This window comes from Pipistrellus hanaki, assembly GCF_964339955.1.
Source record: "Pipistrellus hanaki genome assembly, chromosome: 4".
In the NCBI taxonomy this organism is placed as follows: Eukaryota; Metazoa; Chordata; class Mammalia; order Chiroptera; family Vespertilionidae; genus Pipistrellus; species Pipistrellus hanaki.
In genome coordinates, this window is record NC_140506.1 from 33,920,860 (window position 1) to 34,209,217 (window position 288,358).

The 288,358-nt window shown below is 43.4% G+C and overlaps 3 protein-coding genes across 7 annotated transcripts; all 3 read left to right on the forward strand.

Annotated features, from left to right (window-relative positions):
* Positions 1 to 14,988: 14,988 nt before the first annotated feature.
* FCHO2 (FCH and mu domain containing endocytic adaptor 2) lies at positions 14,989 to 115,173 on the forward strand. The gene is made up of 26 exons (XM_084880894.1): positions 14,989 to 15,144; positions 30,853 to 30,944; positions 34,872 to 34,946; positions 40,249 to 40,390; positions 40,483 to 40,635; positions 50,945 to 51,049; positions 56,832 to 56,930; positions 57,917 to 58,013; positions 67,914 to 67,958; positions 69,276 to 69,348; positions 74,618 to 74,642; positions 79,078 to 79,135; positions 79,814 to 79,989; positions 81,531 to 81,542; positions 81,915 to 81,939; positions 83,893 to 83,935; positions 85,979 to 86,070; positions 90,182 to 90,285; positions 93,767 to 93,896; positions 97,982 to 98,093; positions 101,375 to 101,530; positions 101,899 to 102,031; positions 104,758 to 104,957; positions 105,678 to 105,742; positions 112,619 to 112,783; positions 113,058 to 115,173. The coding sequence occupies exons 1-26, from the start codon at positions 15,112 to 15,114 to the stop codon at positions 113,078 to 113,080; spliced, it is 2,433 nt and encodes an 810-aa protein (XP_084737020.1). The 5' UTR covers positions 14,989 to 15,111; the 3' UTR covers positions 113,081 to 115,173.
* Positions 115,174 to 128,492: 13,319 nt separating this feature from the next.
* On the forward strand, positions 128,493 to 142,573 carry TMEM171 (transmembrane protein 171). 5 transcript variants are annotated; one of them, XM_084880658.1, is made up of 4 exons: positions 128,493 to 128,642; positions 135,152 to 135,867; positions 139,894 to 140,035; positions 142,281 to 142,564. In XM_084880658.1, exons 1-4 carry the CDS (start codon positions 128,599 to 128,601, stop codon positions 142,477 to 142,479), a joined length of 1,101 nt encoding a protein of 366 aa, XP_084736784.1. In that variant the 5' UTR covers positions 128,493 to 128,598; the 3' UTR covers positions 142,480 to 142,564. The 5 variants fall into 5 exon arrangements, with proteins under 5 accessions (XP_084736784.1, XP_084736785.1, XP_084736786.1 ...); XM_084880659.1 differs by lacking the exon at positions 128,493 to 128,642 and adding an exon at positions 132,161 to 132,989; XM_084880660.1 differs by lacking the exon at positions 128,493 to 128,642 and adding an exon at positions 132,187 to 132,519 and having other exon boundaries at positions 142,281 to 142,573.
* A 23,424-nt stretch (positions 142,574 to 165,997) lies between these two features.
* Positions 165,998 to 168,377, forward strand: TMEM174 (transmembrane protein 174). The gene is made up of 2 exons (XM_084880529.1): positions 165,998 to 166,717; positions 166,905 to 168,377. The coding sequence occupies exons 1-2, from the start codon at positions 166,089 to 166,091 to the stop codon at positions 167,008 to 167,010; spliced, it is 735 nt and encodes a 244-aa protein (XP_084736655.1). The 5' UTR covers positions 165,998 to 166,088; the 3' UTR covers positions 167,011 to 168,377.
* The last annotated feature ends 119,981 nt before the right edge of the window (positions 168,378 to 288,358 follow it).

Sequence of the window (288,358 nt, forward strand, 5' to 3'; positions counted from 1 at the left end):
GAAATAGGAGAAAGACGTCTGCTTGGCCCTTCTCCAAATCCCACTGATGGAGCAAAGCAATAGAAGAATGAATTCAAAGCAGGAGAGGAAAACCAGAAAGGGTGCTTCCAGCAGACCAATAGAGTAAGGAATTTTCAAAAAGATAAAAGAAATGGGAATCAATTGGCAGAGCAGAAGAACCTAAAATCCCTTATAGGGAACAGGGCACTTGAGCAGTTAACAAAAGAGAAAAACAATTGAGCCAAACCCCTAAAACCCTGCCAACTTGCCAACTCCTGGAATTGTTTCTGCAGCAGCTGTGTGGGCCCAGATGACAGCCATGGGTACCGTTTTTAAATTAGTTGTTGATCACAGCAGACTCAGAGCTAAATCCAGGCTCCTGGGAGTCTGCGTGCACAACTCTTCCCAACTCCCATTCGGTGATGTTGTGTTGCCAGCTTGAAACTGGCCAAGGAAGGAGAGTTTATACTACGGAATTCAGCAAACACTGCAAATCCAGGCTTCCTTCCGCCACTTCAGAGCTGGTTGTTAAATATTTACCGGCATATCACTGCTCCGGCGTTAGCTAAGATGAAAGAAAAAGGGCAATGCCCCAAGGGTCAGGGAAACCACGCTAAGAAGAGAAATTACCAACATAGTCTGCCTATCCCCCACAATCCCATGAGGCAGATTCCTGTAATCAAAACATGCATTCACTGCCAGGTACACACGAGTTCTCGTCTGAGGTGAAGAAATGCATTCCAACTATGAGCAAAGTCCAGCCTGGACTTGCACCTACAAATAGGAACAGAAAACGAAGAATCAACAAACATTTTCAGGAAACCAGGAGTATAAAAGGAAGCACCAAATTCAACAAACAGAACTAGCTCACACTAAAATCATATATAAAATCATATATAGAGTTAATAGAAACAGGTTAAACATAGCTAGTATCTTTATATTACTTAATATACTACAGAGTTATTTAAAAGCATATCACATCCAAAACAATAGAGACAGCTGCTTTGAAACAACCAGAATTGATGGAAATTTAAAAATGAGATTGGTAAACTGAATAGTTGGGCTGAATATGCAATTATTGAGTTGGAAAACTGAGCTGAGAGATTCTTCCAAAATGGTATTCACCCCCACCCCCCCAAAAAAAAGAAAAAAAAAGAAAAAAGAGAAAGGGAGAGAGGAGAGGAGAAGAGAGGAGAGGAGAGGAGAGGAGAGGAGAGGAGAGGAGAGGAGAGGAGAGGAGAGAAGGGGTTAGGGAGAGAGAGAAGGAGGAGAGAAAGAAGTAATGTTAAAAGACCTGAATGAATGATAGATATAACTAAAATTGTAAATATAGAACTTATAAAACTATGAGACTAAAAGGGAGAAAAATTATCAAAGAATGTTTCCCAGAACTAAAGAGGGACTTGGACTGAAAGGGCCTATTAAATGCCAGGCAGAATTTGTGCAACATTATCTGCTGAACATAAATAGATATTAACATGACCAACAAAAGTTAGGTCTTCCCCGCCTCTCCTTTTAGAAACCCCCCATAAGCAATAAGACTGAGAGACAGTAATGCCAGCTCCATAGCTGATGAACTAGAAGGTAACTGAAGCTAAAATAGGAAGGAGGACTGACAAAAGCAGTGAACGTCAGAGATACAGAGAAGCATGGGGCGCAGAGCTACAGGTCTGGGGAAAAGCCAGCAGAACCCATGTCTTTAAAGTGCGTGGCTTAAGACAGAAATCAGTCATTTCTCTTTTGCAACAACAGGGTGACATTCTGGTGGTGGAACTTCTCTGAACTCAGTCTGGAACTGAGAAAAAGCTGAGGAAGTCGATTTTAGCAAGAAATATCATAGACTAATCATTTTTTCAGGAAGTAGTCTGTTTTGTTCAGGGAGGGGGCAGGGGGAGGAAGACTGCCTTGTGACATCCCTTCGTGCTGTCCTCAAGTAGGCTACAGAGAAGAAAAACAAAGGAACTGACACACAACCCTGGGTTAGGGTGAGTTTCTGCTGACTGTGATTACAGTCCTGGCCTCTCCATACAAAACTCAGTAGATAATAGTTGGGGGGTGGGGGGTGCTCACTTTATTTAAAGTTGAGTAAGTAAACATTTTTTTTTTTTTAATAGCTAGCATAACTGTAAAAAGAGACAAGAAGAATGAATGGGTTTAAAAAAAAAAACAACACAGGCAAAAAACAAATGGCAGATGAAGAATGAAGAATTCTCATCATGGAGCAGATAAAAATTGAAACCAAACTGTCATTAATTAAATATTTAAAAATTATCTCTAGCCGAAACCGGTTTGGCTCAGTGGATAGAGTGTCAGCCTGAGGACTGAAAGGTCCCGGGTTCGATTCCGGTCAAGGGCATGTACCTTGGTTGCGGGCACATCCCCAGTAGGGGTGTGCAAGAGGCAGCTGGTCGATGTTTCTCTCACATTGATGTTTCCAACTCTCTATCTCTCTCCCTTCCTCTTTGTAGAAAATCAATAAAATATATTTGAAAAATAAAAAATTTAAAAAATTATCTCTATAAAATTCATCTGTTTAAACAAGAGCACAAAGCAGAAATATAAGTGTTCAGGGATGATAAGATAAAAATATGAAGAAGGTTTTTCTTCATGTGGATGAAACCTGAGACACAGCAGGGCCTAGGGAGGAGTGATAAGGCAATAAAAATTGCAGATGTAAACATGATATTGCAAGCAGCACAAAGGAAAATAGGCATTGCTGAAAACACAGTGAGATAGGTGCACAGAGGGCAGGTGATGAGAGAAAAAACAATAAAGTGGGCCGAAGCCGGTTTGGCTCAGTGGATAGAGCGTTGGCCTGCACATATAAGAAATATTTAACATCTAATTAAAATATTCCAGAAATTTAAAAAAAACAAACTTGAGACAACTTATTGAAGAAACACAACATATCATTGACTAAATCGGCTTGTCCCATACCCAAATCTTCCAAACAACAAGACTAAGGCTAGAGTCCCTGAATCACTGTGTGGAGAAGTGTGTATTATGGTTTGGAATGTGCTATACACCATTACCCTAAAGAGAAATACATTCCTCCTTTAATGCTATCATTTCCTTTAGGTTCTATCATAATTGGCTAGCCTGTCCTAACAGGGTCACAGAAAACAATGCATGTGCAACATCCATAATAAGATATATTGTCATGAATTTATTTGACTTCAAAGAAAAACAACATTTTTGGACAGGTGGGTTGAAAAAGTGATTTAAGAAAGGAAAAATCATCCAGGTTAGCTTAAGATTTCTCCACAGGTTATTTACTGTAGGGAGACAGTAGAACAATTCTATAAAATCAAGGAAATAAAGTATGACAATAAATACACACAATTGATACTAATCAAATAGTCATTGAAGTAAAAAAGACAACAGAAAAACATTTTATTTTATTTTATTTTATTTTATTTTATTTTATTAGTATACACATACTTTAATATCTTTGGTGCTGGCGTTGTGTTTTCCCCAGTTCCACCACCAATTTTTTTTTTTTTAATCCTCACCTGAGGATATTTTTCCATTGATTTGTAGAGAGAGAGGAAGGGAGGGGGAGAGATAGAGAGAAACATTGACATGAGAGAAACACAACAATTGGTTGCCTCCTGCATGCACCCTGACCAGGGTCGGAGATGGAGCCTGCAACCCAGGTACATGCCCTTGACCAGACTCAAACCTGGGACCCTTCAGTCCACGGGCCAACACTCTACCCACTGAGCAAAACAGGCTAAGGCCCACCACCATTTTTTAATGTCTGGGTAAGATTCTGGTTTGTATCTTCAAATTTAAGTTTATTTATCTCATTTTAAACAGGTAGCACAATCTCATGGAATGAAATTCAAAAAGTGATAAACCCGTCTTTTTATTCCCGTTATCTAATTCCCTCCTTCAAAGGCAATTACACTCACTTCGCAACCCTTTGAATAAGATTAAATGCAAAGGCAGTCATAGTTACCAGTTTCTTACATATCTTTCCCAAGATAGCATATGCATACATAAGAAAATAAACATGTAATATACCTAGATTTATATATATATATGTATATATATATATATGTATAAAATATTTCTGTATCTATATCAGATACTTGTGACATATATGTTTGTATACATTCACAAACACACACAGATATAGTTTTACTAGAGGCCTGGTGCACCACATTTGTGCACTGGAGAGGGGGTGTTCACCTCAGCCCGGCCTGTGCCCTTTAGCAATCTGGGAGCCCCTGGACATCTTAGCGCTGTGGCAGAGGGGGAGAGGCTCCCACCACCACCACTGCATTTGCCAGCCCTCAGCCCAGCTTGCGGCTGAGCGGCACTCCCTCTGTTGGGAGCACACTAATCAACAGGGGGCAGCTCCTGCATTGAGCATCTGCCCTCTAGTGGTCAGTGAGCATCATAGTGACTGGTCGGTCCACTGTTCAGTTGATTTGCATATTACCCTTTTATTATATAGGATTTTTATGCGAATGGAAATATACCATACATTCTGTTCTATACCTTGCTTTTCCTCCCTTATTAATTTATTTTGAATGCACATAGTAGTGTGCCGGTAAATATTTTATCACCAGCTGTCTTGCCCTTGTTATGTTCCACAGAGAAGCTAAGATGGTCCTTCTAAATATTAGGCTATGACATCCCTCTGCTGGGAACCCTCTGATGGCCCTTACTGCTCTTTGAACAACACCTGAAGGTTTCCTATGGCCTTCAAGGAGGTGGCTGATCCGGCCCCTCACTTTTACCTTATTTCCTACAACTCTTACCCATTTGTTCTGCTCAAGCCATGCCTACCTCACGGCTGCCTGGCACTTCTTCCTCCAGACATCACATCATTTTCTCCTTTACTCGTACTTCATTTACCTTCTCAGACAGGCCGTCTTTGAACATTCTCTCTACAATAGCTCCTCACCCACCTGTCACTCTTTGCTCCTCTTAATAGCTTGCACTAATTGACTTTACTACAATATATGCTAGGCACCATTCTAAGTGCTTACAATGTTTTATATTTATTTATGTATTTTAATATGTTTGTTTTTATTTTAGAGAGAGAGAGAGAGGGAGAGAGAAAGAAAGAGAGAGAGAGAGGGAGAGAGAAAGAGAGAGAGAGAAAGAGAGAAAGAGAGAGAGAGAGAAACATTGATGTAAGAGGGAAATAGCGATTGGTTGCCTCTGGAACTCACAACCTGGTATGTGTCCTAACTAGGAATGGATCAGGCCACCTCTCAGTGAATGGAACGACACTCAACCAACTGAGCCACACTGGCCAGGGCATAAGTGCTTTCCATATATATATTTTTTTAATTTTTACTTTTAAAATTAATTTTAGTGAGAGAGAAAGAGGGGTTGAGAGAGAAACACTGATGTGAGAGAAACACTGATCGGCTGCCTCCCATACACACCCTGACTGGGAATCCAACCAAAACCTGGCTATGTACTCTGACCAGGAGTCGAACACAAGACCTTTCAGTGCCTGGGCAATGCTCCAACCAACCAAGTCACCCTGGCCAGGGTGCTTTCCATATTTTAAATTAGATAATCCTTACAACAACCCGTTGGGATAGGTGCTGTTATTATCCCCACTTTTCAGATGTACAAATGAGTCACACAAATTGTTAAGTAACTTCCCCAAAGATCACAGAGCACAAGTGTCAGAGCCAGGATTAAAACCTAGGCAGTTTAATACCAGAGCCATATTCTATATAATTTCTCATCTGCTGTTTTTAAATATAATATTATATACTATCCTTGCCCTAATTTTTTTAAATATAGTACTTATTTCTACTGACATATATCAGACATTATACTATATATCTACTTATTTATTTTACAGTATCTTATTTTTGCCCATTATTCCTACTGGGCTGTAAGATTTCTTCTGAGGGCAAGACTTACCTGTTTTCTTCACTGCTCTATATCACACATCTAAAACAGTGCCAACACACAATACACAAGGCACAATTATTGAATAAGTGAGTGACGGTATGTATCTGTACATATCTACAGACACTCCCTGCCCCCCCCCCCCCCCCCCCCAGTATGGGAGCTCACAGATAAAGTAAAAAGTAGAAAATGTGATTTTAAGAGTAAAGAAAGAATGAATTCCATCCCAACCACCAACCCAACCCATACACATGTAAAAATAAAATAAAACCAAGAAAGATGCTACAAAGAACAGTCTATAGCTTTTTATGGCAAAATAGAAACTTAATCTTGCCGGAAACCAATCATTGTCTCACTAATAGAAAGAGGCTGGCCAACCTTGAAGCTCTGAAAGGTCAGAGCCAACCACACCCTATCTAATTGAGACACTGAGGCAACTTCCCCATCTTGTAATCATGTAAATCCTTACTGGTATGATAATCCGCTTATTACCTGCCTAAGGGCTATTGGTGTTTCCCAAAGCTGCTTAAGGGTAATGGGTGTATCCCATAGCAGCCTCAATAAAAGGGATAGCAAGGCCGGAGCCTACAGAGTCTTCCCACTAGAGGTTGACTCCTGCCTGGCCTCCCATTTGTCCCAAATTAACTCTTTTCTAGTCTCTCTCTTCATTTTAGTGTGTGGCCTCCTCCAGAAGCCGGACCCTGAGTGGGCCCTTAGTCACGCGGGTTGTGTTAAGGGTTCCCACATAATCTAAAGAATGGATCAGTGAATACAGAAGAAAAGAAATATAAGTGATGCCAAAACCGGTTTGGCTCAGTGGTAGAGCGTCGGTCTGCGGACTGAAAGGTCCTAGGTTCGATTCCGGTCAGGGGCATGTACGGTGGTTGCGGGCACATCCCCGGTAGGGGGTTTGCAAGAGGCAGCTGGTCGATGTTTCTCTCTAATCGATGTTTCTAGCTCTCTATCTCTCTCCCTTCCTCTCTGTAAAAAATCAATAAAATATGTTAAAAAAGAAAAAGAAAAGAAAGAAATATAAGTGAGATTATGCAGAAGGTAACAGTGTAGCTGCTTTCGTTGTTGCTGTTGTTTTGGAGGAGATATATTTGGAGATAGCTTTGAATAAGGGAAAGGGGTGGTTTTAGGTGGCATGTGGGAAGTGGGAAGAAAAAAATAACATACCATTTTTTGGACCTAAATGAAAAAAGAATAACTAACTGGTGACAGTTTGTTCTTGAAACACTTTTTAAAAATGTATTATCAAGACAAATGTCATCCAGTGGAGCTGTAAGGCTAGAAATGAAATTTTATTCCCTTACCTTTGGATCTGGCTAGTTTGGCCCAGGCCAATTGACTCCCTGCAAATAGTTCGTCAGAATTCAGTAGTCTTTCTTAAGGTTTTTGATAGAGAACATTGTAGTCATGTCTACAAGCTCCCTTGGTTGTGTTTCCTTCTGCCTGTAAAAGGGGACTGGTTTTTCATACAATGACCAGATGTCCTGTTTAGGGTGGGACAGCCCTAGAATTTGATTGGAATCTGAGTTCTTAAACAATTATATTTCTAGTGTGTTTCAAAACTGACAGTGAGGAGAAAGAAGACTTTTAAAACAGTAATATACAAAAATTTGCTTGAAATTTTTATAGGATCCTTATTAGTTAGGACTCATATCCATTTATAGCACCTGGCTTACCAGAGACAATAAACAAAGAGGGGACTTCTTTTGGAAAGAATGTGACAACTGATGAACACCAGATCATGTTTAAAAAACCACACACATGAGTAAGAGCTCTGGGTGGATGACTCTGACTTTCACCCTTGACCCTCATTTTCCTTTGACCTTCTCTCTTGCTCACTTACTTCCTTTTGTAACATTTTCTTCATGCCTTTGTTAACAGTTGTTTAATACTGTTAATGTTTACCACAAGTTAACAGTAGCTTACCAATTACTCGTTGTATGACCTTGGCAATTTACTTAACCTCCTGGCGCATGTTTTCTCATCTGCAGAAACTGGGATAATAATATAGTGACCTTATAGGGCTGTTGTGAAGATTCACTGAGATAATACATTAAAGGTGCTTTTACCATGCAGAACTAAAATTACGCATGCAATTATAATTATTTTTTCCCCCCAATGAATTGATCATCTTAGGGAGTTAGCTGGTCCTCGAAGTACTGAGCTTAGAGATTACTCTGTACTCCACTATACCTCATGGACTCCCAAACCACTGCACTAATTGAGGAAACTCCCAGTGGATCCTGGGTAATTTCCTGCAAAAAAAAAAAAAAAAAAAAAAAAAAAAGGAAGAAAACACAAACTGAAAATTTTCTTGAGGTGATCGTTCAGAACAAACAATGATTCATTCTTTTTTTTAATGTAATAAATGTTTATTGGTCACTAATTATATGTGAGTTATAGGTGCATTATTTTAAAATTATAATCTCTACTATCTTCTTCATTATGGGTTCATGTAGATTTTAAATTTATTTTAAAAATATATTTTATTGATTTCAGAGAGGAAGGGAGGGGGAGTGGGAGACAGAAACATCTATAATATTATAATAAAAGCTTAATATGCTAATTAGACCGGACATCCTTCTGGACAAAGCCGCTGTGGCAGAGAGCCGAGGCAGAGGCCAGGCAGAGGTCCCTGTTAAACTGGGCCCAAGATGCATGTTACAGCCCAGAGCCCTGGTCAGCAAGCTGCGGCTCACGAGCCACATGCGGCTCTTTGGCCTCTTGCGTGTGGCTCTTCCACAGAATACCATGGCCTGGGCGAGTCTATTTTGAAGAAGTGGCGTTAGAAGAAGTTTAAGTTAAAAAAATTTGGCTCTCAAAAGCAATTTCAATCGTTGTACTGTTGATATTTGGCTCTGTTGACTGAGTTTGCTGACCACTGGCCCAGAGCATACCTGGACTGCTCAAGCATAACCTGATAGGAGGCGGCCACTGCAGCGGCACAAATGTTGTGCATTGGGCCTCCAGTCAACGATAAGAGAGAATCATTGATCCCCGCCTCCTGCATGCCCCACACTGGGGTTAGAACCTGGATCGCTTGTGCCCTGATGGATCGGGAATTGAACTGTGACCCCCTGTTTCATAGGTTGAAGCTCAACCACTGAGCCATGCCACCCGGGCAGATTTTTAATTTCTTAAGAGCAGAGACAATCTTTTCATTGTATTAATGCCTCAGTAATTGCCTATTGCTTGAATAAAGGAAAAAGAAGAATGAGTTAGTGAAAATCTTAAGGAAGATTTGGCTCAGTTATACTTTTATATTTAAACAAAAACAAAGAACAGTGGTTGTTCTTTATATCTTACTATGTTATTACATTAAAATAAAATACAAATGTCTAATAATTGTCATACTGTCAATACTGTAACACATATACATCTTCCCGTGTTTTTCTCTATGTACATGCATATTTTTACATATTTGTAATTTTAATGTATTTTCCATGTCACCCTCTGCCTTTCCACTTACTAGTAATAGCAGACATTATTGTAAGTTTTTACTTTATCATCACCTTTATGACTTTCTGTAATTTAGAAATTTCTCTCTTCTGAGTTTTAAAACCCATCTTGGGTTCCGTGCGATTATTAGCAGTGTAAACCCCTGAACATTTGTAGGTGTTTTCGTGCTTCCTCCATGGACAGAAAGGTATGAGAGTCCCTGGTAACGCACATCACATTCTGGAGGAGGAAATGATGTCACAACAGGGAGCACACAGTCATTCCCAGGTGCTCATGGAGAGAAGAAAGGTATGCCTAATCTGATCGATGATTCTCTCTCATCGATGTTTCTAACTCTCTATCCCTCTCTCTTCCTCTCTGTGAAAAATCAATAAAATATATTTAAAAAAAAGAAAAGAAAAAAGAAAGGTATGCCTAGCAAGCTGCTCTGACCCGGGAAGAGTGTGTGGAGGGTGGTCTTTAGCTCCATTCTGTAGTTTGATTAACTTGTTTCCATCTCCCTCCCTGCCTGGACACCATCTGCTAAGCTTTTGCTTTGCTTTCTGTCTTGCATAAAGCTTTTGCTTTAAACATGCTGCTATTTGAGTAGGGAAAAACAAGAGAACACTAGACTTCAGGGATCTGCCTGTTTCTCTTCTGCCTTTCCACGGAGCTTAGTAGACCTTTTGCCATTTGTTATTGTAAAGTGCAAGATGAGTACAGAGAAGAGCTAGGGTGCCTGACACAGAATGCTGTACCTTGAAGAAATTAGCAGGGAGCAGAAGAGGTTTACAGGAGCATCTCCTCTGCCATATTCCTCTTGGAAACAAGTGGAAGTACGTTCGCAATGTTATGTTACAAAGAACGGGAACATGAGTTTTGTTTTATTGCCAACGCTTCTGGAATAGAACTAGTTTTCAATGAAATAATGAGGAAGTGACCTTTGTAACTAAATGTTCATTGATGTGCGGTGAGCTGTAAACCCAGGATTGGATATGGAAGATCAAACTAAGGGATGAAGAGAGGGAAGTTCTCTGGGTGCTTTGCCTTCAATTCTCGGAGACAAGCCATTTTTTGTAAACTAGAGAATTTAGATTTAGGTTTTGTTGTGTTAATGTTCCCTCTCTTATTTTGCTACCACTCAATCAAGTTATGCTTGAGCAGTCCAGGTATGATCTGGGCTATAACACGTACCCTGGGCCCAGTTTAATAGGGACCAACAGCATCCTCCTGAAGCCAACACGATGACAGGTATAATTAGGGAGAGATCCTAAGAGGAAGATGAATCTAATGATGGAGGCACCCAAAATTTGGAGGCTAAATTGTTTAGGGATCCCTTCCAATAGAGCAGTGTTTCCCAAAGTGTGGTACACATACGCCCAGGGGTACGGGAAGAGTTTGGTGGGGGTACGCATTGCACCGGAGTTTGGTGGGGATATGCACTGCACCGTGCCTAGCTGCGCCTAATTCTACGTTCTCATGAGTACGAGGGGTACTCAGCATTACGAAAATTATAGAAGGGGTACACATATGTCAAAAGTTTGGGAAACACTGCAATAGAGGATCTGCAAGAGCCAATCTTGAATATTACTATTATTTCAATTTTATTTTTATTCTAAAAGGTAACTTATCTTTTACGAAGTATACTCAAGCCCAAAAGAAATCTTTTGAAAATAGTTAAAGGAATGTAGAAAATTAAATCAAGTAGCACGCAAGTAATATTTATTTTAAATATATGTCAATGATTTTTTTACAGAGAAGGGAAGAGGGAGAGGGATAGAGAGTTAGAAACATCGATGAGAGAAACATTGATCAGCTGCCTCCTGTACACCACCTAGTTTGGATGTACCAGCATCCAAGGTACATGCCCTTGACCAGAATTGAACCTGGGACCCTTCAGTCCCGCAGGGTGATGCTCTATCCACTGATCCAAACCAGCCAGGGCAATAATAATATTGTTATAGGTTTTAAGATCTAGCACCAATTAAAAGTATGGGTAAAAGAAGAATGGATTTATTGTTTCTCTCAAGTGTCATGCACCTGTGTATTTCTATAATAGGCTCAATCATTCATCCATTCTTTCACTGGACATTTACTGAGTGAGAGGCTATAAAGTCCTAGGTATTATAGGCAGCGAGTGGAACACTGCTGTTATCTATGTCAGTTTTTAATAATTTCAGAATTTCTTTGGATAAGCAAGGGTAAGTGTGTGTGGCACAAATACTTCAATGCAAATGAGTGAGCTACCCCTCAGGACCTTATCTATGCTCTGCCAGAGTATATGTGCATTCCTAGAAACCTCACTTGAGAGGGCAGAAGGTGGCTGATACCACCCACATTCTTTTCCTACTGTTCTATCCTGTCTAAAGTTTAGTAACCTTAATAACTATCCTATATAATAAAAGCTTAATATGCTAAGTGTCCAGCCATCCAGTTGGCCGTTCAACCAATCAAAGCATAATATGCTAATGATATGCTAAGGCTGCTCAACTGCTCACTGTGACATGCACTGACCACTAGGGGCAGACAGTTGACCAGTTGATCAGTCGCTATGACGTGCATTGACCACCAGGGGGCAGGTGCTCCAACCTGTAGGTTAGCTTGCTGCTGGGGTCTGGCTGATTGAGACTGAGCAAGATGGGTTGGACAAGCCCTGGAGCCCTCCCACAGACCCATCCTGGCTGGCCAGCCTCCTCCATACCTTCCGACCCTGATCCTGACCAGTGGTGTCGCTTGGCCTGGCCTACACCCTCTCGCAATCTGGGACCCCTGTGGGGATTAGGAAAGCTAGTTTTGGCCTGATGACAGAACAACCGGTTGTTATGATGTGCACTGACCACCAGGGGGCAGACGCTCAACTCAAGAGTTACCCCCCTGGTGGTCAGTGTGCTCCCACAGGGGGAATGCTGCTCAGCCAGAAGCTGGGCTCATGGCTGGGGAGTACAGTGGTGGTGACAGCAGCATTAAGGATATCTGACTGAGGGCTAAGGCCCACTTCCCTTGGGTTAGGCCCTAATTAGGGAGAGGGCCTTAGCCATCAGGGGGACACACCCTGAGGGCTCCCAGACTGTGAGAGGGAGCAGGCTGGGCTGAGGCATCTCCCCTCCCCCACCACCCGAGTGCACGAATTTAAATACCAGGCAATTACAGCATATGGTGTTTTGGTCCCAATAAACCTTGTAAATAACCAAAATACAAAGGATATTTGTCTTTGTGGCAGGCCTACCTGATATTTATGGGATCAGAGATGGAGGCCAGTACCACAAGGAACTATTTGAATATGTACTATGGTAAATTGTTGGGAGCACAATTTGTTACACTAAGAGAAGGAAAATGTGTGCTTGACACAACTTTGCTTTGCAAAACAATCTTTTGCTATGGGAGAATCTATGGCATTCAAGCTGAGAGGAAGAATTTCACAAGTTAAATATTTGTCTTTTTTTTTTTTTTTTTTAACCTAAGCAAATTCTGCCTGAACTCCACAGCAGTTTATCTCTGAAATGGGCAGCTCTAACACCTACAAATTTTCAGTGCAGTTGGAGTCCACTTTTTGATTTGGAGACACAAGGCAAGAGATAGGAAGTTTTTCCCTGGGGCCAAATCACTTTGGTTAGGGGAGAGGGTGTTTATGGTTGTAGGCCAGTGTTCAACATTAGACCAGGAGTGGCAGAGGCACCCATATGTTTTTTTGTTGTTGTTTTTTTTTTTTTTTTTTTATAAATATGTGCATTTGTGATATGTAAGGTTCTTGAAAGCCTGGGTCCAGAATTAAGTGCTTACTGATAGAGGGGATTTAATGCCAACCTCATTTGCATGGAGATCTAGATGGCTGTGTTTTTTCTGGAATTTCTTCAGCATCCTGAAAGATAGGGCCAGACTAATGGCTTAGAGAATTGTAGCATATTTCTAAGCTTGACTTCCCCCAACACTAGGTGTTGACAATATTATGAAGTCTCTCTAAAGGAAGGAAATAGCAAATACATACAAAAAGAGAACAGTATAGTGACCACCATACTTCCATTACCTAGCTCCAACAATGGATAACTCATGGTCAATCATATTTCATCTCTACTCCTATTCATTCTCCCTCCCTCAATGGTTTTTTTTTTTAAATGTTTCTAAGCAAATTCTAGATGTCTTATATCATTATATCCTATATGTTTCTAAAAGATATTCTTTTAAAAAAATTATTGATTTTAGAGAGGAATAGAAATGTCGATTTGTTGTTCCACTTAGTTATGCGTTTATAGGTTGATTCTTGCATGTGCCCCGACGAGATGGAATCCACAACGTTGGTGAATCTGGATGGCCTTCTAAGCAGCCGAACTACCTGGCCAGGCTAAAAGATATTCTTAAAAATAAATAGGTCCTGGCCGGGTAGCTCAGTTGGTTAGAACATCCTCTGGTTATGCCACGTTTGCCCATTCCCTCCCTGGTCAGGGCACACCAAGAATCAACCAATGAATGCATACATAAGGGGAACAACAAATTGATGTTTCTCTCTCAAATTAATAAGAAAATTACATATATAAAAGATACAGTATCATTTTCCAATTATTCCCAATTCAACAAACACTTTATAGTTTCATCCATGTTAGAGGCACCACGCGGTTTTTATTTTTACGGATGAAAATAATTTCCAATGAAGAAACAGTGCTGTGTGTTCATTTTGTTTGAAGTCACAAGATCTGAGGCGGTGTGACGCGCTTTTATGATTGAAGCTACACTCAATCTGTTGGTGGGGCTTGGCTTTAAGAGCTGGGGCTGGCCTGGTGGTAGTGAATTAAAGACCTTTCTACAAAGGCTTAATTCTCACCCCCCTCCCCCCTCCCAGCCTCCCTTAACCTTTGGAAGCAAGGCGTGGGAAGGGGATTTAGTGTTTCTGCTATGCCGAGGCATGCTCAAACTTGTTTCTTTTTCCGAAATGGACAAGTTGAGAGCCATGGACTTATACGAAGAAGTCCTGGAAGAGATTTTTGTTGTTGTTGTTGTAAAGCTGCCTGGGCCAGGGCAATGCGTCGCTTTCGGGTTTGCTCCTGCTGCCGGCCGCCCTGGCTGGCCAGCGGCTAGAGGTCGTGGACTCGGTGCCTGGGTCTCACTCCGCTCCCATGGCTCCGGGGCGACTCTGGGCGTTTCCTCCTTTTCCGGCCACGGAAAGTTTTGTTTTGCTTCTTGGTTCCCGGTCGAGGAAAGGCACCCTGTTGGCTAAAGGTTCCTCAGAGGCCCCTCCAGGTGGCTAAGGGCCAAGTCTCTCCCCCATTCCAGCTGGCTCAGCCTTGGCATCCACCGGGGCCCCCCTCCGGGTCCTCCAAGGCGGGGGACGCGGGCCTTTTGGGGGGAGGAGAGCGGGCGGCCAGGCTGCCGGCTCTCCTGCCGCCGGCCGGCCCCTCTCTCGGCTCAATCGCTGGGCCAGCACCCACCGCACCGCCAAGGGTGCGGGCAGCTTCCCCGGTGACTCCTCCGAGGCCGGTTCTCCATTCCCAAGAGAATCCTCCGGCGCGCCCCGCCCGCGCCGGGATGGAAGCCGGGACGAAAACCCGGGAATGGGACGCGGGGCGCATGCGCGCGCTGGCGGCGGCCCGGAGGTGGCCCCGCGGCGGCGGCGGCGGCGGCGGCGGCGGCCGCTAGGTGGCGCATGCGCCCTGGAGGGTGCGGGCCGGGCTCTGGGAAGAAGGCGGCGGCGCTGAAAGGCGGGGGCGCCGTGGGGGCCGGGCCCGTGTTTACACAGCGGCGGGCGGGCGCGGACGCAGAACCCGGCGCGGCGGCTGCGGCACGATGGTCATGGCGCATTTCGTCGAGAATTTTTGGGTAAGAAAAAGGATGCTGGGAATTGCGTGCGTTCCGGAGTCCAAGGCTTTCTGCGCCCGACCTCGGCGCGCTGCGGGCCGTGGCGGCGGCGGCGGCGGCGGCGGCGGCGGCGGCGGCGGCGGCGGCGGCGGCGGCGGCGGCGGCGGCGGCTCCGCGGGCTGGGCGAGTCCTCGGACCGCCGCCCGCTGGGTCCCGCCTGGAGGAAGCCCTGCGGGCGACGAGTCGGCGGCGGCTGCCCCGACTCGCGGGCTCGCAGCCCTGGCGGGGGCGGAGGGCTGTCAGCGCGGCCGCTCCGCTGGGGCGGGGACGCCGACGATCCTCCCGCCGCCCGCGCCGGGACAAAGCGCCGGATGAGGCGGGAGCCGGGAGCCGGGAGCCGGCCCCACCGGAGGCTCCGGCGCCGGGCGTGCTCGCGGCGGGAGGAGGCGCGCGGCGGGCCCGCGGCGCGGCCGCTCCCAGCTGCGCGCGGAGGGCGAGCGCGGGCCGCGGCCGGGTGCGGGGCGCGCGCCTCCTCCCGCACCGCAGGCCCCCGGAGCCCTCCGGCCGCCACCATTTCCACCCGGAGCCCCGTGCGGGCCGGGCCGGGCCGGCGCAGCGCTCCCTCCGGGCTCCGCGGTTGGGCTCGTTGGGCTGCGGCGCCCAGGACTTTGCCTCTGGGCCTGTTCACAAAAGCGTAGGAAAGTTGAATTTAATGTTATTCGATTCCTGGGGCTTAAACTACACCCGAGACTTCCCCTTGTTCCCTGGGCTCCTTCCCCTTTCCTGGTTCTCCCCACACCCCTTCCTTTCCCTCGGCGTTAGGAGTAGGTTCTTGCTGGAGCAGGGCTCCCGCTCCCCGCGCGGTGTGCGCGCTGCGGGTATTGTTTCCTGGGAAGCGCAGTTCAGCCATGGGCAGGAAAGGGACGTGTTTACGCCGGGATCTTGGGTGAATCTCGTCGTATGGCTTTGACAGTTGTGCAAGCGCTGCAATTCCATTTTAAGATTTAGAAATATTTAAAGGAGCAATCTTTCAGCGAATAAGGGTTGCGCCTTAAATACTTAGCTAGTATTTCTAAGCGTCTCAGGGATGAACTTGCTTTAGTAATCAAGTCAGTTCATAGTTAGTTGTTTTGTAGGTACCTTGTTTTCCACAGCAACATAAATACTACACATAAGGTGGTTTCCCCCACCCCCTAAAACGTACCATACAATACACCCATTCAACTGTACAATTCAAGGATTTTTTTTTGTATGTTTATAGAGTTGTGCAGACATCACCACAGTCAATTTTAGAACAATTTTATCACGTCAGAAAGAATCCCAGTGTCCATTAGCAGTCACTACGCATTTTCCTCATACCTCAGTAACTAATCTATATATTTGTGACTCTGCAGATTTGTCTATCCTGGACATATTATATAAGTGGGGTCATATATGTGGTCCTTTGTGACTGGCTTCTTTTACTTAGCTTGTTTCCAGATTCATCCATGATGTAGCGTGCAGGTGTCAGTACTTGATTCCATTATATGGCTAAGTATTCCATTGCACATATATATATAAATTTTATTTTTTCCATTACCAGTGATGGACATTTGGTTGTTTCTACTTTTTGACTATTATGAATAATGCTGATAATAGACACTTTGGTACAAGTTTTTGTGTGCACATATATTTTCATTTCTTTTGGAAATGGAATTGCTGGTTCACATGGTAATTCTCTGTTTATTATTTCAAGGAGCCACCAAACTTTTCCAGGGTGGCAGCACTGTTTTACAATTACACTATCAGTGTCAGGGTTCCAATTTTTCCACATGCTGGACAATACTTGTTATCTGTCCTTTTCATTACAGTGGATGGATGTGAAGTAGTATCTCATTGTGGTTTTGATTTGCATTTCTCTGGTGGCTAATGATGTTGAACATCTTTTCATGTGGTTTTTGCCCATTTTCCTTTGGCAAAATGGTTAGATTCATTGCTCATTTTTAGATTGGTTTGTCTTTTTATTGTAAGAGTTTTTATTTTTTTAAAAAAATGTACATTTTATTGATTTTTTACAGAGAGGAAGGGAGAGAGAGAGTTAGAAACATCAATGAGAGAGAAACATCGATCAGCTGCCTCCTGTACACCTCCCACTGGAGAGGTGCCCAAAACCAAGGTACATGCCCTTGACTGAAATTGAACCTGGGACCCTTTAGTCCGAAGGCTGATGCTCTACTGAGCCAAACCAGTCAGGGCAAGAGTCTTTTTTATATTCTGGGTGCATGTCTCCTATTAGATATGAGTTTGTAAATAGTTTCTCCTATTCTGTGGGTTGTCTTTTTCATTTTCTTGATTGGTGTACTTTGAAGCACAGATGTTTTTAATTTTGATGGTCTTGAAGTCCTAATTTTCTATTATCAGTTATGCTTTAAAAAAATATTTTCATTGATTTCAGAGAGGAAGGGAGAGGGATAAAGAGATAGAAACATCAATGATGAGAGAGAATGATTGATTGGCTGCCTCCCGCATGCTCCCTACTGGGGATCAAGCCTGCAACCCAGAATCGAACCTGGGACCCTTCAGTCCCCAGGCCAAAGCTCTATTCTCTGAGCCAAACTGGCCAGGGCCAATTATGCTTTTGTTGTTTATCTAAGAAGTCTTTCCTAGACCAAGGTCACAAAGATTTGGGGTAGGGGGCTTTTAATAAGATTTTATTTCAGCCAAACTGGCAACATATGCTGTGGAGCAAGATCTCAAATACTCTAAGGTCACAGAGATTTAATTCTATTCTCCTGTGGGTTTTTATAGCTTTTGCTCTTATGTTTAGGTCTATGATCCATTTGAAGTTAATTTGTGTGTGTGTGTGGGGAGGATAGGAGGAGGAAGTCCAATTTCATTCTTTGCATATGAGTATCTAGTTGACTTAGCACTATTTGTTGAAAAGCATCTTCTTTCGCCCTAACTGGTTGGCTCAGTGGATAGACCTTTGGCCTGAGGACTGAAGCGTCCCCGGGTTCAATTCCGATCTCCACCCCTCCATCCCCAGTAGGGGGCGTGCACAAGACAGCTGATCAATGATTCTCTTTCATCATTGGTGTTTCTCCCTCTCCCTCTCCCTCTCCCTCTCCCTCCCTCTCTCTCTCTCTCTCTCTCTCTCTCTCTCTCTCTCTCTCTCTCTCTCTCTCTCTCTCTCTCTCTCTCTCTCTCTCCATCTTTCTCCCCCTACCTTTCTTCTTCCCTCCCTCCTCTCCCTCTCTCGCTCTCTGAAATCAATACAAATATATTTAAAAAAAGAAAGAAAAGCATCTTCTTTTTTCATTGAATAGTCTTGGCATCCTTGTTGAAAATTTTTGAGCATACTGTATGGGTTTGTTTATCTCTGGATTTTTAGTTGTATTTCATTGTCTTATTGTTAATGCCACGTTGTTTTGATTACTATAGCTCTGTAGTAAGTTTGGAATCAATCAGGAGTATGAGTCCTCCAACTTAGTTCTTGTTTAGTATTATTTTGGCTACTCTGGATCCCTTGCACTTCTATATGAATTTTTGATTTAGCCTAACAGTTTTAGATTTTAGGTTTTACAGTGGCAGTTAGTAATCATTTAAATTGACATTCTTGAAATGTTTTGCACATTTTTGATGCATTAATGTGTTTTGGAAGTTGAACTTAATTACAAATTGTATACTGGCATTTTAAAGTTATCTTTTGTTCTCTGTTAACTGAGATTTGTTTGATGTTCTTGGCTGTTATGAATAACTAGAGGTCCTGTGCACGAAATTTGTGCATGGGGGTGGGATGTCCCTCAGCCCAACCTGCACCCTCTCCAATCTGGGATCCCTCTCACAATCCAGGACTGCTGGCTCCCAACTGCTTGCCTTCCTGCCTGCCTGATTGCCCCTAACCACTTCTGTGTGCCAGCCTAATCATCCCATAACCTGCTCCCCTGCCAGCCTGTTTGTCTCCAACTTCCCTCCTCTGCTGGCCTGGTCACCCCTAACTGCCCTCCCCTGCAGGGTTGATCACCCCCAACTGCCCTGCTCTGCTTGCCTGATCTCCCACAACTGCCCTCCCTTGCAGGCCTGATCCCTCCCAACTGCCCTCCCCTTCAGCCCCCATGGGGGCAGCCATCTTGTGTGTTGGAGTGATGGTCAATCTGCATATTACTGTTTTAATAGATAAAATAGAAGCCTGGTACATGAGTGGGGGCCAGCTGGTTTGCTCTGAAGGGTGTCCCAGATCAGGGTGGGATGGCCTAGGCGAGGGGCCTGTGGTGGTTTGCAGGCTGGCCTCGCCCCCTGGCGACCCAAGCGGAGGTCTTGGTATCTGGAATTTATTTATCTTCTACAATTGAAACTTGGTAGCCTGGGTGAAGGCCTGGTCTGGTCAGGGCTGCAGAAGCTTGGCTTCCTCCATCACCTGGGGAAACCCTAACCTCCTCCTCTTCCAGCTTTGTGGCTGCCACCATTCTGTTGAAATTTATTTACCTTCTATAATTGAAACTTTGTTCCCCGCCAGAGTGTGTGGAAAGCTTGGCTTCCTCCATTGCCAGGGAAATCCAAGCCTTCCTCCTGCTCTCTGTGGTGGCAGCCATCTTGGTTGGGGTTAATTTGCATACTTGCTCTGACTGGCTGGTGGGCGTGGCTTGTGGGTGTAGTGGAGTGATGGTTAATTTGCATATTACTCTTTTATTAGATAGGATACTTTAAAAATATTCTTGTGTAAGTTTGGTGTATGTACCCTTTTTGTTTCTCTTAATAGAGGAATAAATTTAACTATCTGAAATCTATAGCGAATCTCAAGTCTAATTTATGCTGCAATCTTTGCCTTCATTTCACTATTGAGTACAAGTAGTTAAAATAGACTGTATTATATTTTACTTTCAAGATTAGAATTGGGGCTGAAAAGCTCTAAATTAGAGCTTAAAAAGCTCCTAAGGAGGGTTAAATGAACTAAGAAAGTCTAGGAACTAAGTAACTTCTGATTATTTGATAGCTGTCTGTTTAAAACAACTTAAAGATTTACATATTTTAGGACCATTTATAAAATAATTTTCTAAAAACATTTTTTTACTGATGGGAGAGAGAAATGTAGATTTTTGTTCCACCTATTTATTCATTCATTGGTTGATTCTTGTGTGTGCCCTGACTGGGAATGGAATGGGTAACCTGGCGTGTATGGGAACGGTGCTCTAACCAACTGAGCTACTTGACCAGGGTTTAAAATAATTTCTTAAAATAGAGAACTTACAATTAACTTCACTTTTCTTTCTGAATGTTTAAAGCGACACTTTGAAAACAGAATAAAACTTGTCAAGAGTGAGAATCTTTAAAGTTTTAGATTTGTAACTAAACAACCTATTAATTGTTTTGTTTTTTGTCCTACATGTAAAAAGACAAACCTTTTGTTGTGGCATTTTATTAGAGGAAAGTTTGAATAATTCAAACTTTCTTCAAGCTTTTTTGAAAGCAGCATATCCTGCCTTTATGTCTTTAAAGTATGGTGTTTCTTAACTTAAAGTATATGCTACGTACAAATTCTTTTACTTAGTATACTTTTATTTGAACTTCCTACACAAATAGGTGTTTTGTTGCTGATAAGTCATTTTTTGCCACAAAGTACAGTGCCATTGATAATCAAGCTGAAAATGTTTTTCTTTTCTGTTAAAATTGGACAGCAAAAAATATTAATAGCAGATACTACACTATTGTCTTTAATATCACTTGCTAGCTCATGAGAACATTGTATAACTTAAAAAGATATCACCAATTATTACAATTAGGAAGAGTCTTGATATGCTGCTTCATTCTCTAAGAGTACCAGTTAATACTTTTGAATTTCTCTATGTCAGCATTGTATTATAGTTATTAAATTAGCTTCATGTTTTTGTATAAATTCAGATTAAATTCAGGAGTTAAAATTTTTTTAAAGAAATGGATTTCATAGGTTATAATTATTTTCATATGTTTTTATTGATTTTTTTTTTAGAAAGGAAGGGAGAGGGAGAGATATAATCATTGATGAGAGAGAAACATTGGTTGCCTTCTGCATGCCTCAATCTGGGCATGTGCCCTGACCTGGAATGGAACTTGAGACCTCTTTAGGCATGGGACTGAGCCATACCTACTGGGCATACGTGATTGATATTGAAGGGGTAAAACAAGTAAGCACAACATACTTGATGAAATACCTTTTAAATCTCCTACCTTATAAGTAAAACTATCCTATATAAGCTATGCAACATTTTCTAAAAGACACCAAGTATTCTTTAGCATATATCACATTGTGGTAAACTGACATTTTTACTTAGGTAACTTTTTCCAAAGATTATCTCCAATCAGCACATCGAGAATGAACAATTATTTTAAGCATATTTATCCTGAAGTTTTTCCTTATTTTCCCCCCCTTATTTCCTTTACTGATTAACCAGTACAAGAATTTCATTCCATGTGTCTGTTGATTTCACTAGTATTGTCATACATAAGTTTTTAAATAAAACTGTAGCACTTGGTTACATATCTAAAATTTGATATGTGACTACATGGATAAACAGAGGATTAAAATGAATTTTAAAAACTTGGAATTGGCCGAAACCGGTTTGGCTCAGCGGTAGAGCGTCGGCCTGCGGACTAAAAGGTCCCGGGTTCGATTCCAGTCAAGGGCATGTACATTGGTTTCGGGTACATTGGTGTGCAAGAGGCAGCTGGTCGATGTTTCTCTCTCATCGATGTTTCTAGCTCTCTATCTCTCTCCCTTCCTCTCTGTAAAAAATCAATAAAATATATATATTAAAAAACTTGAAATTGCTCCCTAACCGGTTTGGCTCAGTGAATAGAGCATCGGCCTGCGGACTGAAGAGTCCCTGGTTCGATTCTGGTCAAGAGCATATACCTTGTTTGGGAGCACATCCCCAGAAGGGGGTGTGTAAGAGGCAGCTGATTGATGTTTCTCTCTCATCGATGTTTCTAAATCTCTATCCCTCTCCCTTCCTCTCTGTAAAAATCAATAAAGTATATTAAAAAACAAAATGCCTGGAATTGCTATTAATAGGACATTGGAATGCAAAACATTGTTATATTTTTGCTTGATTATTTAATATAAATTTAGTATCTTAGATGAGAGACTAATAACCACATATATACACATTCTTTGGGGTTATTTAAAATGTATGTCTTCAGAATTGGTTAAATGTTTTATTGTGTTTTTTTCAGAGAAGTCAAATAAAGTGAGACCATCAGAAATTATTAATACTATACTTTGTAGTGACTTATCCAATGTTAACTAATAAATGCTGATAAGAGCTAGGGTAGAAGGAGAATGTAGAGCACATGTGTCAAACACAAGGCCCGCGGGCCAAATCCAGCCCGCCAGGCCTTGCAATGTGGCCCGCACCGCGCTGTCATCACTGCACTCCGCTGTCAGTTTATGACATTGTCAGTTTATGACTGTTCAGTAAACCATTCGGCCTGCGATTTAGGCTGGATTTTAGATTTTGGCCCCTTCTCTGATTGAGTTCGACACCCCTAATGTAGAGAGAGGAAGTGGAGTTCAGAGGAAGATTAGGCATGTTGTTATTCACATAACAGTAACTCCTGACCTTTAACTTACCTCCTGCAATATATATATATATATATATATATATATATATATATATATATATATATGTTTTTAACTAAAAAAGAAAATGGGTAAAATTGTTGTGGGGCCGAACCCTGGCTTCAAAATAAGACTACTGGAGGCTGATAATTTATTAAAAAAAAAAAAAGCAGGCAAAGAATTTATTGAACTGGCCAGGGCAGCCGCAAGAGCACCACACGCAGGCAGACTCCAAACGACTGCGAGGCTTTAGGGCAGGGGTCTTCAAACTACGGCCCGCGGGCCACATGCAGCCCCCAGGGGAGTCTGATCCGGCCCGCCAGGTTTTTTGGGCAGTGAGCGCAGCCGAGGTGTTACAGTAGGAATTAGTAGTTCATATAGTCCGGCCCTCCAGCTCTCTGAAGGACCGTGATCTGGCCCCCACTTTAAAAAGTTTGAGGACCCCTGCAAGTTTAGCCTGTTTGAAGAATGATGAAGACAAACCTAGCTGTCTGACCTTGCAGGCCAGAGACCAGACATGCCCATAATCTCAATACCATGCCAGGTGCACTTTTCTTAATTGGATAGAACAGCATTGTTTTCGAGGCCAGCATTGAGATAACCACTAAGTGTACATAGGCCTGGCTCTTTAATGAAAAAGAAAGTTCTGCCTGTAACCTTGCCCAGAACTTGACCTCATCCTCCCTAAGCCCATCGCTCGATGAACAAAGCAAGTAAGTGAAGGTCGAAGTCAGAATAGTAGGGTTAAAATTCAAACAGTAGTTTTTACCCAAGTATGATTGCTACCATATTTCAAAAATGAATTTTTTCATACAGTCTACACTCCTCCTGCCTACTTTTCAGCTCTTGGACTCATCAAAAGTTCTAACGCTACTTCTTCAAAATAGACTCGCCCAGGCTGTGGTATTTTGTGAAGAGAGCCACACTCAAGGGGCCAAAGAGCCACATGTGGCTCGCGAGCCGCGGTTTGCCGAACACTGCACTACATCTTCCTGATGCCACCAAACGCAGAGCATTGACTACTTTCCAAAGCAGTTTGGCCTTGCACTCGATGTTGATGGTTGATCTGGATCAACCCATGATTTTGTGCATTTGGGATTCTCAAAATAAACCCACTTTTCATTGCCAGTCACAATTTGATGCAAAAAAGACTCCTGCCGTTGAAGCATCATTTTACTGATGTCTTTTCGATTTTCCATTTGTGTTTCGTTCAGTTGATGTGGCACCCATTTTCCTTTAAAATCTTTCCCATTGCTTGTAAACAATCGGAAATTGTTTGCTGAGCAATGTTTAATGTTTGTGCAAGTTGTTTTTGAGTTTAACACGTATCTTCACCCAATAATGCTTGTAATTCTTGGTCTTCAAACTTTTTCTGTTGACCTGGATGTTCTTTGTCTTTCACACAGAAATCATCACTTTTAAAGCATTTAAAACAGTGTTCACAAGTATCTTGAGATGGAGCATGTTTATCATCAGCTTCCCGAAGTATACGATAAACTTTTCTTCAAAATAATGAATTATAACTTCCCACAAATGCTTTTTTTTTTTTTTTGGCACAAAATTCAACATTTTTAAGTGTAAAAATATCTATGATAATACCTTCAGAAATTTGACATGAAGTTTTGAAGCTTGCTGTCTACAACAAAATGGCATACATATAAAAATATGTGTAACTCCATCTATTAAAAAAGTCCTCATTATTAACTGGTATACCTAGTATATGAATTCCATTTTAGTTAAAATGGGTATTTCATAGCCTTTTAAATAGATACGCATTTCTCTTCAAGTGGGAATATGTTAGGTTGTATTTTATAATCTATTAAAAAACTTTAGATATAAAGTTGTGCTATAAAATCAACCAGAAAAAGATAAATGTGCCTTTCAATTTCCAAAATAAGTTTGATGATTATTTAAAGTTTTTGATATTTCAAGGATGTCTTACTTGTAAACTGTATTAGGCTAGAAAAAAAAATCTGGACATGTTCAGTGACTTGGGACCTTACTTAGGTTATCTTTTCAGTTAAATTTCAGTTCAGATAATTTAGGTCTAAGACAATATACATAGTAGACCTCATTTTCATATTAAAATGTAGCATGTTACTATATGTATGAGAAACGGAATCTGGACTGATATATGATATACACCAAACTGTTAACTGTAGTAGTCTTAGTAGTTAAATTCCAGTGGTAAGAGGAAGTATGATTCTGGACTTTAGTCTTTAAAGGATGGCAAAACTTTTTTTACTTCATATTAGGAATAGTTATACAAATTTTTTTTTTTTTTTTAAAAATAGGTTTTCAGTGATTTCAGAGAAGAAGGGAGAGGGAAAGAGAGACAGAAACAATGTTGAGAGAATCATTGATCTGATGCCTCTTTCACACTCCCCTTCTGGGGATCGAGCCCACAACAGAGATATGTTCTCTGCCGGGAAACAAACTCTGAACTCCTGGTTCAGTGCTCAAAGGCTAATAACACTGTCCGGGCTATCCAAAGATAGTTAACATTTATATTCGATTATAGAACAATTTTATTTGCCCCAGGTCGAAGGTAGGGGTTGTTCTGTGAAAGTGATACCTCTTTGTAAAGTGCATTAAGATGAGCAGATAAAAGATCCTATCTTGCCGGGACCGGTTTGGCTCAGTGGATAGAGCGTCGGCCTGTGGACTGAAGGGTCCCGGGTTCGATTCCGGTCAAGGGCATGTACCTTGGTTGCGGGCACATCCCCTGTGGGGGGTGTGCAAGAGGCGGCTGGTCGGTGTTTCTCTCTCATCGACGTTTCTAACTCTCTGTCCCTCTCAATTCCTCTCTGTGTAAAATCAATAAAATATATTTAAAAAAAAAAAAAAAAAAGATCCTATCTTGTGCAAATGGTCTTAGCAATTGTTTCCTTGGGCCAGCAATGGTGTTAATGTTTTTGTCGGTTAATACTGAAAAGTTTCTCTGCAAGGATTTATTGATTAAAGAAGATAAAAATGTTATTTATTGAACTTTTTTGGATAATGTTATTAAGCTATATTTTACATGCCATGTGATCCACTTATTTAAAGTATACAATGCAGTGGTTGTTGATGATATTCAGTCAATTTTGATATTTACAACCATCACCACAGTCAATTTAAAAACATTTTCATTACCTCAAAAAGAAATCCTGCACCATTTATCATCCCCCACATTACCCCTAACCCCAAGCAACCTATTAATCTATTTTCTCTTTGTTTTTTTATTCTGGACTTTTAATATGAATGGGATCATTACAGTATATGACTAGCTTTTTTCTCTTAGCATGTTTTTGGGATTAATCAGTATTGTTGCATATATCAGTGCTTTATTCCTTTTATGGCTGAATAATATTCTAGTTTAGGGCTCTATCACATTTTTTTATTCTTTTGTCAGGTAATGGGCTTTTGGGTTGTTTTCATCTTTTGGCTATTATAATTAATGCTACTATAAACATTCTTGTACAGATGTCTTTGTGGACATGTGTATTGACTTGTTCAATTAATGCATTAACCACCTGAAAAGAATCTTCATCACTGATTAGCAAATGCCTACTCTTAAAAATCTAGCCACAGGTATACCTCATTTTGTGCTTTGCTTTATTGTGCTTCACAATGTTGTGTTTTTTATAAATTGGAGGCAAGTCCCTCCACAAGCATAAAGCTTACGACTTGCTTTTTTGCAATACTCAGTTTGTTGTGGTGGTCTGGGACTGAACACACTTAGATATCTCTGAGGTATGCCTGTATTTGGTTATGGGATTTTTTTTTTGTTTTTTGTTGTTGTTTGTGTGTGTGTTTGCTTGGGTGGCAATAATATTCTAACGATGATTGTGGTGATGATTGCACAACTCTATAAATATCCTAAAAATTATTACAGGGTACAGATTTTAAATGGGTGAATTATATGGTGTGTGAATTATATCTCAATAAAATTTGTAAAAAAAGAATAATTTAAAAATTTGAGCAGAAGGAACAAAGCAGTCATTGGTAAGCAAGATTTGATATCAATAGTTGTGGTATACTTAGAAGAAAATTCATTTTAAAAATGTCATGATACCTCTTAACTCTTCTATATTGAAGACTTGGTTTATTTATTTTTTATTGGAAAGTTAATCTATGCTCATTATTTCACTTTCCAGAAATACTTTGCTGTTAATAGTTTGCTATTTATGCCTTTAGACTCCTTTTGTATAAGTACAAGGTGGGGCAGAAATTTACAGTTGTTCATATGGAAAATAATAAAATAATAAATTAAGATTAAACTGTTTTACATACTCACAACTAGAATTAGATAATAAACTTCATTATCTAATATATTAACATTTTTATCTTCTTTTATTCTAATAAAATATAACATTTTTATCTTTAATCAATAAATTCTTGCAGAGAAACTTTTCAGTATTATCTAATATATTAAGTAGAATTAGATAATAAACTTTATCTTAAACATACTCACAACTATAAACCTACTTTTGTCCCACCCTGTATATACAACATGTTATTTTTTTTCAGAGAAAATGAAATTTGATTAGGGATACCTTCCTTTTTAATTCATTTCAGTTTACTTTTTTTACCTAAAAAAAGAAAAAGCAGTATCAGGCCTCCATAGAAGAATGTGTCATTATGATTTCTGCAGTCATCTGTTACCAATGAACTTAAATAGCAACCATATCCAACTGTTAGGGAAAGCTGACTTTTCTAAGTGAATAAAATTTGACCAACTTAAAAAAAATCTTGCTTACATATAGAACCTTCCTGTACATTTTCAGCCATTTCCTATAAATCTACAGATATTTCAAACTGAAATTTAAAAAGATATTGCTCTTATTAGGAAGATACCAACTTTCAGAAATTTAGGTAGCAAGAACCAATTTGTTAAGAAAAGACAAAACCAAGCAAAACTACTCTCCAAGAGAAAAAGGGAGTCTCCCAACTTCTCTTTTTCTTTCTTTCAAACAACATTGGGGATCGAGCCCACAACCTGGGCTGTGCCCTTGATCAGAATCGAACCTGGGACCCTTCAGTCCACAGGCTGACGCTCTGTCCATTGAGTTAAACCAGCTACATAGGTCTGTGTGCCGATTTGAATAGTCCTTCACTCTCAGCTCTTTTCCATTTTTTGCCTTTAAATATGCATAATGCACTTTGGGAACCCAGGTAACCTGGGCTTGTTAGAATTATGTGCACATGAGAAGTAGTAGGTATGTTACGTGAGAAATTTGGGCATAAGAGCTTCAGACTTTGGATTTTAAGGTTTAAGATTTCAGGCTTGTTTCTTTCAGGGTTCATATTATGAGAGTTGGTGGGTCCTCTAATCATTTGTAATTTCTATATTATAGTCAAGTAATGGAATGAACCCATCAGAAGCTTCAGGCCTGTTAATATTTGTTATTTTATTTACTAACGTGCCATAGACTAGTGATAATGATTATTTCAAAAAATGTTCTTATTTTGGTTGGAATAAATTTGCATGTAAAAGTTAGGGAAAGTAAAAACTAGAATTAGATAATAAACTTTATCTTTATTTTAAACATGAAAAAGTGTAGAAGCCAAATGGATATGTTTGGATTCATAAGAGACTGTAGTTTATGAATGGAACCTGCAACTGAGGTACGTGCCCTGCCCTTGAGCTGAATCGCACCCGGGACTCTTCAGTCTGCAGGCCTACATGTTATCCCTTGAGCCAAACCAACTAGGGCTAATGTTACATTCTTCCTGAAAAATAAAAATGGCTATTCATAATGTTAAGGATATTATCTCCTTATGAATATGATTTTTTTTTTAAAGCTTATAGTACCTGATATTTGAATATGGCATTTTAATTTTATGTATGGCAAACTAATTACTTGGTATATTAGTTGACAAGTTTATTAGGGATCATGTCAACATAACTGGAAGTTCTTATAATATGTTTTCTGTTTTTGGCAAACTTTGGAAAAATTAGGTTTCAGGTTGTATAACACTTGCTTATGATATTGGTTTTTATTTTCAGTAAATATATTCTATTCTTTTATTTTCATTGAAGAAAACTAACACTGACATTTGTGAAGAGAGTTGTTGAGCTTGGTTTATTGATATAGGCTTTTATTTCTGGAGGCCCAGTGCACAAAATTAGTGCACGGGGGGAGGAGGTTTGTGTCCCTTAGCCCAGCCTGCACCCTCTTCAATCTGGTACCTCTCAAGGGATGCCCAAATGGGCAGTTGGACATCCTTCTTACAATCCAGTACTGCTGGCTCCCAACTGCTCCCCTGCCTGCCTTCCTGATTACCCCTAACTGCTTCTGCCTGCCAGCCTGATCACCCCCTAACCACTCCCCTGCCAGCCTGATGAATGCCTAACTGCTTCCCTGCCAGCCTGATTGCCCCTAACTGCCTTCCCCTGAAGACCTGGGTCCCCTGCAACTGCCCTCCCCTGCAGGCTTGATTGCCCACAACTGCCCTCCCTTGCAGTCATGGTCCCTCCCAACTGCCCTTCCCTGCTGGCCATCTAGTGGTGGCCATCTTGTGTCCACATGGGGGCAGGATCTTTGACCACATGGGGGCAGCAATCTTGTGTGTTGGAGTGATGGTCAATCTGCATAGTACTCTTTCATTAGATAGGATAGAGGCGTGGTGCGGAGTGATGGTCAATCTGCATAGTACTCTTTCATTAGATAGGATAGAGGCGTGGTGCATGAGTGGGGGCCATCTGGTTTGCCCTGAAGGGTGTCCCCAATCAGGATGGGGGTTCCCTTGGGGTGTGGAGCAGCATGGAAGAGAGGCCTGTGGAGGTTTGCAGGCTGGCCACGCACCCCAGTGACACAAGGGGAGGCCCTGGTATCTGGGATTTATTTATTTCCTACAATTGAAATTTTGTAGCCTTGAGTGGAGGCCAGAGCCAGCTTGGGAAGCTTTTCTTCCTCCATCTCTGGGGGCAACCCAAGCTTCCTGCTTGCTTTAGCTCTGCGGCTGCCACCATTTTTGTTGGAATTTATTTATCTTCTGTAATTGAAACTTTGAAGCCTTGAGTGGAGGCCAGGGCTGGCCAGAGCAGGCAGGAGGCTTGGCTTCCTTCATTGCAAAGAAAACTCAAGCCTCCTGCTCACTCCATGACCGCAGCCATCTTGGTTGGGTTAATTTGCATACTCCTGATTGGTGGGCATGGCTTGTGGGGGTAGTGGAGGTACGGTCAGTTTGCATGTTTCTCTTTTATTAGTGTAGATAACATTGATATTTCTAATGTTTTCTTTGCTCTGACTAGCTAACTTAACATTTATTGGATTAAATAACTAAAAGTTTTGTAGGATTGTGTAATGGTCTGGTTCTGTTAATTTCTCATTAGTTGAGGACTAGCTAATAGACTGTTAATGCTCTTTTTAAAATTTTATCTACTTTCTCACTTATCAAATTGCTTAAGTTTACTGAAAGACTCATATTAGGAATTATAAAATATCTTGTGTTCAGTGCTTATATGATTAGTAATATGCTGTCTTGACTAAGATGTCAAGATTTAGTAATTTTAAAATACAGACTTTTGAGTTAAATCAATGATTTTCAACCTTTTTATCTGATGGCACACATAAACTAATTACTAAAATTCTGCAGCACACACAAAATGTCTTTTTTTCCTCATGTGCTAAAAAGTAGATGTAATTTTGATTCATTCACACTGGATGGCTTTTGTTGTGTTGGCTGTTGTCATTTTTTTATTTTTATTTGATGATCTAAGGGAAAAGAGGGCAGTGCCCCTGACTAAATAGTCAAGTATTGTATGTTTTAGAGACTCTTGCAGCACACTGGTTGAAAATTGCTGTGTTAAATAATTAGGGATCCCATAATGCCTATTCAAGGAATTGAATTTTGGTATTTAGTAATGTATTTAAAGAGGACCATGGTTATCTTTTCTAAATTATACTACATATTATTCCTTAACATTTCAGACTTAGTTTCATTAATATACCCTTATGAGTGATTATAGAGTATGCATATATACATGATTGCATATATAATAAAAATAAATTTTATGAGGCCTTACAATATTCATTTGATACCTTTTAAAGTCTTACAGTGAGCAACAATGGTTAAATTTAGGAAAGATAGCTTACCTGTCAGCATTGCATATTTGTTAATGTTATTTTGATCTCTTTTTATTAAATAAAAATCTTTTTAAATTGCAGGGGGAAAAAAATAGTGGCTTTGATGTTCTTTACCATAATATGAAACATGGACAGATATCGACGAAAGAGCTAGCAGATTTTGTAAGAGAAAGGTATGTATTTTTTCATGTCATTTAACAATTTATTACAACTTAAATTTTAGAATATAAATGAGAAAATTTTGATTGTATTGTATTTGAAGGTTCCCCACCTCTGTTGTAGTTTAATTATTATTATAACTTTTATTTTTATTTATTTTATTTTATTTTTTATTTTATTTTTAAAAAATATATTTTATTGATTTTGTACAGAGAGGAAGTGAGAGAGATAGAGAGTTAGAAACATCGATGAGAGAGAGTCATCGATCAGCTGCCTCTTGCACACCCCCTACTGGGGATATGCCCGCTACTAAGGTACATGCCCTTGACCGGAATTGAACCCGGGTCCCTTCAGTCCCCAAGCCGACGCTCTATCCATTGAGCCAAACCGGTCTCGGCTATTATAACTTTTATTTTTAAAGAGGCCCTAAGTATGTATTTTTGAATTCTGAAAATTTATAAAATATGATTATCTTTAAGACTTCATAATATAATAGTTAATTTAGAAACTATTTTTAAAAAATATATTTTATTGTTTTTTTACAGAGAGGGAGAGGGAGAGAGAGTTAGAAACGTCGATGAGAGAGAAACATCGACCAGCTGCCTCTTGCACACCCCCTACTGGGGATGTGCCTGCAGCCAAGGTACATGCCCTTGACTGGAATCAAACCCGGGACCTTTCTACCACTGAGCCAAACCAGTTTCGGCTAATTTAGAAACTATTAAAATCATTACAATTTTATTTGATTAAAGTTGTTTTGTAGTTGGGCCCAATTGATTATTTTTATATGAATACATTTAAAGTCTTTACCTTGATTATAGAGGGATATATGCCTTTAGATACAATACTTCATTTATTATTTCATTAATATATAATGTCTGCTGTATATCAGACTTTAGTTTGGATTCTGAGTGTATAGTGGTAAAGATACAACTTCTTCTGTCTTCATACAGTTAACTGACGGGTAGAAAATGGAGAGCAAACTTTTTATGTAACACCAATCCTCTTAGGGCTTTCTCCTATTGGAGTTAAGAGGGAGCCCAAAATCTCTAAATACGATGCACGAAATTCATACAAGGGGCTCGGACCTCACAGTCCCAGCTGCCTTGGCCAGCCCTCACAGCCCCTTGCAGCCTTGGCCAGCCCTGGCTTTGTCCGGAAGGTTGTCTGAATGGTTGTTCTGCTCTTTGGTCTAATTAGCATATTAGCTCTTTATTATACGGGATATTATATAGGATGTGCCTATGGTTTTATGAATGTGTATAAGCATCATGTAGGATCTACAATAGTATCAGGATTTGAAAAGATATGGGTTGCAGTCCCTTTGAGGTTTTGTTTATTTATGGTTTATCCTTACTCTTGAAGTCTCAATTTTAAGGATTTGGGATTTCCCATAATTCCCCTTGGCTGGTCTCAATCTATAGTTTTGTCTCCCTTGTCCTGTGAGGCTGTGAAAGCGCTGTTCTACTTCTTAGTCTTAGATGCCCCCAAGGGAAAAGCTGCCCTACATATCTGACTCACTTCTCTGGATATTCTTCACTTGGATCTTGGCCTACTGATTCTTAACTGTCTCTTTAGTTCTCTGATGCCTTTTAGTCACACACCTCTTCCTCTATGTTTTTCTAGTTTTCCTTATTGGGAGGTTTTTGTATCAATTTACTATTTCTGGAAATTGAACCACTTCTTATTTCTTGCTGTTAAAACTTATCAAGACATTAATATATTGTTTTGTATTAACTTTTAGATGATCAAAGTACTCCCTTTGTAATATAGTTTATTAAAAGAACAAAAAATTGAAGGAGCAGAAAAAAGTCACAGTGCCAGCAGTGAGAGGCAGATACTGTGAATAGTTCCTTTTTGTTGGCCTGTTATGGGAGTAGGGTAGGGGAAGAGTTTGGAGATAAGCTTAATTTGGATAATCTGAGTTTGAGGTACTTAAGATATTTTAAGTAGAGTTGTGCTTGAGGTATTTATGATATTAAACATGATTTGATGCAAGAGCAGTGTGGAGTTCTGGGTTTGGACATTAAAATCAGGAAGTTAGTTCAACCTATCAAGGTAAATGGGAGGGCAGTGGTGGTTGTAGGCTGTTCCACTGTTAAGGGAAGCACAGATTGAGAAGGGCCAGGGTAATTACAGAGGTAAGATGGGACTTATGTTTTGTAGTGTGAAGAAGGCCAATATATACAACAAATACTGTTTCATATGTTGTATATGTAGGTTGTCTATGAGAAACATTTTTTTACCTCATGCTTAATGGCTTTGGTTGATCTTTTCTTTTTTTAAATATATTTTTATTGATTTCAGAGAGCATGGGAGAGGGGGAGAGAGAGAAACATCAATGATGAGAAAGAACCACTGATCAGCTGCCTCTTGCATGCTCCACACCAGGGATCAAGCCCACAACCCGGGCATGTGCCTGTGACCAGAATGAAACCTGCAATTATTTAGTCCCCAGGCCGACACTCTATCCACTGAGCCAAACCAGCTAGGGTTGGTCTTTTTAAAGCCTAAAATCCTATAAGTTGAATAATCCTACATAATAAAAGAGTAATATGCAAATCAACCGACACTCCACTACACCCACAAGCCACGTCTACCAACCACACCCACTAGCCAATCAGAGCGAGTATGCAAATAAACCCAATCAAGATGGCTACAACCACAGAGCAGGAAGGAGACTTGGGTTTCCCAGGCAACGGAGGAAGCCAAGCTTTCTGCCTGCCTTTATAGGCCTAAGCCTCCACTCAAGGTTACAAAGTTTCAATTATAGAAGGTAAATAAATCCAAACAGAAATGGTGGCAGCCATCTGCTCCAGGCTACAAAGTTTCAATTGTAGAAGGTAAATAAATTCCAGATATTAGGGCCTCTGCTTGGATTGCCAGAGGGCGTGGCCAGCCTGCAAACCACCACAGGCTCCTCGCCCAGGTCGCCCCATGTCCCAAGGGAATCCCCACCCTGATCTGGGACACCCTTCAGGGCAAACCAGATGGCCCCCACCATGTACCAGGCCTCTATTCTATCTAATAAAAGAATAATATGCAGATTGACCATCACTCCAAAACACAATAGCTGCTCCCATGTGGTCAAAGATGGCTGCTCCCATGTGGACACAAGATGGCCAATGGGGGAGGCCTGCAAGGGAGGGCAGTTGTGGGAGATCAGGCAAGCAGAGCAGGGCAGTTGGGGGTGATCAACCCTGCAGTTAGGGGTGACCAGGCCAGCAGAGGAGGGAAGTTGGGGGCAAACAGGCTGGCAGGGGACTGTTTAGGGGGTGATCAGGCTGGCAGGCAGAAGTGGTTAGGGGCAATCAGGAAGGCAGGCAGGTGAGCAGTTGGGAGCCAGCAGTCCTGGATTGTGAGAGAGATGTCCAACTGCCATCTGTTTAGGGCAGTCGGACATTCCTTGAGGAGTCCCAGATTGGAGAGGGTGCAGGTTGGGCTGAGAGACTCTCTCCCCTGAATTTCGTGCACTGGGCCTCTAGCAATTAATATTTAGTATTGTGCAAAAGACTTATTTAATCTCTTGTTTAAGTAAATGTGTACAATAATGAAATCACAATGTTGAAAATAAACTATATTAAGTACACTAAGTAGGTATTAAAAATAAATAACTTTCACACTGAATCAGTTTACAGAGAGAGAAAAATACAAGCAGTAGCATTCTTGCATTTCCTGTTTAAATAACTATTGGTACTAAAGGTAAAAAGAATGGTGACTTCATGTAAGTTTCACTGCTGGTCTAAATTATTTTAGTTTATACCAGATTAGTTCTTTAAGTAGATGTGCACAAAGAGCCAGAAATTCATGACCACATACTTATTTTTAGCATATACATGGAATTATCTTTTTGTTTCTACAGTTTTAATTGTATTTTGATAATTTTGCTATGTGTTTGGTAATTAAAGGAAATATTGTAATATGGAAATTTTACTTAACAGAGCCACAATAGAAGAGGCGTACTTCAGGTCAATGACAAAACTAGCAAAATCTGCAAGCAATTATTCACAACTTGGGTGAGTAATTTCTTTGGAGAACTCTTTTAATGCTGATTTAGGCCAAGTTCTTCATAATATTAGATTTCATTGAGGCTATAATAGCTCATAAATATAACATTTATAATGTACTTATTTATTGACTTGATTGAAAATATAATTGAGCTTGTTGAATTACTGAATACAAAGTATGTAAAACTTATTTTTTGCCCTTTATTAAATGACATAGTCATTCAGTAGTATAATTTGGAGATTATCAATATTAAGTGTGATGCATGTTATTCTAGTTTTCTGTAGGTTCATTTTTTTCTCTAGCTTCATTTAAATTCTGCTAGATAGTGATCTTTAAAAACTCAAATGATTGAAATGTTAAAATTTGTTTAAAATGTTTGATTTTTATAGACTATCATTAAATCTTTTAAGAATTTGTATTAAAGAAGTGTATTCTTTGGAAAATGAATACTACTAATAAAAATATGTTTATTAGGTCTAGTAATTAATGTCGTTTTCTAATACTTTTTAAAATCAAATTTATTTAAACAATACAACAAAATTTAATCAACAATATAGTTGCCGTTGTTTTCTACTACTTGTGCCCAACGCTCAGGAAGCATTTTAATCCCTCTGTTGTAAAATTCTTGTGATTTTGATGCAAAAAATTCGGTCAATGCATTTTTGAGGCATTCTTCATTATTAAATTTTTTTCCAAGAAGACAGTTTTCCAAAGAACGAAACAAATGGTAATCGGAAGGGGCAATATCAGGAGAATATGCAGGTTGAGGGAGAACTTCCCATTCCAACTGGCGCAGTTTTTCAGCAGTGATTCTTGCAGTATGCGGTCGTGCGTTATCGTGCTGAAGAATTACGCCCTTCCGATTAATCAGCGCGGGTTCTTTTTCTCTTAAAGCTTGGGCTAACCTTTCCAATTGGGCACTATACACTGCACTTGTAATGGTTTGGTTAGATGGTAAAAGTTCATAATGAAGAATTCCTTTAAAATTCCACCAAACACACAACATCACTTTTTTCGCATGCAAGTCAGGTTTTGGCGTGGGCTGCGGAGCCTCATTTTTGTCCAACCATTGAGGCTGCCTTTTCAAATTAACATACAGCACCCATTCTTCATCTCCGGTAACAATTTGCTCTAAAAACGGCAAACGGTTTTGACGAGAGAGGAGCGAACTGCAAATTGTGACTCTTTGATTACGGTTGTTGTCGGTCAACTCATGAGGAACCCATTTTCCAAACTTTTGGACTTTGCCAAGTGCACGCAATTGATTGGAAATTGTTTTTTGTGAACAATTTAAAGTTGTCGCAAGCTCTTGTTGGGTAATTTGAGGATTTTGCACCAAAAGAGCTTGAAGAGCTTCTTGATCAAAATTGGACACACGGCCTCGACCACTCTTGTCATCTAACGAAAAATTTCCCTCGCGAAATTTCTCAAACCATCGCTGGCATTTTCTGGTGCTAACTGCATCTTGACCAAGAGCACTACAGATGTTTTTTGCAGCCTCACTTGCTTTTCTTCCTAATTGGAACTTGTAAAGCATGCAGTGCCGAATATGCTCTTCATCCGCCATCTTCTTAGCCCTAGTTCTGCAACAAAAACCAAACGAAACACAAACTTTTTCAAGCAAAACTTGTTAATTGCACTTCACACGTTCTGTAGATACCACGTGTTTGAAGGTTATGTCAATACAAGTCAACGCCAAGCAAGATTTTAAACGAATGTTTAAAAACGACATTAATTATTACTAGACCCGATAAAATGAGATGTGTTCATAGCCATAACAACTCTGGGAAGAATAATTGTATAATTTGAAACATAACTCTGGAAGGAATGCTTAATCTGATTTAGTTATCTAAAGTTTGGGGAGAGGTATTTTAGCTCAGATGTGAAAATAATTTGTGTAACATTTATAAAGATTTTTATAATGATATTAAGTAAAAGATTTCCTCTGTATATGGGTTTCTGATGCATCTGTGAATCCCCTGAAATTAAAGTAAACTTATGGGTAGGTATTATTAACTCATTTCTGATTGACATATAGTTTTACAATTCAAAAAACTGGTTAAGCACGACTATTTTATGAAAGTATTCTCTAGCATCATTGAGTGAATCTAAATAAGTCTCCCGACTTTGTGGTGCGGATAAAGAGGAGTTATATTCTTTAATTCATCCAGACCAGTGTTTCCCAAACTTCTCTCATGATGAGAATCACCTGGTGCAGTTGTTAAAACACAGATTCCTGAATCCCAACTAAGAAGTGCTAAACTAGAATTTTTGAGAACATATAGGTAAAATTGCATACCTAACTTAGTGCTCTGTATATAACATCTGTCTTAGAGCACTAGTTAAGTATACAATTTTACCTATATGTTCCAAAAAATTCTAGTTTAGCACTTCTTAGTTGGGATTCAGGAATCTGTGTTTTAACAACTCCACCAGGTGAATTCTCATCATGAGAGAAGTTTGGGAAACACTAATCCAGACGGTAGTGACACTGTCCATTTTGTAAGTGCAGACATATGTATATAACTATTAGAGGCTCAATGCATGAAGTTCATCCATAGATAGGGTCACTAGGCCTGGCCGGTGATCAGGGCCGATCAAGGGCCTCTGGCTGTTGGCTGGGCCTCCGTTCCCCAGCTGCTGGCTGCCAGCCTTTCTTCATTTTATGCTGCCCCCTGGTGGTCAGTGCACATCATAGCAAACAGTCAAATTCCTGGTCACCCAGGGGATCGGGTCTAAGTCAGCAATTGGACATCCCCCTCGCAATTCAGGATCCCTCGCTCCTTACTGCCCACTTGCTCGCTGCTCCTTACTGCTCGGCTTGCTGCTCCTTAGTGCTGCTGCAGAGGCAGAAGAGCCTCCCACCAGCGCCGCTGTGCTCGCCAGCCGTGAGTCTGGCTTCTGGCTGAGTGGCTCTCTCCCTGTGGAAGTACACTGACTACCAGGGGGCAGCTCCTGCGTTGAGTGTCTGCAACCTGGTAGTCAGTGAGCATCATAGCGACCGGTCATTCTGGTCATTCTGCTGTAAGAGTCACTTAGGTTAGTGGTCGGCAAACTGATTAGTCAACAGAGCCAAATATCAACAGTACAACAATTGAAATTTATTTTGAGAGCCAAATTTTTAAAACTTCTAATGCCACTTCTTCAAAATAGACTCGTCCAGCCGAAACCGGTTTGGCTCAATGGATAAAGCGTCGGCTTGGGGACTGAAGGGTCCCGGGTTCGATTCCGGTCAAGGGCATGTACCTTGGTTGCGGGCACATCCCCAGTAGGGGGTGTGCAAGAGGCAGCTGATCGATGACTCTCATCGATGTTCCTATCTCTCTCCCTTCCTTTCTGTACAAAATCAATAAAAAATATATTTAAAAAAAAACAAAACAAAACAAAAAAAAAACAAAATAGACTCGTCCAGGTCGTGGTATTTTGTGGAAGAGCCACACTCAAGGGGCCAAAGAGCCACATGTGGCTCGTGAGCCTCAGTTTGCCGACCACAGGCTTAGGCTTTTGTTATATAGATTCATGTGTATTATTTAACCAGAAAAAAAGTTGTATATGTCAAACTTTTGTAAATGGAATGATATTTGAAATTCCTTAAAGAAACCTGTGTTTAAAGAAATCTTATGTTGAACTGGTTTTCTCTGTAAAGAATCCTTTGGTAAAGTAAAGGGACACTTCTATCTTATCTACGTACTTTGTGAAATCTAGACTATCATCATGTATCAGGTTTACATGAAGTGATGCACAAGTCTTTTGATGCTGTTGTGAGTGTCTTTTTTTTTTTTTAGTGTCTTTTTCCCCCCCAAAAATTTTCCATCTACTTGCCAGATTTAGGGCTGATGAGATTTTAAAGTGTGAAATGATATCTAATCAGACCAATCCTAAGTGTTTTCTTTTTAAAGTATATAGTTATTGATTTTAGAGAGTAAAGGAAAGGGAGAGAGAGATTTAAACATCAATGATGAGAGAGAATCATTGATCAGCTGCTTCCTGCACGCCCCCTACCAGGAATCAAGCCCACAATCTGGGCATATGTCCTTGACTGGAATCAAACCTGGGACCTTTTAGTCCACAGGCTGACGCTCTATTCATTGAGCCAAATTGGCTAGGCCAATCCTAAGTATTTTAATAAGCCTCTTTGAACTTGTTTACTATTGCTTAAAATGAACATTGTTAGTTAGCTTTCCTACTGGGTAGGAAATGTAATAATTGGCACAGAGGATAACTAATTTCTTTCTCTGTTCGCTTGATTTAGTAATCATTGCTGCTATTTGCTTTTTTTTTATTATTAGAAATTTTGCCTTAAAACAAAGCAGATAATGTTGAAAATATCGTAGGGAGTACCTGAGAAAATTATAGGGTAAAATTATACATAAATCATTCTCTATTAACCAAATTTATCATTGGCATTCTAAGTACTATCTAAGCTATTATAACATAGTAATTCTTGGAAATACTTGAACCTGCTGAAAATATTAAACCCTTAATATTGAGAAAAGCTGGTAGGAAAGTATGTCATGCATCTTGAACTATGTAGTAAAAAGGGGACTTTCTTATTGTTTGTTGAAGTACACAGATAGATAAAATTATAATGGCCCTCAAAAGGTTTCAGATAATCGTTTTAAAATAATCTTCTCTCTATATAAAAGCCTAATATGCAAATTGTCCCCTCAAGAATTTGACCAAGAGACCGGGAGTTCAATTGCTAGCTATGATGTGTGCTGACCACCAGGGGGCGGTGTGAAATGAGGAATGCTCCAGCAGCCACTAGTGACACTACCCGTGCACAAATTTTGTGTACTGGGCCTCTAGTTCTTATATAATTATTAATTAATGATGATACTAAAAAATCATGTGCAAGTTTTAACTTTTTCATGTTTAAATTCAAAGGAACTTTTATTTCTGATGAATTAAAAAATTTTTTTGAATCCTCACTTGGATTTATTTTTTATTTTATTTATTTATTTTTATAGAGAAAGTAGAGGGGAAGAAGGAAGGGGGAAAGAGAGAGAAACATCTGTTTGAGAGAGATACATTGATTGATTGTCTCCTGCATGCACCCTTGACTGGGGCTGGGGATGGAGCTTGTAACCAAGGTAATACATGCCCTTGATTGGAAATTGAACCTGAGACCTTTCAGTCTACAGGCCGATGCTCTAACCACTGAGCAACCAGCCAGGGCAGTCGTTTAATTTTTTATTTTTTACTTAATTAAAATTGCTGAATGTAACATTACTAATTCCATTGGTTCTATTTTGGAGCCTTAAATTTTTTTTCTTTTAGTAAATTATTCTTGTATTTTCTTTTTCTTAGAACATTTGCACCAGTGTGGGATGTGTTCAAAACATCTACAGAGAAATTAGCTAATTGTCACTTGGATCTTGTTAGAAAATTACAAGAATTAATAAAGGAAGTTCAGAAGTATGGAGAAGAACAAGTAAAGTCTCATAAAAAGGTATCAATTTTTTCTCGATAAAGGGTAATTGATCAGATAATTGAGTGCTTTACAGCTTAATCATTTTTAATGAATCATTTTATACCAAACAGACTAAAGAAGAAGTTGCAGGAACTTTGGAAGCTGTTCAGACCATTCAGAACATAACTCAGGCTCTCCAGAAATCCAAGGAAAATTACAATGCCAAGTGTGTAGAACAAGAACGTTTGAAAAAGGAAGGAGCTACACAAAGAGAAATAGACAAGGTAATTACAATAAAAATAAATCCTCTGTGGTTTCAAAGTACTGTTCTATACAAGAATGCATTTAATATTCAAAAATTATCTCAGATTTAAGATGAAGACACTGTACCTCTGAGTATTAGTGATATACCTGAATGAAACAGAAAGACTTACAAAATATATTGTATATGGTAAATAGATTAGCAAATACATAAAAAGGAATGATTTTTTTTGTCTGTAGCACTTTACAGGATCCTATCTAAGAAAAGAGTAATATGCAAATTGACAGTCACTCCAACACACAAGATGGCCACCCCATGTGGTCAAAGATGGCTGCCCCCATGTGGACACAAGATGGCCAGCAGGGGAGGGCAGTTTTGGGCTATCAGGCCAGCAGGAAAGGGCATTTGGGAGGGACCAGGCCTATAAGGGAAGACAGTTGGGGGCAATCAGGCCTGCAGGGGATGGCAGTTAGGGGTGACCATGCTGACAGAGAAGGGCAGTTGGGGGTGACCAGGCTAGCAGGGGAGGGCAATTAGGGGTGACCAGGCCTGCAAGAGAGGGCAGTTAGGCGTCAATCAGGCTGGTAGGGGAGTGATCAGGCTGGCAGGCAGAAGTAGTTAGGGGCAATCAGGCAGGCAGGCAGGCGAATGGTTGGGAATTGGCAGTCCTGGATTGTGAGAGGAGTCCCGGATTGGAAAGGGTGCAGTCTGGGCTGAGGAACACACACACACACCCTCCCCCACCTCCCCGTGCATGAATTTTCTGCACCGGGCCTCTAATATATTTATAAAAGATAATTGATGAGATACTGTTTGGTATAAGATTTAACAATGAGGTAAAACTTTGTGAAGCAAGAAAGACATAGATACTTGAAGATAAGCTTTAAATACAGGTTATGGTAAATTTATTGCTGACTTTGTGTACATTTATGTAGTATTATGGTAAACCACAACCCTTTCCCCACTTGTGTTTTAATTGAAAGTAGTTTTTTTCCTCCTTTCAAAAACAGTTTAACCATTTATTTGTTTGATGTGGTATAGTTTCTATTAGGAATGAGCCATAGGGAGTGATAATTTTAAAAGCTTTGTAAAGTTTTGAAATACCTGTAAAAAAAGAAAACCAAATTTTAACCATATTACAATTAAAAATATATTTTATTGATTTTGTACAGAGAGGAAGGGAGAGAGATAGAGAGTTAGAAACATCGATGAGAGAGAGTCATCGATCAGCTGCCTTTTGCACACCCCCTACTGGGGATATGCCCGCAACCAAGGTACATGCCCTTGACCGGAATCGAACCCGGGACCTTTCAGTCCCCAAGCCGACGCTCTATCCATTGAGCCAAACCGGTTTCGGCTAACCATATTACAATTAAAATAATTATAAAAGTTTGCATACTTGGGCAGAAACCAGAAGAGAATATTGAAAAATCAAAAGAGTTGATAGAATTTGGGTTAATATATTTTCTTTAATGTTGTGCAATAAATAAAAATTGGGAGAGGGAGAAAGATGAGGCATAGTAAGTTCATAGTTTTAAAGTACCCTCAATTTCAGACAGCAGTTATGAGTAAAATATGAAAATGGAAAACAAAACAAATAACAGGGTCCAAAAAGAATACTACCTCGGTGAACCAGAAATGGAACAGAAACCTAAGGTGGCATGTAGAGATTGATTATGCAGGCTTGTTGGACTCAAAGTCCTAAAATAAATTAGGCAGTGGATTTTGGCTTTTGTGTGGGAAAGGGGGATTTAAATGTTCCATATTTAAGATAATCCCAAGGACCAGCAATTACTGGGAAGTTCTCAGGAAATAGGCTCAACAGCTGGAAAGTGAACTTGACCTGAAACTGGTTTCCTGCAATAAATGGTGTATAAGTTACAGTCACAGCAGTGTCCAAGATGGAAGACACGGCGGGTATAGCTCTGACACAACACCCTTCCTAAGTGGATCAAGCCAAGACAAAGTTTGAAACAATGGCAGTTCTTTTTAATATATTTTATTGATTTTGTATAGAGAGGAAGGGAGAGAGATTTTGTACAGAGAGGAAGGGAGAAACATCGATGAGAGAGAGTCATCGATCAGCCGCCTCTTGCATCCCCCCTACTGGGGATACGCCCGCAGCCAAGGTACATGCCCTTGACCGGAATGGAACCCGGGGCCTTTCAGTCCCCAAGCCAACGCTCTTATCTATTGAGCCAAACCGGTTTCAGCGGCAATTCTTTATTAAATAGAATACATCAGCAGTGTGGCTGTCCCCTTCTTGAATGCAGCATTGATGCATGCATTACAGCGACATGGATATTGCAGGATTATACACATGAATTCCATAAAACCAAAGCAAACTTTATGACAGTATGGGAAAGGGAGAAGCTCATGGGATTAGTACAAAAGGATATTGAGTCATATAAAAGTGGGTCTGGAGTAAACAGAAAAACAACTATTAAAAAAATTTATATTTATATATTTTATCGAATTTATTGTGCTGACACTGGTTAACAAACTATCCAGGTTTCAGGTGCATAGTTCCACAACATATCATCTGTACACTGTACTGTGTGTTTACCACCCCAAGTTAAGTCTCTTCCCATCATCATTTATCCCTTCTCTACCCTCCTCCACTTTTCACCATCCTTCTTACCCTTGGCAGTCACCACAGTTGTCCATGTTCATGAGTCTTTTTTCTCTTTTTTGCTCAATCTCTCCACCTTCTGCCACCAGACCCCTGGACCAAATGTCTCCCCCCTCACACCCCCCCCCCCCGCCCCCCAGTTAGCCTGCTCTCTATGAGTCTATCTCTTCTATTTTGCTTCTTAGTACATTAGATTCCACATGAGTGAAATTATATGGTACTTGTCTTTCTCTGACTGGCTTATTTTACTTAACATAATGTTCTCTAGATCCATCCATGCTGTCCCAAAGAGAGTAAAGATTTCTTTATTTTTTATGGCTGATTAGTCTATTTTATAAATGTATGGCTACTTTTTATTTTTAAATTGATTTCAGAGACAGGAAAGAAGAGAGATAGTAACATCAATAGTGAAAAACATCAGTCAGCTACCTCGTACATGCTCCCCTCCTGGGGATAGAGCTCTCAACCCAGACATGTGCTCTTACGAGGAATCAAACCATGACCTCCTGGTTCATGGATCATACCTCAATCACTGAGCCACACTGGTCGGACATGACTGCTTTTTTATCCACTCATTTACTGATGGACATTTGGCCTGCTTCCAAATCTTGGTTAACTATAATAATAAGAGCATATTATGCTAATTAGACTCAATGTCCTTCTAGATCACCTGCCCGATGAAGCCAGGGTTACAAGGGAAACCTGGGTCCTGGGTGTCAGAGGGAAGCCAGTGCCCGCAGCTGGATGAAGAAAGGCCTACTCTTGCACGAATTTCGTGCATTGGGCCTCTAATTATAAATAACACTGCAATTAACGTAAGGGTGCATGTAGTCTTTCAAATTAGTGTTTCAGGTTTTTTCATATTAATCCCAGAAGTGGAATTGCTGGGTCATAAGGCAGTTCCATTTTTAATATTTTGAGGTAATTCCATACCACTTTACACAGTGGCTGTACCAATCTGCATTCCCAACAGTGCATGAAGGCTCCCTTTTCTCCACATTCTCCCCAACACTTGTTGGTTGATTTATTGATGATAGCCATTCTGACAGGTATGAGGCAACATCTTATTGTGGTTTTAATTGTCATTTATCTGATGATCAGAAATGTTGAGAATCTTTTTATATGTCATCTGTATGTCCTCATTGGAGAAGTGTCTATTCAGGCCCTTTGCCCCATTTTTTTTTAAAAAAATATATTTTATTGATTTTTTACAGAGAGGAAGTGAGAGGGATAGAGAGTTAGAAACATCGATGAGAGAGAATCATCGATCAGCTGCCTCTTGCACACCCCCTACTGGAGATGTGCCCGCAACCAAGGTACATGCCCTTGACCGGAATCGAACCGGGACCTTTCAGTCTACAGGCCAACGCTCTATCTATTGAGCCAAACTGGTTTTGGCTTTTGCCCCATTTTTTAAATTGGATTGTTTATTTTTTTGGTGGTGCATTTTATAAGTTCTTGATATTAACCCTTTATCAGAATATTGTTGGTGAATATGTTATCCCATTCAGTGGGTTGTCTTTTCATTTTGTTGGTTTCCTTTGCTGTGGAAAACCTTTTTAGTTTGGTGTAGTTCCTTTTGTTTATTTATTTATTTTTTCTTTTATTTCCCTTGCCCCAGGACATCAGAAAAAGTATTGCTATGAGAAATGTCTGAGATTTTACTGTCTATGTTTTCTTCTAGGATTTTTATGGTTTCGAGCCTGACATTTAAGTATTTTATCTTAAGTCTATTTTTGTATCTATTGTAAGAAGGTGGTAAAGTTCATCCCCCCCCCCCATATATCTGTCCAATTTTCCCAACACCATTTATTTTTATTTTATTTTATTTTTTATTAAATTATTATCTGTGTACATATTTTAACATTGCCCCCCCCCCCATACATACCCTCCCTCCCCAGAGTTTTGTGTCCATTGGTTGTACTTATATGCATGTATACAAGCCCTTCGGTTGATCTCTTATCTCCCCCAGATCTCCCTCCCCTCCCCGCTGTAATTTGACAGTCTGCTTGTTGCTTTACTGTCTTTATATCTGACTTTTGGTTCATCAGTTTATAATGTTCTTTAATATCCATAAATGAGTGAGGTCATGTGGTATTTTTCCTTCATTGACTGGCTTATTTCACTTAGCATGATGTTCTCTAGTTCTATCCAGGTTGCTGCAAATGATGAGAATTCCTTCTTTTTTATGGCAGCATAGTATTCCATTGTGTAGATGTACCATAGTTTTTGGATCCAATCATCTGCTGAAGGACACTTACCAACACCATTTGTTGAATATACTATCTTTAGCCCATTGTATGTTTTTGCCTCCTTTGTCAAATATTAATTAACTAACGGCTTGGGTTTATTTTTGGGCTTTCTATTCTTTTCCATTGATCTATATGTCTGTTTTTATGCCATTACCATGATGTTTTGATTACTAGAGCTTTGTAGTATATTCGTAGTTTGATATCAGGCAGCGTGAGTCCTCCAACTTTGTTCTTCTTTCTAAAGATTGTTGTGGCTATTTGGGGTCCTTTGTGGTTTCACATCAGTTTTTGGAATATTCTAGTTTTTTGAAATATACCATAAACAGCTATTTTTGAAAGAACATGATTAATTTCAAAACTAAGGTTGTCTAGAAGAGACAATAAACATTGCTATGGCAACAAAAGAAAATATGACTTTACAGAGTAGAATGTTATAGTAGATTCAGAGCAAAATGGACACTTTGACCAATCATTTTTCTGCTATGAACAGCCTGGTCCATCGAATCAACCTTTTGAAGTGGTGAGACCCGTTCATCCTGGGTGGTGTTATTGGTGTCTATATTTTCCTATTACTGCTGAATGCTTTCCATTGATAGGACATCTCCAGGGACTTTAGGGACTATCACTTTCAGGCTGTGATCTGAAATAAGGAAAAGTAGGAAAGAGAAATTGACTGTCCTGATAATTAGCCTGACCATTAGGATTAATAGTGATGGATTCTGACATGGTCAGATTGAATGAACTGAAGCCACAGTTTTTCTGTGCTGTTTTTTCTAACATACACTGTGTTCTGTTTTTAGTTTTGATCAAAGAAAGATCAGAAAAAAAAGATAATCAGGAGCTTCACTCACTGTATCAAGCAATAGGTAGGGAAGAAAAAAGGCTCTTGGACTGCTAACTAGGGCTTTATTGGAAGTTGGGGTTTGGGGAATACAGTTTGGACTGTGGTTAGGTCAAGCCAAGGAATCAATTCATGACTTCTTTGGCCACATTCCCAGTATTCTTCTGGGAAAGTATTGAAAAACGACTTTCATAAGACTGATAGTAATGATGAATTATGGTTTCGAGCCTGACATTTAAGTATTTTATCTTAAGGTTTTGGAGGGCTGGCAGGTGAAAACTGATGGATAGGAATGGGTGAGCGTAAAGATAGAACAATTCTAGGAGATACCATTTACATTATATTCTATGGAGTTGTCTAGCAGGACTGATGGAGAGATAAGAGGCGGAAAAAATAAGAAACCTCCCATTTGAAATGAGTAAATAACAAAATTTTAGAGCACATCTAAGAAATCTAATACTAAGAAAGACACCAATAAATTTAACAATTGGAATAAGAATACACTCCAGATGATATTTAAATTTATAAGACAGATGAGCAAAAACATTTACGTGTGTTGAGATTCAAAGAGATAAGTCAATATAAACTTACTAGAGGCCCAGTGCACAAATTCATGCTTGGGTGGGATCTGGCTGGCCCACCCTGATACGGTCATTGGGCTGGGCCACAGGGTGCGGTGGCGGCTATGAGAGATTGGCCAGCCCTGCCCCCGATGGGGGAGGGGGCAATGGGGGCGGGACCATCTGGGGGAAGAGCTGCAGGCAGTTGGGGGCCAGTTGGGACTCCATTGGACCAGCTGGCCGCTGCAGTGGGAGTCATAGCAACTGGTCATTCCTCCGTTCTGGTCGCTGGGCTTTTATATATATAGATGTTAAAGAAGATTTAAAAACTTAAAGAAGCATAATGAAATAAGATCTAAATAGGAAAATAGCTAATTATAAAACTTGGAACTGAAAAATGTGGTACTAAAATAAAAAAAATAAAAAGGGAATAAAGAAGATAAACTGGACTTAGGCAAAGAGAATTTGGACGATATTACCGAGGGAATCCACACAGCATAATACAGAGGAATAAAGATTACTAACATTTATCTAATAAATTCAAAAGGAAAAAATGGAAAGAATGGTGGGCAGATAGTATTTGAATTTAACAGCTGATAATTTTTCAGAATTGGAAGAAATTCAAAACCTCAGATTTAAGTACATTTTTGGTATTAAGCATGCTAAATAAAGATAAATTTAGATCTAGACATTAGAGAAAAAAGTTACTAAAAGCTACCAGATTATTTTTTTTCTTACATCTCTGAAATCAGAATGCATTTTCAGTTAATGATATCATATATGCACTGTTGTTAAGGTAGCATTTGTGGTGTATTTATATTGCCCAGGAGACCTGGCATGATTGGGCAACTGCATTACTTCGATGCCGCAGTTAACACATCGTTTTAAGACCAGCTGAAAAAAGGAATAATTCTGATTGTTGTGTGAAAGCCTTTTGTTGATGAGACCTTTTGGTAGGATCAAGAAAATGTAAGCTCCAGTGTTTAAAAGGAAGTCTGGAGATATAGTGGAATACTTTTGCTCTTGATGATATAGACTATATAGAAGATAATATGTGTGTGTGGGGGGAACAGATATCAGTGATTCCTGAATTGGAAAATAATTGAGGAGTCAGAACCTGAATAGGAAGATGTAGGAGTACCTCAAATGATTCATTTTCCTTTCTTTCTCATTCTGTTATATAGAAGTGGTGTAGAATAAAAATCTATCTCAAAATAAGTCTAAAATAGCTCTTTGAATAAATATAAAATAAAATTTTAAGTTATAAGAAAGCATTATTTCATGGTTTGATTTTTATTTTATTTTAGTGGTACACTTTAGTGTTGTGCTTTACCATTTTAGTAGTAGCATTAAGTGTAACTACTAAAATAAGTATAATAACATATCTCCTAAATTAAGAAAGAGAAGAGGATATTAAAATTTATCAATAAGAAAAGAGAAAGGAAATAGAGAGCAAAGTAAAAGAATGGTACACTGAAAACTCTTAAGTTGTCAGAAATAAGTTTAAATATGTAAGTAACCATATACATATAAAAATTAGATTTCTTTAATTATAAATAGGTTGATTGTCAGGTTGGGGAAAAAAATCTTATGTAAAACAACTTCAATGTTCAGCAGGAGGAGAATGTTTCATATGATATTATTCGGCAGTTTAAATGGGTAAAATAAATAAAAAGGTAAACTGATAGATATGGGAATTAAAATACTCTAGTAAAAGAAAAAATACTAGTGGGGGAGGAATAAATAGAATCTTAAAGTTAGGTTCATGGGAGTTATTACCTTTATTTGTGTGTGTGTGCGCGTGTGCGCGCACGTGCTAAAATTTCTATTACAAAAGTTAAAAAAACAAAAACAAAACAGAATGACCTGAATGTGGGTACATCTGAAAATTATAATGTTGAGGGAAGAATATGTAGATTTTGATGCCTTTGACATAGTCTTTCACGTAAGGGTTCTCTGTCAGAAAACCCTTTTTTATTTACTAGAGTCCTGATGCACGAAATTAGTGCAGGGGAAGGCCTTCCTTCCAGCTTCCCTCTGGCACCCAGGACCCAGGCTTCCCTCATAGTCCTGGCTTCGTCCTGAAGATTGTCCGGAAGGATGCCAATCTAATTATCATATTACGCTTTTATTATTATAGATAAGCATGGGAACAGTAAACACTAAGCCACATGAATGGAATTACCTTTGCAGAACAAATGGAGGGAATGAGACTGTGAAAGAAATGGGACTGCATTTGTTCATGTAACATTTAATATTTTTCTTTTTTAAACTATATATATTTTTAATTTTTTTACAAAGAGGGAGAGATAGAGAGAGCTAGGAACATCGATGAGAGAGAAACATTGATCAGCTACCTTCTGCATACTCCCTACTGGGGATGTGCCCGCAGCCAAGGTACATGTTCTTGACCGGAATTGAACCTGAAACCCTTTAGTCTGCAGGCCGATGCTCTATCCACTGAGCCAAACTGGTTTCGGCAGGATGGGCTATTCAGAGTGTGTGTGTGTGTAGGGACCATTTGAAAAATATATGGTAACTAGGGATTATACTTAAAGAAATGATTGAGCCATGGCTGGTTTGGCTCAATGGGATAGAGCCTTTGGACTGAAGGGTCCCCGGTTTGATTCTGGTCAAGGGCACATGCCTACGTTGCAGGCTCAATCCCCAGTGGGGGGTGTGCAGGAGGCAGCCAATCGATTCTCATCATTGATGTTTCCCTCCCTCTCCCTTCCTCTCTGAAATCAGTAGAAATGTATTAAAAAGAGAAATGATTGAGCCTTGATATAAACCAGAAAAGGTTTAATATAAGGTAATAATTTAGATGAAATTAAGGGATTTATATTTGGTTAATATTTTGAGCAAAGCTGTAGCCTATAGTTGTGTCCAAAGGTTTTGAGTTCGTGGCTGAAATACAGCCTGTGGTTCACTTGCCTTGGTGGGGTCGGCAGCTCAGATGAAGGGCGCCTTTTTCTGATTGTTCTGCTCAGAGGTGATGTCATACTAGATGTGTAGTGGGTCTCTGATTTAGATATATTCAAATCCAAGTCTAAGTAAACCATTTATTTTGCCCTATAATAGATTACTATTATTATTTTAATCCTCACCTGAGGATATGTTTTCATTGATTTTTAGAGAGAGGGGAAAGGGGTGAGGGGAGAAAGAGAAACATTGATGTGAAAGAGACATCAATGGGTTGTCTCCCACACAAACCCTGACTAGGAATCGAACCCAAAACCTTTTTGTTGTACAGGATGATGCTTCAGCAACTGAGCCATCTGGCCAGGGCTATAATAAGCTTATTATTAGCATGAATGTAGCTTAAAGAAAAGTGTGCATGGATCTTTGAATCATTTTTCCTTTGGTAAATTTGAAAACAAATACTATTATGACATAGTATGTGTCTTACCCTTACTCACAAACCTTTATTTTTATAAAAGACCACTTAGAAAGCACTCATATTTGTGAACTATGACTAAGTACTTATTTTATATGTCTATATTTGCTTCATGGGACTTTATTATAAAAATTATAGGCACTTAAGCAGAAACATTTTTGGTAGTATATCAGTAAATTTATTTACAATGCTCTAATTAATAAAATTAGATGTAAGATTTATTATCATTAGATAAGCTGTTAGAACCAGTCTTTTATTTATGAGAAGAAATGTAGCTATTGCTTTTAAATAATAATTTCCTCATTTAAGAACAAATGCCCCAACTTCCCTTTTAGTAATGACTTTACAAAAGTGGTCAAATACATTACTACTAGGACACTTAGTTTCTGTAATTTTATTCTTAGAATTTATGGTATTTTTAAGCATATGTACTATTTAGAAAGTTGTCTTTACTTAATGTAGTATTGCTGCTTGGTTGTTTCCTATGAAACATGTTTCTTGCTTTAAAAAAAAATAGATGTTTCCATTACAATTATCTTCTAAAATTGCCTCATCCCTTAACATACATTAAATTGTTATTTCATTTTAACTTATATCAAGAAAGAAGAAAGTTAATTTTGTAGTTCAAAGTGTTTTTGTTTTGTTACAGGCAGCTGTTAAATCTAAGAAAGCTACAGATACCTATAAAGTCTACGTGGAAAAATATGCATTAGCAAAAGCTGATTTTGAACAGAAAATGACAGAAACAGCTCAGGTTGGTATTTTTAAGGCTTTAAATCTAAGATAGGATATTTATGTATATTGATTAAATATAATTTTTCTGACATATACTTTTTTTAGTACTAGAAATGTTAAAACGCACATTCTCAATGTTTTAATAATGCTGTCTTAAAAATACACGTTTTGAAGATTGAGGACCAAGATGCAATAATTACAATATAATGGATTATTCACAAGAGTCTTTTTAAAGAGAATTGGGGAAAAGGAGGACATTGGTAAATGATGAATCCAGGCCTTATATATGGATTTTAAAATTGACTTAAGAAAACTGGAAATGACTCCGTGCTGAGGATATAGCAGTTAACAAAACAAAACTCTGCTTTCATAAAATTTCCAATTTAGCAAGAGAAGACAAAAAAATGTCTGTTTTTCATAAACTTGGGATAATTTGATTTGTTGTTCTTAGAGTCGAATTAAAGGCCTAGGTTTAAGATGGGTTCCTTTATATGAATCATTCTTAAAACTTCCTTCCCCACCCTCTATCCTCTTGTGCTTCCCCTACCGCCCTGCCTCATAGACCTTTCATTATATAACATACCATGAATTTTATTTGTTGTATTAGTTAGGATAGGCTGGGTGTGTTGAGGTAACAAAGAACCTCTCCTCCAAATCTCAGTGACTTATAGTAGCAAAGATTTATTTGTTATGCTACTTGTTCATCATGGTTCAGCTGCATCATCATCACTCTGATACTGAGGATGGTGGAAGAACCTCTTTTTAGAACATTATTCTTGGTCATCATGTCTGAGAGGCTAGAAACATGGTGAAGTACCCACCCATGCCTATGCACAGGTGTGTGTGTGTGTGTGTATGTAAAAAATATATATATATATTTTAAAATTTTGTCTTCCCCCACAAAAATGTAAGTTCTGTGAGAGCAGGTATTCACTTGTTCACTGCTATTTCCTCAGCATTTAAAACAGTCTTCAGATGATGCTAGGCACTCAGTAAGTGTGAAAGAAGGACTTATAAAATCTGACTTTTTGGACTCTAGGGAGTCTTCTCACTGGGAGTGATGAAAGACTCACATATCAGAAATCAAAGGCTTGCTTGTGTGATGGCACGCATCCAACCATCTTTACTTACCCTGTTGTGGGCACTGTGCTGGGTGTATACTGTATCTACTTAAATAAAACCAGTATCTCCTCGCTCTGGAAGTATAGAAGACAGAGGCAGACATTAAATACATGCCTAAATATAAAGTTGTAAATTATTACAGCATTATAAGGGGAAAGAATAGGCTTCCATGAGAAAGTATAATAAAAGGGAACCTAATTTTGAGTAGGGAGTTAGGAAAGGCTTTTTTTTTTTTTTTTTTTTTTTTTTTTTTTTTTTTAGGAAAGGCATTTTTTTGAGAAGTGACATTTAAAACTGAGATGAAGAGTAAGTAAGAGACTCATTCTAGAGCCAGAGTGTTCCAGGCATTGGAGGCCATATAGGTATGAAGACCTAGAGATGTAAGAGGCTGTCACATTATAGAAAGTGTAAAATGCTTGCCAAAACTGAGTAAGGAAAGATGATGGTAAGGCATGAGGTTAGGAAGAACATAGGCAAGGACCAGGCTTCTAAGAGTAATTTGAAGACATTGAAGGGTAGTATGTGACATGGTCTGGTCCGAAGTTTAAAAGATAATTCTGGCAGTTTTGTGAAGAATAGATTATAGTAAAGACAAAGGAGAATTAACTCTCCCTCTCTCTTCCTCTCTGAAAGCAATAAAAATATTAAAAAGATAGAAGTCTGATCATCTACATCCCTGCCTATGAGATTAAAAATAATTGGGGGGTGGTGGTGGGAAGAGTTCAGTTTGGAAGGCAGTTAATAGTGAGATGAAAAGGATGAGGGCCAGTGTGGTGGCCTTAGAGAATTCGAGAAATGAATGCATTTGGAGATGGCAGGAGTGGGGTGGATGGAAGAATTCTAGAGAGATCAAGATCTGAGTGTTGGCTTGTAAGTCTGTATGGGTAGAGATGAATAGGAAATACTAGATGAAGAACTGTTATTAGATTAGTTTGAGGAGTCAGAGGCACCAGATGTTCAGTTTTAAACAGCCTATACCTAAGTGGGGGTAACAAATGGGCAGTTTTGGAGGATATAAGTAAGCTGGATTCCAAAAGTTCTGAAAACAAAAAGCATTTTCCTATAATTCATTTTGCAGCAAAACTTTACCTAAACTCTTGTGAGGCAGTTTCTATACTCTTTATTTATATTACTTAGACTAAATGTACATGTTTTCTTTTAGAAATACTAGTGTTTTTGATAAACAGATGTATTTGCAGATCCTGCTAGTAGTATTATGAAATACATGGTAATAGCATCATAATATCTTTATTTAAAAAAATCAAAATATTGAATTCCCAAACACCTGGTCCCAGAGGTTTTGAATAAAGGATTGTGAGCCTGTATATAATAGGGGCTTGTCAGCACACAAAGCCATAATGACATCACCTTTGGACAGGGTGTGCGGGGAAAAGGGCCACCCACATTCTGAGAGACTCATCATTGACAGCTTGATAGAGGAAGAGATGCTGAAACCCAAGTAGGAGAAACCAGAGAAGGAAGAAAACTGGGAAGTATAATGTCATGGCAGTTGGGAAATAATAATATTTCAAGGAGGGCTTATAGTTAGTTGTGTTAAGTTGAGGCTCTAATTCTAGTGAGATAAAAAGTTTTAATTTCTATAGCAACTAAGATCATTGTAGACTTCAGCAAGTGCCCATTTGTCTTCTAAATCAGAATACTCATTTATAAGGCAATTATTGTTGACTTGTTAATTTTGTATTAAAATGACTAGTTCCAATCAGTGAAAATATTTGCCTTTCCATTATTTGTTTGAAAAAACAGGAATTAGAATTTGCTAGAGTCAGGATTTTTTGTTTATAGTACTTTATACAAGTATTCCTTTCTTTTAAAAAAATGTATTTTTATTGATTTCAGAGAGGGAGAGATAGAAACATCTATGACGAGAATCATTGATTAGCTGTCTCCTGCATACCCTCTACTGGGTATCAAGCTGGCTGGCCTATAAAACTATTCTTAAAAGAATTGCTAGCATTCATTTAAAAATATAATATATTTTATTGATTTTGTACAGAGAGGAAGGGAGAGAGATAGAGAGTTAGAAACATCGATGAGAGAGAGTCATCGATCAGCTGCCTCCTGCACACCCCCTACTGGGGATATGCCCGCAACCAAGGTACATGCCCTTGACCGGAATCGAACCCAGGACCCTTCAGTCCCCAAGCTCTATCCATTGAGCCAAACCGGTTTCGGCAGCATTCATTTTTTTTATTTTATTTCCTTATCTTTGTCTTTTGCTTTCTCATTACATTTCCCCCCCAAAATTGGCATTTTAATTGTTTATCCTGACATTTCCAAGATGGGAACATTAATTTATTTGATCAGATATATAAATAACCATGCTGCTCTTAAATAAAGATGAAGGCATACTGTGCTAATGTGTTCTCTCTCCTGCCAGCCTGATTGATGCCTAACTGCTCCCCTGCCAGCCTGATTGCCCCTAACTGCCCTCCCCTGCAGGCCTGCTCACCCCCAACTGCCCTCCTCTGTAGGCCTGGTCACCCCCAACTGCCATTCCCTGCAGGCCCAGTTGTCCCCAACTGCCCTGCCTTAATAGGCCTGGTCCCTCCCAACTACCCTCCTCTGCTGGCCTGATCACCCACAACTGCCCTCCCTTGCAGACTAACCAGAGAAATAACTGCCCTCCCAACTGCCCTCCCCTGCTGGCCATCTTGTGGGAGACCATCTGTGTCCACAGGGAAGCAGCTATCTTGTGTTCTGGAGTGACAGTCAGTTTGCATATTACTCTTTTATTAGATAGGATGGACGTTTGGTGCATGGGTGGGGGCTGGCTGGTTTGCCCTGAAGGGTGTCCCGGATCAGGGTGGGGGTTCCCTTGGGATGTGGGGCAGCCTGGATGAGGGCCTGTGGTGGTTTGCAGGCCGACCACGCCCCCTGGTGAACCAAGCAGAGGCCTGATATCTGGGATTTATTTATCTTCTATAATTGAAACTTTATAGTAGGGGTGTCGAACTCAATCAGAGAAGGGGCCAAAATCTAAAATCCAGCCTAAATCGCGGGCCGAATGGTTTACTGAACAGTCATAAACTGACAATGTCATAAACTGACAGCGGAGTGCAGTGATGACAGCGCGGTGCGGGCCACATTGCAAGGCCTGGCGGGCTGGATTTGGCCCGCGGGCCTTGTGTTTGACACATGTGCTTTATAGTCTTGAGCAGAGGCTAGGGCCGGCCAGAGCAGGTGGGAAGCTTGGCTTCCTCCATTGCTGGGGAAACCCAAGCCTCCAGCTAGCTCCATGGCTGCAGCTATCTTCGTTGGCTTAATTTGCATATTTAATCCTGATTGGCTGGTAGATGTAGTGGAGGCACGGTCAATTTGCATGTTTCTCTTTTATTAGTGTAGATGGGGTGATGGAATTTAATTTGAAAAACTAACCAGAGAAATAACCCCAAAACATTTAAACATATTTCTTCGAACTGATTTAAGGGGGGTCGGGGGGGGGAGGGAGGAGGTAATAATCAGGCTTGGGCATGGAAATGACAAATGTATTTTTTAGTGTGTTATTATTTACCTTTATTGTTGACAGTATTTCGGATGCTTCCCTTTTTGTTGTTGTTATTTTCCCATTGACCCCATCTACTCTGCCCACAAGCTTGATTCACCATATTATTGCTGTGGCCATGGGCTATGCATATATGCATATGTGTTCCCCAGTTAATCTCCCCTCTACCCCCCTTCCCTCTGAAATTTATCAGTCTGTCCCATGGTTCTGTGTCTCTGGAACTATTTTGTTCATTAAATTCCTCATGTAAATGGAATCATGGGATTTCTCTGTCTTATTTCGCTTAGTGCATAATACTTGACAAATGTATTTTGTTTGAAAATGGCTAGTTCTGTATTTCCCAAATGCTGTTTTGAGAACTAATTGTTCTATGAGATATTAATAGATATTCAGAGATGAAGAAAAACTGGGTGGTTTGGCCAAAAAATATTGGAAAACACTGAGTTAAGCAAAATAAAACAAATTTTGTTATGCAATAATTTTCAGACTTTTTAATGTTTATTATGAAGCCAAGTCTAACAATAGTTTTCTTACTGGGGAATAAATGCAAGAATAACCCGGGAATTTTTTCCAAACAACATTATCACCTCTTTCTACCCCCACGCCCAGGTAGTAGTGGAGGATCTGTGTGTTTTGTAGTTATCTGATGTATCCTTACCTTCAGTTGAAAACTGCTAAACTAGAGTTTACAGACTTCCCAAATTTATTTGACCACAGAATATCTTTCGAAGACTACATATTAACATTTGAGAATTAGAAAGACATTTTTAAGAGCCTGTAGGCTAGATTGTAAAGTGTTTAGAAGTAAACTGTAGCTTTTCAGTTTTTGAAATACTTTTTCCTTAATTTTTATGACAGACACCCATATTTTCTGCGTCTGACCATGATAATAGGTTTTAATTTGTGTTATGTTCAAACTGAAATTGTTTGTTTACCTGAGAAATGGCACAACAAAAAGTTAACTTTTCTTAGTGCTATATTTCAGTATGTTTCTTAAACCCATTTGTCTAGAAGCATTGCTAAATATTACATGAGTAACTAGCTAAATTTGGTTAGCTGTATAGAGATAACTTCTAAAAGATCTTTTGATTTTAGTATATATGTGTATGTGTGTATACATATTTTATGTATGTTACTTTTTGTATTTGTTACTCAGAAATTTCAAGACATTGAAGAAACTCATCTCATTCACATAAAGGAAATTATAGGATCCTTGTCAAATGCTGTAAAGGAAATTCATTTACAAATAGGCCAGGTAAGTTTTTACTTCATGAACTGATTCATGAACATTTTATGTTCATTTATGACTCTTTAAAAATCTCAAACTCCTAACACGATACTGAGTTATTTCAGATTAAAAAATATGTATTTACAGCCCTAGCCAGTTTGGCTCAGTGGATAGAGCATCAGCCTGTGGACTGAAGGGTCCCAGGTTCAATTCTGGTCAAGGGCATATGCCCAGGTTGAGGGCTTAATTCCCTGTAGGTGGCATGCAGAAGGCAGCCTATCAATGATTCTCATGATTGATGTTTCTCTCTCTCTCTCTCTCTCTCTCTCTCTCTCTCTCTCTCTCTCTCTCTCTCTCTCTTCCCTTCTATGAAGTCAATAAAAATATATTTTAAAAAGTATGTATTTACATGTATTAATGGTAAAATAAACTGAATTTTTATTGGTCATCAGGGATGATAATTCAAATTAATTTTTAAAGTTAACTGTGCTCAGTTCTCTTTACATTAAAATTCTGAATTTACCAATTTTTAAATATATATTTTTTGAAGTTTCACTATTTTAAAATTTAGAACAGCAGTCGTTAAGTTATAGAGCTTGTACTTAGAAATTTTCCAAAAATATAAAGGCAGTTTAACGATCATAATTTCAGATGCATTGAAATATAGCAGAGAAAGATGAAGTCTGTTTTTCTTTATTATTAAAGATATAAAATTTAAATTATTAATCATAAGGATTATGTTCCAGAACATTCCAAGAAACAAGAAGCTGCATTTACTTCTAAGGTTGTGCAGCCATATCTAAGAGGTTCATGTAAACAGTGATTGGTACCCACAGTTCTATTAACACTGTAAGATAGGCAACAGAGCATGTTTAGTAAATGAAAGTTCTTAAAGGCTCTGGCTCAAAATACACATTTGGTGTAATGAATTTTAATTGCTTTGTGGAAGTTTTGTCTGACATTAAGAATATGTATAGAAAAAGAAAGAATTTATCTTTATCTCATTTTAATAGGTCCATGAAGAATTTATAAATAATATGGCTAATACTACAGTTGAAAGCTTGATACAAAAATTTGCTGAGTCAAAAGGCACTGGGAAGGAAAGACCTGGTAAGATGATAAACTCTGCAAGGAAATGTATTCACATTTCCCACCCAGCAACTAATGTGTTTTCTTTTAAATTTCAAAATTGCAAAATGGAGCTTGGGAGATAGCTGAACATTTATGTAAGATCTTAGGTATCATTTACTTTGTGTCTGGATTATGTTGTAAATTAAGATTTTTGTTTTAACCTTTAGTGCTTAACAACCTCCTGCTCCATCCGTGGCTGCTGCCATTTGTGTTTGGACTTATCTTCTATAAATGAAACTTTGAAGCCTTGAGTGGAGGCCTCGGCAGGCTAGGGAAGGAGGACAGCTTAGCTTCCTCTGTTTCCTGGGGAACCCAAGCCTCCTTCCTGCTCTCTGGCTGTAGTCATCTTGGTTGGGTTTATTTGCATACTCGCTCTGATTTGCTGGTGGGCATGGCTGGTGGATGTAGCCGAGTGATGGTTAATTTCCATATTACTCGTTTATTAGGTAGGATATCCAGTGACATTTTTGTCATTACTTTTTTTATTGAGATATAATTGACATATAATATTGTATTCGTTTTTAATGATTTGATATATTGTACTTATTGCAAAATGATTACCAAAATAATTTTAGTTTAAATATCTATCCCCACACATAGTTACAGTTTTTTTTCTCATGGTAAGAACTTTGAAAAACTACTTGCTTACCTTTTAAATATATGGTACAGTATTGTTAAGTGTAGTCACCATGCTTTGTATTTCATCTCCAGGACTTTTTGACTTTGTAACTGGAAGTTTATAGCTTTTTGTCTCCTTTCACCCATTTTTCTAATCCCCCACTTCCCACTTCTGACAACTACTAACATGTTCTTTGTATTTCTTTTAGATTCCACATATAAATAAGATTATACAATATTTTTCTTTCTCTGACTCATTTCACTTAGCAGAATACCCTCAAGTTCCATCTATACTGTCATAGAACAGACTTTTTTTCTTTGTTATGGCTGAATAATATTCCATTGTATACAATACACCACATTTTTTTGATCCATTCATCTGTAAGTGAACATTTAGATTGTTTCTATGTCTTGGCTATTGTAAATAGAGCTGCAGTGAACATGGGGGAGTGCAGATATCTTTTTTATTTCATTTCTTTCAGATAAAAACTCAGAATTTCTGGATCTTATGGTGGTTCTACTTTTATATTTTTGAGGAACCTCCATATTGCTTTTGACATTACTTTTTTTAGTATAATACTGCCTGGCTCTTCTGGAATTTGTGTCACTGTAATTGGATGCTTGAAATATCAAAGCACCTCTTGTCTGAAAGGGTCATGAAAAAACAGGTGTTTTCTAATTTTGAGTGTCTTTTTATGTTCTAATAACATTATCCTAGTATTTCTGCCTATTCTCATCTGTTATTGCCAAAGGAGATTAAAATCCATGTTTTTGAAGTTTCCTGTTTTATAGTCATTCTGCTTAATTAATTAGTTAATTAATAATTTTAAGAGTATGTTTATTAAAGCTGGGGACAATGAAACAAGGAAGTGCCTGAATAGAAGAAGCAACAGGAGAAAGCCTGGGCAGGGCTGCTTTGGCTCCCTAGAGACGTTATGGGAAAGAAGTGAGCCAATGTGGGGCTGCTGTCGGCACATTGGAAAGTCAGAGAAAAGGGGGCCTTGGAGACAGGACCCAGGGTGTTAGCCCAGACAAGCAGCCACTGCCCATTGCTCCCCTACTTGCAAGTCTCATGGAGACCCTTAGAGCTTAGAAGAAAGAAAATTCACTTGAAAAGGGCACACAGTCTTTCAGTAAAATTCTGTATATTGTTTATAATTCATAAAATTTAAGCAAATTTTTAATTATAAGAAACAAAAAGGTAACTTAAAATGAAAAGTTGGTAGGCCAGTGCTTAATATGTTTAGAGAAAAGGTTATGTTGAAATGCTTATCGTATTTTCACTATATAGCAATATAGGTTTATAGCTTCAATTTTTTGACTTCCAGATATTATACTGTGTTTGAAGATACAAATAGGAAAAGCCTGAGAAAGATAGATAGAAAAAATAATCAGTCACAAAGCAAAAGGGAAAAATGAGATTTCTGTGTTCAGACTGCCTAAATGAAATTGATTAGTTTAGATATTTGGGATATTTTGGCTTCTACAATAGGTATATTATTTTAAAGTATAGGGTAAAGCAAATAAAAAATAATATCTAGTGATCATCTTTTTAGACCCATTAGGAATTTGGAATAATATCAAACCTGTAAATAGAACTTCTTACCACTTCCTTCACCATTTATTATTATTTTTTAATCAAAGAAGCAGAAACCCTTGTGTAGAAAGCAAAATTAAAAATAGCTAAGAGTAAACATTACCAGATATTCTGTGATTACTTGGTTTTTCTATTCAATAGTAAGGGGCAGTGACCAGGGAAAGAGGAAAGAAGAATGAATAATGATTAGGGGAGAGAATAATGTAGATGAGCACAAACAGGACAGTAAAGGGGGAGAGCTCTCAAAGGAAATAAAATAGGAAAGCTCTACTCTGTGAAGCATTACACTTCTACCTATTGTGTCCTAGCTACCTAGGGCAGAGGTATAGATTTTTAAAATCTACATATATATATATATATATATATATATATATATATATATATATATATAGATGATATATAGAAAATATATCTGCCCTCTGGAATATATGTGCCATTTGATAATGATTCTTTTATATCTTTTAGAGCAGAAGTTGACAAACTGTGCCCATTGAGCCATATTTAACTCTGCTTATTTTTGTAAGGCCTATAAGGAAAGAATGGTTTTATTTTTAAACTAGAGGCCTGGTGCACGAAATTCATGCACAGGGGAAAGGGGGGTCCCCTCAGCCCAGCCTGCACCCTGTCCAATCCAGGACCCTTTGGGGGATGTCCGACTGCTGGTTTAGGATTGGGCCTAAACTGGCAGTCAGACAAACTTCTCACAATCTGGGACTGCTGGCTTCTAACTGCTCACTTGCCTGCCTGATTGCCCCTAACTGCCCCTTCCTCCCCCCGCCAGTCTGACCACCCCTAACCTCCTCTGCCTGCCAGCCTGATCACCCCTAACTGCTCCCTACTGGCCTGGTCGCCCCCAACTGTGCCCCCTCCCTCCCCTGACCTGGTCACCCCTAACTGCCCCCCCCTCCGCCTACCTGGTCACCCCTTAATGCCCCCCCCCCACCCCCCTGCTGGCCTAGTTGCCCCAACTGCACTCCTCTGCTGGCCTGGTCGTCTCAACTGCCCCACCCCCAGCCTGGTTGCCCCCAATTGCACCCCCACCGCCAGCCTGGTTGCCCCTTACTGCCCCCTCCACCCCCCCGCTGGCCTGGTCATCCCTCATTGCCCCCTCTGCTGGCCTGGTCTTCCCTCACTGTCCACCCTGCCAGCCTGGTCACTCCACACAGCCTGGTGGTCAGTTGTTTGGTTGTTTTTCACTATCTCCCCTGCTGGCCTGGTGGTGTTTGACCAATTTGCATATTACCCTTTTTAGTATAGATGATTGAGGGGGGGGAAATAAAAAGAAGAGTAGCATTTGTGATATATAAAAATTACAAAATATCAGATTTGAGTGTCCATAAAAGATTTTTTGAACACATTCACACTTGTTTGTGTATTGTCTGTGGCTACTTTCACACTACATACAACAGTAGAGGTCAGTAGTTGTGACAGATCTTATGGCTCACAGAATCTAAAATATTTTGTCTGACTCTACAGAAAGTGTTTGCCTACCTGTGTTAGAGAGAATATGTCCTGTGCAGTACAGTAGCAGAGATGTTGTTATATACTAGAGGCCCAGTACACGAAATTTGTGCACTCGGAGGAGGGGTTTCCTCAGCCCAGCCTGCGCGCTCTTGCAGTCTGGGAGCCCTCGGAGGATGTTCAACTGATGGCTTAGGCGCACTCCCTCCCTGTAGGGGAGCAGGCCTTAGCCAGTGATAGTTGGACATCCTTAGCACTGATGCGGAGGTGGGAGAGGCTCCTCCAGCCATTGTGCTTCCAGCCTTGTGCCCGGCTCAGGGCTTGCTGAGTGGCACTCTCTTCATGGAAGTGCACTGACCACCAGAGGGCAGCTCCTGCATTGAGCGTCTGCTCCCTGGTGGCCAATGTGCCAGAATTTTATACCTCATAACTATACATAATCTTTCTTCATCAGCTGATTTTGCTGTTCTTTGGTTCAGAAACCATTTAATCTGACATTTTGCACCATCTGCAGCTGCAGTCATATCACAGTAACTGAACATCATAATAATCCTAAATTGTGAAGTAAAGATTAAACTGTTTTTGTGCAGGCTTTGTTTAAGGAAAGCTGAATTCTTCAATTTGAAATAGCTATTAAAATGTTAAATGTATAAACAGTGGCAACAAAATATAAAAAAGTAAGCTGATTATAATTTTTACATGTGCATATTAACAAGGATGGAGTTTTAGTTCTTTTTGCATTATGTAAAATTGGCTAACTGGAGCCAATTTGAACTTAAAAGGAAATTGATTGGAAACAAACCAAGGTATCCCAAGGATCCAAAATCAGGAATGGAGCCAGGCTGCAGAAAGAAACCCAGACCTGTAGGCATACTAGGTATCATTTTTCCTTTATTTACTAGTAATCTCTGCATTTCTATGGCTTTGTTTTTTTCTTTGCAGAATGGCTTTCTTTGCTTTCTCAGGCACCTCCCAATAATTTTTAGGTACTTTCACTTTTTGTTAATTGCAGCCACAGCTCAGAATTAATCCAGGTTTGTTATCTTTTCCAAATTTCTGGGAGAAAGAATCTGGTTCAAGAAATCTTGAGCCAGGTAATCTTTCTAGTCCAGTCAGTTCTGACTAGATCATGGCAGTATAAACATAGCTTCTGCAGCACTTTGGAGAAGGGGGAAGTGACTAGAGAAAAGTGAGTGAGTATAATTGCCCAAGATCTTATCAGGATCACAGAGGGTGAAACATGACTCAGTCTGGGGGTATGGAGGCATTGCCAGATTTTGGATATAAGAGGAGATTATATTTCCTTGCTAAGATTCTGTTTGGAGAACTAGATGAAAATTTGGAAGGTTTCACAGCAACTGGAATTCCATGGTTAAAATTCTGTTTCTCTGATTTAAGACCAGGGTTCTTAAGTTTGCCTCATCACTGGTTCTCAAGCCTTGGGTACATATAAGAATCATTTATAGAAATATTTGCTTATTTCTCTTCTTTTCTTTTTTAAAAAAGTGCATTTCTGATGGTGTGTTAAGTGGTTAGAGCATTGGCCCCATGCACTGAAGGGTTTGGGGTTGATTTCCCTTCAAGGGCACATACCTGGGTGGTGGGTTCGCTCCCTATCAGCAAGTGTGCAGGAGGCAACCTTTCAGTGTGTCTCTAGCAATCAATCAATCTCTCAATCTCTCTCTCTCTCTCTCTCTCTCTCTCTCTCTCTCTCTCTCTCTCTCTCTCTCTCTCTCTCTCTTCCCTCCTCCTCCACTTCCATCCTCCCGTCCCACCTTCTCTTCCACTCTCTGAAAAGCAATGGAAAAATATCCTCATATGAGGATTAACTGCAACAAAATAAGTACAGACATACAGACAGTGCACTATCCCAGAATACTGATTTCATTGGTCTAGGATGCGCCTTGGTACCACTATATTTCTTAATTTCTCATCTGCTTGTAATATGCAACCATTGTTGAGAACCTGGAGCATTACATCATTGGATGCTTGTTATAAATGTAGAATCTCTAACCCCACCCTAGTCCTACTGCATCAGAATCTGCATTTTATTTAATAAGATTCCCCGGCAGTTTGTATTCACAGTAAAATGGGAGAAACACTTTCTAGATTTACTGAATATCTGGCAATGGACCAGGGGTTTGCTAGTTCTGTAAATTTCAAAGTGTGGTCCCAGGGCCATGGGAATTTGTTAAAAGTGCATATTCCCAGGCACCAACCTAGACCTTCCAAATAGGACACTCTGGGGTGGAGCTCAGCAGTTTGTGGTTGAACAAGACCTGGTGATTCTGATGCAGGAAGCGTTGGGTTCAACTAGGAGTTGGGATTTTGAACCACTGGATTGAGGAAATTTTATTTATTTTTTTTTTACAAGCCCTTTCCTTTATAATCTTGAAAATGAAGTGGCTTATTTGTAAATGACTTGGCAGGCAAAAAAAGAAAAAAGTGTATACTAGTAGGTATGTGTCGAAAGAAAGAGAAAGCCAATATGGCAAAAGGTATTATTATTATTGCTCATATCATTTTTATTAATGATATGACTTAAGTTCCAAAAGAGAAGGTAACTAGTCCAAGGTAATCGACTAGTAAAACTAGAACTCGAGCCACCATGCCCTTTGCATAACACCACAAGCTGGAGTTTGATGCCCCTTTTCCTGTTAGCTTGGCCTGGTCCGTCATCCCAAGCATGGAGGGATGTGGCTGTGTTGAGTTGCCCAGACCCAGGAGCAAACCTGAGAACACGACAGTGACTCTCATGAGTCACTGGTATCTCTTTCCTCCCTCTTTTCCTGCTCCCTTTACTATCATTCTTTCTGTTAGATGTTGGGGTCTTTGCATGTTTGTTTTGGCTTCTAATTAGAACCAAGTGTTCTGTGGTTTTAGTTGGGGATATGCAGGAACATGCTTGATTTGAGTAATCCAGATTTACTATTTGAGTTTTGAGGCTAGTTTTTAACTAGACAAAGTTGTAAACTTGCCCTGTTGGTGACCTGAGATTTAGAAATTATGCCAAAACAATGGGAACTATTAAATATTTCACAATTTTTTATACTTTCCATCATTCCACAGAATATTTGTCATGGTTAATGAATACTGTTAAATAAATTGTCTTTCTTCCTCCTCCTCCTCCTCCTCCTCCTCATCCTCCTCGTCCTTCTATTGATTATGTATCACATAATTGTCCTCATCCCCCCATACTCATCCCAAACCCTTCCCCCCCCCCTCGTCCATGGACACTGGCCAGGCCCATATGCATGCACACGAGTCCTTTGGTTGATCTCTCCCCCTTACCCCTACCCTCCCCTACCTTCCCTCTGAGGTTTGAGAGTCTGATCGCTGCTTCTTTCTCTGGGTCTGTTTTTGTTATCAGTCTATGTTGTTCATCATTTCCTCTAGATGTGTGAGATCATGTGATCTAAGAAATACCCTTGTAAGAGCCTAAACTGAGACAAGCCGGAATGGTTATGCTGAGAGGCAAATGAATCAGTCTGTAGTGAGTTCCTTTCTGGGCCAACAGTTCTTTTAAGTCCCAATTTCAATATCAAATATTGAATAGTTCCTTAGTGGACAAATGGTGGTGATGCAGGTCCCGACAGTCTCTGGTTTGGACCTGGGCATCCTTCAGCAACACGCTGCTGTTGTCTGCTGGTATGGCGAGGCGTCGTCAGCATCTTCCATCTCTGAATTGTGTCTCTTCTGTCTTCATGGCTGGAGCACTTCTGTCTATTTCTCTCTGCTACAGATTCCAGATGGTGTCGGAGTTGTTTTCTGAAAATATACAAACATATTCTCGACCAAAAGTTAATAAAGGGATATTTTCTATAAATTTGACTTGGGATCCTTTTTCATTTTTTTTTTTTCTTTTCCCCAAATGATTTTCCTCTGGGTGGTTTTGACACCACGTGTGTATTTTCATGGGTATCTTGCTGTTAGCGTTTCCAATAAAGGTTAATTTTCTAAAGTACAAATTTTTTAGATATAACTTATTCGCAGGATATTTTTCCTTACATGATATTCTTCCACTGTCACTCCCTTTTTTAATTTAAATAATAGGAGACTTTTGGAAATTTTGTAATGTAGTCTTGATAGCTTTTACATTTTAATTATTTGCTAAATAATGACTGCTTTAATATCATGCTAAACTATGACTGCTTTAGGTTTATAACACAAGACGCTCTGCCAATAAGAATTTTTGTTAACACTCTAGGAACAGCTTTTTGTACAGTACAATCATTTTTTCTAGAATATTCATTTATTTCCATTAGCCACATTAATTTCCTCTGAGAAATTGGCTACTATTCAACTGTCAAACTCAACACTCTAGCAGCAATCTTATTTACCGTGTGTATTAGTGGAATTGATAATTTGCCTTCTTGAGGAGGGCCTGAGCATTCCTGCTACTAGGATGGATTTAGATATTAAAAACACTCTTGCCCACACCATGGGTACAAGACCTCTCCCTCTAGCATTTCTTAAAAGTTTTGATATAAGTTAGATTAGGATAAATTCTTTTTTTTTATTATAAGTATTTTATTTTTTAATTTAAATTTTTTTTATTTTTATTGTTTAAGGTATTACAAATAATATATATAAAATCTTTTCCCCCCCCATTGACCTCCCCCCAGCTTCCCCTACCACCCCAGCACTTGCACTCATTTCATCTTCATCCCCACCCCAACCCCGCCTTTCCCCCTCAGTGTCTTGCTTCTGTTGGTTGTGTTTATATGAATGCATACAAGTCCTTTGGTTAATCTCTTACCACCCTCCTCTACCTTCCCGCTGTAGTTTGACAGTCTGTTCGATGCCTCTTTGCCTCTATTTTTGTTCAACAGTTTGCAATGTTCTTTGGTTGTTAACTTTTTTATAGCAGTAATTCATTCCTACCTGGTTATTAAAGCATCATATGTAAGAATTGTTTTGCTTTCAGCAGTTCACTTTTTGGAGGTCTGCCTTTTACTTTTTCTGCCTTTAATTGGTCTCATGATGACATTTTAGATACTGTGTGAAAGAGGATGAGGAGACAGAGCCAAAATAGTCTTATTTGCTTTTATGCAAACTAAATTGCCCTTGTGGCCTAGTAGTAAGTACTAAGAGCAGTTATTTATTTTGACAACAGAATTAATTGAGTCTAAATGAAGTTCAGTTGTAGCAAATTATTCTTTCTGACTCTCAGTCTGGCTTTGATACTGTCAAGAAGAGTAACTTGTTTTATGATTAAATAGCAGAATGATGGGCAGTGGACATCATTTGAGGGAGTTGCTGAATAAAATCTACTTCTGAAACAGTTCAGAAGTGACATGCTGCAAGGAGGGTCAGAGCGTGTTCACTGATATCCAGCTGAGCTGTCAACTGGCACTGAGCCAGGCACGCAAATGCTTTGCTATGTGAAACAGCATGCGGAGCATATGCAATTTGAAAAGAAAATCTTTTCATGCATGATTTAATGTATTTTTAAAAGAAGGGTATATTTAGTTTTATTAGACCACAAACTGTGTTAGTATTCTGATCTTTTATAGAAAACCTTATGTATACATGGTATTTAGCTTAAAATTTTTAATATTTTACAATTTGAGAGGATTTGACATCTTATATTTTTAAAATGTCATTTTGAATAATTTATTTTATTGGACATTTTCATTTTTCAAATGAATTTGAAGGGATGTTTAGAAAAGATAAAGAGAAAGCCATCAAGAGATGTCTGGTATAGGAAAAAGGTTTTGTGAAAAAATATATATAGAATTTTGTTTAAAGGGATTAATTTTTATAGAGTTAAGGCATGTTTTTACTATTTTCACAAAAAGATACAGTTGACCCTTGAACAATGGGGGTTATGGGTGCTGACCTTCAGGCAGTCCAAGATCTGTATATAACTTGACTACCCAAAAACTTAAGTTGTGTTTTGGTATCTATGGGTGGATTGGTTCCCTGATCCCCACAAATACCAAAATCCACATATACTCAAGTCCCCTATATAAAATGGAGTAGATCAGTACATACAGCTGGCCCTCAACATCTGTGAACTCCTGTGGATCAAAAACAATACAGGTATTTATTGGAAAAAATCTGCTTATAAGTGTACCTGCATAGTTTAAACCCATGTTGTTTAAGGCCAACTTTTATTGTAATGGGATTTGATCTGATTGTTTTCTACTAGCTTTTCTAGCAGTTGTTTATATATATATGCATATACATATATTTTTTAGGCCTTATTGAATTTGAAGAATGTGACCCTGCTAGTGCAGTTGAAGGTAAGTTGACTAGTTGTAATGTGTGATAACTAGCTAATATTTTCTTTTTATTGAACAAATAAAGAGGGCTGCTGTCCATTGCCGAGCTTGTTTGTGGAATAATGTAAAAAATCTTAATGTGGTTTGAAGGCTTGCAGAAACTCATTTTTACTTAATAAATAGACAGGTTAGTCAAAAGATGATTAGTGATTAGAACATATATTTTGAAAGATTAAATATAACATGTATATCATGTTTTAGAAATCTTACTTTGTGAGTTACTAGAAATAATTTGAAAGCAAACTTCTATTTTTTCTAAGACCTGTGTAAGAATTTGGAGAAATTGTTTGCTGTCATGTTTAAGTTTACTATTGGAGCAGTCAAGAGCTCTGGGGCCTAGATTTCTTATGGTTACTACCTGTTTGTGAGCAGGAATGATTTAAATTCTCTGTGCTTCAGCTTTCTTTATTGTAAAATGTAGATAGTAAATACTACTCTTAGAATAAAACTGTACTTGGTTTAAAAAATATAACGATAAATGTATGATTTGGGGAGTTTGTTTTGCTTGAATACAAGTACATTATTCTAAGATGCCTGAATTCTAATCCTGGCTATAGTGTTTACTTAGTCATATAATACTGACTTAAAAAAAAACAAAAAAGAAATAATTTCTTCATCTATAAGATGAGACGTTAGCTTAGGTGTGTTCAAGTTCTCAAAGAGGAAGCAGCTAAGCTTTAAGTGTTGAACTCCAACAATTTAATAGCACGACTGACCTTTAAAAATTAATTTGTCATGTAAGAAGAGGAGGGAGAATTGCCATATTAGTCAAAACAAAAATATTAGTTCCTCATTCATGGTAATGTCCACTCATAACATTGTTTATATTAGAGATAACATGCGGATGCCATATTTAAGCTTTCCATGTTATACTATTAATGGATATGTTGAATCATCATTTTACTTAAAATAACACGTTTATATTTTGTGACCTTCTATTTCCTTATATTTATAATAAAATCCAATATAGCAAATAATGTACTGACTTGGAATACTAATAGAAGAAAAAATAATTTCATTGATCAAGCGAATCTTCTAAAACCTTTTGGTGAATAACAGGCGACAGTATGTTAATATAAGTCTAAGGAGAATATTACTGATTTCAGTATTAGGGTTTAACAATAGATACATTCATTTCTATCATCTAAAATTAGTATCGACAGTTATGAGCAAATTAGGTGTCTAGACACAAGATGCATTCATAAATTTAATATATTTATCAGGAAGAGTTAATGTTTATGTAACAATACACATTTTTTAATACACATTTATTTTAAGGTATAAAACCAAGGAAAAGAAAGACTTTTGGCTTGCCAGGAATAATTAAAAAGGAAAAGGATGCAGAGTCTGTGTAAGTATAATAAATATTGTCAGAATACTTTTTTATTATAAATAAGACTTCTTTGAATTTGAAAAGTAAAAATTCTTTTGTAAATAGCTCAAATTATATGTCTAAGAGATGAAAATACTAACTTTTCTTAATGTATTTGCCAGCTCCTCTGATTTCTTAAAAGTATTAAAAATATTCACTTTTCTTATTTTAGAATTTAAGATGAAAGCTTTAGTGTCTTATAATTGAAACTTTAAAACTACTCTTTTAAAATTAAATGCACATTTTATTTTTTTAAAATATATTTTAAATGCATATTTTAAAAAATTAAAAATGCAGAGAAAACTATAAAATCTTCTAAGTCTTGATGCCCAAGAAAAACCTATAGTCAACAATTTGATGAAAATCCCTCTAGACAATTCTAAGCATGTAGGGACATAGCATTTGTGTACAAGTGCTACTTGACTTATAATGGGGTTATACACTGATAAACCTGTCATAACTAAAAATATCGTTAGTTGAAAATGTTTGTAATACTCCTACCAAACATCATAGCTTAGCTTTAAAGATTCTACTTTAAACATGCTCAGAACACAATATCTAAAAAAAAACAAACCACAGCAACACAGTACGGATGGACCCTGATTTAACAGTGGTTTAACTTAATGATTTTTCAACTTTACAATGATGTGAAAACAATATGCATTCAATAGAAATTGTACTTCAAATTTTGAATTTTGATCCTTTCCTCAGCTGGGAATGTGCAGTCTGATTCTCTCTTGTGATGTTGGGCAGTGGCAGCCTCCATGATTATGAGGTTAAACAACTGATACTGTGTACACTGTTACCAGTGTTTTTTGGATATTGTGTTTTGTGTTTTTGCGTCCCATCATATATGTAAAGCTCTCATCTGTGTCTCCTTCTGGTGAAAAGAGGAAGGCGAATATTCTTGAGATGAAACTCGAGACAATTGCACAGCTGTAAGCTCATGTAAATATTCTGAGCACATTTAAAGTAGGCTAGGCTGCTGAAACCGGTTTGGCTCGGTGGATAGAGTGTTGGTCTGCGGACTGAAGGGTCCCAGGTTCGATTTTGGTCAAGGGCATGTACATTGGTTGCGGGCACAAACCCATTGGGGGGTGTGCAGGAGGCAGCTGATCGATGTTTCTAATTCTCTATCCCTCTCCTGTCCTCTTTGAAAAATCAATTAAAATATATTAAAAAAAAAAAAAAGTAGGCTAGGCTAAGTAAACTATGACATTTGGTCGGCTATTGCATTAAAAGCATTTTCAACGTACAGTGGGTTTATCAGGACATAACCTAATCTCGAATCAAGTCTCATCTCTGCCCTGTTAAGATATCGGTCTATCATTAAGTCGAACCATTGTATGTGGGGACCATCTGTATGCATACATGGAAAATGTTAAATGTTGGAGAAAGAAAACCCTAACATGTTTCAAACATTTAGACCAGTCATCATTTTTAGATGGAGATGGAGTTTAAATTCAATATACCTTTTTTAAAAAATAAGAAATTAGTATGCAAAGAATATATAATTTAGCATATAAGAATTTCAACTAGTCCTGGCCAGTGTGGCGCAGTTGGTTGGACTATTGTCCCATGCACCAAAGAGTTGCGGGATCGATTCTTGGTCAGGGCACATAACCAGATTTCGGGTATGATCCCTGGTTTGGAATGTGTATAGGAGGCAACCGATGGATGTTTATATCTCTCTCCCCCTCTCTTCCCTTTCTCCCTCTCCTTCTCTCCTATCTCTCCCTTCCTCTCTCTAAAATCAATATAAAAGTATATCCTCAGGTGAGGATTTAAAAAGAAAAAGAATTTCAACTAGTATTAGCTAAATGAAGTGTCTATCTTGACTGCACATTTGAACTACCTGGGAAATTTAAATATATCTATGCCTGGCTCCATCTCAGACCAATTTAACCAGATTCATGGTCAGGAGGCCCCAGCATAGTCTTTATTTTGTTTTAAGCAGCCTATGTAATTGCTTATATACATCTGGGGTTGAGAATCAATGAGTTTTGATTAACCAGAGACAAAGTGGAATTAATGATATCCTTCTTTCTGTAATTATTCAACCCATGTAGATTGAAGGACACTAATTAAAAGTCTTAACTGGTTTGTTGACCCAGTGACATTGGCTGAAAATTTAAAATTCTTCTCTAGCATAATCAGAACTCACACGAAATTTAATATTTTGATGGGCTCTCATATTTGCAGTATAAGAGAACAATTTGTGCTTTGGGTGTTTTTGCCTACTAATTCTTATTTGAGTTTTTCAGAATTTCTGGCCATTCTAAATGTCTGTTTCATCCTCTCTTATAAGTGGTATTTGGTTGACAAATTAAGACAATTACAAAGTGATTTATATCTATAGATGACATTTGCCATCTCTTCTGCAAATGTCATTTTTGAGCATTTATGAAAGGGGTATTTTGCTAAGGGGATGGAACCTAATCCATTTTTATAACATTGGAAATACATTTTGAAGTCTAAACAATTGATTTGTAAGTAAATTTTTAATGCAGCCATTCATTTGATAGTGACTATATTATAAAAGGTAATGGCCATAGCCCTGGCTGGTTTGACTCAATGATTGAAGCATAGGCCTGAAGCATTGCGAGTTCCATTCTAGTCAAGGGCCAAGGAGTAACAAATAAAAGTAATGGCCATAATTAAATATTATTATAATGTGTGCTTTTCACAGCAGTTCTTTCAGGGAGCTTACAATATTTTTACATATTTGTGTTTTTATATATTTATTTACTTTTAGTTATTAATTTTTAATCCTCACCTGAAGAATTTTTTCTTTTTCTTGTGTGTGTTTTTCTTAAATATTTTTATTGATTTCAGAGAAGGGAGAGGGAAAGATAGAAACATCAATGATGAGAATCATTGAGTGGCTGCCTCCTGCATGCCCCCTACTGGGGATCGAGCCCGCAACCCCGGGCATGTGCCCAGACTGAAAATTAAACTCTGACATCCTGGTTTATAGGTCGTTGAGCCACAGCAGCTGTGCCAAGGAAATTTTTCCATTGTTTTTAGATAAAGTGGAAGGGAGATAGGAGGAGAGAGAGAGAGAAATATCTATGTGAGAAAGAGACACATAGATTGGTTGCCTCCTGCTCACATACCTACTGGGCCTGGGATCAGGCCTGCAATCGAGTTACATGCCCTTGACTGGGAAGAGAACCCACCACCCTTTGGTGCTCAGGCCAACGCTCTAATCACTGAGCCAAACCAGCCAGGGCTATATCTGTGTTATTAAATAATTTTTCATGATGAGTAATTTCTCAGTATGATCAATAGGCCATGTGGATATTGTAATATTTTTACCAATGAGAAGGCTAGAGCAGAAAATTATCCTTAAACCATTGTACCATGATTTCCTTCTTTCAACACTTCCTGGCAGAAACAAGTGTTAGAATTCGCTTTGCTTAAAATGCCCAAGTTTCTTGGCAGACTTATTCTCATAGCCGCAGGCTTTTGAAATGCCAGCAGTTGTGGAAGAGGATGCTCTTCTGGGGCTTCCTCTGTAGGTGGCGTAGAGCCCACTGTGAAGGGGCAGAGAGTACTGTGACATAAACACCGAGGAGTTCTGCTTAAAGCCAAGGGATAAACTGTTCGGAAGTTGTTCCCTTGCTTTTTTTATATTTAAACTGTACTTTAAAAAAAAGGCAGAAAGCAGAAATGTTTTAACATCTTATTTGATTTGATTCTGTAGAGGGATTGAATTTATAATTACAGTGCCTTTTCTGGTGGAACATTTCCTCAGAGTATACTTAGGTTTCTTCATTTACCAATAATAAGGAAGCTCTTTTTCAAAATTTGTGATTTTAAGTGGATATAAAGACATGAGATTTGTATTTACCCTGTCCCTTTGGTGCTTCAGTTTGGATTAAGAGCTGTGTAGTCAGTCATTCTGCATTGTTTTCATTTATTCAGTATATTCCACTATATCTTCCTTTTACAAAAGTTTTTAATTTGTATATTTTTCTGATTTGTGCTTCCTCTTTGGTTAGAGATTATTTGTTTATCCTGTATGTTAATTTAGTGATTTTTATTGTTTATTTGGCTCTTAAGGTGTACCTAATGCCTATATTTTCAGTCTGTTAAAATGGCACATCTTGATATTATGTGCATTATCTGTCTCAAGCCTAAGAATATGTAACTAATCCAAAAGCCTTTTAAGTATGCACTCTAATTTTTATTTATGAATGTTTAAAGAATGCATACATAGAAAATTTTCTAACCTTATTCCTCATGGCTTCAGTGTTTTTAGTTTTACATTTTTAGGTTAATTGAGAAGATTGGTTTTTATGTTTAGTTTTATATTTTAAGTAATAGTTTTTGCTTATTTATATCCAAAGTCATATTTGTATATCAGTTAAATGATAAAATACTAGTTCTGAACTACATATTACATTAGACTAGAAAGTTAATGGAAGTCTAACCATTCACTTAACAAATTTGGAGGAAAGTCGTTTTGAAACTTTTTATATAGACTAACTTATAGAAAGTACTACACTTTGAAATGTCAGTTTTGAAAATATAGACTTTAAAAAACGTTTTAAGCCGAAACCGGTTTGGCTCAATGGATAGAGCGTTGGCCTGCGGACTGAAAGGTCCCGGGTTCGATTCCGGTCAAGGGCATGTACCTTGGTTGCGGGCATATCCCCAGTAGGGGGTGTGCAAGAGGCAGCTAAACGATGATTCTCATCGATGTTTCTAACTCTCTATCCCTCTCTCTTCCTCTCTGTAAAAAAATCAATAAAATACATTTTTTAAAAAGAAATAAATAAAAAACGTTTTAAAATTTTATTTAAATTTTTTTTTCCATTTACTAAGAAATATAAATGTGGACTTAAAAAAAAAAAAAAAAAAAAAAGCCAGACTTTCTTTTTCGAAGGAAACTTTGTTTTGCACTTTCTCTCCCTGAATAATGAAATGCCACTAGAAATCTTCATAGGACTGACAGCTTCCTTGATATGATGCATGTGTATGTTCAAGGAAAAGAAGTACTTTTGAAAGTAGTTTTAAAACCATTTGTGTTGTTTTATGATGTCATGGATTATGGGTACAGAAATGCCTTCTTTTAAATTTAAAAATCATTTTTTAAAATCTTTATGAGATTATTTTTCTAAGTATTTTTGTAGAGTTTAAATAAAAGTTATGCTTAAATACCATGATAGACACTTTTAATATTGCATTATTATCAGATAGTTCTAATAGCTTAATGTTTCTAATACTTGGTTTGTTTTAATAGGGAATGCCCTGATGCAGATTCACTTGTAAGTAGATTTTTACTTTGATATAAATAATTTAAATGAGCTTTTTTAAATTAGGTAATACCCAGCATATTTGGGGTTGAGTTGTTTACAAATCTTTTCAAGAAAAATACTTATGTTATTATAAATCCACTATTAAAATGATTTTACAGATGCATATTTGGCTTTATATTGCCAGGTGCTTTCCTGTCAAATTGAAGGTGTTTCTAATTACCTTTAAAATGTGGACATTTTACTTTTAAATTGGAGTAGTAGCATAGCATATTGCTTTTTTGGGGGGGAAGTATGTCATAAATCAAATCTGCTCACTTTATTTTAAAATATGGTAGTTATTTATTCTTATATCTTAAAAATAGTACTTAATCTGTTCATGTATTTAAGTTTATTTAAGAGATTATCAATTTAGAAAAAATAACCATGGTTTGTATTTTTCTGTGCTTTTTAAAATTTGTTTTTATCTCATATATTTCTTTATATATAATTAAAGAAGATATCAAATGGAGCTCCATGTGGTTACAGTGGGAGAGTAGATTTACCAAATGGTATATGGTATATGTAGTATGTAAACAGACACATTTTTCCGAATTGCTCTTTAAACTCTGGTTATGTTAAGTGTAGTAGAGCCAAGTTTTCCATCTCCTCTGCTTATTGTTTTTGCTTGCATAACTATTGTTTCTTTTGGCCCCAAAACAGTTTGATCTGTTACAGCATAATGATATATCAAAATAAATAACTAGGTATTTTGTGTAACATTGTGTTTTATATTAAGATAAAATTAGTATTTTGTTTAATATTTCAGCTTTAAAATAAGGAAACTATCATTTGTTAATAAATTTATAGTGAAAATAATGAAATAGACTTCTAATGAGCTCTAGGAATCATTAGTGTTTTTAGAGTTACAACATTTAGAGTTTTAGAGTTACCTTACCTCTTACTATTTTGATAACCTTGGTTTATTAATTAATGGAAAAGTTAGCAGATGTTTGACATTTACTCATGCATTTTATTTCTGAATTAGTTATGTATAGTATTTGTTTGATGATTGCAACATCGCATGAAATCCTTTAGTACTTAATATTGTATTTTATATATATTCCTTTAAAACATTTTTATTTTTTAAATATATTTTTATTGTTTTCAGAGAGGAAGAAAGAGGGAGAGAGAGAGAGAAATATCAATGATGAGAGAGAATTATTGATCAACTGCCTCCTGCATGCCCCTACTGGGGATGGAGCTGCAACCTGGGCATGTGCCCTTGACCAGAATTGAACCTGGGACCATTCAGTCTGCAGACTGACACATTATCCACTGGGCCAAACCAGTTAGGGCAAAACATTTTTAATTCTCTTCACTCATTGATATTATTCTATAATGATTACTGAACCAGTTTTGAACTTTAATCAGTACTTGCCTGGAATTAGAGAAGGACTTTTAAAGAGGACACAAAATTCTTATGCCATATAAGAAATGAGTTGTTGTTTTTTTATAATTGAATTTATTGGGGTGCAAAACATAGAAGTTTTAATGTACTACTCAAAACACACACACAAAAACCCACACCCACAAAAACCCCCCCACACACAAAACACACACACACGCACACAAAAAAAACACAACAGCACATCATCTGCAAATCCCAGATAGGAGAACCTCTAGGAAATTAAATATCTGGTATGTTTCTAGAGTACTAGGAATTAGAGATAAAGTATTTTTAATGAATCGACATTTGGCCAAGTTTATTTTAAAAGTATTTTTAAATGTTATTTGCATATTAGCAAGCAATGTGTAGAAATAAAGTGCTCTATTTTTAAGGTCATCAATGGCCATATTTTTATCTATGTAATCTGTTCTTTACCCTATATTAGATTTTTTATTTCTAGAGTTTATATCTGGCCTGTAAATTCACTACAAGCTACATCAGAGTGTTTATTCTGCTTTTATTTCTCCTAGATCTTCTGCTATGCCTGACTCAGATTAGCAATTCTTTGTATTCCTCTTGCTGAGGTTTTAGCAAGTGATTGGAGAAAGAATGGCAAACTTTACCAATAGAAGGATATCGGCTGCCCAATAATATCTTTTGTCCTGGCATTTTTTTTTTTCCTCCTTTTTTTTGGTAATATATTTTATTGATTTTTTTTACAGAGAGGAGGAGAGAGGGATAGAGAGCTAGAAACGTCGATGAGAGAGAAACATCGACCAGCTGCCTCCTGCACACCCCCCACCGGGGATGTGCCCACAACCAATGTACATGCCCTTGACCGGAATCGAACCCGGGACCTTTCAGTCCGCAGACTGATGCTCTACCACTGAGCCAAACGGGTTTCGGCTGTCCTAGCATTTCTTGACAGTCTTTTTTTCAATTTTAAAATCTTTTATTTTGAAATAACTTCTAGTTTACAAAAAAAATGCAAGACTGAATAGTAGAAAGAACACTTGTATATGTTTAACTTTTTACTTACTATTTTGTTTTAACATTTGCATTCTCCCTACATATGTACATACATTTATGAATGTGAATATATTTTTCTGAACGTAGAAATGTTCTCTTACCTAATTACAAGAGCATACTTAAAGAAATGTCACTTCCTTCTGTATTTGTTCTACTCCATTGCTCTGCCTTGTAAATGATCAACTTTGTGTTTTGATTTATCCTTCTGGTGATTTAAAAAAAAAAAAAAAGATTAGGAAGTATGCATGTTTTTTAATTTTCTTTTTTCTTAGAATATATTACACTATATATATTCTTTTGTACTTTTTTTTTTTAAATCCTCACCCAAGGTATGAGGATATTTTTTCCATTGATTTTTAGAGAGTGGAATTGGGTAGGGGGAGAGAAACATCAATTGACCTGAGGGTGGGAGTGGATGGGGTGGGGTGAAGAAGGAGGAGAAGGATGGAACCTGCAACCCACATATGTGCCCTTGACTGGAATCTAACCTGCGGCCCTCCAGTCTGACACACTTAACCACTGAGCCACCATTGCTAGGGCTCTCTTTTTAAATAGCTGTATAGTACTGTTTTTGGGTGTGTACCACAGTATATTCAACTATGCTTTCCAATAATATGCTTTCCAAAGATTGAGTTACAATCTTTGATGAATAATTTTGTTGTATATGTATTTTTAAATAGTTGGGGGTGTATCTTTGGGGAAAATTCCTTGAAATGGAATTCCTGGGTGGAAGAGTAAGCACATATGTATTTTTTTTTTTAAGACAATTTTTTATTTTATTATTTTATTTTATTTTTTTAATATATTTTATTGATTTTGTACAGAGAGGAAGGGAGAGAGAGAGTTAGAAACATCGATGAGAGAGAGTCATCGATCAGCTGCCTCTTGCACACCCCCTACTGGGGATATGCCCGCAACCAAGGTATATGCCCTTGACCGGAATTGAACCCAGGACCCTTCAGTCCCCAAGCCGACGCTCTATCCATTGAGCCAAACCGGTCTCGGCAGCACATATGTATTTTTGTTAAATATTGTTAAATTTCTCTTTATAGAGGTTACAATAGAGTAAGTACTCCATGTTTTTGATAGGTTCTGCGACCTTATGTAAAACTATATAACTAAATCAGTTTCACCCTACGGTAATTGATATAAACAAGAGTTAAGTTCCCGTGGCATCTAGCCATTGTTAAAACAAAACGACCTTATTCAAGGACTACAATATTTTGTATTTATAACAGTGAAGTATAACAGTACATTTCCCCACAGCTTTGCCAACTATTTTGAAATTCAAAATTCAAACTTTTAAATTTTTGCCAGTCTCGTAAGAAAGTAGTATTTTAATGTAGTTTTACTTTTCTTGATAGTCTTTTGTTTCTATTTTTTGTTCTCTATTTTTCCATTAACTTAAGCTGTCAGTCTTCTGATTTCATCATTTCCCTTCTCCAAACACACACAGTATTGTGCTTTTATTTCCTTACTTTGAAAATTTGGGTGAATATTGATTGTCTACAGAACTGCTAGCATTTTTACCTGAATACCTGTTCAATTCTTTTCAGTGTTCCCCTTGTTTCATTTTGCAATGCTTTTCTATTTCAGACATCTGAAGCATGGAGTGCGATTTGAAGCTAACTAAAAAGATATAATTTCCCCAAGTGTTAGAATTTTGTTAACCTATTGACATTTGATATATGACATAGCACCTCAGTAATAGTTAAGACTATTTGCTAATCCTATATAATACAAGCCTAATATGCAAATTGTCCTCTTGACTGGGAGTTTGACTAGAGGGCTGGGCCGACAGCGGCAGGGGGAGGGGAGGCCCCTGTGGCTGGCTGCGGCAGGCAGCCAGGCCAAGAGAGGCACCCTGACCGGTAGCCAGCAGCCGCTAGGGACCCTACGTGTGCACAGAGTTTGTGCACTAGGCCTCTAGTCTCTAATACTATTTTTTTAGTTGGAGCCATCATTACAGTTTTCTTTTTCTTTCCATAGAACATCCCTGATGTAGATGAAGAAGGCTATAGTATAAAACCAGAAGCAAATCAGAATGATATCCTTTTATCACCTGGATATTTTTAATGGCTTATAAGTAGACAGTCAAAATAATCCTTATATAATAAAGAGGTAATATGCAAATGGTTAACATCGTGATGCGTAACAACCAATCGGCAGGAGGGCAGGGCAGCAAGCTTCAAGTGGGGGAGAGCTACAGGAGGCAGGGAAGCGAGCTATGTGCAGCCAATAGGTACAGCTGTGGTGGGCGGGGCAGCCAGCTGAGGCAAGTGACTGTGAGGGGCCACTAGTCTATTTAATAAACAGTCTTCAAATATTTAATTATAATAAAATGACTCCATATTCTTCATTTGACATGTTTTAATTAATGAAAGTTATATTTCTGTTAAAGTCTATTTTGTCTCTTAAAGGTTTTTATTAAAATATGTAAATATGATTATGCATTAAGACAATTTAAAAACTAAATTCTTAAATTTATATATTTTATTGATTTTTTACAGAGAGGAAGAGAGAGAGATAGAGAGCTAGAAACGTCGATGAGAGAGAAACATCAACCAGCTGCCTCTTGCACACCCCCTACCGGGGATATGCCCGCAACCAGGGTACATGCCCTTGACCGGAATCGAACCCGGGACCCTTCAGTCTGCAGACCGACGCTCTACCACTGAGCCAAACTGGTTTCGGCTAAAAACTAAATTCTTTAACTGATACTCACATACCAAAGAGAACCATTTCTACTCATCTAGTGATTCTGATTCTGAAGATGAAGAACCAAAGAAGTATCGGATAGAAATTAAACCTATGCATCCAAATAACTCACATCATACAATGGCTTCCTTGGATGAATTAAAACTATCTATAGGAAATATAACGCTCTCTCCAGCAATATCTGTAAGTAAGAAAATGAGTAAGTTTATACTTACATAGAAGTCTTTTTTTTAATACCTTATCTACCTATATTTTTTCTTTTTATTTAGCTTTTTTGAGGGATATAGTCTATAATTTTTATACAGTCAAATGAACTGTAAGTTTGGCTTAGTTTGGCTTTCTTTTGACTGTGTATTATAAAGGAAGCAGACATGTAGGAAATCCACTGTTTCTGCCACTTGTTTTATTTTGTAAATACTGCTGTGGGTCTCGGGCAGAATTTTGTGAATAGCAGTATTAATCTTTTCCTCGTAGAATTTTAAAGTTTTTGTCCATGTTTTGTGAACTTTATGTAGAAGGGACTTTGGTAAAAATGAATTTAAAGATTAAATGATCTCTGCATTTTTTTGTCTATCACTATAACATTTGTTTTCTATACTTTTCATGGAAGGAAAATATAAGAATTTTTCATTATAATGATTAATTTCTCAGTTCTAAGATACCATAACTTAATAGCTTTTGCTAATACATCTTTCCATTGATGTCTTACTCTACATTTAAAAATGTTAAACTATGGGGGGGGAATCATGTTTTTTTTTTTTTAGTATATTTGTAGTTATTCAAAATTGTTTTTAATCTGTTCATCTTGATAATAGAGAATAAAAGGTCTCACTATTTCATTTTGTTATTTAATTATATATTTTAAGTAGTCTGTATGCATTCGTTTGGCTAAAAGTTTTTTTCTCTTATTCACTTTTAGAATTTAATTTTAGAATCTTTTTTCCCAACAAAAAGACAGATTTCTGAAGTGAAGTTTTATTCTATCATTACTAGTGAACATTAAGGTTAATGCCAAGGTTAACATATATATCTGAAGTAAAAAGTTGTGAAACTATTCATCATTTTTTGAAATATATTTTATTGATTTCAGAGAGGAAAGGAGAGGGAGAGAGAGAGAGAAACATCAATGATGAAAGAGAATCATTAATTGGCTGCCTCCTGCACGCCCCCCACTGGGGATTGAGCCTGTAATATGGGCATATGTCCTTGATCAGAATTGAAGCGAGGACCCTTCAGTCTGCAGGCCAACGCTCTATCCATTGAGCCAGACGGGCTAGGGAAACCATTAAACATATTTATTTTGTAAGAGCATAACTGACTTAAGATATATATGTAAATAAATAAAATAAAAGCCTAGAGAAATATGTATCAAAATGTTATGCGTCTATTGCTGAGTTGTGAGCTCATTGATGATTTTAATTTTCTTTTGTGCTCTTTTATATCTGTTTTAAAACAGTGAGCACATTAATTTCATTCTCATAAAATAATCATAAAATTTTTAGTTACTAATATTGGTTGTGAACTGGGAAGATACTGGGAGTATATTTTTTTTTGCTCAGTTTGCTTATTTAGCCTAAGTATTTCCCCCCAAACAATGTATCGTTGTAAATTGTATAGGTTTTAAGTATGTTGCTTCAGAAAGGAAGAGACTAATTATTAGAGTTGGGAAATAGGATATTTTAAATTCTAAAATGATTGTCTTTTTTCCCCCCATGTACTACTAGAGACACAGCCCAGTAAGTACAAGATTTTGTTTTTATTTATTGACTTTTAAAATAAGCACAGCACCATTGTAATGTTTGAACATTGATTTTCAAAACGTGTTAAATTTTTTAAATTAGCAAGTCATAAAGTTGTTTTAGATATTTAGTAGTCTAATATTTAAAAATATTTTATTGAATGTTAAAAGTACATGCATAATTTTACTATAAAACAAAAACTACTGAAAGTTTTTCTGTACATCTTTTTATGTAAATACAGTTTACAATTGAGCAGATATACTAAAAACAACTTAAAATTTAGGTTCCCAGTATTAACATTTTATAAAGTATTTCGTTGCCAAATTAAATTATTTATTTAATGGCACTTGGTATTTTTTTTTGTTTTAGGTGCACATAAATCGGAATTCATCTAGTAAGTTTGACATTTTAAGTTGGTTATTTTATTTCTATTAAAATTTATCAAGCAGTTTGCTAAGCTTGTAGCCTTATATAATTAGTTACAGAAATAGTCTTTTCTCATCATGAGCCTTCACAACAGACTAAAAGGATATTTAAGACTAAAAGGATATTTATTTTATAACAAGACAATTTATATTATCTCTTTTAGCTTTGAGACATGTAATAAACTTTAATACTCGACTACAATGTGTTTTTTGTTTTTTTAAAAAATATATATATCTTTTTATTGATTTCAGAGAAGAAGGGAGAGAGATGGAGAGAGAGAAACATCAAGGATGAGAATCATTGATTGGCTGCCTCCTGCACATCGCATACTGAGGGTGGATCGAGCCTGCAATGCAGCCATGTGCCTTTGGCTGGAATCAAACTTGGGACTCTTTGGTCTGCAGGCCAACCCTCTATCCACTGAGCCAAATAGTCTAGGCCCTAGACTCTAGGGCAACATTTTTTAGAAATCAGCAAAGTTAGAGAGTAGCTTCTGATTAAAAATGTTAAACTGTTTAATTGGTATAACTCCCTCATGAGCTGGAAAGCCTTTATAAGATGAGTAATCTGTGGTTTTACCTATTTTTAAGTCAGATCACAATTGCAATTTCTATTACATGGTTTTTAGGATAGCATTTTAATTATGTTAAAAACATTTTTGGGTCCTTAATACTTGTGCAGAATCATGCATAAAAATAAGGGGAAGCCCGAGACCGGTTTGGCTCAATGGATAGAGCGTCGGCTTGGGGACTGAAGGGACCCGGGTTCGATTCCGGTCAAGGGCATGTACCTTGGTTGCAGGCATATCCCCAGTAGGGGGTGTGCAAGAGGCAGCTGATCGATGACTCTCTCTCATCGATGTTTCTAACTCTCTTATCTGTCTCCCTTCCTCTCTGTACAAAATCAATAAAATATATATATATATAAAATAAATAAATAAATAAATAAGGGGAAGAGTTTGGGCAGCACAATCAAAAGCTATGCAATTTTGTAAACACAGTGCTTAATAAATACTTCAGCATCAATCCTAATAAAAATTCTAGCTCAATTAAAAATAGCCACAAAATTTATAATAAATACTAAACAGAAAGTAGGATTTTATTTTAAAAAAAGAAGTGGTGAGTAGCTTGATGATAGGGGATTTGGAGAAAATTGGGATAAAAGGGGACTGTAAAGATGAAGTCTATTTGCAAAAAGATGGAGAATAACAGCACAATAAACACTTTGAGGCAAAACAAACTCTAAACTGAGCCAAATGGGAGAAGGTGGCATGAATGGGCATCATGTGCAGTGAGGTGTTCCTCATAGTTTGTTAGTTACCCATATTGATGTATTTTGTAATCTATAGTTTAAAGATGCAAAACATTGAGGTGCCCTGCAGGTTTCTTATGAACTAACATGACTTGCATTACTGATGTATTAGTTCCTTATAAAATGATTCGTGTTACAAAGGTAGCAAAACAGACTGTCTTACGAGATTTTTGCTCTAGGTTGTTATACAAATTTTAGTTTTTAAAAATAGGATGTTTTTCAAAAGTTGGGAACTACTATTGGCCAATAAAATAATCATTAATGATATTCTTATAAATTGAAAAATGCTTTCATGATCCATCAATTAAAATTCTTGAATGATATTTACATAAGTATTTAAACATTTGTCCTAATTTTCAAAGTTGCAGCCCATATTTTTCTTTTCAAAAGGCATTTTATATCAATAATTACAAGAAGTTAGTTGATTTGACGTCATTTTTTTCATGAGATATTAGAAGAAATATTTAGCAAAAGCTCTAAATCTTATTTTAATATTCTTTACAATAGAAAACTTGTTAAAGGTTTATTTTTTCTTACTATAATTGTTTATATTCGTTATTAATTCCAGAATTTTTAAATTGTTTATAGTAATGAGATAATTTTTAATTAGGTGAAGAGTTAACAAAATCGAAACCATCTACTTCATCCAATGAGTAAGTCCCATGTTTAAATTTTTTTAAAAAAATCTTTATTTTTTAGAGCAATTTTAGATTCACAGCAAAATTGAATGAAAGGTACAGAGTTTTTGCATATACTCTGCCCCCACATATGCTCAACTTCCCCCATCAAATTATATTTGTTATAATTAATGAACTTACACTGACACATTATTACCCCAAATGCACGGTTTACACTAAAGTTTACTCTTGGTGTTATACATCCTGCAAGTTTTGACAAATGGATAATAACATGTCCCCCATTGTAGTATTCAAAATAGTATGACTGCCCTAAAAATCCTATTTCCTCCACCTTTTTATTCTTTGCTTCCCACTACCTTTAAAGTATCCTTTGTCCTGTTTTCTAGGATTTTATTATCTCTGCAGTTTCAATTCTAGTAGAGTATTGTGAATTACCCTATTTCTTAAGCTGTCAGATGCCATGTGGAGTTTTTTATTGTTTTAATTATTTCTTATTTGACAGTAATTTTTTATAATATAAAAAATCCATTTAACTGTATTTGTTCTTGATGGTCTTATTGCTTCTAAATAATTGGTAGTATTCCAAGTTCATACGTATTTGTATTTCAACTAGTTGTCCTCTTGAAAATTTTCTTTTTCCCCTTTAAATTTGGCTGTGATCTTGTAAAACAGGCTGTATATATTGCATGAGCTTCAAAGTAAGGAAGTGTCTCAAGTTGAAAAAGAAGAGGCTAGGAGGAATGTTGTCAGCTGTTAAAAAGAAAAAATAGTTTAAGCCAGTGTGGCATGGGTCTTTTTTCACTTCTGTATCTATAAATAAGAATACTTTCTTTTAATGTTTTTTGTATGAGTAAAAGTTATAAAATATAATAATTTTAAACTATCAGTTTATAATTTACTTTTCAATCTAAGCATTAGTCTTATAAGTGTTTTAAACTATGTTTTTAGGAATCATATGCAATTGTAATTCTAGGCTTCATCATGCAAGATGTAGTAGGTCCATGTAGGTGCATGTTGAGACTTCTAGTATTTATGGTATATAAAAGTTTATATTAAAGAGCCAGGTGTTGAATCCAGAGAGTAACCAGTACAGTGCATTGATTCCAAGAGGTCAGTGGAAGAAAACTTTGGTTATGCAGCACATAGTTTTTTGAAAGCAGAATGTTGATTCCCTTGATGATTTTGTTCATGGTTTTGATTATTATCTCAAAAAGGCAGATCTGCCCCAGGTATTTCGCCAGGCTGCTGTAGTGTCCCAGGCAGTGGCTTGTCCAGGGAGAAACCCTGCCTTTGTATGATCTACTGCAGTAACAAGATTTTTGAAATTTATATCAAGTGTTGGGTTTACTTATGTACATGAGAAATACTTTAAAAAATATGTTTTATTGATTTCTTACAGAGAGGAAGAGAGAGGGATAGAGAGTTAGAAACGTCGATGAGAGAGAATCATCGATCAGCTGCCTCTTGCACACCCCCTACTGGGAATGTGCCCACAACTAAGGTACATGCCCTTGATTGGAATCGAACCCAGGACCTTTCTTTCAGCAGGCCGATTGCTCTATCCGCTGAGCCAAACCAGTTTCGGCGAGAAATACTTTTTAAAAAACCCTTTCCTTTCCTCTTTTTCTTTGAAAATAAGTATGATCTTATAAAATTTCTGATTTCATATCACTTAAGACCTGACATTGTTATAGAATTAAGTAGCTGAGTGTCCTTAAGTAGCTTATTTATAGACTCCATGCTGCTTTTTTTATTTGTAAAGCTGAAGTCATTTCCATTCTGACAGCCCCTAAGATTAAGAGTTTAAAAAGTGCAATCCGTGAGGATTCATCTTCTATCTCTTCCTATCATCTTCACACAATGTTACTGTAGATCCTGCATATAGTGGTTAACAAATTGGTGTATTAATTTTTAAAGTTTCTTCACATATTCCAGTGGCAGAACATTCAACTTTTTAATCATATATGTTGAACTATTATAATTCTGCAAAATGATATTGATTAAATTTTATATTAATATTCCTTTATTAAAATATTTATTTTAAAAATATTATGATAGGAAAGGAACCAGTGATTTACTTGCTTGGGATCCCCTGTTTGGTGGTCTTTCTCTTGATTCATCTTCAGCTTCACTAACATCATCAACATCAGGTAAATATATATATACATATGTATTTTAAATTGAATTCAGTAATTTTTCTAATTGATTTATTTATCATTATGCTTAATGATCAAAAATGTTTTAACTAGTCTTCAGATCATATTGCCAGATAAAAGTGATTTTATACTATTGTTTTTTTTTTAACTTAGCTTAAAGGGCCTATGGCATAAAAATTTAACATATTAGTGTGGAAAAAATCTGATGTTTATTTGTAGGCATCACGTAATCTTATTGTTTATAGATAAAATTCAACTGTATAGATATGCATTAATGTAAACCACTGCTTTCTTGATAGACATTTACATTGGATCTTATTTTCTAATATTATGAACATTCATCAGTATAACAAGTTTTGTGCACGTCTCATAAATTTTTCAATATGAGAATTATGAGTTATAAGGTATGCTCATTGCTACTTATTGCCAAACTGCTTTCCAGAAAGGTTTTAGCACTTCCCAAGTCTGAAAGGACTTGATGAATACTTTTTAATTGTTTTGGCAATAATATATTGTTTCTCTTTTCTTCAAAATATAAAATTCCATTTGCCAACACTCAAAGCAGTCATCAAAGAAACACATCCTATATAATAAAAGCCTAATATGTTAAGTGTCCAGTCATCCATTCAACCAGTCAAAGCACAATATGCTAATGATATGCTAAGTCAACTGCTTGCTATGATGTGTACTGACTACAAGGGGGGAGAGAGTTTACCAGTTGCTATGATATGCACTGACCACCAGGGGGGCAGATGCTCCCACTAGTAGCTTTGCTTGCTGCTGGGGTCTGGCCATTCAGGACAGAGTGCTCTGGAGCCCTCCTGCGATTCCTCCCAAGCTGGCCAACCTCCTGCATCTCTCCACAGCCCCGATTGTGCATTGGTGAGGTCCCTCGGCCTGGCCTGTGCCTTCTCACAATCCAGGACCCTGTGGAATTTTGGAGAGCCAGTTTTGGCCCGATTCCACAGGCCAGGCTAAGGGACCCCACTGGTGCACGAATTTGTACACCAGGCCTCTAGTGTTTAATAAAATCACTGCTTGTTCAAAGCAAGGAAATAAAATTTCTCTAAGTTGCTCTTCAGCCTTCTCTGGGATTTTAGAAATGCCATACATGTAGTATTGGGGGTTAAGGGAGTGCTGGAATGGTGGGAAAGAACTTGAATCAGTTGAGATTCTGCTATATCACTCTGCTAGGAGTTACATATGTGTTAATTACTTTCACTTCATTAACTGCTGCATGAAGTTTTTATTGTCCCCATTTTATAATATCAGGATATAACTAGGAAATGATGAAGAATAGATTCAAACCTTGGTCTTGGAAATTCTAAAATCTTTTGCACTCTTGCATTATTAACAAAACAATAAGTCTTATTGAAACATTTTATTACTACTAATAAAACATTTTACTATTAATAAAACAAACACTAGTATTTAAAGTTAAACTGTTTAGAAACAAATATTTATTTAAATATTTATTTATTTAAAAAACATTTTTGTTGATTTCAGAGAGGGAAAGATAGAAAATCAATGATAAGAATCGTTGATCACCTGACTCATACATGTCCCCTTCTGGGGATCGAGCCCACAACCGCAACCAGGCATGTGCCCTGATCAGAACGTTTGGTTCATGGGTCGATGTTGGCCTACCTACTGAGCCACACAGGCCAGGCTAGAGACTAATATTTTAAAACAATTTTTTTTAAATGGTGTTTTAGGCAACCTGAACCAATTTGGAATTTGAAGGAAAAGTGATCTGTACCTAATTTTTGTAAAACAGCAAGAGATAGTCAATAGATAGTTGAACAGACTCTGAAGTGTCATTATATCCTTTCTGAATGGGCTTTTGTTACTAATTAGTTTTCTAAAAATAACCTTAATAATAGGTTGTATAAGGAAACTAAAATCGTACAGGAAAAACGGAAGTTGTCGTTAGGTCTTTCTTTTGGTTAGTGATAATGTCAAAATGGTGTTTTGTGTTTAGAATGAAGAGGGTCCTAAGCAGTGTTTTTCAATTTTTTAAATATTCTTTCATAAATTATTTTTTCAAATCTTTAATAAAAATCTTCACATTGGTATCCTGGAGGCTTTAGTTATGTATGTAACTCTGCTCTTTGTTTCTCACTATTTTCTTTAGCACAGTCTCTTCATTTTCAAAAAAGCTCTTTTCCTCTTGCTACCTACAAAACATTCCATATCACTTTCAATTTCAGGTTAAAAAAAAAGTATCATTTGATATTTAGTAGCTAGGATATGATAAAACACATTAACTTTAGATTAGTTTTAAAATTAACTTTGGTATGTATTTTTAATTTTCCTATATAGTCTGAAAAATGTCACAAATTATTTGCCCTTCAAAGAATATTAGTGATATTGATAGAGATAATTATTGTTTCACAGTAATTAATAGCACCACCAGAGAGCACATATGTTTCTGTTTGTTTCATGGTCACAAAGTCAGTGGATTTCCTTTATTGATGAAGTTATTACAAGTTCATCTCTCCAGTGTAGCTCAGACATTATTCCAGAGATTGCATTGGAAAGCTGAACATCCCTTTGGGTTTCCTGATGCTTTGGATGAATGATCTTCCAACACCCGCATCTCTGCGGATCAAAGTGGCCTTTGCCATAATGTCACATGTCCTGAAAAATTACTGACAGAAGAAGCTGACAGTGTTGCTGATTTTTCTTTTTCATCTTCATCATTGCTTCTCGAGTCTAGTATCTTTCTTTATTCAGGTAAAGAACAGTATGGGAAACTTGCCTTGTCTGTTCTCTGTAGGCATTGTCAGAGGGTAGATTAGCTCCTATCTGCTGCTTCTATCCTTCTGGAACAGGCAGCAGCCTTAGAAACCAAACTCCATTTCTCACCAGCTTCCCAATGTTTTTCTTCAAGCACCCTAAAAGATGCCTATGTGTATTTCTTCATATGACAGGATTAGAGGGCCCCATCGCATTTACTCCTTCTTGTGTCAACTACCTTTTTTCTTTAGGTTGCTTCCTGCCACCTCCATGTTCTTCCTTTTTATGCCTCCATTCCTCCATTGCTGACCAAGGGCCCTCAGCTTGACCTGTTGTTTCCCCATACATATCCTTAGACCATTTCACATATTTCTAACTTTATACATCTGTAATCTTATAAAACTTACTGAAATATATTTCTTGCCATCCATATTATATTCTTCAGTTTCTGAATTATGTTACTTTTGATGATGTATACTTGAATTCCATTCATTAATTTCTACCATGATGAGTTGTTTTTCAAGTTAGTATTTGATTTATAAAATTGCAAAATTTGCAACTGGTATTGAAAAACAGTGAACATTAAATTTATATAGGATTTAGGGAAAGTTAATTATTTTCAATACTTAAAAATGAATTAGAATGATTTAGGGGAAATTTTATTATTTATTTTTAAATATATTTTTATTGATATCAGAGAGGAAGGGAGAGGGAGAGAAAGAAACATCAGTGATAGGAGAAAAACATTGAACAGCTGCCTCCTGCACACCCCCTACTGGAGATCGAACCCGCAACCCAAGCATGTGCCCTTGACAGGAATCGAACCCAGAAGCCTTCAGTCTACAGGTCAACACTCTTATCCATTGAGCCAAACTGGCTAGGGAAATTTTTAAAATAAATATAATTTTAATACTTTTATCACAAAAAAAATGTTAAAATGTGGTTCAATTTAAAAGTCAAATTACAGTTTTGAAGGTAAGTGGTTGATATAGAGTTCATGTTTCTATTTTGAAGGTGTTTCAAAGGCTTGGTGTTTCATTACTATCTGTAAAGTAGGTGTATGGGCAATAAATTAAAGACCTTAGACCTTTAGTTGTTTATTTACATCAGCTATTTTATGTATAAATAATTGAAACAGGAATATAACTTATGTGTGTCAGTTTTCTTAAAAATTTAATGATTTTTTTCCAGGATAGTATTGGTAGCTTAAAAAGAATGTATTTCATTGATAGGCCCTCAGTATTTAACCAAATATTTTTTTTTTAAACTTCTGAAAAATGAACATTGAATCCTAACAGTTCTTTATAATAGAATGTGTTTATGTCAGGATTGCTACATACTAATAATTTTCTTTTCCCCCCACCAGCCAGGCCCACAACTCCTCTTTCTGTAGGCACCATTGTCCCACCTCCAAGGCCTGCTTCCAGACCAAAGCTTACTTCAGGCAAACTCAGTGGGATTAATGAAATAGTATGTACTCAGGTGTTTCTCTTTTTTTAAAAAAATTATACAATAACTGTTTTGATTTAAGATGCAAACGATATCTTTCTTTATGTCCCCTTTTCAGTTAAATGCTTGGAATTTTCAAAGTATAAAAGGGTTTTCCCCAACAATAGTTCTTTCATTCCTCCATCTTACCTCATTATCATACCTGTGGATCAAGACATTAAGACAAAAAAATTTTCTGTGAAAGTTGGCACATTATAAAAATACTATCAGTACCCATTGTTTCACAGCCGAGAAGCTGTTTTTATAGAATTCTCCTTGCTTCTTAGACCTTAGAAGTATATTGCCAGGAAAGTCCTGGAGGGCATCTAGTTCAGCTTTCTTTACTTTGTATAAAAGGATACTAATTCACATCACTCAATTGACTTCTTCATATTAAATACATATTGCTGTAAAAGAAGAAAAGGAAAAAAAGCATTGGTTGTCAGATAGTGAAAGAAATTTTATGGGGTCTAGTCAGAGTGAGGCTCTCCCAAATCAGTCTTTGCCTCTGATCTAATTGCCAGAATTAATTTTCTGAACATCAAGCTTATTCTTCTGATATACATATCCAGTGTTTCATGTGATTGAATATCAGGTGAACTGTCCTACTTTCTCTTCTCTGCAGCCTAGGTTCCAGCCACTTGAAACTTCCCACTGTTCCCCAAACACATCATGCTCTTTTACACATCCATGTCTTACTATACCTCCTATATCTGAAATGCCCCTCAGTTTTCTTTTAGATGCTGTTAAATATCACCATATAGATAAAGCCTTCTTTGATCATTACTTTTTCCTTGGTGGATTTAATCATTTTTTTTTTCTTTTTAAAAATATATTTTATTGATTTTTTACAGAAAGGAAAGGAAAGGGATAGAGAGTTAGAAACATCGATGAGAGAAAAACATCAATCAGCTGCCTCCTGCATACTCCCTACTGGGGATGTGTCTGCAACCAAGGTACACGTCCTTGACTGGAATTGAACCTGGGACCCTTGAGTCCCCAGCCGACGCTCTATCCACTGAGCCAAACCGGTTAGGGCCATTCTCTTTCTTATACTCATATTTTGCTTACGTTTTTTGTGCTCGAATCACATTGTATTTTTCTCCCTCCCTCTCATGAGCCATACTTTCTTTGTGTGTGCCCCCGTTACTGGACTATGCCATAGTCAGTTTCATGTCCTTAATACTTTGCATAATGCCTGGCCTAGTACAAAATATTCCATGACTAAATGAAAAGGCTTGAGCACCAATGTTGAAATGGTGACATCTTTCTTTTACAACCCTATTACCAATGAACATACTTAGTGGAAGTGAAGTGAAGGACTAAATACCAGCTGCTATGGAGATGGTTATGGTTATTATTTAAGTAATACAAAAATTGTTACATCTTGATAACTGGGCAGTACTTTCTAATTTTCATGAAAGTTATATCTGTAAATTTGTATTCATGAAATGAAGAGGACTAATTTTAGTATATGAATGTTTATAGGGTTTATTTTTTCTTTACCTTTTGTTTTATTTAATAATAATGTTTTATTTTTCTGTTAGAGTTGAGGTACAGTATAGTTTCGATTGGACATTTATATAATGTACAAAGTGTTCATCCCGATAAATCAAGTACCATCTAACACCATACATGTAGTCAATTATAATATTTCCTGTGCTGTACTTTACAACACCATGACTATTCTTTTACCTGCTAATTTGTACTTTTAAAATATATTTTATTGATTTTTTACAGAGAGGAAAGGAGAGGGATAGAGAGTTAGAAACATCGATGAAAGAGAAACATCAATCAGCTACCTCCTGCATATCTCCTACTGGGGATGTGCCCATAACCAAGGTACATGCCCTTGACTGGAATCAAACCTGGGACCCTTGAGTCCGCAGGCCAACGCTCTATCCACTGAGCTAAACCGGTTAGGGCTAAATTGTACTTTTTAAAAAAATTCTGATAGTTGAAAGTATTATATATGTCCCCATTGTCCTCTCTAAGCCTGCTCCCTGCCTTGTTTTTCAAGTCCCTCAAGTAACTGAGGACAGGAACAGTGTCTTGTTCACTGCTTCGTATCTAGTAACTAATCCATGGCCTGATATGTAGTAGGCACTAAATAAATGTTGTATTTGCTTAATTCTTTTATAAACAGGAAAAGGTTATTTTTAAGTAAGCTAAATATGCCTTATTTTAAAAATTGAAACACCTCAGGAAGTATTGCTAACGTATTATTGGAACCATTAGGAATTTGGGAGGGAAAAATTCACTTACCATGGTAAAAGATAAATGAATTAGAACAATGTTTTTTTATATTTGTTTTTATGTTAAACTAGAAAAGTGGGAAGACAGTAAAATTAAGATTTTCTCAAACCGTTATATGGTGGTAATTTTCTCAATGAGGAAGCCATTTCACCCATTTAAAGTGTACAATTCGATGTTTTTAGTATATTATTTCAATTTTATTCAGACACGTAAATTGCCAGTTTTAGAACATTTTCAACACTTGAAAAACAAACAGCCCGGCCAGTGTGGTTCATTTGGTTGAGCTTTGACCTATGAACCTGGAGGTCATGGCTTTTGTTTTTTAATTTCTTTATTAGTTAAGGTATTACATATGTGTTCTTATCCCCCCCAAACTCCCACACAGGGGGGTGAGGGCATGAGAGGGAGAAATATTTGCAGCAAATAAAGGGTTAGTGAAAACTCATCTAAATCCTCCCAAAACTAAAGCAGACAGTGCTAATATATACAGTGCTAATATATACAATTCATAAAAGGGGAAATGCCAATTTTTAAAAATCTTTCAAATTGGCTAAAAGTTAAATTATTTTCTCCTCTTAAGGCCCATCCATTCATTGTTGGCAAGAGTGCAGGGAAATATTTTCTCGTATTTATAAAGCATTAACGTCAGTAAGCCTTTTTTGGGAAGCAGTTTGGCAGTAAGTGTGGAAAGCCTTCATACTGTTTGACTTCTGAGATTTTATCTTAAGCATACTTTTTGAAATACAAAAAATGCTTTATGTACAAAGATTCTCTTGACAGCATTATTTTAAAAGAATCTTTCCAGCTTTTAATACAGCCTCAAAAATTATTTGATCTATGCATCACTAATTTTGAATATATATATTTTATTGATTTTTCACAGAGAGGATGGGAGAGGGATAGAGAGCTAGAAACATCGATGAGAGAAACATCGATCAGCTGCCTCCTGCACGCCCCCTACCGGGGATGTGCCTGCAACCAAGGTACATGCCCTTGACCGGAATCGAACCTGGGACCTTCCAGTCCGCAGACAGACGCTCTATCCACTGAGCCAAACCGGTTTAGGCTTAATTTTGAGTTATAAGATATTCACATTATAAATTTGGATTAAGTATATTAAGATGAAATATACCTGATACCTAATAATCTTTTTCTGATAATGAAGGAACTGTCTTACCATTTTGATAAATAACTCTTTGTTTTTAAGCCCAGGCCATTCAGCCCACCTGTAACTTCCAATACCACCCCACCTCCTGCTGCTCCGTTAGCCCGGGCAGAAAGTTCTTCCTCTATCTCCTCTTCTGCTTCACTGAGTGCTGCCAATACTCCCACAGTAGGTAAGCGGTTTTCATGGATTACATGTGAGAGCTGGCATTCAAAGAATGATCAGGCTGAGGGTTTGTTGTTTGTTTAATGGACTGATGATGACTTCTAACGTTAGAAATTTGGGTTTCCTGGAAACACACCTGGATTTTCAAACTAGTTACATTTTTCTTTTCTTATTCATAGTTTATCTAAATAGGAGAATTTTAACCATGGTTAACACTGTTAATGCATCAAATTTACCGAAAACAAATACAAAATAACACTGAATTTAAACTGTAATTGAAAAAAAAAAATGCATCAACTTTATAAACCAAGCAATATAAATTCTGTAGTTGATGGCAAAGTGTAATGTAGCCCTGTCTACCATGACTGATACTTGCATTCCTATGGAAGTTTGTATTTTAAAAACAATCGATTCAATGAGGGAAAAAAGTGGGGAGGGAAGAGTTCGTTTGCATTGAATAATTTTTTTCTATAAGAATTGAAATTATGAAGATTTAAAAGTAAGTTTTAGGGCATAGCCATACAAACCTATACCTCACTGAACAAAGTCAGTAGTACATTTAAATATGTTGCTCAATATTGATTTGTTATACCTTTATCCAATTTTTCCTACAAATTCTTATTACCTTTCTCACCTACTGTTAGTACAGTAAACAAAGCAGCTGTGTTTTGGGAGTAACAACTCTTTCACCGAAGTTATAACTGTCCCTATCGCTGCTGCTTCTAAGTAATAATGGATTATCTTCAATAATGTACATCACTGATTTGTAATATCAGTGTGGTCCTTGGACCTGCAGCATCTGTCTGCATCACTTGGGAACTTGATAGAAACTGAAGGTCCAGTGCATGGATTTGTTCGTCAGTGGTGTCCCTCAGCCTGGCCTGCACCCTCGCAATCCGGGACCCCCTCGGGATGTAGTAGTGCACACTAGGGAGCACTGCTGTGGAGGTGGGAGAGGCTCATGTCTTGCAGCTGTGTCAACCGCCCTCAGCCTGGTGTATAGCACTCCTCAGCCAGCTGAGTGGTGATCTCGGGCACTGACCACCACAGGGCAGCTGCTGCACTGAGCGCCTGCCCCCTGGTGGTCAGTGCATGTCATAGCAACCAAACAGTCATTCAGTTGTGTAGGCTTTTATATACAGACAGTTATGTCAGACTCACTACACGTTGTTTTGTGGTTACGTTGCCATCTATATATATATATATATATATATATATATATATATATATATATATATATATATATATATATATATATATAAAGTTCTGTCATTTCGATGTATGTACATATATGTTTTATGTTTTTATTTACCACAATTAAAGGTCAGGAATTGTTATCTTTCTTTTAATTTTTTTTTTTACTGTGTCACTTCATTGCTGCTGTATATGTGCTCCATGTGAGTGACGTAGGTGCTTATGTAGGTGGGTTCCGACTTATGGCAAATCGTGTTATGTCACGCCGTAGGAACAGATCTCCAATGTAAGGACCTACTGTATATAGATATAACCTTTTAAATCAGAAATGCTGAGAGTAGGGCTAGCAGTCCTTGAACAGGCTTTCCAAATAATTCTGATGCATGATAATTATGAGAATCACAGCCCTAAGTAAGCTGATTTGAATATGTCTAATTAGATTTTCAAAACATAGGAGAAGAGCCTTTGAGTCTGTGACCATTGTAAAAATGAGATAAAAATGATTTCTAAATGTCTGAACATGATGTTAACCATCTTATATATAACAAGTTCGTCTTTGCTCTAACAGCAATTTTTTATATATGTGGTTTTGTTAATTTGTTTCTGCAGACTATATTTTAGCGATAAAATACATAGAAATCAGGCAGGTGGTCTGTACCAAAATTAGTTTTAGTTCTTTTTCATTATCCCTAAGAGTATTCAGAAGGTTTTCTCTTTGTGATGAAACTTTAATTTTGATTGAGTTGGTACATAGTTTATAGTTTGATTCAGTGTGGCCAGTAGAACCACAAGTAGGTGACTATGATGATGCAGGCAGGATGTGTGTGGATTTTGTACGACAAATATTCTTTAAGGTCTACCTAAAAAATTATCCTTCTTTATTATGATGCTTATTCAATTCTTTGCTTAGATATAAATTTTTTATTCTTACTGTTTACTGTTTCTTGAAAATATTTTTTTGCGATATTTTGTTTCATTTAAATATGATAGAAGATGATAATTTGATTGGGACACTCTCTGAAATTGAAAAGCACTGTGAGACTTCACAAGGTATTGTATCAAAAGCAAATGTATATGTTAACTAATTATCCTAAAGTGTCTCTAAAAATACTTTGTTATCTAAAATTTTCTTTTCCAGCATTGTATGGTGTCTCAGAAATCAAGAATAACTCTTAAGGTTTAACTGTCTCAATTTTGTACTAATAATGTTAAGTTGCTATATAGGCTCCGTTGATATCAAATCCCCGATGATAAAAACATAATATTTTTGCATTATCTTCCATCTCCTTGTTCTCTCAACATTGAGAAATATCAATAAGTCTTAACTCTAAAGCTATCGGAACCACAGAAAAATTATAAAAGAAGTAGAAAGAATGCCAGTTTTAAAGCATTATTTTTCCATGCCTCCTCAGCAAAGTGTCTGGCACATGTTAGTGGCTAGTAAAATAACTAGTATGACTTTGTGAATAAATTTTTATATTATTGGCTTTTTAATTTTCATCTGCAATTTTAAGTTGTCTTATTTGGGTGGGGAGTTACTTTTCCATATTGATATAAAAGCAGCAGTTCTTGTTGCCAGATATTTTTCCAACTGAAGAACTTTCTAAGGCAAAATTCCTTCAAATTCTTGAATATCACAAAATCTTCCTGGCCTTTAAAGCTAATAAAAGATGTTTCTTACTATTTGTAGGATCTCAGGTTTGGTTGTGAGGCAGAGAAAGCCAGTACTGATTTTTGTCAGAATTGATCCTCATCCTAGCTGGTTTATCTCAGTGAATAGAGCCTTGGCTCACAGACTGAAGGGTACTGGGTTCAAGTATCATCAAAGGCACATACCCTGTACCATGGTTGCAGGCTCGATCCCCAGCCCCAGTTTGGCCTGTACAGTATGCAACTAATTGATGTCTCTCTCACGGTGATGTTTCTGTCTCTCCATCTTTTCCACTGTCTAAAAATCAATGGAAAAATACTTTTTTGTTAATCCTTGAGGGTAACTCAGTCTTTCACTTATCAGCTCTGAAATGAAAAATATCTGATGGTTATTAACATTTGTATAATAAAAGCGTACATTTAAATTTCAGAGCTATATGTTGATCTAGGTTACTCATTTTTTAAATAAGAATGAATTATTGTAATTATTCTATTGACTTTTTACAAATAGCATCACTTTTATAAATTGCATCACATTATATATTAAATGAAGGATAAGTGGTAAGAGGATTTGAGTAAGGAAAAAAACTACAGTGTACTACTTGGTGCGATTTTTCTATTATGAAGTAAACCAGATATTTAGTTAATATTTAAAAAAAACGAATACATCCATAGATTTAACTTTGTTTACATTTCATTATGCTTTTAAAACACTGCTTCATAATGATTTTATCCTAAAGGTATCTAAAGGTATCTAAACTTTATGTCAGGAAAGTTATAAAAATGTTATTAGTTACATTTATCAAGACAAGGTAATGTGAGAATATAATACAAGTATTAGAGAAAGAAGGGGTAAAAGAAAATAATAAATATAAAAATCCAGTTTAATGCCCTGATGTATATATGATGGGTAGAACCTGAATAGAATATAATATCTGATTTTAAAGCCATATTTTAGTAATCTTAGTTCTTCAGATAAAGAACTTTACCTTCTACATTCTTTAACCCAACCTTTCTGTGTCTTGACATTTAAAAGAAAAAGTCATTGTGACATGTTTACCTGATTTTTTCTTTTTGGTCCTTGGTAGTATTTTATGCCACATTTTTAATCCCAGGTTTTACTTGGGGCATCTTTGAAACCAATAATGGAGTCATTTGTGAATATGACTAACATTGTGAATATACCTGTCTTGGTATTTAGTAAATGTTTTTCAGCAGGATTTAACAAATGAATTGTCTGTATTCTAGGTGTGTCACGAGGTCCCAGCCCTGTCAGCCTTGGAAATCAGGACACCTTACCTGTGGCAGTCGCCCTTACAGAATCTGTTAATGCCTACTTTAAAGGAGCAGATCCCACCAAGTTAGTTTTAAAAATATACAAACATACTAGAGTGTGTGTGTGGGGGGGGGGGTGGGGGGGGTGGAAGAATGTGGTGGTCAGTTTTAAGAGTTATGTTTGAATCTGTATAAGTTAGGGCTTTCTATTTATTTTCTGGGGTTTTTTTTGCTATCAAATATAGTCATTTAAGGATTGTCTTTCAAATAGAAAAATCACTATAATCAGCAGTAGTGATTTTTCCCTCAGTTAATACCGGGTTTCCCCGAAAATAAGACATCCTCCGAAAATAAAACCTAGCGCATCTTTGGGAGCAAAAATTAATATAAGACACTGTCTTATTTTCGGGGAAACAGGGTATTCTTGCCAAGCCTTTATGACCAGTATGACACATCTGTTGCTTTACATATCCTTAAACAGGATGATGTTTTATCAATAGATGGGACTAGAACTCTGAATCTGGGACTAGAACTCTGAATCGTGGCCTAATATATATCTTTTGTAAAGAGAGCCCTAGAGTACATATATATATATATATCTGAGACCTTATTTTAAGAAAATGGTATTTGGGTGAATGACCATCTCTACTTTTCATGGAACATTTTTCATTCAACCTACATTCATTAAATATTTGATCACCTATTATGTATAAGACTGTTAAAAGTTTGCGTTATCATGAGAGAAACAGTTTCTTTATTAGGTTTCTCTCAATAATGCAAGCTTAGGAGAGAACAACTAAAGTATCTTCAGCACAGACAGTTTTACACATAGTAGGCACCCAAATACTAGTATTTGATGACTAAATATGAATAATGTTATATTAGGGATATTGATATATGCTATGAAGAAAAATAAACTAGGGTAATGAGTTGGACAATTTCAATAGATGGCCACTATTTTAGATAGAATGGTCAACGAAACCCTTTTAACCTGTTAACCGAGCAGGACCTATAAATACATCAAACATAAACACTATCGGGAACGGGTAGGACATATGAATACATCCTTGAAATATATGTTGCGCCCTGAGAGGGACGGTATATATTTTTTGTAATCTTTTTTTTAAAAAAAATATATCTTATTTTCTTACAGAGAGGAAGGGAGAGAGATAGAGAGCTAGAAACATCGATGAGAGAGAAACATCAATCAGCTGCCTCCTGCACACCCCCTACCAGGGATGTGCCTGCAACCAATGTACATGCCCTTGACCGGAATCGAACCTGGGACCTTTCAGTCCGCAGACCGACTCTCTACCGCTGAGCCAAACCGGCTTCGGCTGTAATCTTTATAATTGTTTGTAAAATTTATAATTTTTTAATTCGATGTTTCCATTTTTTTGTTGGTATTCTTTTCTATTTGTTTGTAATTTTGTATTTTCCTTTGTGCTTTATATATAAATAAACGAAAAATATATATATTTCATTTATTTTAATTAAGTATAAATAAAAAAATAATAATATAAAATTACGTCCGCTGGGTGTGACGTACTGATACGTCCTAGTGAAAGAGTATGCGCCCGTTGTACGTTGCGTAATTAAAAAGGAACTCCCCAGTTAACAGGTTAAACAGATGTTTGAAAGACATTGAGGAGTGAGTAAGCCATGCAGGTATTGGCAGGAAGAGCATTCCAGTGAATGTAAGGGACTGAGGTAAAAGCATGCTTGGCATATTTAAAGAGGAGGATTTTTATTAATTTAGTACACCCGTATGCTGATGGGAAAGATCCAATGTTTATGGGGAAAAATGAACCTTCAGGAAAGAGAGGGGACAACCGTAAGAGTGAAATCCTTCAGTATGTAAGAGAGGCGCTTCAGTGCTCAGGTGATAAGATTGACCTTGGGTGCATAGACTCATCAGTTGAAACAGGAGAAAAGGCAGAAGGTATGGATACAGTCAGATAGATTAGAAGTTCTGTAGTGAGAGTATGAGAAGGTTCTTTAAATGTCACTGGGGAAAAAAAAAGAACCAGCAAAGGAAAGTGGCTGTGAATAGGGGGAGGGAATATTGCAGATTAGAGGGAAAGGGTGAAAGTAAGAAAAGATATAGGGATTGTAGTAGAATTGTCAGGTAAGAATAAAGGGGCCCAGTTGGGAGTTTTGGCTCTAGTCATGTTCAGCTCTACAGAGTTAGGTGAGGAGCTGAACTTAGCAAAGACTGTGTTTTGCCAAGTAAGCGTGATCAAGTGAGAGAGAAGCAAGGGAGGACTTATGAATATGAGTGTGTGTAATGAAGGACTGGGACATTCCAAGATGGGAGGAAATTTGGATAAAAGTAATGAGTGAATGTTAGTGAAAAGGATGGTAGGAATAACATTTTGGAGGTTTTAATGAGGCTGGAGAATTGTTGGAAATGCCATACTAGACAGGATGAGTTGGGAGAAAAAGAAAGTGATGATTAGATAAGTGGAGATTATAAAGTTGAGATTATGGAGGTGCTGCAGCATAGCTGAGGTGGACTGGAAGACAGAATCATTAGAGGTGATGGACTAAAGAACTAGGGGACCAAAATATTGAAAGGATTATCTATGGGGATATTGAAATCACTAAGAATTATGATGGTCTGTCTCTGTACCAGTACTTACTAATAATAGACCAGGAGCTAAAATTTTCAGAAAATGAAAGGGAGTGAAGATGACTTGAAAGGGATGGACTAGTGAGTAGTATAGTTCAATGTCATGGGTTTCAAAGGAAGCTGGTGGTTTTTGGAAGGAAGAAGGAACACAGAGTTGGAAGAGGCAATGAGGAACAAGGAGGACATTTACCATGACTGCCACCCTGAGGGCCCGTTATCTATGGCGTTTAGAAGGATAAATCACTGCAGTGGGGGTAGTGTTACCTTCCCAGACAGCCAGGGGGTGGTTTTGGTAAACAAGCAGAGAAGTTATCAGTGCACCTACATTTGTGTTGAGTATCCCATTTCACAAAGATCATTAAAAAAAAATTAAACTAAAATCATTCATTCATAATTATGATAAATATATATAAATTCCTCTTTAATCTCCACTTAAAACATATAGCTGGTTTAAAGTGCCTTACTTAGCCGAAACCGGTTTGGCTCAGTGGATAGAGCATCGGCTTGGGGACCCAAGGGTCCCGGGTTCGATTCCGGTCAAGGGCATGTGCCTTGGTTGCAGGCACATCCCCAGAAGGGGGTGTGCAAGAGGCAGCTGATCGATGACTCTCTCTCATCGATGTTTCTAACTTGCTATCTCTCTCCCTTCCTCTCTGTACAAAATCAATAAAATATATATTTTTTAAAAAATGCCTTACTTAAACTATTCAAATTTTCAAATTCTCCAATTTCAGGTGTATTGTGAAGATCACTGGTGACATGACAATATCATTTCCAAGTGGGATTATTAAAGTCTTCACTAGCAACCCATCTCCAGCTGTGCTATGCTTCAGGGTGAAAAATATCAGCAGACTAGAGCAAATTCTTCCAAATGCGCAACTTGTGTTCAGGTTTGTGTACTTTTACTTTAAAGGTGGAATTTCTTTTTAAGAACATTTTATTCCTTTTTTTGAAGCAGTAGTCATTTAATTTGAAGACAATACCAAAATTATTTATGATTTGAACAGCTTTCTACTGTCTGTTTTTGATGGTGGTAGTAATTATTACATCCTTTTCTGTCCATCATCTCATCTTCCAGGCAAACTTCTGGTATGTTTTATTCTTTATTCCCTAACTCTAGCTTCCCTAACTTTAGCTTTCCTTCATCCCATCTTTTGGTTCCATTCTGCTAGTTTTTCCCAGGTCACCAAATTGTTACACAGAGGTAGAGGATAAATAAAAGTCAAATAAATAACAAAAATATTTCTTATGCATGCAGTGATCCATCACAGTGTGATTCTAACACAAAAGATTTTTGGATGAACATGCAAGCCGTTACTGTCTACCTCAAGAAACTATCAGAGCAAAATCCAGCTGCCTCTTATTATAATGTAGATGTATTAAAGTATCAGGTGAGTGTCCTGTCATTGAAAAATATCCTAAGTCTAAAATAGTAACAAACAGAATATTGTAGATCATTAAATGAATGTCATACCAAATGAGGTTCATTTCAGGAATGCAAGGATGTTTCAAAATCAGAAAATCTGTTAAGCCTATGGAGATTTTGACCAGTAGCATTTTTAGGACAATGTGGACTCATATGGGATATAATGATCAACATAATTTGATGAACAAGAATAGATCCAGAGATAAATGGTGGAGGTTTAGAGAGCAACCAAAGAAGTTGTATGCATGCATATTGGTGTAACCAATGGACAAAGACATTGAGGCAGTGGGGGCTTGCCCGAGGTGGAAAAGGCTTAGGGGAGGGGGTTAGTGGGGAAAAAGGAGACAATAAATAAATAAATGATATTGATGATCAAATTCATCGTCTATTTCTGGTTAAAATTTTGAGTGAATATAAATACATGAATGCGTCCTTAATCTGAAAAGATGAGCAGCATCAGATTTAATAAACTACCTAAAGCAATTAATCAAAGTCAGGAATGGCTAAGACAACCATTATTTCTATTAGTATATAAGATCTTTCTGGATGTGTTAGTACAGTTCGATAAGAGAATGGAATAAGTGGTAATAAGTATTGGAAAGCAGAAACCAAAAATTATTACTTACAAGGAATCTATTTTTCCTGGAAAACTGAAGAAAATCAAGTAAAAAACTTGAATATAGAAGAATTTAGTAGATTTCAAAAACAATCAGGAAAACTAATGCAGCAAAACATTCATAATAAATAATTAGGAAGAAACATAACACAACATCTACTGACTTGAATATAGTTAGAAATGAATACTTCATTCATTTTCAGGAAACTAATGTAAAAAAGTTTAGCTGTTTCTAATTTAACATGGATTTAGTATATTCCTAATAAAAAACCCACTTGAAGTGTTTGTGTTTAGAGACTTGACAGTTATTTTCAAGATATTTCTGAAAGAATAAAGTTAAGTGCTTTAAACAGTAATGTGGATTAATATTTTAGTTTTAGTGGGAATATTATTATAAGGCAACAGTATTTGAAATAGTTTGCAACTAGAACAACAATAGATGGCCTGATGAATGAAACAAATTAGTGTGTCCAAAAGTAGATCTAAGAATAAATGGAAAAATTGTTTATATGACAAAGAAGCATTTTAAGGCAATGTTGAAATGATGAATTTTTCAATAAATGGTATTGGGGCAGAAGGCTAGATATTTGGGAAAAAATTTAAGCTAAATTCCTAACTCCAAAATAAAATCTATATGTATCCAAGGTTTACTAATAAATGAAACCATAAAGATACTAAAATAAATTATGGGTGAATATATGTATATTTGTGTGTATACATATATATATTCACACACATGTATGTATGATATCTATTAATATTTAATCTTGAAGTATGGAAGACCTTTCAAAGAATGGTACAAAATCCAGAAGCCATGAAAGAAGTGAGTGAGATATTTGACACAGATATTTGACACAAAAATAAATTTGTGTATAAAATATTTAGCTAAAACAAACCCTGAACAGAATCAATATTTAATTTGAGGAAAAAGTTTTTGTAATATATAAGATAGACAAAAAGGCTTATTCCAAAGAGCCTTTATAAATTAGTAAGTAAAGGTAAATAACTCAATAGATAACTTATGGACAGAAGCACCATGCCAGTAGAAATTAGAACAGTGAATTTTTTGTTTGTTTAAAGTATTACATATGTCTCCTTTTCCCCCGATTGACACTCCCCCCCCCCCAAGAGCATTGAATATTTAGACAATAATAAGATACTGGTTTTAGCTCATTAGATTGATAAAAACAAAAAGATTGCTTTATTAAGAGTGTGATCACTTGTTAGTAGTACAAATTAATGGAATCTCTTAGAAGGCAGTTCTATTTTTTTTTTTTTTTTAAATATGTTTATATTGATGTTTAGAGAGAGAGAACAAATAGATCAGTTGCCTTCTGCATGTCCCCTTCTGGGGGCTCTGACCCAGAATCAAACTGTCGACCTATCAAACCAGTGATCCTTTCGTGCATGGGATGACACCCAACCAACTGAGCCACCCTGGCCAGGGCAGATTTAACCTTTAACTCAACAGTTCCAGTAGCCTGTGTTTCTAGGAAATAAATACCTAAAGAGTAAAAGAGTGCTGCTGCCATTTAAGTTAGCTTAAAATTTATTCCAAGTATCAATTTATCATTCATCCAACAAACATTATTCAGTGCTTGCTAATTGCTGAGAGTTGGATGGGAGATAGACATTAAATAAGTAAATAATATGTGTATGGAAAAGTAAGTGTGAAAGTTAAACTCTGAAAAATTTCATTTCCATTGTAAATTTAAGCAGGGTGAGCAGAGTAGGTCTCATTGAAAAGGAGTCCTTTGAGCAAGGAACTAAAAAAATTAGAATTTTACCATTTACTCTGGGTCATGTGATTAAAATTAGCCATTTGAAGTTGAGAAATATTCTAATTCCAGACTTGCAGAACTTCATGGTGACACATCCATTTCTCTTGTTTTAAATCTAAGTTCTTAGAACTCTAAGATTCTTTATGAATTGTATGTTGAATGATGAGAAATATTCAAACGTTATTAGCATAAATAAGAATTACTGGATAACAACAGATTCTGTGAACTTATATATGTCATTAACTGACTTCTTTACTTTTCAGGCCAAGTAATTATTTGTTTTTCTCTTTAAAGGTATCATCAAATGGTATTCAGTCTACGCCTCTAAATCTTGCCACATACTGGAAATGTAGTGCTGGCACCACAGATCTTAGGGTGGATTATAAGTACAACCCAGAAGCTATGGTGATACCTAGCATGCTTTCCAACATACAGGTGGTGGTGCCTGTGGATGGCGGGGTCACAAACATGCAGTCCCTTCCTCCTGCAATGTGGTAAGTTTAGAAGATTTCTCAATTCCTGTTAAATGTGTTTTAACCTCCAATTTTTAGAACCTAAGTTATGAAAATTGTGTAAGTTTGAAAAGTTTTGGTGCATTTTCCCATAGAAACTATGCTATAAAAAGATGTTGATTTTACTAGTTAAGCCGCAGTAGCCTCAATCCAAAATAAACTAGTTTTGGTGTTAATATCCAGACTTGAATGATTCAAGACAACTTTATCTTTAGGCAGATTGCTTAGCCTCTCTAAACATTTTATTTTAAAAAATAAAGATCATAATTATTTTACAAGATTAAATATAACATCTGGCATACCTGTAGGAACACATATTTGATTGGTGTGTAGTAGTATTAGATATTTTACTCTCATCTTTTAACTATCTCTCTTGTGCTATTAATATTAGTATAGACTCTAACCATTTTATAAAAGTGTGTTTATCTTAAGTAATGAACTGAGCCATCTACACACTGTTTTTCTCTAATTAGTAGAAATGAGAATTACATGTTAGTAAAAATTCCATTAATTTAATAAATTTTTATTAATCGAGATATATAGCATATTATATCAAATATTTTCACCAGGTGATACTATTAAAAAGAAATTTAATATTGTAGTTGTTCTAGTGAAATATTTAAAACACATTTATTTATTGAGTGCCCTTTGTGAATAAGCTGTAATACCAGCCACTTAATCTGAAGGTGTTTGTCGTTATAGGAATGCGGAACAGATGAAGGCCTTTTGGAAACTGTCTGGTGTTTCAGAAAAATCAGAAAATGGAGGTAACTGTGTGCTTGTTTTTCTTTTTCTAAATAATGTGAGGTCACAGAAATGGACTTTTTAAGGCATGTTTATGGAAAGTTTTTTCCTGGAATTTTATGACTTCAGTTCTAGAATTCACCACTAGGTGGAAGTTAATACCTTAAATAAGAGTGGACCAGATGAGATTCAGAACGGATTTTTCCTTTTCTACATTGAATATGCTTTCTCTTTAAGGAAGAACTTTATAAATGTTAAGTAAATGCTTCTCATGTTAACATTAAATTTAATTCATTAGGTATTTTCTCTTAAAGAGGTAGATTTATTCCAACTATTAATAGGTAACTAATTGAAAGTGACTTAACATACTCTTTTGCTCACTGTTAATGGAGTCCTCCCAGAAATCATGTAGAAGCTTTCAGGCTTTAGAAAGCTCCTTTGTGAAGTAAAAGCAAAAATAAATGAATGGGACTACATCAAATGAAAAAGTTTTCTGCACTGCAAAAGAAATCATGAACAAAACAAAAAGGCAGCCAACTGAATGGGAGAAGGTATTTGCAAACAATACCTGTAATAAGGGGCTATCTATAATAATAAAAGAGTAATATGCAAATCGACCAAACAGCTGAACAGCGTAAAGACTGTCTGAACTACCATGCTATGACTCCCACTGGCACCAGGCCAGCCAAGGCAGGTGCGATGCAGTTGGTCAGGCCTGGCCATCGCCCTATGATTGTCCCTGCAGAGGGCGAGACATCGTAGAGCCGCTGGCAGGGCCTACCTCTTTGGGGCAACTGCAGTCAATTGCTCCAAAGAGAGAGGCCCAGGCTAACGAGCCAGTGGCACTGCGGTGGGTGGGAGGGGCATCCCTCTGCTGGGCAATCGATCACTCCCAGATTGTGAGAGGGTACAGGCTGGGCCGAAGGGCCCCCTCCACCTCCAGTGCATGAATTTCATGCACCAGGCCTCTAGTTAACCATAATATATAAAGAACTCATACAACTCTAGGGGATATCTGTAATGCTCTCAACAATAAAGATAATTTTTTTAAAAAAAGAATACAACAAAAAGCCAAGCATTCCAATTAAAAAATGGGAAGAGGACCTGAACAGATACTTCCCAAAAAGACATGCAAATAGCCAAAGATGTATGAAAAGATGGTCGACTTCGGTAGCTATAATAAAAATCACAATGAAATGCCACCTCACATGTTAGAATGACTAGTATCAACAAGACAAGAAATAGCAGGTGTTGGAGAGGATGTGGAGAAAAAGGAACCCTTATACCAGGTGTACTGGTTAATAATGCGGATTTCTTTTTTTCAATAATGGAGTTACACATATGTTGATATATATGCAATTTGATATGAATGCTGTTTTGTGTATTGACAGCAAGCTTCAAAACTTAGGTCAAATTTGCTAAAGGTGTTAAAATCATAGATATTTTTACACTAAAAAAATGTCAAATTTTGTGCCAAAAAAAGCATTTGTGGAAAGTTTTAACTCATTATTTTGAAGAAAAATGCTGCTGAAAGTTATCTTATACCTCAGGAAGCTTATGGTGAACATGCTCCAACTCAAGATACTTGTGAATGCTGGTTTAAATGCTTTAAAAGTGGTGATTTCAACGCGAAAGACAAAGAACATCCAGGTCAATAAAAAAAGTTTGAAGACCAACAGTTACAAGCATTATTGGATTAAAACGTTTGTCAAACTCAAAAACAACTTGCAGAAAGATTAAATGTTGCTCAGCAAACAATTTCCGATTGTTTACAAGCAATGGGAAAGGTTTTAAAGGAAGGAAAATGGGTGCCACATCAACTAAATGAAAGACAAATGAAAAACCAAGAAGTCATCAGCATCAGTAAAATTTGCTTCAATGGCATGAAAGTCTTTTTGCATCGAATTGTAACTGGCAATGAAAAGTAGATTTATTTTGAGAATCCCAAATGCACAATATCATAAAGACAATGCTCTGGGTTTGGTGGGATTAGGAAGGTGTGGTATATTATGAGCTTCTAAAACCAGGTGAAACCATTAATACAGATTGCTACTGACAACAAATAATCTATTTGAATCACACTTTGATCATGAAATGACCAGAATGTGCCAGAAGACATGGCAAAGTATTTTGCTTCATGATAATGCACCATCAGACACTTCCAAGATCAGTTAAAGAAAGATATGTTAAAAGATCTTGCCTGGGAAGTATTAACCCACCTGCTGTATTCACCAGCCCTTGCTCCTTCAGATTCCCACTTGTTCCTGTCAGTGGCACACACACTTTCTGAGCAGCACTTCAAAATGTATGAAAAATTAGAAAATTGGGTCTCTGAATGGTTTGCCTCAAAACAGGAAAAGTTCTATTGGCACGGTATCCACAAATTACCTAAAAGATGGGGGAAATGTGTAGATAGATGGACATTACTTTGCATAAAGCACTTTTGATGTTTTTCTTGAAATTATGTTTTTGTTGATTACAAATTCAGCATTATTAACCAGTACATCTGGTACACTGCTAGTGGGAATGTCAACTGGTATAGCCACTATGGAAAACAGTATGGAGGTTCCACAAAATATTAAGAATAGACCTACCATGTGACCCAGCAATCCCTCTTCTGGGTACCTTCCCAAAAACTTGAAAACATTAATTCGTAAAGACGTGTGTACCCCTATGTTCACTGCAGCATTATTCACAGTAACTAAGTGTCTTTCAATGGATGATTAGATAAAGAAAATGTGGTACATATAGCTACTCAGCCATAAGAAAGGATAAATACTGCCATTTGTGACAACATGGATGGATCTTAAGAGTATCATGCTAAGGAAAATAAACAGAAAAGGACAAGAACCATATGGTTTCACTCATGCGGGATACAAAACAAACTCCTAGACACAGACAACAGTGTAGTGGTTACCAGAGGGGGAGAGGAGAGAGGGGAGAACTAAGAGGATAAAGGGGGTCAGATGTACGTATGGTGTTAGGAGGATACTAGACTTTGGGTAATGAGCACACAATTCAAGTATACAGATGATGTGTCATAGAATTGTATAATTGAAATTCAGTGTTATTAACCAGTGTCACTTAGTAAATCTTTTAAAAGCCCCCTTGCCTACTCCATTTCCCTATGAAAACCTTCCCTGGTCATTTCCTTTTATTATACTACAACTAAACATGATAGGCCTTCAATTCTGTGATAATTTTTTTAAGGAGAAGTTAATTGCCTCCTCCCACCAAGTCTATGTTTGTGTTCTCGATGCTAAGGAAAAGTCAGTGCTATCTGATCACTCCTGATATCTCCCCTGACTCAATTCAGAATATACTTCCCAGGACAGTCAAGTCTTTAGCATTAATTATTTTCATTTTTTCTTACCCTGCCCTCTTGAACACTTTTTAGCACCAATAACTTTTCCTGTTAAGTAGGTTTTGTTGAGCTTTTCTGAATATTTTAAGAGTAATGTCATCAAAACACAAAAACATTGTCAGTTTTTCTCAGGTATTTCTGCATAAAGGACCAGGAACATACCTATATTGTCTATTTATTTACATGTGCCATATTGAAGACGACTTTTACTAGAAAACCACACAATCATTGGGTGAAATAACCCAAAAGCTAACTGCAATTCCTTTGTTGCTTTTTGGTACTTAAATGTTGCCTGTGTTCAGGTAGTCAACCGTACTGACTTTTCTCTAGTTATTGAAACTGGAAGTAAACTAAAAATCCTACTTGAATTGAGCACTTAAAACCAGTTAGCAAGGAAGAAAAGGATGTATTTTCCCATTTCATGAAACTATACTATTGTAAATACTTACAAAAAGGGGAATTGGTTCTCTCAAAAATCTAGAACAAATATTCCAAAAATTCATATGGAACCAAAAAGGACCCTGAGTTGCTTTCAGCAATCCTGAGAAAGAACAAAATTGGAGGAATTACATTTCCATTATCAAACTATAATACAAGGCCATTGTAATCAAAACAGCCTGGTATTGGCATAAGAACAGGCATATAGATCAGTGGAAGGGAACAGAGAGCCCAGAAACAAACTCATACTTCTGTGGTCTATTAACATTTGACAAAGGAGGCAACAGCATACAATGAAGTCTCTTCAATTAATGGTTCTGGGAAAATTGGGCAGGTACATGCAAAAAAAAATTAAACTAGACCACCAACTTACACCATACACAAGAATAAACTCAAAATGCATAAAAGATTTAAATGTAAGTCGCAAAACCATAAAAATTCTAAAAGACAACATAGGCAATAAAGCCTCAGACATCTCTCATAGCAATATTTTAGTATATCTCAGGCAAGGGAAACAAAAGGAAAAAATAAACAAATGGAGCTAAATCAAACAAACGCTTCTGCACAGGAAAGGAAACCATCAACAAAATGAAAAGGGAACTTGCTGAATGAGAGAGATTTGCCAGTGATACATCGGATAAGGGATTTATTTCCAAAGAAGTTGTACAACTCAACACCAGGAAGACAAACAGTCCAATTAACAAATGGGCAAAAGACCTGAATAGACTCTTCTCCAAATGGGACAGAATAGATGGCCAATAGACATATGAAAGTATACTTAATGTGAATTAAAACCACAATGATCTGTCACCTCACACCTGTCAGAATGGCTGCTTTAATAAATCAACAAGCAAGTGATGGCAAGGATGTGGAGAAAAAAACCCTTATGCACTGTTGAAAACAATATGTTCTTTAAAAAATGTAAAAATGGAACTGCATTTTGACCCAGTGATCCCACTTCTGGGAATGTATCCTAAGGATTCTGAAACACCAATCAGAATATATACACCCCTGTTTTCATAGCAGCATTATTTACAATAGCCAGGATCTAGAAACAGCCCAAGTGCCCCTCAGTAGATGAGTGGATAAAAAAACTGGTACAGTTACACAATGTAATACTACATGACTGTTAAAAAAAAAAAAAAAAAAGGAACTGTTGCCTTTTGTGACAATATGGATGGATCTGAATATTGTGTTAAGTGAAATAAGCCAGAGAAAGACTACTATATGATGTCACTAAATATGTGGAATTTAATGAACAAAGTAAATGACAAAATAGAACCATGGGTACTGACAGCTATCGAGAAGAGGTAGGTGGGTCAGATGGAATGAAAGGACGCGATAGCCAAAGAACATATACACTGAGTGGCCAGATTATTATGATCTCTGAACGCATAACAATCTGACCACTCAGTGTATATCCTATATAATAAAAGGCTAATATGTAAATTGTCCCCTTAACCAGGAGTTCAACCAGCAGGCAGGCTGGCCAACCACCCATGTCCCCTCCCTGGCCAGACCCCACCCATGCACAAATTCATGCACCAGGCCTCTAATGCACATACACACACTCACACTCTGAATGGCCAGATTATTATGCGCTCAGAGATAATAATCTGGCTGCTCCGTGTATGCATAGCCAATGGACAAGACAACTGTTGGTGATGGCCAGAGGCAAGGGGGCAGGGGAGGGGGAATAGGAGGCATTTCTTATAAAGTCAACAATAATTTTCTAACCAGATATTTTAATAGTTTTCCTCTGCTATTCAGGTGTCAGGTTGTCTATATGAGGAAATGGAAAAATCTTATGGGTTAGTCCAGTGGTCGGCAAACTCATTAGTCAACAGAGCCAAATATGAACAGTACAACGATTGAAATTTCTTTTGAGAGTCAAATTTTTTTAAACTTCTTCTAACGCCACTTCTTCAAAATAGACTCGCCCAGGTTATGGTATTTTGTGGAAGAACCACACTCAAAGGGCCAAAGAGCTCATGCAGCTCATGAGCCACAGTTTGCCGACCACGGGGTTAGTCAACCTTTAAAAAGAAATATCTAATTAGAATACTGTGAAATAGACATCTGTTCCTATTCTGTCTTTCCCAGAAGAGGGACAGGAAATAATTTCAAAGTTTAAGGATCGCCAAGGTGGCTGCTCTTGGCCTGCGGTAGACAGAGTTGAATTGCAAATCAAGAATTAGAGTCCTAGACTATTTTATTGACTTTCAGTTGATCTCCCTACCTTGCATCTTGCGGGGCCCTCCCTTTCTAAAACATTAATCTGAAATGTTTCTGTCTGTCTTACCTTTGGTGGTTCCTTATAGTTATTTCTTATCTTGGAAGGTAAAGTTTGTTCCTGGCTATCATTCTAGTCTCATCTTCTGCCATTCTCATGTTTTCTCCCACTCCTCTGATATAGAACTAGTTCCCTTAAATGCATTATGCTCTCTCCAGTCTCTCATCTCTGTAGTTCCCTCTGCCTGAATACATACGGGCATCCCCACCACCATTTTATGCACTTTTGTGTTCCATGGCTCCTGAGAGTTCTATAGCATTTACCATATCATAATTGTTTGGCTTTCTGTTTCTGCAATACTATTAGGCACGAAGTGTATTGAATAAATGGTTATATCGAAAAGGAAGCACCTCAGAAGTATCTATTTTGCATGATGCTTTAGATCTGTTAAATTTTTTAAAGAGAGGTGAATAGAAAATAGTAATGTTGATAGAGTTTCCCCCAGTCTTAGCTGTCTTTCCTTTTTTCCCTCTCCCACGCTCATATGATAAATGTTTCCCTTTACTCCTATTCATATTCCTCCTAGGGCTTCCCTCTGACCTCCCTTCATTGACTTCCTTCTCTTTGACTCAGTTCAGCATGCAGATTACGTCAAAGAGGAGCATGGGTTAAGATTATATACTTAACAAAAATTCAGATTCACTGAATAAAGTCTAAATTTGGGAACAGGATCATGATTCGTTTACTGTATACATGTCATGATTTTGGCATAGGACTGATAATAGTTTCTCTTGTGTGCTCATTTGATTTTTTTTGGTATGAAATGTATATTACCCTGTGTAAATTCTTTTCTTTTCCTTGTAGGTTCTGGGACTCTTAGAGCAAAATTTGATCTTTCAGAAGGACCCAGTAAACCGACAACACTTGCGGTGCAATTCCTCAGCGAGGGAAGTACTCTCTCAGGAGTGGATATTGAACTTGTAGGCACTGGCTATAGGCTTTCCTTAGTAAAGAAGCGGTTTGCCACTGGTGAGTTGGGAGATTAAGTTTTTTCATGTACATGGGAAACATTTGTATTGTAATCTAAAGGCATGAAAGTTTTTTCTTTGGTCTTCGGCATAAGGTGCCAGGTAGAGACACACCTGGGAAATGCAGTTGGCCAGTATAACTGAACACCTGTGATCTAATTCTAATACATTGCAAACGGCAATTGGGAACTGGGATTCTGTATCTGTAACCACAATGAGAGTGTATTGAGTTCATTTGAAATTATAGTTACAAAGCTGTACTTGGTGTTTTTCAGGACGATACCTGGCAGATTGTTGATGGACGACCTAAGCAAAGTGGTTGGCTCAAGGGAGTACTACAAACCTGCCATTCTGCATTATCTGTTCTTTCAAACACTATTCTAACTTGCAGTATGTCTTTAAAACGTAGACATATTTGAGAACTGACTGTAAATATTAAATTGCACCTTTGAAGTGAGTCATTGAAAGAAATAGCACTGAAATGATTTCAACGCTGTAAATGATCAACTGCAATATTCAGGAAGCACATTGATTCAGATTCTCAGTAAAAAGTTTTCTTAGGCTAAAATTTTAAATGATCTTCAGTGTCTATATTGAAAAAGGGGGTTATAGTATAATATTAGGGCCTAAAGTTTCAGGAAAGCAAGCACAAAGTAATTTAGCTTTCCATAAATTTTTTAGTCAGATAGTTTTAAATTTCGTAAGTTTGATGTTAAATGGATATAAACAACATGAATTCTAAGTTTTGGATAATGTTAATTTAGAACACTCAATCAAATTGAGTTATGTGCCATAAAGTAATCAGACTACAGTCCGGGTTGTATGCAAAAAATTTATCATTTGATTTTTTTAAACATATAACTGTAAGTGGTGTTTTATGATTTTTTAATCCTCAAGTGCAATGTGTTTTAAAATAAGCTTGCAAAAGACAGCAGAGAAATTTACTTCTGCAGTTAACTTTATAGAAGTTGTGATTGTTTAATTAATGCTGTAGATTTAATTTATTTTTATATGGATTGCATAATGTGTGCCTTTTAAAACAACAAAATACCAGAAATGTGCCTATCCAGTTTGTGTTCATAAATGTGCCTCACTTTTTTTCTCACAATCTGGATCTTCTGTTCAGAGTCTTAAGTGATCAGGCATTTTTACAAGCTAATTGCAATTTTTATAAATAACTTTGGTGGGAATTCGGGATAACTAAATAATTTATACTTAAAAACCCTGGCTCACTTCTTTAGTGAAACACTGTAGCCACTAGAAAGACAAAGAGCTACCTAATGGCTTATGTTTACAGGGGAGAAAAATTACCTGCAGATATTGGACCATAACCTATCAAAAGTATGAAAATCTTAAATTCTGAAAACCTAAGTTAAATTAGTAACTGGGATTTTAACTCTCAATTTATCATTTCCTTCTATTCTGTTTACCATTGGGAATTTATACATATATTTACTGAATGTGTCGTGAGCATGAATTTTGTAGCATTTTGTGAGGAACACATTACAGAAAAGATTAGTTTTGGCATTAGAGAAGTCTGCCATTTGTTTTCATTTCAACAGTTGGAAAAACTATCAATTTGTGTTTTTAAAGTAATGGATTGGGTTAAGCATTTCTTAAACTACTAATATTAAATAGTAAAAAAACCTAACTTTATGGCAAATCCTCATTAATTGAAGGAATTAAATATTTTGGACAAAGTTTCATAATTTAAAATTGGAAATTTTATTTATAAGGATAAATACCAGTGTCCTGCATTTCGCACAGTAGAAGTGATAAATTGTGTTATATATGATAATTTATATAAAACCACTAATTATTCTGTTAAGCTTTACAGAAAATAAAACTCTTACTACTAAACATTTATGTAACGTCTTACTAAATAAAGCAGAAAATCTACTTGTTAGCAATATATATATATATATATATATAACACAATATGTGCTTTTTTATATATTCAGTGTTAGCCCAATTCTAAATTTAGATTTGACTAAAGTAATACATAAAATAATTTACTGAAATGTTCATCTATACTAAAAAGTGATCAAAATTAGAAATTCTAACTCATATTGTGCTCTTAAATGCCAATTACAGTCCCTTACTGAAATCATAACTGTTAACTGCATTGCAGTCAAACTCCCTATTGAGCCGTTAATATTTTATTATTAAAATTCAGACACCATTATATTTACAGTATTTGTTTTTAATTAAACATTACCTTAAAGTGTACAAATTAGTGAAATGCTAAAATTTCTGCACTTTCTTAATTACCGCAAAGGGTCAATACATAAATATGTATTGGGTGTAGGTTAAAATTTTGAAGCCATATGAGTTTATATTGATTTTGTTTTTCATTTAAAACCCCACTAATGTAAAAAGAAAAAAAGAAAACACACACACACACACACACACACACACACACACAAAAAAAAAAAAAAAAACGACCAGTAGATTTTCATGGGAAATGTATTTAGCAAGCTGGTTCTTGCTTATGTATAGTGGTAAACTTTCTAGCTGTCTCTTTAACCAAGAATTTGTAAACACAGAACTCTAACAAATGTGAGTTTTTAAGAATTGTTATTTACTACTTTGAGCTGTAATTAGAACAATGCAAATCTATCTTACAAAATTTTGTAAATATTTTTGATTTTTTCATAAAATGTAAATTTTACATAAAAGTTGTACCATTAATAAACATGTAATATATAATTTATCAGTTAGTTTATGTGTCTTTGTACTCCTGTTGATAGTAATAGTCATATCATAGATGTTAGGACAAGGCAAACTAGGTAAGTAAGGAAGAAGTAATTGATTTTGAACTTTGTATCACTGTTTGGATAGGCACACAGATCTATGCCTTATTATCTAAAATTAACAGCCCTTCCTATGATTTCCAGGTTTTATTCTGATACTTGAACTTAACCTTAATCACACAAACTATTAAACACTGACCTGCACCATTTGTCAAATTTTCAGTAAACCAGAAATCATCATCATTATTATTAGACTTAATTTGACTAGAAATGTATTATTAAAATACATTTCTCATTTTCAAACAAAAATCTCAACACTAATTTCTGACCCAAAGGGCCTAATTATATTTTTTCTTTTTTTATTAAATAAAGTAACTTCTAATAAAATGCTATTCCAATAAGCAATGATCAACCAGTTACAACTACCAATCAAATTCCATGGATATGTAATGCAGCTACCCCTAAGCCTTCTCCTTAGAAGTGCCAGAATCTCCTAATTCATTAAGTTTAAATAGTCTTCACCTCATCATTCTTCAAAATATATCAAAGAACCATAGTCTCCATCAACAACCACAAATCAAATAGTCCGAAGACAGTTATTAGAAACTCAAAACTCAGGATAGCCTCAGTAGCCATAGCTGTTGTATAACCAAACACTGCCAGCATTCCCCGCAAATACATTTTAAAACAACTAAACCTAAAAAAAGACCTAACAAAATTTATAATACCACAACCAATTCTACTTCTGGCCAACCTTAAACCACTATAAATAAAGCTCTTGAAGAGAAACCTACAAAACTTAACTATAAACATAGTTAAAATAAATAAAATATAGGTCATTCTCACATGGGATTTAATCATAACTAATGACATGAAAAATAATTGTATTTCAACTATAAGAATATTAATGACCAACATCTGTAATTCCCACCCACTAATTAATAACTCATTTATTGATTTACCAGCCCTGTTAAACATTTTACCATGATGAAACTTTGTCTCTTTTAGGAATCTGCTTGGTTTACATTATATATCACATACAATAACCACCTTCTCCTTCATAACCCATACCTGCTGAGACATGAACTATGAATGAATTACTTGATACTTACATACCAACAGAGCACCTATATAGTCTTTACTTGCTTATTCTTTCACTTAGGACAAGGCCTATATTATGGATCTTACCCCTCCCTAGAAACATGAAACACTGGAATCATCTTATTCACAATAATAGCAATAGCATTTGTAGGCTGCATACTACCATGAGGTCTTCTTAGGAGCAACAGCTATACAATCTCTCAGCCATTCTCTACATTGGCACTAGTCTAGTTGAATGGATCTGAGGAGGATTCTCAGTTGACAATGCTATACTCACACCTTCTACTTCATCTTCACATTTGTTATTTCAGCCCTAGTTATTATTCACTTACTATTTCTTCATGAAACAGGATAAAATAACCCATCAGGAATTTTATCTGACAAAATTCCATTTCATCCCTACTATACAATCAAGGATATTCTAGGACTTTTATTTTTCCATACTAGTCCTGTTATCTATCTTCTAGGACAGTGGTCGGCAAACTCATTAGTCAACAGAGCCAAATATCAGCAGTACAACAATTAGAATTTCTTTTCAGAGCCAAATTTTTAAAACTTAAAACTATATAGGTGGGTACATTGCTATTAAATTAATTAGGGTGCTCCTAAGCTGGCCTTTGCTAAAAACTCAAGGGGCCAAAGAGCCGCATGTGGCTCTCGAGCCGCAGTTTGCCGACCACTGTTCTAAGAGATCCAGACAATTGCATATTAATACTCCACCACACATTAAGCCAGAATGATACTTCCTATTGTATATGCAATCTTATGAACCCTCCCCAATAAATTAGGTGCAGATAAGCTCTAATCTTTATTCTAATTCTAATTATTACAATACTTCTTACATCAAAACTACAAAGCATAATATTCTGATCCCTCATCCATTGATTATTCTGACTACTAGTAGCAGACCTACTAACATTAACATGAACGAGGATAACCATTTGAACAGCCATTTATCATCATTGACCAACTGGTATCAGTCTTATATTTATTATTCTTGTTGTACTTATGCCACTCACAAGCTTAATTGAAAATAATCTTCTAAAATGAAAAAAATCTATAGTTTATTACTCTGGTCTTATAAACCAGAAAAAGGTGAAAAATCTCCCTAGGTCATCAAAGAAGAAGCTCCAGTGCCACCAACAGCAACCAAAGCTGAAATTCTTCAACTATTCCCTGAAAGTTGCACATGAACAGTGAAACATGATCGATCACATGGTATGTCAGCATTAGAAACAAATTCTAGAGTAAACACATTGCTATGTACTTCATGCATGAAATTACTTATCCCATTACAATGTATTAGTACCTACATGCTTGATCGTACATGACACATACTACATATAACTATATAACTTTACCCCATCCCTATAAGCAAGTGCATCAAACTGAATATTATATACTACAAAGAATGGTTTATTGTATATAAAATTTCTTCCATGTGGCTAGTCATAAATCAATAGATATAACTGATATTAAATGGGACATTTTTTGTGTTTAAAACAATTTTTATTTTATTTTTTTATTGCTCACAATTCTACAGGTCAATATTTTTTTAATGGGGTGACATTGGTTAATAAGATTATAGAAGCTTCACGTATACAATATATCACCTCTATATTGCATTATGTGCTCATCACCCAAAGTTTAGTCTCCTTCCATCTATATTGACCCCCTTCCAGAGGGCATAATGGTACCAATTGTATATAAACTATTAAGTGAAATCAACTCTAGTCACTATGCTTATTACAACCAACAACTTTCCTTAGTCACCAAGTTTTGGGAAACCAGCAATGCATTTACAAATGGGCCTCTGTACTCTAGGCCCAGCACATGGGTTTTTTAAGAAAAACTGTATCTGGCATTTGGTTATTTCAGGACCATCTCACCTAACATCTCCACTTTTCCCCCTTAAATAAGACATCTGGATGGACTAATCAGCCCATGTGCGCACACAGCAGAGTTGCCAGACATTTGGTATTTTTTAATTTGGGGGAGATGCTGAGACTCAATGATAGTCCTCTAAGACCTTAACATAGTCAAACAACTTGTAGTTGGGCTTATATTAAACATCATTTACCAACATTAACCAAAAGTTGGTATTTAGTGTGCTTACAGGACATAAAAGAATTTTACATGTGTAGTAGTCCCCCTCTTACCCATGGGGGATGCGGTCAGGACTCCCAGTGGGCACCTGAAATGGCAGATAGTATTGAATCCTATATATGTTTTTTTCTACCTATGACAAAATTTAATGTATAAATTAGGCACTGTAAGAGGTTACCAACAATAATAAAATTATATGAATGGCTTTGGGGCCCTTATTAAATAAAATGTTAAGCAAAGCACTGTGGTACTATGACAAGGATCTGGTAGCTGAGATGGCTACTGTGACTAACAGCTGAGTGGTTTATACAGTGTGAATGTGCTGAACAAAGGGATAGGTTGGGATGGAGTGGGACAGTGCAAGGCTTTTTTCATGCTGTTCAGAATGACACAATGTAAAACTTACTTATTTCTGGAATTTTCCATTTAATATTTTTGGACCACAAGTAACAAATCAAGGAAAGCAAAACCACGAAGGGGGACTACTGTTCACGTACACATGTGTTTAGAAATAAAAATTAGCAAACCTCCCATACCCCCTGTAGACCTTAAACAGTATATATTAATAAACAATCTTGGCAAACCCCCAAACAAAATTAAAATATAACAGTATATAAAAGATAATAGTACATAAAAGTGTACTTACCGTATTCACAAATTAAACAAAGACACATTTTAGCCAAGATTCTTAATGAAAATTTCAAACACCAAAATTCTAATTTTGAAATCTATGGACTAGAAAAACTTCCCCAGTACTTGTAAACATTTCCCCTAATGCTAGCATGCTAAGTTCACAACGTTTCAATGAACAGGGAGTCCCTTGTCTTTATGTTAATATAGCTTCATAGATAAAGCAAGACACTGAAATGCCTAGATGAATTTACACAAGCAGGTTTGGCCTAGACCTTCCATTCGTTTTTAATAAAATTACACATGCAAGTATCTGCATCCCAGTGGCAATGGCCTCTAGCTGACCAATGATTAAAAGCAGCAGACACCAAGCACACTAACAGCTCATAATGCTTTGCTTAACCACATCCCCACCAGAAATAGCAGTGTTAAAAACTAAGCCAATTGACAAAGCTAAACTTAATAGGGTTGGTATATGTTGTATCAGACCACACCACAGGCATGATAAACTAGTGTTGTTTTTTGTCTTTTTTTTGCATAAACTGTTAAAGGTATTTTCATAATAAAGTTAAGTTTTAATTAGGCTGTAAAAAGCTACAGATAAAAAGATAAAACAGATTGTGAAAGTGGCTTTGTTATTTCTATTTACCTAATAGCTAATACTCAAACTGGGATTAGATACCCTACTATGCTTAGTCCTAAACCCAAATAATTATAACAAAATTATTCGACAGAGTACAAAATAGTAATGTGAAATTATTGCATGGATATTTCCCACCATATCATACATTTAAAGAATCTACTTATTTAAACATAAAATAAGAAAAGGCACTAAACTATCTGCAAGTGGTTTCAAGCCAACCTCATGATGACTACATCTTTCTCCATAAGATAATAAAAATTAACATAACTTTTTCAAAAGTAAAAGTATTATAGTTTCACACCCTTTATATCTCTACCAGAATTCGTGCATCAGTGGGGTCCCTCAGCCCAGCTTGTGGAGATTGGGCTGAAACCAGCTCTCTGACACCCCCCCGAGGGGTCCCGGAGTACAAGAGGGCACTGCAAAGTTGTTGTCATACAGGGTGTGGTACACAAAGCAAGTGTGCAGTAAACCAGATTCAGTGCCAACAGTGCCCAGCAACATAACCCACGGCCGAAGGTGGAATTGCACGGCCCTGTGAGGAATGGGGCTCCCTCCTCTCTGGTTTCGGGGTGCTTCACCCAAGAACTGCTGCCAAGTCATTGCAGCTTGGCAGCTCCTGCATTGAGTGTCTGCCCCCTAGTGGCCAGTGTGCATCATAGTGACAGCATATTAACCTTTTATATATATAGATCATTGTTTTTCCTGATTAGTTCTTTAATCCTTTACATCAATTCATTAATTTCATTAATATTAACAACTAAGCTCACACAAGTACAACAGATGCACAAGTAGAAACAGTTTGAATTATTCTGCCCATTATCGAATTTTAATTGCTCTAGCATTACAAATTCTTGCTTGATACAATAGATGAAATTAATAATCTTCCCTAACTGTACAAACCTATAGTCACCAATGTTATACACAGACTACGATCTATATAATTCCTACAATAGGTCAAAAGCCAGAACTATGACTAGTAGAAGTTGATAATGAAGTAGTCCTACCTATAGAAGTAACAACCTGAATACTAAATCTGTCCAAATGTGGTCTACACTCATGAGCTATTCCCTCCTTAAGCCTAAAGACAAATGCCATTCCAGGGTGTTAATCAAACAACCCTAACATGATCAGGCTTATACTATGGACAATATTCAGAAATGTGTGGGTCAAGTCACATATTTATGCCTATTGTCTTCAAATTGATTCTATTAAAATATTTCAAAGAATGATCTGCTTCTGTAATATAAAAGCGATAAAAAAAACTAAATAGCATTAATCTTTCAAGTTTAAGACAGTTTCAACCTTGTAATGATATGCCACAATTAGATACATCAACATGATTACATTTATCAATAATTATAGTAATATTCATTATATTTCAATTGAAAATTTCAAAATAATTCTTATCCTTTGGCTCCAGAACTAAACAATTAAAACATCAAAACATTATACCCCTTAAGAAACAAAATGAACAAAAATTTGCTTCTTTCACTACCCCAACAGTAATAGGATTACCTGTTGTTAATCTATTTCCAAGCATTTTATTTCCCACGTATAACAAAGAACCGCTTGATTTTTTATTCAGCAATGATTGATTCACTTTACATCAAAACAACTGGTAGCCACTCACAGTTATAAAGGACAAAGCTGATCTCTAAAACTCAGACCGCTAGTCCTTTACCACGTTCACTTACACCTACTACACCGATCTCAATAAATTTAAGAATGGACATTCCCATATGAGCCAGAGCAGTAATTGCTGATTTCTGCCACAAAACAAAAGCATCGTTAGCCCATTTTCCACCCCAAGAGACACCCACCCACGTATTCCATATTAGTAATTATTAAAACCATCAATCAGCCTACTTTCTCATCCAACAGTCTTCTCTGCATGACGAGCTTCCATCATTCCAGTTGGCCACCTACTAACTCATTTCACTGGAGGAGCAACCTTTGCCTTAATAGGCATCAGCCCTGTCAAGGCTTTTTCATTGTTCATTTTTAAAAATCTTACTCTTCTTGAATTCCCACCAGCCTTCATTCAGGCTTACACATCCACACCACCAGCAAGTGTTTCCCTACATAGTACTCACTGGCCCACCAGGCGTATGCATGTCACACACGGGGACCCCTCATCTCACTGCGCTTCTCTTTCTTGCACTTCTGAGCTGTTGAGGTATTTTATTTTACAAATTGAAGGTCAGACCCTCCCTGTCAGCAGGAAGATTACAACTTTGCTTTATTGCAATACTCATGTTATTGCCAGGTCTGGAACCAAACCTGTGATACCTCTGCGGCCGGCCTCCAGTAAATCACAGTCCACCCACTTACAGGACCCCTGCACTTACGGGAACCCTCACTTTGAAGGGGCCCTGGCGCTTTTCCCTCCGGGGCAGAGCGAAGAAAGTTGAGCTTTCTGCCACCAGCCCCATTAAAGGACTTACCCCCCTTCCAGACACCCCAGCCCCTTGTCCCACGGGACCTCCCTGTCCCCTCTTCCTTGGGAACTCATTCCTCCCTCAGGAGCTCGTCCTCTGGGGCTGGGGCTGAGGGGGGTCCCTCACCCTTCTTGCTTACCTCTGGCTGCCTTCTTCAGCGCCGGAGAAGACCTCTGGACAGCTCCCGTTCTGTACTGGCTTTCTCGTGGGCCAGCTGTGTGGCCTGCTGGCAAACGGCTTCTCGGGGCCTGTTTCCTCCTGAGCAAAATAGAAAGAGCAGGTCAGAGGGGTTCACAGAGGGGCCCCCAGAGCAGGCCAGAGGGGCCCCCAGAGCAGGCCAGAGGGGCCCCCAGAGCAGGCCAGAGGGGTTCGCAGAGCAGGCCAGAGGGGTCCGCAGAGCAGGCCAGAGGGGTTCACAGAGCAGGCCAGAGGGGCCCCCAGAGCAGGCCAGAGGGGCCCCCAGAGCAGGCCAGAGGGGCCCCCAGAGCAGGCCAGAGGGGTCCGCAGAGCAGGCCAGAGGGGCCCCCAGAGCAGGCCAGAGGGACCCACAGGGCAGGCCAGAGGGGTCCGCAGAGCAGGCCAGAGGGGTCCACAGAGCAGGCCAGAGGGACCCACAGGGCAGGCCAGAGGGGTCCGCAGAGCAGGCCAGAGGGGCCCCCAGAGCAGGCCAGAGGGACCCTCAGGGCAGGCTGTGCTGGGAAGACCACCCCAAGCTTGGTTTCACACACTGGGCCTTCCTGGCCTGGCTGAGCCTGAGGAAGGGGTTTAGGCTAAAAATGACTTTCTACCCCCGGGTCCGGCCCTTCGACTCCAGCCCGGGGCGTCCTCGGTGGAGCAGGGACCGGGCTCCTTCAGAGGCTCCGCTCCTCCCCGTGGAGGCCAGCACGGCCGGGTCCGGCCTTCCTCAGAGCCCCGTCCCCAGCCCACAACGCAGAGGCCCCCGGGGCCGCCGGCTCACCTCCAGCCTCCGGGCCCTGCGCCCCTCCTGCACCAGGAGCTCCTGTCCGCGTGGCCTCTGGGCGGGCGGGCAGCAAAGGGCTTCCACTCCACGTTGCAGATGGGGAAACCGAGGCATCAGAAGAAACAAGCAGCCTGGCTCCCGCTCAGGGCCAGGGTGAGCCTTGGGCCTTCCGGGGCCCCGTCCGATCCCTCTGATTGGCCCTGAGCAGAACCCACCCTGCTCACACGTGTAGCCGATGCTCTCCGACCGCATCGCTAAAGGGCTTCCACGTGGGAAACCTAAGTGTCTCCCAAACAAAATGCCAGAAAGATCAAAGCAGGTGAAGTGGGGCCGAGGGGAGAAGGCCCTCCCTCCGGCCGGGCTGGAGGGAGCGTGCCTGCATCCAAACTCCTCCGCCGGCAGAAGCTGACCCTCCCGCAGACCAGGGCGGGGAGAGGCGGCCCCATTCCATCCCTGCGGTGTGTGCTGCTCCCTGAGCGGGAGGCTCCGTGTTCCTAAGCCCCACCTCCCCCTAAACTTGGAAACACCCCAGGATCGGGCCTGGGGATGTCCTGTTATTAGGTGCCTCCAGCAAGGGGCGGCCACCGCTTCCCTGTGGCTCCTGTGGTCCTTACGTGGCCTGCCCATGTGGAAATGTTCCCTGTGATCACGCCAGATCGCTCAATGTGGCCTCAGCAACTTCCTCCTGGAGGTCTGTGGGGAGAGCCAGCGGTGTGGGGCCCGGGCCCAGGTCTTCCCTCCCAGGAAGCAGCCGGGCAGGCGTCGGGCTGACTGCTTTGCCATCAGCAGACCTGGTCTCCCATCACGGGAAGGATGGGTGGGAAGGATGGGTGGGAAGGATGGGTGGGAAGAGAGCGCTTGCCCTGCCTGAGGGGCGATGGGCAGCAACTGCCGTGGGGGAGGGAGGCATGGTGCATGGGGAACGGGCCCCCTGGGATGGGGCCTGGTGCGGCTACCCCCGCCCACACCACACCAGGGGCCCATGCTCCGGAGGGCCAGTTGGTGTGTTCAGGCCTCTCCTTTTCCTTCCCTCACAAGCCCCACCTCCCTGAGTATACACCAGATCTCCTCGTTGTCGCTGTGCGCTGACCTGGCCACCTTGCTCATTCTATGGGGTTTAGCCCCTGCACTGCTGCCTCCACTGCGATTACAAACAGGGATGCTCTGCTCAGAGGACGTGGATGGAATGAATACCCATCAGCCGCCCTCGGAACAGTTGAGAGTCAAACATAGGACTTACTGGTACCAGCCAGCCACTGCCTCTCTAAGAAGTTACCTGATGGGAAACCCACCTCATACACACACACATTCTCTTTGAATGTGGCTGTATCTCTATTTAATCCTTTTGTGACTTGTGTTGTAAACAGGGACCTTTCTTTGGTATCTTTGAATTCTTGGATGTTGAGAGAAATGGATCTAATTACAAACAGTATAGAGATTTGAGGGTAGACTTTCCTTTTGAGTAATAATCAAAGATTGGGTGGAGCCCTAACTGCTTTGGCTCAGTGGCTAGAGTGTCGGCCTGTGGACTGAAGGGTCCCAGGTACGAGTACAGTCAAGGGCATGTACCTTGGTTTCGGGCACATACCCAGCAGGGGGTGTGCAGGAGGCAGCTGATCAATGTTTCTCTCTCATCGATGTTTCTATTCCTCTCTTTTCCTCTCTGTAAAAAAAAAAAAAAAAATCAATAAAAATATATTTTAAAAACACACGACTGTATGGAAATAAAACTCATTGCATCTCTGGAGTTGGTGATGGGATGTCAAGTTTACTAATAAACGGTGAGGTTGTACAATTGTGTTCAAGATGCTTTTCTCTATCTTTCTGTCCTTCTGGCTGGAGTCATAAACAGCACAGTTGGCTGGCCAGGAATATCAGAAAGGTGGGCCGAGTATATTTCCCTGTCTCCCAGCCAGTGAGAGAGCAGCGTCTGATTGACACACACCCAGCCTATCAGCAGAGAGTGTTCTCCGCTAAAGTCGCCATGTTTTCTACCTGGTCCAGCCTCCTAACCCAGCCAGCAGAAGCGGGTCAAGAGCATGCCCCCACCACGGACCCCGGAGGCCACGGGCGCGTGTGGACAGTCCACCAGCATCCAGACCCTGTGCAGACCGTGGGCCCTGACTGCCTGGGAGGCTGCGGGGGCTCTCTGGGCACTTTCCCCATTCCCCTGGCTTAGAACCTACAATTCACAAGAAGGAAGTGAAGAGAGGGGATGAAAGTCCACTGGTGCAAGCAAAGGGTCCCGTTGGGAGTCAAGGATCGCTGCGGCAGCAACAGTGAGATGGAAGGCTCCAGTTCCTGCAGGAGGAGCCGTTTCAGGCCGTGGCTGGTCCAGACTGAGCTGAGGGAGGGGCCGTGCTGGGAGCTGGGAGATCACTGATGATAGGGACGCAGTGGTCTAAACAGCAAAGGGGGGTGGGGGGGAGAGACAGAAGTGGCCTCAAAGGGCTGATAAATCACTGTGCTTAAGATTAGTGCCCTTGCTGAAACCGGTTTGGCTCAGTGGATAGAGTGTCGGCCTGCGGACTGAAGGGTCCCAGGTTCGATTCTGGCCAAGGGCATGTACCTTGGTTGCGGGCACATCCCTGGTAGGGGGTGTGCAGGAGGCATCTGATCAATGATTCTCTCTCATCGATGTTTCTAACTTTCTATCCCTCTCTCTTCCTCTCTGTAAAAAAAATCAATTATATATGTATATATATATATATATATATATATATATATATATACATATAAATAAGATTAGTGCCCTGAGTGAAAAATACCAGTGCTCTGAAAATAACGGGGAGGGTGGGGGAGGACAGTGGATTGAGGGGGGCAGGCCAGGGCTTATTTAGATGAGGAGGTCCCTCTGGGGAAATGGCATTTAACTGGAGAACTAAAGAGTGAACGGGAGTGTGTTGGCTTGCCCTTGAATGACTCTAAACTGACCTTGGGAAAGGAGCCATGGCTCCCTCCCCCGGGCAGGGGAAAGGTGCTTTGGGCGGCTCCTGGGACCGGAGAGGCTGGGCGCTGCCCTGTGGCTCAGCCACACCCCGGCCGGCCAGGCAGAGCCGCCGCCTCTCGCTGTGTCTGCCACGCGGGCCCCAGCGGCACTCACCTCCTGGGCTTGTTAGGAAATGCGAACGAGTGAGACGTGAGGTCTTAGGGGGGCTTATTTAGGATAAAACATTTCTCCTGGAATTGCTTCCAGGACCAGATCTCAGTGAGACTCTGTGTTCATGGAAACCTTCCCAATAGCCCTGTGAGGTAGGTGAGCGAGAAAGGGCCCACAAGCCGTTTTCTCTTTCTTCTTTCTCAGTCGGCACTGCCCGAGCCCGGCTTCACCTGCATTCCGGGGCGGGACAAGGCGCCTTTTGTTAAAATCTGGGGCATTCGGGAGGTGGCTTCCTGCCCAACCGCCTTCTAATCTATCAGACGCTCGGCTCTCAGGTGTTCGGGCTCTTGTTGCCTCGCTTTTTAGGCCAGCGGTGGCTGTGGGAGCGGCCAAGGGTGTGACCAGGAGGAGATGGCCAATGCCCCCCGGGGGGCTGCACCCCGCCCTCCAGGCCCCCAGCCCGGCGCGGAGGCCCCCCGCACACAGCTCCCCAGCACCCAGGGGTCTGGTCAGGCCGTTTTGAGAGCCGTCTCCGAGTGTCTTAGTTTACCACATCTGATCCTAAAACAGGTGCGTCACCTGTATGGCTAACATCCAAATGTTTTTACCCCGCCCTGCACATCACCAGCAAGCTGTTCGAATGAGGCGGCAATGCTGTCCACCTTTTGCTTCTTTTTCTCACTTGTTTTTATAATTGTTTCACCTCGCTGTATTTCTGAAGCACTGTGAGCTGGCGTGAATCCCTTGTGGAACCATAAGCATCAACCAGGAAGCGCAGGGCCAGAGCCCAAAGGGAAGTGATGGGGTGAAGGCAGGCAGGTGAAACCAGAATGGGTGAAGGCAGGTGGAGCCCTGAACCTGGCTGCTGACTGGCCCTGGCCGACCTCTCCAGGCACCGGCAACAGCCAGGCGCCTGGCGGTTTTGGTGGCTGCGGGCAGGGGTGGGGCTGAAGGAGAAGGAGGAAGGTAACACAGGGTAACCACTGGGGCAGCAGGTTTTTGCGATCCTGTGATGCACACCTCTGAGGACGTCTGCAAATACCGGGGAACCGCGCTGCAGGGAGAGGCCGGGTGAGCTGGCAGCGGCTCAAACCATGGATGGTTCAGCTCTAGAAGTCAACACGCCTCGTTCTGTTCTCACCGGGAACCCCGAGTTCCCTCTTCTTGACTTCCTCCGTGGGCTCCTCAGGTTCGCCTTCCTGAAGGAGAGGAGCCACAGATGCTGGGTGAGGTGAGTAGCCAGGGACCGGAGAGGAACACATTGATCTGTGCCCGCCACGTGCCAGGAATGTGCCCTCGGAGATGGGTGCGCTGGGTCCCCTGTTCCAGATGAGCACAACGAGGCACAGAGAAGTTGTTTCCTTGGCCCAGGCCACCCAGCTGGTGACAAAGCCGGGTTCTGGACTCGGGTCTGTGCCGTCCCCGTGTTACATGCTGTAGAGAAATGAGTCATTGTTTGGGGCCCATTTGACTAAATTAGTGGTAGGTGTTTGATGCATCCGACACAAGATGCCAGGAGCTCACTACAATTCCGGAAACTCTTGCTATCAACATGGTCTCCTCTAGCCTGCTGCCCAGATGCTGGCACCGCTGTGGAAGTGGCAGCTCCCTAGGCCACACGGAGGCCTCTGCCACGGAGACCACGTGAGCTCCAGGCCAAACCCTCACTCTCTCCGAAACAACTCATTGCATCGCCTGCCCCTGCCTCCAGCCAGCTGCACTCGAGCTGTTTACAAACCTTGCAAAAACAACTGCACCCTCCGAGGCAATAAAATGATTGCAAAAGATTAGTCTTTGCACTGGGCGTCAGCTAAGGGGTCAAATCCACACCCTCAACTCAAGCTTGTCAAATCAATCTTACTCCGGACATGTGTCTCAGGCCCCTGGGTCTAAGTCCAACACAGGGGAGGGAAGGAGGAAAATGCCCTGGAACCCGGCCTCCCTCCCCCAGCACCCGCTGCAGGAGTAGGCAGCCAGACGGGGTGCAGCGAGGTTCCTGGGAAGATGAGTTGAGACACTGACCCAAGACTGAGCGCTGGAGAGCAGATTGCTGTGCACCAGCCCCAGAGCGGTCTCAGCACATGCCCCGAATTGGAGGAGCAGAAAGCATGCTCTGGGTGCTGAGGTGAGTCGGGGGCAGGACCAGTGAGAGAGCAAAAGAGAAACTAACTAGAAGCTGGCAAACTTAATGACTGACTGTTTTTCTGTAATCTTGTGAATTCTGGAAAAATGGTGGTAGGTATTTGACACGCCCAAACACACCACTTGCCCAGAACGTCTTTTCCGGGTTGGCAGTGCCCTGAGGAGTGCCACGTGGCCAGCGCTGGGGGAGGGAAGGAGCAGAGGGGCAGGAGGCCCTGCCCCAACCAAAGCCCATCCCTCCCAGCAGCGCTGCCCCTCTGCCCGAAACACCTGAAACCCCCGCTCGTTGGCACCAGTCACCCTTGCTTTGTGCCTTCCTGGAGGCCTCAGCAGCAGGCATAGCCACATAGGCCCATGTCAGCTCCTCCAGGTTTTGTAATAAACATCACCGACAGACCACAGCGAAGCATTCCTTCCAGAATTCCTGAACTCCAGGCATGTATGTTCAACCGCCTGCTCAGCTTCACTCAGATGCCTAATGGACATCGCAGGGTTAACGTGCCCCAAACTGAACTCCCAAACTCCCTTCCAGCTTTCTCTTCCCTGTCTTGGTCAACGCCAGAACCATGCTCCCATGTCCTCAGGCCAAAAACCTTGGAGTGAAAACCCACATCCGGTCCATGGAAAATCCTGACTCTATCGTTGAGGTATATAGGGGAATCCAATCATTTTTATCACCTCCAAACACAAGCCACAGCCCTCTCCCTCCTGGGTTATTACAATAGCTTCCTAAATGGTCTCCATCCCCTCCTCTCTTCCTTCTCCTCAGGCTATTCTCATCCAGAAGCCACTGTAATTAAAAAAAAAAAAAAAAAAAAAAATAAGTCATCTCATATCACACTCTGCTAAAAACCAAACCCAACCAACCCCAAACCCTCCACAGGCTTCCCATCTCCAGGACAACGGCCCACGACAAAGCCCCACTCAGCCCGGTGCCCGTGGCCACACACACACTTTCCCTCCCGACCCCCTGTCCCACTCCCCGCCCTCTGGCTCCCCAGGCGCCTGGCCTCCAGTTCTCCTTTGAATACACCTGCTCCTGCCCCAGGGCCTTGGCATTGGCGGCTTCCTCTCTCTCAGGGCTCTTTCCTTCTTCCCACCAATATCATTGCCTTTCTCTGTGACAGTTACAAAATATATCAAATTCTTTGATACCCCCCTCCCCCCTCAAGGGGTGGAGCCTAATCCCTGACTGAATGACTCAGTTCCCGGGAAGAGAACCCGGTGGCAGTGGAGGGGTGGGGCTTCAGAGAGGACATCATAGAGACTCTGCAGCGGTGTCCAGCTCATTCGCTTTCTCTTGGGTCACTCACTCCAGGGCAGCCAGCTGCCATGTCCCGAGGACATTCAGCTGCTCTGTGGGTAGGTCCGCGTGGCGAGAAACAGAGGCCTCCTGCCCACAGCCACGGAGCGGGCCTCCTCGGAGCCCGCAGTCGGGCCTGCAGACGGGGTAGCCCCAGCCAACTGCTCGCCTGAGAGACCCTGAGCCAGAACCAGCCAGCGACAGCTCCCCGCCCCCCCCAAACTGAACTCCCAAACGCCCTCCTCCAACGTGGCCCGCCCTCAGTCTTCCCTGTCCTGATTCATAGTCCCAGATTCTGACCCTCAGGAACCGAGGGAATAAATCGTAGCTGTTTTAAGCTTCTAAATTCGGCGGCAGTTTGTTATGCAATAATGGTTTATCAATATGCTTGCTTCCTCATTCCCGTCCAGTTTGGCTGCAATGTCACCTTCTGGGAGCCACCTTCCTGAACCACCCTCTTGCAGCTGCAACCTCCCCGCTGCCCTCTGGGCTTCTGCTTCCCCACAGCACCGAGTGCTTTCTAATACTCTGCGTAATGTGCGTGCTCCTCCTGTTGCCTTTCTCCTTCTTAAATTATAAGTCCCACGTGGGCAGAGGATTTTCTGTTTTGTTTACGGCACACACTCAGCAATCAAATACCTGCCGCCTGGATAAACGCATGCTTGCCGTGGCTTCACCCTCTATCTTGACTTCCTGAATTCCGGGTTCACCCGTTTTTAAAAGCGTGTTCTGAGGCTACTTCTCGAAGGGCTTTGTCTGAGCGTATCTTTTGTTCACAACCACGCAGGAAGGAAAGGCCCTTGGTTTCAGGCAGGGACGGGTCATGCCTTCTCTTTCCCGAGAACATGTCTGCTCCGGAGACCAGCACCTCGAAGGCCGGTGGGATGTCTTTCCTACTTGACCCAGGAGGCCTGGGTTCCACGGAATTTAACGTAGTCAGACAGACAAACAGCCCAGGCAGCAGATATTCCAGGTGGACGCTAATCTGATTGTCCTTGATGCCAGTACACTCGAGTCTGTCATGTGTGGCCAGCCCGCAGTCATGTGGCACCGGAGAAGCAGCTGTATCAACAGGCCCCTTGCAGGTCCGCACACAACTCCACCGGAGAGTGAGTTTTAAACGAGGGAGAGGGGAAAGAAGGCAGGGAGAGATGGAAAGGCTCTGCACGAGGCAGGCGTGGTGAGCAGGCCCGGGGAGGGAGGCCGCGCCCGCTGCTGTTGCGCAGTCACCGCGGCTGGCGGCCTGCCCGTTCGCCAGCTGCACTTTGAGGCCCTTCCAGAGGAGGGTTATCCTGACACTTTGACCAGGATTATCTCCACCCTCCACACAGATTGCCGCAGTGTCCTTGAGTTACAGTATCTATGTTGCTATAATGACCGGAAAGCCATGTCGTAAAAGCCCTTTGCTGAGTTTGAGGCATTGTGTGTCCTCTGGGTGACAGGTTAATGTTACAATTAACATTACAATGTATGACGGAGTCAGGCCATGGGGTTCACGTTAGCCAGCTGTGGACGAATATCACTGTACATCTCTAGGTCTGTTTTCCCAAGTGAAAAGAGGCTGTTTTGGTTCACCTTCTGGCTGCAACCTTCTCCGAGGTCTGTAAGGAGCCACGGGCTCCAGGTAAAGCGGAACAGCACGGAACCTGGCAGGCCCATGGGGTCATGAGGTTAGGATCCTTCACTAGAGTCAGAGCCAGCGTTCCTCCCTTAGGGCAGAGCTTTGCAGAGGTGAGAGCTTGTAACTGTGGGAAAGGCCCCCGTTGGCCCCAGAGGCAAGTGCCCCCAGCACATTCCCAGCTGTAACTGGTCCGGATGCCTCCCTGGGAAAGCCCCATCTTACCACCCATTGGTCCAGGCCCGGAGCCCAGCTACAGCCATCCTATTTGCCTCCCTCTGACCCCTTCCTCCCACACATTCTTGACCCTCAGGGAGAATTCCCGGGAACAGCTTGCTATGTTAGTTAGGTCTGCTGAGTGTTTGCACTTCACAAAGGTTGATGCAATTGGTGTGAACTTGTGACTGTCAGGCAAAGTGGCCGGGAGGGAAGCTGGGGAGAAGTGGGGGGGATGGGGAAGTCCCCGGGGCTCCCGGAGCTCGAGCTGGGCCCTTTACTCACCTTCCCCAGCGCCCTGGCCTCCGGGGTGGAAACTGGCACCGCTGAATCAGAGTCACGTGTCGCGGGGCAGGTTACAAATAGCACGGGGATTAGCAAACCCATCCTGAAACTCCTGGTTCAAGGGCAGGGAAAGTTACCAGTTGAATTCCAGCAGACCCTGAGCGACTGGGACCTGGGAAGGGGGTTCTGAGCGTACCCCGAGAGGAAGGGCGCGGAGCCCACCAGGGACCACTTCGGACGGGGGCGGGGACCTCACGTCTGGCCACCCGGGCGCCGGTGTCTCCATAGCCTGCTCGTCGGGGAGCGCTCAGCCAGGACCCAAGGGCGAAGTTTGCCAAACGAACGAACGGCGGGACCCTGGGCGGACCCTCCCCAAGCCGCGGCAGTGGAGGGCGCAGCGGCGGCGGGAAGGCAGGGACCCCCTGCGGCGGCCACGGGGTAGGAGGTGGACGCTCCCCTTTCCCACGCCCTCGCCCCAACCCTGGAACCCGGCTCCGGAGGAAACCCGCTTCCTCCCCGCTGCGGGGTCCCGGCGGGCGCAGCGCAGGTCAGCCAGCCAGGAGGAGACCCCCCAATCAGCCAGGAGGAGACCCTCCAGTCAGCCAGGAGGAGACCCCCCCAGCCAGGAGGAGACCCCCGATCGCCGCCCCGGCTCCCCGAGGTCCCGGGCGCTGGCGGACCCTCGCCCCGCGTCCCCGGGCTTGGGCGCCTCCCGCCCCGAAGGCAGCACCGGTGGCAGCCAGCGCCCGCCAGCCCGCCCTGCCGGTGCCCGCGCCTCCCGGCGCCGCCTCCTCCCCCCGCACACACAGCGGCGCCGCCCGCAGGTGGGGGTGAGCGGGCGCGCACCCCGCGGCCGGAGCCGGGCTCTGAGGGGCGCCCCGAGCAGGCGGCGGGGGACCAGGTCTCAGGTAAGCGGTCTGCCCGGGGCTCCCGCCGAGGCCGGGTGCGCACGGACCTGCGCCCGGGGAGACGTGCTCTCAGGCTCCCCAACATCCACAGGGTTACTTCCCATAAGAGACAGTTCCTCTCCTGGCCCGGATCACACCAGAGCATTGGATGTCGTTAGGGGCTGCTAACTAACCTGTGGAAATGTCCTTTGGAAAACGGACAGTGGTAGGGAGGCGAACTTGGCTTTGGGAAATTAGGGGTAGGTTGGTATGTAGAAAAGGTTTAATTTGCTCTTCGTCTGTGTGTGTCGTGGGTTCGTGTACGAGAGAGAGAATAAGACAGACTGACTGACCCACTACCCACACTCCGTTTTGCCTCAGGGCTGTAATCCATTAGGCCCTGGGGAAGAGGGCACAAATCCAGTTTGGGGCTCCTACTTCTTTGACTGGTATGTGGGGATTTGCCTTTAGATGGTTGAAGCCTTGTCACTCACTTCAAATTTGAAGGCGTCAGGAATACAATGGGTTCCTGACAGGACTTTGTAGCAGAGACTCACCCTCCTCTCTGAAGCCAGCAAAAGGCATTACATGATTCAGAAATTTAAAAACAAAAAAGTTAGTGCAGTCCTTGAAGTCTTTGTCTCAGCTTAACTGCATCTGCATAAATAGTTCTTCCAAGTTTAAAAATGAAAACATGCATTTGCCTTCTTTCTTCAACTTCCTTTTGATTCTATCATATTTTTCCTGGAAAATTACTTCCTCGTGGAAGACAGAGCGTTTGCTTTCTTTACCTAAACTGCCCCCACTTGGCCGTGATTTGGGTTTGCCAAGATGGCCTTGGCTTCCCAGCGGCAGGCTTGAGCTCCTTCCTGGGACCACGGAGGCAAGGGGCACAAGCTCCTTTCAAAGGTTTTCTTTTCCTTGAGCGGTGAAGACAGTCTTCACACTCAGATTGTCCTTTCGAGCACCCCGACTTAAATATCCCATTCATGAGAGCAAACAAGATAGCCGGAGAGCAGTCTGCGTAAACCAGACCACTCTTCCACAACTGCCCCGTCATTCAATACGTGATCCCCTTGAAGAGCAGGGCGGGGTGATCTTGTGGAAAGTGCTTTCCCACTTGATTCACTTGTACGCTTCTTTCAAAGTCAAGTTCTATTGCTGTTTAACTGGCGATTTTATCAGCTGCTTATTTTTAACAGCCTAAGCCTCTTTGTGGAAGTGGGTGGCACCTCGAAGGAGGGTGAGGCCGAGGCTGCCTGGCCACCGGTGAGACAGGGCTCCGCCCGCCGGTGTGCCACACTCCCGGTTCGTCCCAGGCCCACGCGGCCAGGCCACCGATTTCAGGCCCTGGAAGCCCCCGAGTGAGAACTCAAGCATCACCCTTTGACAGAATTAACTTCATAGCCACTAAACTCACTGCGTTCCTGAACTGCCTCCCCAGGCCGTTGACACTCCTGAACGTGGCTGTCCTGGAGACGTAGCCTTAGAATGAAGCCCAGGATGGAAAGTTGCTGCGGGTCTAGAACAGGAAATGGAAAGTTAGAACAAAAACTTACCGGCATGGAAACGCTCAGAGCCGCTGTGATGAAATGTGGGGTGTCTGTAAATCAGCAGTAATCCCCGTGGTTCTTCCCTCACTCCCCATTGTTTGTTTGCCTGGGTGAGTGGATTTGTAAGACTCAGAACAGGAAAAGCCACACCCAGTTACGTTTGCTATATGGGTTTTTAAGAATTTTATTAAAATTAAAAAATTACTGTTGATACTCAATATTACATTAGTTTCAGGTGTACAGCATAGACATACAGCTTATGAAGTGGCCCCCGAATAAGTCTAGTACCCCCCTGACAGCATACATGGTTATTATAATATTATTGACTGAATTCCCTATGCTGTGCTTTACATCCCCGTAAAGAGTTTTATTTGTTTTAAAGATCCTCTTAGGTGCATGGTAATTGCATTTCTTCCTCTTGAATACCTTCATAAAGTTAACTAGTCAGGAGTTTCTGAATGCCTGTCCTCCTGACTCATAAACCAGCTCATTGTTCTACAGTGGAGCGGTTGGATGGAGTTCTATTCCCCATGACTTCACCTTGGTGCGATTTCTGCAGTGGCCAGCAGAAGGACAGGAGGGTCGGGAACACCGTCCCCGCTTTAATTCGGTGTTTGCTTCTGTTTGCAGAGCTGGGGCAGCCACTGGCGGGAAGGAAGCACAGCCCACCCACCCCGCTGCGGGGAGAGGGCCTCTTCTGGCCATGTCTCCTGCAGCAGCTGAACCAGCAGCAGATGGCGCCCAGCGAGACAGGCATGTCAGCATTCTCATTTTCTTCCTGTTCGTCTTTGGAGCCATCCTGCTGTTTGTGGGAGTCCTGCTCTCCATCTTTGGGTTCCAGGCGTGCCAGTACAAACCCCTCCCGGACTGCAGCATGGTGCTGAGGGTCGCCGGGCCTGCGTGTGCCGCAGTTGGGCTGGGGGCCGTGATCCTGGCCCGCTCCCGGGCTCTCCTTCAGTTCCGGCAGGGGCGCCGAAGAGGCAACCGGGCAGACCCTGACCGGCCCTTCATCTGCGGGGAGAGCCGCCAGTTTGCCCAGTGCCTCATCTTTGGGTTTCTGTTCCTGACCAGCGGCATGCTCATCAGCATACTGGGCATTTGGGTCCCTGGCTGTGGCTCAGACTGGGAGCAGGAACCACTGAATGAGACAGACACTGCTGACGAGGAGCCCCAGATCTGTGGATTCCTGTCCCTGCAGATCATGGGACCTTTGATTGTGCTCATGGGACTGTGCTTCTTCGTGGTCGCCCATGTTAAGAAGAGGAACAACTTGAACGAGGGCCAGAATGCCCCTGAAAGCGAAGAGAGACAGACCCAGAACACGGAGCCTGTTCAGGTCACTGTAGGTGCGTGGCTTCATTCCTGTGCATGCTCACGTCACAGTGGCTGGGTCTGACCTACGTTCTCTCTCTCTCTCTCTCTCTCTCTCTTTCACACACACACACACACACACACACACACACACACACACAGTACTGCTGCTATGGTAGGCCCCAAAGAAGTCCACGTACACATCATTTTGCCTCAGTAATTCCATATTATTTAGCAAATGCTTTGGGACATTGAGTGGTAACCTTGAGCAATGTCACAGAGCAAATTTAGGGGAAAGTTGAAAGAATCTCAAGGACAGCCTGCAAGTCCTCTATCACCATGGGGACCCTCCTCCCCTGTTATTCTCACACTAAAACCTGTGGCACTTCGAATTGCTGGGCACATGAGTTCGCATCCCTGACTGTCACTGGCTGACTGTCCTTGGCTAAGTCCTCACCCTCTCACGGCCTTGGTTTATGTATCCATAGAATGAGCCTTTTAAGATTCCTTTCAGCACCCACTTCCCAGGATTATGAGTCTTTCCCAAGTCTATCAGTCTTCTAAGTGTTGAAGGGCCTTCTGTTCTCTGCATTGTTCTTTATTTTCTGTAACTTCAGGTTTAGGGCAAAGTTGGGAAGCAGAGGCTTAAATGAAGATGAAATGGGGCAACACCTGTCCCTTCTTTCCCCCACGGAATGCCTAGTAATCCCTTTTGGGCCCCGTGGGTTCTGCTGAATAGATGGGTTACCATTTCCCAGAGTCACCCTCCCCCGCAAGGACAATGTCAGTAACTTTGGCCTCAGCTTCACACAACCAAGGAAAAAAAACCCCGTTGCTACTCATTTATGCAAATGACTGTACTGTGGTTTTTCCTCAGTCTCCTTTAGAAAGCTCTGAAGCCACATCCGTGACCTCTAAAAGGCAAGGCAAGGAGAACTGCAGAGCAGAAACTATGGAGGGCACAGAGGAGGCGAGTGGCGAGTGAGAGCTCCCTGTGTCCCGGGCTGTATACGGAGGCAGCAGTGTTCCCAGCAGAGACGGGCGGTCCCGGAGTGTGGGCCGGCAGGACACCAGCCTCAGAGAGGAAGGGCAGATGGACTTACAAACAGTCTTTTCATTGAGCCAGCATTGATGCTCCCAGCTTATTTCATTATGTATTTATATACTACCTCGACAACACAAATATTAGTTATCTATTAATAACAGCTCACACATATGTAAAGCTTATTTATTCCTGTGCTAAACACGCATCTTAGTGTTCTTCAAGAGCCTGTTGTGTGAAATTCCCTCACTTCCATGAGGACCAACTGAGGCAGACACTCTTAGTGTCTCCATGTTAGAGATGAAGAGACGGAGGCCCAGGGATATTAAGTAACTGGCTCAAGGTCGCAAGGTAGCGATTGGCAGAGCCAGGATCCAAACCCAGGCAGGTGGGAGCTCATATAAGATGGCCCTTGTACAGACCTTCCTCGGGGCACGGGGCTGGAGTTCTGTCTCTGCTGGTTTTGTCTTCACCGAGTGTTCTGGGTAGTTGTCACATGAGACAATATAGACAGTCTCAGTCCTTTCGGGATCACAGTAGGGTCCATGTGGACACCCTCATGGGATGCTCAGTGGTCACTTAGTTGGGGACGTTTTGAGGTGTGCCCTTTGGTTTGCTATCAGGAGAGTTTGGGGGCAGCTTCTGTCCTGGTGGCTGGAATGTGGGGGGCAGTGGGTAACTACTCCCTGGGCAGTTCTGTCCTGCTGTCGGTCAGCACTGCATAGTTTAAAAACCTTAAAGTATTTTCTACTTAACTCTTTAAATCCCATCAAACCTGTGAAAATCAGGCACCCTAACTCCTTGTTTTTCTCTCCTTTGATATGATGGCATGGGGCTAAAATTTTTAGAAATCAAGACTTTTAGTACAATTGATAAGACTCTGGACATGGTCTCTAATGGTCGGTTCAGCCTTATGAGGGAAACTGGGGTGATAAGGGGTAGTTCTGGCTCAGCCCCAGAATTCAGCTCTTCCTCCTACACCCCCTGGGAGAGAAGCCAATGATGTGCTGTCTGTGAACATACCCAGTGCTGGGCCTGGACACGCAGCAGGTTCAGGAGACAGCCCTCCTTTGACGGGTATATGATTCCAAGTCACGGAGGACACCAGGTCCTGCAGGGCCTAGTGACAGGGAACCCGGGGTGGACGTTTTTCCTGTTGAGAGCAGACTGTGAGTGTGGGAGGCTGGGAGCTGACTGGCAGATGGACTAGCCCAGAGATAACTGTTGGCTTTGCACATTTCCTTGTTTGCGTTTGATGTTTGATAGGTGACTGGCCTGCTTTAGAGGCTCATTCCCAAGTCCTATGTCCTACAGAGTGTAATTAAAGCGAACACTTAGCCTTACTTCCTCTGACCTACCCAGGCCTTCTGAAGAAAATGAAAAGCTGAGCATTACGCTTTATCAATTTAGGTTAGCAAGGTAAGCCCCAACAGCTAGGCGCGGTGGAGTTCATGCACCAGGTGCGGAGTGGAACCACTGCCAGGACTGCCAGTTGGGAGTGTTTCTTCAGACATGCAAATAAGTGCCACAGGCTGGCAGAGGTGAAGAAAGCAGCTGGCAGGGCGTGGGACAGCTGAGGGGGTTCGCTCTTTGCCCAGCACTGTTTTAGTGGCTGCACGGGAAACCACTTCTCCTACTTGCCCCTAGGCAGGTTCAGGGATGGCCTACAATTGACAGATGTGGCAGCTGAGGCCTAGAGGGGTTCAGTAACTTGGTCAGGGCCGTGCTGGATTGGTAACTGGCAAATGGAATCCTGCCCCTGGCTAGGCAAGCATCAGATCTGCTGCCCAGCACAAACCTGGCTCCGTGCACAGAGAGGGCCTCTCTCCTCCTCCATTCTCCCTGAGCTCGCTGGTGCTGCCAGCTCTCCAAGGACGCCTCAGACCCTGAGCAGTGGTGCTTGCCTCAGGGCCAGAGTGCTCTGGGCAACTCCGGTGGTGCATTTGTTTTGAAATGGAAATGCAGGTTAGAGCTTGCTTCTGGTCCTCCCCAAAACACAGGTGACTGGCTAGAAATGCTAAAAACAAGCTTCTCTTTTAGTTTGACTTTGTTTTGTGAAGCTTGGTGACATATTGGTAGGTAAAGACTCTACAAGAGCATGGACCACAGCCATGGCGATGCCAATGATGGGACGTAGGATAGCTAATCTGTTCAGAGGTGAAACTGCATTTGAGGAACAAGGCACTTGATCCAACAGCTAACTTCTGATGAATTAAAAATGTAAGTTAAGTCCAGCTGGTGTGGTTTAGTGCTTGAGTGTTGACCTATGAGCCAGGAGGTCACGGTTCGATTCCCAGTCAAGGCATGTGCCTAGGTTTTGGGCTTGATCCTGGGTGGGGAGCTTGCAAGAGGCAGCCAATTGATGATTCTCTCTCATCATTGATGTTTCTCTCTCTCTCTCTCTCTCTCTTTCTCTCTCTCTCTCTCTCTCTCTCTCCCCATCTCTCTCTCTCTCTCCCCTCCTCCTTCTCTCTCCTTGACTCTCTTCCTCTCTGAAATCAATAAAACAAAAAGAAAAGAAAAGAAATTGTAAGTAAAAAACAAGAAAAACTTTAAAGCTGTACACATCCCAGGGCAGGCACACGGTTAGAAAATGCTCCACTGAAATGCTTTAGCTCAGACTTGAAATGAGATAGGCCTACTATTTTTTTAAAAAAAATTGTGGTAAGATATATAGAACATACATTTACCACTTTGACTGTTTTTAAGTGTGTGATGGCATTGAGTACATTCACAATGTTGTGCAGCTGTCACCACTATCCATTTCCAGAAGCTTTTCCTCGTCCCAAACAGAAACTTGGCACCCATCAAACACGGACTCCATCTCCCCTGCCCCCAGCCCCTGGAGGCCTCTGTCTCTGTCTCTACATCTGGTCAAACCACTTTTTGATGCTGGAGTTGGCATACGTGTTTTGACTATTTCTATAGATGAGCCAAATACGTAATTTGTTTAGCGCGTGCTAATTTGTTTGCACTTATTACTTACCCATCTTCAACAAGACTGTGTGTGTTTCCCTAGGTGACGCCGTGATAATATTCCCGCCCCCTCCGCCGCCTTACTTTCCTGAGTCTTCAGCTTCTGCCGGGACCAGAAGTCCAGGAGCGGACAGTGTGCTTCCAAATGAAAGTCCGCCTTCATATTACAGTATTTTTAACTATGGGTAAGACTTTGCCTTTGAACTTCAGGAGTAGCATCTTCATCTTTGCAGGCCTGTACCTCATTTGGGGCCAGATGAGCTTGGAGGCTGAGGTACAGAAGCAGTAAACATCAGAGTGTATCTTTTCTTGCCGATGCCATGTCAGAATCGTTGCCTAATATTAACAGTACTTTTCAGGAAACTTTGGGCAGCACCTAAGTTAACAATTATAGAAGTGGCTGTGCCAGGTGAAGGTGGAGCCTTCTCCAGACATTCTTCTGTGCTCCTGGCAGGGGTGACCCTCACAATGTTTAACAGCCCGTCGGCCAAACGGAGCTGGGCTCCGGAGGCCCCTGCTGGCTGCTTTAGATTGTAGGGAGGGTTGGGGGTAGATATGGAAGGTGTTAGTAACTAATGGATGTCCTTGAGTGATCAGCTAAAGTCACCTGCACCCTGACCTGACCAAGCTGCATTTCCCCTCCAATATTAAGTTGTTCCCTGGCCTCAGAGCCTCTCAGATTAACTGATGATCCCCCATCCCCGTGCTCCCCATGTGCCACAAATTAGGAGGCATGCATGTGGTCAGATTAAAGAGCAGAAATCTAAGGGCTTTTTCTTTAGGCAGAGCAAAGCAGTTGAAGGTTTGGGGCTCGGAGCCCTTGGTTAGCACAGTTCACGATGGGAAAGGCTGGCCGTGGCCAGATGGGTAGGCGCTGAGTCTCATGGACAGGCTGAGGTACCAGGAGCCAGACTGTGGGGGTTGGTAGGGGGCTGGTGATGGGGGGACCTGGGATGGAGAGGACAGTGAGGAGGAGCAGAGATTGTCATGTTAGGGGAGTGACAGGGACAGTGGCTGTCCCTGGCAGAGGAGGAGGTGACTGAGCTCAGGGTAAGCGGGTGAAGATGGTGCCCAGGCTTGTGGTAGAGGGGCAGGTAGTTTGAGTGGCTAGGCCTGGACAGAGAGATGGAACTGGGAAGAGGTTGCTGAGGCAGGAGGGCAGCGGCGTAATGACCTGAGGAGGACACACAGGGGCAGGCGTTACAGGAAGGAGTCCTGGGAAGTGCCAGGGAGGAGCAAAGGCTCTGATGCCTTCTGAATGGGTGACCAGGGTGCAGGAGGTGAAATCTTCACTGCCAGAAGGTTCTATAGGGCAAGGTGAGTGGGTGAGCAGATCAGTGACAGCTGACTGCCGAGCATTGGGGCCTGCATTTTTGAAAGCAGTGGGAACAGGGCACGGAAGCCCCTGGGAGCCCTCGGGGATGGGTGCTGCCCTGCTGGTCACTCACCTCTGAGGCGCGTGTTCCTGTGCTGCAGAGGGCGGTGAGCGGGATCTGACCAGAGACGAGTATAGGAACCGTTCTGCAGGGATGAAGGGGCGGTTAGGGTCTGGACATTTGTAGAATTCTGTTAATGACTTTTTTACTCTTTTCTCCAATGATGAACTTCTCCAAGCCCTAAAGTGAATGTCTATTAACTTAAAACGTCAACAACAAAAAATGGCACCTGCTGCTGTGATGGTTTCTGTGTGCCAGAGGCAGGCTTTTCTTGCATTACCCGTATAATCCTCATAGTCAGGCCGTCTGCACCGTGATCCCATTTTACAGACGAGGAACCGAGGCTTAGCCATCACGCAGCTAGAAAGCAGCAGAGTGGAAATTCAGATGCTGTCTGCCTGGTGCTAAAGCCCACTCCGTTAATGGCTATACCTGCCTGCTTCCTTCAAGTTTTTGGCCCTATGATTTAGTTTTCTATTTGCATGTCTACTTACGTTAGCTGCCTCAGACGACACACTAGCAGAGAACGGTGTGTGCGCTCTTTGTGGGCGGCACCTGTACTTTACACTCCAGGTCTTTTCAATGACAAAGGAAATGACAACAGGGAGGAGACAGTCCGAATGTTACCATCAGCTCTAAGGAAAGAAAGGGTCAAGGAATGGAAACATATCAATAATAATAAAAGAGTAATATGCTAATTAGACCGGATGTCCTTTTGGATGACCTTCCAGATGCAGCCATGGGCCCAGGGAAGCCCGGGGCCTGGGTGCTGGAAGGAAGCCCGGGTCCCAGGTGCCAGAGGGAAGCTGGTGCTGGCCTCTAGGGGAAGGAAGGCCTGCTCTTGCATGAATTTCGTGCACTGAGCCTCTAGTCTATAAATAACAGAATGTGAAAAAATGACTCCTTAGGTCCTTGCACATTTGAAAATAACCTTCTCCTTAAGGCGTGTTACTCTTTCCCTCTCCTCCCTCTCACGTTCTCTCTCTCTTTTCAGCAGGACCCCAGCTCCTGAGGGCCAAGGCACAGCCTCTGAGAGAGAGCGTGTATCCATCTATACCATCTCGGGGACTCCTTCGTCCTCTGAGACCTCCCACACTCCACATCTCTCATCTGAATTGCCTCCCAGATACGAAGAAAAAGAATCTGCTGCGGCCACATCCTTGTCTCCCTCTTCTCAGCCTTCCCCACCATGAACTAGTGGCTCTGGTTCAGTTTTATATAGAACCGATCACTATTTTATTTAATTTGTTTTTTAATAAAAAGTACAATAGCATCGGCTATGCTCTGATTTCCCTGGTGCAGCATCAACATCAATGACAAACCTTCACATACATGAGAGGGTCAGAGACGGTAAGGTAAAATGAGGTGTATATGGCATTCTGAGCTAAGATGGGGTAAGGCACTTTGGGGGCTTCAGGGAGTCATTGCAGGACAAGAAGAGCAGATATTCAATAATTAGTAGTTTGTCCTGCCCTAATCTATATAATAAAGAGGTAATATGCAAATTAACCTCCAAGCCCTCATAAGATGGCTGCCTATGACCAGGCCAGCAGGGGGGTTAGTGAGGGACAAACGACTGAACAAGCAGGCTGCATGGGATGACCAGGCCAGCAGAGGGAAAGTGGGGGCAGTAAGAGGCAACCAGGCCGGCAGGGGTGTGGGAGGGCAGTTAGGGGCAACAAGGTTGGTGGGGGGTGCAGTTGGGGGTGACTAAACTGGCAGGGGAGGCAGCTGGGGGCAATTAGGCTGGCAGGGGAGGCAGTTGGGGGTAATTAGGATGGCAGGGGGGACAGTGAGGCATGACTAGGCCAGTAGGGGGGCAGTTAGGGGCAACCAGGCTGGCAGAGGGGAGCAGTTGGGGGTGACCAGGCTGTCAGGAGGGTCAGTAAGGGGTGACCAGGCAGGCAGGCAGGTGAGTGATTAGGAGCCAGTGGTCCAGGATTGTGAGAGGAATGTCCGGATTGGAGAGGGTGCAGGCTGGGTTGAGGGGACTCCCCTCCCATGCACAAATTTTGTGCACCAGGCCTCTAATAAGGAGATTAAAAAAAGTTATCTCTGATAATTTCCCATTATGGGCAAGGCCCCTAATTCAAGTTCCTGTAATCTAGGTAGTTAAAGAGAGAGAAGGGCAGAAGTTTCCCTTGAAGCATTTTGGTTGCCTTTAGCTCAAAATAATTTGCAAACCATAGAGGCCCGTCTCAGGCTGAACCGCCGCACACGGGTTAAGCTGTTAGGGCCTCACACCCGGGAGAGGCAACGTGCCTCCAGCCGGCACAGACATGAGAGCAGGTTCTCTCACTCAGGCCTCTCTTCCAGGTGCTCGGTGGGGTCATTCCTATCGGGTGAGGAAGAAAAGGCTCAGAGAAGCTAATTAACTCATCCAGGGTCACAGCTTCTACGTGGAGAGGTCGGGCTTGAACCCATCCAGACGGTTTCTGAAAGCCAGGCGCACGCGTCAGGCCCCTGTGCTGTTGAGGGCCAACCAGAGCGGGTGCTGATGTTCAGTTCGGTCCCTTCTGCCTCCAGTGCTAATTGCTTCTGGGGCCAAGAAACCAGATGGCTCTCTTAATGTGGTTCTTGTTTCTTCTTCCTCCTCCTTCCCTTTCTCTTCCTCTCCTTCCTCCTCCTCTTCCTCTTCCATTTTTCCTTCCGTTCATTTAGAAAGAAAGTAATCAGGGTAACCATGTAACTTACACTGGGGCAGTTACCAGTATGCTGACATCCTGACGCCTCCTTCTATAGAACCGATCACCATGTTATTTAGTTTGTTTTCTAAAGTGACACTTTAAAAAAGCGTTTCTCTGGATACTTTGGGAGCAAGATTCCCCTTGCAGGAGGTGCCTTTCTGTGTTATCACAGCCCGGTGCCAAACTGTCCGGACCGACTTTTGTTCTCATAGGGCTACTGCTGAACAAAAACTTTTGTATAGTTGGGTACAATGATAAAAATTATGTATTTAATTCTAGATGACGTAAAGCTTAAGAAATAATCTCTAAGTGTTAGCAGTTCTGCCTGGGAGAAACTGATTTTTGCATGCCCCCTGCTGCGGATCGAGCCCACAACCTGGGCATGTGCCCCTGTCTAGAATCAAACCCGGGATCCTTCAGTCCGCAGGCCAACACTCCATTGACTGAGCCAAACCAGGCAGGGCGAGAAACTGATTTTTAAAATATGAAATCGGTAGTAACTTAGCCTTCTGGGTAACAAAATTTGATGTAGCAAAAATGTGAACTTTTTATGCCTTTTACACATGCCAAATCCCCATTACAATCAATATCGCCCAGCATGGAGGTGCCTGGGAGCAGAACTCCGGGCATTTCTGCTCCAGTAGCTGAGCTGAGGAATGACTGCTCCCATGGGAATTGCTGCCGCAATAAATCAGGCCGGTAGCCTCTCCAGCAGTGCCCATCCAGTCCCAAATTAGACATTTATTGGACTGAACTGCTCTTAACATTCTGCACCTTTTCCTGGAAGGTTAATTATTCACATTTTAAAATTAGAACAGAGGGCAGTTTATCACCACTTCCTTCTGCTGTTATTTATTTATAAAGATTAAGCTGAAACTTCTAGGTAGAATTAGTTTTAAACATTTATGAGTTCTCATATACAAACAGGAGCCCTTTTCATGGCTGTGAGCTGGGGTTTGACATGAAGTATTCTACCTTTGTATGCTAATCTACCTGCATAAGCTTTAAAAAACTCTGAGGTGTAAGTTTGACCTTCTGGTTAAGGAAAGGCTATTCTATTTCCATGAGTCTCTTCGGTACTCAGCAAAGTGGGGGCTGAAGCCACAGCACAGAAAGGGGTCTCAGTGGGACTGACATCGCAGGCTGCAGAGCTGTTGTGAATTATGCGTAGAGTCAGAGAAGGCGCTGCCTTTGCCTGCCATTTAAAAAAAAATCAAGGTGAAATTCCTATGAAGGCATACCTCATATTTTTTATTTTAATTTTTTAAATTTTTATTTATTTTTATTTTTTATTTTATTGATTATGGTCTCACATAATTGTCTTTATTCCCCCATTCCCACCCCAAACCCCTCTCTAGATATGCCTCCCCTCCCCCCCACCCCCCCCACCCTATTGTCCATGGCCACTGGCCAGGCCCATATGTATGCACACAAGTCCTTTGGTTGATCTCTTCCCCTTACCCCCATCCTCCCTTACTTTCCCTCTGAGGTTTGAAAGTCTGATCGCTGCTTCTCTTTCTCTGGGTCTGTTTATGTTGTTCATCATTTCCTCTAGATGTGTGAGATCATGTGATCTAAGAAATACCCTTGTAAGAACCTAAACTGCGACAAGCCATAATGGTTATGCTGAGAGGCAAATGAATCAGTCTGTAGTGAGTTCCTTTCTGGGCCAACAGTTCTTTTGATCCCAATTTCGATGCCAGATAGTTCCTTATGTGTACATGTCAGCCATGCTATTTCAGATCTGGTTGGTGGACAAATGGTGGTAATGCAGGTCCGACCGTCTTATGTGTTTTTTTAAAATATATATTTTATTGATTTTTTACAGAGAGGAAGAGAGAGGGATAGAAAGCTAAAAACATCGATGAGAGAGAAACATTGATCAGCTGCCTCTTGCACACCCCCTACTGGGGATGTGCCCACAACCAAGGTATATGCCCTTGACTGGTATCCAACCTGGGACCTTTTAGTCCGCAGGCCGATGCTCTATCCACTGAGCCAAACCGGTTTCGGCCAGGCATACCTAGTTTTATTGCACTTTGCAAATGCTGCATTTTCTTATATATTGAAAGTTTGTGGTAACCCTTCAAAGAGCAATTCTACCGGCACCATTTTCCCAACAGGCTCAGATGAAGGTTAGCATTTTTTCTTCTTCTTTTTAGCAATAAAGTACTATGTGTAAACAGAACTTTTATATGCATTGGGAAACAAATTTGTGTGGCTCCCTTTATGGCAATATTCCCTTTAGTGCGGGTGTCTGGAGCTGAAGCTCAGTATCCACAGGGTATGCCTGTACCATAACATTCAGCGGTTCACAGTGAACAGTTCAGTGCACTTAGAACATTCACATGTTGTACAGCCACCACCTCTCTCGGGTTCCAAAACATTTTTATCACTCCAAAATAAAACTCATTCCTTTCAAACTGTCACTCCCATTCTCTTCCTCCCTCACACCAGCAGCCACCAATCTCTTTTCTGCTTTTATAGACTTACCACTTTTGGGGTATTTCATGTAAGTGGGGTCATATCATATGTGACCTTTTGTCTGCCTTCTTTCATTTAGCACATGTTTTTAAGATTTATCCACATTGTAATATGTATCAGTGCTTTTTTCCTTTTAGAGCTGAATAATAGTCCTTTGTATGTATGAGCCACAGTTTATTCCTTCATCCGTTCATGGACATTGGGGTTGTATTTGACTTTTGGCTGTGGTGAATAATGCAGCTATGAACATTTGTGTATAAGTATTTGTTGGAGTTCCTGTTTTCAATTCTTTTGGTTATATACCTAGAAATGGAATTTCTGGATCATATACTAACTTGTTAAAAAAGTTTTTTATTTATTTTAGAGAGAGAGGAAGGACGTGGGAGAGAGAGAGAGAGAAAAAAAATCAATGTGAGAGGGAAATATTGATCTGCTGCCTCCTGTACGCCCTTCTGGGGACCAAGCCTACAACTCCAGGCATATGCCCTGATCAGGAATCAAACTGGCAACCTCCTGGTGCACAGGACAATGCCCAACCAACTAAGCCACACCGGCCAGGGCTCATGTGCTAACATTAGTCTGAATTTTTGAGGAACTGTAGCTGTTTTCCAAAGAAATTGAACCTTTTTTTAATATATATATATATATATCCATTCCCACCAGCAATGGATAAGAGTTCCAATTCTTCCGCACCCTTACCGATAGTATTTTATTTTTTTAATTAAGATTATATGATAGCCATCCCAGTTAGTATCAAGTGGTAACTCATGGTTTTAATTTGAATTTCTCTAATGACTAATAATGTTATTTGTCATTAGAGAAATGACTAATAACATTAGTCATTGGTCTTCTCATGTATTGCTTGTCTTTGAATATTATTATCAGTAGCCTAAGAAATACTAGACTTACTCCAGATTCTCCGCCTATGGTGTTGGATGGTGTGATGACTCACCTTAGAGGAAATACTAGTAGTGAGGAAGTCTGCAAATTCAAGGGAGGCCACCCACACAAGGCGGGTGGTGCCACCATGCTGCCCTACACTGTGAACACCCCTTCTTGTGAATTCTTTGTCCTCCCTGGGGCCAGTTAAGGAACTGACCCAGTCAACCAACTCAACTGAAACTAAGGCAATTTTTGACTTTCAGCGGTTCACAGTGAACAGTTCAGTGCACTTTTAACATTCACCTCCTGCATCCTGGTCGCCCATTCAGAAGGTACCAGAGGGTTAATTTGCATATTACCTCTTTATTATTGGAATGTACCTTTGGTATTTCTCCAACTTGTGAACTAAGGAGGAATGGGGCAGGCCGAGAGAAACAGGTCTCAGAGAATGAGAGCCCAGGGGGAAGGTAAACCTGTGTCCATGCAGTTTCCACCTGAGAGGTGGGATTGGGGTGGGGAGAGGGACAGGAGGAGGTCAGGTGACCTCTGTGGCATCCTCATGTGGTGTGACGGTTGGTCTTCTGCCATCGCTGCTGTGCAGAGGACTGGCTGGTTGTAGGAAAGGAATGGATCCAAGAGATAGGAAATCAGCCTTGGCAGGTGGCTTCACATGAGCAGAAGAGGGATGGTAGGAAGTCTGGCTGGATCTTTTGAGGATCCGAGATGACAGGAACTATGACAACGATTGAAAAAAATTAAATTCCTGAGTTCCGTTCTAAACTAGCCCAAAGAATCCAGATCTCCGAAGGGGACAATGTTTATCGTGAGAAACCTGGGAAACACTGCCCGTGGGAATAACAGAAACTGCAGAGGCGACAACCACCTGTGGGCTCGATTGTCTGGGTGATGAGCACCTGGTAATTTCTAGGCCCTCTGGGCGTCCTGTTTACACACACCCCGGCCTGTGCTGATGTAGGTTCACAGTTGGGCCCCAGTGGTGATGGCTTCACACAGCCTCCTGGGCCCAGCCTCCCCGCAGCTCTGCTGGGGATCCCTGTGAGAGCCACCCGTGGAGGGGAAACAAAGCCCTTTCCGCTCTCACCCGGGGAGTTCTCCTGTGCTTTCAGACTGGAGGACCTTGAACTCCCTTGTGAAGGAAGGCATGGTTCTACCTTTGCTTCTCTGGGTTGGAAGACAAGACTGCTGCATGACACAGGTGAAGGGAACATAGTCGGATTCAAACAGAAAATGCTCGGGAGTGTGCAGGTGGGGAGCAGTGTGAGTATCGCCCCTGCCATCCTCATGGGGACTCCCCGCTCCAGGGAACCCAGCTGAGAAAGTTGCCCCATCCGTGTGAAGGGCAGGGCTCCGCCAGCTGCCATTCTGGACACAGAAAACCTGCCCACTGAGCCTCTAACGCAGAAGCTTCTCCGAGAAGGAAATCAGGAAGCACACTGTGGAGGTGGTGGGAGAGCTGGAGGGGAGAAACGTCCTCTGACTGCTGGTGGGGAACCACGCATGGCCAGTCCCAGCCCTGAACCTCCTGGGACATTGCATACCTGGGATTCCTGGAGTAGCATGCATGCTGCCACCAATGCCAGTACCCCACCGGGAACACAGTGGGAACAAAGCGGAGGGCCTGGATGCAGCTTGCCCTAGTGAGGAATGCTTTGGGGGAGAGCGGGGAGATTCCAGCTGGATGAAGCATGTGACTGCTGAAAAGTACTGTCTGCCCTTGCCCTCACTCTGGAGGTGCCCCAGCATCTGGCTGAGGTGGGGTGGCGCTGGGAGTGCACAGTGACTTCATCCCTTCCCCGTCCGAGGGTGGCAGACGGCTATGCGATGAGGAAGACTGGTGGGCCGTGCTCTCTTGGAGGCTGCTCCGGCCTGAAGGAGCCGGAACGTGGGCGGGGTGTGTTGTGGGGGCTGGATGAGCCACCACTGCTCTCATGTGCAAAGAGTCACTCATAGGACTTTTCCTTAAAGGCCTTTGAACTAGCGAGTGAACCCAGCCTACTGGTACTAGAGGGGCCAAGTGGATTATTTATCAGGGGCTGTGCCTCTTCCATGAGATTGAGGGGCCAGGACTCAACATTATGGAAAGGTCCTGGGCTGGCCCTGCAGGGGCTGATTCTTCCTCAAACTCAGAGTCACCCCTGTGTCCTCAGCGCTCCGTAGGAAGTGGCCATTTCTCTGTTTGTCAGGTCTCCTGGCCTGGCAGACACTTCCTGTGGGAGCCCAGCCTTCGCCTTCAGGTGCCTCCAAGACCCCCTTCTGCAGGCGCCGCCGCTCTGCCCCTCCTCTGGGAACTGGGCAGTACCGCTGCTGGCAGCTGCTCGCTGTCTTCCTGGCAGGCCGGAGTCCCCAGGAGCCTGCAGGCTGGGTGAGGGCCCAGCTCTGACAGGTGTCCCACTGACCCCCCCCCCCCCTGCCGCTCTGGGAAAAGGAGCGAGTGATTGTAGGTCCCACGAGCGGGATCTGGCAGAGCCGGATGTCCATCCCCAGGCCTGTGTCCTTCATGGCTGTGCACTGGCAGGGAACCCTAGTGCCAGTCACACAAAGCCACAGGCAGGTCACTGTATTCCCCTCCCTGCCCATCACTGAGTCCTTCCCTTTGGAAAGGAGCTAGGATTGTGGTCTGGCTCTTATGAAGGTCTTCTCCTTCGAGAGCAGGTTGCTGGCTTTGGAATTCTTCCTTTCTTTGAGTTACAATGTAATAGTACTACTAATTAAACTGATTACGGTAAAAGATTTTTTGAATTTAAAAAAAATCCTTAAGATGTATCTAAGCACATATGTACAATTTGAGTAGTATGTTGAAAATAGTAGGTTGAATTTAACAAATTGCTTTTGTATTACCAATCTGATATATAATTAGGGTCATTTATTCCCATTTACACTCAATATTAAGGTTAATATTGTTTTTAATTTAATAAATAATTATTTTCTTATTATCTTAAAATAATTTTTTATTTTTAATTATAATTGACATACTGTTTTGCATTAATTTCCAGTGTACAGCAAAGTATTAGACATTTATATAATTTATAAAGTGATCACCTTGGTAAGTCTAGTAACTGTCAATTAAAGAATGTCCAGCCTATGAAAAAGTTTTATAAGAGTTTACTTGAGCCAAAACCGGTTTGGCTCAGCGGTAGAGCGTCGGTCTGTGGACTGAAAGGTCTCAGGTTCGATTCCAGTCAAGGGCATATACGTTGATTGTGGGCACATCCCCGGTAGGGGGTGTGCAAGAGGCAGCTGGTCGATGTTTCTCTCTCATCGACGCTTCTAGCTCTCTATCCCTCTCCCTTTCTCTCTGTAAAAAATCAATAAAATATATTAAAAAAAAAAAAAAAAGAATTTACTTGAGCCAAACTGACAGTTGCCAGGATGCCAAATCTCAACAAATGAAGAAAATGCTCTGGAGAATGGCAATTTTACAGCTTATTTTATACATTAAAATCGAAAAAGGAGCTGTAAGGAGGGTTACCTGAAACCCATTGGTGGTGGACTAGGGAGGCAGGAGAAAGCAAAGCGGGGAAATCTCTGAGGCTGGATAAGAAGCAAAACGAGACACGTATTTCTCCTCCATGGCTGGTGCCGGGAGGGTAACATGTACAGCACACGGACACGGCATGTGGGCAGCCAGATAACAATGTGGTCTGTGCTCTGGTGCCGGCGGTTGTGCCGTGGAGGGTCTGGGAGAGAAGCTCACTCTGACATTTCAGAGGGGTGTTACCTCAGATGTACAAGGACAGCCAGCACTGTCAACGTTAAAGACCGGCCTTTGTCAGGGAAGAGACAGGCTTAGGACCTGACTACCCACCATGACCCGCTGCTAGTGAGGAGTTTTATGTTCAGACCACCCAGTGCGATGACTTTGGTTTCTGGGTTTGTAAGGCCCGCCAAGCAGGCCTCTCCTGAGCTTGTCCGCTTTAGTATGTGGCCCCTTTTATGCTGTTCATCTGACACCATACAGAGTTATTACAATGTTATTGACTCTATTCCCTGTGCTACTTTACATCCTTGTGACTGTTTTTACAACTGGAATTTGAACATCTTATTTTTAAATGTTTTTATTGATTTCAGCGGGGAAGGAAGAAGGAGAGAAATATGTCCTTATTCCTGGGAGATGTGCACAGAAGTGTTTAGAATTGATATGTCGTGATGTCTGCAGCTTATATTCAAATGGCTCATTAGGAACAAAAATATGTATAGAAACACACACAGAGATGAAATAAATCTGGCAGATATTAATAACGGTTGAAGAAAGTAGGGGGTATATAGATTTTCCTTGTACTTGCAACTTTTTTGACTTTAACATTTCCCAGCAACTTTCTGTAATAATAATTGGGGTAAGGAAAGTCAATCTTGAGGCATAATGGTTTACCCTGAAGTCTAAAAATACTTCGTTAGAAGAGGACCCTTATAAAGACATGGCCAGAGCTATTTTCTCCCACTTCTTCTGAGTGTGTTTGTGCTTTTGAACAGAATTCCCGGAACAAAGAGCATTAGCTGGCTGCAGCCCTGCTGACTTGGTTTCCCCGGCAGCTCGCTGGGCCCGGGAGGGACTCAGAACACGCTGTGTGAGGAGCACCAGGGCTGGGGCCACTTCCCTGCTGCCCCTGGTCAGAGGTAGGGGAATAGCTGACTAGCTGCCCCCTGCATGTTGAAGTGTTCTCTGAGCCTGCCCAGGTCACCCCCTTGCTCAACTCTGCCAGCCAAGCTCAAAGTCTCATCGCAAAGGCACTGAGAAAACAAGGACCAGGTGGCCCTTTCTGCGGAAGGGTGAAAACCAGGTTTAAATAGGCACCTTACAGAAGGTTACATTTTTTTTTGCATAAAAAATGTCTCCCCTCAAACCCCAAACACACTAATGCCCTGGAGACTCTGCCTAGAGCCTAGGGCAGATGAGGCCTTGGGGATGGTGAGAAAGAATATAAGTTGCAGCCTTCTGTGGAAGGAGCATTTCCAGCAAGTTGGGGGCGGAGCCAGTGAAGGGCGGGGCTGCTGAGTCTGAGGCCAGGCGGAGAAAGGGCTGCAGTGAAGTCCACACCTGGATCAGGGAGGGAACTGAGTTCAAGGCGCCTGAGTGTAGACCATGTGACATGTTACAGAAATGTCCCAAAGTTAAAGGCTGAGAAAGATTTTCTGGACAAGGCTGGGGATCAGGGCCACGATCTCCTGGGGAAGGATGGGAGGAGATGGAGGCCCAGGTGCAAACAATTTTTTCCCAGAAGTTTGGAGCAACACTGTGATGGTGAGAAAGAAGCAGGGGGAGGGGAGAGGTTTCTGGTGACTGGAGCCCGAGTGTGCTCCGGACTGCACCGATAGGCTGCGACCCGGACCCAGAGACAGGAGAGTTCAGAGAGGAGAGGGAGGGGTGTGCTCACACTCCTTCGGTTTAGCAAGAAAAGACCTCTCTAGATGGAGGGAATTTGAGAGGGGGCAGATAAAGTTGCTAAGAGAGTAAATCTTAAAAGCTTTCATCACAAGAAAAGAAATTTGTAATCATACATGGTGACCGAGGTTAACTGGACTCACTGTGATCATTCCATGATATTTACAAATATCAAATCATGTTGTACACCTGAAACTAATATAATGTTTTGTCAATTATACTTCCAAAACAATAAAGAACCTCTGTAGATCTAGGCCTACTTCTAATAGTTAATTCAGAAAGAAAGAGAGAGAAATAAAAAAAACCAACTGATATGTAGGGAGTCTGAGATAAGGGGGAAAGTCAAGCTACCATTGGAAAGAGAGGCAGAGCAGGAAAGATACAAAGAAATCTCATAAAACCCACCAGGAGATGGGAAGCGGGGTCCCACACAGACCCGCTGTGGGATGGTCTCCCTGGGTGACTCACTGACTGTCACAGGGTAACACCCTCCTCGAGGGTCTTCCCGCTTTACCGCTGCTGCTTTCCTGCATCGCTAGGGAAAAGTCACGTGGTCGGAGGCCATTAGACCCAATTCAAGTATTTCGATCCGACAGATCTGTTTTACGTTTTTTCTGACTTGGTTGGGATCCAGTCTCATTTGGAGTAGACTGGCAAAGAAGGTAGATCAAATTAAATATATAAAAGGCTAAATGACCAACCGCCCATCTGTCCTACTGGTACATATGACGTGCACTGGCAATTTAAAAGTAAACATTGACTCACACATGCACAATACATCTAAAGCTCTCGCTAGCTCTGATCGCACACATGTGTTTCGATCTGTCATTGTCCATTGTGAATTGCATCAACACTTCTATTATAGAGAAAGGGCAAATAGCGATATTAAAATATCTCTTCTAATTAATTTCCTTTCAATGTGCATGAATTCATGCACCGGGCCACGACTGTTTTATAAATATTGATTGACCTTCTAAGTGCAAACCTATTATCTTAGTGCTCAGATTAAAAAATAAAATAAAATTAAAGCGGCTGTGTCCCTGAGGCACCTGTGCGGGACTCAGGCTGTGAAGTGGGCTGCAGCACAGAGCCTGCTCTCAGGGGGTGCGGTCAGCTGTGTAGGCTTGGGGCCTGTGATTACCTGGAGGGAGGGGCTGGGTACCAGATTGGACCTTTTCTACCTGAAAATGGTGCCGTATTAAGGCTAAAGAGGCCCAAGTGGTTTCTGGTCATTCCTGCAGCCATTTTTTTTATTAGCAAGGTCCCTGTAGTGGCTGCCATACGTATACAACACAACGGTTTTGCTATCAATGTTTGGGGCTGTAAAATGGGCTTTTCAGAAATACACCAGTTGGAAATAATATTATCTTCTGAGAGCTAACCCTGAATAAAATCAAGTCAATACATAAAGGACAAAACAGAGATAAGCAAATTTACCAAAAGAGACAGGACGTTCCTACGCATGGCAGAGAACAGACGTGAGACCTCAGCCTTTTGCATGTTGTTCCCTCTGCTGGAATGTCTTTCCCTGCATCCTCTAGCTACCCCAAAACTATCACCCTTGGAGTCTCAGTTGAAATGCGACCACCCCATCCATGTACCTTTCTTTCCCGATCCTCTCAAAAACAATACTCCCTTCTCTACACCAAGCATGTCACACTCGTGGCCTACAGGCCACATGCCTCATTTGGCCCGTGTTAGCCTTTGAGTTTGACATGCTTGCTCTATACTCTAAAAGTTAAGTTTGTATTTAACTTCATTGTCATTCATATTTCATTCTCTCCTGGAGTAAAGTTAGTGGGTTATATGTAAGTTTCCCCTACTCTAGTATAAACTCTTTGACCACAGGAACCAGTTCTTATTCCATACTCTGTGCATATCACGGGTCAATAAATGTTAAAATGAAAGGCTGAGTAAATGAATGCATCTGAGATAACCACTTGGCTATGCATTGAAAGGTCTGGAAACCAATCCCAATAGAACACATTGCTAGAGAGAATGCATTCTTACTAGTAGCTAATTACATAAAAACACACACAGATTTCAATAAATAGTGCACAGTTGTTACTTACCCCAGGAGAAGTCTGGGATGGGGTGGGGGCATTTCTTGTCCATGTCACATGTTGAGGAAGCGCTCTCCAGGAAAACTAGTGAGGAAGAAGGAGGGGGTGGGGGCAACTTAAGCAAGGCCGTGTCTCAGCTGGAGACCAGCGTCAGCCTGCTCCACAGAGCACCGGAGCATGAATTGTGCTCCGGGAAGGAGGAGGCTGGCCTTTGGTACCGCCATGTCAGCTTGACTTTGGCTGAGGTTCCCTTGGAGGTGGGTGTGGTTTCTGGGAGAGAAGGCCCCCATTGGCCAAGGGTAATGATCTGTATTGGGAACAGCTGCAAGCCATTAGCAGCCTAGCTAGGGAGTGGGTGCCAGAGCTTGGGTAAGGAAATCCAGGCTGGGATATTTAATCCATTTAGAGTTTATCGTTGATAGTCCACAGGTGCTCCCCTCCCCTGGTCTCCCTTTTTCTTTCTTTTCTCCCTCTCAGCCAGCCCTACAAGGTCTCGGTTCCAACCAACTGGTACCATGACTGGTGCTACTGCCAGGGCCACAGGGCATTCATGCAGCCGGTGGTCCCGGAAGGCTCAGGTCCAGTTCTGAGAGGCACACCACAGAGAAAAACAACAACATTTTAGCCACTTATAATATTCACCTGTCACACTGTGACCCTGACGTGTCCTTCAGCTGAAAGATCTCTTCCTGCCCGTGGTGAGGAGGGTGGGGAATGCCAGGAACAAAAGAGATGAGCAGACTCTACTGTCACCCATGTGAAGATGCCAGCTTAGAATGTCCCCTCCTTGGTAAAAGGTGATCGTTCCTGCAACCTGTGACACTGGTTAGGGTTCGATTGGGCTGTAACAAACAGACCCCCACGTGTTAACTGAATAAGACAGATGTGTGTTTGTCTCTCACAAGAACAGGCAGGAGGCAGATGCCTGTGGGCTGGAGAGATGGCTCTGCTCCTGGAGGTTGTCCAGGGACCAAGGACCAGGGACAAGAACCACTCTGTAATGGTGCATTGCCCTCCTCGATACGAAGCTGTGCTGCACTGTCTGACGGCTGTCCCCGCTCTTGCCATTGTATCTGCACTGTAGCCAGGGGAGGGGGACATTTCTTCTATTTGTTTATTTGTTTGCTCACTCACTCATATAGTGTTAAAATACAAATAAAATACAACTTCCCATTTTAACCACTTTTAAGTGTACAGTTCAGTGACATTAAGGACATTCACATTGTTATACAACCATCATCACTGTCCATCTCTGGAGCCTTGCTCTTTTCTTCTATGGGCATAATGCAGAAGTGGCATATATCACTTCCACTCACCTCCCCGTAGCCAAAAATTAGTCATGTGACTATAGCTGTCTGAAAGGGAGAATGGGGATAAATGGGTTCTCTACCCAACTATATGCCCAGCTGGAACTTCCCCCTTAAAGGAAAGTGCGCAACCCTAATACCCCCTCTGCCTTTCATCCACCCGGAGGCTCTGTCCCTGAACCTGTTCTTCTGTTTGGTCTATTATCTGTATGCTCTGTGTGTGTCTGCCGCCACCAGGGCTGGCTGCCTGGGGTTCTGACATCCAGAAGACACAGAAAATGGCTGCATAGATAAAAGAATATATGCATAAATCATTTGGTGAAATAAATAATTATTTTTGGGGTGTTGGCCGCTCTAATCTGGTATTCACAGTAATGTGGGGTCATATTCCTCATGTGGTGTGGGCTGCCAACTGCACTTAGCTCGGTGATTCTGAGGCCATGGGTATTATCACCTCTTCAAGGCCAGCTGCTCCTGGTATCTATTTATGTGTAAAAGTCACGCCCAAACTTAGTGGCTTAAAGCAACTAAGATCATTTTATTATCTCTAATAAGGGATGGGTCTAAGGATGGCTCATCTGGCCACTTCCAGCTCAAGGTCTCTCCTGCAGTGTAATCACATAGTAGCTGGAGTTGGAAGAGAGCAGCTCAGAAGGAGGAGCTGGGGCTGGCCAGGCACCTGCTTCTCTCTTCACGTGGTCTCAGGTCCTCTCTGGGTAGTTTCCCCCATGTGGAATAGCTTTGGGCTTCCTTATAGCATAGCTGAGCCAGGCAGTCATAGTGACTAAAAATTTCAGAGAGAGGGCTCCAGTGAGCAAGGCACAAGCTGTGTTTGATGACTTAGCTTTGGAGATCATGTTGTGTTGCTCCCACCTTACTCATGGAGACAGTCACAAAAGCCCACCAGGTTAGGGGCCGCGGAGACAGACCACCTCTTAATGAGGGCAGTGTCACTGTATCCGTGTAAGATGAGAATGGGCAATATTGGCACAGCTCTCTTTGGGCAAAACAATCTCCTGCCTCAGCTTTGGCTGATTAAGAGCGTCATGAGCTCCAGAAGGTGGAAGGGGGAAATCCCTTAGAGTTATTCTTGGGTTTCCCAACTTGAAATGTCTAGGTGTCCTAGACTTGGCTTACTTCTTTTTAACTTAGAGAAGAATCTCCTGTTGTACCCTCTCCATGGCAGTGAAACCAGCAGCAGCAGCAACAGCAAACAGAAGCATCTGGAAAGAGTCTCCACGGGATCTGCAATTGGCCATGGTGGTTTTTAGGGAAGAAGCTGCTGGAAGTCAGTTTCCTAATATAATCCATGTCCTCTACTAGCTCCTACTTTCTGCTCTTAAGTTTTGTTTATATGTGACCAGTATGGCAGCTCCTCAACTCTCTCGGTCCTCTTTCTTATTTATTTATTTATTATTTTTATTTTTTAATATATTTTATTGATTTTGTACAGAGAGGAAGGGAGAGAGATAGCAAGTTAGAAACATCAATGAGAGAGAGTCATCGATTAGCTGCCTCTTGCATACCCCCTACTGGGGATATGCCCGCAACCAAGGTACATGCCCTTGAAGGGAATCGAACCCGGGACCCTTCAGTCTCCAAGCCGACGCTCTATCCATTAAGCCAAACCGGTCTCAGCTCTCGGTCCTCTTTCTAAATTAGGGCACATCCACTGCAGCCAACAGCCTCAATCTTATAGTTTTCTACTTTCTAACTAGAAATCTGATTTCCCATGTTACAATTTTCCACCTGGCCACACAGGTCCTAAGTCCCACCTTGCTGGAGGGGCTAGCCTGTCCTTGTTGGCTCAGGACTTTTCCAGCATTAGCACCGGAATTCCTGCGTCCTGGGAATTGTCAGTCCCAGACGAACCTAGATGGATGGCCACCCTTCCCCGCATCTATGGAAGTCAGACGCCAACCTCAAGCGGAGGAGAGCTGGGTCACCAGGTGCCCAGCTGGGCCGCCGTCTTTCAGGAGCATGGGGCTGCTTCTCTGAGGATGTGGGATGAGTTGGGCCAGCAATGATCAACCTCTCTAGTTAAAACTAGACCTGGATGAATTACTTATTAGAAGGGAAGGAACTAAGGTATTATAAAAACGTGCAGCAGCTTGGCATCGTAGGAAGAGTAGTGAAGTAGGACTCAAAATACCTGGTTTCTGCCACCGACTTCACCTTCCTGAGCCTCAGTTTCTCCATCTGCAAGATGGAAGGATTAGACGAGGGCTTGACTCGTTTCCCCCCCTCTTGTCTTAGAATTTCATTCTAGAGGGTAACGCTACTCATCCTTCTCAAGACAAGGTCTGCTATTATCAATGTTAGAGCAAACTTCTCCCCTCTGCTCCCCTCTTACCCTTCCCTCCTCTGGATTTTACTCAACATTATTTAAAAAATATCCTCATGGTGCTGGGCATTGGTCTCTAATCTTCTTCCCATAGTAACATTTGAAGAACGGTGTTTTAGGATTGCAGAATGCTCTGTTATCCAGAGTTCTAGGCACCTGGTACCAAATTATTGGTGGGCTTTCTAGAGTGGCAGAAAAGAGAAGAAAGTATCTTTACTTCTTCCCCAAATTGTATCACTTTGATCTACATGAGGGGACCGGATGGGTTGATATGTGGAGCACATTAAGGAAATGAATGAGGTGCTGAGTGGCAAGAGCAGTTGTGAACGCATCTAACTCTCTGAGCTTGAAGCCTCCTCACAGCCTCCTAGACCTGCAGTCCTAGGAGCTCTCGCTGGAGGAGCTCACCGCCTGCATAAAGCTGGTAGACATTATTCCTGAGGAAGGCGTGTTCCCTGGCTCTGGCTCTTATTTCACGAGGCACGGAAAAGTACCGCAGCTACTTCAGGCCTCGGCCAGAGATAGACCCCAAGTAGCACAAACATCTGCAACCTGCAGCTCCTCTTCCCCAGGCCGGGAGAGACCCTGTGGTGGTTAGTGGTTATTAGCAGAGCCATGTGTCCCAGGCCGAGAGGCTCTCTTGGTGGCATCGAGGCTGACGGAGCCATGTGGTGTCTGGGAACCAGCTGCGCATGGGGAGCAGCTGTAGGAACCAGCCCTCTTGTCACTGCCTGCCTATGCCTGGGAAGACGGATTCCCTTTCCGGCTGCGGTGATTCACGCTGGGTGGCCTCTGCCCTTCCTCCCAGATCGGCGTCACCGAGAACTACCCAGCGGGCTGAGAAGGGCGCAGCTCCCCCTGGAGAAAGCAGGCCCTGCTGGAGGGCCTCTCCTCTCTCCAAGTCTCTGGCTCACCAAGGCCTTAATCTCCACGCAGGCCTCTCGCCAAGCTCAGGCAATCCCCGGAGCTGGACTGGTGAGGCCCATGGAAATCAGGGTGTGTGTGTGTGGGGGGGGGGGGGCTTTAGGCCCCCCCCTCCCCCCCGAGGGACACACTTTCTCACCTAAACTTCATACAGAGATACATCTTGACTCCATTCCAGGCCTTAACTCTTTTTGCTCCTTCGAAGATGCAAAACAAAAAGAACAACAAAATGCAAAAAGAAAAATAACCAAATAGATACACACACACACATACACTTGGCAAAGGCCTATGGTTCCCACCGAGGGGTTTTTGAGCCTCTCGGAAGAGGCGATGAGCGCATTTACAGGATTATGTACACACTTCACCTGAATGTCGTCCTCTGCAGCGACAGGACTTAAGCTGATGCTAGAATCAGAGAGGGGTCACCTTGGCCTTCAGGCCTGGTAGCCCAGCTCCTCAGTAACCAGGCAACAGTTTCAGGGGCCTCCTGACAAGGGCCTGGCTGCTCCTTACCAGGGACCCCGGTCCTCAAGTACCCAAGGAGAAGGCTTTCAAAAACAGGAAGTAAGATAATTACAGCGGACTCCCTGAGCTTGCTGTGCTGCATGCTCTCTGTATCATCCCACTGGATCTTCACGCTCTGAAGAAGTAGGGACTACTCTCAGCCTCTCTTATAAATGAGGCTCAGAGCGTCGAAGCCGCTGACCCAGCCACACAGCTAGTAATGGGTGGGGCCAGGATTTGATGGCAGGAAAGATTCCAGAGCCTGAGCTCTCAACCACAATGCATGTGTAAGCTCACATACATGCTGGAGGGCGCATGCCTGCACCCTGTGGTTTATACAGTGTGGTTATTTTATAATATCTACAGAATCATAGGTGATTGGGAGTGGAAGTCACCCTAGAGTTGTCGTATTTGACTCCCTTCCTCACTTTCGATTTCGCACACAAAAACCAATAAAAGGAACTGAGGACTTGTCTTAGAGAAATAGTTCTCAAGTGAGCAAGTTTCAGAACCACCTGGGTAAAGCGCAGACCTTTGGATTCACAACAGGGCATCTAATTCAGCAGCTCTGGGATCTGCATTTCTGCAAGGTCCCAGGGGCTGCTGCTGCTGCTGGTCCTGGGACCTCGCTGTGAGCACCACGCGTGACTGTGAACTGGACGTGTTGGGCCCATCAGACCCTCTGCTGTGCTGTTACTTAGGCATTCCCGGTGAGGCCTGGACAAACACATCCCCAATGGGGTCATTCTTACCCGAGTCACTTGTTCTTCAATAACTCTCTGTGGCTCCAGCAAACTTCTAAAAATGCCCTCCTCCAAAAAAAGGGTCCACATGCCTCATTCTCCCAGAACTTGTGAATGTGATTAGAATATCACTCCTGTGACTGTGTTGTTATAAGGTACCGTTGATGTAAAAGAGGTGGGTAGACTTTAATCACACAGGTCCTTAAAAGGAGAGAATGTCTATGGCTGCCGCACCAGGAAAATAAGGTGGGAGGGGAAGGTAGAAGGGGAGGCCAGGAGATCTGGATTTCGAGAGTGACTCAGAGTGCGCAGGCGTACTGAAGGTGGGGAGGGCCACGGGAGAAGGAAAGCAGGTGACTGCCAGAAGCAGAAGTAACCTCTGCCAGGAAAAGGGGTCCTAAGCCTTACTCTGCACAGGGCTGAACTTGCCAACAATCAAAATGAGCTTAGAACCTCCGGCTAAGACTGATGTCTGATCTACAGAACTCTGAGCTAGTAAACGAGGGTCATACCATAATAGAAACCAAATATACAACCACACAAACCCCTGAGTCCAGGAGGGAGCCGCTGCCCAGTGCCGACCCACCTTGTCCAGGAGGTCCTCAGACCATGAGCTGGGCCCCTGGGAGGTTCACCTTGCTGTTTGCTAAAAGCATCAGTGGCTGAGGCCTACATTCAGTTTCATCTAAAAAAAAAAAAAATAGAAATTAAAAAAAATCTAAAGGTTGTCCGAGGGAACACCTTGAGAACGGGTGGCCCCAGTGACCCTCAGCAGACACAGGCTGGCCCGAGACCACAGACAGATCCCTCGTCAGCAAGCGTGTGCCCTTCATGGAAGAGCAGTTTGAAAACAGTTTAGCAAAACAGATTGTCCTCCTGCACTGCTGCTCGGTCACATAACATCCTTTCCTGTTGCTGCGATTAATCATCTATAGAGCTGATCCCTGTCCCTCAGCAGGATGCGAGGAAACTTAAGCAAGAGGATGGGATGAATGTGCAGGTTGTTCAGCAATGATTCCTGCGCCCCCAAATAGTCTTACAATTTTTGCAACTAAGTCAAATGCATGAGGACAGTTTCGGTTCTCAGCATGACCATAGCACCACTATGATAGTACTAGAGGCCTGGTGCACAAAATTTGTGCATGGGGGTTGGGTGGGTGTGGGTGGGGACTGTCCCTCAGCCCAGCCTGCACCCTCTCCAATCTGGGATCCGTCTCACAATCCAGGACTACTGACTCACAACTGCTTGCCTGCCTGCCTGCCTGATTGCCCCTAACTGCTTCTGCCTGCCAGCCTGATCATCCCCTAACCACTCCCCTGTAGGCCTGGTTGCCCACAACTGCCCTCCCCTGCTAGCCAGGTCACTCTTAGCTGCCCTCCCTTGCCAGCCTGGTCACCCCTAACTGCCCTCCCCTGTAGACCTGGTCATTCCTAACTGCCCTCCCCTGCTGGACTGATTGCCCCTAACTTCCCTCCCTTGACAGCCTAGTTGCTCCTAACTGCCCTTCCCTGCCAGTCTAATTGACCCTAACTGCCCTCTCCTGCAGGCCTGGTCACCCCCAACTGCCCTCCCCTGCAGGCCTTGTCCCTTCCAACTGCCCTCCCCTGCAGGCCTGATTACCCCTAACTGCCCTTCCCTGTAGGCTTGGTCCCCACCAATTTCCCTCCCCTACAGACCTGGTCCCTTCCAACTGCCCTCTTCTGCTGGCCTGATCACCCCCAACTGCCCTTCCCTGCTGGCCATCTTGTGGTGGCCATCTTGTGTTTACATAGGGGTGGCCATCTTGTGTGTTGGCGTGATGGTCAATTTTCATATTATCTCTTTATTATATAGGAGGATAGCTATGGTCCAACCACTATGTCTTTTACTATAAAGGTGAATATAACTTTCTGCCACCATAGTCAGATACAATTCAAGCAAAGGGAACAGGGAGCACTGGATAGTTCTACCATTGAGGTTTTCCCCCGACACCTCCCTCCAAATGACAGACCGACGCCAGACATTCACTGAAGTGTAGGCTCACCTCTCAGGGCCCAGGGGCCACATCTGTCCCCTCAGGGCCCTTCCCAGAAGCATCCATCCTCTCACCACAAGTCTTGGTGGGGCAGCCGAGCAGCACATGGAGCCTTGCTCACGTTCCCAGCAAGCCTGCAACCTCGGCGCGCTGCAGGCACAGAGCTGGTCAGGCCTGGCTTTCGGACCCTCTCCGTGACAGCTGCCCGATTTGCTGCTTTAGCTGTGGCGACCAGCCATGCCAGGGCGGAGGCACCTGCCTCGTGCGGGGCCCAGGGCCAGTCTCGCTCCCGGATTCCCAAGAAGAGCCAGGAGCTGTGTGCTCAGATATTCTCCTCTCACAGTAACTGAATTCAGAGTTGAATCCAAGGACCAGCTGCCTTGACCAGATCATACCCTCCTGACCACTTCTGCTTTTGTTGATTTTCTCCCTGTTGCGAACGATGGTGGCCAGTGACAGGGTTCTGCTGTGCAGAGCAGAGCACCCAGCCCCCTTCCTGCGGCTGTGTTCTCTCCCCCCAGCCGCCTATCCCAGCATGCGAGGGATAAGGGAGCCCAGCAGTGCCATTTCTATTCAAATGTTTGGGAAGACATTATTTTTGAATTCTGGGAATCCTGAAGGGTTTTGAGCCACTTTTTGAAAAACAGAACTAGCAGATCATTGTTTTTCCATGTTGTCCAAGCTCATGGTTTTATTTTATTTTGCTTTTACTGTGCTTTGAGTGGTTGAGATACTTGGTACTTTTTTTTGTTACTGGAGACCTGGTGGTATTTCATGTGTGGTCAGATCAAGTGGGTATGGCCCACATTGCTGTGAAACAGGTTACACTGTAGGATCATGATTGGAACGCACATACACACACACACACACACACAAACACACACACACACACACGACCTCCACAAAGCAGTTTACTTCCTACCATGACATATTCAATCATCTGTTTTGCTAACAAATACAGGACTGTGCTAGTTTCATTTCCTGAGAGTTCTCTGATAAGCTCTGAAAACTTGGTTTTTGTGGTTTCAGTGTCACTTTTCATTCATCTCTTTGAACTGTCATCATTTCAAAATTACAATTTTTAACCAGGAATGTGGACTGGGGTTAAAAACAGGAGGTTTGATATGCAGATCTGAGAAACAGTGAAAATATACAAGCAACTCAGGAAAATCCAGAACGGGACATTCTTGATGGCTGTGACAGAGTGTTGCCCTCACGGGTCCCATCAATAACTGGCCAGTAAGTAAGAACGAGTGAGTGAGGACAGAACACGGCTGGTCTAAAGTCTTGGGACACCCTTGCCTGTCCACACGAACAAAAATTCAAGCAGTATCACAGACTAAACAGCGACAAGTCAATCAACACTCCTCTGGGCAAGACTGCATTTTCCAGAGAGTGGCAGTAACATCTCCTATCCCACGGTGACCTTGACATTCTCCCCAGAAAGGAAGAATCTAATTTCCTTCCTTCCTTTAGTATCTGGCTTTGCTTAGTGACTTGCTTAAGCAACAGACTGAAATGGGGAGACCACTCCAACTGCAGCACACCCCGTCCTTGCTGCTCAGACATGTCTGGGGAGATACCTGCGGGCGTCATCTGCTTGGTTTCCATCTGGTTGGCAGTGAAGTTGGAGATTGCAGGCTTTGTCCAGGAAGAGAGGCATTTTGGTGGAGAGAAAAGATCCCTGGTCTCCCAGGAGCACTTGGGATTAACTTGGAGTCGGGTTTCCTAAGATTCCTGATGACAAGAGCCATCTGGGACACTATTCTCCCTGGAAGTTTTGGTTCTGTTTTCCTGGGTTGGGAACTCTGATTTTACTTTTTTTTTTTTTTTTTTTTTTTTTTTTTTTTTTTTTTTTTTTTTTTTTAAGTGGCCTGGATGATTTCTATCAACAGGGAAGTTTGGAAAGCCTTGACTTAGGGCAAGAGAGCAACTCTTTTCCTTCTGCTCAACGTTGCAAAAAAAGGAGCTGATATAATACTTAACCACTGAAGAGAAACGTCCGCTTGCATAAGCTCTGTCTGGGAAAGAAAGAGGGCCAGGTTACTATTCTGAGAGGAGGAAATCTGTGGGGTTGTTTTGAAGAGGTTCTGTGGTTATGAATGACAGGTACTGTCTCTGAAGATAGGGCTTTCTTCTCTAGACGAGCTTGGGTTTGATTGCAAACACAGAAGGCGTGATAATGCCGCCGTTTACTTCACCCGAGGCCAGGGACTGTGCTGCCATGGAGCGAGGGTCTGAAGCATGTGTCCGCTGATGCTAGGTCATGCCTGATGCTCATTCATCCTCCGCCAGTGATGTGGTGCATGGGGAGGTTTTCTGTGGCACCCCTCCTGTCCTGAAGCTGGAATCAGTCCCCAAAGGCTGAAAGCAAAAGGCACATGGGAAGTGGGGAAGAGAACACTGGTCAACTCTGCCTCTTTTTTCCTTCCTTCCTTCCTTCCTTCCTTCCTTCCTTCCTTCCTTCCCTCCCTCCTCCCTCCCTCCCTTCCCTCCCTGCCTCCCTCCCTCCCTCCCTCCCTCCTTTCTTTCTTTCTTTCTTTCTTTCTGATCCTCACCCGGGGATTTTTCCCCATTGATTTTTAGAGAGAGGGAAAGACAGAGAGAAATATTGATATGAGAGAAACACATCAATTGGTTGCCTCCTGCATGGGCCCAGACCAGGGCCGGGTCTGGGGAAGAGCCTGCAACTGAGATGTGTGCCTTTAAACTGGAATTGAACCTGGAACCCTTCCATCCGCAGGCCAACACTCTATGCACCGAGCCAAACCAACTAGGGCAAGTCTGCCTGTTTCTAATGAGCTGACCCAGCAGGAAAATTGGGGTTGATTCATCAAGAGCCTTGGATTGCCATTTCTACAATCCTGGTTTGGTAAGACATAAACAGGGCCTTGGAACAGTGCCTAAGTGTCCATAAAGTACCTCCTAGCACAGTGGTCGGCAAACTGCGGCTCTCGAGCCACATGTGGCTCTTTGGCCCCTTGAGTGTGGCTCTTCCACAGAATACCACGGCCTGGGCGAGTCTATTTTGAAGAAGTGGTGTTAGAAGAAGTTTAAGTTTAAAAAGTGCGGCTCTCAAAAGAAATTTCAGTCATTGTACTGTTGATATTTGGCTCTGTTGACTAATGAGTTTGCTGACCACTGTGCTAGCACATAAGGCAGCTCAATAGACACGTTGTGAATGAGCGAATGAATGAATGTGAATGAGAGAGAGCTTGAGTTGCAAAACAGGGACCTTCAATTATTGACAATTATGAGAAAACTTCAGGCTTCACTTCTCAGACCTTTATTCTTCTACACAAAGTTCAGGCCTCCGCCTGTTCTACTCTGTTAACCACAGAAGCCCAAAGTTCTCCCATAACTAATCTGAACCTGTGACCATGTGCTCTGCTCTTAGGAGCTCTCACACTCCTTTCCCTTCTAAGGAACGGGTGACTGTGTGAGGACCATGGAGCAGGGCAGCAGGCCCTTGGAGGACTTCCCTGTCAACATGTTTTCCGTCACTCCTTACACACCCAGTACGGCGGACATCCAGGTGTCCGACGATGACAAGGCAGGGGCCACCTTACTCTTCTCAGGCGTCTTCCTAGGACTGGTGGGGATCACGTTCACCATCATAGGCTGGATCAAATACCAAGGGGTCTCCCACTTTGAATGGACCCAGCTCCTCGGGCCCATCCTGCTGTCGGTCGGGGTGACCTTCATCCTGATTGCTGTGTGCAAGTTCCAGATGCTCTCCTGCCAGTTGTGCAAAGAGAGCGAGGAAAGGGTCCTCGACATGGAGCAGGCGGCAGGAGGACAATCGTTTGTTTTCACTGGTATCAACCAGCCCATCACCTTCCACGGGGCTACTGTGGTGCAGTATATCCCTCCCCCTTACGGCTCTCAAGAGCCCCTGGGGGTGAACACCACGTACCTGCAGCCCGTGGTGAACCCTTGCTGCCTCACACCACCACCTGGAGTGGTGGCCGCTGCCACGCCAAGCCCTCCTCAGTACTACACCATCTACCCTTCGGAGAACTCCGCCTTCGTCGACGACCAGGATTACCCTGCCTTCGTGGATGGCGGAGATGACAGGTACGGTGTCTGTGGTGGGGACCCTCTCCTTCCCGCAGTCACGGCCACAGCCGATGGCTGTGTTTGGTCTCTAGGGAAGCGGTGGGCAAATGCAATCTCTGCGCAGCCTCTTGCCAGGGAGGGTGTGTTGGTTCTGGGAGCGGTGCCGTGGGCTGTAACGCATCTGTGTTTTCCGCTCACATTTCAGGTCCAGCCCTGATGCTGAGCTGCTAGAAGAGACACAGCGGGGAGGTGAGGACTCTGCCGGCTTCTCTCCTCCCCCCTATGAGGAGATATTCTCCCTCCCTCGATAGAGACTAATACGCCGCCGAGGGAGTAGCGCTCAAGTCATTGTTGCTGACAAATGAAGTGTTCTGTGCTGCAGCCTTCAGGAGGCAGACAGCAGAGCAGCCCTGGCAGCCTGACAGACACCATTCCAGGGGGGTGGGAGGTGAAACGTCTCAAATTGGTAAAAATTAGGCCAAGGAGGATAAATTACCTTCTGATACCGCGAGGGATCCCCTGCCGATAGTGCACCAGCAGCATGCCCACCAGCAGGAATCTCAACTGTTTATCCACAGCCGTGAGAGTGGGCTGGGAGGGAGGCAGGAAGAGAAAACTGTGTCTTTCCCAGGCTTTCCCTTCTCAGTTCCCAGGGGAGATTTGCATATCCCATCAGGTGTCCCCGAGGACTCTGGGTATTTTAAAGGCTGCAATAAACAAACAAATGGAATAAGAAATAAAGAATATCTTCTGTTAGGATATTAGACAGGTGTCTGAACCATACCAAATAAATAAGAACAGGACAATGATGTCATTAAATACTTAAGTTATCATTGGGTCGCAGGGACTCTTGGCTGCGGATGCTCTTGTGGGAAAGTTTAGGCTTGATGTGTCCGCCCAGGTTGGGATCGGGGCTGGGCATGAGCTGCCTGGGCGCAGTGCTGGCGGAACCTGGGGCTTCTCTCAGCACCTCACAGGAGTCTGTGGAGTGAGACAGAACGGAGCTGCCATGCCAACGCCTGGGAAATCACGGATCATGGAAACAATCGTTGCCAAAACAAGCTCATCTCTTTTATAAAAAAACAAAACAAAAACAAAACAAAACTCTGCTGCCCTTAATTTCCATGAATCTGGACTATGTAATAAACAAACAGAACAGACTCACGGACTTTGGAAGAGACAGTTAAAATCATCAGGGTTTTAAAAGAAAAGATTTTCCTTGGGCTACAAAGGGAGGCTTCTCCAAACAGAGAGGATTTAGCTGTCCTTTAAAAAAATATATTTTATTGATTTTTTACAGAGAGGAAGAGAGAGGGATAGAGAGTTAGAAACATCGATGAGAGAGAATCATAGATCAGCTGCCTCTTGCACCACCCGCCATTGGTGATGTGCCCACAACCAAGGTACATGTCCTTGACCGGAATCGAACCCGGGACCTTTCAGTCCACAGGCTGACGCTCTATCCACTGAGCCAAACCGGTCTCGGCTGATTTAGCTGTCCTTTAAAGTTTTGATGCTATTTTTATCAGAAATATTTAGTTTTCCAAGGACATGATTCACATAGGCCATGGCATATTGTTGTGATTTTTATTCTATCTCGGGAACAAAATCTTCTCATATGGAAATTCGTTTTCGTGTTTGATGATAGGATGTGATGGAAAAATACAGTTGGGTTCACAGAAACTAGCTTTACACTCATTTCAAGAAATGCTGGACCCCCAGCTGAGGGCCTGGGCTCTGGGCAGGACGTTGGGTGACGGGGCCATGGCTGAGCCTCACCAGCAGCATGCCTACCAGGAGTGAGACTCAGAGGCCCGCATGCCCGCCTCCCTCACCCCTGTCCCTCCTCACTCTCACCCGCCCTGCAGTGCTGTATTCCTGGGCTTGGGTTTGGCATGAAGGGATGTGCCAATTGGAAAAAGATGTTAGTGTGAAAGCTGGGAAGGCAGGACAGCCAATTTGTCTGGGTGACGCCAGGAGTCCCATATGCAAGGCAGTGGCCCGGGGGCGTTTGTAGCTCCAGACTGCAGCAGCTAAACGGTCCCTGTATTACAACAGTGAAAGAGTGCTACCTGGAGAGGTAACTGATGCTTCTGAGGACAGGGCGTCGGCGCTAATCCCTTCGGGAGCTCAAGGTGGGAGGCTGGCCTGCAACAGTCGGGGGTCAGCAAGTGGGAATGCATTCATTCCGTCCATATTTGTTGACAGAGCATCTACTCTGCATCAGGACCGGGGCCAAGGGGGATAGGACAGTGAAAATCCAAACCAACAGAAGAGCAGATATGGCTCTGCCCTTGAAGAGCTTCACAGCAAGGAGGGTTTCCTGAACTGGCCAGGAGAGGCACAGAGTTTGCTTGGGGAGTGCAGTCAGGGCCCTCGCCACACCTCGCCCCAGGGAGTAACATTTATAAGGATAGCCAGATGGCTGGCGCCCTGGGCTCAGAGGACTGTCCTGGGAACGGAGTAGCCGATACCTGTACAAGGAGGAGGGGACGCTTGGCACATCCCCTGAGTAGGAGAGGTCGTAGGGCTGCTCTGCAGGCTGCGTAAGCCTGTATTTCACTGCGGCCCCCACCCTCAGACAGAGCTGCCTTCCAGTGCCTGACCAGTTACACCCACCAGCTCTCTTGCCTCAGGACAATCCCACAATGCTCTTTCTGTCCTTGTGTGGGGATTGCACACAGTGTGACAGGAAGCCCCGAGTGGTCCCTGAACTTGGACTCTTTCAGGTCTGTGACCAGGGAGGGCACATTTCTGGCCGAGTGTCTGGTTTGTTGTCTGGGTGTTGCCATTCTCTCTCCTCTCAGCATCTTACCGGGGCGAATGGAGAACGGGGATGTGGGAATGATAGACTGGAGTTTGGCCCAGACACCCTATCCACCCCGTGGTTACGGTATGGGAAGGGCCCAGCCATCGCCCACGTGCTCAAAAGCTCAGTGTCCAGGCCAGAGCCCAGGGCCTCGTCAGCCTTGTCAAACACTTTGGTAGGTGTCCACAGAGCGGCTGGGAAGCCACAGAAGTGTTTTAATAATGCCCATGACCTGACTCTGAGCACTTACTCTGGGCCAGACCCAGAGGCATAGAGGGTGTAGCATTGGTCTTGCTGGCAACGCTCAGATCTAAGTGACCAGAGCACCAGCGGACATCGGTCTCCTCCACCGCAGCCTCCGTGGGGCCACAAGCGCGGGCACTTTTTGGTGAGCTACATGGAATCCAGAATTAAGCTAAAAGATCTCGTTAATCAAAGGAGACAGGTTTCTTAAGAACTTGAGGTTCTCTGGAAACCTCCCGCCAGCCCGCGGGCTCCTCTTGGCTGGAGAGGCTGCAGATGGCGGACAATCCTGGTGGATCGGGGAAGGGACCGTCCGGGCCTGGGAAATGAGGCCCAGACGCCAGGGGAAGAAGCTCTCGTGAAGCTCTTAGCTCTCCTTTCTCCCCTGGGACCCACGTGTGGCCGCCTCGCCCTTGGCTGGACTCCGAGGTGTTTCAGGGGCAGAGAACTTCCCAGGGGCTGCAGTGGCCTTCTCTCTGGCTCCACTGAGCCAGGCGCAGACAGGTCTACATTTCAAATGCGCAGTAAGTAGCTCTCTCCCGACAAAGCCAGCCCTTTTGCTCTACCTAGTTTTTGAGGTGGGGCGGGGTACAGTATGAAAACAAAGACTCTTATTTGTGAAGAGCTGGCCAGGGGTGTCTGTTTTCAGCTTCTGACCTCCCAGCCTCACCTCGGCGTGTTTACTGTTGGATCGGTGGAGTAGGGTTGCCATGAAGCCCAGCACCCCTGGGCAGCTGGTGTTTCTCCTCCAAACAGAGCTGCTCGCAGTGACCACGGGGTGGGTACCTTCTTACCAGCTGAGAGAAGAGAGGTTCACACACATCACTGAGGTGACTGCGCCCAGCGCTCAGGAATGTGCCCACCTGTCCAGTAACCAGGGCGCTGTCTGCAGCCCCAGCATTCGGCACTCAGAGCCCTCTACACAGCCCAGGCTCGTGGTGCCTGTTGAACAGCAAATGTGAAATGAGCAAATGAGCTCTCCAAATAGGTAAGGACCGTTCTCGCTCAACTTAGTTGCTTCATTGTTTTCTACCCTATGAAAAATTTCAAGTAAATACACGAGCAGAGAGCATAGTATATGAAACCTATGTAGCCATCACGTAACCTCAACTCATGGCCAATCTTGTTTCATTTATACCCCCAACCACAGTCCCTCAACTGGAGTGTTAAAGCAAATCTAAACCACTAAATCATTTCATTCTAAAATACTCCATGTGTATTTTTAAAAGATAAAGAAGAAAAAAACAAACCAACAACACCATTATTACACCTAAAAAAATGTACAATTTTTAATGTCATTAAATATCTAGTCCTTGTTTAACTTTCCCCAATTTTCTACTTTAAAAAAAATGTTTTTATTGTTTTTTGAAGAGAGAGGAAGAGAGAAGGAGAGAGAAAAACATTGATCAGAGAGAAACATCCTCAATTGGCTGCCTCCTACATGCCCCCCTACTGGGGATTGAGCCTGCAACCTGGGCATGTGCCCCAGTGATCTCTTGGTTCATGGGTCTACACTCAACCACTGAACCACCCAGGCCAGGCCAGGCCAGGCCAATTTTCTACTTTTTATTTTTACCTCTTTGTTTTGTTTGAATCAGGATCCATTCTGCTAATAATGCATCATTTCTAGCTGTAGTACACTATCTTTGGGGAGGTAGACAGTTGGCACCCTAGACATGGTAGCAGATCCATATTTATTAAATTTCACTTTCCAAACAAAAATGTTTTTCAAGATATTTTTTTACTCCATATCTCCTTCTTTGTCGGCTCCCTGAAACTCTAGGTATCCTTTGGAATTGGAAACTTATTTCCCCCTACTTTTAGCATATTATAATATTTTTCTAAATACAGGCCCAGAAAAACTTGTACATGAAAAGAAAAATATCTTTAAGTGAGTGTTTAGTTGAGAAATATCTGTTGCAGATTAGTTTCAAAAGTATCAGAAAACACTGACAACCTTTAGCATTTTTTGGCTTGGTCAGTAAAACGTTTTTAGAAAGAAAAAAAAATGTTTTTTTCCTCCAGAGACCAGAAAAACTCCTTTGAACATATCTAAAGTGGGAACTGGAGTCTCCTCCTTAAGAATTAAAGGGCAAAGCCTCTTGCTCTGTATTATAATATTACCTGCTGTAATTTAACTTCTAGAGGTTATTGACTGTGGGCCTCTTACCAACAAGCTCTCAATTCTCAAGTTAAAAGTGAATCTATTTTTCTGCATATGCCTGCAACTCTCCCTTTGAGGGTGAATGTGTGTGTGTGAGTGAGCGCATATGTGATCCCCTACACTCCCTTCATATAGTATGTGATTTATGGATTTCTTGCTCACTTACTACTTGTAAATCATCAGGAGTTTTATGTCCCAAGCAGTCAGCAGTTGGTTATAAAATCAACAGTGAGCTGAACTAAAGAAGCCCTGACTGGCTTCCTCTCAGAACTGATGACAAATCAGAAAGTGAAGACAACGCCACAGAAAGAGTCTCACCTGCCTCTGGGAGACCGCAGAGGTCTCAGATAGGGGAGTTGTATTTGTCTTGAGCTTTTAGGAAGATTAATAACCAGATGAACTGGGGAGGAAATCCGTTTTCTAGATTCCAGAAGTTTTCTTATAACAAAGAACTTGTCCTCCGGCATAAACCCAATACGTGTGTAAATCACAGGCATGTGCGCTGGAATCTGTGCCTACACACCAGGGGCTGCACATGAAGATGAAGGAAGAAGACAGATATTTTTTCCTATTAACCCTCCCATTCATTTGTTTAAAAGAACACCTTTAAAAAAGGGGGATGGATGAATACTTCTTGAAGAATGCACAAGAACTGTGATAATCATTTCCGGGGCAGAAGATAGGAGACTTACTCTTCATTTTACACCATGCTAATGAATTAAAACTTCTTAACCAGTTCATATATTACCTGTTTGTAAAATTATTTTTAGAACAGAGGAAGGAGGAAAGGAAATGATCTTACTCTATGCACTTTTATTGTTAACATCATCTTCTTGGTCCTAATAGAAATAATGTTCATCGTCACTGCTGCTTCTATATGTAACAGCTAAACATACGTGAGGCATACAGGTACTAGTGTGGTATGTACACATACACCCATGTGGACAAATACACTGCCATATGAAGATCACTTTACATTTAGCATATACAGTATATGTTGTTGCTACAATCCTCTGCTGGCTAATGTCTGACACCAGGTAAGCACTGACCAATATCAATGATAGTAACATGATAGCAGCACACAACAGAGTCACGAGTCCGATTCCACAGAGTTCTTTTCTTTGAAGTTTTCCTCAACCCAGCCTCCACCTTCATACCTAAAGGACAGTTCACAGCGAACAGTAATTCGCTTACCAAAGAGCCCCCACCTTTGAACCTTTAGGGGTGAAACCAGGGGAACCGAAGTAAACTGATTCCTCCTCAGAGCAGCTGCAGGGGACAACTTTGCAGCGGTCCCCACGCTGGACAAATGGGTGTGAGAGAGAATCAGTGCCCCTTCCCAGCAGGTGCCCCCTGCTGCCGGGCCAGGCCAGGGCTCCTCCTGCTGGACCCCAGGGGCTGGTCTGATCCCACTTCAGCCAGGAAGGAGCCTCCATCCCTCATCAGCCAGAACGGGAGCCACACAAACACGCTTGGAATTTTTCAGAGGGAAAGTAGACTGCAGAGGGAAAACAAAAAGCCCTGTCTAAAAGCTCCAGGCGGACGACAGGTTTAGATTAGAGCGTGTCTGCACCTCGTTTGCACCCCGGAGAGGCCACTGGGGGCTCACTGGTGGGGGGTCACCTTTCTGGTCCCTCTGCTCAAGTAATACCCTGGCTTCCCAGCTCACTCTGTGGTCCTTGAAGGCCTGTGGCAGGAGCCACGGTGGTTACGGAGACTTGAGTTCTTGGCAGACATTTTCTCAAAACTGAACAAAATCAGCCCATTACTCCAAGGGAAATAACTGACAGCATTGGTTGCCAATGATAACATTCAACATTTTAAGTGAAAACCGAAATCCTTGAGAACTTATATTTGTCATCATGAGCTGGACAACATCCCCCAAGGTGGGCTTTTCTTTTGAGATCCGTAGTGGTATTTCTTTTTCAAAACGTGATTTAAAAAGTTTTATATCATAAAATATATCAACATTTGAACGGTCTACATAACTCAGTGAACAGATATTTTCCTCATGACCACGACACAGGTAAAAAAATCCATTTCCAGTGCAAGATAAACCAGCGGGTTTTAATGTAAGAGAACACAAAGTATTCGTTGATATGATTTCAGGTGTCACATTGCAACTAGCCTTTAAAAAACAACTGGGTGAGTTTTGGTAGCATCAAAGAATAATATCCACAATTACCTGAAAAGCTTTTAAAATAGTTCTATATTCTCTAACTATATATCTGTATGGGGCTAGATTCTCTTTATATAATTTAACCAAACTCTGCAAATGCAAAATAGCATGAAGAAGAATGCAGAAGCAAATATGAGAATCTGGCTGTGTTCTGTGAAGTCAAATATTTAAAAAGTTTGCAAAAATGGAAAACAATAACACCCTTCTAACTTTTTGATTTTTTTGCTTTGGAAAATATATGTTATTTAACATGTAAGTGTTTTATAGTTGTAATTTAAATTTTATTTTTTAAAAATTTGAAGGTCTTAGAGCTGGTTTTTTAGTGTGTGCCTTTTATTGAGGTATAATTGACATACAATTTTAAGGTATTTAAAGTGTAATGAATAAATGTTATATTTGGTTTTAATTCCTAACATGGTAAATACTAATAGATGTTACTTACATAAATAATAGCATTTGGGGCTCCTCAATAAATTGTAAAGATATAATGGTTCACAAGACCAAAAAGGTTGAGACTTCTGGCCTATATTATTAAGGGGGAGGGGGACTGGCGATGTTCCTAGTTAAAAGACTATTCCCAGCCTCCTTTGCAACTACAATAAGTTTGGCCATGTGGTTAAGATCTAGATCATTGTGCCGGGACCGGTTTGGCTCAATGGATAGAGCATTGGCTTGGGGACTGAAGGGACCCGGGTTCAATTCCGGTCAAGGGCATATACCTTGGTTGCGGGCGCATCCCTGGTAGGGGGTGTGCAAGAGGCAGCTGATCGATGACTCTCTCTCATCGATGTTTCTAACTCTCTATCTCTCTCCCTTCCTCTCTGTACAAAATCAATAAAATATATTAAAAAAAAAAAAAAGATCTACATCATTGGAAGTTAAAAGTTTTCAAAGGGGGTTTCCTGAGAGACTATTGGAGAAGAGAGAGCTGGGGATGAATTCCTTTTTGACTTTCCGTTCTTTCTCATTCTTGAACACTAGAACTTGTATGTGACTACAGAAACCCCAGCAGTCACCTTGACCCAAGAGGCAACCTTGAGGATTAAGGCTACTTGTTACAAAGATAGGCAGAAAAATAAAGGCTGGGTCCCCAATGACTATGAGGCTGCCTGACTCCAGATTTCTTTTAAATGAGAGAGAATAAATCTTTAAATGTTGTATAAGCCACGATTATTTTGCTTTTCTGTCACATGTGGCAGAACCCAATTATTCTTCCTTTAAGTGTGATAATATGTGAACACGCAAACTACAAAAGGTCCAGCTTTATGTGGATTATATAATTATTTAATATGTATTTTTTAAGATTGGGTTTTATTCTCTGTCAACCACTGTCTTAAAGTGTGCTGTTACAAAAACATTATTCGGGGTCACTATTATAAACACCCAGAAATCTGTTCAACTCTCTGAGCAACAAGCACTTAGGAACTATCTATAATTAAAATCCTCCAAGCAAATGTAACTTTCTGTGGAAAAGGGACTTGAGCTGTCCTTCCTTCCTGTTACAGAGTCCATTTCCACTTATTGGGGGCATCGTAGGTGGGGGCTGGATGAAGGATACGCAGAAGCCTCACTTACAAAGGCCAGCAAATTCCAAAAGGGGTAGCATCTTTGGAGTAAGCAAATCTCTCCCAGGCTCCTTGGGTTTGGGATGGACTCAGGCCAGACCTCTCCACCGCTGAGGATCAAACATAAAATGTTGTTGATAAAAAACTGCCAACGCTACAGAGCTGTAGTTATTACTCATGCTCACTTTAGAGGGAAAGCAGGTTCAAGTGAGAGCATAGGCTGAATTAGAATACTGGCTCTGTTGCTTGTTAACAGGGTGACTTCAGGCAAGTTGCTTAACCTTGCCGAGCACAAGAAATAGTTATTTACCTTTTTTTTCAAATAATGCTGTTCACTCCAGCAGATAGACTGACATTTTTGTGCTGGTATAGTTGGAATGACTTTTCTATTAATTTTACTCTACCATAATCTATCACTTAGAACTGGATTTGTTTTCATACAGCTAAAAGACCCAACTAACTTAAACAAGTTTACAGTCAAACCTCATTTCCCGCAACAATTCATTTCTCAACCCAATAAACCTTTCCTGCCGATACCTGTATGATCAGTCATGCATCTCTCAGGCAACAAACAAAAGAGAGAATGTCCGAGTATGAGTCACTTTACCGCTGCTAACATCTCAGGATACTGTGCTGTGAATATTTTCATGGTGGCTTTGTTGTTGTTTTGTCTTTAGCTTTTGTTGCTGCTTATTATTAAATTTTCATTTTTTACCGTGCATTTCTTTTCCTTTTTGTTAAATTTTCCTTTACATTTCATGTCCTCTTTGTTTTTAAAGCGTTTATTTATAGATTAAAAAGTACATTAGACATGTACTGTATATAAGCATTAAAACATTTGGGGTTCTAGAAAAGATTGATTCAATTTACTGTATTTCTACTGGTTTCTGAACAGCCTTCCAGAACAAATTAAATTAGAGAACAGAGGTCCCACTGTATTTCTCTCTCACGTATAAAAACTTTAGAGGTAGGTAGCTCAGGGTTGACCCCTTGGCTCTCAGCGGCCCACATTCCTATCTTTCTGCCGTCTTCACCTAGCACCTGGCTTTCCTCTTCAAAGTCATCTCCTGATCAAAGATGGTGCTGAAGCTCCATTGTGTCTACATGCCAGAAGGTAGAAGGAAAAAGGGCACACATCACACCAGATTCAACTCTTGTAAAGAAGCCTTCTTGGGAGTTCCAGGTTATCCTTCCACTTCCACCTCATTGACCATGGCCACACTAGCAAAGGATTCTGGGAAATGTAGCCATATTTGTTACTGTTGTTCCATTACAAAGGGGAAAGAGTAGAATAGACATTAGCTAAGCAACTGGCAGCCTCTTCTATACTTGCTTCTCTCTTTCTCTCTCTCATTTTGGTCTAGATTCAAAATATCTGCTCAAGAATGTGGAACTTTTCAGAAAATGTTTGTCTTGAATCCCTCTGCTGAACCAGAAATATTAATTTTGAAATGCCAAGTATAAATATACATGCCAGATGCAAGGTTTTAGCCAAAGAAGCTGGACTTGTAATTTTAGAACGACAGATGCATCCATCAGCAGGGGACCATCAATGACTTACAGAGCATGTGAGCTGTACAACAGGCAACCTTCTGGCTGAGCCTCGGCACCACGGACTTGCATGTGTCACATATTTGTCTCATTTCTCTGGGTCTTGTGGTACTTTGGGTCTCCCCCATCTTCCCATTTGAAGGGCATTAGCTGTTATGGAAACAGAGACATTAAATGCACATGGCAGGGTTTGATGATACTGACACGTGCAAAACACAGTTCATTCCAGAAGCTGGGATTGAATAAGCTTGAGTTGTTCAGGGTTTGAACTTGCTCCCTGAGTTTGGGGAGGTGGAAGCGGGGGAGCGTGGGGGAAGCCAGACACCTTTGGGAGCTGCCATAACTTCTTCGGAGCACGGGAGCTATATTTAGTGCAATTAAGTTGCTAATCCAGTAAAAACTGTACAGTTCCCTTGCGGCCTGAGAGAGTAAAATGCAGCTGCTAATGGTGGCTGATTTATAACCAGGGAATGACCTAGGCACCAGGGGAAATGAGCCAGATTCTTCTGAAGGTCTAAATCACTCTTAGCCCGGGGATCAAAACAGCATGCTCACCCTGGGCAGAGCACCAGAGTTGGGCCGCCTCCAAAAGCAGCCTTGAAAAGGTTCCAGTTTTCGCCGAAACCGGTTTGGCTCAGTGGATAGAGCGTCAGCCTGCAGACTGAAGGGTCCCAGGTTCGATTCCGGTCAAGGGCATGTACATTGGTTGCGGGCACATCCCCAGTGGGAGGTGTGCAGCTGGTAGATGTTTGTCTCTCATTGATGTTTCTAGCTCTCTATCCCTCTCCCTTCCTCTTTATAAAAAAAGTCAATAAAAAAGAAAAAGCGAATTGCCCAGCCTGCCCCCCTCAGACCAATTAAATCAGGTTATCTGGAGGGGGGACCATGACATCAAACAATGTTTAAAGTCCTCCAAGGGATTCCAATGTGCAGCCAAGTTTAAGAACCAGTGGTCTGAGGTCTGACTTCACAAACTTGGATATGAATGACTTCCCTGCAGCTGCGTGGCGGACAGCCTGCACCGGGCGGGCTGGAGAAACAAAGAGGTGACGGAGGACAGCAGGAAGATGGGTTTGCCTCAAGACTCCTGTGCTGTCCTGGAGAGCCAGCCTGCAGGCCCCGGGCCCGGGCCTGGTCCTCGGTGGCCCTGGCGCTCACAGGCAGCCGCGCAGAGCACCCAGGAGCTGACTTCCATACCGAAGGACAGCCCCTTAGCGGCTGAGCGACTTGGACAGCATCACTGACTTCTGTCCCGCTCTGTGTCTTTTTTCTGTCAGTGGAATAGTCTGGGCTGCTTAACGCTGCGGGAGGCTCAGCTCCGGCTCAGCCCGGCCTGCAGCCCTGGAAGAGCTCTGTAAGTGGAGGCAGTGGCTTCTCCCGCTGCTGCAGGTCTCAGCTCACTGCTTGCATCTGGTCTGACGGGCCCTGGGTCACTGTGCGTGATGTGTGTTTCATGAGTCCAGTGATAAACACTTTTAGCAAAAAACATCTGAACTCTAAGGTTCTGGTTCCATCCTTTCTTTTCTTTCTTTCTTTCTTTCTTTCTTTCTTTCTTTCTTTCTTTCTTTCTTTCTTTCACCGGATTATGCTGAAGATTTTATTTATTTATTTATTTTTCCATTCCCTCTCTCCCCCCATTCTTTTCTTTAAGGACCGCAGACTGGTGTCTAAGAAAGTAGGTTCTGGACTCGAATGGCCTCATCTGGTTCCATCATTCTGCCATGATCTTTGGCAAGTTCTTGTCCTTCCTGAGTCTCAGTTCCCACATCCGGGAGGTGGAAGTAACACCATCATTCACCCCTGAGGGTTTAAAATGTATATTGGTTGCTGAAAGATGTCCCCTTTCCCCCAGGGGCCCCCTCCGCCCTGCACCATGCCCTAAGGCAGTGGTCGGCAAACTGTGGCTCACGAGCCTCATGCAACCCACACCCCCACCGCCTCAAAACAGACTCGCCCGGGCCGAAAACCGACTTCTGCACATGGGCCACGAAGTTTCAATCGCACTGTACGTGCGCACCCACACATGGTGTTTTGTGGAAGAGCCACACTCAAGGGGCCAAGAGCCACTTGTGGCTCGAGAGCCGTGGTTTGCCGACCACTGCCCTAAGGTTTATTGGGAGAATCAAAGGAGATAACGCCTGGCACATAATTAGCACCTGGCTTTAAAAATGTGAAAAGCGCTGATCATTCTGGGCTGTCCTGTTCATCCTCCGTCCCCATGAGCCGGGTGTAACCACTCTCTTCGTGGCCCTGTGGCTTTCCGTGCCAGTTCCTGCCAACTTAAGGTCTGCTCTGCTACAAGGACCCCCGAAAGCCTCATCTCCCAGGAGTGCCCTTTCCAACGTGTCCCCCTCTAATAGAAACTCCTTGTCTCTGGCTTCCTAGGGCAACAGCCACTCGAGGAAACATTCTAACAATCCATCACCTCTCCAGAGTGCCCCGTTGAGCTGCCTTCCGTTCTCCCTGCGGCTCCTGGGGGCCGGCCCCGTCCCGCCTCAGCAAGGCCAATGCACCTGTGCCAGGACGCTCGAGCAGTTTAAAATGAACACTTTCGCCAAAACCGGTTTGGCTCAGTGGATAGAGCGTTGGCCTGCGGACTGAAGGGTCCCAGGTTCGATTCCAGTCAAGGGCATGTACCTTGGTTGCAGGCACATCCCCAGTAGGGGGTGTGCAAGAGGCAGCTGATGGATGATTCTCTCTCATCGATGTTTCTAACTCTCTATCCCTCTCTCTTCCTCTCTGTAAAAAATTAATAAAATATATTATATTAAAAATAAAATAAAATGGACACTTTCTCCCACGTGTGCCACCGCAGCCCGATGGACCGCTCCACCCACAACACAGGCTAGGGCGGGATGGCCTAATAACAACTCCAGTTTATTCCCGGCCCAGAGCCCACCCAGATCAACGTGGCATCCCTGTTTCCCTAGGAAACAATCATCTTCAAATGGAAGAAAGCAGGAGCTGAACGCCCCACAAAACGCAGCCAAACGAGACCAGCATGTTCCCGAAACAATGGCCACGGCGGCGTGGTGTGACCTCAAGCCTGTGAGCGTCTCTTCCCGATGCCTTCCGGTCCCAGCGCCGGGTTCCTCCACGGCCCCCACTGCCGGGGGATGCGGGCGCCTTGCAGCTCTGAAAGCGGCACAGCCCAGCCTCCCACCACCAACAGGAGCCCATCTCCACAGAGGCCCGGCTCCCGCAGGAAAAGCCCAGACTTCCTCATGCAGTCCGCATCTGGAGCATGTGTTAATCCTCAACATTTCAAAGTCAGTATGTGGACGCTAGTTCTCCGCGGAACTCAAAACGCACCCTCGGCTTGCTCTCTGTCATGGCCTGTAGCCCTCAGCACCAGGACAGGGGGCTGTCCGCCTTACTATGTTTTGGTGCTGAGTACAAGCTCTTTCAACGGAGGGGCCCTGCCGTATAACAGGGCCGTGAGCCTCCAGGATCCACACAGGTAGGTGTTTATATTTAGCAATAAACAGAAGGACATAATACTGCCCAAGAGAGAAGGGAATCCATATTAACATATTATCTGAACACCTTCAGGGCCCTTTGTTCCAGGAAGTCCTAAAAGGATATTAACTTATCTTCACTCTCAAGCCTCAAAAGGGAGGTCCCTCAGCCGGCATCGTGAGAGCACTGGGAGCTTGTCAGAAATGCAGAATCTGGGATCCAGCCCAGACCCTGGCCAGAACCTGCATTTGAATAAGATTGCCATTTACTAAGGTCATTCATATACATACGAAAGTTTGAGAAACTCTGGTCAGTCCACACCACCTTCATGCCTGAGAGAAGTACTCAAGTAAGATTCTAGGGAGAGAGAGGGGGGTATGGGGTATGTGGGGGGAGGAGAAGGAAGACAGAGAGAGAGAAGCCAATAACAATAGCTAACATTTACTGAGTGCTCAATAAGAGCCAGGGAGGCCGGCACTATCATCAGTCCATTTCACTAGCTACCAAGCTGGGGAGCTACAATCACGCCTGCAGAGTGCACACTCGTGCCCATTCTGTTGTATATCAGGAGGTGCCATCCTTACCTAGTCAGTGCCTGGGAGGCCCAGGGGCCGGGGCTCCCTGCTGTCTGCATGCCCATCTCTCCCACGAGGCTGCTGCCTCCCGGCCTCACTCCGGCACAAAACACTCCACATCGCTCAGCGGTGTCAGCTGGGCCCTTGTTGTAATTAGCCTCCTGCTTCCACTGGCTGGTGGGGAGCACGTGTGGGATCCTGTCGGCAGGCTCAGTCCAGCTTGGGGTTCTGGCTGCATCCCTTGCTAGTTTGTATCAACTTCTTTGGCTTCTCAGGGTCTCAGTTTTCTCATCTGTGAAAAGAGGACAATAAGAGGACCTGCTGCACTGGGGAGTTTTCAGACTTCAATGGCTCAGAACGCAGAAAGCAGTGCCTACAACTTACAAAATCTGCTTAAAGGCACTGGCCACCACCTCTGTCTCCTCTCAGGACTCTGAACAGATGCCTGGTGAGTGGGGGCGGCACCTGGGAGCGACAGGCCGTGGTTTCTGTGTTAACTGCACAGACTGCAATGAGGGCAGGCGAGCCAGTGAGTGGGGGCCCTAGCGGAGGCTGGGTCAGAGGGAGGCTGTGCCCGTCTCCTCGTTCCTGACCACATGCACCCCCCCCCCAAACCCCTCCTCCCCGGTGCATTTCCACAAAAGGACCCACGGACACGCAGGTGCCTGCAGGCTGCCTCTGGAAGCCTCAGACTGAAACACCATGAATTCCAGAACTCTGGAAAAGTGTCCTCACTCCATAGGAGTCATTTTAAGCTCCAAGGGCTCTGACGGCTTCGAAAGCACTTCGTTCAAACATACACAGAGAGTCCAGATTGATGTCTAACTTTTAAAAAAATATATATATTTTATTGATTTTTTTACAGAGGGGAAGAGAGAGGGATAGAGAGTTAGAAACATCGATGAGAGAGAAACATCCATCAGCTGCCTCTTGCACACCCCCTACTGGGGATGTGCCCGCAACCAAGGTACATGCCCTTGACCGGAATCGAACCTGGGACCCTTCAGTCTGCAGGCCGACGCTCTATCCACTGAGCCAGACCGGTTTTGACTGATGTCTAACTTCTGAAGATCTGGGCAAACACAGGGCAGGGAGCAGTAGGGGCTCTGCAGGGAGAGAGGCTCCGACCGGCCGCGCTGGGCCAGGCTCCCGAGGGGTGCAGCCTGGGACACGCGTGTTACAGTTTCCAGGCCTCCCTGGACCATCACAGCCTCTCCATGGGAATCCACCAGCCGCGGCCCAACAGCTTCGCTGTCATCTCGGCTGCCCCCTTTGTGCACCACCATGCTTTTCATATTTAGTCTCATAATGACACATGTTGAGCTTATAGTTAGCTCTATGGTCATAGAGAAGACGTGGAACAGGAAGCACAAATCGAGGTGGTCCTGAGGCAGGTGGTGGTGTGGTGGGCTTGCCCGGGGGTTAGCATTCTCAGGGCTCCAGCTCTCAGGGAGGATTTCCCCTGAAGACACAAGATGCTTGAGACTTCTGCCAGGGGCATGCAGCTGGCATGCCTCTTTGCAGGACCAGCTACATAACCTGCATGTTAAGTACCAAGTGAAAACATGGGGCGTCTTGCTCAAAGATTATTCAGAGTCTCGTGTTGAGCCCGGTGCAGGGCTCTGGTAAAGGTGAGTCTCTGGGTGACAGCACAGATCACACAGCATCTGGTCAACCCTGCATCTTAGGCCACAATATCGCATTCAAGGGGTGTCATATTCCCTTTTTGTCTCTGAAATTCAACTTAAAAAATTAGGGTGCTCCCTCCTCCATCCTGGGAGCCTCAGGAAAGCCGGGCTTCCGTGGTGCTAACAAGGGCAGGGGCAGGAGGGAGGCCCCCAGGGCTCCTCCGGCCACATGGAGCTACAGCCAACCCTGGCCCTCACCGCTGGGGCTCTCCGGGGCTCAGAGAGGCCTCCACGGCGCTCTTTCCACTGACCACAGACTCGGCTTCCACCAGCTGCCAAATCTCTACCACCCGCCCGTGTTCCTGGGCCCCCCTCCCCCTCCTCACAGCTGGAGAAGTCAGACCCTCTTGTAGGTTCTGGCTTCACACGGAAGCCCCTGCATGCCCGGGGGTAACTGCTAATACAAACGTAGGGTGCTTCCGCTGAGTGCTTTTCGTGCTTTATATATTAGTGTGCGAGCGTGTGTGCGTGTGTGCGTGTGTGTGTGTGTGTGTGTGTGTGTGTGTGTGTGTATTGTGCTTTTAACATATACATGAAGGACCTCTGAACTTGATTTTTTTACTCAGAATTATATTTTGAGATTTGACACAGGGAGACATATATATTCTCTCTTCATAGTTCATTACATGAATATATCACCTTCTAGTATCCAACTTCCTGTTGATGTAAGCTATGGTCTGAATGTTTGTGTCCCCCCACAAACTCAAATGTTTAAACCTAATTCTCCAGGTGATGGTATTAGGAGGTGGGGCCCCCAGGAAGTGATCAGGTCATGAGGACAGAGCCCTCGTGAATGGGCTCTGTTTTTATAGCAAATATATATGATATAGAAATACAAACAGGGCTCAGTGGAGGCACCCCACATTTATATCAGCAGTTACCCCCGGGTGTAAGGGTAGAGATGTGTGTATGAAGCAAATACAACTGCAGAGGGTGTTGGGAGCTGGGCACATGCTCCAATATGACTGTAATGCTTTATTTCCTTCATAAAAAGATCTAAAGTATTATAAATGTGACAACATTTTAACAACTGTGAGTCCTGGGTTGTGGGAGCTGGGGTGTTTGTTGTTTATTTTTGTCCTGGTCTGTATTTTAAATTTTTCTCCAAAAGAAGAAGGGGGTAGGGTGGGGGTGGAAGACCAGTTCTGGCAAACATAAATGCACAGCCATATGCCACCATATAACCACGTACCAAAAGAAAAGAATCGTACAGAGAGTGTGGGAAAATGGTATTTTAAAGCACCGTCTATCCTCTATATTGAAGAATGCAGGGAGTTGTACAAGGACAGAAAACTGAGAAGGAAAGGTGAGTATATTAGTCAGTGTAGGCTAGGTTTTGCTGCATGAACAAGCCTCCCTTGAATCTCAGTGTTTAACACAACAGAAGTTAATTTTTTCTTTCATGCGAAGTCCACTGCATGTCCCGCTGACTCCCCAGGCAGTCTCCTCCAAGAGGCGGTTCTGTGACTCCACAGTGCCACTCCAGGCTCCCACCGTAGCCGGGGAAGAGGAAAACCGGAGAGCCACACCGGGGTTCACTGCCTCAGCCCACAAGTAATGGGGGCGTTTCCACTCGCATTTTACTGGTCAGAACTGGTCACATATCCTGGCCCAACTACAAGGAGTCCTTTCAAGTGAGGACAGAGGTAAATGTATCTGTATGTTGGCATTGCTCTTTAAAAATAGTCATGTGTGGCTTTGTCTAAACATTTGTGAACAGATTTGTGATGTGTTTTTAAAAAACAGGTAAGACGATCTTATAATCATGTCTGGGTCTGTTTAAGCAGCTCATTGTTATGCGAAGAAACTGCATTCAGAAGCAGGAAACCACTTTATCTGCCTAAGAAACCAACCCACTGTCCCAGACAGCGGCCACGTGCATTTCTTAAACTCTGTGGGAAGCAGGGGCTGTGTCTGACTCCACACCTCCTCCTCCTCTCCCGTGGGCTTCTCTAGGTAAACCCCTGCGGTTCCTATGGAACAGGCTCCCCTCCCAGCCATGTCCCCGCTTCTGCCTCCACCTCAGGCCAGAGTCGGTCGTGGCTTTGTGTTCATTATTAAGTTTCATATGTTGAAGTGTTAGTAAGACATTCTGCATGTACCAGTGTCTGCCCTGGGGTTGTGGAAGTCCCTTGTCTGTGTGAAGAGCCGAAGTCTGACGTCCTGGTGCCATGTCCTCCCGGAAAAAGCAGGAGCTCCCAGAATCCAAAGCTCCGCAGGGACCGCAGTGCCAGGAGCAGGGCGCCCTGCCTGCAGCGTTTGTCTTCTAAGAACCACCAGGACTCTTTCAGGGAAGAAGCACAGTTGAGATGCGGTGTGTGGTGAGCCTGCCTGTTGCCCCCAGAGGACAGACGAATGCAGAATTTGTCTTCGCCATTCAGGCCCTGTGAGTTCTGGTTCTGTCCGTGGAGCCATCACGGCCCATCACCCTCAGGCAAAACCAAGTGCCCCATCTTTCTGCCCTGGGTCCCTAGGGAGAGTCCTACTGTGTTGGAACCTGCTCTTTCCCGGCCCCTGTCAGGTCTCCTTGCATCTGCCCCTGGCATTTGTTCCTGGGCGAGTCTTCAAGCCTCCAGTTTCTCACCACCCCAGAGTCCTCCGCTGCCCACCGCCCCCACACACCCTGCGGCGACTCCAGTCCTTCCTTCAAAATCGCAGCAGCTCCCCCTACAGGACAAAGGAAGACACTCAGCGTGGCCAAGAGCTTTCTCCAAGGGATCCAAGCTAACACGTCTTTTTCCCGCCCTTTCCCCAGCGCAGTCCTTCAGCCACACTGGGCAGGGTCTACCACGGAGTGAGGGTAGGGAGGGCAGGCAGGAGGCCATTTGGTGGAACCCCCATTTTCATAGAGCGCTCAAATGTAGAATTCTGACATAATTTGCAAATGAGGTGATGCATATAGTCCCAGGGATGAACTGTCAAGCGTTCCCAGGCAGCTTTCTCTTCCTGGACCACATTGCCTGTGAGAAACTTAATATATTTTTAACAAACTCTAATTTTTTTGAACAGTACAATTCTCTAGCATTATGTTTTATATTAAAATAATTTAATTGTTCCATGTAAACATATTTTAAAATGACCACAAAGGTGATCACTTTCTTGAGCATTTCTTTCTCTTAGTCTTTCCTTTTTTCTTTTTTTCTTTTTCTGGTGGTGGGGAAGGATTAATTTCTTAGCATAGAAAAAAATTTTTTTAAAGGAGAGAAAAAAAAAAAAAAAAAAAAAAAGGTCTGGCCTGGCTTTCCCTGTCTGTGCCCTGGGTGTGGCTTTCTCTTCTTTTCCCCAAAGCATCTCCAAGTCCCCTCTTCCCAGAATGCTCTCCTTCTTCCCGAGCTCAGGCCAGGCTCCTCCAGGCCCCTCAGTCCTCCCTCAGCTCCTGACACCTCACGGAACTGCACGTAGTGTCAACCCTTGTTTGCACTTGCCATAAACCACCTTGAACTTTGCACTGTCGATCTACCTGTGCAGTCGTGTCTTTCCCACTGAACCGGAAGCGGGGGCTGTGTCTGATCCCCACTTCCTGTACCAAGGGCATCCCCAACGCGCCCTGAAGTCCCGGGACCTCTCAGTAAGTGCCTCAGGCCCTCACCAGGCTGCTGAGGAGCCAGCTCAGGGCGCCTGTGTGTGGGCTCTCCTGGCGAATGCCCTTCACGATGGGCATTCTTACCCAGAGGTCCTGGGGGAGGCTTCAGGAGGCTCCGTGAACCTCTGAAGTTGTGCAAAATCTCATGTGCATGTGCAGCTTTACGGTGAGGGATTTGTAGTTCTTATCCGTCTCCAAAAGGCCTGTGGACTCAAAATCATGGTGACTCCTGCCCCAAGGCGATCCAGGATACAGCAGAGAGACGGATGAAGGACTCTGTTGCCTCATCTGCAGAATGGGAATCATCGAGATGGGCGGCTGCCTGGGAGGGAGGCTCGGGAAATGGCCACGGTCAGTATCCCCACCCAGTCCCAGAAACGCCCCAAAGAAAGGGGTGACTCCACACCCAGCCTCAGGCAGGGCTGAGCATCAGAATCACCCGGGCAGCTTTAAAAAGACAGCTCCATTCTCCATGCCGAAGAATCAGTCTCAGGAGAGGGCCTGGAGAGCTGCGTCTCACTGAGCCTCCTCCCTGGGGTTCTGATAAACGGCCAGGACTGGGAGTCCGTCGGGGCGGCCAGCCTTCCGCCCTGTGCTCCGTGCTCCGCAGGCATCCTCACCCCTGCCTGCATTCATTCTCCGAGGGACACATGTTTGAGGAAGCTGCCTGAGCCTCAGAGGGAGCAGTGGGCTGCAAAAGTCTTCCAGAACAAAGAATTAAGTATCTTTATAATTATATCCAGGCCTATATTTAGGTCATGGCTCACGTGGCCTCTTGAACTTCAAATGAATGCCTATCCTGGTCCTTGTTTGAACAGGTGTAAGAAGATCGGGGGAGACGAGCTGCATCAGGCAGGAAGGCAGCTCCCCCAGCTGTCAGAAAGCACACTGCCCTTTCATTCTTGCCAGAGAAAAAGCTAATTACACTGTCACGGCGCAGAATAGATGGGCGAGCTCTAACCCGGAGCTCACGGAGCCACGCAGGGCAGCGTTCCTGTGAGCTGCTCCGGGCCGGACTCCGGGCCCGCCCTCAGATGGCGCAGAGGCCACCGCAGGGGCCACACAGGGCTGGCAAGGCCTACCGTCCCCAGCATGCCTACACTGTCACACACACACACACACACACACACACAAATGCATACACCCACACACACCAATGCACAACATTCACACACACTCATGCAACACACATATTCTCACACATTCACAAAACTCTCTCTCTCACACACACACACACACACACACACACACACTCATGCACCACGTTCCCGCCCCCCCAATGCTACCACCCGACCATGAGAGTTTACTTCTGTGGGCCTCAGACTTCCAGTTCCCTGTTAAAATGCCAAATTTTAGCATTAACATCTCATGCCCCAGGACGCCCTCTCCCCCAGAGTCCTGGGCAAGCGACAGTGCTGGTCACCCTCACACACACTTACCCGTGGAGAGCCGGAGGCACTCCTCAGCCACACCGTGTCCTGTGACTCGGTTTCTCCACGCCTTCCGAGAGGGGCGCCCGGGCACTCACTGGCTCACTGGAGCTGACACACCCGGACACGTACTCACGGTGCAGCACGCATGTGCACGTCTCGGTGGAGGGTAGAGCCTGGCTGCACATTGGAATCACCTGGGAGGTGGCCGGCGCTGCAGAGGAAGGGTTAATGGGCGGGGGTGGGGCCTGGCCGCCCATCAGTATCGCCTGGTCGTGTTTTGGTGACCCAGGCCCTGGCTCAGGGAGGGCAGTGAGTAAATGGCAAACGACAGCTATTAAAAAAAGGAAAAAAAAAAAAAAAAAGAAAAAGAAAGAGGAAGAATGGGATAAGGTTTTATTCTCCATGTTGTCGGCTTTAAACTAGTTCATCTTCCAAAAGTTTTCCTCCAGTCTCTGACACATGCTCCCACTTGCCTGGAAGCAAATGCTGGCGGAAGGCAGAAAAAAATTTGTTGAGCAAATTAGCACTGACAGAACATTCGGAAACTGCCAATCAAGGAGCTCAGTCCTTTCCTTGCTGCGTGTGTGTGAACCTGTTTACTTGTGTTTTTTTTAGTACATGCCTTTTTTAAAAAAAAGTAGGGTCATGGTTTTTGCTTGTAAACCTGTTCTTGCACCTTGGCGGGGACTCACCTGGGACATGGCGCCTGGCAGAGGTGACTGACTGTGCAGGCACTCTCACCTCGGACAAAGCTGTCAGGCCACCCCTCCCTGGAGAGGGCGCCAGGGGCCATCTGCGCCAGAGAAGAGGCTTGACTGTGCAGCAGCTCCCGCGTTCTTCAGATCCGTGGGGAGCTCAGATCTGGAGTTTGGACGGGGAAATTGGAACTCCGTGGGAGGTCTGCAAGGGTGGATGGTGGGGGTGCTTCCCGGCTTTCAAAACACAAAACAGGTGGTTTCGGTGGTGCTGGCTGGCCAGGGGAGAGCCGGGCGGGGAGGAGTACAAAGTAGGCAGGCAGGCTTCTGCAGGGGCAGGGCTAGTGCCCGCGCCTGGGCTGGCGGCCAGAGAGGGGAGAGTGACAGATGAGGGCTCTGCGCCTCCCTGCATGCCGCGCAGGGAGATCTTGGAACTGCCAGGAGGTGCAGGGAGGAACCCCAACACTGGGCTGGAAAGTGCTTTTCTCGGGCTGAGGCCATCGGTGGGGGGTGCACAAAAGGGGATCCAGCCAGGCTGGAGGTCCCCCCGACCGCAAAGAAGCCCAGGGAGCAGGGTGGCGGGAACTGACTCTGGCGAAGCAGTATTGATGTGGGTGACAAGGAATCTGAAGCCATGAGCCCCACCAGGGGCAGGGCCAGCCAAGTCCGACAGGCTTTAATTATTCCAGGGTAAGAAAGCTGTGCTTTGTAAACACGCCAGATGTCTGTGCCTCCGTCTATTTTGATTTTTTGTTGGTTTTACTTTTGGTTGCCGTTGAGGATGTTGTTTTAGTAAAACTCTAAATAAGAAAAGGGTGACTCGGTCCTCGCCCGGGAAGGCCCAGCTGGAGCCTCCAGGGTGCTGGCGCAGTGGAGGCCCAGGGGGTGAGAATCATTGAAATGTGACAAATCTCCACTCCAGAAGCGGCTGCTCTTGGATCTCCCAGGAAGCTTCCTCTTCCTCACATGGTGTGAGTGAGGGAAATGGCGACTGGAGCGGCCTGTTCGGTGTGGCAACAGGAAGAGCAGGCATCGGAGTGGGTCGCTTAGCCATGCCCATCCTGCTCTCCCAGAAGGCGGGATGACAGGGATTTTTTTTTTTTTTAAAGTAGGTTGGCAGATCATGCAAAATGCCTCCTGGCTCACCGAGGGACTTCGCTTCCCGTTCCCCTCTCTAGCCCTTATGCAAACAACAAAACAAACAAGCCTGCAGTCCTCACAGCAGACCTGCCTGACACCAGTTAGCCGTAACCTCTGACAAGTGGCAGTCCTCAAAGAAGCGCCACGATGCTTTCTTTCATGTGAGGATTTCAGCGTGTGCTCTAAATGAGGGTTCTAAGGGCCGTTTTCCCTGCAAGGCCACCAGGCTCCAGAAAGTAAATGGTGACATTCGGTAAGTGACCCTGCAAGCAGGGGATACATCTGTGCACAGAATAGGCCAATGCCCTGACTAGTCTGTCAGACCAGTGGCTGGCAAACTCACTAGTCAACAGAGCCAAATATCAACAGTGCAATGATTGAAATTTCTTTTGAGAGCCACATTTTTTAAACTTAAACTTCTTCTAACGCTACTTCTTCAAAATAGACTCGCCCAGGCCATGGTATTTTGTGGAAGAGACACACTTAAGGGGCCAAAGAGCCGCAAGTGGCTCACGAGCCACAGTTTGCCGACCACTGTGTCAGACGTTTCGAAACCTCTCTGTCCAGCAGGTAGCAAACGGACTGGCAGCCAAGGGCTGTGCCCCAGAGGTTTTGTTCCAAGCTGTTTCCCAGGGACTTTTCCACGGCTCACACTTGATGGCGGCAGAGGGAGTGGCAGCTGAGAGAAGGGGCAGGCGATTTATTCAGGATCTTGAAGCTGAGAAATAGATTTGGTAAAAAAAAAAAAAAAAAAAAAATACTTCAGAGCCCCCTGGAGAACTCCCATAAAACACAGACCCGCTCGGCAACCGGGGAGTGATTGAAATCCACTTGGAATTTCTCTGGGGGAGGAGTGAGACTTATCAACTCCACTCAGAGCCTCATGAATAATCTCACCTGACGTGGGACACTGAGCCAGCAGGAATCTGGGATGCACAAAGGAAAATAAGTTTAAACTAATCTTTGTTATGCTAGCTTCTCTCTCTTTATTTATTTATATTTTTTATCCTCACTTGAGGATATTTTCCCCATTACTCTTCAGGGTGAGTAGAAGGGAAGAGAGAGAGAGAGAGAGAGAGAGAGAGAGAGAGAGAGAGAGAGAGAGAGAGAGAGAGAGGAAGAGAGAGAAAGAGAGTGACAGAGAGGAAGAGAGAGGAAGAGAGAGAGAGAGAGAGAGAGAGAGAGAGAAACATTGACCGTTTGCCTAACCAGGGGCGGGGAGGAAACCTGCAACCCAGGCACATGCCCTTCAGGAATCAAACCCAAGACCGTTCGGTGTGTAGGCCGACGCTCCAACCCCTGGGAAACACTGGCCAGGACTATGACTCTAGTCTCATTCCTAAGTGGGAATCGGGTGGGTGAGGGAAGCCCAGTCAGGAAGCTCACCACTTTCAGACACATTCTATTTTGTCCTTGTGCAAGAATGCTAGATGGGAAACACATTTTCTGGCAGCGGAAACGTCACTGGTTGGCTTAGTTACGCACCTACAAGCTACCTATAAGCTGCCAGGATGTGGAAGTCATTTGTAACCCCCTCTGGGCTAGTAGAGGCAGTGAGTGTGAGTGTGTGTGTGTGTGTGTGGTGGGGGAAAGAGAGGGGGGTTTAAAATGAAATAAACACCTCATCACGGCTCTGCTAACGTGGTGGCCATGTAACTACTGCCTTAACCCCCAGGCTATGACGCCCGGGCCCACCTCCCTGCACACGCAGAGCCTCGCTTAGTAGGTCATCAGGTCATTGCCAGAGAAGCCGCCAGCCCAGGCCTTGGAAGGAAGGGTTTCCCAGCTGGTGGAAGGGGCGGTGCAGAGTTGCCTGAACCTTCTCGGAGATGCCAGGGGGTCTGGGTCCCGCAGGAATCACCGCCATCCTCCCACAAGTGAGGCCTTTTCTGCAGCCCAGATGCCCACGGACCAGGGGGCAGCGGCAGTGGCCCTGGGTGGCCAGGGCCCGGAGCTGCAGCGCTTTCTCCTCGGCGGCCGCAGGGGGGCAGGAGAGAGGACGGAAGGCAAAGGCCAGCCTAGGAGCCTGCTGCTCGGGGAGGGGAGCGGGGACCGGGAGGGATCCAGGCAGCACAGCCCTCCACACCCTCCGGGGCATCGGCCCGGACGCCCACTGGCACTCCGCCTGGGAGTGGCCGCTGCCTGTGCTGGGGAAGGACCGGCCCCCGGAGCCGGCAATCACTGCAGCCTCTGAGAGGCTGCGCCCTGGGTCCTTCCTTCCCGAAGATCCGCGCCCAGCCTCCCAGCGACTGGCGACCCAGGACTGGCCCGTTTGCAGACACTGAGGCCTGGAGATGCTGTGAGCCTGAAGGACATTATTTAGATTAGAACATAGATCAAGTATGCTAATCCTGAGCTCAGTGAATCAGAACCTTCACATGTAGAGCCAGCCTTTTAAATCTAACTGGCTGGACACCGTTCTTTTCCTGTTTGTTTGTTTGTTTGTTTGTTTTTATTATTATTATTATTTTTCCCAACCGTGGCCCCTCCACACCCGTGGCCCCTTTATGAACATCTCCGCCAGGGGGCGGGCAGGCGAGCAGGGAGCTTCAGCCTCGCCCTTCTCAGCGGTCCCTCCAGGGCTGGGCTTGGTGGGAAAAGCTGGCTAAAATGAGATCTGGGGATTATCTGGGGGTTTAATCTGGCCTTCTCACATCGAGCATTTCCACAAATAATTAGAGATTACTCGATACACTCAGAAGTTGCATTAGCCTTAAGGAATTTGGAGAAAATCTAAATAGGCTTACATACCACCTCGGAGTCCAGAATGTTAAGCTCTGTGCTCCAGGTAATTAGCACGCTTAAGGCATTTCCCGTCTGCGGCTGCAATCACTCCTGTGTAACAATGTAAATATGACATATTTCGCAGGAAGGGTGTGCTCAGTAGAAAAGCAGCGAGTGCACTGCGGTAGCACTGAGAGAGAGAGAGAGCAGGCCAGACAGCACTGGCGACCGGGCACTTCTCTGTCCTGCAAAGGCACACGCTGGTCTGGGAGGGTGAGAGGAGCTTTAGGATCCACACACGTGTGTGAGGCAGAGGGCCCTCTCTGTGAGCATTTGTGCCGGGCCTCAGCCTGGAGAAGATCCGGACACAGAGCGTCTGTGGGGAGAGTGGGTGGTGCTGAGAGAGGGCCGTGGCCCACCCCAGTGCCCAGCAGCTCCTTCCAGAGGGCTGGAGTGGGAGCCCCCCCACCCCCTGCTCTTCCGGCTGTTCTCTTTCCGGTGGGAGCCCTCCCTTAGCGCTGACATGGAAATGGCACCCCATTATTGCAGGGTGATGAAGAATATGATGACAATAGTGTCTCGTGTGGAGCATTTGACGGCTCTCTAAACAACATTTGATCGTTATCTTATTGAATCATCATAATATTGGTCATCCCCGAGGCTGCCCTTACTTGCTCTGCCCTGACTAGCTTTCTCACTGTGCTGTCTTCCATGGCATGTGGGGCAGGGGGCAGAAGTCCCAGGAGACAGCTCAGTGAGAAAGCTAGTCGGGGCAGAGCAGAACCATCACCCAGGACTTCTGCCCCCTGCCCCACATGCCATGGAAGCTCCGTAATGAGACACCATGGTTGTTTCTTATTTGACTACATTAGCATGCCTGCTGTGTGTCCTTTAGAAGGCTCTTTCAATGGTGACTGTGTTCAAGCATGCTAGTTGGACACTGGCTTAATTATGTAAATTATATTTATAAAAATGTTCTCGTGTTATTTCTAACACTCTCTCTCCTTTGGAATTCCATTATTGCAATTCAGCCTATGAGTTGTATTTTCCCTCCATAGTAATCAGCAGGGTTTTAAGGTAGCTGTGTTGGAGTTTCCCAAAGTTGCTAAAATTCCCTTATAAAATATCACCCAGCACTCATTGTATCCCACCGATCTTCTTTTCCATCGCTAGACTTCTAGTGCACACTGAGATAGTCCTCAAAGGAATGGGTCAAGGTCACAACTTACACACACACACACACACACACACACACAAAATCCCACAAAAAAAACCTGGAACAAATAATATGTTAGTATATAGAATAACTTCAAATATTTATATCTATAGATATTTTTAGAAGGATTGATTAAAAAAAAATTCTCTGACATACCTCACACGGTGACAGTCCAATGCAAGCTCAGAAAAGCACTTCAGCTTTTTCCATCAGCACCATTCGTATCTCAGAAGACAGACTTTGCAGGGGCCTCCCCACAGTATTTCCTTAAACCTCTGCCAACCTGGGGAGAGAGGGGTGGAGATATTACATAAATATCTGCACCGAGTTCTTGGCTAGAGTTGCATGTTGGCCATATATGGTGAAAGGTAGATTTCCCCCTGGGACTGTGCTCTTGGAATATGTTAAAATGCACATGTCTCCATTTCTGCTCCCAAGAAGCTGGCGTACAGATGTTAAATATTGGGGTGGGTGGTGGAAACGCTGCTGTCTGCAGCTTACATGATGTCTAATAGGCCTCTAGCATGTACTTAAAAGGCAGTGTTCAGAATTAGGCCCCTAACCTTCTTTGACGTAATTGTCTTGCTTTGGAGTCACATCTTGAAGGAAGGAATGAAGATTTGGATAGGAATTAATTTTCTCAACCAAACTTACTATTCCTCCCCCACCCCTCACCCCCACACTTTCTAGTTAATCGTTAAACTCAGAATAATTCAGCTAATTATGGATTTCTACCTGAATAATGCTGCCATGTGAGTGGCCGCATGTCACGGTTCTGGTTCCTGACTCCCTGTCAGGCCAATTCTGCCTAATTTCACTCATGTGCTGCTGCTTTTTATCATTGGAACATTATTTCCACCGAAAGGTTTTCAGCTTTGCAGAAAACCCAAGAATTTGAAAGGAGGCGGGGAACCTTTATCACTGTCATTTGGATAATTAACTCTTGGAGCTATTCTGATTTTTTGCTATAAAAAGGACACCCTAAGAGAAATGTTTGGAAAAAAGGTTAGAAGTTGGAGTTTAACAGCTAAATTTTCTAATTTCCATTTAAAAACCAGAGCTTGGGCAGTCTCTCTATCATTAAAATATGATTTCCCTTCTACTTTGTAGGCTCAATAAACTCTGTTACAGTGTGTTTTGAAATGTAGGACATTGCGTCTAGGGCATTAGCAGAGAAGTTAAAAGGTTTTGGGAGGATTTTTTCCTAATGTGTAAAATGGAGCTTGGAAAGACTTCATGGTGTTTAATGTATTTTTTCCCTATCTTCTAAACGCAATAATCTCTAACCGCCACTTGATCATTAGAGATTTATATTCACTATAATTTATGTGAACTTATATCTGGGACTCTTTTTAAAAAAAATAATGTTTGGCAGCCAACTGCTGGTGGAAACTAGAATGTTTCACATTAGTCAGCAGCCCTCTTAAATTATTTCTGTGAAATAATTTACTGTGGATTACAAATTCTTATATGGCATTTAAAGTTAATGATTAGGCAGAGAGATATATCACAAATATGATTAGTCACATATGTACCTGACTTGCATGGTTTTAACTCTATGCATGTTTTATAAGAATTGCTTTTTAAAAAGATATTTTAGGGCTTATATATTTTTCCACTAAACATTTTTTGCCATTTTTAAAGGAAAGTAAAAATAGATGCACAGGTGCTTATAAACTCTCTTCTCTAACTAAATGTCCATAAAATTATTTTCCATTTCATGATGGCCATTTATGGCATAGGTACTGGTGTGGGGTCTGAAACTACAAGAACTGACAATGATAAACATCTTTTGCAGCATTGTTTGAAGCCAAGATGTAGAAATCCTAACAAAACATGAGATTTTCCAAACTTGTAATTCGTCTCTTTTTTTGCTGCAAGGAACGAGTAACACAGTGATCTGCCTCCAACAGAACAAAAATGAATGCAACCCAGAGTTCCTCATTCGAATCTCAGAATGAGTCACTTCCCCATTCATTTTTATTTCTCTACACAGTGCCGGTGAAGGCTTTTAGATATTTCTCTGTTCGATTTCATTTAGGGAAATAGGATGTAGAAGGATGGCCCTGAAAGTTGAAGTGAAATTTTTATTTTTCATGGGCGTGGCTCCTAGAGCATTTCGTTTGTATCTCAAACAAATATGCCTTTTTCCTCTTCCCTTCCCCTCTCTTCCTATTTAACAGTGGTTGTCTTTGCTCAACTATTTATGATTCATTTCATGAAGGGCTGGGTTTTCTCTGAGGGCACTAAAATGTCTTAAAGTGGTTTTAGAGACTAGCAGGAACAAGGAACTAGTTTCCTTCGTGCTGTAAAATAAAGCCATTGTCAATAGCCCACAACCTGCAATAAACTATTAAAACAGGAATTTATGATGGCTGCTTATTATCCTCCTGAAATAATGTTGTTACAAGTCTGCCCTTGTCAGTCATCTGCAAGAGTCACTGCTGGATTTCAAACAAAGGGAGGGTCCGGACCCACACGGAGCCTCATGGCGAGTAACACAGGGAGGGCCTGGCCTCCTAGTCCCTTATGCCCTTCATCGCCTTTTCAAAGCAACCCAATAATCGCCACGCGTGTATTTTATCCCGATTGCACAGAAAGGCACCTATTGGTGAGGTGGCGATTGCAGTGGGAATTAGGAAAAAAAAAGTAGTTGCATGTCTGGTAACAGCACGTTATGTGGAAGTGCCTTGCGGGTGGGCATTGCGGGAGTAGAAGGCAGGACTTTACGAAGATGACTGGAAGCACACTCCACACCCTTCAAGCTGCATGCCAACTCCTTTCCTTGTTTATAACGTTCATCGAAGTCCTCCCTCTTCCTCTCTTTACCCTGTGAGCAGTCTCCTTTGCTGAACCTGGGTTTGTTGGACAAGCCCCTTGGGCAGTCCTCTTTGGTGTCAGCGAGGAAGAGAGAACGTGAGCATGCGCTTTTGCTGCTGGGAGTGATGTGGGAAGGGAAGGCGGTACATGCCAAGAAGAAATAGACTTATTCACCAGTAGTTGGATAGGTCTAAGGCTTGGGTCAAGGAGGAGGTGGATAAGGAGCCAGAAGGAGGGAGAAGGTGGAGGTGTAAAGAGGAGGCAAAGGCCTGAAAAACAGTTTGATTGCATTCCAGGCGCTAAAGATAAAAAATAAATAAATAAATAAATAAATCCAAGTTCTAAACCTTTATCATTCCCCGAAGAAAGCAATAGAATTTTACTGGTTAAATAATGGCTTTGTTTATGTGAATATTGATTGCTTAATAGTAAATGCTAAAGCAAAGAAAGTTGGAGAATAAAAATGTGAAACTAAGAACCATCACCTTTTGGACATTCATTTACATAAGCATACTCTAACATACTGTGTTGTTCCTTACTTGTTTCAGAAAGTTTTCAGAAGCACACGCTGGGTATGCTTTGAAAACAGAATGGCTTCATTCTGAGAAGCAACGTCTGGAGTTAGGGACTGTGGAAACAGAATAGCGCGCACACACACACACACACACACACACACACATTTCAATCCCATCACTTTGAAAACTTAAAAACACTTTGGTATCATCTGAAATGGTTGATTTTCTTATTTTGTTTACCTAAACAAATTTAGGGGGGACATTACGTAGTTTTAGAAAACCGAAAGTCAAAATCTAGAATTAAAATTATCACTGGTGTGCTCAGTGGTTAAGCATTGACCTATGAACCAAGAGGTCACAGTTTGATTCCTGGTCAGGGCATATACCTGGGTTGCAGACTCTATCCCCAGTGAGGGGCGTGCAGGAGGCAGCCAATCAATGATTCTCTTTCATCATTGATGTTTCTCTTTCCCTCTCTCTCCCTCTCCTTTCCTCTTTGAAATCAATACAATATATATTCTTTAAAAAAAATTGTCACTTAACACAAGGCTTTGATTTGTAATTGTCTCAATATGTGACATGGCTTTTTCATTCCCTCATAGCATTACCTCTCCAGTTTAAACTTTCTAAAACTCATCTCTAAAGGAAAATCTGAAATCTACTAAAATATTGTTATAAATTTTTGAAAATTAAAACCTAGTGGAAATAAATATAATGAAACATTAAACAATGCCATCTGCCAAAGTAATGCTAATTTATATTAGCAACCTGTTTAGTTTTCTATGCAAAATTTCGGAGCAGCCCCTATCCACTAACATTTATGGAATAATGGGCCGTGTGGCAGTGCTTGACCTTTAATTAATCACCTTAAGTTCAAAGTTGGAATATTTTCAGCAACATTTATCAAGAGTCACCTTTAAGTGATTGAAACTGTCCATGATAGCCTTTTAGTAGACTATCTAGTTTTGGTCACAATTTTACTGTAGAAGTCATCCCCCTTTGAAGTGCCATGTATTACATCTGTAATCATGCTGTCAAAATAAAATGCATTTAACACATAAGGAAGAGAATTTCTTAAGTAAACACAGAAAAAAGCCCCAGAAGACAATGTTCCTTCTTGTAACATGGTCCTAACCCATGATTATCTGTAACAGCCAGAGTAAAGGAAACTCAAACCAGTTTCCTGGCCAAAAGAAGGAAAGAAACTCTGATACGTTTGGCCATTGAAAATGTATAAGAATTTGTCATTGTCCCGGAAAAATAAAATCCAGTAAAAAGTATTATTTTCTAAATATTGTTCTAATTATCACCTCAGATCTCTGTGGTTTTGCAAATATGAATAAACAGGACACTAAGTCCTTTATTTATTCCCAACTGCAAGCCTAGCTACAAAATTAAATGAAAACAGTTTCCTGGTATTCTAGATGTCAAGAGTGGTAAAGAATAGAGATGCAGGAATTCCAAGAAAGACTGTGGAGCAGTTAGGGCTGTGAAGAACGCTCCTTCAGAGCAAAGAGTGCTTTGCTAAGAGATCATTTGGACAAGTGGAGCTGCTAATGCTGGGTTCACCGTCAGAGGAAAAACTGAACTAGTGATCCCCCGTGTTGCCATTCCTCCTTGATAGTAAGAAAATGCCAAAATGAGAATTGTTGAGTCCCAAATGTTAGAGCTGGAAGGGACATTAAAGTAGTTTCTCTGGGTACAGTTTCCAGCTAACTTGGGGCTACACTGAGAATAGAATAACTCTTGACTCTCAATCTACAGCTGTTTAATATATAAATATTAAAAATTGGTTTAGCCAAGGGAATATTGATTAGAACATATTTTGTTAGATTTATTCCCACCTACACCAAAATTTGGGTCCAGCTCCCCAGTGTCCCAAATTAAACCTGGAGCACCTTTGCCTCATCTAAGACATAGAAACCAGTGCTATCAAAGTAGAAATATAATGTGAACCACACACGTAACTTAAACTTTTCCTGTGGCCACATTTTAAGAAGTAACAAGTGACATTCATTTTAATAACAGCGTGTTGGTTATTTATTGCTGTGTAACAAATCATCCCCAAGGTTAGCTTACAACACACATTTATTATGTCACAGCTGCTGTGGGACAGCATGCACGAGCTGCATAGCTGGGTTGTTCTGGCTCAGGTTTCTCCCGAGTTTGCAGTCAAGTTATCAGCCTATATCATCTGAAGCACTGACCAGGGTAGCAGGGTCTGCTGCCAAAAGGTGTCACTCACGTGGCTGGCAGTTGGTGCTGGCTATTGGCTGACAGGCCTCAGTTCTCCATGTCACTCTCACCCTCCAGGTCTCTCTTCTCTATTTGGCATCTTCATCGCGAGAGTCTATTCTTTACTGGTGGCTGGGCTCTGAGACAGAACTAGAGAGGAAGCAAGCTAATGAATGAGAGAAGGAGCACTTCAGATAGAAGCTGCAGTCTTTTCATCTTAGAAGTTCTATACCATCACTCCTGCCACATTCTGTTGGAATTGAGCCGCTGAGTCCAGCCTACATTCTAGGGGAGGGAATTACTTATGGACATGAATACCAGGAGGTTGAAGTCATTGAGGGTCATTATAGAGGTAGCCTACCACAAATATATTTTAACTAGAGGCCCGGTGCATGAAATTCATGCATGGATAGGGTCCCTAGGCCTGGTGGGTGATCAGGACCAATCAGGGCCTTCTGGCTGCTGGCAGGGGTGGGGGGTGGGGGTGGGGGGCTTCCTTCATTCTGCGCTGCCCCCTGGTGGTCAGTGAATGTCATAGTGAAGGATCAAACTCCCAATCTCCTGGTGGAACTCCTGAGGGGACACTTTACATGTTAGCTTTCTATATATATAGATTACTACACAAAGACCCTAACTAAGGGAATCTTTTTTACTAGGAACTTAAGTGATTTATCAGACCTGAAACAAGTGCTTACTATGTACCAGGTACCATGTTAAATGTGGGAAACCCCAACTCAATAAATCATAGGACCCACCTTAAAGGAACTCAGGTAAATAAGTAGTTAAGTTCTGAATCTAGATCTAACATGTTGGGTCCACTTCAGAGAACTCTAACCTGTGGTAGGTTCTGGAATAAAGCAGAGCTCAGTCTCTCCACAGTCCTTTGGAAGATGGGTAACCCAGAGTCTGTTTGGCCCAGCCAGAACCTCTGACAATGACCACACACATCATTCACTCCCCAACCGGAGGCCATGTCTCCAGGCTTAGCTGGAGCCCATATGTTGGCCTGAAATCTGGTTTGCCTTGGACATGGAGCAAGTTAAATATTTGTTTAACTCAGTACATTGTACTTTCCCTTATTCTTCCCAAACAGGCCTATGGGGGAAAGGAGAGGTATGGGGGTGCTTTCAGTATTTTAGGGTTCTTGGGTGCTTTGGAGGAGTCCCACAGAAATGCTGGTACATGTCATGCTTGCACCAAGCTTCGTGTATATGTGACTTATACAGGCAAAGAATGTCCTTCATTGTCTCACCAGCTGTGAATGGGTTTCAGATCAGAGAGAATTATTTTTAGTTATTCTCTGTCCTAACCCTGATAATGCAAATTTATTTGCTTTTGCAGAATGTACTTGCGTACTTGACTTGCATTTTCTCGCAATGAATGCCCTGAATTTTATTCATGGTAAGTTATAAGATTCTTGAGAGTATGACTCTGCTGCCAGGGTCTGCCAGAGGAGCGGCCTGTCTTCCAAAATAGCTATTTGTTTAAAATGCTATTTAAATAATGGTGCTGCAACTGGCCGTTCAGTTAAAGAATCCTGGGTTTCATCTGGGAGAAATGTGATATGCTTTTCATTTGCAGTAGAGGTAAGCAGCTTTCGGAGCAGCCATTCTACCAATGTAACTAGTAGCCATTTGTTTTAAAGTCAGAGGAAAACCCACACACACCTGTCTCAATGAAAAGAAATTAGTTTCTTTCAGATGATGTCTGGAAAAATGGTCTTGAGCATTGTCTTTATTTTTTATCTTCACAAAAATACGGCTTAAAAAAAAATAAAAGAACTGTGTGAAGGCATTTTTGAGAAAAGGATTACAAAGAAAAGATATCGTTTTTACATGTAAAACCTATCTCCAAATTTGTATCAGTGCTAGAGTAGTTGCATCTTTAACAAAAAATGTCTTTGGTCCACAACGTGGACACAATAAAAAGAAAAAAAAATGACACATCTCATTGCTATGTCTAATAATGTCATGATTTCTGTTGAGCTGCCATTGACTATGGCTCAACCATAAAACCTGGAAAAACATTCAGGGGGTCTGGAACATGGAAAAATCCCCAGCTCTTTGGCTGGAATTTGAAGGGTGAAAGGAAAGCTTCTGTTCTGTGTAAATCTGTCCAGCGTTAGTGTTTTACAGCATCAGCCACTGCTCTGGGAGCCAAGAGCTGCTCTGCCTGGCGGCCCCTCCAAGAAGAGAATCCCCCGTGCCCTGAAGTCAAGGGAAGAAATGAATTTCAAACATTCCATTGTAGATACAATTTATGCGCGTCATCCCTTCACACGTAGAGTGGCTTCATTCTGAAAGTTGCGTTTGTTCCTGTTTGGGAGGTTCTAAATAAAAACTAAAAGGACGTGTCATTTTTATTGGCCTTGGCGAAGACCTGCATACTCAAGCGTGGCGTATGTGAGGGGCATGCATGACTATTTTTGCAGAGTTTTAGGATGCAAATGTAAATCCACAGAATATACCCTCCAGATATGTATGTATCTATGTCTCCATAGATACACATTCGCATATGATGTGCATAGAGACCCTGGTTAAAAAAAAATCGGTCTTCTTTTTAAATTATAGATTTTATTGTCATTTATTCTAACATCCCACAAAACAAATGTTCCGTTGCTGCAGTATTGCAGGCAGCTATAAAGGGTGGGGATATGCAGCTCTTCGGAGAAAGAGGGAGGCTCAGAGGTGAATAACATCTTTTAGTTTTTTTTTCATACGAACTGGTTTGCTTCTCAAAAGTAGAAGCTTTTTCTGTAAAATAATATACAATGCCTGAATGCGGAATAATGGACTCTAGGGATTTGCTTTAAAAGGGGAACTCGCCCTCGCCGGCGAGGCGACCGCCTGCAGACTGAAGGGTCCCAGGTTCAGTTCTGGTCAAGGGCACATGCCTGGGTTGCAGGCTTGATCCCCAGCAGGGGGCGTGCAAGGAGGCAGCTGATCAATGATTTTCTGATCAGTGATCTCTCTCTCTCTCTCTCTCTCTCTCTCTCTCTCTCTCTCTCTCCTCTCTCTCTCTCTCTCTCTCCCTCCCTCCCTCTCTCTGAAATCAATAAAAATATTTAAACAAAAAAACCCAAAATAACCCCGGGAACTCCCTCCATTTGGCTGGGAGGGCTTGCTTGCCCTGCTTACCGGGCCTGGTGCGGTGGGAAAGGGTGGGGGCTTCCCATCCCAGACAAGACCTTGCTTGCTGCCCTCTCCGCCTCGGCCCTGAGCCCGCTGCACCCCGCTCCTCCCCGCTCCTCCCCTCCCCGGAGGGAGGCGGCGCTGGCCCTCGCTCCAGGGCTCGCTGTCAGTGCATCTTGATGTTGCGTCCTTCGGCCCGGACACCCAGGTCCTAGAGCAGCTGCAGCGGGCCGGGCCGGGCTAGGAGACCGGCCTGTGGGGCGCAGCCTCCGGACCCTCCTGACGGACCCTCCTGACAGCCGGCCGGACCAGGAGGAGAAGAGGCGCGTCCAAGCCCCGAGCGCCCGGCTGGAGGCGCTCACGCCCGGGTCACTCCACTCAGACCTTTGCGGGGGTGGAGGTCAGAGTTCCTTGAAAAAGTCCTAAACTTCTCGGGGCATTCGTCATTTAGGCGCGGACCCCACGCCAGGTAGGACTGGCCGGCTCCCGCGCGGGCAGGAGAGCTTCGGCGGCCGCCCTGGCGGGGACCTGTCCGCAGCAGATACATTTTAACCCCAAAGCGAATTCGTGGTAAAACTCGCGAAGATGACGCTCTCAGTGCCTTCACTTGCGCCAACTACGCCTTCCAAGTGCCTGGCAGGGCCTGGCAATGCTGCATTAGGAGATGTGCTCTAGATTGTAAGGCTCTCCTCCCGCCGTCTGAGCTCGGTCCCTTCCCTCCCCTCCCCCGCACCCTTTCCCCCCACCCCCGCCCCCGCCCTGCCACCGCCGCCGGCAGGATCCGCCCGCCCTCACCAGCACCCGCTCTGGGTGCCCGCAGGCTGGGGGCGAGGCCCGCAGGCTAACCCCTCGGGTAACTCCACAACGTCAAACCCGCTTCCTCAGGGCACAGGGTCAGACTTATTCCATCACTCCCACGCCTCCCTTTTCGGATGGTCTCCCCTGTTTTGAGCCCGCTAAGGGAACAGGCCCCACAAGGCAGCTTATGTACGCCAAAGTGTTGCAATCCCAAGGAAGTACAGATTCGATGGGAATTCTCATTTTCCTACATATACTTCATTTTTCTTGGTATAATGATTTCATCTCTTGGCCGAGGTTCTGAAATTGGATATTGCATTTCATGGCTTTTCTGTGTTGTTGAAGCCAGCGTGGCGTGATGAGATATGTGAGCATTAAATCTCCAAAACAAAACAAAACAAAACCCCAAACCAAAGCCTCGTCTTAGGGGGCCGCCTGATTAAGCAGCTGGAGAGGGGAGAGGGGAGAGGGGAGAGGGAGGGTTCGGGAATCCCAGGCAGGCAGCAGGGAGGTCTCCCTTGCTGTCATCAGAACCACACCCCCTCCCGAAACAAATAAATATAACACTGATTGCCTCGATTCTTTGAAAAATCTTGCATCTACAGACTAGAAATAAACATGATTGCCTCTAAACCCGAGGCCTACCCTGAACCCTGTGGTGCTGCCTGCACATTCAGAGAGCATCGCCCGTCTCTATGCAAGACAGCTGTTGGGTACTTTTCAAACGCAGGCTTTTAAATTTCCTGACTTTTTATTTTTTAAATATATTTTATTGATTTTTTTATAGAGAGGAAGAGAGAGTGGGTAGGGAGTTAGAAACATCGAAGAGAGAGAATCATCGATCAGCTGCCTCCTGCACACCCCCTACTGGGGATGTGCCCTTGCCCATGCTCTATCCACTGAGCCAAACCGGTTTCGGCTACATTTCCTGACTTTTATACCCCCAGAAGGGAGGTGGGCTAAGCCATCCTTATTGGCAGAGCCACACAATGCCTTTCCTTATTTAGAATCTTCCCACATATTCTCTGGCCAAGAAGGTAATCAAAGGCCTACCATACAGACATTGTAAACCTACCTACAGCGATAACCTTCATTTTGTATTTAATCCTCAACAGGCTGAGGGTATTTTTAACAAACGCTGCCATTAGAAGTAAAATGAAAATAGGTATTTGGCAAGTAACATTCTTCCCGTATTTGTCGCTCTCATTGGGCTTTGGGGGCGGGGCAAAGGAGAGGAAAATATGGGCAAGTAAGTGTGCTTTGTGCCTGGATCCGAACCTTTCCATCCACCACAGTCATGTCTGGTGAACCCAAGCTGACTCTGCTTGGCTTACTAGCCCAGATTTCTGCTGTGTAGACTCAGAGCCCCGGTGAGTTTAGGCCATTCCTGCAGGGCGGGTGCTCCCCCCCCCCCCCCCCCCCCCCCCCCCCCCCCCCGCTACCAGGTGCTGCAGCCAGCCAGCAGGAGGCCCAGAAACCTTCCCAGCCGCTTCCCCCAGTCTCTGGCCAACCCGGACACTTTTAACCTTGAGCTTTATTTAAGGCTCACAGTTTTGCCCAGCCAGGTCCGCTCCGCTAGAGCAGCCGGCAGGCCCCAGCGCGCTGGAGGGCGAGGCAGCTGGCGGTCCGTCTGGGCCACAGCTGTAGGGTCGGGAGCTCCTCTCTCTCTCTCTCTCCCTCTCTCTCTCTCTCTCCCTCTCTCTCTCTCTCTCTCTCTCTCTCTCTCTCTCTCTCTCTCTCTCTCTCGGACTCGGGTCCTTTCAAAAACTCTTTTCTTGTCGGATGTGGTTTCCGTTTAATTAATCACTCACGTCTGCGTGTCCGCCGCGCCGCTTCCCCGCTCTTCCTCCCGCCCCACATATGATCCGTGTTTGGGAGCCGGAGCGCAGGCCGAGCATCTGGGGGCTGTGCGGGTGTGGGCCCTGCCAGCCGCCACGGAGAGACCCCCGTGGTGATACTCTGTAGAACGGTCTCTGGAGGGTCTCCCCTCCCCTGTCTTCCCCTCTCTCCCCCCTCCCCAGCCCCCAGGACTTGGTAGCCAGTTGGCTACTCAGGCCCCAAGGCTCGCAGTTCCAGGCCGCGGCGTGGGTGGTCCAGGGGTCCCGGTGGTCTCGAAGGCCGCATTTCAGGTTCTCTCCCTTCTGCACCCCCCCTCCAGCCCTAGAGGATGGCATCTGCTGGCACAGCCCACCCCGCGCTCCCCAGGCTCCCTGCAGGCCCGACCTGGCCCCTCTGGTGCTGTGGCAAACCAGCCTCCCTCCCAGACGGGCCGGGCCCAGAGGTTGTTGGTCGTTAGCAGAGGTGTGCGGAGTGTCTTCTCCGAAAAGCCCTGGTCCTAACCCCAAAACCCAGCTATTCTCAGGCCCGCGGGCCCCGTGGCGAGTCCTGGTGCTGCGGGTGAACATTAAACATGTTTAACTCTCCCGTCACTTCCAAACCGCGCAGGGCGGCCTCCCGCGCCGCCTCCGCTTCCCCGGCGCCGGGCCGCGGCGGGGACCACCCTGGGGACCGGTGTCTGCACAAGAGGCGCAGGCCGCCCCGCGCCCAGCGAGCTGGGATCGGATTCTACCCTCGGGGAGCTTTGCGGGGGCTGAAGCGACCCCATGGGGCTCGGTGTGCAAACGAGAGGAGTGAGGAGCCCTGGCCCCACTGAACACGGCGCCCCGGCACCAGGTCCGCGCCACCCTCCGCCGCCCGGGCCCAATCGCTGGGCCCGGCTGCCCGGCTCCGCCGCGGGCTCCGGGCTGCGCGGGCTCCGGGCTGCACGGGCTCCGGGCTGCACGGACTCCCGGCGGCAGGGGCTCCGAGCTGCACGGGCTCCGGGCTGCACGGGCTCCGAGCTGCACGGGCTCCGGGCTGCACGGACTCCCGGCGGCAGGGGCTCCGCCGCGGGCTCCGAGCTGCACGGGCTCCGGGCTGCACGGGCTCCGGGCTGCACGGGCTCCCGGCTGCACGGGTTCCGAGCTGGGCGCGGAGACAACCCAGACGGCTGAGAGCACTGGCGGGGTCCCGCACGTGGACTCGGCCCGCCTGGGCCTGGGCCTGGGCCGCCGCCCACCCACGTCCGCCTCGGCGCGTTCCCAGCAGCCGGGAGCGCTTCCTCCCGCCCTCCCTCCACTACGGATCCAGGCCGCCGGCCCAGCTGTCAAAACAGGGGGTGTCTCTTTCATTCTGGCTCACAGAGTCCCAAAGGGGAACAGGGGGCCTTAATGCTTGTGTTTGGACACAAGCAATTATCCCTAATTATTCTTTTTCTTTTGAGCCTGCCCGTCCCGCCGGCGAGCCCGCGGCGGAGCGGGCCCCCTAATCCCCGCGGGCGGCGGGGCGCAGGGGGCTCCGCGCGGCCCGGCGCGCGGGCGCTTTCATGTCCCCGCGGGTTTAGAGCTGATTCAAACTCATCGCGATGGGGAATTAACCCCGGGGCCCCGGCTTTCAGGGGCCTCTGATAAGAGATTATACGTGTTGATGGCCAGCTTTTCTTGGCAAAATGTTTTCAAAGGGCTTGGCGTTGTTAAATCAAAGCGCCATTGAATGGCCCGGACCGCCTCCGCCCCCTCCTCCTGCCCTCCCCCTCTTCACATCTCTTCTCCCTTCATCCTCCCGCCGCCCGCAGGGACTGCCCACGGAGAGCCTCCCAGCTTCCCGGAGTTGCAAGTCACTTTCCTGAGCAAGGTTTTCTCTGGTGCCTGGCCACCCCACCCGGACAGTGTTTTTGTCGACGCTCCTCCGCTGGGCAAATTGGCACCCCTCTCCGCCCTCGCTCCCTCCCTTCTCTCCTCTCGAACACACTTTTGCTGGTTAAGAAAACACATCCCAGATGAAAGTGTCCCCCCCCCCCCATACATATGTTTTGTAGAACACGGAGGTGATGGTGGGACAAGGAGGAGTAAGGAAAGGAGTAAGTTCTCTTGCGCCCGCCCCCCCCCCCCCCCCGCAAAGGTCAGCGCAGCCAGAGGAGTAGCTGAGGGCTGAACAGTGCAGTAGACAGAGTTCAGATGTCCCAGAGTCTCAAGGTCTGGCCCTGGGGGCCATCTGGGCCGCCCCAGGAAGAAAGCAAGTGCTTGGAGGACCGTGCGATGTAGATTCTGCGCTGCGGAAGCCTCTTTATCCACGGAATGGTTCCAGTTTGTACATTGCAAAGGCTTCTTGCCTATCGGCGGAGCCCTGCTAAATAGTGGGATGGGGAGTGCACAATTCAAGGGCCAAACGTGTGAAACTGTGTCTGCTGCCGTCATCTCTTCCCCGTCCCCCATCTACCACACACACACCACGCTATTCTGGTCAGTTCCTACAGCTTCACTTGGCCCTCATCGCTTACCTGTAACCCCACCATCGCCACCACCACCACCATACACACACACTCCCATCCCCCAGCCTGGGACCCTGTTCTCCACCCATTTGGCTGTCAGACACCCTGCCTAATTCCTGCCGGAACCCCGGGATCTTGCTCTCCGTACCTTAGCCAGTGTTTGGGACCTGGCTGGATGGACTGGTTATTGGGAGAGCTGACTGTCTGATTCACCCCACATGGGATTGGACCTCATGGTATGCCGGCTGCTGCCTGTGTTCCTGTGGCCACTGGACCTCTTCCGTGCATCAGGCCTCTGGGCTGTGAGTTCCCCGCCCCCATTCTCCCTTTCTTGTTTACTTTCTCCTTCCCACCCCAGCTCTGCTGAGACCCTTGTGCTTGTGCAGAAGCCTGCCCATGAGTCTGCCCTCGTTGTAATGAAACCTGGTGCCAAGTTGGCACCCATTTGGTCTGCTGGCTTCCTAAAGGATAAAATGGCTCCTTGGTTTGTTCTTCTGCTCCTTTCACAGTTAATAAGGCATGGGCCCTGTAGGATGCAGCATCCAGCTACGATGTTTTTGTTTGACATTGCTGTGGCATTTTTGGTCCTGTGTCTCCCAGTAAATGGCTAACATGTACCTAGTTTTGCCTTTTTTTACAGCTTATATTATCTATCCAATATACATATGGTTTTTGTAATCTTAATCTGTTTCACTGGTAATATTTTATTTAAATGTTTTATTCTGCATTGATAACTAAGACTCACTTATACTTCCCTTTTTCACACACTGAAAACTTCCTGGTTTTGGCATCTGTTATACTAAACTCTTTCATTCCAATTCACAAATATTTATCAAGTATTTCCTATGTTCTAAACACTCTCAAAAGTGAACAAAACAGATGAAAAATGAACAAAACAAAGAGCTCTGCCTTCATGCAGTTTACACTGTGGAGGAGAGAGAGGGAGAGAGAGAGAGAGAGAGAGAGGGAGAGAGAGAGTCAAAAACTTAAGAAAGGCCCTAGATGGTTTGGCTTAGTGGATGAAGTGTCAGCTTGTGGACTGAAAGGTTCCAGGTTCAGTTCAGGTCAAGGGCACACGCCTGGGTTGCAGGCTCAATCTCCAGTGTGGGACATGCAGGAAGCAGCCAACCAATGACTCTCTCTCATTATTAATGTTTCTATCTCTCTCTCTCCCTTTCCCTTCCTCTCTGAAATCAATAAAAATATTTTTTAAATAAGAAAGAAGTGATATGTACCATGGAAAGTGATAAGCACTGTTGTAAAAATAAAGCACCGTCTATTAAAAAGATAGACAATAAAATGTAGTAGAGGGGGATATGGAGATATTGGAACCTTCATATATTGTGGTGGAAATGTAAAATGGTGTAGCCGCTTTGGAAAATGACTCAAAAGGTTAATCATGGAGTTACCGTATGATCCAGCAATTCCAGTTACCCAAGAAAAATGAAAACCTATGTCCACACAAGACCTTGTATACAATTGTTCAGAGCAGCATTATTCATAATAAAAAAAATGGAAACAACCAAAATGTCCATCAACTGATGAAGGATAAGCAAAATGTGGTACATCCATACAAAGGAATATTATTTCATCATAAAAAGAAATGAAGAAGTAGCACAGGTGACGGCATGAGTGAACCTTGAAAACTTAATGCTAAGTGAAAGAAGCCAATCACAAAGGACCTCACAGTGTATAGCTCCATTTATACATGAAATGTCCAGAATAAGAAAATCCATAGAGACAAAAAGATTAGTGGTTGGTAGGGACTCTGGGGAGGGGAACTTGGAGGAAATGGGGAATGACTGTCATGGGTATTGGGTTTCTTTTGTGGGTGATGAAAATGCTTTAAAGCTAAGGTGATGGTCACACAACTCTAGGAATATACTAAACATCATTGAATTATATACCTTAAATGAGTGAATTGTATGGTATGGATTATTCTATATAATAAAAGGCTAGCCCTGGCCGGTTTTGCTCAGTGGATAGAGCATCAGCCTGCGGACTGAAAGGTTCCAGGTTCAATTCCAGTCAAGGGCATGTATCTGGGTTTTGGGCGCATCCCCAGTAGGAGGTGTGCAGGAGGCAGCTGATCAATGTTTCTCTCTCATTGATGTTTCTAACTCTCTATTCTTTTCCCTTTCTCTCTGTAAAAAGTCAATTAAATATATAAAAAAGGAAATTCAAGTTTTTTTTTAAAAGTAATATAATAAAAGGCTAATATGAAAATTGTCCCCTAAACCAGTTAGGTATGGGGACTTTGGCCAACTGCCTGCAGAACCACCCCCGTGGCTGGCCTCACCCCCACCAATGCATGAATTCCTACACTGCGCCTCTAGTATCTCGATAAAACTCACAAAACAAAAAAGCAGGCTATGGTGAATAGGACTGTGGCATTGGAGGTGGGGGTTGCTTGCAATTTTTAATAGAGAAGACCTGTTTGAGAAGATGACCTTTGGGCAAAAACATGAAGCCAGGGCATTACCCATGCAGATATCTGAAGAAGAACGTTACAGGCAGAGGAAAGAGCTACTGCAGAAGCTCTAAGGTGGGAGCCTGGCTATTTGAGGAAAGGTGGGTGGGCTGGTGTGGCTGGAATGGAGTGATGGAGGAGGAGGAGGAGGGTTGAAGATAAGGTTGGAGATGAAAGGGAGGTAAGGTGTGGGGAAGGGTGTGTGGGTGGTATAAGCCTTCTGCCTTGGGCCTGTGGTTTCAGTAGAGGAAGCACATAACCTGACTTACTTTTTAAAGGATTTCTGAACTGCAGGAGGATAAGGATGCTGCAGCAGGAAGACCAGTCAGGAGGCTATTAGAGAAGTCCAGCTGAAACCGGTTTGGCTCAGTGGATAGAGCATCGGCCTGTGGACTAAAAGGTCCCAGGTTCGATTCTGGTCAAGGGCATGTACCTTGGTTGCAGGCACATCCCCAGTGGGGGGAGAGGGGTGCAAGAGGCAGCTGATCGATGATTCTCTCTCATCAATGTTTCTAACTCTCCATCCCTCTCTCTTCCTCTCTGTAAAAAATCAATAAAATATATTTAAGAGAGAGAGAGAGAGAGAGAAGCTCGGAGCAGGGGATAGCAGTAGAGGTAGTGATAAGTGGTTATACTTCAGATATACCTTGAGGTACAGCCAACAGAATTTTCTGATGGATTGGATATGGAAAAAAAGACAAAAAGCATTTAGACTACAAGATTTTAGGGTTAAATTACTAGAACGATGGCATTGCTAGCAATTGAGATGAGGAAGACTAGAGTGGCAGAGGTTTGTGAGAGAAGTTAAGAATTTCCATTTTAGACTCATTAAATTTCAGGTTTGTATTGTATATTGAAGTGGATATGTCTATTGGGCAGTTGGACATATGAGTCTGGGCATGGCGGAGTGTGTGCTCTGAAAATAGAAATTTGGCAATTGTTACATACTGATGGCATGTAAAGTTACATGACAAAGAACATGAAGAAATGAACATGGAAAGAGACAAGAGGATGAAGGGCTGAGTACTTGTGGCCCTCCCATGTGAGAAATCAGGGAGAAGAGGAAGAACCAGCTAAGAAGGCTGAGGAGTAGACATAGGAGGAAACTGAGAGAATGAAATATCCTGGGAGCCAAGGGTAGAAAAGATACTACGGAGAAGGGTGTGATGGGCCGAATTTAAATGCTGCTGAGAGATCAAATACCAACCCACTGAAATTAGCAGTTTGGTTTTCTTGGGATATAATCCTATAAGTGGGATCCCTGAGTCAAATGGGAGTTCCATTTTTAAATTTTTGAGGAAAAGCCATACTGTTCTCCACAATGGCTGCACCAGTCTGCCTTCCCACCAGCAGTGCACCAGGGTTCCTTTTTCTCTGCATCCTCCATCCTCGCCAGCATTTGTCGTTTGTTGATTTGTTGGTGATTGCCATTCTGACAGGTATGAGGTGGTACCTCATTGTTGTTTTGATTTGCATCTCTCAGATTCGTGACTTTGAGCATGTTTTCATATGTCTCTTGGCCTTCTGTATGTTCTCTTTCGAAAAGTGTCTATTTAGGTCCTTAGCCCATTTTTTGATTGGCTTGTTTATCTTTCTTTTGTTAAGATGTATGAGCTCCCTGTAAATTTTGGAGATTAAACGCTTATCAGAGATAACATTGGCAAATATGTTCTCCCATGAAGTGGACTTTCTTATTGTTTTGTTGATGGTTTCTCTTGCTGTGCAGACGCTTTTTATTTGGATGTAGTCCCATTTGTTTATTGTCTCCTTAGTCTCTCTTGCCCTAGGATCTGTGTCGGTAATTTTGCTGTCTATGTAGAAACACCAATCAGAAAAGGACATATGCACCTCTATGTACATAGCAGCACAATTTACAATAGCTAAAATTTGGAAACAGCCTAAATGCCCATCAGCAGATGAATTGATTAGAAAATTATGATACATCTATACAATGGAATACTATGCTGCTATAAAAAAGAAGGAATTCTTACCATTTGTAGCAGCATAGATGGAACTGGAGAGCATTATGCTAAGTGAAATAAGCCAATCAGTGAAAGAAAAATACCACATGATCTCACTCATTTATGTATAATAAAGAACATTATAACCTGATGAACAAAAAGATAGATACAGAGACAGAGAAGCATTGAACAGACTGTCAAATTACAGCGGGAAGGCTGGGGAGTGTTGGGGGGTAAGAGATCAACCGAAGGACTCGTATGCATGCATATAAGCATAACCAGTGGACATAGACACTGGGGGTGGGTGGGGTAAGGACATATTCCAGGGGGTAGGGGAGGCCGGGGGAAGGTCAATGGAAGTGGGGGGAAAAAGGAGTCATATATACTACTATTTGTAATACTTTAAAGTTTAAACAACAAAAAAAGAAAAAGAAATTTGCAGTTTGGAGGACTTGAAAATTAGCATTTTCAGTGAAGTGGTACAGGTGAAAACCTGGTGGAAATCTCCAATTTCAAAGAAAATGGGAGAAAAGGAGATGGAGTGAGTGTAGACATCACTTTCAATGAATTTTGCCATAAAATGAGCAGAGAAACTGGGTGGAGCTGGTGGGGGAAGTGGGGTCAAGAGAAAGTTTCTTTCAGGATGAAAGAAATAACCATATATGTACATGCTAGTAGAAATGATGCAGAAGAGAGAGAGAGCAGTTAGAGAGATGTCCTTCCTTAGTCCATAGGTAAGTAAGAGGAATAATACCCAGTTTCAAAGTGGGAAGATAGACTTCAGATGGGAGCATGGTTAATTCATTTATAGTAACAGGCAAGAAGATAGAATCTGTGGGCCCATAGGCATGGTAGAGGGCAAAGGCAACATAGAAACCTGTGCAAGTTCTCCTCTGATTGCTTCAGTTTTCTCAGTGAGGTAGAAAAGCAAGATTTTCAGAGAGCGAGGATGTGGGAAGAGGTGTTGGAAATATGAAAACAAAGGAAAAGGCCGAAACCTGTTTGGCTCAATGGATAGAGCGTCGGCTTGGGGACTGAAGGGACCCGGGTTCGATTCCAGTCAAGGGCATGTACCTTGGTTGTGGGCATATCCCCAGTAGGGGGTGTGCAAGAGGCAGCTGATCAATGACTCTCTCTCATCAGTGTTTCTAGCTCTCTATCTCTCTCCCTTCCTCTCTGTATAAAGTCAATAAAAAATATATTAAAAAAAAGAAAACAAAGGAAAAGGTACAGAATAGTAAAATATGAGGGTAGGAGATAAATGGATTAGGAAATACAGTATATGTGCCAGGAAGTATGAAAGGCTCACTTGAAGTTCATGATCCTGAATTTAAAATGAGCCCGTCAGGTGCCATGTGTTTTTCTTCTGCGGCCTCAGAGTAGGTGGAAAGTTGGCTTTAACTAGGATCAGGTTTTTGGCAACTGAGTAGGACTGAGGAGAAAGGGGCAACAGCACTGAGGACTTTGGGCTGGGTAAAGTGAGAAGACAGCATGAGAAACGATGAAAAGGTGGCAGGATCGGTGGAATGGATGTCTTGGTGGGTCAAAGGGTTTAGTAAACTTAGAGTACTAGAAAAAGGAGCTGGAAGCCACAGGAGGTTGTGGTTAGAGAGGGGTTACACAGAATTGAACTTGTGGAGGGTTCCGGTTACAGTGGTGAGTAGGTGGAGAAGAGATCACAGGGGGAGAGGAGCTCAAGGAACCATGAGTTTAGACTATGAGAAGGGTCATATGTGTGTGTGTATGTGTTGGAATGACTGTGAATGGAGAGATAGTCAAGGAAATTACAGAGATTGAAAAAAAACAAACAGCTTTATTGCAAATAAATGTTGTATTGGAGAATGTGGCTAAGGTGTATGGCAATCATAGATCTTTCAGAATGATTAGCCCTACGTTTAGAATGATTCACACCCTGTGCTGCAGACAGTACTAGATTACCACAGGCTCCCACACAGAGCTCGCCCTGTGAACTGTGTGGCTGAGCCTGGAGATCAGGAGGCATGTTCTCTGTTCACAGCTGGCTCCCAAGAGGAGGGCAGGAGGCAGGGGCCTGCTCTACCCCAAACTCAGACGTACTGTCACACTGATGGCCCTCCACATGCATGCAAAGCTACCTAGATTATTTGATGAAGCAAACACAATTCTGACACCAAACCCAGTAAATATAAACCAATAAAAACTATATTTTGAGCCCTAACCGGTTTGGCTCAGTGGATAGAGTGTCGGCCTGCGGACTGAAGGGTCCCAGGTTCGATTCCAGTCAAGGGCATGTACCTTGGTTGCAGGCACATCCCCAGTAGGGGGTGTGCAGGAGGCAGCTGATTGATGTTTCTCTCTCATTGATGTTTCTAACTATCCCTTTCCCTTCCTCTCTGTAAAAAAATCAATACAATATATTTAAAATACACTATATTTTGAAAATGCAAAAATTTGAAAAACAGAATAAACATTTTATGTTGAATACAAAGAACAATAAGACAGATACCATAATTATCAAAAATTCAGGGTATTACAACATAAAGAAATATGTTATAGTGATATAAATGTATATCAACGAATCACTAAAAAACAATATGCTGTTTATTGTATTTTAAAACTTATAAATCAATACTCTCTGTGTGTGTGTGTGTGTGTGTGTGTGTGTGTGTGTGTGTGATGACCAAAGACTACAAATATTAAAATGTTTAAGGGAAAGATATATAGCAACTGCACGTGGTTATCTCTGGAGGAGGTGGGAGTGGGAGCCAGTAAGTTTACCGAGGAGTGCTAACTTTTCCATATTTCTGAAATATCCTATATAATGAAGAGCTAATATGCTAATTAGACCGAACAGCAGAATGACTGTCCAGACAACCTTCCGGATGACCTTCCAGATCAGGGGTCTTCAAACTACGGCCCGCGGGCCACATGCGGCCCGCAGAGGAGTCTGATCCGGCCCGCCAGGTTTTTTGGGCAGTGAGCGCAGCCGAGGTGTTACAGTAGGAATTAGTAGTTCATATAGTCCGGCCCTCCAGCTCTCTGAGGGACCGTGATCTGGCCCCCACTTTAAAAAGTTTGAGGACCCCTGTTCCAGATGAAGCTGGGACTGCGAGTCCCTTGCATGAATTTTGTGCATTGGGCCTCTAGTTTGGTAATAAGAAAATAGGACTTTTGAATTGCTAAGGAAAAAAAAAAAAAAACAACCTTAAAACTCCAAAATATTTATGTGAAAACAAATGAATAAACAATTCACAGAAAATACACACATAGAAAGATAGACTCCTTAGTAAGTTAAGACTAAAATAAAATACCAATCACATTTATTAAATTCTTTTAGAATTTTTAAAGAAAAAATACTGTTCCACATAGTTCAAAAGTAAGTGTGATGTTTTAAAATACTTATACAACATATAGACTCTTTAAAAAATATATTTTTATTGATTTCAGAGAGGAAGGAAGAGCAAGAGAGAGATAGAAACATCAATGATGAGAGATAATCATTGATCGGTTGCCTCCTGCACGCCCCCTACTAAGGATCAAGCCCGCAACCTGAGCAAGTGCCCTTGACTGGAATTAAACCCAGTCTGCAGTCCAACTGAGCAGAACCAGCTATCTACTGAGCAGAACCAGCTAGGGCAACGTATAGACTTAAACTTTTGGAGTGGAAGGTATGGCTATCTGGTGGAAGAACTTCAAGCACCGTTTGAGATTTTTCTTGCCTTTTTCCTTTCTATACTTATCATCACTCCTGAATCTCAGGAGTAAATTTCTCTTTTAAAGAACTTTAAACTTCCTGGAAACAAAGAAGTCTTAAAAAAGTAGCTAAGGACAGAATCTGCCCTAAATAACCAACTCTTAATCTTTAAGTGTTGCTCAAATAAAACTTTTAATTCTTTTTTTTTAATTTATTGATTTTTTTGTAGAGAGGAAGGGAGAGGGATAGAGAGTTGGAAACATCGATGAGAGACTACGATCAGCTGCCTCCTGCACACCCTCCATGGGATGTGCCCAAAACCAAGGTATATGTCCTTGACCAGAATCAAACCTGGGACCTTTCAGTCCGCAGGTTGATGCTCTATCCACTGAGCCAAACCGGTTTCGGCAAAACTTTTAATTCTTAAATATCCACCAAATCCTCAAACTTTTCTCAAAACATTCGAGACAATTCATAATCCTTACAAATCAAATCCAGACTCTTTTGGCAACCCTTCCCACCTACCCGTGAACACACACACACACACACACACACACACCACCACCATCACCACCACCACCCACTCCCCCCGCCCCCTCCACCCGCCCAGCATTTACTTGTGGTTTTTTGTTTTTAAGGACTTGTCAGTCAAGACAGAGTTCCTTTTTTGTGAAAGAGCTGCCTCTTCTAAACCGGGACATTCTCTAGCCCCCCAGCGACTACCATCAACACTTGGCTTTTTCCATTTGTTTTTAAAGAAAATGGTGGGTGAGGGGGGGGGTTGGGGGGGAGGGTTGGGGGGAGCAGGGAAGGGCGGGCATCAGTGAAATAGAGATGTTGAACAGCCGGAGGCATTTTTATTTTTGTTTTTGTGTTTTCACAAGGGACTCCTAAATATATTGCATTTCTGGCTCGCCTCAGCTCCTAAAGCTGTTTCTTTGGGATTCCATTCTCCTTTGAGGTTCTTCAACCTCCCCCTCCTCCGAGGCGGCTAAAAAGAGAGACAGCAAAGAAAAAGTTACACTTCCTTTGGAATCTAAATATTTGAGTTCACGAGTAAACGGAGACATGTTTGTGTGACAGTTCTCACCAATCCGTGCCTCATAGTGATTTCAAACTAAAATAGAAGTGAAGCTGGCAGTTTGCAGGTTCAAAGATGTCTCCGAGAGACTTCCCAGACCCTATATATTGACTTAGCAGGGGAGGAGGCAGGTCACTAGGCTTAGTAACAAAGCAGTTCGCTGGAGCTAAGGTGACTGAAGCTGAGCTAAGAACACAAAGCCAGTGATTTGCTTGGGCAAAACCCTTTCAGTTCAGCTTAAAGGTGCAGATGGCAGCGATGGAACATTAGGAGCTAGCTCTCCTACAGGCTGTCCCCGTGGCAAAGCACTTTACATGGACTCACTCATTCAGTCTTCCTAAAAACCCACCTTGAGGCCATCATAGTCACCCCTGTTTCACAGACAGAGAGACCAAGGCCCAGAGACAACTTGCTCAAGACGACACAGCGAGGACGCAGCGGAGCCTGGCTCTCCCCAGGCGTTCTGGTTAGAAGCTGTTATCAGCTCCTGTGCTGGAGCGCCAGGTACTTGATCAGAAACCAGAAGGGACGAGGGGGAAAGGAGAGCTATGATGCATGTTCTTGGTGAATCATTGCCAGGTGTCTTCCAGTTTAGAGTAAGCTTTCAACACTGAGGGCACTGTCTCTGCCCTCGGCTGTGAGGAGCCCTGTCTCAGCTTGTGCTCTGCGCTCTGGGGAGATGGACGTCTCAGCTGGACTCTGGGAATCTGGGAATCTGGGAGCACTGGCCTGTGAGTTCCAACTGGTAATATTTAGGAATATTTTTAAAAGGAACTTTTTCATTGTAGGCAGGTTTTAGACTTACAGAAAAGTCTTATACACTCTGCATCCAGTTTTCCCCATTACCAACCTCTCATATTAGTACGGTGCATTTGTTACGATTGATGAAGCAATATTGAGACGTTACTATTGAAGTTCATACTTCATTTGATTTTGTTTGTTTTTATCTAATGTCTTTTTTGTGTTCCCACGTTATATTTACTTGTCATTTCTCCTTAGGCTCCTCTTGGCTATGACAGTTTCTTGATGATCTGGACAATTTTGAAGAGTTAGGTATTTTGTAGTTCAGTGGCCAGCAAACCGCAGCTCTCAAGCCACATGCTGCTCTTTGGCCCCTTGAGTGTGGCTCTTCCTCAAAATACCACACGTGGGCTCACACGTACAGTGCGATTGAAAGTTCATGGCCCATGCGCAGAAGTCGGTTTTCGACTTGGGTGAGTCTATTTTGAAGAAGAGCCGTATGTGGCTTGTGAGCCGCCGTTTGCAGACCACTGTTGTAGTCAATTGAGATTTATAGGATATTTTCCTCATGATTAGACTGGGGTTTTATGATTTGGGGAAGAAGCCCACAGAGTTAAAATGCTATTTTCATCACTTCATTGGAAGGGTACATGCAGTCAACACGGTTTATCACTGTTGATGTTGACCTTGACCACCTGGCTGAGATAGGCTGTCAGGTTTCCCCACTGTAAAATTACCCCCTCCCCCGCTTTCCACACTGCACTCTGTGTATATGTGCTGCTGACGTGAGCACCACACTGTGCTCTTTGGAAGGAAATCATTATGCACAGCCCAACTTACTTTTGTTAGCCAGTTGTTAAAACTTTGGTAGCTTGACATCAGCCAATGTATAATAGGAATATTTACACCACAGAAATCAGCAAATTTGGGCTCTTTTTGGAGAGCTGGGCGGCCAGGACACCATTGGATGTGCAGCTTGGGTTGAGTCTCAGAATATGATGGGTGAGATAGTGGAAAGACATCTATGAATGAAGGGGCTCACTGGGTGGAAGTGAAGAAGACGCGGAGACAGGATGGGGCACTGTGCTTGTAAGACATGGATTGGGGTTAAAGAAGCTTGATAACAGGCATACAACCTGACAGAATCTGTTATCCTTGTTTAATATAAAAAAGCTGGGACCTGATGGATCTACCTCTGTGTTTTCCTTTTCTTATATGTGGTAGTAATAATTACCATTTATGGAGCACCTCCTTTGTATAAGGCATCTTTTTGTGTATAAGGTATATGTATGTAAATTCAGTTCTTACAAATTTACAAGGTGGGTATTGTCATCTTCATTTACAGATAAGAAAGCTTAGGGGTTAAGTGGCCTGTCCAAGCAACACAACCAGCAAGTAGCAAAACTGGGGTTTAACCTCCTGTGTAACTCCAAAGTGTGTTCCCACCAGCCACACTCTTCTCTCCATGTTCTCCCTCCTTCCACTAGAATTGGTTACTCATCATGAGACATGTTTCAAGAGGGTGGTACAATGATTGGCTGTGAGTTTCCATAGTCTTTTTAAAAACATACATATTTTATTGATTTTTTTACAGAGAGGAATGGAGAGAGATAGAGAGTTAGAAACATTGGTGAGAGCGAAATATTGATCAGCCACCTCCTGCACATCCCCCACTGGGGATGTGCCCACAAGCAAGGTACATACCCTTGACCAGAATCGAACCTGGAGGAACCCTTCAGTTCACAGGCCAACACTCTATGCAGTGAGCCAAACCGGTTTGGGCCCCAAAGTTGATTCTTGATGAGCGTGCTGCCATTTGCGGTTCAGGACCCTCCCTCGTGGCTCCTGCTCATGGCAATGAGTGAGCGCGGGGACAGGCACCTTGCTACCGAGTCTCAAGGTTTTGTTTTGAGCCAAGTGAAGCACACTGATATTTTACTGTGTAGTCTTCCAAACCAAAGGCTTCCTGCTGAATAATTTTCTTTGCTTTTCCTGGGAATGTATCATTAGGGAGCAGAGATTATGACACCCTTCCACTTTGTATCTCTGCTGAACGCTGTGTCTGCGATATCTTTCTGGTTTAACTCTGGTGTGACTTTATTCTTTTCAAATGCAATTTTTAAGAAACAGACATAAAAAAAACCACTAAGCACTAGAATGAATTGGGTTATCTCTACAAAACTGTACAATCTATATGCATCCTGAACAAATATATATACAAATGCAAAATATTCCATTAAAAATTCAGACATAAAAGTCACTTCGAGTTCATGTCATATTTAAGGCAAATAGAATGTTATTTGACCTGTTTCCATTTGAGTGATTCAGGGGGTTTAAAGATTTCTTAGAATAAATAATCTCAAAGAAGCTTTAAAAGGCTAGAGGGACCTGCTTGAATCGTAAAGAATATTATATTGCTTTACTAAATCTGAGTTAGTATTTTAAACTAAGACTTCATTGGACTTATTAAATCTGGGCCAAATTTTGGAACTATTCTTAAATGATGGCAATGCTATTTTTACTTTCTTCTTCTGACATCACTGAGACCGGATTTAACAGAACAACTACACGTGGGATGGTAAAAGAGTTACATTCAAGAGAACTTTGTTTTATTTGGCCGCTTCCTTTTCTGCCCTCACTCCTCCTCCCTAGTCCCAGGCCCAGCTTCCTCTTTTATTCAGAAATCTGGCCTGAGATGATTGGACTAAGGACAGACACCTGACCCAATGGGGAGTCAATTTAGGGACCAGGAGAGCCACTCCTTCTCCCATGAGCATTTCCATTTAGAGACAGACTGAATGGGCCCATTGATGGACTCGAAGTCATATGGAGTCTGAGAGCTGCAGCCAGTCATATTCCAGTTGAAGTCATGAGGGATCAACCAGAGGAAACAGCAGAGGCTGCTCTATGGAGAGCAGTGGGCCAAGGCACAGAGACCCAGGGCAGGAGAGGAAGAGGGAGGAGCCTGGTTCTTTCTTTCCTGGCCCAGATCCCAAAGGCCAGATGACACTGGTGTGTTCTAGTTCTGAATGCCTGTGAGATTGCATGTTACTCATTTTATTAGCTAGGCTTCTCTCACGGTCCAACTAATTCCAGTCAAAGATAACTCTATATATCCAATTCAAGCTACAAAATAGTTTTCCCATCACTTTAGCATCACACCAAGTCACCCAGACTCTAAAAGTCCATGCAGCAACACAGGAATAAATCTAGGTGATAAGCAGGATATAGGAAATGGGTATAGAAGGAGCTTTGAAATATCCAACGTGGCACTTTCTGATAGCATTTCCCCTTAGTCTTTTTCACCTGTAACTCCTGTGGGTCAGTGAGTATGTTCTGCTAAGATCAGGGCTCAATGTGGTCTCTGCCAAGTCATGAGTGGCATCATTCCAAAAAGGTAGTTCCCCACCCTGCTCTTGACAGGTAATGGCAGAACTTTCCAGGGATGCCTGCCTGAGACAGAGAGAGAGCACAACCTGTGATGAGGTAGGCAGGGATCAGATCTCATAGACCATGGAGTGGCATTTCGATTTTAGATTAAGTACTTATCCATTTTTTAAAGATAGGAATAAAAATTACCCTTTCATTATATTTTATTATATTTTTCAAGGGCCTCATGTTTTGGTAATATTTTGTCCATCCTAATTAATCTGGAATTGTGCTAATTATTCCTTATCCTTATAAACGTTGGGGTATATAATTTAGACTATAATTTAGGTAGGAAAATCTCAGCTTTTAAAGGAAAAGAAATGACATGTTTTAATGGATGTGCTGATTAAAGATGGCTACAAATTCTTTGATAATCTTTCTGTTTCCCTTCCCTTTGAATCTGGGCTGGCCTGAGGCCACTTTGACCAACAGAATGCAGCATGAGTGATGTGATGCAAGTTCTGGGCCAAAACGTGAAGAAAACTGGCAGCTTCTGCCTGGGGCTCACAGGGAGAAAGGAGGGCCCAGCTGAGCCCAGCCTCCAGCCGTCCCCCTCAAGGTGCCAGGCGTGTGAACGAAGACATCGTGGAGCCTCCTGACCAGCCTGATCGCCAGCTGAATACTGGCCCATGACCCCAGTTAACGCCACCATGGGGTAGAAGAATTGCCCCTCTAGGCCTGCTTAAATCCCATGCAATGTGAGATACTACAAAACTGTTGTTTAAGTCAACAGCTGTCTAAAATTTGGGGTAGTTTGTTACACAGCAACAGATTGAGTAGGTAGCATCTGCATTCCTAACATGAATGACTAAATGCATCATTTACTTTCAGCTTTTGAAAAACTGAAAATAAGCCCATGTACTTTCCTTATCAGCGGGAAACTCAGAGTGGGAGGTGGGCTGGGGTAGCTGACAGCATCTCACAAATACACCTTTCTAAAACTGCCCACTGAGAGAGCATAACATCAAAACCCAGTATTTTGGCAGTACACGGAGTGGCAATGCAGATCATGTAGTGAGACTCTTCTCATCGCCTTGATTTCTTCAGATGGGGATTTATGAAATGCCCACTGGGCCTGTCCTGCCCCCAAAGAACTTACTCTGTTCCCTTTCCAGGGTCTCCCGTCTTACCAGTGAGTCTTGGCCAGCTCATTTCTGAGCTATTTCATGATCCTCCTTCTGACCAATTGCATTTTATGCTTCCTAACAGTTGCACTTACTGACCTTTCCCAAGATTCAGGAGAAAATGCCTGCTCTTTCACACGCGACGGATACAGTCTGACTCCTGCAACCAAGGAAGATCTCTCCTTTGCTGCTCTCTTCTCTTTCCCCCTAAGCAAAACCTTGAATCTTTGTGGCCAAATGTTCCAGTTCTAGAATTTGCTCTGCCAGAATAATCTTCCTAATGGGAAATCTAATGGGGCCTCCCACTGACAGAGGAGACCACCCCATCTGCAGCGAGGGACTAGAGACACTCCCAGCCCAGATGTAGAGATGCAGCTGATCAGGGCTCGATGCATATTCATTGCTTCTTTAATATTCAAGCATCTTTTCCTAAAGATATTTCTATTGAACTCACTTGTGGTGTCACCATCTGGAAAATATCAAGCCTCACCCCTGAGGTAAACCCCTATTGCGTATTTTTCTCTTTAATGTGAGCCCAGTGGGCACGGAGTATGTATCTCTATGTTTAGCACAGCCCTTCACCAAAGCAGCTCTCAAACACATGACGCTCTAAATAAACCAATGTTGTATAGACCCATTAAAGATCCATCCTCATTGATGCTAACGGAATGTTTAAATGGGGCTCTAAGGAGACTCTGTGACTTCTCGATGTGAGGTCTTTTTTGCATTTCAAAGTGGAGGACTAGAGTTTAAGAGAGAGTAAACTGTCCAAAAATTCATTTATTTCATTACATCCAGTTTTTTAAACTGAGCCAAATCATCTTACAAGATCTAGAATCAGATTTGTGTCTAAACCTACAAATAAAGCGTTTAGTTCACTCTCATGGATATAGGTCAACAAGGCAAGCAATGTGCCACAGACAAGCCAACCAATGGAAACTGGAGAAGCATCCATGTCAGACAAGAGGGACATTTAAGGTTAACATTTATATTTGGATTTTTTAATATAGTTTTATTTATTTTTACAGAAAGGAGAGGGATAGAAAGTCAGAAACACCGATGAGAGAGAATCATCGATAAGCTGCCTCTTGCACACCTCCCACTGGGGATGTGCCTGCAACTCAGGTACATGCCCTTGACCGGAATCGAACCCGAGACCTTCCAGTCCGCAGGCCGACGCTCTATCCACCGAGCTAAACTGGTTTCGGCTATATTTGGATTAATTTTATTATCACTTTTTAAAATACAAAGACAATAAATCTGCTGAGCAAGTACTCATATCTTGCTCAGCAGACTTATTGTCTTTGTATGTTAAAAAGTGATAATAAAATTCATTTCTGTCCTCTGGAAGTTCATACACTGCACGTGTGGGGAAGTTTCTCAGATATGGTCTAATTCGCAGATGAAAAATGACTCCTGATTTTTAAATTTGTTGCAGATAAGGCAAAAGTGGATAAAATTTATTCATTCAAAAAGTGTATGAAAAACTTGCTATATGCCAAGTAACTTGGTTACTAGACATACTAAGAGAGCCTATTGAGATCAATAGGACCTCAAAGGTCCTATTGAGATCACCTCAGGTAGAGGTGACATCGGGCGATGTATTTTGTCTTACAATAACGTGTTCCAGGCTACTGCACCAAAAAATTACTCATTCATTTGGCGGTAAACTCACTGTCTCCTATGCCTAATAGTATTGCACAGAGGTGTTGAAAGGTGATTCTAGGTTAAAAAGGACAAAAGCAAGATTGACGTAGAAAGGCAGAAAGGAGACCAACCTGTTCTACTTTTGACCTGAATCGCCAGGAGAGGAACTGGTGAAGCTGTTACCAAGGAGCTGACTCTCAAAGGAATGATCACCTTGCAGGCCTTCTCTTCCCTCGCCACCAGCATGGCTTTGAATTTCAAAGGTAAACCAGTGAGTACACAGACAGGTTTGCCTGCTCAGCGCACGAAGTTGTTACCTTGCATCCTTACACTTGCATTCTCCTCGTACCACTTGCTCCCACAGATCTCACGGCTGAATCTTTCAGCTCCCCTGAGAGGCCCCTCCACACCATCCCAAGCTCCCTGTTTCTGTCCCTACATCAGCCTGGTGCTCTTCTGCAGGCCCTTTGGCGGTTCATCTGGTATGATACTCGGCAACAAGTTACCAAACAGCGTGAAATCATACCAAAAACCATGTGTCGACACGTTAGAATCCAAATGTGATATTAGGTCACCTATTTTTTCATGTATAAATTTGGTGGCTGAATTTTGATGGTTTGCCTGCTGTCCCTAAGGTAGACATATCAAATCAAAAAGCATCGTCTTAGCACAGATTTTGGACAGTTCCTAATATTGACATAAAATAATGTTTCTCAAAAGGGAAGTGACCCCAGTGAAAGTATCCTATGCATTTCTCCTTTCCTTTAGCACTCATAGACCTGAAAAATGAGAGAGAGAGAGAGAGAGAGAGAGAGAGAGAGAGAGAGAGAGAGAGGGGGAGGGGGGGAGATATGACTGATAAGTCAGCAGGTCATGACCCCACAGTGTGGAAAACTCTGGAACAGAGGTCTATACATATACAATACATTGAATCTGAGAAGTTAATGAGGCTCCCCAAGAGAGATCACGAAAGAATCAAAGATGAGGTTTTAGTATATTAACCTTGTGCCCTGCAAGTCTGCCATACACACTTAATAATTTCAGGAATATTTTATAAATTCTTTGGGGTTTTCTACAGAGATGATCATGGCATCTGCAAACAAAGACAGTTTTATTACTTCCTTTCCAATCTGTATACCATTTCTTTCTTTTTCTTGTCTTTTCCCATTAGCTAGGACTCACAATACAATGTTGAAAAGGAGAAGTTGGAGGGAACATCTTTGCCTTGTTCCTGACCTGAGTGGCAAAGCTTTGGATTGCTTACCATTATAAATTACGCCAGCTGTAGGTTTTTTGTAGACTTTTAAAAAATCAAGTTTAGAAAAGTTCCCCCCATTCCTAGTTTGCTGGAAGATTTCATCATTAATGGATGTTGGATTTTGTCAAATGTTTTTTGTTTTGTTTTTGTATCTGTTGATATGATCATCTGAATTTTCTTCTTTAGTTTGTTGATGTGGTGAAATATATTGACTGATGTTTATATGTTGAATAAGCCTGGCATACTTGGGATAAATCCCACTTGATCATGGTGTATACTTCTTTTTATACATTGTTGGATTTGATTTGCATCTATGTTCATGACAGATGTTAGTCTGTCGTTTTCCTTTCCTGTTATGTCTTAGTCTGATTTTGGTATTAGGATAATGCTGACCTCACAGAATGATTTAGGAATATTTTCCCTGCTTCTGTCTTTTGGAAGAGACTATTTTCCCTGCTTCTATCTTTTGGAAGAGCATCAGTATCATTTCTTTCTTAAATGTTTGGTAGAATTCACCAGCGAAACATCCGAGTCTGGTGCTTTCTTGCTTGGAATGTTATTTGGTCAATTTCTTTAATAGATGAAGGCTTATTTAGATTATCTGTTTGTCCTTCTGTAAGTTTTAGTAGTTTGTACCTTTTAAGAAAATTGTTCATTTCATTTAAGTTATCAAATTTATGGGCATGGAATTGCTTCTGGTATTCCTTGATTATTCTTTAAATGTTCATGGGACCAGCCATAATCATGTCTCTTTCATTCTTGATATTAATATTTTTTGTCTTCTCTCTTCTTGGTTAGTCTGGCTAGCAGCTTATCAATATTACTGACCCTCCCTCCCCCACCCAAAGAACCACCATTTTGTTTTGTTGATTTTCTGTGCTGTTTTTGTTTCAGATTTAATTTATATCTTCTCTAATTTCTATTATTATTTTTTCCTTCTCCTAGACTTAGGCTTAGGTTGCTCTTATCTAGTTTCCTCAAAAAACGAGGCTTTGGGACACTGAAGCTGGGTATGCTAGTCTGAATTCTCTAAGAAACAGACACTAAGATGGAATTAAATATGTTTGAGCAAACATCTGTGAGGAGATGGGCCGGCTGGTGGGGGCCGGGTGAGGGTGGAGGAGCCTGAGAAGGCTGGGAGAAGCCACCAGACCACTGTGTAAGTCTGACCTGGGGTGAAGAAGATGGAGAGGTTGGGTTCAGTCTAGGAAGGTTCAGCAAGGTTGTCAGAGAGTCTTTGAGCCAAATTTGGCTGTCAGAAAGGTCTGTGTCTCCTAGAAAAGGACCTCCCCTAACTTCCTGCCAGGATCTTTCACTAGGAGCAAGCATCCTATGGGAAGCACAGCCTCAGTGCACATCAGTTGTCCAGTAATGTATCCTGCAGTTGGAGGTCTGAGACTTGCATTTTCATGGCGACCTCCCCAGGTTCGGAAAGGGGGAGAGAAGGCAGAGGCCCCCGGAGCATAAAAGAATCCCGTACATTTCAGATAAGTCATCCTGTTGGCTGGAGATTAGGTTAAATGGTCGGAGGGACAAGAGGTTAGTGTAAAGTAGGCTTTAGAGGACACCCAGGGCTGGGATCCAGGGATGGGCTGTGTGGGCCATGGTGAAACTTTGGATTGTATCCTGAAAGCAAATAAGAGCTATCGAGAGATTTTAAGAGAGTGCAAGACTGGATGAGACCAGTTATGGGAAGAGCATTCTGGTGGCTGCGTAGAAGATTGTGCAGGGGGCAGAGTGGACCTTGGGGAGACTGCTGAGGACAGGGGACCTTGGTCTAATGTGAGATGATGAACCAGGTAAGAGGTGATGCAGGAGTCCCAGGTCTAGGAGTTCTTTAGAAGGTGGATTGACAATAAGCCCCAGGGGACTCATGGGACTCAGAGGTGGGGGAGAAATCACAAGGGAAGGGAATTGCAAGAGGGGAAGCAGGTATGGATGGGGAAATCAAGGGTTCGGTTGGTTTGGGACAGGTGGCTTCTGAGGTTGGTCTGTCTAGCTGTCATTTGTTTAGATGGGTCTGAGACTCAGCATTGTTGCCTAGACTAAAGACAGAGGTTTGAGAGTCAGAGATGTTTAGGTGCATTTTTGAGACCATGAGTATGACTGAGATTTTCTGGTCCTAGAAGGTAGTTTTATAAGAAATATGTGGAGCCAAGTACTGAACTCCAGGAAATTCAGCAGCAGAGATGCGTGGAAGAAGAGCGGTCAGGAGGAATGCGGAACCTGAATCTTTTATAATGCGCTGCAGGCAAAGCTGCCTGCTCTACAAACACCCTGGAAAGAATAATCCAGAACAAGGGGCAGTTAGTACCTCACTCACCACCACACAGAAAAGTGAGAAACTCACGGGGAATTGTCTCCCAGCAACAGCCAAAATCCAAACCAGGCCATCCAGCGGCTCCCCAAACCCACAGAACAAAGTCAAGTTTCACAGATGACACTGTCCACCTCTGTCAGCCTCATTCCTCACACTCCCTGCCTCACAGCATGAATCGAAAATAACTCTCAGCCCCTCAAACAGTCTGTGTGAATTCACTTATCTTCTTCTAAGGCTCAGAGGCATTCTGGGTGTTGTTGGGTTAGTGTTTGTCTATGGGTGCATGAGGCCTGCAATCCTTACTCGTTATTGAACTAATATTTATCACTTGCAACTTTTTTCTTTCCTTAAATGGGACTTCCCTTTAAGGAATGAAGTCACAGCAGGTTCCAGTAACATGAGTCTCCAGGATTTTCTTAGCAACTTCTGTGCAGGGTCAGGTACACACTTAATGTCTATTCTCACTCCTGGTTCGAATCTGTCTCTCGGCTGTGCTGTTTCCCCAGGTTCTGTGTCTGGTTGTTCTCACATACCAATGCCCTAACCAAAGGCATATTTTCACTTAAAAAATAGCCCTTCATACCACAGTCTCTACATCTCTGACCAGAGTCCTACTGTGTGCCTGGAGAAAGGTTTGGAATGGTGGCCCAGCGCCATCCACTTCCACCTCTCCTCCCAGAGTTGAACAGACAGGTCACAAGAATACATTAGCTTTGGATAAGAGAGCTTTGAGAAATGCTGTGAAGAAACTACTCATTCTCTCCAGAAGGGAACTCTCGTGGTCATGTGACCACATTTTGAGAATCATTCGTTTCTAAAGAATTCTGAGGAATGGTGGCCAAGCAGCACTGACTTCATCTAACTCATTTCTTTTATTGCTCCTGTTGTTGTTGTTGTTGTTTGGTTTGTTTGTTTGGAGTTTTTTTTTTGCTTTTTGTTTTTCTGTGAAATAAAGTTAATAGCATGAGTCACCAAACTGGCTCCGAGGAAAGAGAATTAATGAGGAATGCTAACACGAGGCTTGTAACGCACTGTTGAAACATAAACGAAAAATGCTGGATGAGATCACGTCCATGTGGGTGAACTAAAAAGGTACAGTTTTTCCACTTGGCCTTTTCTTTTCAGATGTGTGAGCACCACCTTCTGGGGTATCTGTCCAGCTAACAGTGGCCCTTTTACTGAGGCCCCTAATGAGATTTATAGGGTTGGGCTCCTGGCAAGCAAGTTTATGGGACATCATTCTGACTCTCATTTCCCACTCCACAGGAATCTCTTTATTTCCTTACGTGCCCCAAGCACCTACCACAGTGCCTGGGACACAGGAAGTGTTCAGTCAATATTTGCTGAGCTAACGGGCCCAGGGTGGAGACTAATGGAGGCTTCCTCCTGTGCTTGGGGCCGGAGCTGGATTGTGTGGCTCCAGCGCTGTGGGCAGCCTCACTCCATCAGGGAGACTGAGGAGCCGGGACGGTGAAGACTGGGGCTTGGAGAGATCTGGAGAGCGAGGACGTGGGCTGCCTCCCACGGAATCTCTACTTCCTGCTCTCAGGCCTTTCCAAGCTGCAAACTCCTGTCTTTAAATAAATTCCTTTGTCTGTGCTTCAACTAGTTCCAGGGTGTTAGCACAAGGCAACATAGAAAACTTGGAAGTTGGCAAGGCAAAAGTCTGGGTATGATTAACAGGAAAATGGGTCATTCATTACCACAGGCGCCGGAGCTGAGTGGGTTGTGAGTTCTGGGAAATTCTTGGTGGGCTAGGACAGCCTGCTCCTTCTTCTGCCACCTGTCCAACTTCACAGGTGTGTTCTGGCAGTGACCAGTGACATAAGGACATGGCGTAACACAGTTGGAGCATGAGATGGTTAACCAATTAAACCCATGTTCTCACAGAGATATTTGATAATGTCATATAGGAAATATTACAGAGCCCATATTGGCATTCTGAAAGCTTGGCCTCAAGTGGAACCATTTTTCCCCCCTCTCACCACAAAGTAGAAGCAAATAAACACCATTTCTCAGCACCATAGGTCCATGGAGACACTAAGATCCGCTTGGGACAGAGAGCAGGACAAGAAGCTGCAATACTGTCCATTCAGATGGGGGTCCTGCTACTGGGTGATGGGTGGCCAGCCACTCTGCAGACGTTATCAGAGTGGAGAGAATTTCCTAAGTTCTGTGCAGCGGATAATGAAATTATAGAGAGGTAACTGATGGAGTTCTGGTTATTTCAACGCTGAACTGTGAGCCCTTACAAGACGACACATGGTTTTCTGCAGTTACTATTAGATATGCCACTGGAAGGAAGCACATACTGGTGTGGAACACAAAGAATTCTGGTGACAAAAGAGCATTTCAGACAGAATAAGAAGCAAGACATTTCCCTTAGCCCCCACTCAGAATATCACCAATACTAATGGGTAGCCCCATTAGCGGTGGGCTTTGCTAAGTTCTGCCCAGTAAGCAGCTGTCCAGGGCTTCTGCAGTGGGGGTTGGGGGAGGTTTCAGCTCTCTCCCTGGCGCCTGTCTGCTGAGATGATGCTATGGCTGTCCAGCCTGTCTACGCCACACGGGTCCAAACTACTAGTAAAGGAGCAGCTTCCCGCAAGCAGAGGGAAGAGAGAATTACAGAACCACACCCTGACTTTTAAAGCTTCTGCTCACTGTGGCCCCACCACTTCCCGCCACATTGCATTGGTCAAAAGTCACATGGCCAAGACAGCCTGCAAGGGGCAGGAAGTTCCATCTCCCAGGAACATCCACCAGGGTGGGGCCCTTCGGGAGGGGCAGTGAATCATCGTTCGACAATAATAAAGTACAGTAAGGATTAGGCGTGTTTCCAGAACTGCACTATTAATGGCAGTCCGACCTCTATAATTATGTTTAATAGCACAGGTGAACAGCGTATGGACTCAATCCATAATGCGAGCTAAGTTGTTTCTAATTACTCTTTTTGTGCTCCCCAAAATGTGGACATGAAAGACTCCTTCAGGTATGAATAAAAACCACTGCGTGGACCAGATGAACCCTAACTGGCCCTGCAGGCAGGTGTATGACAGCAGGAAGATGCTCAGTGGGGTCTCTCAGAGGCGCTGTTTTCAAAGCGTGGTTCACGTTCCTGGATGGCCTGTAATGCAGGTTTAACATGCACAATTCTGGGCTGCATTCTAGATATATTAAATCTGAGCAGCCAACGCGGGGCCGGGGAACCTGCATTTACCCAGCATTCCAGGTGATTCTGATGCGAACCGACCATTGAGAATTGCCACCTCAAAGAACCTGCCCCCTCCCCCTGGCTGATTTCTGTCAGGGAGCGTTACTCTGGCCACCAAGCCATCAGTCGCTGTCCTGGTGCCCGTCTAGCCAGGACTTGGACTTTCCTGGGAAGTCAGGGAGAAGGAGGTGCTTTATATGGAACGGTTTCTGGTGAGGGTCTCTCTACCCTTCCTTCAAATATATAGTTCATTATTTCAGCTTATATAGTTCACTATTTTCCTCATAAATCAACATCTGTGAATCATTTCGTTATTTGTCTATTTTTAGAAATGAAATGAGACTACATCGGACAATGTTTCTTATAAAAAATCCTCTTATAATAGTCACAATTGTTCTAAAACATATATTTTAACTGCTTTTTTTGGCAATATACGTTTGGGACAAAATCTGTGATGAAAGCCTAACTGTAAGTTTCCAAACCTTATTTTTGGGAGGTTTGCCTGTTGTTAAATATTTCAGTTATTAATCCCCAAAGTAAAAGATAGAACTTACTATTTTAAATATCCTCATTCAAGAATATTTTTCCATTGCTTTTTTAAAAAGAGTGGGAGGGAGGGAAGGAGGGGGGGAGAGAGAGAAACATCGATGTGAGAGAGACACACTGATTGGTTGCCTACTGCATGACCCCCGACTGGGGTCTGCGATCTAACCTGAAACCCAGGTAAGTGCCCTTGATCAGAAATCAAACCTGCAACTCTTTGGTGTGAGGGCCAATGCTCTGATAGCTGAACCACACCAGCCAGGGTTAAAATATAGAATTTAGAAGTTTCTATTCTAATTGGGCTTTGCCTATGACTTCCCAGGGCTGCTTTAAAGAGAAGGAGGGCAGTGTTCCCTGTGGGACGGTTCCCTTTGGGTGCTGTTGCAATGACCCCTGCTGCTGCCTGGGTTAGCAATTCAATACTTAGGCCTCCACCTGGAAGTGGTGCCTGCGCCGGGGTAGCACCTGGTAACACCGCTGCCCAGGGGCTGTCTGCTCCCTTTAGGGCAGTTTGGCTGCAAGGAGCTCTGTCTGGCTGCTGCCTCCCCGTGGGCTCTAAGGCCATCACTGTTCAGGAAGAGAAGACATTTAGCTTCAAGTTCTTCCAAAGGCTGCTCTGTTGTCCAAACCATAGCTCGTGTAGTAATTACTTCCTAGATGTGATTGGGCAAGAGAGTTCCTGACGTTAAGGTCTCAAATGTCATTCCGAGTTATTTCTGTCTCTCTGAAGGGATGTCTATAGTCAGAGTGAGGAGATAATTTACTACAAAATACAGTAGAAAGGAAGGAGGGGAGAGAGGGAAAGAAAGAAAAAGAGGTGGCAGAGGAAAGACTTCCTTTGTATTCATTGAATACCTTATCGAATACACCCAACACCAAACAAATGCATCCCAATGATTTCTAAAAATTCCATTTTAAAGGCCTTTCTATTCAGGGTAATGGCAGGAATAAAGGCAGAAGTGCTACCCTAGCATTAGTGGCTGGTTTTTTACACACCTCTTTAGTCCATGAGTATATTATTAAATGATAGAGAACATTTAATACACCCATTTCTATAAAACTAGGTAATAAATTTCTAAGACAGGGAGATTTTATAGACCCCCATCTTTTATACCCAGTCCCAACAAAGGGAGGAGGAGGAAGGAAGGAGGGAAGGAAGGAAGGAAGGAAGGAAGGAAGGAAGGAAGGAAGGAAGGGGAAAGGAAGAAGGGAGGGAGGGAGGGAGGGAAGGAGGGAGGGAGGGAGGAGAATTTCTGCTTTGTCCACTTTGCCTCCTCGCTGCTTCCTCTGGTGCTGACTTGGCCTCAGAGCTCCTCTCAGCTGAATCCAAACATTCACCTTTCTGTCCCTCCAGATGGCTCTCTTCCCTGTGGTTCCTAAATTCTTCGAGTTGAGCACAGCCAGATACACGTCCTAAGATGAAAACCAGCACGCCTAAGGAACTTCGGGTCTCCGGGAGGCTGGCACAGAGAAGGAGAGGGGGCGGCCTGCAGTCTGAGCTCAAACATCGCTGTCATGAAACTGTCGGAGGCTCTCACGGCGCAGGATCTGCGCCTCTGACACTGACCGTGAACCAGCAGCTCATCAGCCCGGCAGCACGGCAGCCTGCGAGTGGCAGTCACCGTGCCAACTCGGGGCACTGTTTTATATTCAGCTAATGTAGACTTCGTGTAGTTGCTTGGCATTAGGATGCTTCAATATTGCCTCATAAAAATATTCCATTCTGGTTCTAGGGCCGAGATTCAGTTCAGAAAAGCTGCAAGGTTTTTAGCTGCCAGCTTCTCCCGCATTCCTGTTTTTGTCTGTAGTTTCTAAAGACTAGTAAGTAGACATGGCACTTTACAAATACACAAAGACAAGGGTCTGGCCTTCGGTCAGGAAAACACAACCCAAATGAAAATAATCCAAGCAGAAGCAGTAACAGACAGTTTGGGGAAGGTGGGGGCAGGGAGCAGGCGTTGGCTTTGGAAAGTGAAGTTTAATGTATTTCTGTTTTTGTTTTTGTTTTGAAATGGGAGAGATTTGAAGGGAGAAGGACAGCCAAGTCCCTCTGTGTTTAATCTAAAGTCTCTGGTCCCCAGAGGTCACTCAATTCAAGAGCAAAGTTATTCAAACTTATCCCTCCCTCCCTCTCCCCCAAAGAAGAAACTGCTTTCTACGGCAGACGGCTCTTTTTTTCCAATGGCTTTGTGGCTGACCTCAGCTCCCCAGACAAGTGTAGGCTTAAATAAGATAATTGCTTCCCAAGGCATCGAGCCTTGCTTGCAGGAAATCTTGAACACAGAGCACACCTCTTTGGGGAGGAGGCCACACCGGAAGTCACATCCCTAATTGTTTGTTTTATTTGCCTTCATCAGAAAGCGCTGCTGGCTGCACGGAGAAAAAGCCAGGCATCGAACTTCCTAGAAACAAACCAGCTACCCGGCGCTGTGGCCTAGTCAGTTAATCCAAGACACATTCTTATGCAAACCTCAAGTTATAACCCACATGTGGTGGCAGATCATTATCCCAAGACTAAATTGAACCAGTTATATAGTTGGAGGTGGATCTATCATAAGCTGGAAAACTTTTCTTTTTTACGGGTCTCTTTTAACAAGTGTAGGAAGGAAATAAAACTCAAAAAGCATAAACTATTTTACATCTTGAACTGAACTTTGATAAAAATGGAAATACTCCAAAAATAAAGAAATATTGGCAAACGAAGAGGGAAAGATGCAAACAGAAATAGAGAAGGAAAATGTGGAAATTAAATGGGTCTGGTACTGCTTTGACATTTCCTGATTTAGTTAATGAAAAAGGCAGGGTACACAATTACGCAGTGACATAATCCCTAAGGGGAGGAGAGACAGAGACAGAGACAGAGACAGAAGTCAAAGATTAAAATAAAATGGATCAGAATAGACTCATGATTATCCCTGGAAATTGAGATTATAAATAAATTTTGTTTCATTTTGGGGCCTTTTGTGTTGTCTGTCTACAATGAGTCTGTTTTTCTTTAACATTAAAACACACACACACACACACACACACACACAAAACAACAATGCAGCCAAAACCAGTTTGGCTCAGTGGACAGAGCGTCAGCCTGCGGACTGAAAGTTCCCAGGTTTGATTCCAGTCAAGGGCATGTACCTTGGTTGTAGGCACATCCCTGGTTGGGGGTGTGCAGGAGGCAGCTGATCTATGTCTCTCTCATCTATGTTTCTGACTCTCTATCCCTCTCCCTTGCTCTCTGTAAAAAATCAATAAAATATATATTTTTAAAAAAGCAATACAATTTAAAAAAATTCTGATTCAAAATGCAATGATCTTTAACTCTGAGTCTGACCACCCGAGCCCATTGACCTCAGGGTTGTTAGAGGTGGAGTGTCTGTGTGTGCTGGTGCAGCCCAGCCCAGGGGACCAGGAGCACGCACACACTCCCACACATTCTGCATACGGCGCACAGATAGGTGTAAAGACCTCTCCAGCCTAAACATACTGTCACAGTCCCAATGCCCAGGCTACAGTAACAGCTGACAACATGAAACGTTCTTTAGTGCTGACCTATTGCACAGTGTTACCATTTCCAGCAGTGGACACTGTTGGCAAGGTCAGTTCCAGTTGTCAGTGAGGTTTGCTTTCCACCTTCTTGGTGGGGCCTAACGTGAGCCTAACGCAGTGGAAGCTACTGGGCCGTGGAGAGGTCAGGCACACCCTAGCTGTCCACTTTAACCACAGAGGTCGTTTCAGGAGCCAGGATCTCTCCATTCTGGGCCATTTCAGCGCTGGGGAGAACGGGAGCTGGGGGAGCCTGCAGGAGTTTGCTCAGGGCACTGGTTCACGCGCACCGCTGTGCTGCACAGTGTCTCCTCGGCAGCCCTTTCTGCTTCCTTGGCGTTTGTCCTTTGGATCATTTTGTGGGTGAAGGGTCCCCTTGAAGACAGACCCCAGAGAGTTGTCCCAGCCCACAGCTTAAAACTATTCACTCCCAGTTGTTCCTCTCCTTGAGAATCCTTGCATTAGAGGTTTTAGGTGACTAAAATCACAGAAATGCAAATGCCTGAAATAGGGCTGTGAGCCATCAGTGCTTCGGGCCTGAGCATAAACCCACTGCTCAGACAGCTTCCCTTCTAAGACCTGGTAAGCTAGGATGGGAAATGGACATGTTGATGAGCTATAAAGGGAGCTAAGGGGCACGTTCGGATAGAAGGATGCATGCAGCTTGAAGATTAAGGCAGCAGGTGGCACTTTGACTCTGGGGCTAAGTCCTCCACCTGCTGGATCCCACTGCTTCCCAGCAACCTCACTTTGGCTTCTTCCCTCTCTCTCTCCAGCATCTTCAACCTCTCTCCCTGGCTCCTCCAATCGGTTTTGCCATCTGAACGAACATAAATTCCTCTCCCTAAACCACGCCCCACTCCGGCTTTGCAGTTTCTCAGCCTAGACTTCCAAGAAGAGTTGCCCGCACTCCTTACTTGCCATGTCCTCACCTTCCACTCCCTCCTCAACCCTTCCTTTCCCCTCCTTTCTATGGGACTGATCTTGCCCAAATTACTAGGGACATGCTGACAAAATGCAATGGAAACTTCAATTCCTGCCTTATGCAACCTCCCCAAAGCCCTTGACCTGGTGACCTCTCTCTGCTTTCTCAACTCTTCCTTGGCTTCTTTGGTCCTACTCTCCCTGGTCCCCTCTCACTATCCACATGCAGATGACTCCCATATTCAGACCTCCCTCCCCAGCTGCATGCCCCACACCCAACTGTCTACAGGACAAATTATATCTCACAGACATATCCATCAACATTTCCAAAACGGAACCTATCACATCCTCCTCCCTCCCCACCACCAGCCCAATGTCTTGTGTCCTGGGGACTCTGTCCATGCAGAGTCCTCTGCTTGGAGAGCGTTCCTCTTCCCCTCGACACTCTGACCCCTTCATCTGGCCGTTATTCAACCTCCAGGTCCCAGGTTAGATGTTGCTCCTTCTGGGAAACCTTCCTTTAACCCTCATGTCTGAGTTAGGTACTCCTATGATTTTGGAAGCTCTCACTCACTCGTAATTTTTTATTAAATCATCTGTCCTTCCCACTATAATATTTACTCCCTGAGGGCAGGGATCTTTCGGTCTTGTTCATTATATCCTTTGGCCCAGCATAATGTCTGGCACATAAAATGCTCAATAAAAACATTCATTTGAAAAAATAAAACAGCTCATTTACAACACTCAGGCAGCCAAGAAGGAAGGGGGGAGGGGTGTTCCTTCCCCGGTCTAGCCACCCTTTCCCTAGTCCCTGTTCATAAGATCAGGTGCCATCACCCAGTCCGGCACCCTTTACCCCACAATCAATCTAATCAGATGCTGTGCGGCCTGGTGACACCCATCCAGGCACTCTTTCCACCGTGTGTATAACATTTTTTTTCTCAGAGAAAAATATATTCTTAGTTCTTAACACTGACGTTCAAATAAGTTTTTGCAATATATATATATTTTTTAACGTTGAACACTATCTCTACCACATGTAACTGTGGATCACTCACCCCAAATACATTCACGGATGGTTCTTCCAAGTAAAACAAACAACGCTGCCACAGGATAATTCTTAAAAGCAATTTGGTTTATGTCTTAGTTTTTGTTTTTCTTTCTGGAATCTAACTTTGCTAAAGAAAAAAATGTTCAATTCCAATGGAGTCATTTAAAAAATGCATTTTTCAAGTTCCAAATGCTTAATAGCTTTTCCTTTTGCTTTGGCTGGTTATGAAGATTTATGCATATCCTTTGGTGCTTTAATTAATGCTTGTGGCTAAATTATGAAAGAAAGAAAAACATTTAAATACGTTTATATAACTGAGTCAGATGATTTCCCCAAATGAAGCCACAACACACAACACCTCAAACTGTAGACATCTGCTTGTCTCCATCAAAACGTTCGGTATGGGATTGGAAGAGCAAATTTGGAAACAGAGCTACAGTCACCACCGTGTTGGCAAAGGTTAGCCTTGGACCCTTCTGCGGCCACTACCTCAAAGGATGGCAGCTGTTTATGAGATCCTGCGAAGTTGCAGCATACCTTTTTAATCCAACGATGGGGACAAGGGGACATCATGGCATCTCTGGCTAGAGAAAGGTGTTCACTGTGGGAATAATAAAAGACATGTAAAGAAAATGGACAGCTAGTGGCCGTGAATAGGTGCAATATTCTGGCTCTGTTTGCAATTGTTGGTTAAGACTTGCTCTTGGCATCACATGAGCACTCTTCCTCGAGGCAGAACTTTCAAAAAAGCGCCTCCTCACATGGCTAGATAACCACGGCCCGTCAGCCCCAACTTTAGGATTGCTCTATGAGTACCTCCTGCTTCTCCTTCACGTTTCACGCTCATTGCACAAGGGCTTGCTCTTGACCTGGCCTTGCTTTTTATCTTCATTATGTCTCTGGCGTAGATGATTGTGTAGAATATAGGTCAGAGGCTGGGCCCTGCCCTATCTCTCTGTGTCCTGGCGTTTTTCCATCCTATGGATCCTAATCAGAAGTTTCTCTACCCACTGATCAGGAAGGCACCCTCTTCCCCTTATCCTGTCAAGGCGTTTCTCTTCTTGTCTTTGGCACCCCCTGCATGGTGCTGAGGGTATATGAGTGTCCCATTAATTATTATTCTTTAAAATATATTTTTTATTGCTTTTTTACAGAGAGGAGGAGAGAGGGATAGAGAACTAGAAATGTTGATGAGAGAGAAACATTGACCAGCTGTCCCTTGCACAACCCCTACAGGGATGTGCCCACAACCAATGTACATGCCCTTGGCCGGAATCGAACCTGGGACCTTTCAGTCCGCAGACCGACGCTCTACCACTGAGCCAAACCGGTTTCGGCTCCCATTAATTATTAAGTCAGTGCTTCCCGGTGTTGTTTGGGGACCAGTGAGTTAGTCTCACTTGGAAGCTTATGAGAAATGAAAATTCTCAGGCCTACAGTAAACCTACTGAATCGGAGGCCCAGGAATCAGTGTTGAAAAGCTCTCCAGGTGATGCCTACACAGTATGAGAACCACTGCCTCCACTGCCAGCTGTTTGAAGGCACAGCGATGGGAGATTATTCCTGCTCCTTCCAGTTCCCAGTGGAAGGGACTCAAACTTCCTGGCGGCAGGTGACAAGGCTCTCAGCCTGTGGTCCCAGACAGACAACTTTCCGAAATCATCAGCAAGGATCACAGATCAGCCTTTCCAGGCTGGGAGATTTTTCTCGAAAGCCCTAAAGCTTACCGTATTTTCCGGCGTATAAGACGACCCCCTAATTTTACAGTTAAAACATAGGTTTAGGCCTATATTTGCTGTATAAGACTACCCCCCACTTTTGAGGAAACACCAGTTATTTTTTTTCAATAGACCGCCTCTCTGACTCTGGCCAATCTGAGCAGGCTTTTTATTAGAACACAGTGTACATGTTCTGTACAGCCAATCCAAGTAGGCTTTTTATGCATGCAAATTATACATGTTCTGTACCCGAAGCTACACTGTGTTCTAGTAAAAGGCCTGCTCAGATTGGCCAGAGTCAGAGAGGTGGTCTATTAAAAAAAGAACTGGTGTTGCCTCGGAAGTGGGGGGTAGTCTTATACAGCGAATATAGGCCTAAACCTATGTTTTAACTGTAAAATTAGGGGGTCGTCTTATACGCCAGAAAATACGGTATGTCCTTTTCTCCATTGGCCCCCTGCCATAACCACATTGCAGCAACCAGTCTGAGGTGCTCGTGATCTGGCAATGCCCATCCTTATCTTTGCCCAAATGTGGGTTCCTGAACCTCCAGCAGTTGAGAACAGACCCACACCCCCTTCCAAGGCTCAGCTCTGACACTGAACAAATCTCTAGTGAGCACTTGATGGATGCCAAGGTTTCTTGAACTGTCGCCATCCATCAAACTCCTCTGCCCACTGATGCCCGGTCCCTGTGGAATCCTGTCTTGCTGCTGCCTGACCCACAGGAGGACACTCAGTCGCCAAAACTTCGAAAGCAATAGCTGAAGCTCTTCAGCAGGTTCTGCACTAAGCATTTTCAAACTGTAAAATGGCCATATTAGAACACCTGCCTAGAAAAAGAGGCCAAGCAGTATTTTACCGGCGTGAATCATGCATTTTTGAAGGTAAATGAAGTTCAACTGTACGTTAAGCAATGAGTATAATAAGGCTATTTCGATTCCCCAACCTGAAGTTACTGGATAAAAGCAGTCAGGTCTATCTCTATGTCCAGTTTATTTCTGAAATGGTTGGTTGCAAAATATTGAGGGGGAAAAAAATCCTCATTCTGGTAAGCAGTTGCGCATGGTAACCGTGTGCGTCTTTTCAGGATAACTTTCCTTGCAACCTGGGAAGTGCGTTATCCGAGGTTCTCCCACAGAGAGGTGTTTATAGGGCATCATAACGAACACTCTGGCGGTCTCCGGTGTGTTAAAGTTCAGCATAGGTAAGGTTTGATTGTGTCTGTTTTTTATAGAGTTGGGAAATATTTTAATGCAATTTAATTCAAATATCTGTGGAAACTCTAAAAACCTTTGCCGCCCGCAGGGCTCTGCAGAGCACAGCAGTCCCTGCACAGAGACCAGGACAAGAGAGCCAAGTCACTTACTCAGGTTCCGCGGCTTTTGGGGGTCAGAGCGGCTGCATCACATGTCACCTGGCTCGGGGACTTTCTTCTGGGTTTCACATGGACATCTGAGCTCCCAGTCCAGATTCCAATGCCTTTCGCTCAGGGCAGAACCTTCCAGAGCGGGAGCTCTGTTTATCCTGCTTAAATGAGTTACAGAGTGGAATTTCCCCAGAGCCATCTCTCATCTTCAGCAGGAGGGGGCCGAGCAGGAATGAAGATCCTGCTAAGTGGCTCTGCCTCTTCCAGGTGCCTGACCACGGCTGGCACCCGGTCCTCTTAGAATAACACGGCTCTCCTTCCAGCCTCCGGGGGCTGGCAGGTCCCACACTCCACTCAGCTCTTCTCTCATCGGCCCTGTCCCAGAAAGCACTTGCTCGCTTAGATGAACTGCATCTGGCTTGTGCTCTAGCTCGCCAGCAGAGAGATTCTTCTGCCAGGTTGCTGCAGGGGGGGAGTGGAGAGGGGTGGCGGGGGAGATGGGGCAGAGGAAAGGCCAGGGCTTGAAGGAAAAGCAAACCCATCCAGGCACCTCCAGATCACCTCAGACACCACGGGCTGCCTCTTGCAGACCCTTGTTTCTAGCCGCACGCTGTGTGAGACCAGCTCCCGGAGAGGAAGCCATGACAGGGCGAGGACAGCGGATTCTTGGAGAAAACAGAACTGCTCCAGTAGGGTTACTGCTCAATGCAGAGAGGTTGTGAAACCTCCCAGTATAGCTCCTCTCTCTCTCTTTAAAAAAAAAAAAAAAAAAATATATATATATATATATATTAATATATATATATATATATATATATATATATATATATATATATATATATATTTCAGAGAGGAAGGGGGAGGGAGAGAGATAGAAATATCAAGGATGTGCCTTTGATTGGAAGCCAAACTGTGATGGATGCTCAACCCCCGAGCCACGCTAGTCGGGCCAGCTTGGCCTCTCTTTGCGCCTCGGAGAACGGAGAACGGAGAACGGGCAGCAGCTCCTCCTGCAGAACGTGCTGATGGGGTGTCTCCCTCTGCTCCAGCCAAAGCTCTGCCACCTCCACACAACCTCAGGCATTAGGTTTCCTGTGTGCCTGTCATTGGGGGAGAGAAATTCAGTCCCGCGGGCCCCAAAGAGCTCACCCGATAAAGTCCCTCAGGTCTCCTAGCGACTTGCTGTACTTTGATTTTTCCAACTATTTTTGCAAGGTGGAATTTAATTTTTAAAAAATATGAGGACCCTGTCAGTAAAACCGAGAGAGCTGGAACAGAGGTTCGGTTGACACTGATCCTTTTAACTGGCCCACTTTATGAGGAAAACGGGCCCAGGACTGATTTCCTGTTGGAATTAGAATCAAATGGATTGCTTTAATAGTTTTGTCTCTCAGAAAGAAAAATCATCAATCTAAGAAGGCTGAGAGCTGTTACATTCAGGCCTAACCTTCCTCACGTGGGGGTATTGCTGGCTGCTCCTCCAATAACCATTCTCTTACTCCTCGTGAGGAGAAATGGTTGGCGATGCGCTCAGGTGAAAGCACTCGTATCCTCAGACTCTCCTATACATGGGAGCAGGCCAGTTCTGGCCAATGACATTTAAACAAAGCCTACAGGGTGGGGCTTCTGATGAAAATGCACAGATTCGGATAATATGGGAATCTGCACGCCCTTCTTTCTGTCTTATTCTCGGTTGGTATGCGAACATGATGGCTGGAGGCAGAGCAGTCACCTTGCAACCAGGAGGACAGACTTCTTACAGAAAGAATGATGCGCTAAGCAGCTCAAGGCTGGGGGTCCTTGATGACTTCCTTACACAGCTGTAACAGCCCTTGACTTCCCACCTCAAAACTTCCTCTCAGCTGAGCAAAATATAACCATTTGGTCAAGACTTTGTGTCTGAGCTTCTGTTAAAAGCAGCTAAATGCTATTCTAATTAATTCCCTTTCAAAACACAAACTTTACACCATCACTTAGGCCCGTGGTCAGCAAACTGCGGCTTGCGAGCCACATGCAGCTCTTTGGCCCCTTGAGTGTGGCTCTTCCACAAAATACCACAGCCTGGGCAAGTCTATTCTGAAGAAGTGGCATTAGAAGAAGTTTAAGTTTAAAAAATTTGGCTCTCAAAAGAAATTTCAATCGTTGTACTGTTGATATTTGGCTCTGTTGACTAATGAGTTTGCCGACCACTGACTTAGGCCAAGGAGTGGTCAGAGCAGCTGGTAGGCAGAACAAGGCTCTCTTTTCTCATTGCATAACATGAGGAAACTGGGGTAGTGGAAAGTATAAAGTGAGTAACTTTCCTCTTGCTGAGCCAAATTCTAGCTCTCAGCCCTCGACTTCCTGGACCTCTCAGCAGCATTTGAACCATTGGCTAATTCCTCCTCCTTAACATTTTCTCCCCACCTTCCTCTGTCTTTTGACTTCTCCTTGCTTTCCCCTTGTCAGTTTGGCTTACTTTCTAGTCTCTCCTGGTCTCTCTTCTGCCTGCCCCTTACATGCCGCTGTCTCCCCGGGTCTTCCCTTCTCTCAGCATCCCATACTCTCTTGCGAGGCAATCTTATGTCTACCCATGGCATCCACTATCACCGCCTAGAATTGGACTAAAATGGCATCTACTGACATTGGGAAAGATGTCTATCAGGTATTGCTAAGAGAAAGAGAGCAGCTCACAGGGGAAGATGTGCTGCTTGATTCCTTTTCTGTAAAGTAGGAGGAAGAAAGGAATGTACGCTCAGAAAAGGTATCTAAAAGGCTATAAAATACTGTGTTAACAGTGGATGGGTGGTAGGATTTAAAATCCTTAACTCAAATGTAAAATTAACACTTTAATCCCTAAGGGTTGAGAGGACATATAATTTGCTCCCATGGATTTCCAGTCATTTCCAAAGTATTTTCCCATTTACACCCTATAGGTATTTTCTTGTCCTGTAGACAGTTGCTTATTTATTCATCAGTGAGTCTTTGTTGCAGGGCTGCTCTGTGCCAGGAGCATTGTTAAAAGAAATCCCAAGTGCAAGGAGCTCTCATTTGAAATCAGCTGGGGGTGTACTATCTTTTAAATCAGCAGAGAAAGGGCATCATTGGCATAGTCACATGGAAGGGGTTTTCACAGTATGTGCTATGCAGCGGCTCCCCCTGGCATCTTTCCTGACTGAGCATCCCGCCCAAGCCGAAGCTGGTTGCTCCTCTGTGGCCCCTAGAGACTTTCCTGGTCTGGGGGCTCGGCCCCCAGAACCTGCCAGCCCGTTTTCTCTGGGCGCTCTATGAGATGACATCCCCAGAAGGCCTGCCAGCTTTTCTGATGAACTCTAAGCACTCCAAAGTAAAAACTGTAGGAAAACAGCAAAACTATGCCGTGTGCATGTAAGGGATTTCTGTTGTACAACCTTGTTGCTTTCAGAACCCTGACCTCTGACCATTATATTATTCTATCTCCCCTTGACCGGCTCCAATTCCATAAAATTTACTCTTGCAAAAATCCTCAGGTGGCCGGGACCGGTTTGGCTCAGTGGATAGAGCATCAGCCTGAGCACTGAAGGGTCCCAGGTTCGATTCCGGTCAAGGGCATGTACCTTGGTTGAAGGCACATTCCCAGTAGGGAGTGTGCAGGAGGCAGCTGATCGATGATTCTCTCTCATCAATGTTTCTAACTCTCTATCCCTCTCTCTTCCTCTCTGTAAAAAAATCAATAATAATAAAAAAAAATCCTCAGGTGATACAAGAGGACTCTTGTCTAACGTGCAGAACTGGATGTGCTGGGGAACAGGCTCAGCTCCTTTGCTTCCCCCACTACACCTGCTCCCTGCTCACCAGTGGCCGGGCCTGTGCTCTCCTCTCCCTGCCCGGCAGTGAGAGGAGCAGCCTTTTCCCCTCGTGAGTGACCAATCCTGGGCTTGTTCTCCGGATTCCCGCTTCGTCTCTCTCCACTGATCAACCTCTCTCTCTCCTTCAGCTGCTCTCCCTCTAAACTAGTTCTGCCTCATCAGCACTGAAACACACTAAAAGTCTCTTCCAATTGGGGACACACGCTGAATGGATCGATTGTGCCATAAATTTTGGATGAGGGCGTAGCTCCATGCTGTTCTGGCTGCATCTCGCCCATCAGAACAAGTGCTGGGCCTTGGGGGTTGTAGGCCATTAGCGGCTTGCTTTTGTACTGAATATCCTGCAGCATTTTATTCAATCCTAAGGTCTCCCTTCGGTTACTGCAGCAGACCCCGCCTTGGTGTGGACGCATTCTGGCTTCTCTGGAGAGGCCTGCGACCCTCCCGGTGCAGTGCTCTCCCCTCCGGCTCCTGAGCAGTTGCGGGATGGGCAGAATGGATGGTGATGGGAGCTGCTGGCAGCCTCCGTGTGCAGACAGCACTGTTACTCCATCCTTGAACACGGGTCGTTGGGACATGTTGGCTCCATACGCCATCCTTCAGCTGGGGGGTTGGTGTGTCTAGTTTACTTTAAAGGAACTATTTGGTGTGTTCAATGGTTAGAGCACCAGCCAGAGGATTGAAGAGTCTCGGGTTCGATTCCCATGAAGGGCATATACTTTTGTTATAGGCTCAATCCCTGGTCCAGGTGGTGCATGTTTGGGAGGCAACCAATTGATGTTTCTCTATCTCTCTGTCTCTCCCCTTCCCTCCCACTCTTTCTAAAAATCAATGGCAAAAATAGCCTGAGGTAAGGATTAACAAAAAATAAATATATAAATGAGGGCCACAAATGTGTTTTTATGTCAAAAGAACTAGAATACATCCTTGGTGCCCAAGTGGGAAGCATTTAAAAAGCTGGCTGAAATTTTCATAAAAGGTACATATTTCCATTTTCTGAATATAGATGTCCATTAGCATTTTTATGGAATGAAAATGCTAATTTTTCACTTGAATCAGTATGGGGGAATTCTGATACATTTCCCCCCAAACGCCCTTCACTTACTTAGAAGGAGAGTGGCAGGAGGGCTGGCCTTCACTGGTGACTGGTCAGGGTAAGGGCTCCTTCAGGTGGCCCTCTGGGGGCTCTCAGGTGGGCAGGAGTAAGAGCTGTGTTATAAGTTGGCCAAGCTGTCTTTGAAAAATCAACTCTCACATATAAAACTAGAAACTTATAACTCCGTTAGGAGATATGATCCACCACCATCACCCAGTGTTACTAGTGTCTGAGGCTGAGGTAGCCATAGCGCGAGGGGCCGGCTTCCATGGGACTTTTTGTGAGTTTGGTTCCCGAGGTTGGCCTTACACTGGTTGGGGCACAGAGATGTTCAAAGGTGTTAGTGCTCATCCCTAGCTCCCCCCACGCCTGCAGTCCCCTGCCCTCCTCCTCACTGTGCCAGGGCTCCTGGGCATCACACCCCTCCGCCCACTGAAGGATGCCAACCCTTCAAATCCTGCCTGAGCCGGGCTGCTAATGTGTTCAGTTGTTTTGAAAGTTAAAACACAACTCCAGGTCTGAGAAAACAATTAGCTTTGAAAAACACTAGGAGAGGCCCGAGAGAAGACCTCTGCAGTCTGTTACCGCTAGAGGTGACAGCTTTGGACAGCGTGCTTGTTTATCCATGTCTCAGGTGTGCGTGTGTGTGTGTGTGTGTGTGTGTGTGTGTGTGTGATCTTTCTGCCTTGCCCAGATGTGAGTGTGGGCTTTGTTGATAACAAGTGGTTTTGACTTTGAGGGTATGGTGTGTGCATAACCTCTAGTGTGTTTGTCCAGGTTGAAAGGACACACGTTGGTGTCTGGTGGCACATATTATCTTGACCCTTTCCTGCGGCAGCTCTATTCCTCAGGAAGGAGAAAGCTCCTTGGACGTGTTTCCTGTCTTTCCCCTGGGCTGTCCCGGGCCCTGCCCTGGGGACCATCCTTTCCCTGTGGGAGTCCGCCCTTCTGGATCCAGCTGCCAAAGTCCACTGGAGTTGCAACGCCAGCCGCTGGACTGACTCGTGTTAAGCTGGAATAGTGAGAATAGTAAGACAGTTGTAATAGTGAGAAAATCTGTTGGTTTTACTCCCCACCACCTGTTTCCCAGATGAATCTTTCTTGGGGCAGGAAGAAAAAAAAAAAAAAGAGTCAGACTTCTTTGACTACATAAATAGATGTGACATTCAAACCCAGAGCTAAATGGAATTTCTTGAACATTTGTAGGCGTGTGCAATGACCTATGAAGTCAACGTTTTCTAATTAATTACTTGCATGCAGTAACTTTAATACTTTTTCTTTTTAAATGCAAGAAACAAAGAAGTGAAATGTTTCGCAGTCCTGGCTGCCTACTGAGATTTACTAAGATCCTGATGAGGGTTACTTTTCACTATGACGCTGAGGCCTTGTCTTTGTAAGGAACTGCTGGCAGCTGAGGATTTTGCAAACAGAATTCTGAGGGAGGAAAATATTTTGTGATGGCATGACTCGGAGCCACGCATGGCATTCACTGCCCGGCTGCCCCACCGGGTCAGCACCCAGACAGAGGGGCGGCTGTTACCAGATCCAAGAGCAGAGGGTGAGGGGTTCCTGAGCGGGGAGACTGGCACCATCACCGGTTGGTGTGAGTGACGGCCGCCCTGCAAATATGAGCTGGTACGTGGGACGCTGTAGAGCGGAAGCAGAGAGAATGTGAGAAAACATCAGGGTAGCCGAGAGTCAGACATTCCAGAAGAGGGTTAGGGAAGGAAGGGTTTTGGCAGAACCTCAGGTTCTAACCCAGTCCTGCTGGTTTGGATGAGAAGTGCTGTTTTCTACACAATCTGGCCATCCAGGGCTGGGAGACAGGAGAGAGAACAGAAACTTTAGCAAAAAAAAAAAAAAAAAAAAAGAGTTTCTGACCCAGGAGGAACAGGGGAGCTGGAATGGGAGTGGGGGGGGTCTTTGAAATGAAAACTGCCCAGTGCTCACAGCCTGGGTGGAACCCCACAAGCCAGCTGGCCCCAGAGTCGGCTCTTCTTCCTGCCTGCTGCGCGGAGGGGTCCTCTTCCTGTCCAGCAGAGTCCCCTGTGCTCTCGAAGCGCAGGTAACAGCGTGGCCCGGGGAGGAAGAGCGGGCTTCATGTTTCCCCAGTATGATTTCCTGTACATCCAGCGAGGGGCCCTGCCCACTCCCCGCAGCGCTCGGGAGCCGGGCTGAGAAGGAAGAAACAAGGCTGATTCGTGTTTGTGATTAACTTCTCACCTAATGCTGAAACCCCACACGCGGAGCGGGGCCAGCTGGCGGGCCTGGCCAGGAACTCGGCTCTCAGAGCAAGGGTGGGTGGCCACAGGCTCTGCACCACCCTGGGCTCCAGCCACCCTGCCGGCGCCGCCCTCTGCGGGCGGCCTGCCTCTCAGAGGTCATCTCTGCCGGCGTCCCCTTTTCCGTCTCTGCTGTGGAATCCTTCCCTCCAGAAACCCTAGGCCATTGTGTTTGTACCTCCTCCTCTGTGGTGATGGCCTTTTCTTCTTCACTTGAAGGTGACGTTCTCTTCATGTTCCTTTCTAAACTTCTCAGGGCCAAGCCCAATGCCAGGGCAGGGTTAGGGCTCAGGAAGTCACAATGAAATGAAATGATATGAAATGAAATGAAATGAAATGAAATGAAATGAAATGCACAGGATGACCTCACCTGAAAGACTGCCCTGGGTGGAAAAGGGGCCCCAAGCAAATTCTCCCCTCCATCTGCAACTCAGCTGGCCTGGCCGGGTAGGGCAGATGGGCCCTCCCTCCGCGTTCCTCAGCAATAATCCCGGCCCCTTGTTATGATAAACTACTTGCTCCTTGCTCAGCAGTACATTCAGGAACTGGATTGCTGCCAAGGAAAACTCAGGAGCCATGGTAGGTCTATTGAAATAAATTAATGGCCTATGATAAATACAGGGAAAACGGTGCTAGTTAATAAGCTTTTACGCCAACAAAATCACAAGGTTATTTAAGAGGAGGAGTGTTTACATACATATATTTCAAGTAATAAGGCTGATTAAAAAAAAAAAAAAAAAAAAAAAAAAGGACCAAGTATTCACAGCCTATGTAGCCAGGTAAATGCTGTTTCTTCAAAGGTGATAGCCACACCTGGGGAAGCTCCCACTGCCCAGAGCAGCTCTGAGCAGTCTGTGCTCCAGGAGGAGCATTAGCCTCCATACTTCATAATTAAGCTTTTTGGTTCCAAGTCCCAAATAGTATCACCCAGCTTAATTACCGGCCTGATTCACCAGACTTGGCTCTGAATTATTTCTGACAGTTTCCGAAAATTAAATCCACCTTCAAAAACCCCAAATCTCGGTTCCTTCTCGGGCGTGCAAAAGAGTTCTAGCCTCCCAGAGCTCCCAAAACTGTTCCGAGCAAGAAAAATACCAGCGTCGATCTCACAGGTGACCACTGCAAACAGCAAGTTCTGATTCTTTGTTTGAAGGCCTGTCATGTCACTTTAGAATCAGAGTTCATGCTTCCTCCTTCTCTGCAGACTGTCATCAGGTTCGGTTTGCGCAAAATAGCTGACCCGAATCAAGGAATTTAAACTTGGAATGCCAGACCGGCTATGACATTCGCATCAGTGGGAGTCTCTGCAAATCAATATGAAAACCTGAGCAGCCCACACGGTGTTGCACCAGCTGGCCGCCCTGCAGGAGGCACACGGAGTGAAATAACTAAAAGCAGCCTCTTTCCTTCTAACCTGGTATAAATCACTCAGCTCCCATTTCTTGGGGGGTGGGGGGTGCAGAAGTGGCGGCCAGCCCCAGCAGTAAATGGCTAATTGAGAACCTCGGTGTGATATTCGGGGCTGGATTTTGCCTTCATGGCAATAGATTGCCAGGACCCACTTCCAGATGAGAGTCAAAACACTCTCAGCACTAACTCTGTGCTCAATGCAAATCAAACCCCCAAGGCATGGCCCTGAGAGGAAAAGCTCAGCTATGCTACACGTTGGGGGACAGGAAGGGGGGCAGAAATTCCTGTTACCCAGGGCCTTAATTCATATGGCCCCAGGAGGCCTATCTCTCCCCTGCCCCCCTCTCTGTTTCTCTCTCTCTTCCCCATTCTCCCTTCCCTCCTCCCTCCCTCCTAAAAACTGTAAGTGAGTGGAAGGGCAATGATCTCCACTGTAAATTCCCATTTGTTTTTGCAGCTAAAGATGTTTCCCCCACCCCACCTAAGGCAGTGACTCCCACCTCTCCAGTGACCCCAGGACAGACACTCCAACCCCTAAAACCGGCCTGCTCCGTCACCCTCAGTTTCTGGTGTCCACTTTCTAGACTGAAGGTGACATGGGAAAGCCTGACTCCAGCTGGCACAGCTTCGACCGTGTCATTAAGGGGAGAACACGCACACGGGCTAACACCCTGGGAAAGGGAGCCTGCTGGTTGTCCTCCCTCACGGCAGGGCATCATCTGCTCAGAGCAGTAGATGGTGGAAGACAGTGAGGAGAAGAAAGTGGTGGTCCACACCACAAAGCAGCCTTGACCGTGAAACCCATAAGGGAACATCATCAGAGCTGACCCTTGGAAGCCCAGGTGGCCACTAACCCGAACTGTAACACCGCCAGGTACCTGGCAGATCTGAGGCAGCAATCCTATTGCCCACTGTTCTTCACGGGAAGTTACTGAAATTCTTACCACTACGTTGGGGTCCACGGGTGAATGGGGAGTGGGTGGGAGTGTGGACCTTCAGGGGCTTCCATTCGAATAGGATGGTCGAGAGCATAGTCTGTGAAACCAAACTGTCTGGTTTGACTCTGAGCCCTACCACTTACTATGTGACTTTGGGCAACCTACTTAATTTTTCTGTGCCTCCACTGCCTCTTCCATAGAAAAGACATACAAATAGCACCTTCTGGGTAGGATTAAATGACTGCCCTGTATGAGGGTTAGCTACTGTCACTTGGAGACATAAGAAATGTCAAGAGTCATATCCTGGAAGAATGAGGCCATGGATGAGGATGTGCAGAGAGCTTACTTTGGATTTGGAGGCAAACGAGGCATCTGTGGGGTTGAAGTGAGCAGGATGGACTCCTCAGGAGAGGTGAGGCCTGAGACAGGATCTTGAGGGATGGTCTCTCTGATCCTTTCCTCTTAGCCAGACTAACCTTCCATGAATATGGGCCACCTCCCCTCAGAAGGGTAAAAGTCATGGCTCCCCACACTCTGCTGTCAGCAGCCCACTTGTCTATTGGCTTCGTTGTTGATTCCTCTGCTTTCCGAGTGCTGTTGGATCAGGTGAGCGATTTTAGTTCAGGTCAAGAAACTTTAGGACAGGCAGAGTGAGGAGCTGGGGCTACAAGGGTGAGGGCCACACAATGTCAAATATCTCCCTCAAGGAACTCTGTGAACACTGGGTGGGATTTTCCTTTTGTCTCCCTCTTCCTGCAACTGCTCCAGCTATTCCACAGGGTTTGTGTGAGACAGAGCAGAGGGCGGGGAGCTGGCCAGCATCTCTGCTGGGCTGATCACAGGCCTCCTAATAGTCCTGTTCAGATTGGTTGGGGTGGGTGGAAGATGGAGGCACTCAGGGCACATAAGCAAAGGCTGCAACAGGAAGGCATGTGGAGCTGTGGGAACAGCATCAACTTTTATATATATATATATATATATATATATATATATATATATATATACACACATACATACATATACATATATATATAATAAAAGCATAATATGCTAATTAGACTGGACAACATTATATGCCAAACGACATTCTGGACATCTTTCCAGATGACCTTCCAGATGAAGCCAGGGCTGCGAGGGCCAAGGCAAGCGGCTGTGGCTGCGAGGGCAGAGCCCCTTGCACGAATTTCGTGTATTGGGCCCCTAGTGTGTGTGCGAGTATGTGTGTATCTTACAATTTTATTTGTCACTATAAATCTTACAATTTTATTTGTCACTATAAATCAATAAAGCTACTCTGCCATCTCAGCACCAACTTTATTTTTTTTTATTTTTTTTTTTTTTAAATTTTTTTTATATAAATATATTTTATTGATTTTTGTACAGAGAGGAAGGGAGAGAGATAGAGAGTTAGAAACATCAATGTGAGAGAGTCATCGATCAGCTGCCTCTTGCACACCCCCCACTGGGGATATGCCCGCAACCAAGGTACATGCCCTTGACCGGAATCGAACCCGGGGCCCTTCAGTCCCCAAGCCGACGCTCTATCCATTGAGCCAAACCGGTCCCGGCTCAGCACCAACTTTAAATCGGACCCCTCCCATCAGTTAAGTCTGCCATCTGGATTAAGTTGGTTTGCCCCTTTTGAGTTTTTGACAAAAAACTCACTGGGCTTATCACATAGATAAGTTCTCACTGGGCTTATCACATAGATCATAACATCTCTAAAGTTTGAGCCACATAGATTAAAAAAATAATAAAATGGAGCAATTCCACATATAAGCAAAGGTTGGGAGTAGAAATGGATGCAACCCCTATGAGAGGCACTTTGGCTATGTCTATCACAATCTCACATTTTGACAAATGAACATTAGATGAAGCAGTTCCACTTCTAAGTATTTACCCTGTACAAAATGACAAATGTTACTTATTCATTGTAAAATTATTAAAATATTTTAAACAACCTAAATATCTATCAATAAAGGACTTGATTAAATTATGAAACATAATATTATGCAGATGTATAGGTGTGTGGTTATGCACATGTGTGTATACTTTCTATGTATGTAAACATTTATATGAAAGGTCAAAAAAGAAAATTGCAAAATAGCATGTATTGTGTGCTACCATTTGTGCATAAGTGTACAAACAACTCTGGATGGATCTGCAAGAAATGAATTACATTGGTGGCTTTTGGAGAAAGGGACTACGTAGCTGGGGAACAAAAGCAGAAGAGAGACTCTCCCTATTTATTCATTTTATATGCAATTTGAATTTTGTAGGGGTGTGTGTGTGTGTATGTGTGTTTAAGTTTGAAGAGCTTTATTTCATTTTAAAAATACATTTTTATTGATTTCAGAGAGGAAGAGAGAGAAGGGGGAAAAGAGAGAAACATTAATGATGAGAGAGAACCATTGATTGGCTGCCCCCTGCATGCCCCACATTGGGGATCCAGCCCGCAACCCGAGCATGTGCCCTTCACTGGAATCAAACCTGGGACCCTTCAGTCCACAGGCCAATGTTCTATCCACTGAGCCAAACTGGCTAGGGCTGCAATTTGAATTTTGAAGCATGTGAATATGGTAACCATTATACAACATTAAATTTAAAAAATAGTTGCCTTAAAAATAAATGAACATTTATCCATTGGTGAATGAAAGGATAAACAAAATGTGATATAAACATACAATAGGATATTATTCATCTTAAAAATAAAGGAAATTCTGATATATGGATAATCTTAAGGACCCTAAGTGAAATAAGACAGTCACAAAAAGAAATAAGACAGTCACAAAAAGACAAATACTGTATGATTCCACTTACATGAGGTGCCTAGAGGAGTCAAATTTGTAGAGACAGAAAGTAGAATGCTGGTTGCCAGGGACTAAGGAGAAGAGAAATGGGGAGTTATCAGTTAATGAGTACAAAGTTTCAGTTTTACAAAATCAAAATAATCTTGTAGACTGCATGCATTGAATGTGCTATGCTGTACACCTAAAAATGGCTGAGATGAAAAATCTCACGTTATGTACACTCGATCACCACTGACTGTGTTGATGCTATCACCCCACCTAGGACTGCTCTGAGTGCTGCCAGGTCGTCGAAAGATTCCAGGGATCTACTTCTCTGTTGGCCTTTCCCTTGGGCAGATTTTCTGATTATCTGGTTGCAAAGCCAGATTATCTGGTTGCTCTCTGCTTTCTTTCTTTCTTTCTTTCTTTTTTTAATCTGAAAAGTAGGAACATGATTTTCTAACCCTGATATCTTAATTGGATTATTACAGATTGATGCCCCACTCAGGTTCCCAGCCACGAGGAGAAAATCACCCCTCTGGGATCATCTAACCTAATTTTGTGACCCTCCCCTCACCCAGGCTTAGAAGAAGACTGTGAGTTAGTATTGTGAAATGCCTTAAGTCCTCTAGATTTAAATAAGGACAAATAAGAGGATCCTTTTGACTCTATCGGGCAAGTCTGGTTACATGTCTTCTGAACCCTGATACGATGGTCATGTGTACACAAAGCGGGGAGCAGAAAGCAGAGGTCATAGAACCCTGTGGCCAAACTGTGAAGTTGGCCCGAAAGTGTAGAAGCAGTTATCAATGTCCTTTGCCCCAGGCCACCACCGTCAGCTCCCTGAGAAAGGTGGCGGAGAGGTGGGAAAGAAGCAAAGGGCTCCTGCTCCTTCTCTCAGCACATCCTGCACCAAACGGGCAAGCCACATAAGCCAAGCCACCCTCACGGGCTAAAATAACGCTTGCAGGTTACATTATACTTCGAAATTGACATTTGAAACCAAACTGCTTATTTTTGAAGTGCTTTTTGCAAGCGGCCAACTTAATCCCTGATTAGTGCGGTGGGGAGTTGTCAGTCTTACATCTTCCAGCACCAGCCCTAATTAAGAGCCTCCCATTACCCCCACCCCAGCCTTTCTTCCTCACCGCCAGGGCCCAGAATGAAGGAGAGGGGTATTCTCTCCTCCCATTACCCAGGTTGACCTGAGTGTGAGTGTTAAGGCCGGCGCCTAGAAGTTCTCTCTGCATACTGAGTCTAAATTCCATTGCCTGGCCTTCCACCTCCATTAGGACTGGATGCTACCCTTCCATCCAGCCAACTTCTCGCTTACTCAGCCTTGTCCCTAACCCCAGGGCCTGGAGGGGCCCTCTGAACCCTCCCTCATGCCTCTCCTACAAAGCCAGGCACCAGTCCAACCCGCCACCAGCTCAAATCCAACTTTTCTTCCTATGGCATTTATAGTTAACACCCTACCATTTACTGAACCACTTAATTATACCTCTCTGGTGTGGTGATTATTCCTTGCATTTTAGTCTGGCCTTCTAAGTAGATATTGAACCCCAGTGGGACGGAAAACACACTTTATACATTTTTTATTATGTCTATAAAGTACATAATAATGGTGGCTGTTTATTAACCACTTATGGTATACCAGACACAGTATACCATACTGCTACCTAATTTTATGTATGCTAATTTTTAAAAAATTGCATTTTAAAGAGGGAGGAAAGGGGAAGGGGAAGGGGAAGAGAGAGAGAGAGAGAGAGAGAGAGAGAGAGAGAGAGAGAGAGAGAGAGAGAGAGAGAGAGAAACATCAGTCAGATGCTTCCAATAGGAGACTGACTGGGGATCAAACCTGCAACCTAGGTATATGACCTGATTGGAAATCAGACCCATACCCTTTTGGTGTACAGTATGACACTCCAACCAACTGAGCCACCAGTGAGGGCTATGCTACCTATTTAATACTTACAACACCTCTAGTGAGTCATTCTCATATCTACTTCTCAGATGATAAAACCAATGCCCAGAAAGAGTAGCAGGCCATGTGGCTAATAAGGAATCAAATCAGTGGTCTCCAAAGGTTTTAATCAAACTTTCTGACACATGCAAGAAAACTGAAGTAAAGAAAATACTTTCCTAGGACCATTTATGAAGGGAATGAACTAAAACTACTCCCAATGTTTCTAACAAATGGACGCTCCACCATAAAGGGAGCTCCGGAAACAGGGTCTTCCATCTGCTCTGTTTGCTGGTGTATCCTCAGCCCTTTGAGCAGTGTCTGGCTCACAGTCGGTGCTCCGGAAAATATTTGCTGGATGAACAAATAAAACCTAATCAGCAAACCTCTGTTGGGTGCCCACCAAGTATAAGGAATTGCTGAAGACAATTACTCTAAGAAAAACAATGTAAAAAAACACTCTAATTTGCCTGACTCCACTTCACTCACTACAAAATACTTGCAGAGGATCATTTGAAAAGAAAAATGTGATGCAAACCCAGGTCCTCAATTTGATGCCAAATTTGTCCTTTCAGACTCGGGAGGGCTGGGGGTTTCCAATTCCCTGTACTTCAATCCTCCCTCTATTAAAACAATCAGCTACCAAACAGAACATAACGTTCCAAAATGATTTTTTGAAATTATTTAGATTTTTTTTTTTTGGCCTAGGTCATAACCATGGAAAAGTAATGAAAACAAAACTAAGACTTTTGGGCCTAATTACTGTCAAATTGTCATTCTCTCCCATTGCTTTGATGGTTTATTTCTTTTTGCAATGCAGTGCAGCCTACAGGAGTATGAAGCAGTGCGGGCTGGCATCCAGTGGTGGCAGTGGACATAGGAGGATGGATGGTAGAGAGTTTGGGGTTGGCTGGATGTGGTGCTGAAAGGGACGGAGAAGACACAGGGGGCTGTGAGGGCTCCTAGTGGGACGTCCAGACTCATACCATCATTGAGAGGGTCAGAGAAATGTGAGAGCCAGTTCAGATGAGTTTCACTGCCCTGCCTGTTCATCATACTCCAGCCACACCGACCACCTTCAGTTTGTTTCTAAACCACATCACCCTCCCCTCATCTATTCAAATGAAAGAATATTCCCTCCCAGATTTCCCCGGGGATGGCTTGGTTCCAGTGTCATCTCTTCAGAAAGGCCCTCCTAACCACCCCACTTGAAGTAGCCGTGCAGTCTGTTCCTTCGCATGTTTGTTTTCCTCGCAGCACTCAGCACTACCTGACGTGTTTTTGTGAGTTCATTTCCTTCTCCACTGCAGTGTGAGTTCCAGGAGGGTAGAAACTTCCTTCCTCAGAGTCAGGGACAGAGAAAGCACAGGGGAAACCTCAGGTAGTGACGTTGGGGTCACAGTGCAAGATGTAGGCCTTCAGCTCAGGGCAAGGGGTGGTTTGAAGATGTGAACCTAGAGTGTGACCGATGAAGCCCAAAATAGGCACAAATTCTCTTTTTATGACCGATTTTGGATAATAAGTTCAAGCCAGTGTAAGAAAATGCCCCCCCCCAAGATAAGAGATCAACTGAAGGACTTGTATACATGCATATAAGTACAACCAATGGACACAAAACTCTGGGGAGGGAGGGTATGTATGGGAGGGGGGTAATGTTAAAATATGTACACAGATAATAATTTAATAAAAAATATTTAAAACCAAAAAAAAAAAAAAAAAGAAAATGCTCCCCCAAAAAACATTTTTCTAGATAAAGTGAGAAGAGCTGAAGTGATCCATTTCCCTTTCTTTGAGAAAGATTGGCCCAGCTTCTGTTGTTTCCAGCAAGATTGTGTACATATGTGAAACTGGAATAACATTAACAAAGGGGGGAAACTGAAAAGTAGAGGGAGTGCTCAAATGTTTTTAAGTTTTGCCCAGCTGGTGTGGCTCAGTGGTTGAGCATCAACCCATGAACCAGGAGGTCACAGTCCTACTCCCGATCAGGGCTCATGCCTGGGTTTTGGGCTTGATCCCCAGCAGGGGATGTGCAGGAGGCAGCCAATCAGTGATTCTCACTCATCATTGATATTTCTGTCTCCCTCTCCCTTCTTCTCTCTAAAATGAATAAAAATGTATTTTCTTAAAAAATATTTTATGTTCTCCACCTGAAAGTCACCTAAGCTACATAAACTTGGGTAGGCTTGGGCCCTAATTTAAGCAGGGAGAGAGTAGTTTATCTCTCAACCTCCCACTGATTTCGTCCCTTTGTTGTTTCTAATAAAAACCATTAGAAACAGAGTAAATGCCCGTCAGTAGGAGTCTGATTAAATAAAGAAGTAAACGTGGGACATGGATACAATGGAGCCCCACGTAGCCTGGCCATTAGAAATGGCAATACACCTGCTAAGGCTAAATGTACACTTACCTTAAGACCCAGCAGTTCTCCTGTATAGACCCAACAGGACTATGTCTATATATCCACCAAAAAATATACGGAAGAATGTTCACATCAATCCTGTTTATAACAGCCCTAAACTGAGGACTCCCCACATGTCCATTTATAATTGACCGGATAAGTAATTATAAGTGGTTACAGTCATGTGATAGAATGCCACACAGCCACTAGGGAGGAGGGGAGTAAACAATAGAGAGAAGTATACAGATTATTCTCACAAACAGAAAGTTGAGGAACAGAGGAAATAAAGAAATCATACTATGAGATTCTATTTCTATGAAGTTCAAAAGCAGGCAAAGCTAATCCCAGGCCAGTGGACGTCGGGACAGTAGTTACCTTGGAAAGGGGTGGTGATTGGGGAGGATTCTGGGACGCTGAAATGTTCTGTTTCTTAATCTGGCCACCAGTTATATGGGTGTGTTCACTTTGTGAAAGTTTGTGACGCTGTACATGTACAATTTGTGCACTTTTTCTGTGTGTATGTTATATAGCAATAAAGGGGTGGAAGTGGGCAATGATGCAGATCTACATTTGTTGACATGGGACATGGATATATGTCCAGGCCCTGTCACAGAGGCATATTCCACTTACTCACATCGTTAAGTTGTAGATATCAAACCTACATGCCTAGAAATTTACCCAAAGAATTGGTTCTTAAAAATCAAGGATGGGGAACATCCAGTCCACGGGCCATGTGAGGCCCAAGAAATCATTTGGTCTAGCCCTGCAAAGCCATTAGGGGTGAGTTAACTAAATTTTTGACTAAATATAGCAGGCTAACTTTTAAGTTGATAATTTTGTATGGTCTTTAAATGATGTTATAAATATCCAAATGGCCCTTCGCAGAAACTTTGGGTCAGATTTTGAGATGTTTTTACTTTCTTCTTTACACTTTTCTGTATTTGTTTGCATTTTTATGCAGCAAAAGTATCATTTTACACTCAGGAAGTTATTTTTATTTTGAAAAGACTCTTCCTTGATTAAAAAGAAAATAAAAACCTGCTTCTTATATTCTCTAGATGCAAACCAGTAAATACCACAGCCTATCAACGAAGGGCGTAATGTACAAATGTGCATCTTACACACTTTGCAACTGTCTTAGTTTGTGTTTCCAAAGCTGGTTCTGAACAGAGTAGCCACCGTCCTTCGTATCAGTGGACAGTACACGCTTGTGTGAAATCTGAGGGGGGACGAAGGGGCAAGGTCAGAGTATCTGAGAGCTCAGGTACTAACTGCTGTAAAGATTTTAGGCATCTGTTCCTTCTCCCTCTGAAGCAGGGATCCATTTGTTAAAGGAAAATCATCTCCCTGCCATTAATCTTCCCTCTGCTTCGAATCCACACGCTTCCCACGAAGTTACCCCTCTCTTTTGTCCACGGTGCTGCCTCCCTTTGTCCTCCCTTTTGCTCAGGTCCAGGGGACTGCACCAGTTCCCCCCGCCCTGCACTATCTAGCTTAGTCGAGAGTTTCCTATTTCTCTCCCAACACTATTTTCCACCAAGAGCCTCCTCCACATGCTCACATGCTCAAATCTCTTTAAATGGGGATACTTTCTTCTGCAATCAAAGTCCACGCTTAAAATGTAAATAACCCCGAGTAGATTAACACCTGGCCTTAATAGTCACACTAAGGTGTAAAAATCTAATATAATGTCTAAGGAGTAAAATTAGGTTGGGGGATGGGGATGAGGATAGTAACTGCTTTTTTTCACTGCAGCCCCCAGGCCTCCACCCAGGCCTGCTCAGAAGATCCCAAGCCACCCAGAAGCAGAAGGCAGCCACTGTGACCCTGGCCAGATCTATATCCATTCCAGACTCCAGATTACAATAATTTGGGAGAGGGTCAACCAAGTCAGAGCCCCAGATGGCAGAAGAGCTGCTTTAGCTTAAGACTCTTAACTCCTTTTCCTCGGGGCAGGAAAGGTTCGAGACAATGAAGGATGAGGCTTTCCAGGCCCAGGACACAACCTTGATCCAAAGCCTAGTCATGGCTTTAATTTTTGTAAATCAAAGCCTCAAGTTTTTCTTTACTTTCTTAGCTGAAGATACGTTTCCCAGGATGCATGAAAAGGTACTAAGTTGGAGATTGTGTGACATCGTGTGCCACTTAACCTCTTTGCAGGCAGGCAGAGATCACTGCTTCACTAAGCTCTCCCTTCCCTCCCCTTCCCCCAACCATTGTCTTCACAAGATCTTCCCATACTTGGAAAACATTTGTCTAATTATCATCACACACGATGGGCCTATTGCCAGCTGCTTTTTATTTTAACTCGAGATTCTTTCCAGGGTGTTTGTTTCTCTTTTCATTGGGGGTGGAGAACAGGAGAGAGAAGTGTGTCTGTTTTTACTATTACACAGAACTGATCAGATTTCCTTTATAATCACAATTAAACTTCCAGACCCAATCATACGAATACTTCACATTTAGAGGATTTGGATGCTCATTGATTTGGTCAGTCTCCCAAAACCTTCCAAGTCTGAAGGTGAGAAGCTGATCCATGAGGATGAGCAAATCATTCTAGAGACATAAGGAGCACAGATGGACTCCAAGAGCCCAAGTCAGAGCCCTGGCTCAGTGTTCTCTCCATCAGCTGAGACTGGGTAGCATGGGGCTAAGCCCCCAATACATTTGCTATCGTCATTCTAATAGAAAAGGTAAGTCCCAGAGCAGAGTCTTGGTCTCTTGTTCACCACTGTAGCCCCAGCACCTGCTCGGTTGGCATAGTAAGTGGCGGGGAGCAAATACTTGTTGAAAATTGAATTACCCTTTGCCTTGCCCCTACAGTGTTGGGGGTGGGGTGGAGGAAGGGCACACTTCATAGAATCTCTATAGGAAGCAGGGCCATCAGGTATCAAAACTGATCATAGCAGTGACAGCTACAGAAGGGGTAATAGGTAACAGTCTGGCTCACAAAGGAAGGTGTTTGTGCTTAAGGATCTATGGGCATAGCCAATACAGTTTTACTTCTTTTGCATTTTATTTCAGGGTTCCTCATGGAGTCTATGGGGAGGAAAAATGAAGGGCTCAAACTGCTTACCCCATTTGCTGGCACCTCACTGGCCCAGACCATGTAAGAGGTATGAAGCTATGCTAACAGGAATCTGGGGTCAAGTGACCAAAAAGATGCAGGGGACTTGGAAGATATTTTCCTTCTGCTCCCAGGAGTCTGCTCTCCTGCCCCTTAAGAGCACAGAGCAGCAGGGGGAATGTCTGTGCAATTTAATCTGGCTGGTCATCTTAACTCAGAACTTCAATTATAATATCTACTAGTATACATTCTTTTTTTAAAAAAATATATTTTTTTATTGATTTCAGAGAGGAAGAAGGAGAGAGAGAGTAACACCAATGAGAGATACACACTGATCAGCTGCCTCCTGCATGCCCCCAAGTGGGGATCAAGCCCACAACCCAGACATGTGCCCTGACCAGGAATTGAACCCAGGACCTCTTGGTCCACGGGATGATGCTCAATCCACTGCGCTATACAAGCCAGGCATATAATATCTGTATATTCTTAAGTGAGAGCATCTTCACCAGGCTTCCAAAACCTTTCAGAAATGGAGCCCTGAGATATACTGCAATTCACCGATCTGCTGCTGCAAACAATGGCCCAGTGTGGCCCACCCAACCTCTCTAAGAGTCACTGGAATAACCAGCTCTCTTTAATAAATGCATATGTATTCCACAGGGGTTAATCCTGTAAATTAGTCAAACTTCAGTTAATAAGTCAACAGCTCATATAATAAAAATAAAGTTATTTTACTATTTATTGGTGTTTTCTTTCTTCTTTTGAGGAGGGAGGGGAAAGAGGAATAGTGAGAGAGTATTATTAACTGAAAAAAATACTGCTTGCTTTGTATGTGCTAGGAATTAACAGTCTATAATCTAGAAGGGGAAATAGTACAAAGACCCAAATGACTATTAAACACATCTATATAAGAAGTAGCAAAACAAATTACCATGAGAGTCAGGGGAAGGAATGATTTCAAACAGCTGCAGAGTGAGTAGGGCTTGAGTAAGCCTTTGGAAGATGCTGACCAGTGGAGATGGGATAAGGAAAGGTCTGCCGTGTTAGAAGGTTTGATAAAAGGTCTGGGGACAGGAGAGCTGATGGGATCAGGAAGGTGGAGAAGAGCGTCAGACAAATGCTCACAGGAGAGGGGTGGCAGAAGGGCAGGGAGGGAAGCTGAGATGATCCCAAGAAAGTCTTTGCAGCAAGGCTGAGACATGACCATCCATCTGCAGTGGGTCTGATGGCTTCTTGCTCTAGCAGCCTTGTGACTTAGTGGCAGTAGAAAGCCATGGAGGCTTTGGGTCAGATAAGGGACATCAAAGTTGGCTTCTTAGATGACTGATGTGGTGGCGAGTGCCAGGTGGGCTGGAGGGAAGAAGACGGACGAATAGGAGGTGGACTGGCACGCTATCCCAATGGTGCGAATGAGAAATATGGAGCTGACTTGGAGTATTGGCAGAGGAAATGGAAAGAAAAGGCAAAGGTCATTCTGCAGAAGAGGAAAAGAATGGACTTGGAAAAAAGGGGTGAGAGATGATTGGGGTTCTTTGTGTAAAAGAAAGAAAACAACTAAATCCTGAGTTTGACAGCCTAGGTAGAGCTCAAGATGGATGGGTTGGACAAGACTTGGGATAAAGGATGAGACAAGCAAACGTCTAAGCTGGGGATGACTCTCTTAGAGACTTTGATCAGTCAGCAAGTGCACCAGAGTGCCGGAGGATAGAAGCAGAGCAAGAAAAGGAGTGGGTGGGTAGGCCTTTTGCAAAAGCTTGCCTTTTCTCCAGAACAAATCACAAGATTCTGCTAACAGTAGTTGCCTCTAAGGAGGTGCACTGGGAAGCTGAGAGAGAGGAGAGACATTTCCTGCTATGCCCATTTGCATTTTTTGAATGTTGAACTTCTTGTATGTACTTCCTATCATAATTACATTTGAAAAGATTGGGATCCAGGGCACTGGTAACTGAGTATTGTGGTAAGGAAAGCCTGCTTTTCACCTATCCTTCACCTGCCTGGTATGAGTTAGGGACTCTTCATGTTTCATTCCCTCCCACCCTCCATCCCTTCTCCCCCAGACAGTTGAAGGTTTTATCAGGGTTTGGGCTTCCACTTCATTACCTCCACCCAAGAAACAACCAAGTTCTCCGTTGTGTCTAAGACGCCTGGGGGTTAAGGACATTTTAGTTGGGCCACGTCTAAGGTGGGCATCACTATGCCAACATCTGGCGGAGATGAGAGAGGGTGTAACAAGTTGGGGAAAGAAGCCATGGAGAGAAGTCCCTGCTATTGCTCCAGTTCCCACCGGCCTGGGAAGCATGGCTGGGATCCATCCTCTCCATCATTCCTGCTCACCCTGCCAGGCGGGCAGTGGGATGGCATGCTCGCACGTCCCAGCGTGTCCAACTCCCTGGGCTCCCGCAGTCTTCCTTGAGCTTGGGAAGTCTCCAGGTGGGTGGGGGCGCACCCTGACCCCCTCCCCGCCCACTTCGCAAGGCTGCCGACTTGTCCTCAACATGTCTGGCAGATTCCCTCGCAAACCCTTTTCCCTAGATCATCTCCATCAGGGGGCCCTCAGAGAATTCCACCCGATAGGGAGAACCTGCAGAAGACGCCCCAGAGGCCCCGCTGGCGACATGCACCTCCTCCCCCCCTTTCCTGGGCTCCGAGTTCTGCGTGCACCGGTGGTTCTGACGCGGTCCGGGCGGCCCGGATTTGGAGCGGGCGGTCCACGTGACTAAGGCTTTGGACCGCTCCGGGGAGGCTGGGCCCGCTCCCGCGCCCCGGACACGCCGCCGCCGCGCACTCTGTTCGCGCTACTGAAGCCCCAAGTCCCAGGGTTCTCGAGCTGCCTGCCCCATGGGCACGAACCCGGACTGGCCCACATTCTTTCCTCCCCTCCCTTACCGTCTGTTCAATTGACTAATACACTCAACGCAGCGCACTCTGTGCGGCTTCAAAAAACTCGGTTAATTTCGTTAGAAAACGTTGAAACCCAACCCTGAAGTATTCAGCCCAAATGTTTAGCTAAAGTAACCCCGTGGGTTAATAAACTAAACAAAGGCAACCCATGCAAAACTGGAGCAATGAAAACCAGGCTAAATAAACGAAGGGAAGTTTATAAGAACCCTTTCGGAGGAGGAGTGGGGGGGGGGGGGGGGGGGAGAGAGAAAAGGCACCGGGCACGGAGGTTTAATGTGAAGCATGTGAGCGGGGCTCAGCTTACAGGTACGCGGGCCGCGGCGAGGAGCGCTGTCGGGCGGCCGCGGGGGCGCGGGTGGGCGCGCGCCTCCCGGGCAACCCCACCCGGCGCCGGCGCTGGGCTGCGCGCCCCCCGCCCGCCGCTAGGGGCCCCCGCGCGCCGCCCCGCACACCGAGCCCCGGGCTGGAGCCTCCGCCCGGGCAGGGGCGCGGCGAGCCGCCCGGCGGGAGCGCTCTTCCTCCCGGGCAGGGCTGCGTTAGCTGGCTGCCACACAGCCCCGAGTGGGGAGCTATGGTGCACCTTTGCAGGGTGCATTTGCAGAACTAGCGGGTCCCGCACCCACACGAGCTCCGTCCCCCGCCCCCCCACCCCCTCAATCCCCGGAGCGGGCAGGGCCGTAACAAAGGCGCGGCCGCCGCGCCACTGACCCCGAAGAAGCGCTGGTGAAAAGAAGGGCAGGCCTTGGGATGGGAGTTTCTACAATTATTTTCTTTTGTCTCTCTGTGCCCGTAAAGAAGCAGGGGAGGTGAAGGGAAGAGAGATCTGGGAAAGGCAAGACCCAGAAATCGGGAGCCTTTGTATTTCTCGTTTGGGAGAGAAGCTGCAAGACAGCTTGGCCTCTGGTCCACTGGGTGCCCAAACCAGGTCTGACTATGAAAGAAAAGGGCGGAGGTTTATTTTATTTTATTATTTTTTAGGCCACTCTCATTTCCCTCTCCCGGGCCATCTCTGATTCCAGAAGGGCCGCCCCCAGCCCCGGGAGCCGATTAGGGGCGCTCCGCTAGGAGATCAGAGGCGATACAGGTTGGAAGCGAAAAGAACCTTCAGGCCGCGGACAATGGCCGGACCTCACACGGGGCCCCGCGCCTTCCTTTCTTCCACGCGGGGACTCCGCCGCGGCCCCGCCGCCGCCCAACCGCCAACCACCGGACCGACAGGGAGCGGGCCGCGCTGCAGAGGGGTTGAAAGGAGGAGTGGGTTTTAATTTTTAAAGAACATAATTGGGCTAAGGAGGGTTATTTTTTTTCCTTGACCAAGGGGAGGAGAGAGAAGAAAAAAAAAGAGGAAGAAGGGGAAGAAAAAAAAAAAGTCAGGCGAAATACAACACATTTATCTATCAACCGCTAGACAAGACAAAGAGGTTTTAACAACAGTTTGAAAAGAGCGGCCTGTGAATGGTTACTATTCAATTTGTATTTTATTCCCCGCTGGTCATGGAATTGAGATCAGAAGAAAAAGTGAAAACACATGGCCGAGGTCAGGGGATCAGAGAACCACCACATACAGCAAAGGGAAGGGAAAGCAATGGGAACTCGTGTGAAGAAATGGATTATATAAACAGAGCTTCCCATCGCCTGCGCCCCATTATCCTATAATTTACCCTACATGGGAGCGGAGAAATATATTAAACTAGTGATAGGTTTTACCATTTCTTTACAGCCCAGCCCCGTGCCAATCAAGCCTACTATATACTTTCAGACATGTTTAGAATTCTTGAACTAATGTGTTTATTTTAAATATCACAGGGAAATTATTACATCACCAGAAAATAATGCCAGAGCGGGGGCCTGCTCGCCCTTTTGAAGTCCTGCTGCAACGAAACATGATTTTAATTACATAATCACTTTGAAACTATAATTATACAATAAACGATGAGGATTAAGCGGGAAGTATAGAGTACATTAAAAATTGCTTAGGTCTTGAGAAAACAAACTGAACAACCAGGGGGGAAAGAAAGAGATGAAACCCGAGGTCCTGGGGCGGGGGGGTTGATAAATCCTGCCTCCGCCTTCCTCTGAGCTGCCGCTGGGACCCGGACCGGGTTCCTGGGCGTGCGGGCGGGTGGCCCGGCCCGTGTAGCGGAATAAAAACCAGTAAATCTGAGACACAATCAAAGAGAAGCAGGAGGGCCGGCTTTGGGGCGTTTGCTAACCTTTCTACACCAAAGCAAACAAACAGAGTCGTTGTTTGGGCTTTTTCCGAAATACATTGAAAGCCATCCTGCCATGGAATGCCACCGGGAGGGGGAGCGTTGCCAAATATTGGTTTGTTTGCCCTTCCCTTGCCGGAGGACAGGCAACCGACGCGAGCCTCGTGGTCCTGATGCTCAAAACGAGTTTATAAACAGCAGCGCGTCCGAGGCGGACAGCCCCGCGCCTGCCTCTCTAGGCGCGCAGCCCGCCTGCTGCCCGCTTTCTCCTCCGAGCCCCCCTTTCCTGGAAGTTGCCCCCGTCGCTTAACTTTGTCTTTGCGTTTGCTTTATCTGGGGAGGCCCAGGGCAGGCGCACGGTTCTTTCTTTAAAAGTTAGACGCTTGGCTATGGCCAGAGCCCATTCGCGCGCCTCTGCTTGACTTCCCTGATCCATCCCTGATGGTCGCCAGAGCTTGTCCACAGCCCGGGGCGCAGGGACCCAGCCCAGGACATCGTCTTTCTCCTCCTCACATCCTGGTGGGGGGACGCTGTCCTGGAGCCCAGAGAGGAGGGTTCTGGGCCTGGGCACCGAATCCCGAATGCATTTGGAAATGCCCGGTTGAACTGCAGAGGTAGAGGCTGGTGATGACCTTTTCAGGGACACTCACTTTACCGCCAGTGTGGTGCAGGAGAAGGCAATCCCTGATGTGAGCCTCATCAGACACCCAGGCCTCTTTTAAGTGAGATTGCCATCGCCAACATTCAGGCCAGCCACAGACAGCCCGCGTCGCCTTTCATACTTCACAGCAGGTGCCCTGAGTGAGGGTGGTTTGGGATGCGGGTGCCCGGCTCAGCCCAGTTTCACATACAAAGGGCTAAACACTCCCAACCTCGGCAGACAGGGGCGCCCCAGAGCGGGAGGGCACTCCTGCTTTTTGCTCAAGCAGGAAATGATGATCGCAAAAGCAGCGATGTTTAAATTCACTCGCAATCCAGAAGATGGTCCCTCCTGAACTCAGACGTGAGTACCGGGCTAGAGAGAGAGAGAGAGAGAGAGAGAGAGAGAGAGAGAGAGAGAGAGAAAGAGAGAGAGAGAGAGAGAGAGAGAGAGAGAGAGAGAGAGACATGAATCTTTTCATGTCCTTGCTTGGGCCTCCTGGTGGCGTCCAACCTTGTGAGGGAGGCCCGCAACGCAAAAGGCGGGAGGAGAACGGCTGTCTTCAGCTCCCAATCATTAATATTAAGGTACATCAGTATCGCATTAGTCTGCAGCGGACCATCAACCACCAAGAACAAAAGCAAAGGAGAAATAAAACAGTTCGTCTGAAGAGTCCTACTGTGGACGTGTTTATTTCTTGCTTTGCTCAGCCCAGGATATGATTTGCTCACTGCCCTCTTGCAAACAAAAGCGCAGCGCTAGCCTGGAAGAGCCCCTTTCAAAATCCTCCAGCAAATGACACCGGGCAGGAATTCAGGGGCCATGTTATAGGGCAACGCCACCTCGCCCTTCTTTCCCCCTATGAACTCGAGGGGAGGACAAGATTTAAAAAGAAAAAGGAAGAAAAGTCCAATTCCCCGGGAGTAATAGTAACACTAATAAATATAATGTATCTGCCACTTACTGAATACAGGCAATTTATCCATGTTATTTCATTCATTATGGCAACTCTACAAGATGAATGTTTTAATTCCTACTTAATAGTGTCAAACACTGACACAGTGTTTATTATGTGCCCAGCACTGTCGTGTTTGACATTCATTTATTCTTCACAACAACCCCAACGCCAGTGCTATCATTCCCAATCTGCAGATGAGAAATCGAGGCACTCAGAGATCACCTGATCTGGCCATGGTCACGGGCCACGAATGGCAAAGCAGAGATCGGAGCCCAGACTTTGAAATGTTGGCCCGGGCACTACACCGCCGGGAGACACTGAGGTTTATTTGGAACTGCAGAGGGGACGGAGGAGCCCAGAATGGAACCCAAGTCCTAGAGAGCAGAGAACATGGGGCGTCCGTCGTCCCCCCACCCCTTTTGGGCCCGCACCCTCCGGAGATGCACCAAGGAGAGCCATGGTGGGGCCAAGAGCCTTAGGCATGGACTGTGAGCTGCAAAGGGGGTGGGCTGAGAGTGGTCTGGTCCAGGAGCATGGAGCTATTTCCTCTGACGCCCGGTACCCACACACCCACACACACACACCCACAGACACACACACACACACACACACACACACACACACACGTCAGGGCAGCAGTTTGTCTTCTGAGACGCATCCAAGGAACCTCGAGGAGGGCCTTCTGCCTGGGACTGGGGCGCGATCCTACAGAGCTCGAGATGCTGGGGGCTCAGAGATCCAGCCCGGTTGAGAGAAGAGTGCAGGGGCCTGGCCCGGAGGCAGGCCCGGCACGCCCTGCCTGTGAGGAACCGCCCCTTCCCTTGGGGAGGGTACCCCGCTCCTCCCACAGGACGGGGCGGGCTGGCTTATGCGCCTTTTGTAGGAACCGGCACACCTCAGGTAGACGCACAGCCCGCTGCGCTGGTCAGAAGCCCGCATATCCGCGCTGCAGATTGGAACTCAAAGTCAGCGTGCAGCTGCGAGCTGGGCTGCGGTGGAGAAAGGTCCGAGATGTTGGCCAGGAGGGGGCGGCTTAGAGACTGTGTCTGCGACAGGTTCCCCGCCAGCCTAAGGGGTCGCCTCCGCCTTACGGAACTCCCCATCTCTGCCAGGTGTTATCAGCAGTGACCTGCAAATCTGCACCCAGGAGGCAAGGAACCACTCCTCCCATATATTGGCCTCATCTGAGGGCCAGATCTGTCCGGAGGCTCTTTGCGGGGAGCTGGGCGAATAATTTCCAGGCAGAAGCTATCACTCTGCTTGGAGAAGGCACTCTGTCTACACTGCTTAGCACAATGCCCACCCCTCTGGGGGCACACACATGACAATTCCCTCCCATTCTATAGGAGGAAGGCACGGAGAGGTTACACCACCTTTCCTGGTAGACACAGCCCAGCCAGGAGGTGCCTGGGACGGCTGTGTGGGTAGTCACCTGATGCCAGGCTGCCTTCCTCTCACGTCCCCACTGACCTCTCAGAGCAGGAAGTCACCAGCCCAATGTTTCAGAAAAAAACTCAGGATGAAATTTCTGGTCAGAACTGGGAATGGGGAGAGAGGGAGATCCTTGCTAGAAAATCCAAAAGAAAGAAGGTCCTCCAGAGGGCTGTGAAGTCCTAGCAAGAAAGGAGCTTTGAGTCATCATCGTTTTTCTACTCTGAGAAGCTGATTATGTGAGGGCTGCTCACTTGTCTGGTGCTAAGCTGAACCCTTTCCCAGCCATGTTTCCCATCTTGGCTGCACCGTTGGAATCGCTTGGGGGGAATTTTTGAAATCCAGATGCCTGGAGCAATTATTCACAATTTCCAGGGGTAGGACCCAGCCGTGTGTGTGTGTGTGTGTGTGTGTGTGTGTGCGCGTGCGTGTGTGTTTATGCTCCCCAGGTAATTCCAATGTGCAATCATATTTGAGAAACACTGCTTTAGGGAAAATTTCTCATTTAATTCTCAGCAACTGCACAAGGTAGATACCCTTATGATGCCCATTTCATAGGTAAGAAGGCTGAGGCTTAGCGAGGATCTATAGTCAGTCCCAAGTCAGCTCAGAGTCAAAAACAGGTTTCTCTGTTGCCAGAGAACAGGTCTCCAACCTCTCTGAGCTGAGTTCCTTCTAATTTTAATTCCTCTCCCCACACACCCCAAATTTCACCCCACTGCAGAGACACCCTAAGGTTACCGCAGGCAGAGTCAGGAAGGCCAAGGACATTTCCCAACCTCAGGCAGAGAACCTCAGAACACCTATGTTCAGGGTCTGGAGTAGAGAGGGAAGCAGAATGGGGACAAGAATAGCATTGGTTTCCTTAGGAAAAGAAAGGACACCAAATGGCCCTGGTCCCAGGTGAGGTGGGAGGGTCAAGCGCAGCCACATGGGTGTGGCATGGACGCTGGGGAGTCTGGAGTGAAATGAGCACTGAACTAGGAAACCTGACATGGGATTTGAACTCAAAGTCAGAGTGCAGCTGGCAGTGTCACCCTGGGCAAGGCTCTCAACCCCTGGGCCTCTCACCTTTTTATTATATGTTTTTTATTGATTTTAGGGAGGAAGAGATATAAATGTCATCATATTGTTTGGCTGCCTCCTGCACGCCACCTACTGGGGATGGAGCCCAAAACCTGGGCATGTGCCCTGACCAGAGTGGAACCAGCAACCTCTGCGCATGGAACAACACTCAAACCACTTAGCCACACTGGCCAGGCCTCACTTTCCTCTCTGATAAAGTGATTGGACAGGATTCTTTTTAAATTTGCTTCCTGTGCACACACTTATGGTTATTCAAAGCTCCCATGTGAATAAACTCAATTCTGGATTAAATTATAATACAAATAATATTTTAGCATTTTTGTTAGCTCCCACTTGCTTTTCTTGCCTTCTCTGAAAAGAGGAAATGTTACCTGCTTTAATGGTTAGGGAAACTCAGTGAGGCTCGGGGTTACTCTGACTCCTCTGGTGGAATCTAGCACTACACATGGAAACATATCTCCCATCAGCCCCTCTGTTCATGACTGTTGGTCACCCTACAGTTGGAGGACCCTAGGGCATTGGGAGGAGTCACTGACTGAATGGAAAACTGCACTTGAGGTTTTAAAAGCACCCTAAAGCCGCTGCAGAATTCAGCAGGGTCAGGGCAGGTTTTGTGTTTGGGAAGGAGTGGGCAGGTAGAGAACTAGCCTTCTACATGTCTTGTCTCTCAGCCTCAGTTTTCTCGTCTCTAGCCCAAGAATTATTTCTGATTCCCAGTGGGGCTACAGATTCTTCAATGAATGCCCGTACGTAGGTTTGAAAAGTCTGAGGGTCAGCATTGTGGTTTATTTTCCTGGAGGAGGGCCTGGTGTGCGGATGCCAAGGGGTCCTCTTCAAAGTACTTCCGTTCTCTACATATAGGGGCCTTGCACCGTGTCCTAATTTCTGACTGCTCGTTAGAATTACCTGGAGACACTTAAAAATAATCATGCTCAGAACTCACTCAGATCAATTAAATCAATAGCTCGATGGTAAAGCTCAGACTTAGGTATTTTTTTTAAGAAGAGGCCATGATTCTAATGTGCAGCCAAAGTTGAAAGCATTTGCTATCGACGCGTTTAAAGCATCCATGGATGCCTGGAGCTTTAAGAAAACAAGTATGGTTGGAGATCCAGATGTGAGATCAAAGCCATGTGGCTACCCAGGAAAAGGGTGCAGAGTCTGAGAGAGCAGAGGACAGAACTTTAGGAACGCACACACCCAGGGAAGTGGAAGAAAAGGCTGAACTGGAGGAACTAGAGATGCAGGAGGCACACCTGAAGGCATGACCTCCTGGCAGCCGAGGGAGAAGAGAACGATGTGGTGGACAGAGAGGTCAACAATGCCAGTGCCGCCACAGGCGGACTGGAGATTGGGGCTGAAAAGACTCAGTGGGACTGCACATCTGAGAAGCCTTGGGTGGCCTTAGCAAGAAGAGAAACGTGGTGAGGCCAGGCAGCTGGACTGCAGTGAGTTAGGAAGTGAAGGGAAGTGAGCCAAGACAGACAAGGCCACTTCTTTCCCCAAGCCAAGGATGCAATTAGGACTGGGACAGATCTCCCCGGAAAATATAAGCTTCTCTTCACCACTCCACTGAAAAAAGACAAGAATAATTTTACTGCTTTTTCTTTTTTTCTTTTTTAAAATATGTTCTTCTTGATTTTAGAGAGAGTCGGAAGAGATAGAAACATCAATGATGAGAGAGAATCATGGATTGACTGCCTCCTGCACGTCCCCTACTGGGGATCGAGGCCCCAACCAGAGAATCAGACCGTTACCGCCTGGTCCGTGGGGTGGGTGGGCACTCAACCACTGAGCCACATGAGCCAGGCCCCACTGCTGCTTTCGATGCAAGTTGACATGGGCTCTCCCTCACAGGTACACACATGAACTCGAGCACTGAGAGTATTCTATGCCAGAGGGAAGCCAAGCCAAAACTCGGAACCAGACCATAAAACCTCCTTAAACATGCTCCGTCCTCCTCAGAAACAGTGTCCAACCCGGGGCAGAACGGTCTGCTGGAGCCAGGAACAAACTAAGCAGAAGCAGCCGTGACTCCGGGCCACAAGAATCAGCGTAGAGGCTGCCAAGCCATGGAGGCCTGCCTGCTGCCTGACAGGAAGCCGGCGGAGCAAAACAGCCCACGCTCCTCTCCCAGAATGGTTGACCACTATAAGGCAAGTCGGAGAGCCTACAATGAGAGAAAGCCCACAAAAACACCAAAAAAGAAACAGAAGGAGCCCTATGTGAGCAGCCTGACGCTGTCAAGTACGACCAAGAACCTGAACAGCTGAGAGGAGGCTGGTGTCTTACCTTCACCCGCCTTGGGCAGGGCTGCGACCAGCTGTGCCGGCAGGCGGGAGGGGCTGCAGGCAGGTGGGTGGTCTGGTCTCCCTCGCTGTGCCTTCCTGTCTTTAGCTTCCTCTCCTGGAGGCCCTGCCCACTCTTCCTCTTCTAATCTGACCCAGTCCTGATCCACGGGCGGCGCTGCTGGGCACGCCAGGACCCAGCAGGCTCCCAGGCTGGGCCTGCAGCTACGGAGCTGTGGGGAAAATCTGGACAGACTCCACCACACTGTCTCCTCCGGTTGCCACTTGGCTTACTTTAAAAAGACAGAATAGCAGTTCCCCGTGGGGCTGGGATGGCTGGAAGGGGACAGAAAGGGGCGTTCTCTTCCTTGATTTGGGAGCAGGTTAGCGATTAGGGTTATAAACATTCATTGCGCTTTATGACCTGTGCACTTTCCTGTTTGTATATGGACTGAGCGATTGTACTTCCATAAAAAAGTTGTTGTGTGTGCATTTTAAGGCAACCAGGAGCATGCTCAGTAGCCCTCTGTCTCCAGGCCCCAAAATACCACCCTGCTATTTCTCTCTCTCTCCGGGCCATGGCCTACAATTTTCCTCTTGCCCTGCAACCACCACCATGCAATTTGCACCTCACTAATTTCCTGGCTAAGCCTTAATGCTATCTGGTCACTGCTCCACCCTCCCTGAAAGCAGCGATCTGATGTCAGTCCTGCCCAGCTGTTTACTGTTTGGGGCTTGGGGGGAAGGAGGGGGCATCTGATTGGCCACCTATGACCAAGGTGATCCTTTTAGAAATTCGCTTTAAGGAATCACACAAAGGGGTTGACGCTCTGGTGACACAAAATAACTGTGTCACAGCTTTCGCAAAACCCATAGTGTGAATGGAACTGAGATCGCTTTGGAGTTGCTCTGAGCAAGCGAAATATTGCATTTCGTTTAGGTCTGAGAGAGTGTCACTTGGCAGGACTGAGTGATTGACGCTTTTACTCTCTAATTTTCTGCTCGCTGAAGCGTTAAAGCGACAACCCTAAAGTCAGGAGAAAGCCTGGGCACAGAGCACTTAATTCCAATCTACAAATAAAGGGCTTTTATTAGACCTTCATTCCCTCCCATTTTGCCTTAGATCTCAAACTGTCTTTTGTAGGGGCTTGCCAAAAAACAACTGTAGCTGATTGTGAAGTCCTTTTGCAGGTGGCAATTAAAACAGCTGAGTTCTCCTCCGTAATTAAGGGTTAGGAAGACTATATATAAGTGGTGAGTAAACACCAAAGGTACTTTATTTATGCTTCCTGATTCTTAAGGCAGGGTGGGTTAGTGGAAAAATTCACTTGGGTTAGGTGTCCGAAGAGCTAGGTTCTGGTACAGATGAACTATATGACCTCAGATAACTTCCTCTTTGAGCCTCCGTTCTCTAATCTATAAAAAGAGAGGACTGGACTAGACAAGGGTTTTTATGCTGTTCAAAATTCTACTTATCAATGACATTTTTAAATAGCTTAAATATACATTCATCTACTTTCATTAAATGTGTTTCTTTTTGTAAGAAAAAAAATCCCGATCACCTGGAGATGAAGTTTCATCAAGCAAATATTTATTTAACACATTCTATGCTAGCACAAAAGACTAAGTTCTCACCCTGAGGTGTTTGTGAATATTCAAATAGTGCATGTGGCACGTATCTCCTTTGGAAGACAATGGTAGTACTGAACATGTAACTCCCTCTGGTCTGAGCATGGACAAGGCATGAACTCCTGACAGTTCTGACCCAAGTTCATGTCCTGATTCCTCCATAGTATTTTGCTTAAAAGTCACCTCTGTAAAGTTTCAATCTAAAATGTCTTATGAGGGTTTTTGAATGAGTTTAGAAAATTTGCTCAGTGCAAAATATATGCAAATTGACATTTAATTCACTATTTTTTTTTATTAAACTTTTTGGGGTGACATTGGTCAAAATGAACATATAGGTTTCAGGTGTGGGTTTCTGTTACAAGATCTGTATGCTGCACCGTGTGTTCACGTCCCAAAGTCAAATCTCCTGTTGCCATATATTAGGAACCTCTTCTCCCCGCATCCCCTTGGTTTACTATTGACCTTAAATTGCTCAAGATCTATTTGGCCATTTGAAGGTTTTCTGTGTACACACACACACACACACACACACACACACAAACACAGACACACATATTTATTCATTCACATTGGCTGTATACATTTGTTTGTGCTTTTATTTAAAAAATTAAATAAAGCTCCCTACCTAAGAATTACAAGCATATTTTTACTGTTAGGTGCATGCACACCTGAATATATAGCCATATCCACACATTCTGTGGATCCCTCAGACTGTGGAGCTGGCACCTGTGGCAAAGGTCCCCTGCCAGACCTGTCTCCACTAGCTCCCGCTCCAGGAAGCAGCACCCGGGCAGGTTCCCTTGCCAGAACTGGCCGCGTGATTTGTGGGGCCCAGCGCAGAATCGAAATGCAGGACCCTTTCTGTAAAAGTTATTTAAAATGTCAAGATGTCAACAGCAGAGCACTAAAGCAGGTGTGGGAACCTTCTAATATTGCACACCCACAGAAGCAGCCCCGCCCTCTGCTTTGCCTGTCTGAGCTGCTGGGCAAAGGACTCTGCGTCCAGGCAGCCCCCAGGGCACCGTCTCACTCTCACTGCCATGAGCTCAGGTTCCCACCAGTCCTGCCTCTGCAGGCCAACAAGGATGGAAAACTGGGAGAAGCTGGCAGAGCAGGGTGCACTGAAGGTGGCTCATCTTCAGTATCAGGGGATGTCAGCAAGGACTGTCAGACACCACATCACCAGGCCCTCACTTAAACAAGATAATGAGAGGCTGCAGGGGTGAGTGGCAGGGAGTGGGGAGGGATGAGCGTTCCGGTTTCAGGCATCGGACCTCCCTCTCCACCCTCCGGGGCCTGGATTCTGAGCTCCTCATCGAGGCACTCCTTGGCTTGCAGGCAGCAGGGGCCAACCACAGATCTGTCCCTCACCTGACAAACAGAAAGGCTATTTATCTCCTTGGGTCCAGCTGGTAGACATTGACAGCCCCTGGCTTTACAGATGAGAAAACTGAGGCCCAGAGAGGTGCCATGCTTCTTGCAGAACCAGATGAAGCCGAAGCTGAGGCCAAAGCCCAGGCTCGAATGCTGGTGCAGGCACTGCTCGCTCACAGACAATCACAGCTAGATTGAAACGTTCTCTGGGACTGTAGCCCGTTTACAATGAGGAACATGCTTTAAAAGGTTCCGGCAAAATCCTCTAGTTGGATTCTTCCCGTTGAACACAAGGAAGGAGGACCTGGGGTGTGAAGCTGCAAAGTCTCCTCAGCCTGTCTTCAAGATGCCCGGGCTCCTCTTCTTGGGCTCTTGTCGCCATGGGGCGGCATCTTCTCTCCCCAACGCTCACAGCCCTTAAGCGCTCCAAGCTGCACGCCTCCCTCTTCGTCCGGTTTGAGGGGTTGAGGCTTCTGGTGTGAATGGGTTCCAGTCACTGAACAGGGTGGTTCCCCAGCTTGGGGAGGGGACCTTGGAGCTCTCTAGAGAGTAGTTCCGAGAATGGGAAGAGAAGAGAGAAGGAGAAAACAGGAAAGAAAACCCCCTTCTTTGACCCCAGGAGGCACATGCTCAGAGGATCTAGAATCCCAGATCCAGAAGGGATGGCAGATGCAGGGCCACCTCACTCTCACCGCCTCACTCTCACCGACATGCAACCCAGAGCAGGCAGGTGACCTGCCTGGATCACAGGCTAAAAGTCATGGCTTCCAATTTCCATCCCAGCCTCTTCCCACTTTGCCATTCTGTCCATCGTCCATCCACTCTTACTTTAAAATCTTTATCTTGGGGCTTTTCATCCTTCCACTGTATCTTTATTAAGCAAGTGCCCCCCAAAAAACAAACCACCAAAAACTGCCATAACCTGTGCCGCAAGGGTGAGCTGCTGCCAGCGCTCTGGCTGCTGGAGATCCTTACAGGCGGGCTCTGAGGACCACTAGCATCTTCTAGGGCCTGGCTGCTTCCTGCAGGCAGGCTCTGCACCCGCGGCTCCAGCTGAGCTGGGACCGCTCCATGTGCTCAGCCTCCTTGTTCTTAGCCTGCCCGCGCTCTCCTCCCATCACTCCTGCATCCTGGCAGGTTTGAGGTTAGCTCCATGGGTGTTTAATGATTTCCCATGTCACACCCCATCCCATTACCCACACCCCCGTGCCTCCAGTGTGATTTCTCCTCCAATTGCAAGTGTCCGATGAGGGCTGCGGGCCCCTGGAATGCCCTCTCTCAGGCAGGAGAGGTGTCAGCCTGCAGAGCAAGCCGAGCTGGGCAGAGCATGTGCCTGCGAACCAGCCTCCGCTCGGACAATGGGACTTTTATTTCTGGCCTGGCTCAGCTGGCAGTCTCTCTCCCACTCTGTCTTGGTCGGGCTTTGGTTTAAGGTTACCCTTCCAGGATTAGGTTGGTGTTTTCTTTCCCATGCCACCAGGGAAGTTTCTGTTTCCGAAGTGGACCGTCCACAGACAGGTCAGTTAGTCACAAGCATCGCGGTTCAGAGGCCTGGCTCAGTCACCCAGGCACGCGGAGGCCAACCTAACGTGCTTCTTGCCATGTGGAAAGGCACCCTCAGCACAGGCTAATTTTGAAATTATTGTTTTATTTTCTATTTGGTATATACTATTATAATGAACTCCCCCCACTACCCCCCTCCCCAGGTTTTCACGGAAAATCCTAGAAAAAGAACTGCTGGGGCTGGGAGGGGTGTCTGTGTTAGCAGCCTTGGCTCTTAGCTCCTCATTTTTATGCCTTCAGTCCCCAAGGAGTCTGGCCATCCAGGACACCCACATCTCCGCTTTTCTGAAACTCAATGAAAAATCAAATGAAACGACAACAAGAAGTTTTGGGTTCCTTTTAACCCCACTGAGATAGGCCAGCATTTTTAAAAAAAGAAAACTGGAAACCTGGGGAGTGGAGGCTGGGAACACAGACTTTCTGTGAAATCAGTGAGGCTCCTCAGGAAGTCCCAAGGCCTCTGAGACCCTGTCCCCATGGGGCTGGCTCAACCTTGCCCCAGGCGTTCCCGTGGCGACGTGGCTGGCCCTTTTAATTTTCTAATTGGGGAAGCTGTGTCCCATAAACACCCCCAACTCAGATATGAGACCTCAGCTTCCACACAGGAGTGTCTTGTGGGAGCTTGTCCCCTTGCGGGCGTGCAGTCTGGTGTTAATTTAACCACACACATAGCTCCACCCACACCATAAGAGTAAACACATTAAGAACAAGGGGTGGCTTCTCTCAGTGTACCATTGTTTTATATGGGACGTCATCCTTTTTCCCCTTTCTTCTTCTCTTTAGTACAAAGGTAACACCTACTTATAGGAAGGGCACAAAGTGAAGGAAACACAAGAAAATGCATTCCTCTCATCCCTTTTCCCCAAACCATCCTCCCGGGAATACCCAGGACTAACAGTTTGGTGTTTATCTGTCAGATCACAGACACTGTCAATGACCCAAAGAAATACTCCAGGGACAAGCTTTTGCCTTTGATGTTTGTTTTTTTTTCCTTCAGATTTTGTTTTAAAACTTTATTAAGAGAAATTTTCATACAATAAAATACTCCCATTTTGAGTATACGGTTTGATGGGTTTTAGGTGAATGTGTACACACCCTCATTACCGCCACCAGGCTCCTGACATGGAACATTTCCAGTAAGTGTGCTGTGCTCCTTAATAGCACTCTCTCACCCAGGCCCAGCACCCACTGCTCTGTCATTACAGATTAATTCTGCTTTTTCTAGAATTTCACATACTCTTTTGTATCTGTTTCTTTATATATATATTTTTTGCAGTAGTGTTTTAGAAGCTCATTCATTTTGTAGTTTATGTACCAATAGTTTGTCCTTTTCTTTCTTTAACATTTTTAAAATAGATTTCAGAGAGAGGAAGGGAGAGGAAGAGCAATAGAAACCTCAATGATGAGAGAGAATTATTGATCAGCTGCCTCCTGTATGCCCCCTACTAGGAATTGAGCCAGCCATCCACGCATGTGCCCTGACCTGGAATTGAATCATGACTTCCTAATTCATAGGTCGATGCTGCTACCCTGCTGAGCCATACCAGCAGCCTGTCCTTTTCTATTGCTGAGTAACATTTCCTCATCCTCTCATCTGTTGCTGGACATTTGAGTTGTTTCCAGTTTTTATACTATTACAAATAGCCGCAAAAGCTGTTACATTATTGTTTCTAATCATGAAGAGAGAGAGAGAGAGAGAGAGAGAACACATCTAAATTTAGTTCAGGCCTATATATTTTAAAACTTAGTAATCACCAGGCATATTTCCAAGGCAAATATCTTTATGTGAGCAAAAGTACAGATGAGCTATTTTAATCATGATTATAATGATGAAAATTGTTAGCATTACACATCCAATTTGCTGGACACAATTTTCAATGTGATCACTGGCAGTGACTTGACACTGTTTAGAAATTCTATAAATGTCAAGCTCTTAATATGTTCTTTCTCAGCTCCCAAATAATTTAGGGGCATGTACTAATATATCTCAAGGATTCAAGTATCACTGTTTCACAATACTGTAGTAATTGAGTCCTTTTTCTAAAAGAAATGGCTTTCGCAAAATTTTGTACTACTGTGGCCTGAAGCTGAGAAACAGCAGGTTCAGAAGGCCACCTGTCCTTGCCTTTGCCTATCACAGGCAACTCAGTGCCTGCTTTTCAAGTGTAGGTTTTGTAAGACGCCTGCAAATACATGTTCTTTCTTGACTGCATATGTTAACCCTTCAAGCAGCATAGAAGTAGGAGCCCTAAGGACTCCCTTATTGAAGGAGAGCTCACTGAATAGCAGCACCCATGGGCCCCTCCGTGTGCTCCTGCGAGCAACAGCGTCCGTTCCAGTCAAATCCCACGGTCAAAGTCTGTTTCCTCATGACTGTTTCAATCAGAGTAAAGGTTTATCGATTACTCCCCTCAACATCCATCTTGATTGGCTAGACATAAAAGGAGTCATTCATTCCATGAAATTGATTATTAAAATATATCAAGACTTTTTATAAGCTAAAGGAGAGAAAAGGGAAGCAACGAGCTACGAGAGGACTAGGGTGCAGCCATTTGCAAGACAGTGACAAGGGACACAGAGCCTACGGAACTGGCTGCCTTGGGAAGCTAGTCAATTCTCTTTGGTTTCTGTGTGAGCTGCCTGACCAAAGCCACGTGGGTTACTGACACTCAGTAGAGAGTTAACATAGACAATGTCCTGTTGGTCCTGCAGCCAAAGTCTGTCTGTCCTCTGACTCTGCTCTCCTTGCAGAGATCTGGCCTCCCTGGCGGAGTCCTGTGGCACCTAAGTCAGCCACAGGAAGGAACTGCCTGGGTCTCTTCCTGAGGATGACTTCCCAGACTCACTTCCTCCTCCGTGGTCTACAAGGAGGGCACAGGCTGGCCCCACTGGTACCCAGAAGACAGGAGGGACCCTGCTAATAGTTTTGCCCATGAAACGTTGACCTGTGTGCGTGCTCACACAGATCATTGGATTTCTGATTTAGGTCAAATTTTAGGAAATTTAGTAAGAACTATTCCCAGGGACCCCTCAAAGACAGGTCTGCTGTATATACATCTATTAATTCAAGAGAGCCATTAAAAAGGACCTTGAAAAAATATATAAAGTAGATAGCACCGCAACATGGTTTGTGTTACTCTGCCGACTTCATGAGGCAATTTGGATGATGGAAGACATGCCACCCAAAAACCAAAATCATCTAGTGAAGTGGTAGAATAAACCTACACATTCAAGCCATGATGTCCATGCCTCTAGCCAGGAATGCAATTTTCCCCTCTTTCAAATTATTCATTTCCTTTTTAATAGGTCACGTCTCATTTACCTTGATTTAGTATCAGACCAAGTACATTTATGTATTTGGTGTGGGGGAGAAAAAAAAGGAGAAGGAAAAAGAACAGGAGAGAACTTTATGTGAAATATGGTGACCCCGTCCTTAAACTCCACATCTACGCAGGTCATGACTTGTACCATGTCTTTGATTCTTTTTCTATTGTGGAAAGAGTATAGGGCTCCTCTATGTTTATATACCTGAAAGAATAATGAGACGCATGCTTGAAAATACTGTTTGATGAATAACGCTTTAGCGTGTGTCACTGTGAGGAAGTATCATAATGCGTATTTCACCACAAAACCAAGGAGAATATTTAAAAAGAAAACCCCCCTGTAATGTGAAAAATAGACCAATCCCTACATCTGTCTACAGGATGAATAAATCACTAAACAAATATCTTAATGGCCATAAAGTATAATGAAAAGGGACAATTCTCTAACATGGTTGGCTTGAGTCTTCATTAGAAGGTTTATTTTCTTTGAGCATATAGATTGTTATATGTCTACAATTGCAATTATGATAAATTTACAGGGAAAACATCACATGACTACATCATGTTAAATGGGCATTCCACACATGATAAGGAATAGAAATAAAGCACTGAGATGAGGAATAGGCTGTAATGACAAACCTTGATGAAGGAAATGTCACAATCTGAGGTTCCAATTCTGATGGGAACTTTAGGTAACTTTAAAAAATCCAACTAGAACCCTAACTGCTTTCCACTACACTACCCTTGGTGGTATACCAAATCTCATTATATTACTTCCTGTTGTATTTAAAAGCTTGTAAAGTGAGCAGAGCTTACTATACCTGTTGAATAAACAAATATTGGACCGAATGTAGTTCTTAAGACTACTAACTTTTATATAGCACTCCTTTTTTTTTCCTTTTAAATTACCACAGGCCTGGTTAGAGATCATTAAATGTAAAGTAAGAAAATTATTATGATCTGCAGACATATTGAACTTTTTTTAAATCAAAAAGAACATTTTTCTGATTAAATCACTTATTAGAAAAAAATTTAATGTAAGCAAAAAAAAAAAAAATGTATCATGCCGTACACATTGCTTTTCCATGTGCTTTTCTTAGGTTCCGGTGACAGACCAGGTTTCAGACTAGCCTTCAAAGAAAGGGAAGTTTCATTCATGAATCCACTGGACAAACATTCGCTGAGCCTCCACAGTGTGCCCGGCCTGTTCTGGGCACGGCGCACACAGCAAGGAGTCCCTGTCTGTGGCTGACCTCCCTGGATTAGGACTCAGCGTCTCACTGGGAATGGTTGTCATCTCCCTCTTCCAACTCGTGGAACACACACTTTCGTTACTAGAAGAAGCATCTGATTGCAAACTTTCTCAGGGTACTATGCACTAAGTTATAAAATTACCTGAATTAAATGTGTTAGCTAATAGGACTTTATTACATACATATTTTGTATAATTTCATTGAAACCAGAATACATTTACCTTTGAGTTTAGATTATATTTTGTCTTCCTGTTGTTTCTTTTGGGGATCCTTGACATGCAATACAGTGTAGCGCTAGTTCTTTAATGTCTAGCATGTCTAGCAAGGGGGTTAGGAATCTCTCTCGTTACCACCAAGTTATGCCTAAATCATACCAACAATTCCAAGAGAGAACATTTCTGGGGAGGAAGCAAGCCTGTTCTCATTCACTGAGAGAAACTGCTATTATGGTTTAGATAAGATTCTGGAATGGAAGTATTTAAGCATAGTGTTTTAGAGAAAAAAGATAAATGCATTCTAGATTTTCTTTTCATGTGTTTCCATGACAAGGGGGCACAGTTAAATCCTTGATTGTCAAGAGTCTAGCTGGTATGGTACTGTGGTTAGAGACCCAGCCCACACACTGAGGGTCATGGGTTCTATTCCCGGTCAAGGGCACATACCTGGGTTGCAATTTCAATCCCTGGCCCTGGTCAGGGTGCCTACGAGAGGCAGCCAATACATGTGTCTCTTTCACAACATCAATGTCCCCCCCCCCTCCACACACACACACACACCTCTTTTGCTCCCTTCTACTCTCTCTAAAAAGCAATGGAAAAATATCCATCCTCAGGTGAGGACTAACAATAATAAAAAAAGAATCTAATCTCCTGAAACCCTGGAGTTAGATCAGTTCACTGCCTCAGACTCTAGTAGCTTCCTCTGAGGGGTAAATGCAAACCATTCCGTAATGCTTCTCCCTCCCACACACCTGATTGGTTATGAGAAGAGGCTGAGCCTCAAGACCTCTGGAAGCTGTTGGCTGGTTAACCCGTCCTCCAGGTCTCTCACAGGCACCCAGTCAACCAGCCTTACACAGAGGTCCCATTGAGGCTCAGCTCTGGCTAGCTTGCTGGCCTTGGTAGGGTGACATTTAAACTGCCTGCTGACCTTGTTTGGCCCACTGCAGACTATGTGGGCATTTGTGTGGGCCCCGTGGGAACACCTCTGCCCAATCCTCCACCTCGGACAAGAACTTTCTGGGCCCTGGCAGTGGAAATGAACTGCCTGGAGGACAAAGAGGCATTTGCTGGGGCCTGTAAAGGAACACCTACTAGGAGACAAGGCAGTTTCTCAGCTCTGAGGGGCTGGGCTGAGGTTGGGAGAGCGGCCTGCGGGAAAGGGCAGGGACTCTGTGTTGGGAAGAGGCAGTCCGATATGGGCCCATGTGTCCCTGCATGTCCTTGCTGAGCGTGCCACACTGCAAGGCTAACAGTCCTCTGACCCTGAGCTGTCTCTGTAGCTATAACTAGTCATGAATCATTTAGGCAGGTCACGGTGACCATAGCGGACCACTCTACTGTCCACTGCTCACCGGTGGAGGAGAGTGGCTTGGTTCCTACTTCGTGTAAAGGGTGCTGATCTCCTGGCCCTGGGTTCCTTAGCTGAAGCACAACCCACAGTGTGCACAGCTGTCACCCTGTCCCCTCATAGCTCCCATTGGACTTAGGGATGGGCATTGCTTCAAGAGGGCAGCTCCGTGTGGGAGTTCCTGGCTGTTTGCTGTGTTATGACTAGCAGCTGACTTGAGTCTCCCTGTCTACTTGCAGTGCTTATGCAGCTGTGGGAAGCCAACCTGCTTGCTTGCTGTATTTGCTTCCTATTGCTGCTGAAACAAATGAGCACAAACACAGTGGCTTGAACAACACACAAGTATTATCTTACAATTCAGGAGACCAGAAGTCCCAAATGAATCTTATGGGGCTAAAATTCAGGGGTCAGCCAGCCTGCATTCTTTCTGAGGGCTCTAGGGGAAAATGTGTTCCCTTGAATTTTCCATTCCTGCTTTCCTTGGCTTGTGGCCCCTTCCTCCAGCCTCTGCTACTGTCATCCTTCCTCTGTCTAGGCCTTTCTTCTATAGGGTTCCTAGTGATTCCTCCTGAAATGTGGTAGGTACCTAATATATACTTGTTTGATGGGTGCATTTATTCAGCTTGCTTGGTGCCAGTTGCCCACTCAGACATGAATTTTTCAAATTACTCAAGTCAGAAGAGCTCTTATCTACATGAAATGCTTGCTTCCCCTGCCTTAGGTCTCAAGGCTGGATGCCTGGTGGTGCCTTTATCAGAACAGGCAGCAAGGAAGAAGGAGCAGATTTGGGAGGAAAGTGAGTTCTGTCTGGTAGGTACTGAGTCTGAAGCGCTGAGCAGCCAGTCAGCCTGAGACATCAAGCAGGAGGCTGGAAAGGTGGTAAAGAGAAACAGTAAGGTTGGAAACGGAGACCTAGGAGCCAGCCTCAGTAAAGAAGTAGAGTAAGGTATAAGATGGATGAACCTTCCAAAGGAATGGATGTGGAGAGGAAGGAGGAGAACTAATTCAGTTCATTTTCCAGCGCCTAAAATTAGCATTGATGTCAGCAACATTTGGGGTAATACTCATACACTTTCATGATCACACCCATGGACACAGATATCTTCAGATTCAAAAGTCCTAGTAAGGTCATATCCTTACCCATGACATCTTATTTCCTGTGTCCTCTAGCCCCAACTATCTCTTCAAGAATGAGGCTCCTGCGTTTTACTCACCCACTCCCATTTTACAAATCCATCCTGGGATTCCCATCATGCCTGTGGGCCATGCTCAGTGGCCCAGCTACTTCGTTCCCTGCACACCCTCCACCTCTACCACCAGTCATGCCAAGCTCAGACAGCTTTAGTGGTGGTTCAATGTTTCTGAAATATATTAAGAACATTAAAAAATTTTTTCCCATACTCTTTGATGCAGAATTGATTATACTTCTAGGAATAGATCCTCGGAAAGCAATCAGAGATGCAGGTAGAAATGTATAGATAAAGTTCACGTAGCATTTAGTAACAAAACATTGAACACAAGCTTTGCCCTGTAATAGAGGATTTGTTTTGCAAGGAATTGTGGTACATCCATTTTATTTAAAATTGTGTTGAAAACTAAGGTTATAAAGTTTTTTTATTATGTGGACAAATGACTTAGTAGAAAATGCAAGATAGAAAATTATAAATGCAATATAAAAATTAACTCTAGAAATATAAATATATATGAATCAAGGAGTGGAGAGAAATATGCTGATATATTAGGACCACTTATTCTTTGAAGAATTCACCCAGGAGAGGATTTGGGATAATTATTTTCTTTTTGCTTCTCAATTTTCACTTTGACAGGTATAGTTTCATAATCAGAAAACAAAATGTTCAAAAAGTTCAAATGCACCCTGACCGGTTTGGCTCAGTAGAGAGCGTCAGCCTGCAGACTGAAGGATCCCAGGTTTGATTCCATTCAAGGGCATGTTCCTATACTTCTAGGAATAGATCCTCTGATTGCTATCTGAGGATAGGAATAGATCCTTGGTTGTAGGCACATCCCCAGTAGGGGGTGTGCAGGAGGCAGCTGATCAATGTTTCTCTCTCATTGATGTTTCTCTCTGTCCCTCTCCCTTCCTCTTTGTAAAAAAAAATAAATAAGTAAATGAAAATCAATAAAAAAAATTTTTTTAAAGTTCAAATGTGTAGAAAATGTCATTTCTAAAATATCTAGTATTTGCATTGCTCTTTAACCATGAGCCACATATTTTGGGTGGTTTGTGAATGACTGACATCAATGCCCTGGCCACATAAACCCACATTTCTTTCAGGTAGAGAGCACTAATGGACAGTTCCTTCTATGACTGTGGATGCATTCAGTGCCCGGGGGGGTGCTCGAAAGAAGTCCTGAGAACTCAGGACTCTATTTCCTTTCCTTGGAGATAGAAGTGGAAAGAGAGAAATGTAATTACAAAAAGTTGGTCACTGACTCTAAAAGTGACTCAAATTATTGACAGCTTAAAGTAATCAACCCTATGAAAGCCATAATTATCCCAATATTGTAAAGGTTTTTTTTTTTTTTTAAGTTCTTCCAATCTGTGTTTCTGTCTGGATCTCTCTGGTTACATAACTAGAAAAGCGAATGAATCACAGATGGCTCTGCGAAGTGTTTGCTTTGAAGTCAGTTCAACTTGATTTATCTGGTCAGTGGTTTGAGGCTGGGGTAGAAGAATCCAGCGACACAACAGTGTCCGGGCCCCAAATGAGTGACAGAGCATCTGATCCCTGGGCACAGTGTGTGAGAAGAGCATCTGCCCTTCTGGGGTGTTGACTCTGGTCCTGGCTCCCTGGTGGAGAGGGTGGAGGGTGTGGCTTCCTGGACTGCTGGCTGTGGGGCTGGGGGCTGGCTGAGGCTGCTACTCATGCCCAGAGGTGTGACTCTGTGGTTCTAAGCCCAAACTGGGTTTGTCCTGACTGGTCCTTTCCAACCAGCGAAGCATCAGACCACTCTTAGCTGGGCCAAGTCAAGTAGGGCCTCTGGTTCCAGCCCCCATTGTGGGTCTCTGTATTTACAGAATGTTGTTCGTTTCATTTTCTTTCAGGTGGTTCATTATATCATGTCTCCACTTTTCTGAAAGGAATACTGGTAATTGACTCAAGAAGTTGAAGTGTCAAATATTTGTGAATGGGGGTATAAGGTGACCATGGGAGGCAGCGAAAGTGAGACAATGTCATTGAACACTGAAGAACAATAAAGACCAGCACCAGGAAGGCCTCAGAAATCATCTAGTTTGGGGGCTGCAGGCCCAGCAGGTTGCCTAAAGGCATGGAGCAGAGGGGCTGTGGATTGCAGAATGAACACCCTTCCTGATGGCAGACTAAATAACAAATCACAGTCATAATTTATAGGCGAAAGAAAACACAATTGCAGGTTGGATTTGGCCCAAAGATCAGCAATTTTGACATTCTAGTGTGATGCTGCCCCTTCAATGTACAGATGATAGATAGGTCCAGGGAGATGACCCATTCCATCAGTGACCAGCTGAGCCAGGAATCCAGGTCTTCTGTTCCCTGGCCAGGGATCGTCTGATCTGGATCTCTGCTGAGAAACTGACTTGGTGGCAGCCCCTGTTCCCCCACAGGGGGCATGATAACAGTTGGACCACAAACAAAGCACCTCATCAACCCCGCAACTTGTTTCGGGAAATGGCTAGCCTCAAAAAAACCTCCACCCAACATGAAACAATCTTCATTTAAAATGTCCCCACACTGCTGCTCATTTGCCCCCTCGCAGCCAATAAAGAACTACCACGTGTGCCCAAAGACCAATTAGAAAGTCTCCCTGCTTCTAAAACTCCCACCTTACCAGGATGCTTGCTCCTCAGTGTCTCAGTATTTACTCCCTTTGCCTCATGAAGCCACTGTACTTTCTAATATCATGAAGAAAAGTGACCTGCAAAAGCATTAACAGCCTAGTTCATTTGGTCCCAGACTTAGTTTTGCTTTTGTCACTGCCATAATCGGTGCTCTGCCACTAGCAGACTTTAACTTTACAAAGCAGCCCGCATTCCTAGGATGACAACTGGCAATGTCTGCCCAATCCTCCACCCCCTAACCTACCCTCCCACCCCCACCCCCACACTGGAGCTGCAGAAGAGGTGCCTGAGCCCACAGGGTCCTGGGGACCTGCCTGTCTGCCCCCTAAGGTCTTACACAAGGTGTTCTCCTGGAGCCCTGCCCATCCAGGCTTCCCCCCCCCCATTCCCCCCACCTTCTTGCCACCCAGTCATCCCTAGGGACCTGCCATCCTTTGAGTCACATAACCTCTCTGCACTGCTGTTTTCTCCCAACTGTGAGAACAAAAACACATCCAGTCAATACCCACTTACTGAATATTTTCTCTGTGGCTCACGTTTGAGCAAAATCCTAGTGACCGGACCCCTCCTTTTCCTGGGCCCCCGTAAGAATCTGCTGAAGGCCACCAGCAATACAATCACCACCATCAATGCAATCACTAGCATTTATCAAGCTCTTACACTTCCCCAAGCACAGAGCTACGCACCTTACCTTCTTCCTCTCTTCAATTCTCACAAAAACCTTAGGCATTCTTATCCCCATTGTGCCAGTGATGAAACAGAGGTTCAGAGAGGCTTAACAAGTTGCCTGAGGCCACACAGGGGTAGAATTCAGATTCAAACTCAGGTTTAAGCTGGACTCTTGGCCATCTTCCTGTATGACATGTCTGCCTTTCAATGGGCATGTCAGCCTCTCCCTCACCCCCATCCCACATTACAAACCCTGTCCCCTGGTGTCTCTTAAGCCCCAATGGGTCTGGTATGAGTTTCTGGGGGTGGAGAGAGAGCAGCACCAATGTAAGTCTTCATACGTCCGACTTACTTTTACAGACACCACTCCAGTGATAGCGATAGGGGGGATCTGTAATCTGACAGATGGAGCGCCTGAATTAATCTGAAAAATAATCATATTATTTTAAATCTTAGAACACATACACTTATGTGACTAGGAAGTTAAGTGTCTTGTATGTGAATAGGGGGTTACGTTTTTCTTAGTTTCCTTTAAGAGACTGTGAATCCAGCAAGCAGAACCAATAAGCAGGGTCAGGCCGACCCACCAGGAGTTAAAACATCATCTCAACAATGTCCGCTCATCAGCTGAGGGCTACAGGACAGTGGCTGATGTCTGCAGACCTTCAGGGCTGCCTCACCCTAGCCCCTTCCCCTTTATAATGCTAAACCCTGAACCTTGCTGTGAAGACAGGATTTGATGCTTGTTAGCGCCCTGTCTTCTTGGTTGGCTAGCCTTCTCAATAAATTCCTAATATGATTCAACCCTGCCTTCCTTATTAAGGACTCAGCGACTAGCAGCCTGAGCCCAATCGGGGGTTTCCCAGTAACAATAGCAACAATATTAAAATGTTCTAGCATCCTAATTTAAATATAATGCCACTGAAGACATTTCGAAAAGCATTTTGTAACTTAGCCTTGAAAATAATATCTTATTTTTACGTGGCCACCTTATTTTCTTACTCTGAAACTAATTTAATTTTTCATTCTGAAACATTTTCTAGAATATTGAAAAGTCCTCAGTGCTGGGCTTCTATAATGCTTAAATAATTTTTTTAAAAATATACATTTTTATCAATTTCAGAGAAGAAGAGAGAGAGAGAGAGAAACATCAATGATGATGGAGAATCATTGATTGGCAGCCTCCTGCATGCCCCACACTGGGGATCAAACCTGTAACCTGGGCATGTGCCCCAATCAGCAATCCAGCCATTACCTCCTGGTTCATAGGTCGATGCTCAACCACTGAGCCACACCAGCTGGGCTAAATGATTTTTGTTTAAATCATTGGGATGGGGAATAACACATCTCCACATAAATTCCACACCCTCACCAATATGTAAACCCTTCCCTCAGTCTCCATAATCATTATTTTACCCAAGGAAGGTCCAAGCCTGGGAATGAAGCACATTATAAACATCGACAGTCCTTTATCCCTGGGAAGGTGTATGAGACTGCCAGGGCTGCCACACAAAATTCCACAGACTGCGTGGCTTAAACAACAGACGTTCATTTTGAGTTTGTTTACAGCGAGTGAGAGCATGCGGTGAGCGCATGCGATCACCCATAGTTAGGCCTTTGGTTACAAAGACCCAGGTCCAGGAAGGGAATTTGGCTGATAGCCTAGCAGAAGGGGAGGAATAGAGGTTGTGAACTTGAGGGGTAAAAGAAGAGCACCCCACTAGGTCTTCCAAGATTTGGAAGGGGTCTGTACAAACGACATTCCAGGAGTGTCAGAAGCCTGAGCCCACCCCCACATAGGAACCCGAGGTAGCAGAGTCGGGGTGCTCAGAGCCTGTGGAGAGGGACACTGGCCCCTGCGGCTCTGGGATCCTCCATGATGGTGCCCGAGGCCAAGCCTGGTGAGGAGGGAAGGCCATGCTGGGAGCCACCTTCCCTCTTTTAGACCGGGCGGTGACTGCTGGGTGAGGACAAACCCTACTGCCCTGCGAGCCACGGCTCCTTACAGGAGGGGATGTAGAGTCCCAAGAACTGGTCCTGAGGTTCTCACCATCTGGGAGTGGGTGTGCCCCAGATTTATTTTGATTTACAAGAATAAATGTGACATTTCTTAACATCTGAATGTCACAGTTATTTTGGCTCTTTTCCAATTTTTCCCATCGCGTTCAAGCTGCAGGATCCCAGCTGAGTATGACAGACTCGTTAAGAGTGTATAGAAAGGGGCTTGGGATCCACGCTGACCAGCCCCGCCATTTCCTGTTCC

Bases quoted from the DNA above. Each gene is read 5' to 3' on its own strand.
- FCHO2 (XM_084880894.1), top strand. From the start codon at position 15,112: ATGGTCATGGCGCATTTCGTCGAGAATTTTTGG. The intron at 30,945-34,871 runs GTATGTATTTTT...TTTACTTAACAG, and splicing joins GCAGATTTTGTAAGAGAAAG to AGCCACAATAGAAGAGGCGT. The intron at 40,636-50,944 runs GTAATTACAATA...GTTTTGTTACAG, and splicing joins CACAAAGAGAAATAGACAAG to GCAGCTGTTAAATCTAAGAA.
- TMEM171 (XM_084880658.1), top strand. From the start codon at position 128,599: ATGCCCCGAATTGGAGGAGCAGAAAGCATGCTCTGGGTGCTGAG. The intron at 135,868-139,893 runs GTGCGTGGCTTC...GTGTTTCCCTAG, and splicing joins GCCTGTTCAGGTCACTGTAG to GTGACGCCGTGATAATATTC. The intron at 140,036-142,280 runs GTAAGACTTTGC...CTCTCTTTTCAG, and splicing joins TACAGTATTTTTAACTATGG to CAGGACCCCAGCTCCTGAGG.
- TMEM174 (XM_084880529.1), top strand. From the start codon at position 166,089: ATGGAGCAGGGCAGCAGGCCCTTGGAGGACTTCCCTGTCAACATGTTT. The intron at 166,718-166,904 runs GTACGGTGTCTG...CTCACATTTCAG, and splicing joins GTGGATGGCGGAGATGACAG to GTCCAGCCCTGATGCTGAGC.